This window comes from Scyliorhinus torazame, chromosome 9, assembly GCF_047496885.1.
Source record: "Scyliorhinus torazame isolate Kashiwa2021f chromosome 9, sScyTor2.1, whole genome shotgun sequence".
Classification (NCBI taxonomy): Eukaryota; Metazoa; Chordata; class Chondrichthyes; order Carcharhiniformes; family Scyliorhinidae; genus Scyliorhinus; species Scyliorhinus torazame.
Genome location: NC_092715.1, coordinates 53,467,190 through 53,755,547, shown reverse-complemented (window position 1 = coordinate 53,755,547; position 288,358 = coordinate 53,467,190). Strand labels below are relative to the sequence as shown.

The following is a 288,358-nucleotide window of genomic DNA, read 5'->3' as shown; positions in this document are numbered from 1 at the left end:
GTGTCTGGAAGCCCCTTTCTGTGCCGTTCTTTTGGATTTTGCTCCACAGCTTCCCTTTTTAGTAATGCTTCTGTTTAATTAGAAATGCTGATTAGTTTCCAGAAGTGAATGGCTTTGCTATTTCCTGGAACGCCATTTGTTTTCTGCCTAATTACAATAGTAACTTAATGAATGTGTGTTTCTCCCCTAGTCGCAGCAGCCCAACCTTGTTCATGAACGTTCACAGATTGGAGAGCCGTGAGTACAGTTTTGCTGTTTTCTCAGTGACGTGGTTGTAAAAATAAGATCAATTAATCTAATATCCTGAACCTGCCCCTGAGTTAATACTATCGAGCAATAAGGAGAATGATGTATTGGTGTCTAAAAACAAGTTTATATTAATGTACGTAATTACACAAGGGTCTTGGTACTTTATATCGATCTGCAAAAATCATGTTGCGCAGGAAACCATTCAAGCCATTGTGCAGTATTTCTCACGCAAATCTCCAATCTCAAATCTTATATGAACCTGCATTCATGTAGCCGCTTAAATTTTTTTTTTAATGTATTTATTACAAACATGTATTAAACAGGTTACAGCAAATAAACACCCCGGGAAACTTCACAACAATTGACTATACAGTCTATACAGATTTCACCCTCACCCCACCCCCCTGCAATGAACAACTCCTCAAACACGGTCACAAACATCCCCCACCTTTGCTCAAATCCCCTGCTGAGCCTCTTAACTCATACTTTAATGCAGCTGCTTTAATATAGCAGACTGTCCCGAGGCACCTAAGAGGAGTGTTATCAGACAGCTTTCAGCAACATCTGAATTGGAGGAGAAAGAGATGGAAATGCAAAGAGGTTTGTGTTCTGAATTCCAGAGCTTGGGCTTAAAATAGTTGACGGAACAGCCGGCAGTGGTGGTCCAAATGCAGAGGGGGCCAGAGTTGGAGGAACACTGAGTCCCTGGAGGTTTGTAGGGCTGGGGGAGTTAATATGAGATAGGGAGAGGTCAATCTTGGAGGTGTTTGAACATGAAGATAAGAATTTTAACACTGAGGCATTGGTAGGGCAAGAATTCATGTAGGTCAACAAATACAGGATTGATGGGTGAATGGTTTTTAACCCGAATCAGGATACCGGCTGCAGAATTTTGGATTGATTTGGATATTAATGGAAGATGGAAGGTCAGCCAGGAGATCATTACCATAGCAGAGTCTGGAATTGCCAAAAGCATGGGTGAGGGGAGGGTTTCGTCAGCAGATGGACTAATACAGGAGCGGTTACAAGATATTATTGGGATGAAAGGAGACAGTTTCAGCATTGCAAATGATATGAAGTAAGACATGAGGCTCAAGATACTGTATGCTTTATTAACTGCTCTCTCAATCTGTCCTGGCATGTCCAATGACTTATGCACATAACCACCCAGGCCTCACTGCATCCCCTTAAGCGTTGTACCCTTTATTTATACTGTCTCCCCAAGTTCTTTCTACCGAAATGACTCACTTCACATTTCTCTGCCTTGAACCTCATCTACCACTTGTCTCTCCATCCCACCAACTTCTTTACGTTCTTTTGGAGCTCTGCACCATGCTCCTTACAGTTCACGATGCTTCCTAATTTCACATTGGTCCCAGTGACATAGCTAAAAAAAGGGATGAGGTGCTAAAAGCAGAATATAGGGAGTTAGGAAGTAAGTTGAAAAGTAGGACCGTGTGCTATTCAGAGCAAAGATAGCAGAATGTATCAGATGAACAAGTGGCTGAAGAGGTGGTGCACGAGGGAAAGTTTCCGAATCCAGGGACATTGGGACCAGTTCAGGGGGAGCTGGACCGTACAAACTGGACAGGTTTCACCTGGGCAGGTCTGGGACTGATGTCCTTGGGGAAGTATTTGCTAAAGTGGTTGGGGAGGGTTAAAACTACAATGGCAGGGGGATGGGAACGTATGCAAGGAGTCAGAGAAGGGGAAACAAGGACAAGAACAAAAGACAGAAAGAGGAATAAGAAAAGTGATAGGCAGAGAAATCAAGGGCCAGAATCAAACAGGGCCACAGTGGAAAATAATGGGAACAAGACAAGGAATAATAAAAAGACGAGCCTTAAGGCTTTGTGCCTGAATGCGGGGAGCAGCCGCAGTAAAGTGGATGAATTAACCATGCAGATAGATGTAAAAAGGCATGATACAGTTGGGATTACAGAGACATGGCTGCAGGGTGGCCAGGGATGGGAACTGAACATCCGGAGTATTCAGTATTTAGGAAGGACAGTCAAAAAGGAAAAGGCAGCTGGTTAAAGAGGAAGTTGACGCAATAGTGAGGAGGGATATTAAGGATGTTGGTGGATAGTCAATGGCAAATATTCAAAGAACGCATGGGTGAACTGAAACAATTGTTCATTCCTGTCTGTTGCAAAAATAAAATGGGAAAGGTGGCCAATCCATGGCTAACACGAGACGTTAGCGATAGTATCAGATCCAAGGAAGAGGCATGACAAATGGGCCAGAAAAAAACAGCAGGCCTGCGGATTGGGAGCAGTTTACAGTTTAGCAAAGTAGGACAAAGGGATTGATTAAGAAAGGGTAAAAGAAGAATACGAGAGTAAGCTTGGGGAGATTGCCTGTAAAAACATGTATCGGTATGTGAAGAGAAAAAGATTGGTGAAAACAAATGTAGTCAGAAACAGGGGAATTTAAAATGGGAAACAAAGACCCGCTAAATACATACTTTAGTTCGGTCTTCACAAAGGAGGACACAAATAACCTACCAGAAATGACCAGAAATATTGGGGAACACGGGGTTTAGTGAGAAGGAGGAACTGAAGGAAATCAGTATTAGTAGGGAAATGGTGCTGGGGAAATTGATCACAGTACGAAGTCTTACAACACCAGGTTAAAATCCAACAGGTTTGTTTCGATGTCACTAGCTTTCGGAGCGCTGCTCCTTCCTCAGGTGAATGAAGAGGTATGTTCCAGAAACATATATATAGACAGATTCAAAGATGCCAAACAATACTTGGAATGCGAGCATTAGCAGGTGATTAAATCTTTACAGATCCTGTACAGATCCTTTACAGAATCTGTAAAGATTTAATCACCTGCTAATGGTCACATTCCAAGCATTGTTTGGCATCTTTGAATTTGCCTATATATATATGTTTCTGGAACAGACCTCTTCATTCACCTGAGGAAGGAGCAGCGCTCCGAAAGCTAGTGACATCGAAACAAACCTGTTGGACTTTAACCTGGTGTTGTAAGACTTCGTACTGTGCTCACCCCAGTCCAACGCCGACATCTCCACATCGGGGAAATTAATGGAATTGAAGGCCAATTATTCCTTAGGGACTAATAATCTATATCCCAGAGTATTTAAGGAAGCGATCGGAGAAATAGTGGCTGCATTGGTGGTCATCTTCCAAGATTCTATTACCCTGGAACAGTGCCTGCAGATTGAAGGATAGCTAATGTAACTCCACTATTTAAAAAGGGAGAAAACAAAGAATTGTAGACCAGTCAGCCTGATGTCGGTAGCAGGGAAAGTGTTACAGTCCATTATAAAAAAATTTATAGCAGAGCAGATAGCCAGCATGGATCCATGAAAAGGAAATAATGCTTGACAAATGTATTGAAACACTTGAGGATGTAACTAGTAGAGTTGACAAGGGGGAGTCCTTTAATGTGGTTTATTTGGACTTTCAGAAAGCTTTTGACAAGTCCTACATAAATTTGATTTGATTTGATTTTTTTTGTCATGTGTACCCTACAGTGAAAAGTATCATTCTGATACAGTCCTGGCAGATAGCTCCATACATGAAAAACATAGAACTTACTATAATAATTAATAATTATAGAACATACTATAATAATGGTTATAAGAGATGTAGGAAGAGGATCTGGAAGGGAGAGTCGCACAGAGTCGCCATGCTCTGGCGCCACCTTGGAATTTTTTTTTAAATTTCAAGATCCAGCTGCAGCCTGTAGTTGTTTATTTTTTGTCATCAATGTTAATCGGGAAGAGCAAGAGCTGGTCCAATTCCCTTGCAGTTGGCCCCCTTGGCTCAGTACTGGTGTTTGGAGAAATGCTCGATCAGCTCTCCGATCTTTTTGCTCCTACTGCCCAGCCTAGATCCGGTCAGGCTGGCCCACAGTCACATCACGCAGCCTCACTCCACTCCACTGGCCTCTCCCTGTAATGTACACTGGAGCTACACCCATGGTCCCTAAGCCGCTGAACCGGTCTTGACCTTGCCACCAGCTCCCACCGCCCAGCAAGGCAGCTGCTTCCCGCGGAGCGGTTCTTTGAGAAGTTATAGTCCTATCCCTGATCCATGCTTCCTACGAGATGCTTCCCCTCCTTAGAAGCTGAACATCCACTCAGACACCCTGGTGAATGGCCACAGGAAAATAAGTGATTAGCGTGTAACATTAAAGTGCATGGGATTGGGGGTAATATATTGAGACGGATAGAAAACTGGTTGGCAGACAGGAAACAAAAAGTAGGAATAAAATGGGTCTTATCTTCTTACAAATGGCAGGCAATAACTCGTGGGGTACTGCAGGGATCAGTGCTAGGACCCAACTATTCACAATCTATACTAACGATTTAGGTGAGGGAACTAAATGTAATATTTACAAATTTGCGGATGGCACAGAACTGGGTGGGAGATTGAGCTTTGAGGAAGATGCAGAGATGCTTCAGTCTGATTTGGATAAGTTGAGTAGTGGCCATTTGCATGACAGATGCAGTTTTATGTGAATAAATGTGAGGTTATCCATTTTGGTAGAAAAAACAGGAAAGAAGATTATTTATGAATGGCTATAGATTGAGAGAGGAGAATGTGCAACGAGACCTGGGTGTCCCTGTACACTAGGCACTGAAAGTAAACTTGCAGGTACAGGAGGCGGCAAAGAAGGCAAATAGTATGTTGGCCTTCACAGCAAGAGGATTCGAGTACAGGAGCTGGGATGTTGTTCTGCAATTATACAGGGCCTTGGTGAGATCACACCTGGAATATTGTGTGTACTTTTGGTCTTCTTATCTGAGGAAGGATGTTTCAGCTATAGAGGGAGTGCAGCAAAGGTTTACCAGACTGATTCCTGGGACGTATGAGGAGAGATTGAGTTGATTAGGATTATATATTAAGTTCAGAACAATGGGTGGGGGAATCCCATGAAAACCTATGAAATACTTACAGGACTAGACTGGATAGATGCAAGAAGGATGTTTCCGGGGGAGTCCACAACCAGGGGTCACAGTCTAAGGATTCCGGGTAAATCATTTAGGACTGGGATGAGGGAAAATCTCTTCAACCAGAGCGTGGTGAACCTGTGGAGTCTACCACCACAGAACCAGTAGAGGCCGAAACATTGTATGTTTTCAAGAAGGAGTTAGATATATCTCTTGGGGTAAATGGATCAAAGGATATGGGGGGAATTAGAAACAGGTTACTGAGTTGGATTGTCACCCATGATCATAATGAATGGTGGAGCGGGCTCGAAGGGTCAAATGGCCTCTTCCTGCTCCTATTTTCTGTCTATTTTAAAACTGTGCCTGGTACACTAAGGTCTATATCCAGAAAACCAATGTTCCCAACGCTGACCTCTGGGGAACTCTATATCTGGCCTTCCTCCAGCAGAAACAGCATCTATTAACCGTTACTTGCTGGTTCCTGTCACTCAACAATTTCCATGTTGCTACTGTCACTTTTAGTTGCATCAGCTATAACTTTGCTTCCATATGACACTGTATCAAATGCCTTCTGGAAATCCGTGTACATAACATCAACAGCATCACCCTCATTACCTCTTCAAAAAAACTCCAACAAGTTGGTGAAACAAAATCCTTCCTTAACAGATTTGTGATGGATTTTGTTAATTAACCTGCATTTGTCCAAGTGACTATTAATTTTGTCCCAAATTATTGTTTCTAGAGGCTCCCCAACCACTGAAACTAAACTGATTGGCCTGCAGTTGCTGGGCTTATCTTTACACTGTTTTTTGAACAATGTAATGTTTGCAATCATCCAGTCCCCTGGAACCATCCGTGACTCTAAGGAAAACTAAAAAACTATGGCAAGTGCCTCCTTAATTTCCACTCTCACTTCCCTCAATGTCCTTGGTTACATCTTACCTGGTCCTGGTGTTTTATCAATTTTAAGTATAGACAGCTATCTAATACCACCTCCTTATGAATTTTAAATCCTTCTCCACCATGGCTGGGCAACATCCTCTTACTTGGTAAAGTCATGCAAGTGTTATGGGCCAGGGCTTAGAAACTCCAAAGTGTATTATGAAGTTCACCTGACCTGTAACCTTTATGTTGAATTTGGCTTATATTTTTTTTCTATAAATTTAGAGTGCCCAATTATTTTTTTCCAATTAAGGGGCAATTTAGCGTGGCCAATCCACCTAGCCTGCACATCTTTGGGTTGTGGGGGCAAGACCCACGCAAACACGGGAAGAATGCGCAAACTCCACACGGACAGTAACCCAGAGCCGGGATCGAACCTGGGACCTCAGCGCCGTGAGGCAGCAGGGCTAATCCACTGCGCCGCCGTGCTGCCCTTGAATTTGGCTTAGATGACCACAAAAGCCTTCGCTTCAGGTGTGATTCATCAGACTTCCTCGGCGCTTTAATCAAAACAAGGTTTATTCTAAGACTGTAGTTAACATATATAGATATATATATATAAAAATACAGCAAGAATTTTTTATCAATTACAAACAGAAAGACACCACACAGCTGCAGTAATCCATGTATAACACTTATGAATTCCCCCTTAACTGTTCCAATTCAATAACAAAATCCATTAAACCAAAACCCCTTTCAAGGGTGTGGCCCAGCACACTGTATTCTCACTTGACTGGGACTGGTCCTTTCCCTGAATTCTGATCCAGTTTCAACTAGCAGTTTCAAACGTCTTCCGGAAAGCAACTCTATCTTTAAAAATTACCCAGGCAGTTTGCCACACTCCAATGTGCTCATCACTGGACAGCTTTTGAAATGAAAACAAGGAAAACACTTCTTTCTCCTTCTGCAGTCCAAAGCAACCAAACAAAAACTGAAAACAAAAAAAAAACCCTCTCCACTGACAGCCCAGCTCCACCTACAAAATGACATCACTGAAGCCATGCTACAAGTCACATGATAAGAGACCAAACCTCTCTTAAAGGGACATTCACATGACACAAGGTATTCACTTAATAACTCAACCAATCCCTCTGCCTCCATCCGTGAATTCCTTTTTTGGTCCCGAGTGGGCCCCAATCCTCTTTTAACACCTTTTTACTATTCATACGTCTGTAGAAGAGATTGGGATTCCTTTTTATATTATGCCTCTTTTCATGCTTCCTCTTTGCTTCTCTTATTGGTCATTTCCCCTCTGAACCTTCTGTTTTCGGCCTGCTTCTCCATTTTATTATCCCGCTGACATTTATCATAAGATGCTTAATCTCCCTCACTTTTATCAGCCAGGGAGCTATAGATTTGTTTCCCCAACATTTCTCTTTCGAAAGAACTTACCATGACTGTGCTCGAACTCCCTCGCATTTGAAGAAAGAAAGAAAAGAAGAAAATTGCTTATTGTCACAAGTAGGCTTCTGATGAAGTTACTGTGAAAAACCTCTAGTCGCCACATTCCGGTAGCCCATTGTTCATCTACCGCTTTTCCTGCCAACCTTTGCTTCCAACCTTACCCTACTGAAGTTGACTTTCCCCCAGTTAATTATTATTACAATGGATAGTCCTTTGTCCTTTTCTATTGCCACCCTAAACCTTGTGATACAATTAAAACTGTCTCCTAAATGTTATCCTCCAGAGAATTGATCTACTTGGCCCAGCTTATCCCAAGAACCAGGTCCAACAGTGCTTCCCTTCTCATTGAACTGGAAACATACTGTTGTAAAAAATGTTCATGAACACACTCCCACTCTCCCCTTTTCACAACTACTATTCCAGTCTATTTTCAGATGATCAATGTCCCACATTATAACTATTCTATAATGTTTGTACCTTTCTGTAATTTCCTTGCAAATTTGTTCCTCTACACGCTTTCCATTTTTTTGGTAATCTGTAGACTACCCCAAACATCTTTTTTGGTTCCTGGCTCTAGCCAAATAGAGGGCAGAATTCTCCACCTCGTGACACTACAAATGTGAACCACAATTGGGCGTCCAACCTAAATCCAGGTCCACGTCCAGCACCAATTCGGGCGCCATACTGGCTTCTCGCTGGGGCGAAAATGAGGTTAACGCCTTGTGCAAGCAGCGCCATGCAAAATGGCATTTGCGGGTATTAAATGTGATTAGCCGGTTGGACACAGTATGCTCCACCCTTCTGTGATGCTCCACTCCTCTCAGATGGAAGTCTGGCGGGGGTGAATTACTACAAGTATTTACAAACATGGACTGGGCGCCATGCTGCGGAGGGGGAGGGGAGGCTAAAAAAAACACTGAAAACCCGTTAAAAACTGTTGGGCTTGCTGCGGGATTGATGCCCGGTTAGTGACGTAGTGCCATGTCCGTGAACTTGGTGTGTGTCCCTCGGGATCGGGGTGGCCTGGCTCAGACCGCTCTTGCTGCGATCTGTCTTTTAAATGCACCCCTTTGGTGCTACTTATAGGCTCCTGGCTGCTCGTAAGTTCATTAGATATAGGAGCAGAATTAGCCCATTTGGCTCATTAATTCTGCTCCGCCATTCGATAATGACTGATCTCATCCTGAGCTTAACTTCACCATCCTGCCTGTTCTCCATAACCCTTCGACCGATTACCAATTAAAACATCTGTCTAACTCCTCCTTAAATTTACTCACTGTCCCAGCATCCACCCAGCACACTGGAGTTGCGAATTCCACAGATTCACAACCTTTTGGGAGAAGTAGTTTCTCCTCAACTGCTCACACTGCTGAGTGCTGCCTGTGTCCTTTAAATGCTCAGAAGGCCTCTGGTCGTCTGGGAGCCCACCCAGGCCGCTCCTCTGGACACCATCATACCCCAGCTGTATCATCAAGGGCCAAGCTTAATCAGGAGCCCAACTGGTGTTGGCACTCCAGTGCTGTCCCATTGCAGAGGAAGCAGGGGATCAACAGAGCTCACCCCAACCAGAGGACACCTGCACCACGGCCTACGGAACACCCCCGCCCCCCCCCCCCCCCCGGTTCTCTGCCTCTCTCAGGGTGGAGGACTCATTGGTGACCCCCAAACCCTCCGGATCACCAGCTGTCTCAACCGCCTCCCACGCAGTGTACAGGAGGACAGCCTTGAGTCTGCGGCCCACCCTGGGGAAGAGGGTGTCCCTCCACTCACTGGCATGGGGCCATGGGTCCACCTCAGATTCCTGACCTCGGGGGGGCAGGTCTTCTCTGAGCCACCTTGGTGGTTGCAATGAGTGTGTGGTAAGTGGAGCGCTTAACACAGCTCCAGCTGCCAGGCTCTTTGGTGCTAAATCCGGCCCCTGCGGGTAGAATGCCCGCTGGGCTGGGAATTGGGTGGCATTCATCCTGCAGAGTCTTAGCCTATCAGCATGTCCTGAATTGCTCCACAAATAGCACCCCCAATGAGGGTGTGAACCGCACTCAATTCAGTCAACACTTATTCGTCTCCCAAATGGAGAATTTCGCCCAGCTTCTGTCCTTGGCCCCTTTGTGATATGCTCACTCTCCATCACTGTAATGCCCTTCTTAATCAATACCACCATCCCTCACCTTTGTTTCCTTTCCTATCTTCCATGAGCACCTTGCATGCAGGAATATTTAATACCCAGTTCTGCCTCTATGACCCATGTCTCTGTTAGAGCCACAACATTGTAATTCCACATGGCAATCTATGCCTGTAACTTATCAATCTTGTTTACCACACTTCCATGCACTGTAACCCTGATGTCAACTTTATTACTTTCTCCCTTACTCTGAACCCACCTAATAACTTGCTACTCCCTACTCTCGTGCTATCCATCTCTCCCAGTCTTCTGTGCACCTTGGTATTGCTCTCCAATATTTTCTCCTGGTGCCAACATCCATGTCAAGTTAATTTAAGCCCTCCCCAGTAGCAGTAGTAAATTACCCCATAAGAAATTCAGTCCCAATTCTATTTAGATGAAACCTGACTGGCCTGTGCAGGTCCCATCTTACACAGAGCCAGAACTCCTGATCTGTTGAGTGCTTTGGAACATCCTGATGATGTGAAAGGGCTTTATAAATGCAAGGAGTTTTTTATTCATTCTTGTGGGAAGGTCAGCAATTTTTACCCATTCCTAATTGCACTTGAGAAATTGGTGGTGATCTACCTTCTTGCTACCTTTACAGTTCATGTGGTGTAGGTACGCCCAGAGTGCTTTTAGGGAGGGGGGTTCCAGGATTTTGACTCCGTAACAGTGAAGGTAGCACAATATAGTTTCAAGTCAGGATCGTGTGTGAGTTGGAGGGGAACTTGCAGGCGTTGGTGTTCCCATGCATCTGCTGCCCTGTCCGTCGAACTGGTACAGGCCTCACCTGGTACTTTTGTTGGAGCCTTGACAAGTTCTCCAGTGCATTTTGCAGTGGTGAATAGGGTACCCATCAAGCACGTTGCTTTGTCTTGGATAGAGCAGATCTTCTTGAGTGCTGTTGGAGCTGCAATCATCCAGGCAAGTTGAGAGCATTCTATACCCCTCCTCGCTTGTGCCTTGTAGATGGTGGACAGACTTTAGGAGAGATGAGTTACTCTCTGCAGAATTCCCAGACTCTGACGTGCTCTTGTCATAACAGTATTGACACAAGATAAAGAGGTTTCAAGTGCTTACAGTTTCTGCTGTTGTAACTTTAAATCATTTGGGTGATTTACACTATGAATGGACTGTAGTAAAAAGCTTCCTTTTAAGAAAGTGGAAAGTTATCAGTCAAACTTCTTTTTGAATTTTTCTTTACACGAGAGCCTTCATTAGTTTTATGCAGTGAATAGTGGGTGAATGGTCATGGAAATGCCATAGCTTGGCATGGGCAGCATGAAGGGTCAATAGAGGATGGGTGGGGGATATAGCTTGGCATAGGGTGAATGAGGGGCAATGGCGTGTAATTGGGGAGGCATACATTGATAAATGGGGCATGAACGACCATGCTGTGTGAATAAGGTACATGAGGTGGCATGGATGTGGCATCCAGAGAGTGGGGTAGTGGGGGTGGCAGTGGTTTGGAGGGGGCTATAAGGGCTGGATGGCCTTTATCTTATTATTATAACAAGTCCCACAGCACTGAAGTGAACCTTTTAAACAGTCAGCCTCGGCAACCAGCAGCCTCTGTGGCTGCCTCCAAATTTTCATCCCGGATCAGCTGGTCCAACTGCAGGCTGCACCCATCATCCCCACAACGAAAATCCAATCGTTGTGGGCACTTTACCCTGAGGCAGGCCAAGCCAGGAATTGTCCCGACTCCCACTACCCATTTCGAGGATGGGAATCCAACTCACTGTGTGGAGGATGCAACGTCCTTTGAAGAATGCAGAGAAGAGCCTGCAAATTGTGTAATTCCGCTTCAGGGAACAGATCAAACAGAGGGTGTGAGACCACTCTCAGGTCTGGTGGAGAATGATTCCTCTGTGTGGTGATTTTGAAGTCACTTGCCAGTGTTTGGTTTCAGTACCAGCAACGGGATTTCCTATTTCTACCCACTTCACCTGCTGAGGTTAATATGGAAACCTTTTTGCCTCCAAGCATGAAGTTACTTCCACAGCCAAATAGGTCGAACCTAGAACAGACCTATTACTTGTATTCTCCTTGGGTCAATGCTGCCAAATCATGGGGAAGTTATTTGAATTCTTAAAGGCACTGTTACTGTTAAACTAAAGAGAACAGGAATAGCACTTCTGCTCTACCAAGAGCCAAGATATCCAAATTTATTGTTCGAATTCCACAAATGTCACAAGAGACGTTTACTCGGACCCTGTGTTATAGAGTGCACATGTACCATCCATTTCTTTATACATTGGGAATGTAGAAGAATAGGATGAGGCTCTGTGGCCCTTACACCTCAACAGATGTTGACTTATAAGCAGGAATGGACCCTAACTCCTTTCCCTGTATCTTTTCATAATCTGTGCTCGCAGATATGCCTCCATTTACCTTTTAAATTATAATGTAGTCTCCGTAAAAGGGATCTTTGCGATAATTAATTAATTTTTAAAAAAATGCCCAATTATTTTTTTTCCAATTAAGGGACAATTAAACGTGGCCAATGCACCTACCCTGCACATCTTTGGGTTGTGGGGGTGATACCCACGCAGACATGAGAGTGTGCAAACTCCACACTAACAGTGCCCCACTGCCGGGATCGAACCCAGGTCCTCAGCACCGTGAGGCAGCAGTGCTAGTCACTGAGCCACCGTGCCGCCCCACGATAATTAATTTCAGGTTCTAAGTAACCTTCTGTCTGAAATTCCTTTTAGTGATAGTCCTGAAATTACATTCTTTGTTGTTGATTTACCAACTGATGTAAAGCTGCCTTTACATCAAGGCAGCATTTGACCGAGTAAGTATGGCATCAAGGAGGCCTGGGGGCAATGGAAATCGGGGGGGAAATCTCTCCACTGGTTGGAGTCATACCTGGCACAAAGGACCGTCAATCATCTCAGTTCCAGGACATCACTGCAGGATTTCCTTGGGGTAGTGACCTCAGCCGAACCATCTTCAGCTGCTACATCAGCACGGGCAGCATGGTAGCACAGTGGTTAGCATTGTTGCTTTACAGCACCAGGGTCCCAGGTTTGATTCCCAGCCTGGGTCACTGTGCGGAGTCTGCACGTTCCCCCTGTGTCTGAGTGGGTTTCCTCCGGGTGCTCCGGTTTCCTTCCACATGTCCCGAAAGACGTGCTGCTAGGTGAATTGGACATTCTGAATTCTCCCTCTGTGTACCCGATCGGGCGCCGGAATGTGACAACTGGGGATTTTCATGGTAACTTCATTGCAGTGTTAATGTAAGCCTACTTATGACAATAAAGATTAATATTATTTATTATTATCAATGACCTCAATTCCATCCTCAAGTCAGAAGTGGGGATGATCACTGATGATTGCACGATGTTCAGCAGCATTCGTGATGACTCAGATTCTGAAGCAGTCCATGTTCATATGCAACACAACCAGAACAATATTCAGGCTTCGGCTGATAAGTGGCAAGTCACATTCATACCACCCAAGTCCCAGGCAATGGCCATTTCCAACAAGCTAAATCCCCCACTATCAATATCCTGGGAGTTACCATTGCCTAGAAACTGAACTGGACTAGTCATATAAATATTGTGGCGACAAGAGCAGGTCAGAGATTAGGAATACTGCAGCATGCAACTCATCTCCTGACTCCCCAAAGACTGTCCACCATCTTTAAGGCACAAGCCAGGAGTGTGATGGAATGCTCTCCACTTGCCTGGATGAGTGCAGCTCCAACAACACTCAGGATGCTTGACACCATCCAGGACAAAGCAGCCTGCTTGATTGGCACCCCTTCCACAAACATTCACTGCCTCCACCACAGGGTCCCACGCACAATGGCAGCAGTGTACAATCTACAAGATGCACTGCAGGAACTCATCAAAGGTCTTTAGACAGCACCTTTTAAACCCACAACCACTACCATCTTAGGACAAGGGTGGCAGACACATGGGAACACCACTAGCTGGAGTTTCCTCTCTCATCCTGACTTGGAGCTATATTGCTGTCTCTTCACTGTTGCTGGGTCAAAATCGTGGAACTCCCTCCCTAACAGCCCTGTGGGTATACCTACACCACATGGACTGCTGCAGTCCAAGAAGGCAGCTCACCACCAGCTTCTCAAGTGAAATTTTGGATGGGCAATAAATGCTGGCCTAGCCAGTGACACCCACATCCCATGAATGAATGAAAAAAACAATTTTTCATGACATTTCTCCTCAAAACAACTCACGATAGTTTTAAAAACGCAATTGCAGACCACATATCCTCCTTGTTCCAATGAATACGTCCCTTTTTTCTCAGCCGATTCTCCAGATCATTTTAGTAAATCCTTGCTGTACCTTTTCTACATCTACATTATCCGTTCCCTGATGAGATTCCCAGATCTGCACACTGTTCCGCAATTGTGGCTTAACCATTGTCTTCTGAAAATTCATGATCACTTCTGTTTCTATTCTCTGCGCCAATGTTTATAGGCTAGAATCCCATTGGCCGTTTCGATAGCCTGTCCCCAGATCGTTCAAGATTGATAATGCAATTTAGTTTAATCGTACTGAATTTCCGTTAAGTTTACTTGGAATTGTAGATAAAGTGAGAGGTGCGGGTGGGCTAAATTTAAACTTTTTCTTCTGAACTTTCTCAAAGGTACCAAGCCATGTACAGCTACAACCCGAGAAATGAGGATGAGCTGGAGCTCAAGGAAGGAGATCTTGTTGATGTAATGGAGAAGTGTGATGATGGTTGGTTTGTTGGTATGTGTCTTTCAAAGTATCTTCCTGCAATCAGAGTAGGGATGAGCTAAGAGATTAAAGTTAATTTTTGAACCTAAAACCCATGGAGGAAAAAATAGGGTGAGAAAAATGCAGGTGAATATCCTCATTTTCACCAAAAGGAGATGAAGTGACTCATGAGGCCAGATCAAAAAAGAGGCCTAAACGTACTAAATACGTTAAATCAGGCAAATTCCAAGTTCTCAATATCTGACGGATGTTAGCAGATTTAAGAATTAAGAAGAAGAAAAACTGTAACTTCAAGAAGATGGAATCCATCAATTCCACGTTCCCAGCAGGGGAACCATAGTCACTGGGAGCCCCATAGTCACTGGGAGCACAGGCTCCATAGTCACTGGGAGCACAGGCCCCATAGTCACTGGGAGCACAGGCTCCATAGTCACTGGGAACACAGGCTCCATAGTCACTGGGAGCACAGGCTCCATTGTCACTGGGAGCACAGGCCCATAATCACTGGGAGCACAGGCCTATAGTCACTGGGAGCACAGCCCCATAGTCACTGAGAGCACAGGCTCCATAGTCACTGGGAGCACACGCCCATAGTCACTGGGAGCACAGGCTCCATGGTCACTGGGGGCACAGGCCCATAGTCACTGGGAGCACAGGCCCATAGTCACTGGGAGCACCGCCCCATAGTCACTGGGAGCACCGCCTCCATAGTCACTGGGAGCACAGGCCGCATGGTCACTGGGAGCACAGCCGCCATAGTCACTGGGAGCAGCGGCCCATAGTCACTGGGAGCACAGGCCGCATAGTCACTGGGAGCACAGGCCCATAGTCACTGAGAGCACAGGCTCCATAGTCACTGGGAGAACAGGCCCCATAGTCACTGGGAGCACAGGCACCATAGTCACTGGGAGCACAGGCCCATAGTTACTGGGAGCACAGGCACATAGTCACAGGGAGAACAGGCCCTATAGTCACTGGGAGCACAGGCCCATAGTCACTGAGAGCACAGGCTCCATAGTCACTGGGAGGACACGCCCATAGTCACAGGGAGCACAGGCTCCATAGTCACTGGGAGCAACGGCCCATATGTCACTGGGAGCACAGGCCCATAGTCACTGGGAGCACCGCCCCATAGTCACTGGGTGCACCGCCTCCATAGTCACTGGGAGCACAGGCCCCATGGTCACTGGGAGCACAGCCACCATAGTCACTGGGAGCAGCGGCCCATAGTCACTGGGAGCACAGGCCGCATAGTCACTGGGAGCACAGGCCCATAGTCACTGGGAGCATGGGCCCCATAGTCACTGGGAAGACAGGCCCCATAGTCACTGGGAGAACAGTCCCCATAGTCACTGGGAGCACAGTCACCATAGTCACTGGGAGCACAGGCCCATAGTTACTGGGAGCACAGGCACATAGTCACAGGGAGAACAGGCCCCATAGTCACTGGGAGCACAAGTCCATAGTCACTGGGAGCACAGGCCCCATAGTCATTGGGAGCAGCGGCCCCATAGTCACTGGGAGCACAGGCCCCATAGTCACTGGGAGCACAGGCCCCATAGTCACTGGGAGGATAGCCCCCATAGTCACTGGTAGCACAGACCCTCACTTACTGGGAGCACAGGCCCCTGGTCACTGGTAGCACAGGCCCATAATCACTGTGAGCACAGGCCCCATAGTCACTGGGAGCACAGCCCGCATAGTCACTGGGAGTACAGCCCGCATAGTCACTTGTAGCACAGGCCCATAATCGCTGGGAGCACAGGCCCCCTAGTCACTGGGAGCACAGGCCCCATAGTCACTGTGAAGACAGGCCCCATAGTCACTGGGAGAACAGGCCCCATAGTCACTGGGAGAACAGGCACCATAGTCACAGGGAGCACAGGCCCATAGTTACTGGGAGCACAGGCACATAGTCACAGGGACAACAGGCCCCATAGTCACTGGGAGCACAAGTCCATAGTCACTGGGAGCACAGGCCCCATAGTCACTGGGAGCACAGGCCCCATAGTCACTGGGAGCATAGCCCCCATAGTCACTGGTAGCACAGACCCTCACTTACTGGGAGCACAGGCCCCTGGTCACTGGTAGCACAGGCCCATAATCACTGTGAGCACAGGCCCCATAGTCACTGGGAGCACAGCCCGCATAGTCACTGGGAGTACAGCCCGCATAGTCACTGGTAGCACAGGCCCATAATCACTGGGAGCACAGGCCCATAGTCACTGGCAGCACAGCCCCCATAGTACTGGCAGCACAGCCCCCATAGTCACTGGGAGCACAGGCCCCCATAGTCACTGGGAGCGCAGGCCCATAGTCAGTGGGAGAGCAGGTCCATAGTCACTGGGAGCACAGGCCCCATAGTCAATGGGAGCACAGCCCGCATAGTCACTGGGAGCACAGGCCATAGTCACGGGGAGCTTCATCACTGGGTGCACAGGCCCATAGTCCCTTGGAACACAGGCCCATAGTCACTGGGAGCACAGGCCCATTGTCATTGGGAGCACAGCCCACATAGTCACTGGGAGTACAGACCCATAGTCACTGGTAACACTTCCCCCATAGTCACTGGGAGCACAGGCCCAAAGTCACTGGGAGCACAGGCCCAAAGTCACTGGGAGCACAGGCCCATAGTCACTGTGAGCACAGGCCCATAGTCAATGGGAGCACAGGCCCATAGTCACTGGGAGTACAGACCCATAGTCACTGGTAACACTTCCCCCATAGTCACTGGGAGCACAGGCCCATAGTCACTGGGAGCACAGGCCCAAAGTCACTGGGAGCACAGGCCCATAGTCAATGGGAGCACAGGCCCATAGTCACTGGGAGCACAGGCCCATAGTCACTGGGAGCACAGCCCACATAGTCACTGGGAGTACAGGCCCATAGTCACTGGGAGCACAGACCCATAGTCACTGGGAGCACAGACCCAAACTCACGTAAAGCACAGGCTCGTAGTCACTGGGAGCACAAGCCCATAGTCACTGGGAGCACAGGCCCATAGTCACTTGGAGCACAGCTCCCATAGTCACTGGGAGCACAGGCTGATAGTCACTGGTAGCACTGCCCCCATAGTCACTGTGAGCACTGATCCACAGTCAATTGGAGCAAAGCCCCGATAGTCACTGGGAGCACAGGCACATAGTCGCTGGGAGCACAGGCCCATAGTCACTGTGAGCACAGCCCCCAGAGTCACTGTGAGCACAGCCCCCATAGTCACTGGGTGCACAACCCCAATAGTCGCTGGGTGCACAGCCCCCATAGTCACTGGGAGTACAGGCCCATTGTCACTGGGAGCACAGGCACATAGTCACTGGGAGCACAGGCCCATAGTCACTGGGAGCACAGTCCCATAGTCACTGGGAGCACAGGCCCATAGTCACTTGGAGCATAGGCCCATAGTCACTGGAGCACAGGCCAATAGGCACTGGGAGCACAGGCCCATAGTCACTGGGAGCACAGGCCCATAGTCACTGGTAGCGCAGGCCCATAGACGCTGGGAGCACAGGCCCATAGTCACTGGGAGCACGGGCCCATAGTCACTGGGAGCACAGGCCCATAGTCACTGGTAGCACAGGCCCATAGTCACTGGGAGCACAGGCCCATAGTTACTGGGAGCACAGGCCGATAGTCACTGGGAGCACAGGCCGCATAGTCACTGGGAGCACAGATCCACAGTCAATTGGAGCAAAGCCCCTATAGTCACTGGTACCACAGGCACATAGTCGTCGGGAGCACAGGCCCATAGTCACTGTGAGCACAGCCCCCATAGTCACTGTGAGCACAGCCCTTAAATGTCACTGGGTGCACAGCCCCAATATTCACTGGGTGCACAGCCCCCATAGTCACTGGGGCACAGTCCCATAGTCACTGAGAGGACAGGCCCATAGTCACTGGGAGCACAGGCCCATAGTCACTGGGTGCACAGACCCTTAGTCACTGGGAGCACAGGCCATAGTCACGGGGAGCTTCATTACTGGGAGCACAGGCCCATAGTCACTGGGAACACAGGCCCATAGTCACTGGGAGCACAGGCCCATTGTCATTGGGAGCAAAGCCTACATAGTCACTGGGAGTACAGGCCCATAGTCACTGGTAGCACTGCCCCCATAGTCACTGTGAGCACAGGCCCATAGTCACTGGGAGCACAGGCCCATAGTCATTGGGAGCACAGGGCCATAGTCACTGTGAGCACAGGCCCATAGTCATTGGGAGCACAGGCCCATAGTCACTGGAAGCACAGGCCCATAGTCACGGGAGCACAGGTCCATAGTCACTGGGAGCACAGCCACATCATCACTGGGAGCACAGGCCCATAGTCACTGGGAGCACAGACCCATAGTCGCTGGGAGCACAGACCCAAAGTCGCTGGGAGCACAGACCCATAGTCACTGGGAGCACAGGCCCCCTAGTCACTGGGAGCACAGGCCCCATAGTCACTGAGAGGACAGGCCCCATAGTCACTGGGAGAACAGGTCCCATAGTCACTGGGAGCACAGGCACCATAGTCACTGGGAGCACAGCCCCCATAGTCACTGGGAGCACAGCCCTTAAAAGTCACTGGGTGCACAGCCCCAATATTCACTGGGTGCACAGCCCCCATAGTCACTGGGGCACAGTCCCATAGTCACTGAGAGGACAGGCCCATAGTCACTGGGAGCACAGGCCCATAGTCACTGGGTGCACAGACCCTTAGTCACTGGGAGCACAGGCCATAGTCACGGGGAGCTTCATTACTGGGAGCACAGGCCCATAGTCACTGGGAACACAGGCCCATAGTCACTGGGAGCACAGGCCCATTGTCATTGGGAGCAAAGCCTACATAGTCACTGGGAGTACAGGCCCATAGTCACTGGGAGCACAGGCCCATAGTCATTGGGAGCACAGGGCCATAGTCACTGTGAGCACAGGCCCATAGTCATTGGGAGCACAGGCCCATAGTCACTGGGAGCACAGGCCCATAGTCACTGGGAGCACAGGCACATAGTCACGGGAGCACTGGCCCATAGTCACTGGGAGCACAGCCCCCATAGTCACTGGGAGCACAGGTCCATAGTCACTGGGAGCACAGCCACATCATCACTGGGAGCACAGGCCCATAGTCACTGGGAGCACAGACCCATAGTCACTGGGAGCACAGACCCAAAGTCGCTGGGAGCACAGACCCATAGTCACTGGGAGCACAGGCCCCCTAGTCACTGGGAGCACAGGCCCCATAGTCACTGAGAGGACAGGCCCCATAGTCACTGGGAGAACAGGTCCCATAGTCACTGGGAGCACAGGCACCATAGTCACTGGGAGCACAGCCCCCATAGTCACTGGGAGCACAGGCCCATAGTCACTGGGAGCACAGGCCCCATAGTCACTGGGAGCACAGGCCCATAGTCACTGGGAGCACAAGCACATAGTCACAGGGAGAAGAGGCCCCATAGTCACAGGGAGCACAAGTCCATAGTCACTGGGAGCACAGGCCCCTAGCTACTGGGAGCACAGGCCCCATAGTCATTGGGAGCACAGGCCCATAGTCACTGAGAGCACAGGCCCATAGTCACTGGGAGCACAGGCCCATAGTCACTGGGAGCACAGGCCCCAGAGTCACTGAGAGCATAGCCCGCATTGTCACTGGTAGCACAGGCCCTTAGTTACTGGGAGCACAGGCCCCTGGTCACTGGTAGCACAGGCCCATAATCACTGTGAGCACAGGCCCCATAGTCACTGGGAGCACAGCCCACATAGTCACTGCGAGTACAGCCCGCATAGTCACTGGTAGCACAGGCCCATAATCACTGGGAGCACAGGCTCATAGTCACTGGCAGCACAGGCCCATAGTCACTGGCAGCACAGCCCCCATAGTCACTGGGAGCATAGGCCCCCATAGTCACTGGGAGCGCAGGCCCATAGTCTCTGGGAGCGAAAGTCCATAGTCACTGGGAGCACAGGCCCCATAGTCACTGGGAGTACAGCCCGCATAGTCAATGGGAGCACAGCCCGCATAGTCACGGGGAGCACAGGCCCATAGTCACTGGGAGCACAGGCCCATAGTCACTGGGAGCACAGGCACATAGATGCTGGGAGCACAGGCCCATAGTCACTGGGAGCACAGGCCCATAGTCACTGGGAGCATAGTCCATAGTAACTGGGAGCACAGGCCCATAGTCACTGGGAGCACAGGCCGATAGTAACTGGGAGCACAGCCCACATAGTCACTGGAAGTACAGGCCCATAGTCACTGGGAGCATAGGCCCATAGTCTCTGGGAGCACAGCCCCCATAGTCACTGGGAGCACAGGTCCATAGTCACTGGGAGCAAAGACACATCGTCACTGGGAGCACAGACCCATAGTCACTGGGAGCACAGACCCATAGTCACTGGGAGCACAGACCCAAAGTCACTGGGAGCACAGGCCCATAGTCACTGGGAGCACAGCCCCCATAGTCACTGGGAGCACAGGTCCATAGTCACTGGGAGCACAGCCACATCATCACTGGGAGCACAGACCCATAGTCGCTGGGAGCACAGGCCCCCTAGTCACTGGGAGCACAGGCCCCATAGTCACTGGGAGCACAGGCCCCATAGTCACTGGGAGAACAGGTCCCATAGTCACAGGGAGCACAAGTCCATAGTCACTGGGAGCACAGGCCCATAGTCACTGGGAGCACAGGCCCATAGATGCTGGGAGCACAGGGCCATAGTCACTGGGAGCACAGGCCCATAGTCACTGGGAGCATAGTCCATAGTAACTGGGAGCACAGGCCCATAGTCACTGGGAGCACAGGCCGATAGTCACTGGGAGCACAGCCCACATAGTCACTGGGGGTACAGGCCCATAGTCACTGGGAGCACAGGCCCATAGTCTCTGGGAGCACAGCCCCCATAGTCACTGGGAGCACAGGTCCGTAGTCACTGGGAGCAAAGACACATCGTCACTGGGAGCACAGACCCATAGTCACTGGGAGCACAGACCCATAGTCACTGGGAGCACAGACCCAAAGTCACTGGGAGCACAGACCCACAGTCACTGGGAGCAAAGCCTGCATAGTCACTGGGAGCACAGGCCCGTAGTCACTGGGAGCACAAGCCCATAGTCACTGGGAGCACAGGCCCATAGTCACTGGGAGCACAGGCTGATAGTCACTGGTAGCACTGCCCCCATAGTCACTGTGAGCACAGATCCACAGTCAATTGGAGCAAAGCCTCGATAGTCACTGGGAGCACAGGCACATTGTCGCTGGGAGCACAGCCCCCATAGTCACTGTGAGCACAGCCCCCAGAGTCACTGTGAGCGCAGCCCCCATAGTCACTGGATGCACAGCCCCAATAGTCGCTGGGTGCACAGCCCCCATAGTCACTGGGAGCACAGGCCCATTGTCACTGGGAGCACTGGCCCATAGTCACTGAGAGCATAGGCCCACAGTCACTGGGAGCACAGTCCCATAGTCACTGGGAGGACAGGCCCACAGTCACTGGGAGCACAGGCCCATAGTCAATGGGAGCACAGGCCCATAGTCAATGGGAGCACAGGCCCGTAGTCACTGGGAGCATAGGCCCAAAGTCACTGGGAGCACAGCTCCCATAGTCACTGGGAGCACAGGCCGATAGTCACTGGGAGCACAGGCCGCATAGTCACTGGGAGCACAGGTCCATTAGTCACTGGGAGCACAGCCACTTCATCACTGGGAGCACAGACCCATAGTCGCTGGGAGCACAGACCCATAGTCACTGGGAGCACAGGCCCCCTAGTCACTGGTAGCACTGCCCCCATAGTCACTGTGAGCACAGATCCACAGTCAATTGGAGCAAAGCCTCGATAGTCACTGGGAGCACAGGCACATTGTCGCTGGGAGCACAGCCCCCATAGTCACTGTGAGCACAGCCCCCAGAGTCACTGTGAGCGCAGCCCCCATAGTCACTGGATGCACAGCCCCAATAGTCGCTGGGTGCACAGCCCCCATAGTCACTGGGAGCACAGGCCCATTGTCACTGGGAACACTGGCCCACAGTCACTGAGAGCATAGGCCCACAGTCACTGGGAGCACAGTCCCATAGTCACTGGGAGGACAGGCCCACAGTCACTGGGAGCACAGGCCCATAGTCAATGGGAGCACAGGCCCATAGTCAATGGGAGCACAGGCCCGTAGTCACTGGGACCATAGGCCCAAAGTCACTGGGAGCACAGCTCCCATAGTCACTGGGAGCACAGGCCGGTAGTCACTGGGAGCACAGGCCGCATAGTCACTGGGAGCACAGGTCCATAGTCACTGGGAGCACAGCCACTTCATCAGTGGGAGCACAGACCCATAGTCGCTGGGAGCACAGACCCATAGTCACTGGGAGCACAGGCCCCCTCGTCACTGGGAGCACAGGCCCCATAGTCACTGGGAGAACAGGTCCCATAGTCACTGGGAGCACAGGCCCATAGCCACTGGGAGCACAGGCCCCATAGTCATGGGCAGCACAGCCCCCATAGTCACTGGGAGCATAGGCCCCCATAGTCACTGGGAGCGCAGGCCCATAGTCTCTGGGAGCGAAAGTCCATAGTCACTGGGAGCACAGGCCCCATAGTCACTGGGAGTACAGCCCACATAGTCAATGGGAGCACAGCCCGCATAGTCACGGGGAGCACAGGCCCATAGTCACTGGGAGCACAGGCCCATAGTCACTGGGAGCATAGTCCATAGTAACTGGGAGCACAGGCCCATAGTCACTGGGAGCACAGGCCGATAGTCACTGGGAGAACAGCCCACATAGTCACTGGGAGTACAGGCCCATAGTCACTGGGAGCACAGGCACATAGTCTCTGGGAGCACAGCCCCCATAGTCACTGGGAGCACAGGTCCATAGTTACTGGGAGCAAAGACACATCGTCACTGGGAGCACAGACCCATAGTCACTGGGAGCACAGACCCAAAGTCACTGGGAGCACAGACCCATAGTCACTGGGAGCAAAGCCTGCATAGTCACTGGGAGCACAGGCCCGTAGTCACTGGGAGCACAAGCCCATAGTCACTGGGAGCACAGCCACATCATCACTGGGAGCACAGGCCCATAGTCACTGGGAGCACAGACCCATAGTCACTGGGAGCATAGTCCATGGTAACTGGGAGCACAGGCCCATAGTCACTGGGAGCACAGGCCGATAGTAACTAGGAGCACAGCCCACATAGTCACTGGGAGTACAGGCCCATAGTCACTGGGAGCATAGGCCCATAGTCTCTGGGAGCACAGCCCCCATAGTCACTGGGAGCACAGGTCCATAGTCACTGGGAGCAAAGACACATCGTCACTGGGAGCACAGACCCATAGTCACTGGGAGCACAGACCCAAAGTCACTGGGAGCACAGGCCCATAGTCACTGGGAGCACAGCCCCCATAGTCACTGGGAGCACAGGCCGATAGTCACTGGGAGCACAGGCCGCATAGTCACTGGGAGCACAGGTCCATAGTCACTGGGAGCACAGCCACTTCATCACTGGGAGCACAGACCCATAGTCGCTGGGAGCACAGACCCATAGTCACTGGGAGCACAGGCCCCCTCGTCACTGGGAGCACAAGCCCCATAGTCACTGGGAGAACAGGTCCCATAGTCACTGGGAGCACAGGCACCATAGTCACTGGGAGCACAGGCCCATAGCCACTGGGAGCGCAGGCCCCATAGTCATGGGCAGCACAGCCCCCATAGTCACTGGGAGCATAGGCCCCCATAGTCACTGGGAGCGCAGGCCCATAGTCTCTGGGAGCAAAAGTCCATAGTCACTGGGAGCACAGGCCCCATAGTCACTGGGAGTACAGCCCACATAGTCAATGGGAGCACAGCCCGCATAGTCACGGGGAGCACAGGCCCATAGTCACTGGGAGCACAGGCCCATAGTCACTGGGAGCACAGGCCCATAGATGTTGGGAGCACAGGGCCATAGTCACTGGGAGCACAGGCCCATAGTCACTGGGAGCATAGTCCATAGTAACTGGGAGCACAGGCCCATAGTCACTGGGAGCACAGGCCGATAGTCACTGGGAGCACAGCCCACATAGTCACTGGGAGTACAGGCCCATAGTCACTGGGAGCACAGGCACATAGTCTCTGGGAGCACAGCCCCCATAGTCACTGGGAGCACAGGTCCATAGTCACTGGGAGCAAAGACACATCGTCACTGGGAGCACAGACCCATAGTCACTGGGAGCACAGACCCAAAGTCACTGGGAGCACAGGGCCATAGTCACTGGGAGCACAGGCCCATAGTCACTGGGAGCATAGTCCATAGTCACTGGGAGCACAGGCCCATAGTCACTGGGAGCACAGGCCGATAGTCACTGGGAGCACAGCCCACATAGTCACTGGGAGTACAGGCCCATAGTCACTGGGAGCACAGGCACATAGTCTCTGGGAGCACAGCCCCCATAGTCACTGGGAGCACAGGTCCATAGTCACTGGGAGCAAAGACACATCGTCACTGGGAGCACAGACCCATAGTCACTGGGAGCACAGACCCAAAGTCACTGGGAGCACAGACCCATAGTCACTGGGAGCAAAGCCTGCATAGTCACTGGGAGCACAGGCCCGTAGTCACTGGGAGCACAAGCCCATAGTCACTGGGAGCACAGCCACATCATCACTGGGAGCACAGGCCCATAGTCACTGGGAGCACAGACCCATAGTCACTGGGAGCATAGTCCATAGTAACTGGGAGCACAGGCCCATAGTCACTGGGAGCACAGGCCGATAGTAACTAGGAGCACAGCCCACATAGTCACTGGGAGTACAGGCCCATAGTCACTGGGAGCATAGGCCCATAGTCTCTGGGAGCACAGCCCCCATAGTCACTGGGAGCACAGGTCCATAGTCACTGGGAGCAAAAACACATCGTCACTGGGAGCACAGACCCATAGTCACTGGGAGCACAGACCCAAAGTCACTGGGAGCACAGGCCCATAGTCACTGGGAGCACAGCCCCCATAGTCACTGGGAGCACAGGTCCATAGTCACTGGGAGCACAGCCACATCATCACTGGGAGCACAGGCCCCCTAGTCACTTGGAGCACAGGCCCCATAGTCACTGGGAGCACAGGCCCCATAGTCACTGGGAGAACAGGTCCCATAGTCACAGGGAGCACAAGTCCATAGTCACTGGGAGCACAGGCCCATAGCCACTGGGAGCACAGGCCCCATAGTCATGGGCAGCACAGCCCCCATAGTCACTGGGAGCATAGGGCCCCATAGTCACTGGGAGCGCAGGCCCATAGTCTCTGGGAGCGAAAGTCCATAGTCACTGGGAGCACAGGCCCCATAGTCACTGGGAGTACAGCCCACATAGTCAATGGGAGCACAACCCGCATAGTCACGGGGAGCACAGGCCCATAGTCACTGGGAGCACAGGCCCATAGTCACTGGGAGCACAGGCCCATAGATGCTGGGAGCACAGGGCCATAGTCACTGGGAGCACAGGCCCATAGTCACTGGGAGCATAGTCCAGAGTAACTGGGAGCACAGGCCCATAGTCACTGGGAGCACAGGCCGATAGTCACTGGGAGCACAGCCCACATAGTCACTGGGAGTACAGGCCCATAGTCACTGGGAGCACAGGCCCATAGTCTCTGGGAGCACAGCCCCCATAGTCACTGGGAGCACAGGTCCATAGTCACTGGGAGCAAAGACACATCGTCACTGGGAGCACAGACCCATAGTCACTGGGAGCACAGACCCAAAGTCACTGGGAGCACAGACCCATAGTCACTGGGAGCAAAGCCTGCATAGTCACTGGGAGCACAGGCCCGTAGTCACTGGGAGCACAAGCCCATAGTCACTGGGAGCACAGGCCCATAGTCACTGGGAGCACAGGCTGATAGTCACTGGTAGCACTGCCCCCATAGTCACTGTGAGCACAGATCCACAGTGAATTGGAGCAAAGCCTCGATAGTCACTGGGAGCACAGGCACATTGTCGCTGGGAGCACAGCCCCCATAGTCACTGTGAGCACAGCCCCCAGAGTCACTGTGAGCGCAGCCCCCATAGTCACTGGATGCACAGCCCCAATAGTCGCTGGGTGCACAGCCCCCATAGTCACTGGGAGCACAGGCCCATTGTCACTGGGAGCACTGGCCCATAGTCACTGAGAGCATAGGCCCACAGTCACTGGGAGCACAGTCCCATAGTCACTGGGAGGACAGGCCCACAGTCACTGGGAGCACAGGCCCATAGTCAATGGGAGCACAGGCCCATAGTCAATGGGAGCACAGGCCCGTAGTCACTGGGAGCATAGGCCCAAAGTCACTGGGAGCACAGCTCCCATAGTCACTGGGAGCACAGGCCGATAGTCACTGGGAGCACAGGCCGCATAGTCACTGGGAGCACAGGTCCATAGTCACTGGGAGCACAGCCACTACATCACTGGGAGCACAGACCCATAGTCGCTGGGAGCACAGACCCATAGTCACTGGGAGCACAGGCCCCCTAGTCACTGGTAGCACTGCCCCCATAGTCACTGTGAGCACAGATCCACAGTCAATTGGAGCAAAGCCTCGATAGTCACTGGGAGCACAGGCACATTGTCGCTGGGAGCACAGCCCCCACAGTCACTGTGAGCACAGCCCCCAGAGTCACTGTGAGCGCAGCCCCCATAGTCACTGGATGCACAGCCCCAATAGTCGCTGGGTGCACAGCCCCCATAGTCACTGGGAGCACAGGCCCATTGTCACTGGGAGCACTGGCCCATAGCCACTGAGAGCATAGGCCCACAGTCACTGGGAGCACAGTCCCATAGTCACTGGGAGGACAGGCCCACAGTCACTGGGAGCACAGGCCCATAGTCAATGGGAGCACAGGCCCATAGTCAATGGGAGCACAGGCCCGTAGTCACTGGGAGCATAGGCCCAAAGTCACTGGGAGCACAGCTCCCATAGTCACTGGGAGCACAGGCCGATAGTCACTGGGAGCACAGGCCGCATAGTCACTGGGAGCACAGGTCCATAGTCACTGGGAGCACAGCCACTTCATCACTGGGAGCACAGACCCAGAGTCGCTGGGAGCACAGACCCATAGACACTGGGAGCACAGGCCCCCTCGTCACTGGGAGCACAGGCCCCATAGTCACTGGGAGAACAGGTCCCATAGTCACTGGGAGCACAGGCACCATAGTCACTGGGAGCACAGGCCCATAGCCACTGGGAGCACAGGCCCCATAGTCATGGGCAGCACAGCCCCCATAGTCACTGGGAGCATAGGCCCCCATAGTCACTGGGAGCGCAGGCCCATAGTCTCTGGGAGCGAAAGTCCATAGTCACTGGGAGCACATGCCCCATAGTCACTGGGAGTACAGCCCACATAGTCAATGGGAGCACAGCCCGCATAGTCACGGGGAGCACAGGCCCATAGTCACTGGGAGCACAGGCCCATAGTCACTGGGAGCACAGGCCCATAGATGCTGGGAGCACAGGGCCATAGTCACTGGGAGCACAGGCCCATAGTCACTGGGAGCATAGTCCATAGTAACTGGGAGCACAGGCCCATAGTCACTGGGAGCACAGGCCGATAGTCACTGGGAGCACAGCCCACATAGTCACTGGGAGTACAGGCCCATAGTCACTGGGAGCACAGGCACATAGTCTCTGGGAGCACAGCCCCCATAGTCACTGGGAGCACAGGTCCATAGTCACTGGGAGCAAAGACACATCGTCACTGGGAGCACAGACCCATAGTCACTGGGAGCACAGACCCAAAGTCACTGGGAGCACAGACCCATAGTCACTGGGAGCAAAGCCTGCATAGTCACTGGGAGCACAGGCGCGTAGTCACTGGGAGCACAAGCCCATAGTCACTGGGAGCACAGCCACATCATCACTGGGAGCACAGGCCCATAGTCACTGGGAGCACAGACCCATAGTCACTGGGAGCACAGACCAAAAGTCGCTGGGAGCACAGACCCATAGTCACTGGTAGCACAGGCCCCATAGTCACTGAGAGGACAGGCCCCATAGTCACTGGGAGAACAGGTCCCATAGTCACTGGGAGCACAGGCACCATAGTCACTGGGAGCACAGCCCCCATAGTCACTGGGAGCACAGGCCCATAGTCACTGGGAGCACAGGCCCCATAGTCACTGGGAGCACAGGCCCATAGTCACTGGGAGCACAAGCACATAGTCACAGGGAGAAGAGGCCCCATAGTCACAGGGAGCACAAGTCCATAGTCACTGGGAGCACAGGCCCCTAGCTACTGGGAGCACAGGCCCCATAGCCATTGGGAGCACAGGCCCATAGTCACTGAGAGCACAGGCCCATAGTCACTGGGAGCACAGGCCCATAGTCACTGGGAGCACAGGCCCCAGAGTCACTGAGAGCATAGCCCGCATTGTCACTATAGCACAGGCCCTTAGTTACTGGGAGCACAGGCCCCTGGCCACTGGTAGCACAGGCCCATAATCACTGTGAGCACAGGCCCCATAGTCACTGGGAGCACAGCCCGCATAGTCACTGCGAGTACAGCCCGCATAGTCACTGGTAGCACAGGCCCATAATCACTGGGAGCACAGGCTCATAGTCACTGGCAGCACAGGCCCATAGTCACTGGCAGCACAGCCCCCATAGTCATGGGCAGCACAGCCCCCATAGTCACTGGGAGCATAGGCCCCCATAGTCACTGGGAGCGCAGGCCCATAGTCTCTGGGAGCGAAAGTCCATAGTCACTGGGAGCACAGGCCCCATAGTCACTGGGAGTACAGCCCGCATAGTCAATGGGAGCACAGCCCGCATAGTCACGGGGAGCACAGGCCCATAGTCACTGGGAGCACAGGCCCATAGTCACTGGGAGCACAGGCACATAGATGCTGGGAGCACAGGCCCATAGTCACTGGGAGCACAGGCCCATAGTCACTGGGAGCATAGCCCATAGTAACTGGGAGCACAGGCCCATAGTCACTGGGAGCACAGGCCGATAGTTACTGGGAGCACAGCCCACATAGTCACTGGGAGTACAGGCCCATAGTCACTGGGAGCATAGGCCCATAGTCTCTGGGAGCACAGCCCCCATAGTCACTGGGAGCACAGGTCCATAGTCACTGGGAGCAAAGACACATCGTCACTGGGAGCACAGACCCATAGTCACTGGGAGCACAGACCCAAAGTCACTGGGAGCACAGGCCCATAGTCACTGGGAGCACAGCCTCCATAGTCACTGGGAGCACAGGTCCATAGTCACTGGGAGCACAGCCACATCATCACTGGGAGCACAGACCCATAGTCGCTGGGAGCACAGGCCCCCTAGTCACTGGGAGCACAGGCCCCATAGTCACTGGGAGCACAGGCCCCATAGTCACTGGGAGAAGAAGGTCCCATAGTCACAGGGAGCACAAGTCCATAGTCACTGGGAGCACAGGCCCATAGCCACTGGGAGCACAGGCCCCATAGTCATGGGCAGCAGAGCCCCCATAGTCACTGGGAGCATAGGCCCCCATAGTCACTGGGAGCGCAGGCCCATAGTCTCTGGGAGCGAAAGTCCATAGTCACTGGGAGCACAGGCCCCATAGTCACTGGGAGTACAGCCCACATAGTCAATGGGAGCACAGCCTGCATAGTCACGGGGAGCACAGGCCCATAGTCACTGGATGCACAGCCCCAATAGTCGCTGGGTGCACAGCCCCCATAGTCACTGGGAGCACAGGCCCATTGTCACTGGGAGCACTGGCCCACAGTCACTGAGAGCATAGGCCCACAGTCACTGGGAGCACAGTCCCATAGTCACTGGGAGGACAGGCCCACAGTCACTGGGAGCACAGGCCCATAGTCAATGGGAGCACAGGCCCATAGTCAATGGGAGCACAGGCCCGTAGTCACTGGGACCATAGGCCCAAAGTCACTGGGAGCACAGCTCCCATAGTCACTGGGAGCACAGGCCGGTAGTCACTGGGAGCACAGGCCGCATAGTCACTGGGAGCACAGGTCCATAGTCGCTGGGAGCACAGACCCATAGTCACTGGGAGCACAGGCCCCCTCGTCACTGGGAGCACAGGCCCCATAGTCACTGGGAGAACAGGTCCCATAGTCACTGGGAGCACAGGCCCATAGCCACTGGGAGCACAGGCCCCATAGTCATGGGCAGCACAGCCCCCATAGTCACTGGGAGCATAGGCCCCCATAGTCACTGGGAGCGCAGGCCCATAGTCTCTGGGAGCGAAAGTCCATAGTCACTGGGAGCACAGGCCCCATAGTCACTGGGAGTACAGCCCACATAGTCAATGGGAGCACAGCCCGCATAGTCACGGGGAGCACAGGCCCATAGTCACTGGGAGCACAGGCCCATAGTCACTGGGAGCATAGTCCATAGTAACTGGGAGCACAGGCCCATAGTCACTGGGAGCACAGGCCGATAGTCACTGGGAGAACAGCCCACATAGTCACTGGGAGTACAGGCCCATAGTCACTGGGAGCACAGGCACATAGTCTCTGGGAGCACAGCCCCCATAGTCACTGGGAGCACAGGTCCATAGTTACTGGGAGCAAAGACACATCGTCACTGGGAGCACAGACCCATAGTCACTGGGAGCACAGACCCAAAGTCACTGGGAGCACAGACCCATAGTCACTGGGAGCAAAGCCTGCATAGTCACTGGGAGCACAGGCCCGTAGTCACTGGGAGCACAAGCCCATAGTCACTGGGAGCACAGCCACATCATCACTGGGAGCACAGGCCCATAGTCACTGGGAGCACAGACCCATAGTCACTGGGAGCATAGTCCATGGTAACTGGGAGCACAGGCCCATAGTCACTGGGAGCACAGGCCGATAGTAACTGGGAGCACAGCCCACATAGTCACTGGGAGTACAGGCCCATAGTCACTGGGAGCATAGGCCCATAGTCTCTGGGAGCACAGCCCCCATAGTCACTGGGAGCACAGGTCCATAGTCACTGGGAGCAAAGACACATCGTCACTGGGAGCACAGACCCATAGTCACTGGGAGCACAGACCCAAAGTCACTGGGAGCACAGGCCCATAGTCACTGGGAGCACAGCCCCCATAGTCACTGGGAGCACAGGCCGATAGTCACTGGGAGCACAGGCCGCATAGTCACTGGGAGCACAGGTCCATAGTCACTGGGAGCACAGCCACTTCATCACTGGGAGCACAGACCCATAGTCGCTGGGAGCACAGACCCATAGTCACTGGGAGCACAGGCCCCCTCGTCACTGGGAGCACAAGCCCCATAGTCACTGGGAGAACAGGTCCCATAGTCACTGGGAGCACAGGCACCATAGTCACTGGGAGCACAGGCCCATAGCCACTGGGAGCGCAGGCCCCATAGTCATGGGCAGCACAGCCCCCATAGTCACTGGGAGCATAGGCCCCCATAGTCACTGGGAGCGCAAGCCCATAGTCTCTGGGAGCAAAAGTCCATAGTCACTGGGAGCACAGGCCCCATAGTCACTGGGAGTACAGCCCACATAGTCAATGGGAGCACAGCCCGCATAGTCACGGGGAGCACAGGCCCATAGTCACTGGGAGCACAGGCCCATAGTCACTGGGAGCACAGGCCCATAGATGTTGGGAGCACAGGGCCATAGTCACTGGGAGCACAGGCCCATAGTCACTGGGAGCATAGTCCATAGTAACTGGGAGCACAGGCCCATAGTCACTGGGAGCACAGGCCGATAGTCACTGGGAGCACAGCCCACATAGTCACTGGGAGTACAGGCCCATAGTCACTGGGAGCACAGGCACATAGTCTCTGGGAGCACAGCCCCCATAGTCACTGGGAGCACAGGTCCATAGTCACTGGGAGCAAAGACACATCGTCACTGGGAGCACAGACCCATAGTCACTGGGAGCACAGACCCAAAGTCACTGGGAGCACAGGGCCATAGTCACTGGGAGCACAGGCCCATAGTCACTGGGAGCATAGTCCATAGTAACTGGGAGCACAGGCCCATAGTCACTGGGAGCACAGGCCGATAGTCACTGGGAGCACAGCCCACATAGTCACTGGGAGTACAGGCCCATAGTCACTGGGAGCACAGGCACATAGTCTCTGGGAGCACAGCCCCCATAGTCACTGGGAGCACAGGTCCATAGTCACTGGGAGCAAAGACACATCGTCACTGGGAGCACAGACCCATAGTCACTGGGAGCACAGACCCAAAGTCACTGGGAGCACAGACCCATAGTCACTGGGAGCAAAGCCTGCATAGTCACTGGGAGCACAGGCCCGTAGTCACTGGGAGCACAAGCCCATAGTCACTGGGAGCACAGCCACATCATCACTGGGAGCACAGGCCCATAGTCACTGGGAGCACAGACCCATAGTCACTGGGAGCATAGTCCATAGTAACTGGGAGCACAGGCCCATAGTCACTGGGAGCACAGGCCGATAGTAACTAGGAGCACAGCCCACATAGTCACTGGGAGTACAGGCCCATAGTCACTGGGAGCATAGGCCCATAGTCTCTGGGAGCACAGCCCCCATAGTCACTGGGAGCACAGGTCCATAGTCACTGGGAGCAAAAACACATCGTCACTGGGAGCACAGACCCATAGTCACTGGGAGCACAGACCCAAAGTCACTGGGAGCACAGGCCCATAGTCACTGGGAGCACAGCCCCCATAGTCACTGGGAGCACAGGTCCATAGTCACTGGGAGCACAGCCACATCATCACTGGGAGCACAGGCCCCCTAGTCACTTGGAGCACAGGCCCCATAGTCACTGGGAGCACAGGCCCCATAGTCACTGGGAGAACAGGTCCCATAGTCACAGGGAGCACAAGTCCATAGTCACTGGGAGCACAGGCCCATAGCCACTGGGAGCACAGGCCCCATAGTCATGGGCAGCACAGCCCCCATAGTCACTGGGAGCATAGGGCCCCATAGTCACTGGGAGCGCAGGCCCATAGTCTCTGGGAGCGAAAGTCCATAGTCACTGGGAGCACAGGCCCCATAGTCACTGGGAGTACAGCCCACATAGTCAATGGGAGCACAACCCGCATAGTCACGGGGAGCACAGGCCCATAGTCACTGGGAGCACAGGCCCATAGTCACTGGGAGCACAGGCCCATAGATGCTGGGAGCACAGGGCCATAGTCACTGGGAGCACAGGCCCATAGTCACTGGGAGCATAGTCCAGAGTAACTGGGAGCACAGGCCCATAGTCACTGGGAGCACAGGCCGATAGTCACTGGGAGCACAGCCCACATAGTCACTGGGAGTACAGGCCCATAGTCACTGGGAGCACAGGCCCATAGTCTCTGGGAGCACAGCCCCCATAGTCACTGGGAGCACAGGTCCATAGTCACTGGGAGCAAAGACACATCGTCACTGGGAGCACAGACCCATAGTCACTGGGAGCACAGACCCAAAGTCACTGGGAGCACAGACCCATAGTCACTGGGAGCAAAGCCTGCATAGTCACTGGGAGCACAGGCCCGTAGTCACTGGGAGCACAAGCCCATAGTCACTGGGAGCACAGGCCCATAGTCACTGGGAGCACAGGCTGATAGTCACTGGTAGCACTGCCCCCATAGTCACTGTGAGCACAGATCCACAGTGAATTGGAGCAAAGCCTCGATAGTCACTGGGAGCACAGGCACATTGTCGCTGGGAGCACAGCCCCCATAGTCACTGTGAGCACAGCCCCCATAGTCACTGTGAGCACAGCCCCCATAGTCACTGTGAGCACAGCCCCCAGAGTCACTGTGAGCGCAGCCCCCATAGTCACTGGATGCACAGCCCCAATAGTCGCTGGGTGCACAGCCCCCATAGTCACTGGGAGCACAGGCCCATTGTCACTGGGAGCACTGGCCCATAGTCACTGAGAGCATAGGCCCACAGTCACTGGGAGCACAGTCCCATAGTCACTGGGAGGACAGGCCCACAGTCACTGGGAGCACAGGCCCATAGTCAATGGGAGCACAGGCCCATAGTCAATGGGAGCACAGGCCCGTAGTCACTGGGAGCATAGGCCCAAAGTCACTGGGAGCACAGCTCCCATAGTCACTGGGAGCACAGGCCGATAGTCACTGGGAGCACAGGCCGCATAGTCACTGGGAGCACAGGTCCATAGTCACTGGGAGCACAGCCACTACATCACTGGGAGCACAGACCCATAGTCGCTGGGAGCACAGACCCATAGTCACTGGGAGCACAGGCCCCCTAGTCACTGGTAGCACTGCCCCCATAGTCACTGTGAGCACAGATCCACAGTCAATTGGAGCAAAGCCTCGATAGTCACTGGGAGCACAGGCACATTGTCGCTGGGAGCACAGCCCCCACAGTCACTGTGAGCACAGCCCCCAGAGTCACTGTGAGCGCAGCCCCCATAGTCACTGGATGCACAGCCCCAATTGTCGCTGGGTGCACAGCCCCCATAGTCACTGGGAGCACAGGCCCATTGTCACTGGGAGCACTGGCCCATAGCCACTGAGAGCATAGGCCCACAGTCACTGGGAGCACAGTCCCATAGTCACTGGGAGGACAGGCCCACAGTCACTGGGAGCACAGGCCCATAGTCAATGGGAGCACAGGCCCATAGTCAATGGGAGCACAGGCCCGTAGTCACTGGGAGCATAGGCCCAAAGTCACTGGGAGCACAGCTCCCATAGTCACTGGGAGCACAGGCCGATAGTCACTGGGAGCACAGGCCGCATAGTCACTGGGAGCACAGGTCCATAGTCACTGGGAGCACAGCCACTTCATCACTGGGAGCACAGACCCAGAGTCGCTGGGAGCACAGACCCATAGACACTGGGAGCACAGGCCCCCTCGTCACTGGGAGCACAGGCCCCATAGTCACTGGGAGAACAGGTCCCATAGTCACTGGGAGCACAGGCACCATAGTCACTGGGAGCACAGGCCCATAGCCACTGGGAGCACAGGCCCCATAGTCATGGGCAGCACAGCCCCCATAGTCACTGGGAGCATAGGCCCCCATAGTCACTGGGAGCGCAGGCCCATAGTCTCTGGGAGCGAAAGTCCATAGTCACTGGGAGCACATGCCCCATAGTCACTGGGAGTACAGCCCACATAGTCAATGGGAGCACAGCCCGCATAGTCACGGGGAGCACAGGCCCATAGTCACTGGGAGCACAGGCCCATAGTCACTGGGAGCACAGGCCCATAGATGCTGGGAGCACAGGGCCATAGTCACTGGGAGCACAGGCCCATAGTCACTGGGAGCATAGTCCATAGTAACTGGGAGCACAGGCCCATAGTCACTGGGAGCACAGGCCGATAGTCACTGGGAGCACAGCCCACATAGTCACTGGGAGTACAGGCCCATAGTCACTGGGAGCACAGGCACATAGTCTCTGGGAGCACAGCCCCCATAGTCACTGGGAGCACAGGTCCATAGTCACTGGGAGCAAAGACACATCGTCACTGGGAGCACAGACCCATAGTCACTGGGAGCACAGACCCAAAGTCACTGGGAGCACAGACCCATAGTCACTGGGAGCAAAGCCTGCATAGTCACTGGGAGCACAGGCCCGTAGTCACTGGGAGCACAAGCCCATAGTCACTGGGAGCACAGCCACATCATCACTGGGAGCACAGGCCCATAGTCACTGGGAGCACAGACCCATAGTCACTGGGAGCACAGACCAAAAGTCGCTGGGAGCACAGACCCATAGTCACTGGTAGCACAGGCCCGCTAGTCACTGGGAGCACAGGCCCCATAGTTACTGAGAGGACAGGCCCCATAGTCACTGGGAGAACAGGTCCCATAGTCACTGGGAGCACAGGCACCATAGTCACTGGGAGCACAGCCCCCATAGTCACTGGGAGCACAGGCCCATAGTCACTGGGAGCACAGGCCCCATAGTCACTGGGAGCACAGGCCCATAGTCACTGGGAGCACAAGCACATAGTCACAGGGAGAAGAGGCCCCATAGTCACAGGGAGCACAAGTCCATAGTCACTGGGAGCACAGGCCCCTAGCTACTGGGAGCACAGGCCCCATAGTCATTGGGAGCACAGGCCCATAGTCACTGAGAGCACAGGCCCATAGTCACTGGGAGCACAGGCCCATAGTCACTGGGAGCACAGGCCCCAGAGTCACTGAGAGCATAGCCCGCATTGTCACTATAGCACAGGCCCTTAGTTACTGGGAGCACAGGCCCCTGGTCACTGGTAGCACAGGCCCATAATCACTGTGAGCACAGGCCCCATAGTCACTGGGAGCACAGCCCGCATAGTCACTGCGAGTACAGCCCGCATAGTCACTGGTAGCACAGGCCCATAATCACTGGGAGCACAGGCTCATAGTCACTGGCAGCACAGGCCCATAGTCACTGGCAGCACAGCCCCCATAGTCATGGGCAGCACAGCCCCCATAGTCACTGGGAGCATAGGCCCCCATAGTCACTGGGAGCGCAGGCCCATAGTCTCTGGGAGCGAAAGTCCATAGTCACTGGGAGCACAGGCCCCATAGTCACTGGGAGTACAGCCCGCATAGTCAATGGGAGCACAGCCCGCATAGTCACGGGGAGCACAGGCCCATAGTCACTGGGAGCACAGGCCCATAGTCACTGGGAGCACAGGCACATAGATGCTGGGAGCACAGGCCCATAGTCACTGGGAGCACAGGCCCATAGTCACTGGGAGCATAGCCCATAGTAACTGGGAGCACAGGCCCATAGTCACTGGGAGCACAGGCCGATAGTTACTGGGAGCACAGCCCACATAGTCACTGGGAGTACAGGCCCATAGTCACTGGGAGCATAGGCCCATAGTCTCTGGGAGCACAGCCCCCATAGTCACTGGGAGCACAGGTCCATAGTCACTGGGAGCAAAGACACATCGTCACTGGGAGCACAGACCCAAAGTCACTGGGAGCACAGGCCCATAGTCACTGGGAGCACAGCCTCCATAGTCACTGGGAGCACAGGTCCATAGTCACTGGGAGCACAGCCACATCATCACTGGGAGCACAGACCCATAGTCGCTGGGAGCACAGGCCCCCTAGTCACTGGGAGCACAGGCCCCATAGTCACTGGGAGCACAGGCCCCATAGTCACTGGGAGAAGAAGGTCCCATAGTCACAGGGAGCACAAGTCCATAGTCACTGGGAGCACAGGCCCATAGCCACTGGGAGCACAGGCCCCATAGTCATGGGCAGCAGAGCCCCCATAGTCACTGGGAGCATAGGCCCCCATAGTCACTGGGAGCGCAGGCCCATAGTCTCTGGGAGCGAAAGTCCATAGTCACTGGGAGCACAGGCCCCATAGTCACTGGGAGTACAGCCCACATAGTCAATGGGAGCACAGCCTGCATAGTCACGGGGAGCACAGGCCCATAGTCACTGGGAGCACAGGCCCATAGTCACTGGGAGCACAGGCCCATAGATGCTGGGAGCACAGGGCCATAGTCACTGGGAGCACAGGCCCATAGTCACTGGGAGCATAGTCCATAGTAACTGGGAGCACAGGCCCATAGTCACTGGGAGCACAGGCCGATAGTCACTGGGAGCACAGCCCACATAGTCACTGGGAGTACAGGCCCATAGTCACTGGGAGCACAGGCCAATAGTCTCTGGGAGCACAGCCCCCATAGTCACTGGGAGCACAGGTCCATAGTCACTGGGAGCAAAGACACATCGTCACTGGGATCACAGACCCATAGTCACTGGGAGCACAGACCCAAAGTCACTGGGAGCACAGACCCATAGTCACTGGGAGCAAAGCCTGCATAGTCACTGGGAGCACAGGCCCGTAGTCACTGGGAGCACAGGCCCGTAGTCACTGGGAGCACAAGCCCATAGTCACTGGGAGCACAGGCCCATAGTCACTGGGAGCACAGGCTGATAGTCACTGGTAGCACTGCCCCCATAGTCACTGTGAGCACAGATCCACAGTCAATTGGAGCAAAGCCTCGATAGTCACTGGGAGCACAGGCACATTGTCGCTGGGAGCACAGCCCCCATAGTCACTGTGAGCACAGCCCCCAGAGTCACTGTGAGCGCAGCCCCCATAGTCACTGGATGCACAGCCCCAATAGTCGCTGGGTGCACAGCCCCCATAGTCACTGGGAGCACAGGCCCATTGTCACTGGGAGCACTGGCCCATAGTCACTGAGAGCATAGGCCCACAGTCACTGGGAGCACAGTCCCATAGTCACTGGGAGGACAGGCCCACAGTCACTGGGAGCACAGGCCCATAGTCAATGGGAGCACAGGCCCATAGTCAATGGGAGCACAGGCCCGTAGTCACTGGGAGCATAGGCCCAAAGTCACTGGGAGCACAGCTCCCATAGTCACTGGGAGCACAGGCCGATAGTCACTGGGAGCACAGGCCGCATAGTCACTGGGAGCACAGGTCCATAGTCACTGGGAGCACAGCCACTTCATCACTGGGAGCACAGACCCATAGTCGCTGGGAGCACAGACCCATAGTCACTGGGAGCACAGGCCCCCTAGTCACTGGCAGCACAGGCCCCATAGTCACTGGGAGAACAGGTCCCATAGTGACTGGGAGCACAGGCACCATAGTCACTGGGAGCACAGGCCCATAGCCACTGGGAGCACAGGCCCCATAGTCATGGGCAGCACAGCCCCCATAGTCACTGGGAGCATAGGCCCCCATAGTCACTGGGAGCGCAGGCCCATAGTCTCTGGGAGCGAAAGTCCATAGTCACTGGGAGCACAGGCCCCATAGTCACTGGGAGTACAGCCCACATAGTCAATGGGAGCACAGCCCACATAGTCACGGGGAGCACAGGCCCATAGTCACTGGGAGCACAGGCCCATAGATGCTGGGAGCACAGGGCCATAGTCACTGGGAGCACAGGCCCATAGTCACTGGGAGCAGAGTCCATAGTAACTGGGAGCACAGGCCCATAGTCACTGGGAGCACAGGCCGATAGTCACTGGGAGCACAGCCCACATAGTCACTGGGAGTACAGGCCCATAGTCACTGGGAGCACAGGCACATAGTCTCTGGGAGCACAGGCACATAGTCTCTGGGAGCACAGCCCCCATAGTCACTGGGAGCAAAGACACATCGTCACTGGGAGCACAGACCCATAGTCACTGGGAGCACAGACCCAAAGTCACTGGGAGCACAGACCCATAGTCACTGGGAGCAAAGCCTGCATAGTCACTGGGAGCACAGGCCCGTAGTCACTGGGAGCACAAGCCCATAGTCACTGGGAGCACAGGCCCATAGTCACTGGGAGCACAGGCTGATAGTCACTGGTAGCACTGCCCCCATAGTCACTGTGAGCACAGATCCACAGTGAATTGGAGCAAAGCCTCGATAGTCACTGGGAGCACAGGCACATTGTCGCTGGGAGCACAGCCCCCATAGTCACTGTGAGCACAGCCCCCAGAGTCACTGTGAGCGCAGCCCCCATAGTCACTGGATGCACAGCCCCAATAGTCGCTGGGTGCACAGCCCCCATAGTCACTGGGAGCACAGGCCCATTGTCACTGGGAGCACTGGCCCATAGTCACTGAGAGCATAGGCCCACAGTCACTGGGAGCACAGTCCCATAGTCACTGGGAGGACAGGCCCACAGTCACTGGGAGCACAGGCCCATAGTCAATGGGAGCACAGGCCCATAGTCAATGGGAGCACAGGCCCATAGTCAATGGGAGCACAGGCCCGCAGTCACTGGGAGCATAGGCCCAAAGTCACTGGGAGCACAGCTCCCATAGTCACTGGGAGCACAGGCCGATAGTCACTGGGAGCACAGGCCGCATAGTCACTGGGAGCACAGATCCACAGTCAATTGGAGCAAAGCCCCGATAGTCACTGGTAGCACAGGCACATAGTCGCTGGGAGCACAGGCCCATAGTCACTGTGAGCACAGCCCCCATAGTCACTGTGAGCACAGCCCCCATAGTCACTGGGTGCACAGCCCCAATAGTGACTGGGTGCACAGACCCCATACTCACTGGGAGCAGAGGCCCATTGCCACTGTGATCACAGGCCCATAGTCACTGGGAGCACAGGGATTTAGTCACTGGGAGCACAGGCCCATAGTCACTGGGAGCACAGGCCCATAGTCATTGAGAGCTCAGGCCCATAGTCACTGGGAGCACAGGCCCATAGTCACTGGAGCACAGCCTGCATAGTGACTGGGAGCACAGACCCCATACCCACTGGGAGCACAGGCCCATTGTCACTGTAATCACAGGCCCAGAGTCACTGGGAGCACAGGCCTTTTGTCACTGGGAGCACAGGCTCATAGTCACTGGGAGCACTGGCCCATAGTCACTGGGAGAACAGGCCTATTGTCACTGGGAGCGCAGGCCCATAGTCACCGGCAACACAGGCCTAGAGTCACTGGGAGCACTGGCCCAGGCCAATAGTCACTGTGAGCACAGCCCCCATAGTCACTGGGAGCACAGGTCCATAGTCACTGTGAGCACAGGCACACAGTCATTGGGAGCACAGCCCCATAGTCACTGGGAGCACAGCCCCATAGTCACTGGGACCAGAGGTCCATAGGCACTGGGAGCAAATGCCCATATACACTGGGAGCACAGGCCCATGTTCATTTGGAGCTCAGGCCAATAGTCACTGGGAACGCAGGCCCATAATCACTGGGACCACTAGCCCAGGCCCATAGTCACTGAGAGCACAGGCCCACAGTCATTGAGAGCACAGGGCATAGTCACTGGGTGCACAGGCCCATAATCATTGAGAGCACAGGCCCATAGTCACTGGGAGCACATAACCATAGGCACTGGAGCACAGCCTCCATAGTGACTTGGAGCAAAGATCCCATACTCACTGGGATCACAGGCCTTCAGTCACTGGGATCACAGGCCCATAGTAGCTGGGAGCACAGGTCCATAGTCACTGGAGCACAGCCTCCATAGTGACTGGGAGCACAGACCCCATACTCACTGGGAGCACAGGCCCATTGTCTCTGGGATCACAGGCCCATAGTCACTGGGATCACAGGCCTTTAGTCACTGGGAGCACAGGCCCATAGTCACTGGGAGAACAGGCCTATTGTCACTGGGAGCGCAGGCCCATAGTCACTGGGAACAGAGGCCCAGAGTTACTGGGAGCACTGACCCAGGCCAATAGTCACTGGGAGCACAGCCCCCATAGTCTCTGGAAGCAGAGGACCATAGTCACTGGGAGCACAGGCCACATAGTGACTGGGAGCACAGGCCCATAGTCACTGAGAGCACAGGCCCAAAGTCACTGAGAGCACAGGCCCATAGTCACTGGGAGTACAAGCCCATAGTCACTGGGAGCACAGGCCCATAGTCACTGTGAGCACAGGCCCATAGTCACTGGGAGTACAGGCCCATAGTCACTGGGAGCACAGGCCCATAGTCACTGTGAGCACAGGCCCATAGTCACTGGGAGCACAGCCTCCATAGTGACTGGGAGCACAGACCCCATACTCACTGGGAGCACAGGCCCATAGTCACTGGGAGCACAGCCCCCATAGTCACTGGGAGCATAGGGCCCCATAGTCACTGGGAGCGCAGGCCCATAGTCTCTGGGAGCGAAAGTCCATAGTCACTGGGAGCACAGGCCCCATAGTCACTGGGAGTACAGCCCACATAGTCAATGGGAGCACAGCCCGCATAGTCACGGGGAGCACAGGCCCATAGTCACTGGGAGCACAGGCCCATAGTCACTGGGAGCACAGGCCCATAGATGCTGGGAGCACAGGGCCATAGTCACTGGGAGCACAGGCCCATAGTCACTGGGAGCATAGTCCAGAGTAACTGGGAGCACAGGCCCATAGTCACTGGGAGCACAGGCCGATAGTCACTGGGAGCACAGACCACATAGTCACTGGGAGTACAGGCCCAAAGTCACTGGGAGCACAGGCCCATAGTCTCTGGGAGCACAGCCCCCATAGTCACTGTGAGCACAGGTCCATAGTCACTGGGAGCAAAGACACATCGTCACTGGGAGCACAGACCCATAGTCACTGGGAGCACAGACCCAAAGTCACTGGGAGCACAGACCCATAGTCACTGGGAGCAAAGCCTGCATTGTCACTGGGAGCACAGGCCCGTAGTCACTGGGAGCACAAGCCCATAGTCACTGGGAGCACAGGCCCATAGTCACTGGGAGCACAGGCTGATAGTCACTGGTAGCACTGCCCCCATAGTCACTGTGAGCACAGATCCACAGTCAATTGGAGCAAAGCCTCGATAGTCACTGGGAGCACAGGCACATTGTCGCTGGGAGCACAGCCCCCATAGTCACTGTGAGCACAGCCCCCAGAGTCACTGTGAGCGCAGCCCCCATAGTCACTGGATGCACAGCCCCAATAGTCGCTGGGTGCACAGCCCCCACAGTCACTGGGAGCACAGGCCCATTGTCACTGGGAGCACTGGCCCATAGTCACTGGAGCACAGCCTGCATAGTGACTGGGAGCACAGACCCCATACCCACTGGGAGCACAGGCCCATTGTCACTGTAATCACAGGCCCAGAGTCACTGGGAGCACAGGCCTTTTGTCACTGGGAGCACAGGCTCATAGTCACTGGGAGCACTGGCCCATAGTCACTGGGAGAACAGGCCTATTGTCACTGGGAGCGCAGGCCCATAGTCACCGGCAACACAGGCCTAGAGTCACTGGGAGCACTGGCCCAGGCCAATAGTCACTGGGAGCACAGCCCCCATAGTCACTGGGAGCACAGGTCCATAGTCACTGTGAGCACAGGCACACAGTCATTGGGAGCACAGCCCCAGAGTCACTGGGAGCACAGCCCCATAGTCACTGGGACCAGAGGTCCATAGGCACTGGGAGCAAATGCCCATATACACTGGGAGCACAGGCCCATGTTCATTTGGAGCTCAGGCCAATAGTCACTGGGAACGCAGGCCCATAATCACTGGGACCACTAGCCCAGGCCCATAGTCACTGAGAGCCACAGGTCAATAGTCACTGAGAGCACATGCCCACAGTCATTGAGAGCACAGGGCATAGTCACTGGGTGCACAGGCCCATAATCATTGAGAGCACAGGCCCATAGTCACTGGGAGCACATGCCCATAGGCACTGGAGCACAGCCTCCATAGTGACTTGGAGCAAAGATCCCATACTCACTGGGATCACAGGCCTTCAGTCACTGGGATCACGGGCCCATAGTAGCTGGGAGCACAGGTCCATAGTCACTGGAGCACAGCCTCCATAGTGACTGGGAGCACAGACCCCATACTCACTGGGAGCACAGGCCCATTGTCTCTGGGATCACAGGCCCATAGTCACTGGGATCACAGGCCTTTAGTCACTGGGAGCACAGGCCCATAGTCACTGGGAGAACAGGCCTATTGTCACTGGGAGCGCAGGCCCATAGTCACTGGGAACAGAGGCCCAGAGTTACTGGGAGCACTGGCCCAGGCCAATAGTCACTGGGAGCACAGCCCCCATAGTCTCTGGAAGCAGAGGACCATAGTCACTGGGAGCACAGGCCACATAGTGACTGGGAGCACAGGCCCATAGTCACTGAGAGCACAGGCCCAAAGTCACTGAGAGCACAGGCCCATAGTCACTGGGAGTACAGGCCCATAGTCACTGGGAGCACAGGCCCATAGTCACTGTGAGCACAGGCCCATAGTCACTGGGAGTACAGGCCCATAGTCACTGGGAGCACAGGCCCATAGTCACTGTGAGCACAGGCCCATAGTCACTGGGAGCACAGCCTCCATAGTGACTGGGAGCACAGACCCCATACTCACTGGGAGCACAGGCCCATAGTCACTGGGAGCACAGCCCCCATAGTCACTGGGAGCATAGGGCCCCATAGTCACTGGGAGCGCAGGCCCATAGTCTCTGGGAGCGAAAGTCCATAGTCACTGGGAGCACAGGCCCCATAGTCACTGGGAGTACAGCCCACATAGTCAATGGGAGCACAGCCCGCATAGTCACGGGGAGCACAGGCCCATAGTCACTGGGAGCACAGGCCCATAGTCACTGGGAGCACAGGCCCATAGATGCTGGGAGCACAGGGCCATAGTCACTGGGAGCACAGGCCCATAGTCACTGGGAGCATAGTCCAGAGTAACTGGGAGCACAGGCCCATAGTCACTGGGAGCACAGGCCGATAGTCACTGGGAGCACAGACCACATAGTCACTGGGAGTACAGGCCCATAGTCACTGGGAGCACAGGCCCATAGTCTCTGGGAGCACAGCCCCCATAGTCACTGGGAGCACAGGTCCATAGTCACTGGGAGCAAAGACACATCGTCACTGGGAGCACAGACCCATAGTCACTGGGAGCACAGACCCAAAGTCACTGGGAGCACAGACCCATAGTCACTGGGAGCAAAGCCTGCATAGTCACTGGGAGCACAGGCCCGTAGTCACTGGGAGCACAAGCCCATAGTCACTGGGAGCACAGGCCCATAGTCACTGGGAGGACAGGCTGATAGTCACTGGTAGCACTGCCCCCATAGTCACTGTGAGCACAGATCCACAGTCAATTGGAGCAAAGCCTCGATAGTCACTGGGAGCACAGGCACATTGTCGCTGGGAGCACAGCCCCCATAGTCACTGTGAGCACAGCCCCCAGAGTCACTGTGAGCGCAGCCCCCATAGTCACTGGATGCACAGCCCCAATAGTCGCTGGGTGCACAGCCCCCATAGTCACTGGGAGCACAGGCCCATTGTCACTGGGAGCACTGGCCCATAGTCACTGAGAGCATAGGCCCACAGTCACTGGGAGCACAGTCCCATAGTCACTGGGAGGACAGGCCCACAGTCACTGGGAGCACAGGCCCATAGTCAATGGGAGCACAGGCCCATAGTCAATGGGACCACAGGCCCGTAGTCACTGGGAGCATAGGCCCAAAGTCACTGGGAGCACAGCTCCCATAGTCACTGGGAGCACAGGCCGATAGTCACTGGGAGCACAGGCCGCATAGTCACTGGGAGCACAGGTCCATAGTCACTGGGAGCACAGCCACTTCATCACTGGGAGCACAGACCCATAGTCGCTGGGAGCACAGACCCATAGTCACTGGGAGCACAGGCCCCCTAGTCACTGGTAGCACTGCCCCCATAGTCACTGTGAGCACAGATCCACAGTCAATTGGAGCAAAGCCTCGATAGTCACTGGGAGCACAGGCACATTGTCGCTGGGAGCACAGCCCCCACAGTCACTGTGAGCACAGCCCCCATAGTCACTGGATGCACAGCCCCAATAGTCGCTGGGTGTACAGCCCCCATAGTCACTGGGAGCACAGGCCCATTGTCACTGGGAGCACTGGCCCATAGTCACTGAGAGCATAGGCCCACAGTCACTGGGAGCACAGTCCCATAGTCACTGTGAGGACAGGCCCACAGTCACTGGGAGCACAGGCCCATAGTCAATGGGAGCACAGGCCCATAGTCAATGGGAGCACAGGCCCGTAGTCACTGGGACCATAGGCCCAAAGTCACTGGGAGCACAGCTCCCATAGTCACTGGGAGCACAGGCCGATAGTCACTGGGAGCACAGGCCGCATCGTCACTGGGAGCACAGGTCCATAGTCACTGGGAGCACAGCCACTTCATCACTGGGAGCACAGACCCAGAGTCGCTGGGAGCACAGACCCATAGTCACTGGGAGCACAGGCCCCCTCGTCACTGGGAGCACAGGCCCCCTCGTCACTGGGAGCACAGGCCCCATAGTCACTGGGAGAACAGGTCCCATAGTCACTGGGAGCACAGGCACCATAGTCACTGGGAGCACAGGCCCCATAGTCATGGGCAGCACAGCCCCCATAGTCACTGGGAGCATAGGCCCCCATAGTCACTGGGAGCGCAGGCCCATAGTCTCTGGGAGCGAAAGTCCATAGTCACTGGGAGCACAGGCCCCATAGTCACTGGGAGTACAGCCCACATAGTCAATGGGAGCACAGCCCGCATAGTCACGGGGAGCACAGGCCGATAGTCACTGGGAGCACAGGCCGCATAGTCACTGGGAGCACAGGTCCATAGTCACTGGGAGCACAGCCACTTCATCACTGGGAGCACAGACCCATAGTCGCTGGGAGCACAGACCCATAGTCACTGGGAGCACAGGCCCCCTAGTCACTGGTAGCACTGCCCCCATAGTCACTGTGAGCACAGATCCACAGTCAATTGGAGCAAAGCCTCGATAGTCACTGGGAGCACAGGCACATTGTCGCTGGGAGCACAGCCCCCACAGTCACTGTGAGCACAGCCCCCATAGTCACTGGATGCACAGCCCCAATAGTCGCTGGGTGCACAGCCCCCATAGTCACTGGGAGCACAGGCCCATTGTCACTGGGAGCACTGGCCCATAGTCACTGAGAGCATAGGCCCACAGTCACTGGGAGCACAGTCCCATAGTCACTGTGAGGACAGGCCCACAGTCACTGGGAGCACAGGCCCATAGTCAATGGGAGCACAGGCCCATAGTCAATGGGAGCACAGGCCCGTAGTCACTGGGACCATAGGCCCAAAGTCACTGGGAGCACAGCTCCCATAGTCACTGGGAGCACAGGCCGATAGTCACTGGGAGCACAGGCCGCATCGTCACTGGGAGCACAGGCCCATAGTCACTGGGAGCACAGGCACATAGTCTCTGGGAGCACAGCCCCCATAGTCACTGGGAGCACAGGTCCATAGTCACTGGGAGCAAAGACACATCGTCACTGGGAGCACAGACCCATAGTCACTGGGAGCACAGACCCAAAGTCACTGGGAGCACAGACCCATAGTCACTGGGAGCAAAGCCTGCATAGTCACTGGGAGCACAGGCCCGTAGTCACTGGGAGCACAAGCCCATAGTCACTGGGAGCACAGCCACATCATCACTGGGAGCACAGGCCCATAGTCACTGGGAGCACAGACTCATAGTCACTGGGAGCACAGACCCAAAGTCGCTGGGAGCACAGACCCATAGTCACTGGGAGCACAGGCCCCCTAGTCACTGGGAGCACAGGCCCCATAGTCACTGAGAGGACAGGCCCCATAGTCACTGGGTCAACAGGTCCCATAGTCACTGGGAGCACAGGCACCATAGTCACTGGGAGCACAGCCCCCATAGTCACTGGGAGCACAGGCCCATAGTCACTGGGAGCACAGGCCCCATAGTCACTGGGAGCACAGGCCCATAGTCACTGGGAGCACAAGCACATAGTCACAGGGAGAAGAGGCCCCATAGTCACAGGGAGCACAAGTCCATAGTCACTGGGAGCACAGGCCCCTAGCTACTGGGAGCACAGGCCCCATAGTCATTGGGAGCACAGGCCCATAGTCACTGAGAGCACAGGCCCATAGTCACTGGGAGCACAAACCCATAGTCACTGGGAGCACAGGCCCCAGAGTCACTGAGAGCATAGCCCGCATTGTCACTATAGCACAGGCCCTTAGTTACTGGGAGCACAGGCCCCTGGTCACTGGTAGCAAGGCCCATAATCACTGTGAGCACAGGCCCCATAGTCACTGGGAGCACAGCCCGCATAGTCACTGCGAGTACAGCCCGCATAGTCACTGGTAGCACAGGCCCATAATCACTGGGAGCACAGGCTCATAGTCACTGGCAGCACAGGCCCATAGTCACTGGCAGCACAGCCCCCATAGTCATGGGCAGCACAGCCCCCATAGTCACTGGGAGCATAGGCCCCCATAGTCACTGGGAGCGCAGGCCCATAGTCTCTGGGAGCGAAAGTCCATAGTCACTGGGAGCACAGGCCCCATAGTCACTGGGAGTACAGCCCGCATAGTCAATGGGAGCACAGCCCGCATAGTCACGGGGAGCACAGGCCCATAGTCACTGGGAGCACAGGCCCATAGTCACTGGGAGCACAGGCACATAGATGCTGGGAGCACAGACCCAGAGTCACTGGGAGCACAGGCCCATAGTCACTGGGAGCATAGTCCATAGTAACTGGGAGCACAGGCCCATAGTCACTGGGAGCACAGGCCGATAGTTACTGGGAGCACAGCCCACATAGTCACTGGGAGTACAGGCCCATAGTCACTGGGAGCATAGGCCCATAGTCTCTGGGAGCACAGCCCCCATAGTCACTGGGAGCACAGGTCCATAGTCACTGGGAGCAAAGACACATCGTCACTGGGAGCACAGACCCATAGTCACTGGGAGCACAGTCCCAAAGTCACTGGGAGCACAGGCCCATAGTCACTGGGAGCACAGCCCCCATAGTCACTGGGAGCACAGGTCCATAGTCACTGGGAGCACAGCCACATCATCACTGGGAGCACAGACCCATAGTCGCTGGGAGCACAGGCCCCCTAGTCACTGGGAGCACAGGCCCCATAGTCACTGGGAGCACAGGCCCCATAGTCACTGGGAGAAGAAGGTCCCATAGTCACAGGGAGCACAAGCCCATAGCCACTGGGAGCACAGGCCCCATAGTCATGGGCAGCACAGCCCCCATAGTTACTGGGAGCATAGGCCCCCATAGTCACTGGGAGCGCAGGCCCATAGTCTCTGGGAGCGAAAGTCCATAGTCACTGGGAGCACAGGCCCCATAGTCACTGGGAGTACAGCCCACATAGTCAATGGGAGCACAGCCCGCATAGTCACGGGGAGCACAGGCCCATAGTCACTGGGAGCACAGGCCCATAGTCACTGGGAGCACAGGCCCATTGATGCTGGGAGCACAGGGCCATAGTCACTGGGAGCACAGGCCCATAGTCACTGGGAGCATAGTCCATAGTAACTGGGAGCACAGGCCCATAGTCACTGGGAGCACAGGCCGATAGTCACAGGGAGCACAGCCCACATAGTCACTGGGAGTACAGGCCCATAGTCACTGGGAGCACAGGCCAATAGTCTCTGGGAGCACAGCCCCCATAGTCACTGGGAGCACAGGTCCATAGTCACTGGGAGCAAAGACACATCGTCACTGGGAGCACAGACCCATAGTCACTGGGAGCACAGACCCAAAGTCACTGGGAGCACAGACCCATAGTCACTGGGAGCAAAGCCTGCATAGTCACTGGGAGCACAGGCCCGTAGTCACTGGGAGCACAAGCCCATAGTCACTGGGAGCACAGGCCCATAGTCACTGGGAGCACAGGCTGATAGTCACTGGTAGCACTGCCCCCATAGTCACTGTGAGCACAGATCCACAGTCAATTGGAGCAAAGCCTCGATAGTCACTGGGAGTACAGGCACATTGTCGCTGGGAGCACAGCCCCCATAGTCACTGTGAGCACAGCCCCCAGAGTCACTGTGAGCGCAGCCCCCATAGTCACTGGATGCACAGCCCCAATAGTCGCTGGGTGCACAGCCCCCATAGTCACTGGGAGCACAGGCCCATAGTCAATGGGAGCACAGGCCCATAGTCAATGGGAGCACAGGTCCATAGTCAATGGGAGCACAGGCCCGTAGTCACTGGGAGAATAGGCCCAAAGTCACTGGGAGCACAGCTCCCATAGTCACTGGGAGCACAGGCCGATAGTCACTGGGAGCACAGGCCGCATAGTCACTGGGAGCACAGGTCCATAGTCACTGGGAGCACAGCCACTTCATCACTGGCAGCACAGACCCATAGTCGCTGGGAGCACAGACCCATAGTCACTGGGAGCACAGGCCCCCTGGTCACTGGGAGCACAGGCCCCATAGTCACTGGGAGAACAGGTCCCATAGTGACTGGGAGCACAGGCACCATAGTCACTGGGAGCACAGGCCCATAGCCACTGGGAGCACAGGCCCCATAGTCATGGGCAGCACAGCCCCCATAGTCACTGGGAGCATAGGCCCCCATAGTCACTGGGAGCGCAGGCCCATAGTCTCTGGGAGCGAAAGTCCATAGTCACTGGGAGCACAGGCCCCATAGTCACTGGGAGTACAGCCCACATAGTCAATGGGAGCACAGCCCACATAGTCACGGGGAGCACAGGCCCATAGTCACTGGGAGCACAGGCCCATAGTCACTGGGAGCACAGGCCCATAGATGCTGGGAGCACAGGGCCATAGTCACTGGGAGCACAGGCCCATAGTCACTGGGAGCATAGTCCATAGTAACTGGGAGCACAGGCCCATAGTCACTGGGAGCACAGGCCGATAGTCACTGGGAGCACAGCCCACATAGTCACTGGGAGTACAGGCCCATAGTCACTGGGAGCACAGGCCCCATAGTCACTGGGAGAAGAAGGTCCCATAGTCACAGGGAGCACAAGCCCATAGCCACTGGGAGCACAGGCCCCATAGTCATGGGCAGCACAGCCCCCATAGTTACTGGGAGCATAGGCCCCCATAGTCACTGGGAGCGCAGGCCCATAGTCTCTGGGAGCGAAAGTCCATAGTCACTGGGAGCACAGGCCCCATAGTCACTGGGAGTACAGCCCACATAGTCAATGGGAGCACAGCCCGCATAGTCACGGGGAGCACAGGCCCATAGTCACTGGGAGCACAGGCCCATAGTCACTGGGAGCACAGGCCCATAGATGCTGGGAGCACAGGGCCATAGTCACTGGGAGCACAGGCCCATAGTCACTGGGAGCATAGTCCATAGTAACTGGGAGCACAGGCCCATAGTCACTGGGAGCACAGGCCGATAGTCACAGGGAGCACAGCCCACATAGTCACTGGGAGTACAGGCCCATAGTCACTGGGAGCACAGGCCAATAGTCTCTGGGAGCACAGCCCCCATAGTCACTGGGAGCACAGGTCCATAGTCACTGGGAGCAAAGACACATCGTCACTGGGAGCACAGACCCATAGTCACTGGGAGCACAGACCCAAAGTCACTGGGAGCACAGACCCATAGTCACTGGGAGCAAAGCCTGCATAGTCACTGGGAGCACAGGCCCGTAGTCACTGGGAGCACAAGCCCATAGTCACTGGGAGCACAGGCCCATAGTCACTGGGAGCACAGGCTGATAGTCACTGGTAGCACTGCCCCCATAGTCACTGTGAGCACAGATCCACAGTCAATTGGAGCAAAGCCTCGATAGTCACTGGGAGTACAGGCACATTGTCGCTGGGAGCACAGCCCCCATAGTCACTGTGAGCACAGCCCCCAGAGTCACTGTGAGCGCAGCACCCATAGTCACTGGATGCACAGCCCCAATAGTCGCTGGGTGCACAGCCCCCATAGTCACTGGGAGCACAGGCCCATAGTCAATGGGAGCACAGGTCCATAGTCAATGGGAGCACAGGCCCGTAGTCACTGGGAGCATAGGCCCAAAGTCACTGGGAGCACAGCTCCCATAGTCACTGGGAGCACAGGCCGATAGTCACTGGGAGCACAGGCCGCATAGTCACTGGGAGCACAGGTCCATAGTCACTGGGAGCACAGCCACTTCATCACTGGCAGCACAGACCCATAGTCGCTGGGAGCACAGACCCATAGTCACTGGGAGCACCGGCCCCCTGGTCACTGGGAGCACAGGCCCCATAGTCACTGGGAGAACAGGTCCCATAGTGACTGGGAGCACAGGCACCATAGTCACTGGGAGCACAGGCCCATAGCCACTGGGAGCACAGGCCCCATAGTCATGGGCAGCACAGCCCCCATAGTCACTGGGAGCATAGGCCCCCATAGTCACTGGGAGCGCAGGCCCATAGTCTCTGGGAGCGAAAGTCCATAGTCACTGGGAGCACAGGCCCCATAGTCACTGGGAGTACAGCCCACATAGTCAATGGGAGCACAGCCCACATAGTCACGGGGAGCACAGGCCCATAGTCACTGGGAGCACAGGCCCATAGTCACTGGGAGCACAGGCCCATAGATGCTGGGAGCACAGGGCCATAGTCACTGGGAGCACAGGCCCATAGTCACTGGGAGCATAGTCCATAGTAACTGGGAGCACAGGCCCATAGTCACTGGGAGCACAGGCCGATAGTCACTGGGAGCACAGCCCACATAGTCACTGGGAGTACAGGCCCATAGTCACTGGGAGCACAGGCACATAGTCTCTGGGAGCACAGCCCCCATAGTCACTGGGAGCACAGGTCCATAGTCACTGGGAGCAAAGACACATCGTCACTGGGAGCACAGACCCATAGTCACTGGGAGCACAGACCCAAAGTCACTGGGAGCACAGACCCATAGTCACTGGGAGCAAAGCCTGCATAGTCACTGGGAGCACAGGCCCGTAGTCACTGGGAGCACAAGCCCATAGTCACTGGGAGCACAGGCCCATAGTCACTGGGAGCACAGGCTGATAGTCACTGGTAGCACTGCCCCCATAGTCACTGTGAGCACAGATCCACAGTCAATTGGAGCAAAGCCTCGATAGTCACTGGGAGCACAGGCACATTGTCGCTGGGAGCACTGGCCCATAGTCACTGAGAGCATAGGCCCACAGTCACTGGGAGCACAGTCCCATAGTCACTGGGAGGACAGGCCCACAGTCACTGGGAGCACAGGCCCATAGTCAATGGGAGCACAGGCCCATAGTCAATGGGAGCACAGGCCCGTAGTCACTGGGAGCATAGGCCCAAAGTCACTGGGAGCACAGCTCCCATAGTCACTGGGAGCACAGGCCGATAGTCACTGGGAGCACAGGCCGCATAGTCACTGGGAGCACAGATCCACAGTCAATTGGAGCAAAGCCCCGATAGTCACTGGTAGCACAGGCACATAGTCGCTGGGAGCACAGGCCCATAGTCACTGTGAGCACAGCCCCCATAGTCACTGTGAGCACAGCCCCCATAGTCACTGGGTGCACAGCCCCAATAGTCACTGGGTGCACAGACTCCATACTCACTGGGAGCAGAGGCCCATTGCCACTGTGATCACAGGCCCATAGTCACTGGGAGCACAGGGATTTAGTCACTGGGAGCACAGGCCCATAGTCACTGGGAGCACAGGCCCATAGTCATTGAGAGCTCAGGCCCATAGTCACTGGGAGCACAGGCCCATAGTCACTGGAGCACAGCCTGCATAGTGACTGGGAGCACAGACCCCATACCCACTGGGAGCACAGGACCATTGTCACTGTAATCACAGGCCCAGAGTCACTGGGAGCACAGGCCTTTTGTCACTGGGAGCACAGGCTCATAGTCACTGGGAGCACTGGCCCATAGTCACTGGGAGAACAGGCCTATTGTCACTGGGAGCGCAGGCCCATAGTCACCGGCAACACAGGCCTAGAGTCACTGGGAGCACTGGCCCAGGCCAATAGTCACTGGGAGCACAGCCGCAGAGTCACTGGGAGCACAGCCCCATAGTCACTGGGACCAGAGGTCCATAGGCACTGGGAGCAAATGCCCATATACACTGGGAGCACAGGCCCATGTTCATTTGGAGCTCAGGCCAATAGTCACTGGGAACGCAGGCCCATAATCACTGGGACCACTGGCCCAGGCCCATAGTCACTGAGAGCCACAGGTCAATAGTCACTGAGAGCACAGGCCCACAGTCATTGAGAGCACAGGGCATAGTCACTGGGTGCACAGGCCCATAATCATTGAGAGCCACAGGTCAATAGTCACTGAGAGCACAGGCCCACAGTCATTGAGAGCACAGGGCATAGTCACTGGGAGCACAGGCCCATAATCATTGAGCGCACAGGCCCATAGTCACTGGGAGCACATGCCCATAGGCACTGGAGCACAGCCTCCATAGTGACTTGGAGCAAAGATCCCATACTCACTGGGATCACAGGCCTTCAGTCACTGGGATCACAGGCCCATAGTAGCTGGGAGCACAGGTCCATAGTCACTGGAGCACAGCCTCCATAGTGACTGGGAGCACAGACCCCATACTCACTGGGAGCACAGGCCCATTGTCTCTGGGATCACAGGCCCATAGTCACTGGGAGCACAGGCCTTTAGTCACTGGGAGCACAGGCCCATAGTCACTGGGAGAACAGGCCTATTGTCACTGGGAGCGCAGGCCCATAGTCACTGGGAACAGAGGCCCAGAGTTACTGGGAGCACTGGCCCAGGCCAATAGTCACTGGGAGCACAGCCCCCATAGTCTCTGGAAGCAGAGGACCATAGTCACTGGGAGCACAGGCCACATAGTGACTGGGAGCACAGGCCCATAGTCACTGAGAGCACAGGCCCAAAGTCACTGAGAGCACAGGCCCATAGTCACTGGGAGTACAGGCCCATAGTCACTGGGAGCACAGGCCCATAGTCACTGTGAGCACAGGCCCATAGTCACTGGGAGTACAGGCCCATAGTCACTGGGAGCACAGGCCCATAGTCACTGTGAGCACAGGCCCATAGTCACTGGGAGCACAGCCTCCATAGTGACTGGGAGCACAGACCCCATACTCACTGGGAGCACAGGCCCATTGTCACTGGGATCACAGGTCCATAGTCACTGGGAGTACAGGCCCATAGTCACTGGGAGCACAGGCCCAAAGTCACTGGGAGCACAGCCCCCATAGTCGCTACGAGCACAGCCCCCATAGTCAGTGGGAGCACAGGTCCATTGTCACTGGGAGCACGGCCCGATAGTCACTGGGAGCACAGCCCCATAGTCACTGGGAGCGCAGCCCCATAGACACTCGGAGCACAGGTCCGTAGTCACTGTGATCACAGGCCCATATTCACTGGGAGCAAAGCCCCTAGAGTCAATTGGAGCACAGGCCCATAATCACTGGGCGCACAGCTCCCATAGTATCTGGGAGCACAGGCCCATAGTCACTGGAAGCACAGCCCACATAGTCACTGGGAGTACAGGCCCATAGTCACTGGGAGCACAGGCCCATAGTCACTGGGAGCACAGCCCCAATAGTAACTGGGAGCACAGCCCCCATAGTCACTGGGAGCACAGGTCCATAGTCACTGGGAGCACGGCCCCATAGTCACTGGGAGCACAGGCCCATAATCATTGGGAGCACAGCTCCTATAGTCTCTGGGAGCACAGGCCCATAGTCACTGAGAGCACAGGCCCATAGTCACTGGGTGCACAGGCCCATAGTCACTGGAAGCACAGCCCACATAGTCACTGGGAGTACAGGCCCATAATCACTGGGAGCACAGGCACATTGTCACTGGGAGCACAGCCCCCATTGTCACTGGGCGCACAGGCCCATTGTACCTGGGATCACAGGCCCATAGTCACTGGGAGCACAGCCACTTCATCACTGGGAGCACAGACCCATAGTCGCTGGGAGCACAGACCCATAGTCACTGGGAGCACAGGCCCCGTAGTCACTGGGAGCACAGGTCCATAGTCACTGGGAGCACAGGCCCATAGTCACTGGGAGCACAGGCCCATAGTCACTGGGAGCACAGGCCCATAGTCACTGGGAGAACAGGCCCAGGCCAATAGTCATTGGGAGCACAGCCCCCATAGTCACTGGGAGCACAGGTCCATAGTCACTGGGAGCACAGGCACATAGTCATTGGGAGCACAGCCCCATAGTCACTGGGAGCACAGCCCCATAGTCACTGGGAGCAGAGGTCCATAAGCACTGGGAGCAAATGCCCATATTCACTGGAAGCACAGGCCCATATTCACTGGGAGCTCAGGCCAATAGTCACTGGGAACGCAGGCCCATAGTCACTGGGAGCACTGTCCCAAGCCCATAGTCACTGAGAGCACAGGCCAATCGTCACTGAGAGCACAGGCCCATAGTCATTGAGAGCACAGGCCCATAGTCACTGGGGGCACAGGCCCATAGTCACTGGAGCACAGCCTCCATAGAGACTGGGAGCACAGACCCCATACTCACTGGGAGCAGAGGCCCATTGTCACTGTGATCACAGGCCCATAGTAACTGGGAGCACAGGGATTTAGTCACTGGGATCACAGGCCCATAGTCACTGGGTGCACAGGCCCATAGACATTGAGAGCTCAGGCCCATAGTCACTGGGAGCACAGGCCCATAGTCACTGGAGCACAGCCTCCATAGTGACTGGGAGCACAGACCCCATACCCACTGGGAGCACAGGCCCATTGTCACTGTAATCACAGGCCCATTGTCACTGTAATCACAGGCCCATAGTCACTGGGAGCACAGGCCTTTTGTCACTGGGAGCACAGGCTCATAGTCACTGGGAGCACTGGCCCAGAGTCACTGGGAAATCAGGCCTATTGTCACTGGGAGCGCAGGCCCATAGTCACTGGGAACACAGGCCCAGAATCACTGGGAGCACTGGCCCAGGCCAATAGTCACTGGGAGCACAGCCCCCATAGTCACTGGGAGCACAGGTCCATAGTCACTGGGAGCACAGGCACACAGTGATTGGGAGCACAGCCCCAGAGTCACTGGGAGCACAGCCCCATAGTCACTGGGAGCAGAGGTCCATAGGCACTGGGAGCAAATGCCCATATTCACTGGGAGCACAGGCCCATGTTCACTGGGAGCTCAGGCCAATAGTCACTGGGAACGCAGGCCCATAATCACTGGGAGCACTGGCCCAGGCCCATAGTCACTGAGAGCACAGGTCAATAGTCACTGAGAGCACAGGCCCACAGTCATTGAGAGCACAGGGCATAGTCACTGGGTGCACAGGCCCATAATAATTGAGAGAACAGGCCCATAGTCACTGGGAGCACATGCCCATAGGCACTGGAGCACAGCCTCCATAGTGACTTGGAGCAAAGACCCCATACTCACTGGGATCACAGGCCTTTAGTCACTGTGATCACAGGCCCATAGTCACTGGGAGCACAGGCCCATAGTCATTGAGAGCACAGGCCCATAGTCACTGTGAGCACAGGCCCATAGTCACTGGAGCACAGCCTCCATAATGACTGGGAGCACAGACCCCATACTCACTGGGAGCACAGGCCCATTGTCACTGCCAGCACAGGCCCATAGTCACTGGGAGCACAGGCCTTTAGACACTGGGAGCACAGGCCCATAGTCACTGGGAGCACAGGCCCGTAGTCACTGGGAGAACAGGCCTATTGTCACTGAGAGAACAGGCCCATAGTCACTGGGAATACAGGCCCATAGTCACTGGGAGCACAGGCCCATAGTCACTGGGAGCACAGCCCCCATAGTCGCTACGAGCACAGCCCCCATAGTCACTGGGAGCACAGGTCCATTGTCACTGGGAGCACAGGTCCGTAGTCACTGGGAGCACAGGCCCATATTCACTGATAACAGGCCCATATTCACTGGGAGCACAGCCCCCATAGTCGCTACGAGCACAGCCCCCATAGTCACTGGGATCACAGGCCCATAGTAGCTGGGAGCACAGGTCCATAGTCACTGGAGCACAGCCTCCATAGTGACTGGGAGCACAGACCCCATACTCACTGGGAGCACAGGCCCATTGTCTCTGGGATCACAGGCCCATAGTCACTGGGAGCACAGGCCTTTAGTCACTGGGAGCACAGGCCCATAGTCACTGGGAGAACAGGCCTATTGTCACTGGGAGCGCAGGCCCATAGTCACTGGGAACAGAGGCCCAGAGTTACTGGGAGCACTGGCCCAGGCCAATAGTCACTGGGAGCACAGCCCCCATAGTCTCTGGAAGCAGAAGACCATAGTCACTGGGAGCACAGGCCACATAGTGACTGGGAGCACAGGCCCATAGTCACTGAGAGCACAGGCCCAAAGTCACTGAGAGCACAGGCCCATAGTCACTGGGAGTACAGGCCCATAGTCACTGGGAGCACAGGCCCATAGTCACTGTGAGCACAGGCCCATAGTCACTGGGAGTACAGGCCCATAGTCACTGGGAGCACAGGCCCATAGTCACTGTGAGCACAGGCCCATAGTCACTGGGAGCACAGCCTCCATAGTGACTGGGAGCACAGACCCCATACTCACTGGGAGCACAGGCCCATTGTCACTGGGATCACAGGTCCATAGTCACTGGGAGTACAGGCCCATAGTCACTGGGAGCACAGGCCCATAGTCACTGGGAGCACAGCCCCCATAGTCGCTACGAGCACAGCCCCCATAGTCACTGGGAGCACAGGTCCATTGTCACTGGGAGCACGGCCCGATAGTCACTGGGAGCACAGCCCCATAGTCACTGGGAGCGCAGCCCCATAGACACTCGGAGCACAGGTCCGTAGTCACTGTGATCACAGGCCCATATTCACTGGGAGCAAAGCCCCTAGAGTCAATTGGAGCACAGGCCCATAATCACTGGGCGCACAGCTCCCATAGTCTCTGGGAGCACAGGCCCATAGTCACTGGAAGCACAGCCCACATAGTCACTGGGAGTACAGGCCCATAGTCACTGGGAGCACAGGCCCATAGTCACTGGGAGCACAGCCCCAATAGTAACTGGGAGCACAGCCCCCATAGTCACTGGGAGCACAGGTCCATAGTCACTGGGAGCACGGCCCCATAGTCACTGGGAGCACAGGCCCATAATCATTGGGAGCACAGCTCCTATAGTCTCTGGGAGCACAGGCCCATAGTCACTGAGAGCACAGGCCCATAGTCACTGGGTGCACAGGCCCATTGTCACTGGAAGCACAGCCCACATAGTCACTGGGAGTACAGGCCCATAGTCACTGGGAGAACAGGCCCATTGTCACTGGGAGCACAGCCCCCATTGTCACTGGGCGCACAGGCCCATTGTACCTGGGATCACAGGCCCATAGTCACTGGGAGCACAGCCACTTCATCACTGGGAGCACAGACCCATAGTCGCTGGGAGCACAGACCCATAGTCACTGGGAGCACAGGCCCCGTAGTCACTGGGAGCACAGGTCCATAGTCACTGGGAGCACAGGCCCATAGTCACTGGGAGCACAGGCCCATAGTCACTGGGAGAACAGGCCCAGGCCAATAGTCATTGGGAGCACAGCCCCCATAGTCACTGGGAGCACAGGTCCATAGTCACTGGGAGCACAGGCACATAGTCATTGGGAGCACAGCCACATAGTCATTGGGAGCACAGCCCCATAGTCACTGGGAGCAGAGGTCCATAAGCACTGGGAGCAAATGCCCATATTCACTGGAAGCACAGGCCCATATTCACTGGGAGCTCAGGCCAATAGTCACTGGGAACGCAGGCCCATAGTCACTGGGAGCACTGTCCCAAGCCCATAGTCACTGAGAGCACAGGCCAATCGTCACTGAGAGCACAGGCCCATAGTCATTGAGAGCACAGGCCCATAGTCACTGGGGGCACAGGCCCATAGTCACTGGAGCACAGCCTCCATAGAGACTGGGAGCACAGACCCCATACTCACTGGGAGCAGAGGCCCATTGTCACTGTGATCACAGGCCCATAGTAACTGGGAGCACAGGGATTTAGTCACTGGGAGCACAGGCCCATAGTCACTGGGTGCACAGGCCCATAGACATTGAGAGCTCAGGCCCATAGTCACTGGGAGCACAGGCCCATAATCACTGGAGCACAGCCTCCATAGTGACTGGGAGCACAGACCCCATACCCACTGGGAGCACAGGCCCATTGTCACTGTAATCACAGGCCCATTGTCACTGTAATCACAGGCCCATAGTCACTGGGAGCACAGGCCTTTTGTCACTGGGAGCACAGGCTCATAGTCACTGGGAGCACTGGCCCAGAGTCACTGGGAAATCAGGCCTATTGTCACTGGGAGCGCAGGCCCATAGTCACTGGGAACACAGGCCCAGAATCACTGGGAGCACTGGCCCAGGCCAATAGTCACTGGGAGCACAGCCCCCATAGTCACTGGGAGCACAGGTCCATAGTCACTGGGAGCACAGGCACACAGTGATTGGGAGCACAGCCCCAGAGTCACTGGGAGCACAGCCCCATAGTCACTGGGAGCAGAGGTCCATAGGCACTGGGAGCAAATGCCCATATTCACTGGGAGCACAGGCCCATGTTCACTGGGAGCTCAGGCCCATGTTCACTGGGAGCTCAGGCCAATAGTCACTGGGAACGCAGGCCCATAATCACTGGGAGCACTGGCCCAGGCCCATAGTCACTGAGAGCACAGGTCAATAGTCACTGAGAGCACAGGCCCACAGTCATTGAGAGCACAGGGCATAGTCACTGGGTGCACAGGCCCATAATAATTGAGAGGACAGGCCCATTGTCACTGGGAGCACATGCCCATAGGCACTGGAGCACAGCCTCCATAGTGACTTGGAGCAAAGACCCCATACTCACTGGGATCACAGGCCTTTAGTCACTGTGATCACAGGCCCATAGTCACTGGGAGCACAGGCCCATAGTCATTGAGAGCACAGGCCCATAGTCACTGTGAGCACAGGCCCATAGTCACTGGAGCACAGCCTCCATAATGACTGGGAGCACAGACCCCATACTCACTGGGAGCACAGGCCCATTGTCACTGCCAGCACAGGCCCATAGTCACTGGGAGCACAGGCCTTTAGACACTGGGAGCACAGGCCCATAGTCACTGGGAGCACAGGCCCGTAGTCACTGGGAGAACAGGCCTATTGTCACTGAGAGAACAGGCCCATAGTCACTGGGAATACAGGCCCATAGTCACTGGGAGCGCAGCCCCATAGACACTCGGAGCACAGGTCCGTAGTCACTGTGATCACAGGCCCATATTCACTGGGAGCAAAGCCCCTAGAGTCAATTGGAGCACAGGCCCATAATCACTGGGCGCACAGCTCCCATAGTCTCTGGGAGCACAGGCCCATAGTCACTGGAAGCACAGCCCACATAGTCACTGGGAGTACAGGCCCATAGTCACTGGGAGCACAGGCCCATAGTCACTGGGAGCACAGCCCCAATAGTAACTGGGAGCACAGCCCCCATAGTCACTGGGAGCACAGGTCCATAGTCACTGGGAGCACGGCCCCATAGTCACTGGGAGCACAGGCCCATAATCATTGGGAGCACAGCTCCTATAGTCTCTGGGAGCACAGGCCCATAGTCACTGAGAGCACAGGCCCATAGTCACTGGGTGCACAGGCCCATAGTCACTGGAAGCACAGCCCACATAGTCACTGGGAGTACAGGCCCATAGTCACTGGGAGCACAGGCCCATTGTCACTGGGAGCACAGCCCCCATTGTCACTGGGCGCACAGGCCCATTGTACCTGGGATCACAGGCCCATAGTCACTGGGAGCACAGCCACTTCATCACTGGGAGCACAGACCCATAGTCGCTGGGAGCACAGACCCATAGTCACTGGGAGCACAGGCCCCGTAGTCACTGGGAGCACAGGTCCATAGTCACTGGGAGCACAGGCCCATAGTCACTGGGAGAACAGGCCCAGGCCAATAGTCATTGGGAGCACAGCCCCCATAGTCACTGGGAGCACAGGTCCATAGTCACTGGGAGCACAGGCACATAGTCATTGGGAGCACAGCCCCATAGTCACTGGGAGCACAGCCCCATAGTCACTGGGAGCAGAGGTCCATAAGCACTGGGAGCAAATGCCCATATTCACTGGAAGCACAGGCCCATATTCACTGGGAGCTCAGGCCAATAGTCACTGGGAACGCAGGCCCATAGTCACTGGGAGCACTGTCCCAAGCCCATAGTCACTGAGAGCACAGGCCAATCGTCACTGAGAGCACAGGCCCATAGTCATTGAGAGCACAGGCCCATAGTCACTGGGGGCACAGGCCCATAGTCACTGGAGCACAGCCTCCATAGAGACTGGGAGCACAGACCCCATACTCACTGGGAGCAGAGGCCCATTGTCACTGTGATCACAGGCCCATAGTAACTGGGAGCACAGGGATTTAGTCACTGGGAGCACAGGCCCATAGTCACTGGGTGCACAGGCCCATAGACATTGAGAGCTCAGGCCCATAGTCACTGGGAGCACAGGCCCATAGTCACTGGAGCACAGCCTCCATAGTGACTGGGAGCACAGACCCCATACCCACTGGGAGCACAGGCCCATTGTCACTGTAATCACAGGCCCATTGTCACTGTAATCACAGGCCCATAGTCACTGGGAGCACAGGCCTTTTGTCACTGGGAGCACAGGCTCATAGTCACTGGGAGCACTGGCCCAGAGTCACTGGGAAATCAGGCCTATTGTCACTGGGAGCGCAGGCCCATAGTCACTGGGAACACAGGCCCAGAATCACTGGGAGCACTGGCCCAGGCCAATAGTCACTGGGAGCACAGCCCCCATAGTCACTGGGAGCACAGGTCCATAGTCACTGGGAGCACAGGCACACAGTGATTGGGAGCACAGCCCCAGAGTCACTGGGAGCAGAGGTCCATAGGCACTGGGAGCAAATGCCCATATTCACTGGGAGCACAGGCCCATGTTCACTGGGAGCTCAGGCCCATGTTCACTGGGAGCTCAGGCCAATAGTCACTGGGAACGCAGGCCCATAATCACTGGGAGCACTGGCCTAGGCCCATAGTCACTGAGAGCACAGGTCAATAGTCACTGAGAGCACAGGCCCACAGTCATTGAGAGCACAGGGCATAGTCACTGGGTGCACAGGCCCATAATAATTGAGAGGACAGGCCCATAGTCACTGGGAGCACATGCCCATAGGCACTGGAGCACAGCCTCCATAGTGACTTGGAGCAAAGACCCCATACTCACTGGGATCACAGGCCTTTAGTCACTGTGATCACAGGCCCATAGTCACTGGGAGCACAGGCCCATAGTCATTGAGAGCACAGGCCCATAGTCACTGTGAGCACAGGCCCATAGTCACTGGAGCACAGCCTCCATAATGACTGGGAGCACAGACCCCATACTCACTGGGAGCACAGGCCCATTGTCACTGCCAGCACAGGCCCATAGTCACTGGGAGCACAGGCCTTTAGACACTGGGAGCACAGGCCCATAGTCACTGGGAGCACAGGCCCGTAGTCACTGGGAGAACAGGCCTATTGTCACTGAGAGAACAGGCCCATAGTCACTGGGAATACAGGCCCATAGTCACTGGGAGCACAGCCCCCATAGTCTCTACGAGCACAGCCCCCATAGTCACTGGGAGCACAGGTCCATTGTCACTGGGAGCACAGGTCCGTAGTCACTGGGAGCACAGGCCCATATTCACTGATAACAGGCCCATATTCACTGGGAGCAAAGCCCCTAGAGTCACTTGGAGCACAGGCCCATAATCACTTGGCGCACAGCTCCCATAGTCTCTGGGAGCACAGGCCCATAGTCAATGGGAGCACAGGCCCATAGTCATTGTGAGCACAGGCCCATAGTCACTGGGAGCACAGGCCCACAGTCACTGGAGCACAGCCTCCATAGTGACTGGGAGCACAGACCCCATACCCACTGGGAGCACAGGCCCATTGTCACTGTAATCACAGGCCCATAGTCACTGGGAGCACCTGCCTTTTGTCACTGGGAGCACAGGCTCATAGTCACTGGGAGCACTGGCCCATAGTCACTGGGAGAACAGGCCTATTGTCACTGGGAGCACAGGCCCATAGTCACTGGGAACAGAGGCCCAGAGTTACTGGGAGCACTGGCCCAGGCCAATAGTCACTGGGAGCACAGCGCCCATAGTCTCTGGAAGCAGAGGACCCTAGTCACTGGGAGCACAGGCGACATAGTCACTGGGAGCACAGGCCCATAGTCACTGAGAGCACAGGCCCATAGTCACTGAGAGCACAGGCCCATAGTCACTGGGAGTACAGGCCCATAGTCACTGGGAGCACAGCCCCCATAGTCGCTACGAGCACAGCCCCCATAGTCACTGCAGGCACAGGTCCGTAGTCACTGGGAGCACGGCCCCATAGTCACTGCAGGCACAGGTCCATAGTCACTGGGAGCACGGCCCCATAGTCACTGGAAGCACAGCCCCATTGTCACTGGGAGCACAGCCCCATAGACACTGGGAGCACAGGTCCGTAGTCACTGGGAGCACAGGCCCATATTCACTGTGATCACAGGCCCATATTCACTGTGATCACAGGCCCATATTCACTGAGAGCAAAGCCCCTAGAGTCACTTGGAGCACAGGCCCATAATCACTGGGCGCACAGCTCCCATAGTCTCTGGGAGCACAGGACCAGAGACACTGCGAGCACAGGCCACATAGTCATTGAGAGCACAGGCCCCTAGTCACTGGAAGCACAGGCCCATAGTCACTGGGAGCACAGCCCACATTGTCACTGGGAGTACAGGCCTATAGTCGCTGGGAGCACAGGCCCATAGTCAGTGTGAGCACAGGCCCATAGTCTCTGGGAGCACAGCCCCCATAGTCACTGGGAGCACAGGTCCATAGTCACTGGGAGCAAAGACACATCGTCACTGGGAGCACAGACCCATAGTCACTGGGAGCACAGACCCAAAGTCACTGGGAGCACAGACCCATAGTCACTGGGAGCAAAGCCTGCATAGTCACTGGGAGCACAGGCCCGTAGTCACTGGGAGCACAAGCCCATAGTCACTGGGAGCACAGGCCCATAGTCACTGGGAGCACAGGCTGATAGTCACTGGTAGCACTGCCCCCATAGTCACTGTGAGCACAGATCCACAGTCAATTGGAGCAAAGCCTCGATAGTCACTGGGAGCACAGGCACATTGTCGCTGGGAGCACTGGCCCATAGTCACTGAGAGCATAGGCCCACAGTCACTGGGAGCACAGTCCCATAGTCACTGGGAGGACAGGCCCACAGTCACTGGGAGCACAGGCCCATAGTCAATGGGAGCACAGGCCCATAGTCAATGGGAGCACAGGCCCGTAGTCACTGGGAGCATAGGCCCAAAGTCACTGGGAGCACAGCTCCCATAGTCACTGGGAGCACAGGCCGATAGTCACTGGGAGCACAGGCCGCATAGTCACTGGGAGCACAGATCCACAGTCAATTGGAGCAAAGCCCCGATAGTCACTGGTAGCACAGGCACATAGTCGCTGGGAGCACAGGCCCATAGTCACTGTGAGCACAGCCCCCATAGTCACTGTGAGCACAGCCCCCATAGTCACTGGGTGCACAGCCCCAATAGTCACTGGGTGCACAGACCCCATACTCACTGGGAGCAGAGGCCCATTGCCACTGTGATCACAGGCCCATAGTCACTGGGAGCACAGGGATTTAGTCACTGGGAGCACAGGCCCATAGTCACTGGGAGCACAGGCCCATAGTCATTGAGAGCTCAGGCCCATAGTCACTGGGAGCACAGGCCCATAGTCACTGGAGCACAGCCTGCATAGTGACTGGGAGCACAGACCCCATACCCACTGGGAGCACAGGACCATTGTCACTGTAATCACAGGCCCAGAGTCACTGGGAGCACAGGCCTTTTGTCACTGGGAGCACAGGCTCATAGTCACTGGGAGCACTGGCCCATAGTCACTGGGAGAACAGGCCTATTGTCACTGGGAGCGCAGGCCCATAGTCACCGGCAACACAGGCCTAGAGTCACTGGGAGCACTGGCCCAGGCCAATAGTCACTGGGAGCACAGCCGCAGAGTCACTGGGAGCACAGCCCCATAGTCACTGGGACCAGAGGTCCATAGGCACTGGGAGCAAATGCCCATATACACTGGGAGCACAGGCCCATGTTCATTTGGAGCTCAGGCCAATAGTCACTGGGAACGCAGGCCCATAATCACTGGGACCACTGGCCCAGGCCCATAGTCACTGAGAGCCACAGGTCAATAGTCACTGAGAGCACAGGCCCACAGTCATTGAGAGCACAGGGCATAGTCACTGGGTGCACAGGCCCATAATCATTGAGAGCCACAGGTCAATAGTCACTGAGAGCACAGGCCCACAGTCATTGAGAGCACAGGGCATAGTCACTGGGAGCACAGGCCCATAATCATTGAGCGCACAGGCCCATAGTCACTGGGAGCACATGCCCATAGGCACTGGAGCACAGCCTCCATAGTGACTTGGAGCAAAGATCCCATACTCACTGGGATCACAGGCCTTCAGTCACTGGGATCACAGGCCCATAGTAGCTGGGAGCACAGGTCCATAGTCACTGGAGCACAGCCTCCATAGTGACTGGGAGCACAGACCCCATACTCACTGGGAGCACAGGCCCATTGTCTCTGGGATCACAGGCCCATAGTCACTGGGAGCACAGGCCTTTAGTCACTGGGAGCACAGGCCCATAGTCACTGGGAGAACAGGCCTATTGTCACTGGGAGCGCAGGCCCATAGTCACTGGGAACAGAGGCCCAGAGTTACTGGGAGCACTGGCCCAGGCCAATAGTCACTGGGAGCACAGCCCCCATAGTCTCTGGAAGCAGAGGACCATAGTCACTGGGAGCACAGGCCACATAGTGACTGGGAGCACAGGCCCATAGTCACTGAGAGCACAGGCCCAAAGTCACTGAGAGCACAGGCCCATAGTCACTGGGAGTACAGGCCCATAGTCACTGGGAGCACAGGCCCATAGTCACTGTGAGCACAGGCCCATAGTCACTGGGAGTACAGGCCCATAGTCACTGGGAGCACAGGCCCATAGTCACTGTGAGCACAGGCCCATAGTCACTGGGAGCACAGCCTCCATAGTGACTGGGAGCACAGACCCCATACTCACTGGGAGCACAGGCCCATTGTCACTGGGATCACAGGTCCATAGTCACTGGGAGTACAGGCCCATAGTCACTGGGAGCACAGGCCCATAGTCACTGGGAGCACAGCCCCCATAGTCGCTACGAGCACAGCCCCCATAGTCACTGGGAGCACAGGTCCATTGTCACTGGGAGCACGGCCCGATAGTCACTGGGAGCACAGCCCCATAGTCACTGGGAGCGCAGCCCCATAGACACTCGGAGCACAGGTCCGTAGTCACTGTGATCACAGGCCCATATTCACTGGGAGCAAAGCCCCTAGAGTCAATTGGAGCACAGGCCCATAATCACTGGGCGCACAGCTCCCATAGTCTCTGGGAGCACAGGCCCATAGTCACTGGAAGCACAGCCCACATAGTCACTGGGAGTACAGGCCCATAGTCACTGGGAGCACAGGCCCATAGTCACTGGGAGCACAGCCCCAATAGTAACTGGGAGCACAGCCCCCATAGTCACTGGGAGCACAGGTCCATAGTCACTGGGAGCACGGCCCCATAGTCACTGGGAGCACAGGCCCATAATCATTGGGAGCACAGCTCCTATAGTCTCTGGGAGCACAGGCCCATAGTCACTGAGAGCACAGGCCCATAGTCACTGGGTGCACAGGCCCATAGTCACTGGAAGCACAGCCCACATAGTCACTGGGAGTACAGGCCCATAGTCACTGGGAGCACAGGCACATTGTCACTGGGAGCACAGCCCCCATTGTCACTGGGCGCACAGGCCCATTGTACCTGGGATCACAGGCCCATAGTCACTGGGAGCACAGCCACTTCATCACTGGGAGCACAGACCCATAGTCGCTGGGAGCACAGACCCATAGTCACTGGGAGCACAGGCCCCGTAGTCACTGGGAGCACAGGTCCATAGTCACTGGGAGCACAGGCCCATAGTCACTGGGAGCACAGGCCCATAGTCACTGGGAGAACAGGCCCAGGCCAATAGTCATTGGGAGCACAGCCCCCATAGTCACTGGGAGCACAGGTCCATAGTCACTGGGAGCACAGGCACATAGTCATTGGGAGCACAGCCCCATAGTCACTGGGAGCACAGCCCCATAGTCACTGGGAGCAGAGGTCCATAAGCACTGGGAGCTCAGGCCAATAGTCACTGGGAACGCAGGCCCATAGTCACTGGGAGCACTGTCCCAAGCCCATAGTCACTGAGAGCACAGGCCAATCGTCACTGAGAGCACAGGCCCATAGTCATTGAGAGCACAGGCCCATAGTCACTGGGGGCACAGGCCCATAGTCACTGGAGCACAGCCTCCATAGAGACTGGGAGCACAGACCCCATACTCACTGGGAGCAGAGGCCCATTGTCACTGTGATCACAGGCCCATAGTAACTGGGAGCACAGGGATTTAGTCACTGGGATCACAGGCCCATAGTCACTGGGTGCACAGGCCCATAGACATTGAGAGCTCAGGCCCATAGTCACTGGGAGCACAGGCCCATAGTCACTGGAGCACAGCCTCCATAGTGACTGGGAGCACAGACCCCATACCCACTGGGAGCACAGGCCCATTGTCACTGTAATCACAGGCCCATTGTCACTGTAATCACAGGCCCATAGTCACTGGGAGCACAGGCCTTTTGTCACTGGGAGCACAGGCTCATAGTCACTGGGAGCACTGGCCCAGAGTCACTGGGAAATCAGGCCTATTGTCACTGGGAGCGCAGGCCCATAGTCACTGGGAACACAGGCCCAGAATCACTGGGAGCACTGGCCCAGGCCAATAGTCACTGGGAGCACAGCCCCCATAGTCACTGGGAGCACAGGTCCATAGTCACTGGGAGCACAGGCACACAGTGATTGGGAGCACAGCCCCAGAGTCACTGGGAGCACAGCCCCATAGTCACTGGGAGCAGAGGTCCATAGGCACTGGGAGCAAATGCCCATATTCACTGGGAGCACAGGCCCATGTTCACTGGGAGCTCAGGCCCATGTTCACTGGGAGCTCAGGCCAATAGTCACTGGGAACGCAGGCCCATAATCACTGGGAGCACTGGCCCAGGCCCATAGTCACTGAGAGCACAGGTCAATAGTCACTGAGAGCACAGGCCCACAGTCATTGAGAGCACAGGGCATAGTCACTGGGTGCACAGGCCCATAATAATTGAGAGGACAGGCCCATAGTCACTGGGAGCACATGCCCATAGGCACTGGAGCACAGCCTCCATAGTGACTTGGAGCAAAGACCCCATACTCACTGGGATCACAGGCCTTTAGTCACTGTGATCACAGGCCCATAGTCACTGGGAGCACAGGCCCATAGTCATTGAGAGCACAGGCCCATAGTCACTGTGAGCACAGGCCCATAGTCACTGGAGCACAGCCTCCATAATGACTGGGAGCACAGCGCCCATACTCACTGGGAGCACAGGCCCATTGTCACTGCCAGCACAGGCCCATAGTCACTGGGAGCACAGGCCTTTAGACACTGGGAGCACAGGCCCATAGTCACTGGGAGCACAGGCCCGTAGTCACTGGGAGAACAGGCCTATTGTCACTGAGAGAACAGGCCCATAGTCACTGGGAATACAGGCCCATAGTCACTGGGAGCACAGGCCCATAGTCACTGGGAGCACAGCCCCCATAGTCGCTACGAGCACAGCCCCCATAGTCACTGGGAGCACAGGTCCATTGTCACTGGGAGCACAGGTCCGTAGTCACTGGGAGCACAGGCCCATATTCACTGATAACAGGCCCATATTCACTGGGAGCACAGCCCCCATAGTCGCTACGAGCACAGCCCCCATAGTCACTGGGATCACAGGCCCATAGTAGCTGGGAGCACAGGTCCATAGTCACTGGAGCACAGCCTCCATAGTGACTGGGAGCACAGACCCCATACTCACTGGGAGCACAGGCCCATTGTCTCTGGGATCACAGGCCCATAGTCACTGGGAGCACAGGCCTTTAGTCACTGGGAGCACAGGCCCATAGTCACTGGGAGAACAGGCCTATTGTCACTGGGAGCGCAGGCCCATAGTCACTGGGAACAGAGGCCCAGAGTTACTGGGAGCACTGGCCCAGGCCAATAGTCACTGGGAGCACAGCCCCCATAGTCTCTGGAAGCAGAAGACCATAGTCACTGGGAGCACAGGCCACATAGTGACTGGGAGCACAGGCCCATAGTCACTGAGAGCACAGGCCCAAAGTCACTGAGAGCACAGGCCCATAGTCACTGGGAGTACAGGCCCATAGTCACTGGGAGCACAGGCCCATAGTCACTGTGAGCACAGGCCCATAGTCACTGGGAGTACAGGCCCATAGTCACTGGGAGCACAGGCCCATAGTCACTGGGAGCACAGGCCCATAGTCACTGGGAGCATAGCCTCCATAGTGACTGGGAGCACAGACCCCATACTCACTGGGAGCACAGGCCCATTGTCACTGGGATCACAGGTCCATAGTCACTGGGAGTACAGGCCCATAGTCACTGGGAGCACAGGCCCATAGTCACTGGGAGCACAGCCCCCATAGTCGCTACGAGCACAGCCCCCATAGTCACTGGGAGCACAGGTCCATTGTCACTGGGAGCACGGCCCGATAGTCACTGGGAGCACAGCCCCATAGTCACTGGGAGCGCAGCCCCATAGACACTCGGAGCACAGGTCCGTAGTCACTGTGATCACAGGCCCATATTCACTGGGAGCAAAGCCCCTAGAGTCAATTGGAGCACAGGCCCATAATCACTGGGCGCACAGCTCCCATAGTCTCTGGGAGCACAGGCCCATAGTCACTGGAAGCACAGCCCACATAGTCACTGGGAGTACAGGCCCATAGTCACTGGGAGCACAGGCCCATAGTCACTGGGAGCACAGCCCCAATAGTAACTGGGAGCACAGCCCCCATAGTCACTGGGAGCACAGGTCCATAGTCACTGGGAGCACGGCCCCATAGTCACTGGGAGCACAGGCCCATAATCATTGGGAGCACAGCTCCTATAGTCTCTGGGAGCACAGGCCCATAGTCACTGAGAGCACAGGCCCATAGTCACTGGGTGCACAGGCCCATAGTCACTGGAAGCACAGCCCACATAGTCACTGGGAGTACAGGCCCATAGTCACTGGGAGAACAGGCCCATTGTCACTGGGAGCACAGCCCCCATTGTCACTGGGCGCACAGGCCCATTGTACCTGGGATCACAGGCCCATAGTCACTGGGAGCACAGCCACTTCATCACTGGGAGCACAGACCCATAGTCGCTGGGAGCACAGACCCATAGTCACTGGGAGCACAGGCCCCGTAGTCACTGGGAGCACAGGTCCATAGTCACTGGGAGCACAGGCCCATAGTCACTGGGAGCACAGGCCCATAGTCACTGGGAGAACAGGCCCAGGCCAATAGTCATTGGGAGCACAGCCCCCATAGTCACTGGGAGCACAGGTCCATAGTCACTGGGAGCACAGGCACATAGTCATTGGGAGCACAGCCCCATAGTCACTGGGAGCACAGCCCCATAGTCACTGGGAGCAGAGGTCCATAAGCACTGGGAGCAAATGCCCATATTCACTGGAAGCACAGGCCCATATTCACTGGGAGCTCAGGCCAATAGTCACTGGGAACGCAGGCCCATAGTCACTGGGAGCACTGTCCCAAGCCCATAGTCACTGAGAGCACAGGCCAATCGTCACTGAGAGCACAGGCCCATAGTCATTGAGAGCACAGGCCCATAGTCACTGGGGGCACAGGCCCATAGTCACTGGAGCACAGCCTCCATAGAGACTGGGAGCACAGACCCCATACTCACTGGGAGCAGAGGCCCATTGTCACTGTGATCACAGGCCCATAGTAACTGGGAGCACAGGGATTTAGTCACTGGGAGCACAGGCCCATAGTCACTGGGTGCACAGGCCCATAGACATTGAGAGCTCAGGCCCATAGTCACTGGGAGCACAGGCCCATAATCACTGGAGCACAGCCTCCATAGTGACTGGGAGCACAGACCCCATACCCACTGGGAGCACAGGCCCATTGTCACTGTAATCACAGGCCCATTGTCACTGTAATCACAGGCCCATAGTCACTGGGAGCACAGGCCTTTTGTCACTGGGAGCACAGGCTCATAGTCACTGGGAGCACTGGCCCAGAGTCACTGGGAAATCAGGCCTATTGTCACTGGGAGCGCAGGCCCATAGTCACTGGGAACACAGGCCCAGAATCACTGGGAGCACTGGCCCAGGCCAATAGTCACTGGGAGCACAGCCCCCATAGTCACTGGGAGCACAGGTCCATAGTCACTGGGAGCACAGGCACACAGTGATTGGGAGCACAGCCCCAGAGTCACTGGGAGCACAGCCCCATAGTCACTGGGAGCAGAGGTCCATAGGCACTGGGAGCAAATGCCCATATTCACTGGGAGCACAGGCCCATGTTCACTGGGAGCTCAGGCCCATGTTCACTGGGAGCTCAGGCCAATAGTCACTGGGAACGCAGGCCCATAATCACTGGGAGCACTGGCCCAGGCCCATAGTCACTGAGAGCACAGGTCAATAGTCACTGAGAGCACAGGCCCACAGTCATTGAGAGCACAGGGCATAGTCACTGGGTGCACAGGCCCATAATAATTGAGAGGACAGGCCCATTGTCACTGGGAGCACATGCCCATAGGCACTGGAGCACAGCCTCCATAGTGACTTGGAGCAAAGACCCCATACTCACTGGGATCACAGGCCTTTAGTCACTGTGATCACAGGCCCATAGTCACTGGGAGCACAGGCCCATAGTCATTGAGAGCACAGGCCCATAGTCACTGTGAGCACAGGCCCATAGTCACTGGAGCACAGCCTCCATAATGACTGGGAGCACAGACCCCATACTCACTGGGAGCACAGGCCCATTGTCACTGCCAGCACAGGCCCATAGTCACTGGGAGCACAGGCCTTTAGACACTGGGAGCACAGGCCCATAGTCACTGGGAGCACAGGCCCGTAGTCACTGGGAGAACAGGCCTATTGTCACTGAGAGAACAGGCCCATAGTCACTGGGAATACAGGCCCATAGTCACTGGGAGCGCAGCCCCATAGACACTCGGAGCACAGGTCCGTAGTCACTGTGATCACAGGCCCATATTCACTGGGAGCAAAGCCCCTAGAGTCAATTGGAGCACAGGCCCATAATCACTGGGCGCACAGCTCCCATAGTCTCTGGGAGCACAGGCCCATAGTCACTGGAAGCACAGCCCACATAGTCACTGGGAGTACTGGCCCATAGTCACTGGGAGCACAGGCCCATAGTCACTGGGAGCACAGCCCCAATAGTAACTGGGAGCACAGCCCCCATAGTCACTGGGAGCACAGGTCCATAGTCACTGGGAGCACGGCCCCATAGTCACTGGGAGCACAGGCCCATAATCATTGGGAGCACAGCTCCTATAGTCTCTGGGAGCACAGGCCCATAGTCACTGAGAGCACAGGCCCATAGTCACTGGGTGCACAGGCCCATAGTCACTGGAAGCACAGCCCACATAGTCACTGGGAGTACAGGCCCATAGTCACTGGGAGCACAGGCCCATTGTCACTGGGAGCACAGCCCCCATTGTCACTGGGCGCACAGGCCCATTGTACCTGGGATCACAGGCCCATAGTCACTGGGAGCACAGCCACTTCATCACTGGGAGCACAGACCCATAGTCGCTGGGAGCACAGACCCATAGTCACTGGGAGCACAGGCCCCGTAGTCACTGGGAGCACAGGTCCATAGTCACTGGGAGCACAGGCCCATAGTCACTGGGAGCACAGGCCCATAGTCACTGGGAGAACAGGCCCAGGCCAATAGTCATTGGGAGCACAGCCCCCATAGTCACTGGGAGCACAGGTCCATAGTCACTGGGAGCACAGGCACATAGTCATTGGGAGCACAGCCCCATAGTCACTGGGAGCACAGCCCCATAGTCACTGGGAGCAGAGGTCCATAAGCACTGGGAGCAAATGCCCATATTCACTGGAAGCACAGGCCCATATTCACTGGGAGCTCAGGCCAATAGTCACTGGGAACGCAGGCCCATAGTCACTGGGAGCACTGTCCCAAGCCCATAGTCACTGAGAGCACAGGCCAATCGTCACTGAGAGCACAGGCCCATAGTCATTGAGAGCACAGGCCCATAGTCACTGGGGGCACAGGCCCATAGTCACTGGAGCACAGCCTCCATAGAGACTGGGAGCACAGACCCCATACTCACTGGGAGCAGAGGCCCATTGTCACTGTGATCACAGGCCCATAGTAACTGGGAGCACAGGGATTTAGTCACTGGGAGCACAGGCCCATAGTCACTGGGTGCACAGGCCCATAGACATTGAGAGCTCAGGCCCATAGTCACTGGGAGCACAGGCCCATAGTCACTGGAGCACAGCCTCCATAGTGACTGGGAGCACAGACCCCATACCCACTGGGAGCACAGGCCCATTGTCACTGTAATCACAGGCCCATTGTCACTGTAATCACAGGCCCATAGTCACTGGGAGCACAGGCCTTTTGTCACTGGGAGCACAGGCTCATAGTCACTGGGAGCACTGGCCCAGAGTCACTGGGAAATCAGGCCTATTGTCACTGGGAGCGCAGGCCCATAGTCACTGGGAACACAGGCCCAGAATCACTGGGAGCACTGGCCCAGGCCAATAGTCACTGGGAGCACAGCCCCCATAGTCACTGGGAGCACAGGTCCATAGTCACTGGGAGCACAGGCACACAGTGATTGGGAGCACAGCCCCAGAGTCACTGGGAGCACAGCCCCATAGTCACTGGGAGCAGAGGTCCATAGGCACTGGGAGCAAATGCCCATATTCACTGGGAGCACAGGCCCATGTTCACTGGGAGCTCAGGCCCATGTTCACTGGGAGCTCAGGCCAATAGTCACTGGGAACGCAGGCCCATAATCACTGGGAGCACTGGCCTAGGCCCATAGTCACTGAGAGCACAGGTCAATAGTCACTGAGAGCACAGGCCCACAGTCATTGAGAGCACAGGGCATAGTCACTGGGTGCACAGGCCCATAATAATTGAGAGGACAGGCCCATAGTCACTGGGAGCACATGCCCATAGGCACTGGAGCACAGCCTCCATAGTGACTTGGAGCAAAGACCCCATACTCACTGGGATCACAGGCCTTTAGTCACTGTGATCACAGGCCCATAGTCACTGGGAGCACAGGCCCATAGTCATTGAGAGCACAGGCCCATAGTCACTGTGAGCACAGGCCCATAGTCACTGGAGCACAGCCTCCATAATGACTGGGAGCACAGACCCCATACTCACTGGGAGCACAGGCCCATTGTCACTGCCAGCACAGGCCCATAGTCACTGGGAGCACAGGCCTTTAGACACTGGGAGCACAGGCCCATAGTCACTGGGAGCACAGGCCCGTAGTCACTGGGAGAACAGGCCTATTGTCACTGAGAGAACAGGCCCATAGTCACTGGGAATACAGGCCCATAGTCACTGGGAGCACAGCCCCCATAGTCTCTACGAGCACAGCCCCCATAGTCACTGGGAGCACAGGTCCATTGTCACTGGGAGCACAGGTCCGTAGTCACTGGGAGCACAGGCCCATATTCACTGATAACAGGCCCATATTCACTGGGAGCAAAGCCCCTAGAGTCACTTGGAGCACAGGCCCATAATCACTTGGCGCACAGCTCCCATAGTCTCTGGGAGCACAGGCCCATAGTCAATGGGAGCACAGGCCCATAGTCATTGTGAGCACAGGCCCATAGTCACTGGGAGCACAGGCCCACAGTCACTGGAGCACAGCCTCCATAGTGACTGGGAGCACAGACCCCATACCCACTGGGAGCACAGGCCCATTGTCACTGTAATCACAGGCCCATAGTCACTGGGAGCACCTGCCTTTTGTCACTGGGAGCACAGGCTCATAGTCACTGGGAGCACTGGCCCATAGTCACTGGGAGAACAGGCCTATTGTCACTGGGAGCACAGGCCCATAGTCACTGGGAACAGAGGCCCAGAGTTACTGGGAGCACTGGCCCAGGCCAATAGTCACTGGGAGCACAGCGCCCATAGTCTCTGGAAGCAGAGGACCCTAGTCACTGGGAGCACAGGCGACATAGTCACTGGGAGCACAGGCCCATAGTCACTGAGAGCACAGGCCCATAGTCACTGAGAGCACAGGCCCATAGTCACTGGGAGTACAGGCCCATAGTCACTGGGAGCACAGCCCCCATAGTCGCTACGAGCACAGCCCCCATAGTCACTGCAGGCACAGGTCCGTAGTCACTGGGAGCACGGCCCCATAGTCACTGCAGGCACAGGTCCATAGTCACTGGGAGCACGGCCCCATAGTCACTGGAAGCACAGCCCCATTGTCACTGGGAGCACAGCCCCATAGACACTGGGAGCACAGGTCCGTAGTCACTGGGAGCACAGGCCCATATTCACTGTGATCACAGGCCCATATTCACTGTGATCACAGGCCCATATTCACTGAGAGCAAAGCCCCTAGAGTCACTTGGAGCACAGGCCCATAATCACTGGGCGCACAGCTCCCATAGTCTCTGGGAGCACAGGACCAGAGACACTGCGAGCACAGGCCACATAGTCATTGAGAGCACAGGCCCCTAGTCACTGGAAGCACAGGCCCATAGTCACTGGGAGCACAGCCCACATTGTCACTGGGAGTACAGGCCTATAGTCGCTGGGAGCACAGGCCCATAGTCAGTGTGAGCACAGGCCCATAGTCACTGGGAGCACAGCCTCTATAGTCTCTAGAGCACATGTCCATCGTCCCTGGGAGCACAGGCAAATAGTCACTGGGAGCACAGGCCCATAGTCACTGGGAGCACAGCCCACATTGTCACTGGGAGTACAGGCCTATAGTCGCAGGGAGCACAGGCCCATAGTCAGTGTGAGCACAGGCCCCATAGTCACAGGGAGCACAGGCCCATAGTCACTGGGAGCACATGCCCATAGGCACTGGAGCACAGCCTCCATAGTGACTTGGAGCAAAGACCCCATACTCACTGGGATCACAGGCCTTTAGTCACTGTGATCACAGGCCCATAGTCACTGGGAGCACAGGCCGATAGTCACTGGGAGCACAGGCCCATAGTCACTGGGAGCACAGGCCCATAGTCACTGGAGCACAGCCTCCATAGTGACTGGGAGCACAGACCACAGACTCACTGGGAGCACAGGCCCATTGTCACTGGGATCACAGGCCCATAGTCACTGGGAGCACAGGCCTTTAGTCACTGGGAGCACAGGCCCATAGTCACTGGGAACACAGGCCCATAGTCACTGGGAGAACAGGCCTATTGTCACTGGGAGCGCAGGCCCATAGTCACTGGGAACAGAGGCCCAGAGTTACTGGGAGCACTGGCCCAGGCCAATAGTCACTGGGAGCACAGCCCCCATAGTCTCTGGAAGCAGAGGACCATAGTCACTGGGAGCACAGGCCACAAAGTCACTGGGAGCACAGGCCCATAGTCACTGAGAGCACAGGCCCATAGTCACTGAGAGCACAGGCCCATAGTCACTGGGAGTACAGGCCCATAGTCACTGGGAGGACAGCCCCCATAGTCCCTGGGAGCACAGGTCCATAGTCACTGGGAGCACAGCCCCCATAGTCGCTACGAGCACAGCCCCATAGTCACTGGGAGCACAGCCCCATAGATACTGGGAGCACAGGTCCGTAGTCACTGGGAGCACAGGCCCATATTCACATATAACAGGCCCATATTCACTGGGAGCAAAGCCCCTAGAGTCACTTGGCGCACAGCTCCCATAGTCTCTGGGAGCACAGGCCCATAGTCAATGGGAGCACAGGCCCATAGTCATTGAGAGCACAGGCCCATAGTCACTGGGAGCACAGGCCCATAGTCACTGGAGCGCAGCCTCCATAGTGACTGGGAGCACAGACCCCATACCCACTGGGAGCACAGGCCCATTGTCACTGTAATCACAGGCCCATAGTCACTGGGAGCACCTGCCTTTTGTCACTGGGAGCACAGGCTCATAGTCACTGGGAGCACTGGCCCATAGTCACTGGGAGAACAGGCCTATTGTCACTGGGAGCACAGGCCCATAGTCACTGGGAACAGAGGCCCAGAGTTACTGGGAGCACTGGCCCAGGCCAATAGTCACTGGGAGCACAGCGCCCATAGTCACTGGGAGCACAGCCCCCATAGTCTCTGGAAGCAGAGGACCATAGTCACTGGGAGCACAGGCCACATAGTCACTGGGAGCACAGGCCCATAGTATCTGAGAGCACAGGCCCATAGTCACTGAGAGCACAGGCCCATAGTCACTGGGAGTACAGGCCCGTAGTCACTGGGAGCACAGGCCCATAGTCACTGGGAGCACAGCCCCCATAGTCGCTACGAGCACAGCCCCCATAGTCACTGGGAGCACAGGTCCATAGTCACTGGGAGCACGGCCCCATAATCACTGGGAGCACAGCCCCATAGTCACTGGGAGCACAGCCCCATAGACACTGGGAGCACAGGTCCGTAGTCACTGGGAGCACAGGCCCATATTCACTGTCATCACAGGCCCATATTCACTGTGATCACAGGCCCATATTCACTGTGATCACAGGCCCATATTCACTGAGAGCAAAGCCCCTAGAGTCACTTGGAGCACAGGCCCATAATCACTGGGCGCACAGCTCCCATAGTCTCTGGGAGCACAGGACCAGAGACACTGCGAGCACAGGCCACATAGTCATTGAGAGCACAGGCCCATAGTCACTGGGAGCACAGGCCCATAGTCACTGGGAGCACAGCCCACATTGTCACTGGGAGTACAGGCCTATAGTCGCTGGGAGCACAGGCCCATAGTCAGTGTGAGCACAGGCCCATAGTCACTGGGAGGACAGCCTCTATAGTCTCTAGAGCACATGTCCATCGTCCCTGGGAGCACAGGCAAATAGTCACTGGGAGCACAGGCCCATAGTCACTGGGAGCACAGCCCACATTGTCACTGGGAGTACAGGCCTATAGTCGCAGGGAGCACAGGCACATAGTCAGTGTGAGCACAGGCCCCATAGTCACAGGGAGCACAGGCCCATAGTCACTGGGAGCACATGCCCATAGGCACTGGAGCACAGCCTCCATAGTGACTTGGAGCAAAGACCCCATACTCACTGGGATCACAGGCCTTTAGTCACTGTGATCACAGGCCCATAGTCACTGGGAGCACAGGCCGATAGTCACTGGGAGCACAGGCCCATAGTCACTGGGAGCACAGGCCCATAGTCACTGGGAGCACAGCCCCCATAGTCGCTACGAGCACAGCCCCCATAGTCACTGCAGGCACAGGTCCATAGTCACTGGGAGCACGGCCCCATAGTCACTGGGAGCACAGCCCCATTGTCACTGGGAGCACAGCCCCATAGACACTGGGAGCACAGGTCCGTAGTCACTGGGAGCACAGGCCCATATTCACTGTGATCACAGGCCCATATTCACTGTGATCACAGGCCCATATTCACTGAGAGCAAAGCCCCTAGAGTCACTTGGAGCACAGGGCCATAATCACTGGGCGCACAGCTCCCATAGTCTCTGGGAGCACAGGACCAGAGACACTGCGAGCACAGGCCACATAGTCATTGAGAGCACAGGCCCATAGTCACTGGGAGCACAGGCCCATAGTCACTGGGAGCACAGCCCACATTGTCACTGGGAGTACAGGCCTATAGTCGCTGGGAGCACAGGCCCATAGTCAGTGTGAGCACAGGCCCATAGTCACTGGGAGGACAGCCTCTATAGTCTCTAGAGCACATGTCCATCGTCCCTGGGAGCACAGGCAAATAGTCACTGGGAGCACAGGCCCATAGTCACTGGGAGCACAGCCCACATTGTCACTGGGAGCACCGGCCTTTTGTCACTGGGAGCACAGGCTCGTAGTCACTGGGAGCACTGGCCCATAGTCACTGGGAGAACAAGCCTATTGTCACTGGGAGTGCAGGCCCATAGTCACTGGGAACACAGGCCCAGAGTCACTGGGAGCACTGGCCCAGGCCAATAGTCACTGGGAGCACAGCCCCCATAGTCACTGGGAGCACAGGCACACAGTCATTGGGAGCACAGCCCCAGAGTCACTGGGAGCACAGCCCCATAGTCATTGGGAGCAGAGGTCCATAGGCACTGGGAGCAAATTCCCATATTCACTGGGAGCACAGGCCCATGTTCACTGGGGGCTCAGGCCAATAGTCACTGGGAACGCAGGCCCATAATCACTGGGAGCACTGGCCCAGGCCCATAGTCACTGAGAGCACAGGTCAATAGTCACTGAGAGCACAGGCCCACAGTCATTGAGAGCACAGGGCATAGTCACTGGGAGCACAGGCCCATAGTCATTGAGAGCACAGGCCCATAGTCACTGGGAGCACAGGCCCATAGGCACTGGAGCACAGCCTCCAGAGTGACTGGGAGCAAAGACCCCATACTCACTGGAAGCACAGGCCCATTGTCACTGGGATCACAGGCCCATTGTCACTGGGATCACAGGCCTTTAGTCACTGGGAGCACAGGCCCATAGTCCCTGGGAGCACAGGCCCATAGTCATTGAGAGCACAGGCCCATAGTCACTGTGAGCACAGGCCCATAGTCACTGGAGCACAGCCTCCATAGTGACTGGGAGCACTGACCCCATACTCACTGGGAAGCACAGGCCCATTGTCACTGGAATCACAGGCCCATCGTCACTGGGAGCACAGGCCGTTAGTCACTGGGAGCACAGGCCCATAGTCACTGGGAGCACAGGTCCATAGTCACTGGGAGAACAGGCCTATTGTCACTGGGAGCACAGGCCCATAGTCACTGGGAACAGAGGCCCAGAGTTACTGGGAGCACTGGCCCAGGCCAATAGTCACTGGGACCACAGCCCCCATAGTCTCTGGAAGCAGAGGACCATAGTCACTGGGAGCACAAGCCACATAGTCACTGGGAGCACAGGCCCATAGTCACTGAGAGCACAGGCCAATAGTCACTGAGAGCACAGGCCCATAGTCACTGGGAGTACAGGCCCATAGTCACTGGGAGCACAGGCCCATAGTCACTGGGAGCACAGCCCCCATAGTCGCTACGAGCACAGCCCCCATAGTCAGTGCAGGCACAGGTCCATAGTTACTGGGAGCACGGCCCCCTAGTCACTGGGAGCACAGCCCCATTGTCACTGGGAGCACAGCCCCATAGACACTGGGAGCACAGGTCCGTAGTCACTGGGAGCACAGGCCCATATTCACTGTGATCACAGGCCCATATTCACTGTGATCACAGGCCCATATTCACTGAGAGCAAAGCCCCTAGAGTCACTTGGAGCACAGGCCCATAATCACTGGGCGCACAGCTCCCATAGTCTCTGGGAGCACAGGCCCGGAGACACTGGGAGCACAGGCCACATAGTCATTGAGAGCACAGGCCCATAGTCACTGGGAGCACAGGCCCATAGTCAGTGTGAGCACATGTCCATCGTCCCTGGGAGCACAGGCAAATAGTCACGGGGAGCACAGGCCCATAGTCACTGGGAGCACAGCCCACATTGTCACTGGGAGTACAGGCCTATAGTCGCTGGGAGCACAGGCCCATAGTCAGTGTGAGCACAGGCCCCATAGTCACAGGGAGCACAGACCCCACAGTCACTGGGAGAACAGTCCCCAAAGTCACTGGGAACGCAGGCCCGTAGTCACTGGGAGCACAGGCCCGTAGTCACTGGAAGTACAGGCCCCATAGTCACAGGGAGCACAGGCCCCATAGTCACAGGGAGCATGGTCCCATAGTCACAGGGAGCACGGCCCCACAGTCACTGGGAGCACAGCCCCATAGTCACTGGGAGCACAGCCCCATAGACACTGGGAGCACAGGCCCATAGTCACTGGGAGCACAGCCCCCATAGTCACTGGGAGCACAGCCCCCATTGTCACTGGGAGCACAGGTCCATAGTCACTGGGAGCACGGCCCCATAGTCACTGGGAGCACAGCCCCATTGTCACTGGGAGCCCGGCCCATCGACACTGGGAGCACAGGTCCATAGTCGCTGGTAGCACAGGCCCATATTCACTGTGATCACAGGCCCATATTCACTGCGAGCTCAGGCCACACAGTCACTGAGAGCACGGGCCCATAGTCATTGAGAGCACAGGCCCATAGTCACTGGGAGCACAGGCCCATAGTCACTGGGAGCACAGCCCACATTGTCACTGGGAGTACAGGCCTATAGTCACTGGGAGCACAGGTCCACAGTCACAGGGAGCACAGACCCATATTCGCTGGGAGCAGAGGCCCATATTCACTGGGAGCAAAGCCCCCATAGACACTGAGAGCACAGGCCCATAGTCAGTGTGAGCACAGCCCCCATAGTCACTGGGAGCACAGCCCCCATAGTCTCTGGGAGCACATGTCCATAGTCACTGGGAGCACAGACACATAGTCACTGGGAGCACGGCCCCACAGTCACTGGGAGCACAGGTCCATAGTCACTGGGAGCACAGACACATAGTCACTGGGAGCACAGACCCATAGTCACTGGGAGCACAGACCCATAGTCACTGGGAGCACAGGTCCATAGTCACATGGAGCACAGACCCATATTCACTGGGAGCAGAGGCCCATATTCAGTGGGAGCAAAGCCCCCATAGTCACTGGGAGCACAGGCCCATAGTCACTGGGAGCACCGGCCCATAGTCACTGGCAGCACAGGCTCATAGTCACTGGGAGCACAGGCCCATAGTCACTGGGACCACAGGCCGCCTAGTCACTGGGAGCACAGATCCATTGTCACATGGAGCAAAGCCCCGGAAATCACTGGGAGCACAGGCACATAGTCACTGGGAGCACAGGCCCATAGTCACTGGGAGCACTGCCCCCTAAGCCACTGCAGCACAGCCTCCATAGTCACTGGGAGCACAGCCCCCATACTCACTGGGAGCACAGGCCCATTGTCACTGGGATCACAGGCCCATAGTCACTGGGAGCACAGGCCTTTAGTCACTGGGAGCACAGGCCCATAGTCACTGGGAGCACAGGCCCATAGTCACTGGGAGAACAGGCCCAGGCCAACAGTCACTGGGAGCACAGACCACATAGTCTCTGGGAGCACAGGTCCATAGTCACTGGGAGCACCGGCACATAGTCATTCGGAGCACAGCCACATAGTCACTGGAAGCAGAGATCCATTGGCACTGGGAGCAAATGCCCATATTCACTGGGAGCACAGGCCCATATTCACTGGGAGATCAAGGCCATTGTCACTGGGAACTCAGGCCCATAGTCACTGGGAGCACTGGCTCAGGCCCATAGTCACTGAGAGCACAGGCCAATAGTCACTGAGAGCACAGGCCCATAGTCATTGAGAGCACAGGCACATAGTCACTGGGAGCACAGGCCCATAGTCACTGGAGCACAGCCTCCATAGTGACTGGGAGCAAAGACCCCATACTCACTGGGAGCACAGGCCCATTGTCACTGGGATCACAGGCCCATAGTCACTGGGAGCACAGGCCTTTAGTCACTGGGAGCACAGGCCCATAGTCACTGGGAGCACAGGCCCATAGTCATTGAGAGCACAGGCCCATAGTCACTGTGAGCACAGGCCCATAGTCACCGGAGCACAGCCACCATAGTGACTGGGAGCACATACCCCATACTCACTGGGAGCACATACCCCATACTCACTGGGAGCACAGGCCTTTAGACACTGGGAGCACAGGCCCATAGTCACTGGGAGCACAGGCCCATAGTCACTGGGAGCACAGGCCCATAGTCACTGGGAGAACAGGCCTATTGTCACTGGGAGCGCAGGCCCATACTCACTGGGAACACTGGCCCTGTCCAATAGTCACTGGGAGCACAGCCCCCATAGTCACTGGGAGCACAGGTCCATAGTCACTGTGACCACAGGCACACAGTCATTGGGAGCACAGCCCCAGAGTCACTGGGAGCACAGCCCCATAGTCACTGGGAGGTCCATAGGCACTGGGAGCAAATGCCCATATTCACTGGGAGCACAGGCCCATATTCACTGGGAGCTCAGGCCAATAGTCACTGGGAGCACAGCCCCATAGTCACTGGGAGCACAGCCCCATAGACACTGGGAGCACAGGCCCATAGTCATTGAGAGCACAGGCCCATAGTCACCGGGAGCACAGGCCCATAGTCACTGGAGCACAGCCCCATAGTCACTGGAGCACAGCTTCCATAGTGACTGGGAGCACAGACCCCATACCCACTGGGAGCACAGGCCCATTGTCACTGTAATCACAGGCCCATAGTCACTGTGAGCACAGGCCTTTTGTCACTGGGAGCACAGGCTCATAGTCACTGGGAGCACTGGCCCATAGTCACTGGGAGATCAGGCCTATTGTCACTGGGAGCGCAGGCCCATAGTCACTGGGAACACAGGCCCAGAGTCACTGGGAGCACTGGCCCAGGCCAATAGTCACTGGGAGCACAGCCCCCATAGTCACTAGGAGCACAGGTCCATAGTCACTGGGAGCACAGGCACACAGTCATTGGGAGCACAGCCCCAGAGTTACGAGGAGCACTGGCCCAGGCCAATAGTCACTGGGAGCACAGCCCCCATAGTCACTGGGAGCAGAGGTCCATAGGCACTGGGAGCAAATGCCCATATTCACTGGGAGCACAGGCCCATGTTCACTGGGAGCTCAGGCCAATAGTCACTGGGAATGCAGGCCCATAATCACTGGGAGCATTGGCCCAGGCCCATAGTCACTGAGAGCACAGGTCAATAGTCACCGAGAGCACAGGCCCACAGTCATTGAGAGCACAGGGCATAGTCACTGGGAGCACAGGCCCATAGTCATTGAGAGCACAGGCCCATAGTCACTGGGTGCACAGGCCCATAGGCACTGGAGCACAGCCTCCATAGTTACTGGGAGCAAAGACCCCATCCTCACTGGGAGCACAGGCCCATTGTCACTGGGATCACAGGCCCATTGTCACTGGGATCACAGGCCTTTAGTCACTGGGAGCAGTGGCCCATAGTCACTGGGAGCACAGGCCCATAGTCATTGAGAGCACAGGCCCATAGTCACTGCGAGCACAGGCCCATAGTCACTGGAGCACAGCCTCCATAGTGACTGGGAGCACAGACCCCATAATCACTGGGAGCACAGGCCCATTGTCACTGGGATCACAGGCCCATTGTCACTGGGATCACAGGCCCATAGTCACTGGGAGCACAGGCCTTTCGTCACTGGGAGAACAGGCCTATTGTCACTGGGAGCGCAGGCCCATAGTCACTGGGAACAGAGGCCCAAGGTTACTGGGAGCACTGGCCCAGGCCAATAGTCACTGGGAGCACAGCCCCCATAGTCTCTGGAAGCAGAGGACCATAGTCACTGGGAGCACAGGCCACATAGTCACTGGGAGCACAGGCCCATAGTATCTGAGAGCACAGGCCCATAGTCACTGAGAGCACAGGCCCATAGTCACTGGGAGTACAGGCCCGTAGTCACTGGGAGCACAGGCCCATAGTCACTGGGAGCACAGCCCCCATAGTCGCTACGAGCACAGCCCCCATAGTCACTGGGAGCACAGGTCCATAGTCACTGGGAGCACGGCCCCATAATCACTGGGAGCACAGCCCCATAGTCACTGGGAGCACAGCCCCATAGACACTGGGAGCACAGGTCCGTAGTCACTGGGAGCACAGGCCCATATTCACTGTGATCACAGGCCCATATTCACTGTGATCACAGGCCCATATTCACTGTGATCACAGGCCCATATTCACTGAGAGCAAAGCCCCTAGAGTCACTTGGAGCACAGGCCCATAATCACTGGGCGCACAGCTCCCATAGTCTCTGGGAGCACAGGACCAGAGACACTGCGAGCACAGGCCACATAGTCATTGAGAGCACAGGCCCATAGTCACTGGGAGCACAGGCCCATAGTCACTGGGAGCACAGCCCACATTGTCACTGGGAGTACAGGCCTATAGTCGCTGGGAGCACAGGCCCATAGTCAGTGTGAGCACAGGCCCATAGTCACTGGGAGGACAGCCTCTATAGTCTCTAGAGCACATGTCCATCGTCCCTGGGAGCACAGGCAAATAGTCACTGGGAGCACAGGCCCATAGTCACTGGGAGCACAGCCCACATTGTCACTGGGAGTACAGGCCTATAGTCGCAGGGAGCACAGGCACATAGTCAGTGTGAGCACAGGCCCCATAGTCACAGGGAGCACAGGCCCATAGTCACTGGGAGCACATGCCCATAGGCACTGGAGCACAGCCTCCATAGTGACTTGGAGCAAAGACCCCATACTCACTGGGATCACAGGCCTTTAGTCACTGTGATCACAGGCCAATAGTCACTGGGAGCACAGGCCGATAGTCACTGGGAGCACAGGCCCATAGTCACTGGGAGCACAGGCCCATAGTCACTGGGAGCACAGCCCCCATAGTCGCTACGAGCACAGCCCCCATAGTCACTGCAGGCACAGGTCCATAGTCACTGGGAGCACGGCCCCATAGTCACTGGGAGCACAGCCCCATTGTCACTGGGAGCACAGCCCCATAGACACTGGGAGCACAGGTCCGTAGTCACTGGGAGCACAGGCCCATATTCACTGTGATCACAGGCCCATATTCACTGTGATCACAGGCCCATATTCACTGTGATCACAGGCCCATATTCACTGAGAGCAAAGCCCCTAGAGTCACTTGGAGCACAGGCCCATAATCACTGGGCGCACAGCTCCCATAGTCTCTGGGAGCACAGGACCAGAGACACTGCGAGCACAGGCCACATAGTCATTGAGAGCACAGGCCCATAGTCACTGGGAGCACAGGCCCATAGTCACTGGGAGCACAGCCCACATTGTCACTGGGAGTACAGGCCTATAGTCGCTGGGAGCACAGGCCCATAGTCAGTGTGAGCACAGGCCCATAGTCACTGGGAGGACAGCCTCTATAGTCTCTAGAGCACATGTCCATCGTCCCTGGGAGCACAGGCAAATAGTCACTGGGAGCACAGGCCCATAGTCACTGGGAGCACCGGCCTTTTGTCACTGGGAGCACAGGCTCGTAGTCACTGGGAGCACTGGCCCATAGTCACTGGGAGTGCAGGCCCATAGTCACTGGGAACACAGGCCCAGAGTCACTGGGAGCACTGGCCCAGGCCAATAGTCACTGGGAGCACAGCCCCCATAGTCACTGGGAGCACAGGCACACAGTCATTGGGAGCACAGCCCCCGAGTCACTGGGAGCACAGCCCCATAGTCATTGGGAGCAGAGGTCCATAGGCACTGGGAGCAAATTCCCATATTCACTGGGAGCACAGGCCCATGTTCACTGGGAGCTCAGGCCAATAGTCACTGGGAACGCAGGCCCATAATCACTGGGAGCACTGGCCCAGGCCCATAGTCACTGAGAGCACAGGTCAATAGTCACTGAGAGCACAGGCCCACAGTCATTGAGAGCACAGGGCATAGTCACTGGGAGCACAGGCCCATAGTCATTGAGAGCACAGGCCCATAGTCACTGGGAGCACAGGCCCATAGGCACTGGAGCACAGCCTCCAGAGTGACTGGGAGCAAAGACCCCATACTCACTGGAAGCACAGGCCCATTGTCACTGGGATCACAGGCCCATTGTCACTGGGATCACAGGCCTTTACTCACTGGGAGCACAGGCCCATAGTCACTGGGAGCACAGGCCCATAGTCATTGAGAGCACAGGCCCATAGTCACTGTGAGCACAGGCCCATAGTCACTGGAGCACAGCCTCCATAGTGACTGGGAGCACTGACCCCATACTCACTGGGAAGCACAGGCCCATTGTCACTGGAATCACAGGCCCATCGTCACTGGGAGCACAGGCCGTTAGTCACTGGGAGCACAGGCCCATAGTCACTGGGAGCACAGGCCCATAGTCACTGGGAGAACAGGCCTATTGTCACTGGGAGCACAGGCCCATAGTCACTGGGAACAGAGGCCCAGAGTTACTGGGAGCACTGGCCCAGGCCAATAGTCACTGGGACCACAGCCCCCATAGTCTCTGGAAGCAGAGGACCATAGTCACTGGGAGCACAAGCCACATAGTCACTGGGAGCACAGGCCCATAGTCACTGAGAGCACAGGCCCATAGTCACTGGGAGTACAGGCCCATAGTCACTGGGAGTACAGGCCCATAGTCACTGGGAGCACAGGCCCATAGTCACTGGGAGCACAGCCCCCATAGTCGCTACGAGCACAGCCCCCATAGTCAGTGCAGGCACAGGTCCATAGTCACTGGGAGCACGGCCCCCTAGTCACTGGGAGCACAGCCCCATTGTCACTGGGAGCACAGCCCCATAGACACTGGGAGCACAGGTCCGTAGTCACTGGGAGCACAGGCCCATATTCACTGTGATCACAGGCCCATATTCACTGTGATCACAGGCCCATATTCACTGAGAGCAAAGCCCCTCGAGTCACTTGGAGCACAGGCCCATAATCACTGGGCGCACAGCTCCCATAGTCTCTGGGAGCACAGGCCCGGAGACACTGGGAGCACAGGCCACATAGTCATTGAGAGCACAGGCCCATAGTCACTGGGAGCACAGGCCCATAGTCAGTGTGAGCACATGTCCATCGTCCCTGGGAGCACAGGCAAATAGTCACGGGGAGCACAGGCCCATAGTCACTGGGAGCACAGCCCACATTGTCACTGGGAGTACAGGCCTATAGTCGCTGGGAGCACAGGCCCATAGTCAGTGTGAGCACAGGCCCCATAGTCACAGGAAGCACAGACCCCATAGTCACTGGGAGAACAGTCCCCAAAGTCACTGGGAACGCAGGCCCGTAGTCACTGGGAGCACAGGCCCATAGTCACTGGGAGCACAGGCCCATAGTCACTGGGAGCGCAGGCCCGTAGTCACTGGAAGTACAGGCCCCATAGTCACAGGGAGCACAGGCCCCATAGTCAGAGGGAGCATGGTCCCATAGTCACAGGGAGCACGGCCCCACAGTCACTGGGAGCACAGCCCCATAGTCACTGGGAGCACAGCCCCATAGACACTGGGAGCACAGGCCCATAGTCACTGGGAGCACAGCCCCCATAGTCACTGGGAGCACAGCCCCCATTGTCACTGGGAGCACAGGTCCATAGTCACTGGGAGCACGGCCCCATAGTCACTGGGAGCACAGCCCCATTGTCACTGGGAGCCCGGCCCATCGACACTGGGAGCACAGGTCCATAGTCGCTGGTAGCACAGGCCCATATTCACTGTGATCACAGGCCCATATTCACTGCGAGCTCAGGCCACACAGTCACTGAGAGCACGGGCCCATAGTCATTGAGAGCACAGGCCCATAGTCACTGGGAGCACAGGCCCATAGTCACTGGGAGCACAGCCCACATTGTCACTGGGAGTACAGGCCTATAGTCACTGGGAGCACAGGTCCACAGTCACAGGGAGCACAGACCCATATTCGCTGGGAGCAGAGGCCCATATTCACTGGGAGCAAAGCCCCCATAGACACTGAGAGCACAGGCCCATAGTCAGTGTGAGCACAGCCCCCATAGTCACTGGGAGCACAGCCCCCATAGTCTCTGGGAGCACATGTCCATAGTCACTGGGAGCACAGACACATAGTCACTGGGAGCACAGACACATAGTCACTGGGAGCACAGACCCATAGTCACTGGGAGCACAGGTCCATAGTCACATGGAGCACAGACCCATATTCACTGGGAGCAGAGGCCCATATTCAGTGGGAGCAAAGCCCCCATAGTCACTGGGAGCACAGGCCCATAGTCACTGGGAGCACCGGCCCACAGTCACTGGCAGCACAGGCTCATAGTCACTGGGAGCACAGGCCCATAGTCACTGGGACCACAGGCCGCCTAGTCACTGGGAGCACAGATCCATTGTCACATGGAGCAAAGCCCCGGAAATCACTGGGAGCACAGGCACATAGTCACTGGGAGCACAGGCCCATAGTCACTGGGAGCACTGCCCCCTAAGCCACTGCAGCACAGCCTCCATAGTCACTGGGAGCACAGCCCCCATACTCACTGGGAGCACAGGCCCATTGTCACTGGGATCACAGGCCCATAGTCACTGGGAGCACAGGCCTTTAGTCACTGGGAGCACAGGCCCATAGTCACTGGGAGCACAGGCCCATAGTCACTGGGAGAACAGGCCCAGGCCAACAGTCACTGGGAGCACAGACCACATAGTCTCTGGGAGCACAGGTCCATAGTCACTGGGAGCACCGGCACATAGTCATTCGGAGCACAGCCACATAGTCACTGGAAGCAGAGATCCATTGGCACTGGGAGCAAATGCCCATATTCACTGGGAGCACAGGCCCATATTCACTGGGAGATCAAGGCCATTGTCACTGGGAACTCAGGCCCATAGTCACTGGGAGCACTGGCTCAGGCCCATAGTCACTGAGAGCACAGGCCAATAGTCACTGAGAGCACAGGCCCATAGTCATTGAGAGCACAGGCACATAGTCACTGGGAGCACAGGCCCATAGTCACTGGAGCACAGCCTCCATAGTGACTGGGAGCAAAGACCCCATACTCACTGGGAGCACAGGCCCATTGTCACTGGGATCACAGGCCCATAGTCACTGGGAGCACAGGCCTTTAGTCACTGGGAGCACAGGCCCATAGTCACTGGGAGCACAGGCCCATAGTCATTGAGAGCACAGGCCCATAGTCACTGTGAGCACAGGCCCATAGTCACCGGAGCACAGCCTCCATAGTGACTGGGAGCACATACCCCATACTCACTGGGAGCACAGGCCTTTAGACACTGGGAGCACAGGCCCATAGTCACTGGGAGCACAGGCCCATAGTCACTGGGAGCACAGGCCCATAGTCACTGGGAGAACAGGCCTATTGTCACTGGGAGCGCAGGCCCATACTCACTGGGAACACTGGCCCTGTCCAATAGTCACTGGGAGCACAGCCCCCATAGTCACTGGGAGCACATAGGCACTGGGAGCAAATGCCCATATTCACTGGGAGCACAGGCCCATATTCACTGGGAGCTCAGGCCAATAGTCACTGGCAGCACAGCCCCATAGTCACTGGGAGCACAGCCCCATAGACACTGGGAGCACAGGTCCGTAGTCACTGGGAGCACAGGCCCATATTCACTGTGATCACAAGCCCATATTCACTGGGAGCAAAGCCCCGAGAGTCACTTGGAGCACAGGCCCATAATCACTGGGCGCACAGTTCCCATAGTCTCTGGGAACACAGGCCCATAGTCACTGGGAGCACAGGCCCATAGTCATTGAGAGCACAGGCCCATAGTCACCGGGAGCACAGGCCCATAGTCACTGGAGCACAGCCCCATAGTCACTGGAGCACAGCTTCCATAGTGACTGGGAGCACAGACCCCATACCCACTGGGAGCACAGGCCCATTGTCACTGTAATCACAGGCCCATAGTCACTGTGAGCACAGGCCTTTTGTCACTGGGAGCACAGGCTCATAGTCACTGGGAGCACTGGCCCATAGTCACTGGGAGATCAGGCCTATTGTCACTGGGAGCGCAGGCCCATAGTCACTGGGAACACAGGCCCAGAGTCACTGGGAGCACTGGCCCAGGCCAATAGTCACTGGGAGCACAGCCCCCATAGTCACTAGTTGCACAGGTCCATAGTCACTGGGAGCACAGGCACACAGTCATTGGGAGCACAGCCCCAGAGTTACGAGGAGCACTGGCCCAGGCCAATAGTCACTGGGAGCACAGCCCCCATAGTCACTGGGAGCAGAGGTCCATAGGCACTGGGAGCAAATGCCCATATTCACTGGGAGCACAGGCCCATGTTCACTGGGAGCTCAGGCCAATAGTCACTGGGAATGCAGGCCCATAATCACTGGGAGCACTGGCCCAGGCCCATAGTCACTGAGAGCACAGGTCAATAGTCACCGAGAGCACAGGCCCACAGTCATTGAGAGCACAGGGCATAGTCACTGGGAGCACAGGCCCATAGTCATTGAGAGCACAGGCCCATAGTCACTGGGTGCACAGGCCCATAGGCACTGGAGCACAGCCTCCATAGTTACTGGGAGCAAAGACCCCATCCTCACTGGGAGCACAGGCCCATTGTCACTGGGATCACAGGCCCATTGTCACTGGGATCACAGGCCTTTAGTCACTGGGAGCAGTGGCCCATAGTCACTGGGAGCACAGGCCCATAGTCATTGAGAGCACAGGCCCATAGTCACTGTGAGCACAGGCCCATAGTCACTGGAGCACACTCTCCATAGTGACTGGGAGCACAGACCCCATAATCACTGGGAGCACAGGCCCATTGTCACTGGGATCACAGGCCGATTGTCACTGGGATCACAGGCCCATAGTCACTGGGAGCACAGGCCTTTCGTCACTGGGAGAACAGGCCTATTGTCACTGGGAGCGCAGGCCCATAGTCACTGGGAACAGAGGCCCAGGGTTACTGGGAGCACTGGCCCAGGCCAATAGTCACTGGGAGCACAGCCCCCATAGAGACTATGGACCACAGGCCCATAGTCTCTGAGAGCACAGGCCCATAGTCACTGAGAGCACAGGCCCATAGTCACTGGGAGTACAGGCCCGTAGTCACTGGGAGCACAGGCCCATAGTCACTGGGAGCACAGCCCCCATAGTCGCTACGAGCACAGCCCCCATAGTCACTGGGAGCACAGGTCCATAGTCACTGGGAGCACGGCCCCATAATCACTGGGAGCACAGCCCCATAGTCACTGGGAGCACAGCCCCATAGACACTGGGAGCACAGGTCCGGAGTCACTGGGAGCACAGGCCCATATTCACTGTGATCACAGGCCCATATTCACTCTGAGCAAAGCCCCTAGAGTCACTTGGGGCACAGGCCCATAATCACTGGGCGCACAGCTCCCATAGTCTCTGGGAGCACAGGCCCAGAGACACTGGGAGCACAGGCCACATACTCATTGAGAGCACAGGCCCATAGTCACTGGGAGCACAGGCCCATAGTCACTGGGAGCACAGCCCACATTGTCACTGGGAGTACAGGCCTATAGTCGCTGGGAGCACAGGCCCATAGTCAGTGAGAGCACAGGCCCATAGTCATTGGGAGCACAGCCTCTATAGTCTCTAGAGCACATGTCCATAGTCCCTGGGAGCACAGGTACATAGTCACTGGGAGCACAGGCCCATAGTCACTGGGAGGACAGCCCACATTGTCACTGGGAGTACAGGCCTATAGTCGCTTGGAGCACAGGCCCATAGTCAGTGTGAGCACAGGCCCCATAGTCACAGGGAGCACAGACCCCATAGTCACTGGGAGCACAGGCCCCAAAGTCACTGGGAACGCAGGCCCGTAGTCACTGGGAGCACAGGCCCATAGTCACGGGGAACACAGGCCCATAGTCACTGGGAGCGCAGGCCCGTAGTCACTGGGAGTACAGGCCCCATAGTCACAGGGAGCACAGGCCCCATACTCACAGGGAGCACGGCGCCACAGTCACTGGGAGCACAGCCCCATAGTCACTGGGAGCACAGCCCCCATAGTCACTGGGAGCACAGCCCCCATTGTCACTGGGAGCACAGGTCCATAGTCACTGGGAGCACGGCCCCATAGTCACTGGGAGCACAGCCCCATAGTCACAGGGAGCCCGGCCCATCGACACTGGGAGCACAGGTCCATAGTCACTGGTAGCACAGGCCCATATTCACTGTTATCACAGGCCCATATTCACTGCGAGCTCAGGCCACATAGTCACTGAGAGCACATGCCCATAGTCATTGAGAGCACAGGCCCATAGTCACTGGGAGCACAGGCCCATAGTCACTGGGAGCACAGCCCACATTGTCACTGGGAGTACAGGCCTATAGTCACTGGGAGCACAGATCCACAGTCACAGGGAGCACAGACCCATATTCACTGGGAGCACAGGCCCATAGGCACTGGAGCACAGCCTGTATAGTTACTGGGAGCAAAGACCCCATACTCACTGGGAGCACAGGCCCATTGTCACTGGGATCACAGGCCTTTAGTCACTGGGAGCACAGGCCCATAGTCATTGAGAGCACAGGCCCACAGTCATTGAGAGCACAGGGCATAGTCACTGGGAGCACAGGCCCATAGTCATTGAGAGCACAGGCCCATAGTCACTATGAGCACAGGCCCATAGTTACTGGGAGCACAGGCCCATAGTCACTGGGAGCACAGCCCACATTGTCACTGGGAGTACAGGCCTATTGTCGCTGGGAGCACAGGCCCATAGTCAGTGTAAGCCCAGGCCCATAGTCACTAGGAGCACAGCCTCTATAGTCTCTGGAGCACATGTCCATAGTCCCTGGGAGCACAGGCACATAGTCCCTGGGAGCAAAGACCCCATACTCACTGGGAGCACAGCCCACATTGTCACTGGGATCACAGGCCCATATTCACTGGGAGCACAGCCCCATAGACACTGGGAGCACAGGTCCATAGACACTGGGAGCACAGGTCCATATTCACTGTGATCACACAAGCCCATATTCACTGGGAGAAAAGCCCCTCTAGTCACTTGGAGCACAGGCCCCTAATCACTGGGAGCACAGCTCCCATACTGACTGGGAGCACAGCCCACAGTGTCACTGGGATCACAGGCCCATAGTCACTGGGAGCACAGGCCACATAGTCACTGGGAGCACAGGCCCATAGTCACTGGGAGCACAGCCTTTATAGTCTCTAGAGCACATGTCCATAGTCCCTGGGAGCACAGGCACATAGTCACTGGGAGCACAGGCCCATAGTCACTGGGAGCACAGCCCACATGGTCACTGGGAGTACAGGCCTATAGTCGCTGGGAGCACAGGCCCATAGTCAGTGTGAGCACATGCCCCATAGTCACAGGGAGCACAGACCCCATAGTCACTGGGAGCACAGGCCCCAAAGTCACTGGGAACGCAGGCCCGTAGTCACTGAGAGCACAGGCCCATAGTCACTGGGAGCACAGGCCCATAGTCACTTGGAGCACAGGCCCATAGTCACTGGGAGCTCAGGCCCGTAGTCACTGGGAGCACAGGCCCATAGTCACTGGGAGCACAGGCCCATAGTCACTGGGAGCACAGGCCCATAGTCACTGGCAGCACAGGCTCATAGTCACTTGGAGCACAGGCCCATAGTCACTGGGACCACAGGCCGCATAGTCACTGGGAGCACAGATCCATTGTCACATGGAGCAAAGCCCCGAAAATCACTGGGAGCACAGGCACATAGTCACTGGGAGCACAGGCCCATAGTCACTGGGAGCACAGCCCCCATAGTCACTGGAGCACAGCCTCCATAGTCACTGGGAGCACAGCCCCATACTCACTGGGAGCACAGGCCCATTGTCACTGGGATCACAGGCCCATAGTCACTGGGAGCACAGGCCCATAGTCACTGGGAGAACAGGCCCAGGCCAATAGTCACTGGGAGCTCAGCCCCCAGAGACACTGGGAGCACAGGTCGATAGTCACTCGGAGCACAGGTCCATAGTCACTGGGAGCACAGCCCCAGAGTCACTGGGAGCACGGATCCATAGTTACTGGGAGCACAGGCACATAGTCATTGGGAGCACAACCCCATAGTCTTTGGGAGCACAGCCCCATAGTCACTGGGAACGCAGGCCCATAGTCACTGGGAGCACGGGCCCAGGCCCATAGTCACTGAGAGCACAGGCCCATAGTCACTGAGAGCACAGGCCCATAGTCATTGAGAGCACAGGCCCATAGTCATTGAGAGCACAGGCCAATAGTCACTGGGAGCACAGGCCCATAGTCACTGGAGCACAGCCTCCATAGTGACTGGGAGCAAAGACCCCATACTCACTGGGAGCACAGGCCCAATGTCACTGGGATCACAGGCCCATAGTCACTGGGAGCACAGCCCCATAGACACTGGGAGCACAGGTCCATAGACACTGGGAGCACAGGTCCATATTCACTATGATCACAGGCCCATATTCACTGGGAGAAAAGCCCCTATAGTCACTTGGAGCACAGGCCCCTAATCACTGGGAGCACAGCTCCCATAGTCTGTGGGAGCACAGGCCCATTGACACTGGGAGCACAGGCCACATAGTCACTGGGAGCACAGGCCCATAGTCACTGGGAGCACAGGCCCATAGTCATTGAGAGCACAGGCCCATTGTCACTGGGAGCACAGGCCCACAGTCACTGGGAGCACAGCCCACATAGTCACCGGGAGTAAAGGCCCAACGTCTGAGGATCCTGGGATTATATTCATTGGAGTTTAAGAGGTTGAGGGGAGATCTAATAGAAACTTACAAGATAATGAATGGCTTAGATAGGGTGGATGTAGGGAAGTTGTTTCCATTAGCAGGGGAGACAAGGACCCGGGTGCACAGCCTTCGAATAAAAGGGAGTCACTTTAGAACAGAGATGAGGAGAAATTTCTTCAGCGAGAGAGTGGTGGGTCTGTGGAATTCATTGCCACAGAGGGCGGTGGAGGCTGGGTCGTTGAGTGTCTTTAAGACAGAAGTTGATAAATTCTTGATTTGTCGAGGAATTAAGGGCTATGGAGAGAGAGTGGGTAAATGGAGTTGAAATCAGCCATGATTGAATGGCGGAGTGGACTCGATGGGCCGAATGGCCTTACTTCCGCTCCCATGTCTTATGGTCTTATGGTCATTGGGAGCACAGGCCCATAGTCACTGGGAGCACAGGCCCATAGTCACTGGGAGCACAGCCCCCATTGTCACTGGGAGCACAGGTCCCTAGTCACTGGGAGCACAGCCCCATAGACACTGGGAGCACAGGTACATAGACACTGGGAGCACAGGTCCATATTCACTATGATCACAGGCCCATATTCACTGGGAGAAAAGCCCCTATAGTCACTTGGAGCACAGGCCCCTAATCACTGGGAGCACAGCTCCCATAGTCTGTGGGAGCACAGGCCCATTGACACTGGGAGCACAGGCCACATAGTCACTGGGAGCACAGGCCCATAGTCACTGGGTGCACAGGCCCATAGTCATTGAGAGCACAGGCCCATTGTCACTGGGAGCACAGGCCCACAGTCACTGGGAGCACAGCCCACATAGTCACTGGGAGTAAAGGCCCAACGTCTGAGGATCCTGGGATTATATTCATTGGAGTTTAAGAGGTTGAGGGGAGATCTAATAGAAACTTACAAGATAATGAATGGCTTAGATAGGGTGGATGTAGGGAAGTTGTTTCCATTAGCAGGGGAGACTAGGACCCAGGGGCACAGCCTTAGAATAAAAGGAAGTCACTTTAGAACAGAGATGAGGAGAAATTTCTTCAGCGAGAGAGTGGTGGGTCTGTGGAATTCATTGCCACAGAGGGCGGTGGAGGCTGGGTCGTTGAGTGTCTTTAAGACAGAAGTTGATAAATTCTTGATTTCTCGAGGAATTAAGGGCTATGGAGAGAGAGCGGGTAAATGGAGTTGAAATCAGCCATGATTGAATGGCGGAGTGGACTCGATGGGCCGAATGGCCTTACTTCCGCTCCTATGTCTTATGGTCATTGGGAGCACAGGCCCATAGTCACTGGGAGCACAGGCCCATAGTCACTGGGAGCACAGCCCCCATTGTCACTGGGAGCACAGGTCCCTAGTCACTGGGAGCGCAGCCCCATAGACACTGGGAGCACAGGTCCATAGTCACTAGGAGCACAGGCCCAAATTCACTGTGATCAGAGGCACATATTCACTGGGAGGAAAGCCCCCATAGTCACTTGAAGCACAGGCTCTTAGTCACTGTGAGCACAGCTCCCATAGTCTCTGGGAGCACAGGACCATAGTCACTGCGAGCACAGCCCCCATAGTCACTGGGATCACAGGTCGATAGTCACTGGGACCATGGCCCCATAGTTACTGGGAGCACAGCCCAATAGTCACTGGGAGCACAGCCCCGTAGACACTGGGAGCACAGGTCCACAGTCACTGGGAGAAAAGCCCCTATAGTCACCTGGAGCACAGGCCCATAATCACTGGGAGTACAGCTCCCATAGTCTCTGGGAGCACAGGCCCATAGACACTGGGAGCACAGGCCACATAGTCATTGCGAGCACAGGCTGATAGTCACTGGGAGCACAGGTCCATAGTCACTGGTAGCACAGGCACACAGTCATTGGGAGCACAGCCGCATCGTCACTTGGAGCACAGCCCAATATTCACTGGGAGCAGAGGTCCATAGGCACTGGGAGCAAATGCCCATATTCACTGGGAGCACAGGCCCATATTCACTGGGAGCTCAGGCCAATAGTCACTAGGAACGCAGGCCCATAGCCACTGGGAGCACTGGCCCAGGCCCATAGTCACTGAGAGCACAGGCCCACAGTCATTGAGAGCACAGGCCCATAGTCACTGGGAGCACAGGCCCATAGTCATTGAGAGCACAGGCCCTTAGTCACTGGGAGCACAGGCCCACAGTCACTGGGAGCACAGCCCACGTAGTCACTGGGAGTTCAGGCCCATAGTCATTGTGAGCACAGGCCCATAGTCACTGGGGGCACAGCCCCCATTGTCACTGGGAGCACAGGTCCCTAGTCACTGGGAGCGCAGCCCCATAGACCCTGGGAGCACAGGTCCATAATCACTAGGAGCACAGGCCCAAATTCACTGTGATCAGAGGCACATATTCACTGGGAGGAAAGCCCCCATAGTCACTTGAAGCACAAGGCCCTTAGTCACTGTGAGCACAGCTCCCATAGTCTCTGGGAGCACAGGACCATAGTCACTGGGAGCACAGGCCTCATAGTCACTGGGAGCACAGGCCCATAGTTACTGAGAGCACAGGCCCATAGTCACTGGAAGCACAGCTCCCATAGTCTCTGGGAGCACAGCCCCCATAGTCACTGGGAGCACGGCCCCATTGTCACTGGGAGCACAGCCATTAAGGGGAAATTTACCATGGCCAATCCACCTAACCTGCACATCTTTGGGTTGTGAGGGTGAAACCCTCGCAGACATGGGGAGAATATGCAAACTCCATATGGACGATGACCCAGGGCCGGGATTCGAACCTGGGTCTTCAGTGCCGCAGTCCCAGTGCTATCCACTGCGCCACATGCTGCCCTTTCACTTGGAGCTTGGAGCACAGGCCCATAATCACTGGGAGCACAGCTCCCATAGTCTCTGGGAGCACAGGCCCATAGACACTGGGAGCACAGGCCACATAGTCATTGCGAGCACAGGCCCATAGTCACTGGGAGTACAGGCCCATATTCACTGTGACCACAGGCCCATATTCACTGTGAGCACAGGCCACATAGTCACTGAGAGCACACGCCCATTGTCATTGAGAGCACAGGTCCATAGTCACTGGGAGCACAGGTCCATAGTCACTGGGAGCACAGCCCCAGAGTCACTGGGAGCACAGGCCAATAGTCACTGGGAGCACAGGCACATAGTCATTGGGAGCACAGTCCCATAGACACTGGGAGCACAGCCGCATAGTCACTGGGAGCAGAGGTCCATAGGCACTGGGAGCAAATGCCCATATTCACTGGGAGCATCGGCCCATATTCACTGGGAGCTCAGGCCAATAGTCACTGGGAACGCAGGCCCATAGTCACTGGGAGCACTGGCCCAGGCCCATAGTCACTCAGAGCACAGGCCAATAGTCACTGAGAGCACAGGCCCATAGTCACTGGGAGCACAGGCCCATAGTCACTGGGAGCACAGGCCCATAGTCACTGGGAGCACAGGCCCATAGTCACTGGAGCACAGCCTCCATAGTCACTGGGAGCACAGCCCCCATACTCACTGGGAGCACAGGCCCATTGTCACTGGGATCACAGGCCCATAGTCACTGGAGCACAGCCTCCATAGGCACTGGGAGCATAGCCCCCATACTCACTGGGAGCACAGGCCCATTGTCACTGGGATCACAGGCCCATAGTCACTGGGAACACAGGCCTTTAGTCACTGGGAGCACAGGCCCATAGTCACTGGGAACGCAGGCCCATAGTCACTGGGAGCACTGGCCCGGGCCAATAGTCACTGGGAGCACAGGCCCCTTGTCACTGGAGCACAGCCTCCATAGTCACTGGGAGCACAGCCCCCACACTCACTGGGAGCACAGGCCCATACTCACTGGGAGCACAGGCCCATTGTCACTGGAGCACAGCCTCCATAGTCACTGGGAGCACAGCCCCCATACTCACTGGGAGCACAGGCCCATTGTCACTGGGATCACAGGCCCATAGTCACTGGGAGCCTTTAGTCACTGGGAGCACAGGCCCATAGTCACTGGGAACGCAGGCCCATAGTCACTGGGAGCACAGGCCCATAGTCACTGGGAGCACTGGCCCAGGCCAATAGTCACTGGGAGCACAGGCCCCTCGTCACTGGAGCACAGCCTCCATAGTCACTGGGAGCACAGCCCCCATACTCACTGGGAGCACAGGCCCATTGTCACTGGGATCACAGGCCCATAGTCACTGGGAGCACAGGCCCCATAATCACTGGGAGCACAGGCCCATTGTCACTGAGAGCACAGGCCCCATTGTCACTGGGAGCACAGGCCTACAGTCACTGGGAGCACAGACCCATAGTCACTGGGAGCACAGGCCCCATAGTCACTGGAAGCACAGGCCCCATAGTCACTGGGAGCACTGGCCCCATAGTCACTGGGGGCACAGGCCCCATAGTCACTGGGGGCACAGGCCCCATAGTCACTGGGAGCACAGGCCCATAGTCACTGGGAGCACAGACCCATAGTCACTGGGAGCACTGGCCCCATAGTCACTGGGAGCACAGCCCCCATAGTCACTGGGAGCACAGGTCCATAGTCACTGGGAGCACGGCCCCATAGTCACTGGGAGCACAGCCCCATCATCACTGTGATCACAGGCCCATATTCACTGGGAGCAAAGCCCCTATAGTCATAGATCTTAGAATTTACAGTGCAGAAGGAGGCCATTCGGCCCATCGAGTCTGCACCGGCTCTTGGAAAGAGCACCCTACCCAAGGTCCACACCTCCACCCTATCCCCATACCCAGTACCCCCTCCCAAGACTAAGGCCAATTTTGGACATTAAGGGCAATTTATCATGGCCAATCCACCTAACCCGCACATCTTTGGACTGTGGGAGGAAACCGGAGCACCCGGAGGAAACTCACGCACACACGGGGAGGATGTGCAGACTCCGCACAGATAGTGACCCAAGCCGGAATCGAACCTGGGACCCTGGAGCTGTGAAGCAATTGTGCTATCCACAATGATACCGTGCTGCCCACAATTTAGAGTACCCAATTATTTTCTTTTCCAATTAAGGGGAAATTTACCATGGCCAATCCACCTAACCTGCACATCTTTGGGTTGTGAGGGTGAAACCCTCGCAGACATGGGGAGAATATGCAAACTCCATATGGACGATGACCCAGGGCCGGGATTCGAACCTGGGTCTTCAGGGCCGCAGTCCCAGTGCTATCCACTGCGCCACATGCCGCCCTTTCACTTGGAGCTTGGAGCACAGGCCCATAATCACTGTGAGCACAGCTCCCATAGTCTCTATGAGCACAGGCCCATAGTCACTGGGAGCACAGGCCCATATTCACTGTGATCACAGGCCCATATTCACTGTGAGCACAGGCCACATAGCCACTGAGAGCACACGCCCATAGCCATTGAGAGCACAGGCCCATAATCACTGGGAGCACAGTCCCCATACTCACTGGGAGCACAGGCCCATAGTCACTGGGAGCATAGGCCTTTAGTCACTGGGAGCACAGGCACATAGTCACTGGGAACGCAGGTCCATAGTCACTGGGAGCACTGGCCCAGGCCAATAGTCACTGGGAGCACAGGCCCCTAGTCACTGGAGCACAGCCTCCATAGTCACTGGGAGCACAGCCCCCATACTCACTGGGAGCACAGGCCCATTGTCACTGGGATCACAGGCCCATAGTCACTGGGAGCACAGGCCCCATAATCACTGAGAGCACTGGCCCCATTGTCACTGGGAGAACAGGCCCATTGCCACTGGGAGCACAGACCCATAGTCACTGGGAGCACAGACCCATAGTCACTGGGAGCACAGGCCCGTAGTCACTGGGAGCACAGGCCCCATAGTCACTGGGAGCACAGGCCCCATAGTCACTGGAAGCACAGGCCCCATATCACTGGGAGCACTGGCCACATAGTCACTGGGAGCACAGGCCCCATAGTCACTGGGAGCATTGGCCCATTGTCACTGGGAGCACAGGCCCATAGTCACTGGGAGCACAGCCCCATAGTCACTGGGAGCACAGGCCCCATAGTCACTGGAAGCACAGGCCCCATATCACTGGGAGCACAGGCCCCATCGTTACTGGGAGCACAGCCGCATAGTCACTGGGAGCACAGGCCCCATAGTCACTGGGAGCACAGGCCCCATAGTCACTGGGAGCCCTGGCCCCATAGTCACTGGGAGCACTGGCCCCATAGTCACTTGGAGCACAGGCCCCATAGTCACTGGGAGCACAGACCCATAGTCACTGGGAGCACCGGCCTCATAGTCACTGTGAGCACAGGCCCCATCGTCACTGGGAGCACAGGCCGCATAGTCACTGGGAGCACAGGCCCCATAGTCACTGGTAGCACAGGCCCCAGTCACTGGTAGCACAGGCCCATAGTCACTGGTAGCACAGGCGCATTGTTACTGGGAGCACAGGCCCATTGTCGCTGAGAGCACAGGCCCCATAGTCACTGGGTGCACAGGCCAATCGTCACTGGGAGCACAGGCCCATAGTCCCTGGGAGCACAGGCCCATTACCACTGGGAGCACAGGCCCATAGTCACTGGGAGCACAGGTCCATAGTCACTGGGAGCACAGGTCCATAGTCACTGGGAGCACAGCCCCATAGTCACTGGGAGCACAGCCCCAGAGTCACTGGGAGCACAGGTCCATAGTCACTGGGAGCACAGGCACATAGTCATTGGGAGCACAGCCCCATAGTCACTGGGAGCGCAGCCCCATAGTCACTGGGAGCGGAGGTCCATAGGCACTGGGAGCAAATGCCCATATTCACTGGGAGCATCGGCCCATATTCACTGGGAGCTCAGGCCAATAGTCACTGGGAACGCAGGCCCATAGTCACTGGGAGCACTGGCCCAGGCCCATAGTCACTGAGAGCACAGGCCCATAGTCATTGAGAGCACATGCCCATAGTCACTGGAGCACAGCCTCCATAGTCACTGGGAGCACAGCCCCCATACTCACTGGGAGCACAGGCCCATTGTCACTAGGATCACAGGCCCATAGTCACTGGGAGCACAGGCCCATATGCACTGGAGCACAGCCTCCATAGTCACTGGGAGCACAGCCCCCATACTCACTGGGAGCACAGGCCCATTGTCACTGGGATCACAGGCCCATAGTCACTGGGAACACAGGCCTTTAGTCACTGGGAGCACAGGCCCATAGTCACTGGGAACGCAGGCCCCAGAGTCACTGGGAGCACAGGCCCATTGTCACTGGGATCACAGGCCCATAGTCACTGGGAGCATAGGCCTTTAGTCACTGGGAGCACAGGCACATAGTCACTGGGAACGCAGGCCCATAGTCACTGGGAGCACTGGCCCAGGCCAATAGTCACTGGGAGCACAGGCCCCTAGTCACTGGAGCACAGCCTCCATAGTCACTGGGAGCACAGCCCCCATACTCACTGGGAGCACAGGCCCATTGTCACTGGGATCACAGGCCCATAGTCACTGGGAGCACAGGCCCCATAATCACTGAGAGCACTGGCCCCATTGTCACTGGGAGCACAGGCACATTGCCACTGGGAGCACAGGCCCATAGTCACTGGGAGCACAGACCCATAGTCATTGGGAGCACAGGCCCGTAGTCACTGGGAGCACAGGCCCCATAGTCACTGGGAGCACAGGCCCCATAGTCACTGGGAGCACAGGCCCCATAGTCACTGGAAGCACAGGCCCCATATCACTGGGAGCACTGGCCACATAGTCACTGGGAGCACAGGCCCCATAGTCACTGGGAGCACAGGCCCCATAGTCACTGGGAGCATTGGCCCATTGTCACTGGGAGCACAGGCCGATAGTCACTGGGAGCACAGACCCATAGTCACTGGGAGCACTGGCCCCATAGTCACTGGGAGCACAGGCCCCATCGTTACTGGGAGCACAGCCGCATAGTCACTGGGAGCACAGGCCCCATAGTCACTGGGAGCACTGGCCCCATAGTCACTGGGAGCACTGGCCCCATAGTCACTTGGAGCACAGGCCCCAAAGTCACTGGGAGCATTGGCCCATAGTCACTGAGAGCACAGGCCCATAGTCACTGGGAGCACAGGCCCATTGTCACTGGGATCACAGGCCCATAGTCACTGGGAACACAGGCCTTTAGTCACTGGGAGCACAGGCCCATAGTCACTGGGAACGCAGGCCCCAGAGTCACTGGGAGCACAGGCCCATTGTCACTGGGATCACAGGCCCATAGTCACTGGGAGCATAGGCCTTTAGTCACTGGGAGCACAGGCACATAGTCACTGGGAACGCAGGCCCATAGTCACTGGGAGCACTGGCCCAGGCCAATAGTCACTGGGAGCACAGGCCCCTAGTCACTGGAGCACAGCCTCCATAGTCACTGGGAGCACAGCCCCCATACTCACTTGGAGCACAGGCCCATTGTCACTGGGATCACAGGCCCATAGTCACTGGGAACACAGGCCTTTAGTCGCTGGGAGCACAGGCCCATAGTCACTGGGAACGCAGGCCCATAGTCACTGGGAGCACTGGCCCAGGCCAATAGTCACTGGGAGCACAGGCCCCTAGTCACTGGAGCACAGCCTCCATAGTCACTGGGAGCACAGCCCCCATACTCACTGGGAGCACAGATCCATTGTCACTGGGATCACAGGCCCATAGTCACTGGGAGCACAGGCCCCATAATCACTGAGAGCACTGGCCCCATTGTCACTGGGAGCACAGGCCCATTGCCACTGGGAGCACAGACCCAAAGTCACTGGGTGCACAGGCCCGTAGTCACTGGGAGCACAGGCCCCATAGTCACTGGGAGCACAGGCCCCATAGTCACTGGAAGCACAGGCCCCATATCACTGGGAGCACTGGCCACATAGTCACTGGGAGCACAGGCCCCATAGTCACTGGGAGCATTGGCCCATTGTCACTGGGAGCACAGGCCCATAGTCACTGGGAGCACAGACCCATAGTCACTGGGAGCACTGGCCCCATAGTCACTGGGAGCACAGGCCCCATCGTTACTGGGAGCACAGCCGCATAGTCACTGGGAGCACAGCCGCATAGTCACTGGGAGCACAGGCCCCATAGTCACTGGGAGCACTGGCCCCATAGTCACTGGGAGCACTGGCCCCATAGTCACTTGGAGCACAGGCCCCATAGTCACTGGGAGCATTGGCCCATTGTCACTGGGAGCACAGGCCCATTGTCACTGGGAGCACCGGCCTCATAGTCACTGTGAGCACAGGCCCCATCGTCACTGGGAGCACAGGCCGCATAGTCACTGGGAGCACAGGCCCCATAGTCACTGGTAGCACAGGCCCCATAGTCACTGGTAGCACAGGCCCATAGTCACTGGTAGCACAGGCCCATAGTCACTGGTAGCACAGGCGCATTGTTACTGGGAGCACAGGCCCATTGTCATTGAGAGCACAGGCCCCATAGTCACTGGGTGCACAGGCCAATAGTCACTGGGAGCACAGGCCCATAGTCCCTGGGAGCACAGGCCCATAGTCCCTGGGAGCACAGGCCCATAGTCACTGGGAGCACAGGTCCATAGTTACTGGGAGCACAGGTCCATAGTCACTGGGAGCACAGCCCCAGAGTCACTGGGAGCACAGGTCCATAGTCACTGGGAGCACAGGCACATAGTCATTGGGAGCACAGCCCCATAGTCACTGGGAGCGCAGCCCCATAGTCACTGGGAGCAGAGGTCCATAGGCACTGGGAGCAAATGCCCATATTCACTGGGAGCATCGGCCCATATTCACTGGGAGCTCAGGCCAATAGTCACTGGGAACACAGGCCCATAGTCACTGGGAGCACTGACCCAGGCCCATAGTCACTGAGAGCACAGGCCAATAGTCACTGAGAGCACAGGCCCATAGTCATTGAGAGCACATGCCCATAGTCACTGGAGCACAGCCTCCATAGTCACTGGGAGCACAGCCCCCATACTCACTGGGAGCACAGGCCCATTGTCACTAGGATCACAGGCCCATAGTCACTGGGAGCACAGGCCCATATGCACTGGAGCACAGCCTCCATAGTCACTGGGAGCACAGCCCCCATACTCACTGGGAGCACAGGCCCATTGTCACTGGGATCACAGGCCCATAGTCACTGGGAACACAGGCCTTTAGTCACTGGGAGCACAGGCTCATAGTCACTGGGAACGCAGGCCCATAGTCACTGGGAGCACTGGCCCAGGCCAATAGTCACTGGGAGCACAGGCCCCTTGTCACTGGAGCACAGCCTACATAGTCACTGGGAGCACAGCCCCCACACTCACTGGGAGCACAGGCCCATTGTCACTGAGAGCACAGGCCCATAGTCATTGGAGCACAGCCTCCATAGTCACTGGGAGCACAGCCCCCATACTCACTGGGAGCACAGGCCCATTGTCACTGGGATCACAGGCCCATTGTCACTGGGAGCACAGGCTTTTAATCACTGGGAGCACAGGCCCATAGTCACTGGGAACGCAGGCCCATAGTCACTGGGAGCACTGGCCCAGGCCAATAGTCACTGGGAGCACAGGCCCCTAGTCACTGGAGCACAGCCTCCATAGTCACTGGGAGCACAGCCCCCATACTCACTGGGAGCACAGGCCCATTGTCACTGGGATCACAGGCCCATAGTCACTGGGAACACAGGCCTTTAGTCGCTGGGAGCACAGGCCCATAGTCACTGGGAACGCAGGCCCATAGTCACTGGGAGCACTGGCCCAGGCCAATAGTTACTGGGAGCACAGGCCCCATAGTCACTGGAAGCACAGGCCCCATAGTCACTGGGAGCACTGGCCCCATAGTCACTGGGAGCACAGGCCCCATAGTCACTGGGAGCATTGGCCCATTGTCACTGGGAGCACAGGCCCATAGTCACTGGGAGCACAGACCCATAGTCACTGGGAGCACTGGCCCCATAGTCACTGGGAGCACAGGCCCCATCGTCACTCGGAGCACAGGCCGCATAGTCACTGGGAGCACAGGCCCCATAGTCACTGGGAGCACAGGCCCCATAGTCAGTAGTAGCACAGGCCCATAGTCACTAGTAGCACAGGCCCATTGTTACTGGGAGCACAGGCCCATTGTCACTGAGAGCACAGGCCCCATAGTCACTGGGAGCACAGGCCCATAGTCACTGGGAGTACAGGCCCATAGTCCCTGGGAGCACAGGCCCATTGTCACTGGGAGCACAGGCCCATAGTCACTGGGAGCACAGGCCCATAGACACTGGGAGCACAGGCCCATAGTCACTGGATGCACAGGCACATCGTCACTGGCAGCACAGGCCCCATATTCACTGGAAGCACAGGCCCATTGTCACTGGGAGCACAGGCCCCATAGTCACTGGGAAGACAGGCCCATAGTCACTGGGAGCAGGCCCATGTCACTGGGAGCACCGGCCCCATAGTCACTGGGAGCCCAGGCCTGAGATGGGGTCATCGCACTGTAACCAGGACCATGCTATGCATGATTAACAGCTGGGAGAGTAACATTGGTGAACCTACCCGAACATGGGCTGTTTCGCTTTTTAAAGTAAAATCCCAAATAAGGTACCTTTTCAAAAAAGTTGTCAGTTGACATTGAGACTCCAAGAGTCAAAATAAGCTATTCTCTTCCAAGTACTAATGGAAAATGCCTGTGAGACCTCCATGTAAACTTCAAAAAACATTGTGAATGGACAAGGACTTCTTCCTCATAATACCCTGCCGTTTTGATTAACGTAACCTCTGAATGCAAACCATTCAGATTTTCCCACATAAACCTGCATGGTGGCAACTAAGATGGATTTTAACTTTGTGCTTTCATTCATAGCTCATCCCTATTCTGCAGCAAGCTATCATACACAGTTTACTTATAACAATGTAATGCATTATTTTCAGTGGCTAATGCTTTCAATTTTCTTTTTACTTCCTGTAAATTCCACTTTGTTTTCTTCATTATTGCCCCAAAAGGTTTTTTTTTTTTGCTGCGTTGCTGAAATACAAAATATGCCTTGTAATCAGATCTGCCAACAGTGGGTGGTTAATGTCCATGAATTGAGCGGTCCGTGCTCATGCATTCATGTCACTCAGGCTGTCAATGGGAAACACTAGTTCCCTGGATTGCAACCAACCTCCCCAACCCCTGCCCCCCCACCCCTCCTCCCTCACCCCCCTCGATGGGGTGAGTATGCTTCCATTGTGATTTATAAATGTTAAAAGCCCATAAACATGTCTTAGATCCTTGAGTGCCGAGGGCAGCACTCCAGGCTACATTCATGTGTGCAGAGGTATAGGGGGAAAGGTCCTGAAGTGGAGGCAGAGGTACGGACAGCATTTATATAACTGATGTCAGCTTGGTTAAAGAAGGAAGAGAGCCATAAAGAATACCAATGACATTCTTGTCCCTTTGTTTCCTCTACCCAGGACTGGTGGGTGCTGTTTACTACCAGCACCTGGAGATGGAAATGTCCAGAGATTGTCTAGCTTGGGCATGTTTTAATTTGTCATGTTCTGTGGCATACTATGGATGAATTCCTAATGGCCACAATGAGTTTTGACCCTCTGGCACTTTTTTAAAATACCTTTAAGGTTTTGGCATGGGTCATACACCCACAGCAAAGACCATCATGCCATTCAAGGCTAATCCTGGTTCCTTACATATTTTATTCCTGAACAGCAAGTTTGTTGAGTTTGTAACAGTTGATAAGTTCCAGATCGCTTAATCCTATAGACATGTGTGCATTGAGATTTGGATTGAAACTGCCAAAAAAATGTTGCGAGTGAGTTTCAACTCTCCTCTTAGAGAGATGAGATGAAACTATCATATAACCTGTTAGATTTGGATACAGAGGGGAAAGTGCAATCCAACACACTGTACCAGCCAGGAAAAATAAATTAAGTTGAATATAACTTGCTCTTAATGGAGGTGATAAACTGACCTGTAGATATTTTTACCTTGAACGTAAGTTGAGCTATTTTTGCCTGGAATTGGCAGGTGAATAAGTTAAGATACTCCTCCCCCCAATCCAGAACTAGTTCACATCACTGCCCAATGAATCCCTGATGTTTTATAATACCTGAACACAATTGCAAAATTAAACACTGCCTATTCATGTACAAAATGGAGTTCAGAAGGAGAGAACGACAGCCACATTTGTTCAAGTGTGAGGGTTTTTTTTGCTGTCAACCATTTTGCCAAACATCAAGACGCTTTCCTAGGACCGACCACATTGCTACCAACTCCACAAGGAAGGAGAGATGCAAGATGGACATTAAGGGCACAAAAAATAAAGACATAATGCCCAGGCTTCACAAAACTATTAGAAAAGAAATAACAGCTTGAAGTGACATCTGAGGGAAAAACAAATGAAAACGGCATTCAGAAGAATGTTGCATTGGAATATACCTCCCAAACACAAGTCCCCGATGCCAGGAGGAGCAGACTGCAAAACAAAAACTTCCCGTTGTACCTGAAATCAAAACATCATCTGTCCCACATATCCGGTAAGTTTACCTTATAGCCTCTCCTTCCATGTGATCTCCCCATAAAGTAAAAATAATGAACAAATATAAATTTAACGTATGTAGAATGCCAAGAATGCTTTAACATCCCCAGTATGCATGTATGTGGTCCTGTGTACAGTGGTCCATTGTTGCACTTCACGTGTTTTTCTAAGTTTCTTCCAAATGGCACCTGCACCTGTCTGTCTGCACTTCCACGGCATGTGTTCAAATAACTTAAGGTTTTGTATCCTGTACCTATTGTGTCTCCCCAGATAGCCAGCCAACTTCCATCTTAAATCCATCCAATGGAAAAGGCATGGAAAAGACACCAAATGCCCATAAATCCACAGGCAAAGAATTGACCTCCTCCGCAGTCCAGGATACAAAGCTACACATGCAAGGGAGCACACAGTCTCCGGTCAAACAGCATGATAACCACTCGCCTGCCACTGTGTCCCCCGATGGAATGTCCTGGGCATACCCTCAATGTTTGGACGAACCGAAAGATGAGGAGATGAGTCAGCCAGAAGAGGGGGAAACCAGCATTGTGTCTTCCTCGGCATCCCAGTTATCTGCTGCATCTCCCTCCGCATCTCAGAATCTTCATTCAGACAAGAGTCATTCTCCAGCTCCCTCGGAATTGCAGAGCCATCAAACATCTTCCTTAGAATCTAAGCATCTTGATGTGTGTCCCTCACCAGAACAGAGTTCTGTAAAGGATTCCTGTCTGCTGGAGCAGGTTCTCGGCAAGGAACCAATAGCTAAGGCGCTATGTGACCTGCAAGTGGATATCGCCAACTTCCTCACGCCATCCGCTGATTTCCTGGAACAGATCTTGGACAACGTTCCTACGGATGTGACGGCTGCCGTAACAGACGAGAACACTTGTCAACAACGAGAGACAGACGCCAGTCTCCTTGCTCTCTCCACAACATTTGGACTGCTCGTGGATGAGGGCATGAACCTGCTCAGCAAGACCATGGACAATGTCCATTCCAGTGTGCAGTCTGGTAACAAGCAGATGCACACTGACATGATCCATCTTCACAATGTTATCCACATGGGCTGGGTGCAGTTAGCTGAACAAATGAGCTCTCTGATCAAAGTGCTCACGACACTTGTACATAACCAGCAACCATCTTCCACTTTGTTACATAATGTAGCCCTTCAGCGTACTATAGCAATATCTGAAGGCCATTTTGCAGACTACCTCAGGTGTGAATCCACTCCCAGGGTAACTGAAGAAACACTATCCTCACAATGCGATATTACAGAGGAATCTTCCACCAATTCTTCTGAAAACTCAGCAGCCATTTCTCCTAATTCTGAAACATATAATTGAAGTGCCATATGTTAGCATTTTCTCAAATACACGTATTCTGCACAATGGCGTTGTGCTAATATTTCTCAACAGCACGCTTACTTATATTAAGGTTTTGAAAGAAAAGAATGATTTCCAGAGCATTGTTTCAAGCCCACTGGATATCTGCAGCATTTTACAGCCAATTAAGTATTTTTTGAAATTAGTCACTGTTGTAATGTGGGAAACATGGCAACCGCGTTGTGCACGGCAAGCTCCCACGAACAGATGGTCTGTTCTTTGCGGTGTTGATTGGGGGATAAGTATTCAGCAGGACCCCAGGGTTACCTCCCCTTTTCTTTTTCGAAATGGTGCCATGGGAACTTTAACGTCCACCCAAGCAGGAAGATAGGGCCTCCGGTTTAACATCACATCCGAACGTCACACCGGCATCTCCGACAGTGCAGTACTCCCTCAGTGAATGTAAGTTTACATTTGCTCTCTCAGTACAGCCCTGGAGTGTCAGCCAGGCTGTTTGTGCTTAAGCCTTGGAGTGGGAATTGAATTCAGAAACCTGTGGCTCAGAGGCGAGCGTGCTACCAACTGCGTCACAGCAGGTACAGATCAGCAAATAAAGCTGACTGTGCTAAGATATATTAAACTATTGTGTGCACACCTATTTCAGTGTGCACTAACAAATGGGGATAGCTCCGATCAGGTGTTTTCCTTTTCTACAGTTATCGGGCTGGATTCTCCGTTTCAGCGGCTAAGGGCTGTCGCCAGCGGAGCATGTGTGGTTTTTTTACCACCAAAAAAGCTGGGCGAATCCCTCACTGATTCTGGGACCTGGCTCCCGCACCAAAACCAACCGGAGAGTGGCCGGGTCCCTGGCTGCGCACGCGCACGGCTGACGACCTGCTGCTGTCACGCCGTACAACATGGCGCCGGCCGTGCGTGGACCTGACCCGCCAACACACAGCACACACCCCTGTCCACCAGCCCTCGCAGAAGCCCCCCCCCCGCCGACTAGCAGCGCGGATCCTGCCCGAGTATGGCGCCGCTTGACACAGTGCGCAGCCGCCATGCCGGGTTCCCGCACGCGTGAGATCATACGTGTCCTGCGCTGTCGGTAACTCGGCCCATTGGGGTGGAGCATTGCAGGAGGGCCGGCCGATGGCACGCCAATGCCATTGCAACGGCGCGATGACGCCATTTTGGCGGGCAGCGGAGCATGGCATCAAACCACCGCCGACCCTGATTTCGGAGTCGAATCTCCGCCCGATCGCCAATTACGATATCGGCGTCGCGCAACGGAGAATCACACCTATAATATTCCATTTCCCCCTAGGATCCTAGTTATTGCAGTAAAAATGTATATTCTTGCATGTGTCTCCATTTTTGTCTTTCCCTGATACTGATATACCAGGGCTTCTGCCAAGCATGGGAATTAAATTATTGCTTTGTTCTTGGCATGTAAGCATTTCTGGCAAAACCAGCATTTGTTGCCAAACTCTAATTGTCCTTGAGAAACTCATGGTGAGCCACCTTCTGATCTAGACATTGAGATCGCAGGCGATTGTGGGTAGGGTACTGGATTGGATTGAGAATTGGCTGACTGATAATGCAGATGGTCGGGATAAATGGATCCTCCTCTGGCTGATGAACTGTAACTAGCGGAGTGCCACAGATTTGCAATCTATATAAATGATCTGCAAGCAGGGACATAGTTCAACAGAGCAAAATTTCCGGATGATACTAAAATAGGTGGGAAAATCGGCAGTGAAGAGGAGATTAAAATGTTTACACACGGATATAGGTAGGCTAGGAGATTGAGCCAAAATTTGGCAGATGGAATTTAATGTGGATAAGTGTGAGGTTATCCATTTAGGCTGAAAAAATAGAAAGACTAATTATTATCTAAATGGAAAGCAGATTCAAAATGTGGCCTAGGCAGAGGGATCTGGGTGTCTTTGTTCCTGAATTGCAGAAAGTAGGTAAGCAGGTACAGCATGTAATTAAAAAGGCAAATGGAATGTTAGCGTTTATTGCAAAACAACTGGAGTATAAAAGTAGAGAAGTGCTGTTGCAATTGTATAGGGTGCTGGTGAGACCACATCTGGAGTATTGTGTCCAGTTTCCCTATTTGAGGAAGGATGTGGTGACATTGGAGACAGTTCAAAGGAGGTTCACCAGATAGATTCCGGGGATGAAAGGGTTGAGGTATGAGGAGAGATTAAACAGTTTGGGCTTGTACTCGCTGGAATTTAGATGGATGAAAGGGGACCTGGTCGAGGTATATAAAATACTAAAAGGGTTGTTAAAATAAACGTAGACCAAATGTTCCCCTGTGTGGGGCAATCTAGAATTAGAGGTCACAGATATAGGTTGAGTGGTGATAGATTTAGAACTGAGATGAGGAGGAACTACTTCTCGCAGAGGTGATAAATTTGTGGAACTTGCTGCCTCATATTGTGGTGGAATCGGAGTCATTAAATGGTTTCAAGAGGGTGATAGATATATTTCTGAGAAACAAAATGGGTTAAAGGGATATGGGAAATAGGTGAGGAGGTGGATTTAAGACCAGGAAGAGCTCAGCCATGATCTGATTGAATGGCGAAGCAAGCTCAAAGGGCTGAATTGCTTCTAATTCCTATGTTCCTTCTTGCACTGCAGAAGGTGTAGGTACACCTAATATGCTGTTAGGGAGGGAGCTCCAGGATTTTGACCCATCGATAGTGAAGGAATAGAAATATATTTCCAAGTTGGAATGGTGTGTGGCTTGAAGGGGAACTTTTAGGTGGTAGAGTTCCCATGCCCTTATCTTCTAGATCAGCGTTCTTCAAACTTTTTTTCAGGGCACCCATTTTTACCAACCGGCCTACCTTCGGGACTCAACCCGGCCAACCATCGCGACCCATGCCGGCCTACCTGTGCGACCCGCCATTTTGTTTGCTGCTGACAAAAATGGAGGAAATGGTGTTGGGTTCCTTTGGCCCTCGTACATGCTCCTCCAATGGAACCTGTTGGATGAAGGTGAAGCCTTCCGGTGTCGGAAAGTATGGAGTCTCCATCTGTCCAAAGTTCTGCATTTTCTTCCTGTAAAATTTTATCAAATAAAACCCCCCCCGGACTTGTTAAACAAAAAACTACGACCGCTTAATAAAAAAGTGGCGGCACTTTGCATGTGTGCATGATCATCGGTGCGCGTGTGCATAGTTTTGCGCATGTGCGCCGATGATCTGGCACGCTTGCGCAGTGCGGCCGCATTTTTTTTACATGTTCACGGCCATTTTGAAGGCCGCTTGCAGCCGGCGTTATTAACAGCCGGCTGCTGCGGCTGTTGCGCACAGATTTGCGCGATCGGGAGCGCCACGATGGATGGCTCCGCGACCCTCCCGACACCCGCCGGCGACCCACCCGCGCGCGCCCCCGAGTTTGACAATGCCTGTTCTAGATGCTGGAGGTCACTTGGACGGAACCTTGGTGAGTTACTGTAGTGCATCTTATAGATGGTACTCACTGCTACCAATATCCATTGGTGACTGAAGGAGTCAGTATTTAAGGTGGTGGATGGGTGTCAACCAAGCTAGCTGCTTTTTTCTGTCAGCTCCAACATATGATATTCCATCACATGTGACTTTTGCTCTGTAGATGGTGGACTGACTTTAAGGAGTGAGAAGGTGTGTTACTTGCTGCAAAATTCCCAGCCTCTGACTTGCTCTTATAGCCATGGTATTTATATGGCTAGTCCAGTTCAGTTTCTGCCAATGGTAACCTCCAGGATGTTGATAGTGGGGGATTCAGTGATGGTGATGTCATTGGATGTCACGGTCAGATGGTTAGATTCTCTCATGTTGGAGATGGTCATAACCTGGCTCATATATTAATTGCCATCTATCAGTCCAAGCCTGAATGTGTCTGGGTTGTGCTGCATGAGGGCATGCATTCCCCCACTGAGACAGATTTATAACATTTTGGGAGCGATCAAATGGCCACTCTGTGTCCGAAAAGCAGCTCGCTGCAGCGCAGTGTGGCCGATAAAAGCTGGTAGACCCCGCTCATTGATTTACCCGGCACACAACGCCTCGCGAGATCGAATGCAATCGCGCGAGACATTGCAATGTAAATCCCACCCATAGTGGGCCGGGTCATTTTTTAGCAAATCTGCATGTTAGAGCGAGTTAGCTAGTCTCACTTTAACGCGCAGATTCCCCAGTTACCTAAGGCGTGGGATCAATTTCCTTCACCTCGGAGACCTCAGGCGATTGCCGTTCAGTACCAGTCTCCACAAACAGGGACCAGATGGAACGGCACTCTTGGGGGCCATTAAAATATTGTATATGTATCCATTTAGTAAATACACCATCTGATTAGTAATACCCCTGTATTGTGATGCAAAGCCATATCTGGCTACTTGAAACACTGTCCATTAATTTTCTTTGCTCTTTATTGATGCTTGATGCTTCCTGCTGCAGCAGGACAAACTGTTTTCATGACCATGATCATTGCTGAGCACTGCTTCGTGTTAAATGTAAAACCTGATTTGAGGGCGGATTTTAAGAAAGTGAAGTGAATCAGATTATCCTCCTACTCCCTGCCCCCCTCCCACCCCAACCCAAAATTGCCTAATTGGCTTTACAAGTCCACAAATTATGTTATTTAACTGTGCAGTTAGAATTGTGCCATCAAATGTAGAGAAACATCATTAGTAACCAGTCTTTGAAGTTGAGGCAAATGTCATCCAGTTGATACTAACATTACTGAAAGGTAGATTATCACCCCCTCCACACCGGCAAGTTTAATCTGATATCAATATCTGAGGTGAATTCAAAATGTAATTAAATGGACACACGAGTGACCTCAGGCAAATATAACCAGGGTTTTGCTTATTGCGAGTATTTGTAAAATTAAAATGTTGGTAATTAAAAGTGATCGGTAAAATGGCATACTAGGGAGATGACTCACTAAAGGCTAAGAGACTGGAATATAATGAAGTTTGCTTTGTTTTTCTTTTGAATCGCAGGAACTTCGCGGAGATCCAAGTTCTTTGGTACATTTCCAGGAAACTATGTGAAGCGACTATAAGATTTTATACATATTTGTATACACATTGCTTTTGAGTTTAGCACAATAACCTCTGCAGCTCTCATTAAAAGAAGCTCAGTCTGTAGACACTCAACAAAAAAAAGGACAACCTTTGTGTCAGTTGTACGATTGACTACAGCTAACTTCGGAAGCATTGCATCATTTGGCATCGTCTTCAGCCAAGTAATAAGGTCAATTTGAAACAAAGTACTGATCATGCCATCTGGAGGTCGCTCTACGTTCCCTTCAGGATATTCCAAGAACAATTGGTTTTTATTATTACGGTGCACTTATTTGATCAACCATTTTTTCCCCCTATGTATGTAAACCTAGTCAATGCCTATTTATTCTTCCGAGTACAGGAGCTCACAGTGGTCTATCACTAACGTTTATTATTGACACGATTTTAAGTAGAAGAAACATATAATACATTCAGCAAGTACTCGACCAGGCTCTCGTACTGCTATAATAATTTGGCACTTTCCAAACTAGAGGTGAAGAAGCTCTGTAATCTGCTCTATTTTTCCTCCAACAGTTCACTTGATTTATTTTGCTGCTGCTAACATATGGAAACAAAAGTGTCACATTTTGTACAGGTTGTTTGAAAATCGATGATTGCTCTTTTCTCACTTGTCCCCCTGCCCCACAATTTTCTTTTTTTTAAATGGCGGTTTAGAAAACATAGCAAAAAAAGTCCGGTTTCACGATAGACTGTCAGGTTGATCAGGCCACATGACTGTCCTTTGAGGCAAGCCACATTCAGGCTCCCAAACCGAATGGTCATATTTAACACGGTGGCTCCTTGGGGTCAGCATTCACTGAAGAATGGGGATACGTCACTGTTATATGATGCGGCTTGAAAGTAGATTCAACAGCAGCAAAGTATTTTGTGCTCCAGCCCTGCTCAAGAAGATTTTTAAGTGAGATGGTGCACATCTTTAAATCCACTTATTCAAAATCAGTCATGTTATTCCATTGTGTTCTGCAAAACTTGTCTATTAATGTGGAAATGCTTCTGCCATGCTTTCTTGTACGTTTGAAGTTCCTAAGAGAATTTCCAGGTACAATTTGTTTATAAACGGCTGAATAATTGAGAGCTTTCTTCGAATACATTCTGGACTAAAACATTTAAGACATTTTCTAAGCTACTCAATATTTGTTCAAAATGGAAGGTTCTTTTTATTAAAAGAATTTGAGCACTGTGTTCCCTCTAATAGAACAATAAACTATAACTGCCGTGGTTGGGTATGAACACACACATGGGAGGGGGGAAGGAATTGTTAGCGCTGCAGCACCTTAGTTCAAAACAAGAGTGTGTGTGATTGTCTTTTTAATTTCTTTCATAAGTTTACCACAGTGTATGTTGTCCACAACAGTTTGTATATAAATATATGTGTGTGTGGGTCTGCTTTATTTTGTACAGATGTTTTAGTTGTTGCATTTTTAAAAAAAATCACTACTTTTCAGAAACTTTTATAAGTCTCTGTTATTTCCCCTACCCTTTTTACTAATCACCTCTCCCACGCCCTGGTTGCAAGCACATTTAGAGGGTGCGAGTGTGTATGATAGTATTTTATTGCAAAATTTTGCAAATTGTTTTTCAACAAATGTAGTGTAACCAGCAAAAAAAGAACCTAACTGTATATATATCTTTATAGTTATTAACAGGAAATAAGGAGAAAAAAGATCTGGATAGATTCAACAATACTCTTTTACAGTATATCTTTGTTACACCAAAATTCCAGGTCTAAGAGCTGTCTAATACTGAACCTGGCCAACGGCATGCAGCGCGGTTGTAAAATCAGCACCTTTACTGTTTTATGATGAAACTGACCATATTTGTTGCTTGTAAAATGAAAACTCTTTATATTCTCTGTAACCAATTTTAAAAGAACTATTTCGTAAATGAACACCAGACGATTCATTTTGATGCAGTACGATTCATACGGAGAAAACAACGTACCTTTTTTGTGCTTTTTGTGAATTTCAATCCCTAATAAATTTTGCCTGAATTGAATTTCACCCCTCCCCCCCCACCCTGTTTTGTTTAGTTTAAATGTCTCTTAAACCAGGATATTGATGCATTTTGCAAAGAGTGTTAAGATATCGAGGCACAAAATTCTACTTAATTGGTGGATTTGCATACTCCCATGAGAGAATTACAATAACATGGAGTGTTTCATTCCCTAATATACACAATAGCGCTATTAGAGATCTTGAGATTTTCGTTGTTTGAATACCACTGGTGTGGGTATCATGAAAAGAAAAAAATTGCACTTCGCAACCTCACCACAGCCAATGAAGTAACCATTGCAGTCATTGTTGCAATGTAAGGAAACATGGCAAATTGAGCAGAGCAAGCTCCCAAAAAACAGGAATGGGTTAAATTACAGAATCTGTTTTTAACAATCATTATTAAGGGTTAAGCCATCATCAAGATATCGGCCGCTGCTCCCTTTTTGAAATAGGAACTCTTTCATCCTCTTAAGAAGGCAGGTGAGGCCTCGGTTTAATGTCTCATCCGACAGATAGCACTTCTGACAGTGTAGTACTCCCCCTGAATGGTGAGCATAGGAATCTGTGCTCAAAGATAGGTATTTGTGTCCAAAGATGTGCAGATTAGGTGGATTGGCCATGATAAATTGCCCTTAGCGTCCAAAAAGGTTAGGTGGGTTTACAGGGATAGGCTGGAGGTGTGGGCTTAAGTAGGGTGTTCTGTCCAAGGGGTGGGGCAGACTCAATGGGCTGAATGGCCTCCTTTGGCACTACATTCTATGAAGTCTCTGGAGGGCGACTTGAACTCGCAACGTTCTGACACTGCTGACTGAGTCACATTTAAAGCCATTTTAAAAAACCCTGAGGTTTTTGCTTGGTTATTTTTAGATTACACGAGGATTTCTAATTTTATCAAATAGCTTTGGTCTCTGTTTCTTCATGTCATGACAGGAGATTGAAGAAACTCAAGAGAATCTTTGATAATTACGACTTGTATGTGACTTGGAAGGGATGATCTTTTAATGAAATGAAATGCCGGTCTTTTTGTATATTGTTTTTCAAACCATTTACAGCAAGTAATCATACAAACTCGAATTCTAATATTAGGAGCTCTATTTAATTCTGTGAAGTTGGTGAATTTTGAATGGGTTAAAGGAGGGCCCCAGAGCACACTTTGTTAGAGTTAATATTGAATAATCTTCCAGATGCTTGGCATGAAGAGCCAAAAGGCAAGTACGAATTTGAAACAATTTTCAGCTAACTCATTCTTGTATTTCAAATTCGAGCATTGGATTAAAACGCTGATTAATTCCTCTTCACAGTCCTCTTCACGGTATCAGATGTTTTATTCTTTTCAAGGGAAGATATATTTTTTTTTAAATTGAGTTGCTTTGGTTTGGTTTGCATTTTCTGTAACATTGCCAATTAATTGCTGAATGTAGGATTTCACTGATTCCTGCTTTAAAACAAAGTTACAATGCACTTTCTCCAAGTGGGGAAGTACATCTTCACTGGGCAGTATTTCAGCAAAAAGGTTAATGGCACTTTCAGGGTGGAGTTAAACTGCACATGGCGATGGGAGACCTGATTGCCTGAACGCCGTCTTGAGATTTCTGAAACTAGTACCTGATTCTGGGTTTGAAGATTTGTCTACACCATAGAATCCCTACAGTACAGAAGGAGGCCATGTGGCCCATCAGGTCTGTATCGGCCCTCTTGCAGAGCACCCTAACTCGGAACACTCCCCCCACCCTATGCCCGTAACCCCACCTAACCTGAACATCTTTTGGCACAGGGGCGATTTAGCATTGCCAATCCACATAACCTGCACATCTTTGGACTGTGGGAGGAACTCGGAGAAAACTCCTCAGTCACCCAAGGCCGGAATTGAACCCAGGTTCCTGGCGCTGCGAGGCAGCAGTGCTAAGCACCGTACCGCCCCACCATTCTGTGAGGAGAGGAACCAACTGTGCGGTTGCTGGATGCTACTTGCATCATGCAATGTGTTTAGCACATAGAAACAGATTTTGCTGAATCGGGCACTTTCCTGGGCAGCATAGGTCCCCCCATTGAAACATGCCAACCCCAGTGAGTCACTGACTAATCCGAAGCCGGCACCTCTCCAGTGCCATCAGGAGTTGTGACCACTGTCGATACGGCACTGGGACCCTTATCAGGGATCGCCAATGGATCTCATAAGTGGGGCAGGATGGGAGCCTAGGGAGAGGTGCACCTGTGAAGGGGTCAGTGGAATGCGAGGGGTCGGTGATTGACAATAAGGGGTTGCCTTCCTGCAGGGACCCCCTTCCTGATGTTTGCACCTTCACTGAGGCACTGAGTGCTTGAGTTCTTTGGTAATATTGCCCCTCCCCCCCCCCCCCCCCCACCCCCAGTAGGCCACAAACCAACCCAATAGGGTTTGATGTTTTGTGGTCCTGTCTGATGAGGTCCCTGCCAACCACTGATAGCAACAGCGGGATAAGATTATTAGTGAATTGGCCTCCCGATGGGAAGGCAGGACCCCTCCTTCCCAGAGTTTGATCAGGAGAGTTAAAAAGGTGGCGGAGTCTCTACCCCATACCCTCCCACCCAATCAAATATATACTTGCCTTTGAAATTGCCTTCAGGGGGTTCATAAAATTCCTCCCTTTATTTCTCTGTATTAAATTTTATGTTGAATTCACCCACTCTCATGCACCTTGTTTTTGTGTCCTTAAATCTCATTGGTTAAGACGATGTTTTTGACCAATGTTCCCAAGTGCCTCTTTCCACTCACTGCGCCGTTAGCTGCTTGCACTCCCGGTAACTTTGTGGACAATTTTTTTCAAACCCGAACATGTACGAATTAGTCTAATTAATTGGGCTCACTATGAGATGCCCCACTCCAGCAAAATCTGGACCATTGTATCCAGTCCACAGCAACTCAAAATGGGCTGTGTAGCTGAAAAGTTAACATTTCTGATTTCCAAATGCTCTGGAGCACAGACATGCTCATTCTGTATTGCAGCCTGTATATTAAAATGCAGATTGTTCTCAAACCAAGTGCAAGCTCCAGGACCATATTCATGAAGCAGCGGGGCTACACTTAATATAGTTAAAATGAAGTCGCTATTTGTATTGTAAAACTTAAAATTCTTGAAACTGCCTTGTGGAATGGTTACTTTCTTGGCTGCAGTGAATAATTATCATCCAGCAGCTGTCACATTTTTGGGAAGCCTGTTGACAAAACCTTTTTCTCCGCAGAGGAGTAACAGTCGACATTCAAGCACAATAAATCAAATTAAACTGTAAGTTGAGTTGGCATCAATTAAATGGAATTGGGAACCAGCAGGAAAATTGCATCAGACTCAGTGGCTCCTGATGATCAGCCTTGTTCCTCAACTACAGAAAATAACTGTAACGTTTTGCTAATAATATTAATTATGCGAGGCCTCAGATGGTGACCCTTGATGCACGATCAATTGCACAAAGACTAAAGTTGGGTACAACTGTGGCTTTATTACAGTCAGATGCGTGGCCTCCTGCTGCAGCTGGTGAAATGGCAGGGCAATGGAGGTCATGCATATTTATACTGTTCTCCGTGGGCGGAGCCAGCCGGCAGGAGCTACCGGCGAACCTGTAGTGCAGGTCCTACCTTACATCCCCTAATACAGTGGTTCACCACATTCACCCCTTGTTAGAAATGAGTCCGGTGGGGGTGACATGAAACTATATACAATTAGTGCAATTATGTACAGTGGTAGGAAAAGAAAAGTCCATGTTGACGGTCCAGAGTACGTCAAAGGTTCAGCCGGTCCGGTGCTTTGGTGCATCGTTGGGAGCGGCGTAATGGTGGTGGTGGCGGTGGCACCGATGGTGGTGGTGGCAGTGCTGATGTTGGCCAGTCATCGGGGAACTCCGGGAGCGTGCCAAAGTCCTCTTCGTCCTCTTGTGCGGAAAAGGGGAGGGGGGTGGTCTGGTGGGGTCAATATTTGCGGTGCGGTGGGAGGGGGGGCGCATGGGTGGGGGGGGGGGGGGGGGTGGGTGGTGTTGGGGTGGAACCTGACGGTGCCAGGTCCCTGAGTGAGACAGTATATTAGCGGCCGTCGGGGAACTCAACCTAAGCATATTGAGGGTTGGCGTGGAGCAGGTGAACCCTGTCCACCAAGGGGTCCGCCTTGTAGAGTCGGATGTGCCTATGGAGAAGGACTGGTCCTGGAGCTGCGAGCCAAGTCGGGAGCGACACACCGGATGTGGACTTCCTGGGGAAGGTAAAAACACGTTTGTGGGGTGTGTTATTAGTGGCGGTGCGCAATAGTGACCGGATGGAGTGTAGAGCGTCAGGGAGGACCTCCTGCCAGCGAGAGGCTGGGAGGTTCCTGGACCATAGGGCCAGCTGGACGGCCCTCCAAACCGTCCCATTCTCCCGTTCTACTTGCCCGTTTCCCTGGGGGTTGTAGCTGGTCATCCTGCTGGAGGCTATACTCCTGCTGAGCAGGAACTGACGCAGCTCATCGCTCATAAATGAGGATCCCCTGTCACTGTGGATGTAAGCGGGGAAACCGAACAGAGCGAAGATGGTGCAGAAGGCCTTGATGATGGTGGCAGACGTCATATCGGGGCATGGGATGGCGAAAGGGAATCTGGAGTACTCATCAACCACACTGAGAATGTACGTGTTACGGTCGGTGGAGGGGATGGGCCCTTTGAAATCCACGCTGAGGCGTTCAAAAGGGCGGGAAGCCTTCACCAGGCGCGCACGGTCCGGCCGGTAGAAGGGCGGCTTCCACTCCGCACAGACCTGGCAGTCCCTGGTGACTGTCCTTACTTCCTCGACGGTGTAGGGCAGATTGCGAGCTTTGACCAGATGGTACAATCGAGTGACCCCCGGGTGACAAAAGGCTATCGTGTAGGGCCCGGAGTTGGTCCACTTGTGCGCTGGCACATGTACCTCGGGAGAGGGCGTCTGGGGGCTTGTTGAGTTTACCGGGGTGATACAAAATCTCGTAATTATAGGTGGAGAGCTCAGTTCTCCACCGCAAGATTTTATCATTTTTGATCTTGCCCCGCTGTGTGTTATTGAACATGAAGGCTACCGACCATTGGTCCGTAAGGAGAGTGAATCTCTTACTGGCCAGGCAATGCCTCCAATGCCGCACAGCTTCAGCAATAGCTTGGGCTTCCTTTTCGACGGATGAGTGTCGAATTTCCGAGGCATGAAGGGTGCGGGAAAAGAATGCCACGGGTCTGCCTGCCTGGTTTAGAGTGGCGGCAAGGGCGACGTCTGAAGCGTCGCTTTCTACTTGGAAAGGCAGTGATTTGTCCACTGCGCGCATCCCGGCCTTGGCGATGTCTGCACTGATGCAGGTGAAAGCATGTTGTGCCTCGGCCGCGAGGGGGAATTGGGTGGACGGAATGAGTGGGCGGGCCTTGTCCGCATAGTTTGGGACCCACTGAGCGTAGTAGGAAAAGAACCCCAGGCAGCGTTTGAAGGCCTTGAGGCAGTGGGGGAGGGGAAGTTCCATGAGGGGGCGCATGCGGTCGGGGTCGGGCCCGAGAAGTACGTTTTGGACTATATAGTCGAGAATGGCTAACCGGGTTGTGCTGAACACACACTTCTCTTTGTTATAGGTCAGGTTGAGAAGAGTGGCAGTGCGGAGGAATTTATCGAGGTTGGCATCGTGGTCATGCTGGTCATGGCCGCAGATGGTGACATTATCTAAGTACGGAAAGGTGGCCCGCAAACCGTACTGGTTGACCATTCGGTCCATCTCTCTTTGGAAGTCCGAGACTCCATTTGTGACGCCGAAAGGGACCCTAAGGAAGTGGTAGAGGCAACCGTCCACCTCGAAGGCCGTGTATGGCCAGTCCGACTTCCGGATGGGGAGCTGGTGGTAGGCAGATTTCAGGTCAATTGTTGAGAAGACCCGGTACTGCGCAATCTGATTGACCATATCAGATATACGTGGGAGGAGGTACGCGTTGAGCTGCATGTACCGATTCATGGTCTGGCTGTAGTCCACGACCATCCTGTGTTTCTCCCCAGTTTTAACCACTACCACTTGGGCTCTCCAAGGGCTGTTGCTGGCCTCAATAATACACTCCTTAAGCAGCCGCTGGACTTCGGATCTGTTGAAGGTCTTGTCCTGGGTGCTGTACCGTTTGCTCCTAGTGGCAACGGGCTTGCAATCCGCAGTTAGATTGGAAAAAAAGGGAGGGGGGATCGACCTTGAGGGCCGCGAGGCCGCAAACGGTAAGGGGGGGGGTAAGGGCCCGCCGAATTTGAGGGTGAGGCTCTGGAAGTTGCACTGGAAGTCCAGGCCCAACAGGAGAGCAGCGCAGAGATTAGGAAGGACACAGGGGCGGAAGTTACTAAATTCTACACCCTGGACCATGAGGGTGACTGTGCAAAAGCCTCGGATCGGGACAGAGTGTGATCCGGAGGCTAGGGAGATCCTTTGATTGACAGGGTGGACCGCGAGGGAGCAGCGCCTTACCATATCTGGGTGAACGAAGCTTTCGGTGCTCCCGGAGTCCAGCAAGCACGAGGTCGCGTGGCCGTTGATTTTCACCGTCATCGACGCGGTGGCCAGGTTGTGCGGGCGAGATTGGTCCAGCATCATCGAAGCGAGCGGCAGGTAGCCGTCGGATGCTTCGGGTGGCCAGCGTGTGCGGTTCCGATGTCGGGATGTCCGGAGACCCTCTGGGGGACAAGATGCGGCTCCCATGGTGCGCACATTGTGGGGTCAGGACAAGATGGCGGCGCCCATGGTGCACACATTGCGGGGTCGGGACAAGATGGCGGCGCCTATGGGGCGCATGTGGCCGAAGGGGGACAAAATGGCAACGCCCATTGGTCGCACATGGACCCGGGAGGAGAAGATGGCTGCTCCCATTGTGCGTCTGGCGTGGGGGAGGGGGCGATAGCGGGCACGATCGCAGTGACCTGGTGGGCCTGGCACACAGCTGCGAAGTGGCCCTTTTTACTGCAGGCTTTACAAATGGCAGTGCGGGCCGGGCAGTTTTGGCGGGGGTGCTTCTGCTGACCGCAGAAGTAGCAGCGGACCCCCGGGATGCGCGGATCGGCGTGCGCGCAGGAATATTGGGAAGGCAGGGCCCCAGCTGAGGATGTCGTCGGCGGGGTCCAGGAGGTGTAGGAAGGAGTGGAAGGGTGGGCAGCGCAGCGGGAGGGGTACGATTGCACGTTACGGGATGTGACCGTCATGGAGAGCGCCAAGGATTTTGTCTCCGCCATTTCGAGCGTGGCCCCTTCCAGTAATCGTTCTCGGATGTGGTTCGACGCAATCCCCGTCACAAAACCATCGCGCATGAGGTTCGCGTGTTCGGCGGTCGTAACGGCCTGACAGTCACAGTCCCGGACGAGTGGAATTAGGGCCCTGCCAGAAATCTTCGATGGACTCACTAGGTAGTTGTGAGCGGGTGGCGAGTACATGCCTGGCGAAGAGTGTGTTCGCCTTTTGCGCGTAGTGTTCCTTAAGGAGTTCCATTGCTTTTGTGTAATTTGTGGCGTCTTGGATCAATGGGAACACGCTGGAGCTCAGTCTGGAGTACAGGACGTTTATCTTCTGAGCCTCCGTTGGCACGGGGGCCGCGTTGATGTAGGCCTCAAAACATGCTAGCCAGTGAGTAAAGTCTTTCCTGGCGTCGGGCGAGTGCGGATCCAGCTGCAGGCAATCGGGCTTAATTCTGATATCCATTCTGTGGAAAATCTGACTGTAATAAATTGATGCACGATCAATTGCATAAAGACTAAAGTTGGGTACAACTGTGGCTTTATTACAGTCAGATGCGTGGCCTCCTGCTGCAGATGGCGAAATGGCAGGGCACTGGAGGTCATGCATATTTATACAGTTCTCCGTGGGCGGAGCCAGCCGGCAGGAGCTACCGGCGAACCTGTAGTGCAGGTCCTACCTTACATCCCCTAATACAGTGGTTCACCACAACCCTTAAAAAACAAAGTTGTTTGTCTATTCCACTGCGGAGCTCCTTGCCTTTCTCCTGATGATCTAAGCAGAACTGGAAGAAGGTTGTATGAAGTATGCTTACTGTTGGAAACAAATGAGCTGAAATGGTTATCTCAAACAATTGGATCAAACAATTAAACAGCCGTAAGTTTTAAAACACAGAATGCTTGATGGTTGGGAGCGTAACTCGTCAATTATTTCCAGTTAAAACCGAGGATACAGAAAAAAAGCAATGAATAGCAATTGGGTGATTATCTCATTCTAAATAAGTATATCAGTAATAATGAATACAGTGTACTATATTACTTTGTATTATCCCTGGTGGCTTTCTTGTCCAAATCAGCAGCTTCATAAACTTCACTCATCTCTTTGGCAAGCCTGTGTTGTTTTTTTGATAAAAGATTTACAGCTGCATGTTACAATTCAATCCAACTTACACTGAGAAACCTACCTTGCTGAGATTTATATCAACTTACTTCTTCAAAGAAGATTATAGATCAGGGGGTATATTTCATGCTCGGCGGTGGTGGTGGTGGAGGGGGAGGGGGGGGGGGGGGGGAAAGTGGGGGTCAAAATGAAACTATCGCACCTGTGTTCCTTCTTCATTATGATTGTTCCCTTTTCCGAGCATGAGATTAGGGAAAGTACCCGCATGTGCCCACAAAGGAAAACAGTTGGAAAGCCAAGAGCTAGAAATTAGTCGATGGTATTAGCATGTGGGTTGTCAACATTCATGTCAAATATTTTTCTCAGCTACTTTAATGGAGGCTGTGTCCTGTTTAAAATACATTTCATGAAAGTAGTAGCAGATGAATTGTATGTGAACAACTTGTGTTTAGACCATAACAATTTTCAAGGCTCAACTGTTCCATTGCAGACACTTTAATGTGTATGGTACACTTGAGTAGGACATTGAATATCCAAAGTTTCTTTTTAAAAACTGGATGGGAACATCACCATTTCCTTTGCATAAAAATTGTGTTAAAAACAAAATAACGGTTGTTTGCTTCAATTGATTGCTTTGTTGATCATCTGCACAGAAGGGGTGGGAGTTAGGTGATTTAGTAGGACAAGGGGAGACATCTCTAATTCAGTCGACATGTTTTTTGTGTTGCGGGGACAGTTATTGCTGACAAGATGAGACATGGCTTTGCCATCTCGTGAATAATTTTACTCTGTCTCTGGGAGCATAAACAGCAGAGCTCAAAATCGGTCTGTATAAACATTGCAGCCAAAAGAGGTAAGGCAGTTATTTTGTGTGCAGTTCAATGTTTTAATATAAAACCATATTTAGTGCAAAGCAACATAAAAATTAACTGAAATCCAGATGTTTTTAAATAGATTTTTTTTCACATTCTCAGAATTATAGCATCCTCCCCTTCTTCGCACTTTCACCTTTTCATTCCAGCTCGAATCTGTGCTATGCAGCCTATAAACAGAGTTACATTTCTGCCCTTATATGTCAGTGTTCTGAGCACAGTAAATGTTATTATGGTAACATTCACTGCAACAGTGCAGAAATCAAAGCAAAAATATAGAATGACTCGATGTGAATGAAGATAAATGAGTGCTTTCCCCTCCATCACTGAATTCCCATATTGTAATTGTTTAGTTATATAATCAGTGTTTCCATGATTAAGACCACTGAACAGCACTCGCAGTAACGTCTTTCTGTCTCTATTTGTTATCTTTGATAAATAATTTGACGGTTCTGGATGAAGGTGGTGGTCCAGGCCAATTTGTAGCATTCCAACCAGCTGCCTGAAGGTGGAGGTTTTGCCAGTCGCTTTGCCAATGTCTCATTCTGGTGATTTCATATGCCTCATCCAATGGTGAACTCATCCTGGGCAACCTGATCTCTGGAAGGAGCTACATAATCAACTCACAAAAACACAGCATTTATACAGCACCTTCAACATAGTAAAACCTGTCAAGGCACTGAACAGCGTTTTCAAATGAAAGTTGTCACTGTACCATAGAACATAGAACATTACAGCGCAGTACAGGCCCTTCGGCCCTCGATGTTGCGCCGACCTGTGAAACCACTCTAAAGCCCATCTACACTATTCCCTTATTGTCCATATATCTATCCAATGACCATTTGAATGTCCTTAGTGTTGGCGAGTCCACTACTGTTGCAGGCAGGGCATTCCACGTCCTTACTACTCTCTGAGTAAAGAACCTACCTCTGACATCTGTCTTATATCTACCTCCCCTCAATTTAAAGCTATGTCCCCTCATGCTAGACATCACCATTTGAGGAAAAAGGCTCTCACTGTCCACCCTATCCAATCCTCTGATCATCTTGTATGCCTCAATTAAGTCACCTCTTAACCTTCTTCTCTCTAATGAAAACAGCCTCAAGTCCCTCAGCCTTTCCTCATAAGATCTTCCCTCCATACCAGGCAACATTCTGGTAAATCTCCTCTGCACCCTTTCCAATGCTTCCACATCCTTCCTATAATGCGGCGACCAGAATTGCACGCAATACTCCAAATGCTGCCGCACCAGAGTTTTGTATAGCTGCAACATGACCTCATGGCTCCTAATCTCAATCCCTCTACCAATAAAAGCTAACACACCGTACGCCTTCTTAACAACCCTCTCAACCTGGGTGGCAACTTTCAGGGATCTATGTACATGAACACCGAGATCTCTCTGCTCATCCACACTGCCAAGAATCTTACCATTAGCCCAGTACTCAGTCTTCCTGTTATTCCTTCCAAAATGAATCACCTCACACTTTTCTGCATTAAACTCCATTTGCCACCTCTCAGCCCAGCGTTGCAGCTTATCAATGTCCCATCAACAACCACCCTTTGTCTTCTTCCAGCGAACCAATTTCTGATCCAAACTGCTAAATCACCCTGAATCCCATGCCTCCGTATATTCTGCAGTAGCCTACCATGGGGAACCTTATCAAACGCTTTACTGAAATCCATATACACCACATCAACTGCTTTACCCTCATCCACCTGTTTGGTCACCTTCTCAAAGAACTCTATAAGGTTTGTGAGGCACGACCTACCCTTCACAAAACCGTGTGACTATCTCTAATCAAATTATTCCTTTCCAGGTGATTATACATCCTATCTCTTATAAACCTTTCCAAGATTTTTCCCACAACAGAAGTAAGGCTCACTGGTCTATAGTTACCGGGGTTATCTCTACTCCCCTTCTTGAACAAGTGGACAACATTTGCTATCCTCCAGCCTTCTGGCACTATTCTTGTAGAAAAAGATGACTTAAAGATCAAGGCCAAAGGCTCAGCAATCTCCTCCCTAGCTTCCCAGAGAATCCTAGGATAAATCCCATCCGGCCCAGGTGACTGATCTATTTTCACACTTTCCAGAATTGCTAACACCTCCTCCTTATGAACCTCAAGCCCTTCTAGTCTAGTAGCCTGAATTTCAGTATTCTCCTCGACAACATTGTCTTTTTCCTGTGTGAATACTGATGAAAAATATTAATTTAGCACCTCTCCTATCTCCTCGGACTCCAAGCACAACTTCCCACTACTGTCCTTGACTGGCCCTACACTTACCCTAGTCATTCTTTTATTCCTGACATATCTATAGAAAGCTTTAGGGTTATAAGAACATAAGAACTAGGAGCAGGAGTAGGCCATCTGGCCCCTCGAGCCTGCTCCATCATTCAATGAGATCATGGCTGATCTTTTGTGGACTCAGCTCCACTTTCCAGCCCGAACACCATAACCCTTAATCCCTTTATTCTTCAAAAAACCATCTATCTTTATCTTAAAAACATTTAATGAAGGAGCCTCTACTGCTTCACTGGGCAAGGAATTCCATAGATTCACAACCCTTTGGGTGAAGAGGTTCCTCCTAAACTCAGTCCTAAATCTACTTCCCCTTATTTTGAAGCTATGCCCCCTAGTTCTGCTTTCACCCGCCAGTGGAAACAACCTGCCCGCATCTATCCTATCTATTCCCTTCATAATCTTATATGTTTCTATAAGATCCCCCCTCATCCTTCTAAATTCCAACGAGTACAGTCCCAGTCTACTCAGCCTCTCCTCGTAATCCAACCCCTTCAGCTCTGGGATTAACCTAGTGAATCTCCTCTGCACACCCTCCAATGCCAGTACGTCCTTTCTCAAGTAAGGAGACCAAAACTGAACACAATACTCCAGGTGTGGCCTCACTAACACCTTATACAATTGCAGCATAACCTCCCTAGTCTTAAACTCCATCCCTCTAGCAATGAAGGACAAAATTCCATTTGCCTTCTTAATCACCTGTTGCACCTGTAAACCAACTTTTTGCGACTCATGCACTAGCACACCCAGGTCTCTCTGCACAGCAGCATGTTTTAATATTTTATCATTTAAATAATAATCCCTTTTGCTGTTATTCCTACCAAAATGGATAATCTCACATTTGTCAACATTGTATTCCATCTGCCAGACCCTAGCCCATTCACTTAGCCTATCCAAATCCCTCTGCTGACTTCCAGTATCCTCTGCACTTTTTGCTTTACCACTTATCTTAGTGTCGTCTGCAAACTTGGACACATTGCCCTTGGTCCCCAACTCCAAATCATCTATGTAAATTGTGAACAGTTGTGGGCCCAACACTGATCCCTTGATCCTACCTGCCAAAGACTTCTCATGTCCCCTCCTGGCTCTTCTTAGCTCTCTCTTTAGGTCCTTCCTAGCTAACTTGTAAATCTCGAGTGCCCTAACTGAACCTTCATGTCTCATCTTTACATAAGTCTCCTTCTTCCTCTTGACCAGTGTTTTGACTGTTTTAGTAAACCACGGTTCCCTCACTCGACCACTTCCTGCCTGACAGGTACATTCTTATCAAGGTAAGGAATTATTTTGGCAGCTAGGTGACCAAACGCTGCTCAAAGAGGTAGGTGTTGAGTATTAAAAAAGAGAGCAAGACAAAGAGGATTAGGGAGAGAAGCAGCTGAAAGCATCACCACCAATGGTGTAGGAATTAAAATTGGGGGGCCAAAACTGGAGGAGTGCAGATATCTCAAGGGTTGTGGATGAGGCCATGGAAGTATTTGAAATCAAGGATGTTCCCAAGTACAGAGTAAGGGACAGCAGTAACAGGGAGGAACGAAACACGTACCAGATCCGAGGTGAAAATTGAAAGACAATCGGTCCAGCAGGGAAAGAATGGGGAAAAATAATTTCTGTGCTATTCAGTCAAGCATAAATTCACCAGTAATTATGATGGCAAATGCATCTGGTTGTATCTATGGAATTTTCAGCATTTCTTCCAGAACAGTAGAGGGTTCTCTGACAATAATGTGTCTTTTTTTCTCTCTGAAATGCACCTATAATGAAAATGACCAACTGCTGACAGAGCTGTCAGCAATATAAAACAAAAATAACAACTTGTTGGAACAGCATATAGTGGTGAAATAAAGGGAGCGGCCTTCAGCTGGCATTAGCCACCAGCGTGAACGGCGACCCAGGTGCAAAGTACTTATCATTCTCACCGGTGAAATTATGTTTTTAATTATCCAGGCCCCTCACTGATGTCATAACATGGGAACCCCATTAAAATATAATAGCACCTTATCAGCAAGCTCTCCTGCCGGGACATCCATGAACATACTCCCTTGTTGGGAGTTTTCTATAGGCCCCCCAATAGTAGCAGAGATGTGGAGGAACAGATTGGGAAACAGATTTTGGAAAGGTGCAGAAGTCAGAGGGTAGTAGTCATGGGTGACTTCAACTTCCCAAACATTGAGTGGAAACTCTTTAGATCAAATAGTTTGGATGGGGTGGTGTTTGTGCAGTGTGTCCAGGAAGCTTTTCTAACACAGTATGTAGATTGTCCGACCAGAGGCGAGGCCATATTGGATTTGGTACTTGGTAATGAACCAGGGCAAGTGATAGATTTGTTAGTGGGGGAGCATTTTGGAGATAGTGACCACAATTCTGTTACTTTCACTTTAGTAATGGAAAGGGATAGGTACGTGCAACAGGGCAAGGTTTACAATTGGTGGAAGGGTAAATACGATGTTGTCAGACAAGAATTGAAGTGCATAAGTTGGGAACATAGGCTGTCAGGGAAGGACACAAGTGAAATGTGGAACTTGTTCAAGGAACAGGTACTACGTGTCCTTGATATGTATGTCTCTGTCAGGCAGGGAAGAGATGGTCGAGTGAGGGAACCATGGTTGACAAGAGAGGTTGAATGTCTTAAGAGGAAGAAGGAGACTTATGTAAGGCTGAGGAAACAAGGTTCAGACAGGGCGCTGGATGGATACAAGATAGCCAAGAGGGAACTGAAGAAAGGGATTAGGAGAGCTAAGAGAGGGCATGAAATATCTTTGGTGGGTAGGATCAAGGAAAACCCCAAAGCCTTTTACACTTATGTGAGAAATATGAGAATGACTAGAGCAAGGGTAGGTCCGATCAAGGACAGTAGCGGGAGATTGTGTATTGAGTCTGAAGAGATAGGAGAGGTCTTGAACGAGTACTTTTCTTCAGTATTTACAAATGAGAGGGGCCATATTGTTGGAGAGGACAGTGTGAAACAGACTGGTAAGCTCGAGGAAATACTTGTTAGGAAGGAAGATGTGTTGGGCATTTTGAAAAACTTGAGGATAGACAAGTCCCCCAGGCCTGACGGGATATATCCAAGGATTCTATGGGAAGCAAGAGATACAATTGCAGAGCCGTTGGCAATGATCTTTTCGTCCTCACTGTCAACAGGGGTGGTACCAGGGGATTGGAGAGTGGCGAATGTCGTGCCCCTGTTCAAAAAAGGGAATATGGATAACCCTGGGTATTACAGGCCAGTTAGTCTTACTTCGGTGGTAGACAAAGTAATGGAAAGGATACCGAGGGATAGGATTTCTGAGCATCTGGAAAAACACTGCTTGATTAGGGATAGTCAGCACGGATTTGTGAGGGGTAGGTCTTGCCTGACAAGTCTTATTGAATTCTTTGAGGAGGTGACCAAGCATGTGGATGAAGGTAAAGCAGTGGATGTAGTGTACATGGATTTTAGTAAGGCATTTGATAAGGTTCCCCATGGTAGGCTTATGCAGAAAGTAAGGAGGATGGGATAGTGGGAAATTTGGCCAGTTGGATAACGAATTGGCTAACCGATAGAAGTCAGAGAGTTGTGGTGGATGGCAAATATTCAGCCTGGATCCCAGTTAACAGTGGCGTACCGCAGGGATCAGTTCTGGGTCTCTACTGTTTGTGATTTTCATTAATGACTTGGATGAGGGGGTTGAAGGGTGGGTCAGTAAATTTGCAGACGATACGAAGATTGGTGGAGTTGTGGATAGTGAGGAGGGCTGTTGTCGGCTGCAAAGAGACATAGATAGGATACAGAACTGGGCTGAGAAGTGGCAGATGGAGTTTAATCCTGAAAAGTGTGAGGTTGTCCATTTTGGTAGGACAAATAGGAATGCGGAATACAGGGTTAACGGTAGGGTTCTTGGCAATGTGGAGGAGCAGAGAGATCTTGGGGTCTATGTTCATACATCTTTGAAAGTTGCCACTCAAGTGGATAGAACTGTGAAGAAGGCCTATGGTGTGCTAGCGGTCATTAACAGAGGGATTGAATTTAAGAGCCATGAGGTGGTGATGCAGCTGTACAAAACCTTGGTAAGGCCACATTTGGAGTACTGTGTACAGTTCTGGTCGCCTCATTTTAGGAAGGATGTGGAAGCTTTGGAAAAGGTGCAAAGGAGATTTACCAGGATGTTGCCTGGAATGGAGAGTAGGTCTTATGAGGAAAGGTTGAGGGTGCTAAGCCTTTTCTCATTAGAACGGAGAAGGATGAGGGGCGACTTGATAGAGGTTTATAAGATGATCAGGGGAATAGATAGAGTAGACAGTCAGAGACTTTTTCCCCGGGTGGAACAAACCATTACAAGGGGACACAAATTTAAGGTGAATGTTGGAAGATATAGGGGGGATGTCAGAGGTAGGTTCTTTACCCAGAGAGTAGTGGGGGCATGGACTGCACTGCCTGTGGAAGTAGTTGAGTCGGAAACATTAGGGACCTTCAAGCAGCTATTGGATAGGTACATGGATTACGGTAGAATGATATAGTGTAGCTAATTAGTTCTTAAGGGCAGCACGGTAGCATTGTGGATAGCACAATTGCTTCACAGCTCCAGGGTCCCAGGTTCGATTCCGGCTTGGGTCACTGTCTGTGCGGAGTCTGCACATCCTGCCCGTGTGTGCGTGGGTTTCCTCCGGGTGCTCCGGTTTCCTCCCACAGTCCAAAGATGTGCATGTTAGGTGGATTGGCCATGATAAATTGCCCTTAGTGTCCAAAATTGCCTTAGTGTTGGGTGGGGTTACTGGTTTGTGGGGATGGGGTGGAGCTGTTGATCTTGGGTGGGGTGCTCTTTCCGGGAGCCGGTGCGGACTCGATGAGCCGAATGGCCTCCTTCTGCACTGTAAATTCCATGATAATCTATGATTAATCTTGGACAAAGGTTCGGCACAACATCGTGGGCCGAAGGGCCTGTTCTGTGCTGTATTTTTCTATGTTCTATGTTCTATGAATGTTGAATATTCATTGGGCACCGGTGTGATGTCATGCCAGGGTGATTTAAAACGCTCTATAAAAACAAGAATGTGGTGACATTACTTCCGAAGGTAGCCATCACCCTCAAGGGTGCCAATTCCAAGGGGCACCGGACAGGATATGGGGGACCCAGATAACCCGAGGCCGGGAGATTCAATCTTGGCATATCGGGATCTGGCTGCTCGTAGGCCTTAGCACCCCTTCATGGCTGTGAGCCTCTACATTTAAAGGGGTCTGAGGGCTGGTTTGCAGACATCCTTTACCATGTCCTCCTTGCTGGGCATGTGGCGATATCACCACTGAGGGATTGCCCTTCCAGAATGGCAGCTGGAAAGTGGATGGGAGCAGGTGAATCCATAGGGTCAGCACTGCGGGTGACTGTGAGGCCCCTGGGTTGGCACCCATGACTAGCCAGGCTGCATGGTCAGAGTGGGGGACTCTGACAAGAGATGATTCCCAACTTAATGAGGGCTGAGGTCCAAAATGGATAACCTCACACGTGCTTACATCAAATTCCATCTGTCACAATTTTGCCCATTCACCTCGTCTGTCAATGTCGCCTTGTAATTTTATGGTATCAACTAGACTGTCTAAAATGCCAACTAACTTTGTATCCTCAGCAAATTTGGATACATGACTTTCTGTCAGAATCTTTATTAGTGTCACAAGTAGGCTTTCATTAATACTGCAATGAAGTTTATATGCCATCATCCAAGTATATTAATGAATAGTGTGAATAATTGAGGCTCGAACACAGATGCCTGTGCTACACCACTAGTCACCTCCTGCCAATGAGAGTACTTACCCTACTCCCTGTAACATGCCACTCAACCAATTTCCTAACCATGTCAAATTTGCCCTCAATTCTGTGGACTTCCACCTTAGATAAAGCGGATAAAGTGTGAGACTTTATCAAATGCCTTCTGGAAATCCATAGAAATGATATCCATAGACATTCCCCTGTCCACTACCACAATCACTACCACTGTCCACAATCAGCTCTTCAAAAAATTCAATAAGATTAGTCACAAATTCCCTTCACGAATCCATGCTGGCTCTCACTGATCGACTAAAATTTTCAAGGTTTTACCCCATCCCTGATTATAGACTTCAGCAATTTCTTCACCAAAGATGTTAGGCTAACCAGACTGTAATTCACTAGTTTCTTCTTAAAAAGCGGAGTGGCATGTGCAATTTTCCAATCCAGAGGGACTACTCCTGAATCTAGGGAATTCTGGAAGATTATAGTCAGGGCATCTACAATGTGCTCCCCTACTTCCTTTTACAACCTTGGATGGAAACCTGGTCAGGTTTTGGAGATTTGTCATTCTTCAGTTCCATTAATTTCCTAGTTACTGATGTTGTGCTTACATTAATTGTATCAAGTTCTTGTCCACTATCGGCTATTAATATTTTCAGGTCTTCTGGCAAGTTAATATCTTCAGGTCTTTTATCCTGTAAACACTGAGGCAAAATAATTGTTCAATATGTCTGCCATTTCCCCATTATCACTGACAATATCTCCATTTTCAGCTGTTAGTGGGCCTATATTACTCTTCACTATCCGCCTTCCTTTTATATAACTATAACATTTCTTCTTTGATTTTGATGTCCTTTGCAAGTTTCCTTTCATAATCCCTTTTAGAAGTTTGTATGAGCTGCTTTGTGACCCTTTAGACTATGTAAAAAGTCTTACAACACCAGGTTAAAGTCCAACAGGTTTGTTTTGAATCACTAGTTTTCGGAGCCCAGCTCCTTCCTCATTCACCTGTTGCACCATTCAGTTGGAGCACTGCACCATGGATCACATGCCCTCAGCAATAGAGGTCATGGGCTAAACCATGGATTGGACATTCCCCGCCATGGAGTGTATGGCCTGCACCAAATTCTCCACTGCAGATGCCACCTTCGCAGTGTTGGTCTTGTTGTGGAGGCACCATCTCCTCGGACAGAAGGTGACGAGGTTCCCCCAGTCACCCTTGCAGTCTGAGGAGGGATGCTGATGGGCTCCAGGGGATGTGAGAATGGTCTGAGCTGGTCGACTGACTACCCTGCAAGGGAACCAAGGTGGCATTGGTACAGGGCAGGGGCAGACTGACGGGAGAAAGTTAACTTGAAGCTTCCATCATGGCTGGATGTGTTGAAGGTTCTCACTTTTGTCTGGTGCCCTCACTTTGCCCTCTGCACAGGTGCGCTCATGCTCCTCGCCTGCCAGCTTAACGACTCGCCCCTCAAAGGGCATCAGGCTTCCCAGCTCAGGCATGACACCAATAGGCTGTGCCCGCTCACATTGATTGTGCTCAAGTTTGCCCTGCAATGAGACACATGGGAAGAGTGGGCAGGAGTACTGCCAGGTAAAGAACAAAGAAAGAAATGTACAGAACAGGCCCTTCGGCCCTCCAAGTCCATGCTGCCCAACTAAACTACAATCTTCTACACTTCCTGGGTCCGTATCCCTCTATTCCCATCCTATTCATGTATTTGTCAAGATGCCCCTTAAATGTCACTATCGTCCCTGCTTCCACCACCTCCTCCGGTAGCGGGTTCCAGGCACCCACTACCCTCTGTGTAAAAAACTTGCCTCGTATATCTACTCTAAACCTTGCCCCTCTCACCTTAAACCTATGCCCCCTAGTAATTGACCCCTCTACCCCAGGGAAAAGCCTCTGACTATCCACTCTGTCTATGCCCCTCATAATTTTGTAGACCTCGATCAGGTCTCCCCTCAACCTCCGTCGTTCCAGTGAGAACAAACCGAGTTTGTTCAACCGCTCCTCATAGCTAATGCCCTCCATACCAGGCAACATTCTAGTAAATCTCTTCTGCACCCTCTCTAAAGCCTAAATGGTGATGAAATCTGGTGTGGGAGCGGGAATGGCGTGTGAGGAGCAGACTATCTACTGGGGAAACATGGGTAGTGGAGTGGTGCGGGGAATGGTGGTGGAGTGTGGGGGTGGGGGGGAAGGGAGGAGGTCACCATGACAAGTGTTGGGAATCCGTGAGGTGGCTGGATGAGGGATCACCATGGAGGTGCAATGGATACATGCAGGGGTGCAGGGGAGACACGAGGAGGCAGACTTACCCTGGCTGCACAAAGAAGATCATTCATCTTCTCCAGCACTGTAGCCCTATGCTCTCTTGGAGTGAACTGGCCACAACCTCCCAGGCAGGATTGGTGACCTTGCTTGCTGGATGTCTACCCAATCATGGGTAGAAGGTTTCCTGTCTCTGCTTGACACCATCCAGAGGTTTGGTGAAGGCTCCCTCCATGAATCGTTGTGCTGTCTGCCTGACAGCTATCCGACAACCCCCCCACCCCCTCCCCCGACTGGACTTGGAACAATGAGCACCCCACCGATTACAGTGGTTACGTTTTCCCAGGGCAAGTGAATCAGAGGCAGCCACCATGAACATGCCGTGAATCAAGTGGAAAAAAAAATCTTTATTTCAGAGGCTGAATGTACAGTGAGTTTTCCCGTCAGTGCTGGTGGGATTCTCCCCGGTTTTTTCACCAGGACCGACGCTGTGAAAATATATGGTAAAATCACCCAGAGATTTAAAACCCCAACAGCAACAAGTTCACAATGTCTATGATGGGCTGGGGAAGGGACCGAAAAGAAATCGTTGGACCTTCGCACATTCTCCCGAAACGGCGCGATGTCCGCCGACAGGCGCCCAAAACGGCGCCAATCAGACGGGCATCGCGCCGCCCCAAAGGTGCGGAATGCTCCGCATCTTTGGGGGCCGAGCCCCAACATTGAGGGGCTAGGCCGACGCCGGAGGAATTTCCGCCCCGCCAGCTGGCGGAAACGGCCTTTGTTGCCCCGCCAGCTGGCGTGGAAATGTCATGTCGGGGCGGCGCATGCGCGGGAGCGTCAGCGGCCGCTGAAAGTTTCCCATGCATGCGCAGTGGAAGGAGTCTCTTCCGCCTCCACCATGGTGGAGACCGTGGTTGAGGCGGAAGGGAAAGAGTGCCCCCACGGCACAGGCCCACCCGTGGATCGGTGGGCCCCGATCGCGGGCCAGGCCACCGTGGGGGCACCCCCCGGGGCCAGATTGCCCCCCCCCCCCAGGACCCCGGAGCCCGCCCACGCCGCCTTGTCCCGCCGTTCAAAAGGTGGTTTAATCCACGCCGGCGGGACAGGCAATTTATCGGCGGGACTTCGGCCCATCCGGGCCGGAGAATCCAGCGGGGGGGCCCGCCAACCGGCGCGGCCCGATTCCCCCCCCCCCCGCCGAATATCCGGTAGCGGAGACTTCGGCAACCAGCGGGGGCGGGATTCATGGCAACCCCCCGGCGATTCTCCAACCCAGCGGGGGGGTCGGAGAATGACGCCATGGAGTCACATGAAAACCTATCCGTAAAGCCAGTGAGAAAATTAACTATTTGCTCTTGTGGTTACAGGTGCTGAAAGCCTGGGACACTAAAGGGAGCAAGTACATATGAAAAGAATCTGGAAAAAAAAGCCTGACTAGTTGAGCCAACTGAGAATAACGAGAAACTCGAGCAACAATACGTATCAAAGAAAGTATTTAAATAACCGCTTGCACAGCCACAGGGCATCTCAGCCGATTAAACACTTGTAATATCGGAAACATGGCAACTAATTTGTGCACAGCAAACTCCCACAAATTACAAAGCAGTAATGACCAGATCAGCTGTTTTTGTGATGTTGAGTGAGGGATAAATATTGGCCAGCACACCAAGTATAACTCCCCTTCATTTCTTCAAAAACTTGCTCAAAGAGGCACTTGGTACTCCACTGGATTTCTGTGCTCAAACCCTCATGGAATCCATGTGACTCAGAGGCAAGACTGCGGCCAGCTATGCCACATCAAGGACCTAGTTTCCAGCTCAAGTCATAGTATCAGTTTGCACAGATTGATAGATATCCCATTCATCTGAATTTATATGGTGTTATGGATGGGGGGGGGGGAGAGAGGAGGGGGAATGTAGCCCTGGAGAATAGTTCCTCCTTTTTCCTCCTCTCAACTGTTCATTGATCATGTGCGGAATTTTCCGGTCACCGACGCCAAAATTGAGTTCGGCGATCGGGCATGAGAATCCCCCTTCATGACCGAATCGGGGATGGTGCTAACTGTGATGTTTCGCCCCCTCCAAAGCGGCATACTCTCCGAATATGCTGCGCACTGTACCGACGGCCTCAGAACATTGTCTGAGGCCCACCTCCCGATGACCCGCACCCGCCCGGCCGAGTTCCCGACATCGTTGGTCGTGTGTGGTCTTATCCGTCGGGAACTCGGCGTGGAGGCTGCGGACTCAGTCCACCACCGTCACAGTCAGGGAGGGCCCGATCCGCGGGCAGGGGGCCTTTGCCAGGAGCTAGGGGCACTGTTGGGGGTTGGTCCAGGGCACGTCAGCTGGCCTAAGGGGGGCACTATTTCGCAGGCTGGGTCCATGAGCAGCCGGCACCATGTTGCACGGCACGGCCGCTGCAGGCCACGGACCCGGCAATTCTCTGGGCCGTATCTGCAGCAAGAGCTGGGTGCTCTACGCCGCCTTAATGCTAGCCCCCAGCCAAATGGAGGATCGGTGGCCGTTCCACGCCAATTTTTCTGTCGTAAAACGCCACCGATTCCATGACAGCGTGGGGACATAGCCTCAAAATTGGAGAATCCAGCCCCATGTGTTTCAAAGAAAGCTGTTTCAACTCCTTGAGTGCTGAGACTCTCAAGAACAGAGCAGACAGGTTTTCTCATAAATTTAATACGTGTTAATTTCACCGAATGTATTTGCAACAGCAGCCATGCATGCTGACACAAACACACACACAAGAAAAGACGTTTACAGAAATGGTAGCATGCACTTAGGTCTTAAAAGTCCAAATGTTTGTTCACTGTTATACTTGACTCTCTTCAGGTAGAAGCTTAAAACATTGCAGGCCTGATGATTTGCATTTTGGTTCACTTCAGAAATGGAGGTTGTGTAAGGAATGTGGAATTTAACAGGTTTAACAGTGAACTTGAAATAGCAGACAAATATCAAGACTAGCATGTGTCTAGAGAAATAATGAGATGTAATTTTACCAGTAACAAGATTAGCAGGTGTCTAGAGACATTGAGGCATGAATGGCCATATCAGAAACAACCATTACCAGAGATCAGTGGAGCAAGCTAAAGGCAAGGAATTTGAGAGATGTAGACAGCCAAATCCACAGCATATCAAAGAGATTGAACAGTATGACTGCTAGCACTCTCATTGGGGAAGGAGGCTAGTTCACCATCCAACAATCAGGCAAGCCAGTTCCATCTCTGATCCAAGCCACAGAGGCCTGTTCCCTCTAACATTTAGAGCCACGGCAGATTGCAGATGTTCTCCTCTGAAAGATGTAGTGTTGTGCCTTCGCTGAACCATGAAGAGACAATTTCCCATACTTTGCATCTAAGCGGTATTGTGTGATAACTATTAGTTGGATTTGACCTGTAGAGTTACTAAAATTGGACGTTGCTGGGAAAAGGGGTGTCTCAGTGAGTTTAGGAAATGTCGGTATATTTTTGGGAACAAGAGCTAACTTCAGATAAAACGGTGTGTTTAGCTATCAATATACTTAAGTGTCATAGTGTATATTAGTATTTTATTGCGTTTTTAAAATTTTCTTTTACTTTAATAGATATTCTTTATTAACTGTTTATCTAGAAACTGGACCGGTTCCTCACTGGGTTGTAAATTATTTCTCAAATTATTCCAAACAAATATATGCCACAAAGAACCAGTGTTTAAAGTTATCCTTCGGGCTTTTGCGATACGCTTGCAGGTAACATCAGCTGGGTTCTTAACTGTTGGAACTTTCCTGGGACGTAATGCTGGCTTACAACTCACAGCAGCAGGTTTCCGGTTTTAGTCCAGTCAAGGTGCTATCGAACCCCTATAGCGAAGATGTGGTTTGGATTTTTAAAACATTAGTTAACAGCTATCCCCAATTATCTGTCTTCTGGTGGATTTTAGGGAGGACTTTCTCTGCTTAGACTGACTGGCTGAGGCTGCTGTCAAAATGAGTGTTCATAATTGTTCCTTATCACAACCTGGTATCTGTCAGGTGACCTGTTTCTTCAATTGTCCATGCAGATGGTCCCTGACAACCTGAGCACGGGGATACAATAGTGTTTGAGTTTCATCCATTTGTATCCCCTTGTGATAGAATGGGATTTCCTCTCACATCCATTCTGTGGAATTCCACTCCACAGCCAAGGAGCCTGTAAGCCCATTATGAACTAGCTACAGCAGAGGGCAGTAGAGCGGAGCTGCTGATTGGCTGTTGCGGGAGAAATTTGCATACGTGCATTGTGGTCACCGTAACTTGAAAGTGGTTTGTGGAGGAGCTGTTGTCAAGTGACATACAGGTAAGCTCTTTCTTTCTTTTTCTTTATCTAGAGGGGATGGCAGGGGAGGCAGCGGAATGTTCCTCCTGCAGAATGTTTGAGGTGAGGGACGCCATCAGTATCCCTGCTGATTTCATCTGTGGGAAGTGCACCCATCTCCAGGTCCTCAGAAACCGCGTTAGGGAACTGAAGCTGGAGCTGGATGAACTTTGGATCATTCGGGAGGTAGACGTGGTTATAGATAGAAGCTTCAGGGATGTAGTTACTCCAAAGAATAAAGATAGACGGGTGACGGTGAGAGGGACTGGGAGGAAGCAGTCAGTACAGGGATCCCCTGTGGTCGTTCCCCTTAGTAACAAGTATACCACTTTGGATACTGTTGGGGGGGACGATTTACCAGGGGTAAGCCATGGGGTTCAGGTCTCTGGCACAGAGTCTGTCCCCGTTGCTCAGAAGGGAAGGGGGGAGAGAAGTAGAGCATTAGTCATTGGAGACTCCATAGTTAGGGGGATAGATAGGAGATTCTGTGGGAACGAGAGAGACTCGCAGTTGGTGTGTTGCCTCCCAGGTGCCAGGATCCGTGATGTCTCGGATTGAGTTTTCGGGATCCTTAAGGGAGAGGGGGAGCAGCCCCAAGTCGTAGTCCACATAGGTACCAACGACATAGGTAGGAAAAGGGATAGTGATGTAAGGCAGGAATTCAGGGAGTTAGGGTGGAAACTTAGATCTAGGACAAACAGAGTTATTATCTCTGGGTTGTTACCCGTGCCACGTGCTAGCGAGACAAGGAATAGGGAGAGAGAGGAATTGAACATGTGGCTACAGGGATGGTGCAGGAGGGAGGGTTTCAGATTTCTGGATAATTGGGGCTCATTCTGGGGTCGGTGGGACCTCTACAAACGGGATGGTCTACACCGGGAGCAGAGGGGTACCAATATCCTGGGGCGGAAATTTGCTAATGCTCTTTGGGAGGGTTTAAACTAGTTCAGCAGGGGATTGGGAACCTGAATTGTAGCTCCAGTATACAGGAGGTTGAGAGTAGTGAGGTCATGAGTAAGGTTTCAAAGGTGCAGGAGTGTACCGGCAGGCAGGAAGGTGGTTTAAAGTGTGTCTTCTTCAATGCCAGGAGCATCCAGAATAAGGTGGGTGAACTTGCGGCATGGGTTGGTACCTGGGACTTCGATGTTGTGGCCATTTCGGAGACATGGATAGAGCAGGGACAGGAATGGTTGTTGCAGGTGCCGGGGTTTAGGTATTTCAGTAAGCTCAGGGAAGGTGGTAAAAGAGGGGATGGGGTGGCATTGTTAGTCAAGGACAGTATTACGGTGGCGGAAAGGACGTTTGATGCGGACCCTTCTACTGAGGTAGTATGGGCTGAGGTTAGAAACAGGAAAGGAGAGGTCACCCTGTTAGGGGTTTTCTATAGGCTTCCGAAAAGTTCCAGAGATGTAGAGGAAAGGATTGCAAAGATGATTCTGGATAGGAGCGAAAGCAACAGGGTAGTTGTTATGGGGGACTTTAACTTTCCAAATATTGACTGGAAAAGCTATAGTTCGAGTGCCTTAGATGGGTCAGTTTTTGTCCAATGTGTGCAAGAGGGTTTCCTGACACAGTATGTAGATAGGCCAACGAGAGGCAAGGCCACGTTGGATTTGGTACTGGATAATGAACCAGGACAGGTGTTAGATTTGGAGGTAGGTGAGCACTTTGGTGATAGTGACCACAATTCGATTACGTTTACTTTAGTGATGGAAAGGGATAGGTATATACTGCAGGGCAAGAGTTATATCTGGGGGAAAGGCAATTATGATGCGATGAGGCAAGACTTAGGATGCATCGGATGGAGAGGAAAACTGCAGGGGTGGGCACAATGGAAATGTGGAGCTTGTTCAAGGAACAGCTACTGCGTGTCCTTGATACGTATGTACCTGTCAGGCAGGGAGGAAGTGGTTGAGCGAGGGAACCGTGGTTTACTAAAGCAGTCAAAACACTTGTCAAGAGGAAGAAGGAGGCTTATGTAAAGATGAGACATGAAGGTTCAGTTAGGGCGCTCGAGTGTTACAAGTTAGTTAGGAAGGACCTAAAGAGGGAGCTAAAAAGAGCCAGGAGGGGACATGAGAAGTCTTTGGCAGGTAGGATCAAGGATAACCCTAAAGCTTTCTAGCGAAATGTCAGGAATAAAAGAATGACTCGGGTAAGAGTAGGGCCAGACAAGGACAGTAGTGGGAAGTTGTGCGTGGAGTCCGAGAAGATAGGAGAGGTGCTAAATGAATATTTTTTGTCAGTATTCACACAGGAAAAAGACAATGTTGCCGAGGAGAATACTGAGATTCAGGCTACTAGACTAGAAGGGCTTGAGGTTCATCAGGAGGAGGTGTTAGCAATTCTGGATAGTGTGAAAATAGATAAGTCCCCTGGGCCGGATGGGATTTATCCTAGGATTCTCTGGGAAGCTAGGGAGGAGATTGCTGAGCCTTTGGCCTTGATCTTTAAGTCATCTTTGTCTACAGGAATAGTGCCAGAAGACTGGAGGATAGCAAATGTTGTCCCCTTGTTCAAGAAGGGGAGTAAAGACAACTCCGGTAACTATAGACCAGTGAGCCTTACATCTGTTGTGGGCAAAGTCTTGGAAAGGTTTATAAGAGATAGGATGTATAATCATCTGGAAAGGAATAATTTGATTAGACATAGTCAACACGGTTTTGTGAAGGGTAGGCCGTGCCTCACAAACCTTATTGAGATCTTTGAGAAGGTGACCAAACCGGTGGATGAGGGTAAAGCAGTTGATGTGGTGTATATGGATTTCAGTAAAGCGTTTGATAAGGTTCCCCACGATAGGCTACTGCAGAAAATACGGAGGCATGGGATTCAGGGTGATTTAGCAGTTTGGATCAGAAATTGGTTAGCTGGAAGAAGACAAAGGGTGGTGGTTGATGGGAAATGTTCAGACTGGAGTCCAGTTACTAGTGGTGTACCTCAAGGATCTGTTTTGGGGCCACTGCTGTTTGTCATTTTTATAAATGACCTGGAGGAGGGCGTAGAAGGATGGGTGAGTAAATTTGCAGAAGACACTAGTGTCAGTGGAGTTGTGGACAGTGCGGAAGGATGTTACAAGTTACAGAGGGACATAGATAAGCTGCAGCGCTGGGCTGAGAGGTGGCAAATGGAGTTTAATGCAGAAAAGTGTGAGGTGATTCATTTTGGAAGGAATAACAGGAAGACAGAGTACTGGGCTAATGGTAAGATTCTTGGTAGTGTGGGTGAGCAGAGAGATCTCGGTGTCCATGTACATAGATTCCTGAAAGTTGCCACCCAGGTTGAGAGGGTTGTTAAGAAGGCGTACAGTGTGTTAGCTTTTATTGGTAGAGGGATTGAGTTTTGGAGCCATGAGGTCATGTTGCAGCTGTACAAAACTCTTGTGCGGCCGCATTTGGAGTATTGCGTGCAATTCTGGTCGCCGCATTATAGGAAGGATGTGGAAGCATTGGAAAGGGTGCAGAGGAGATTTACCAGAATGTTGCCTGGTATGGAGGGAAGATCGTATGAGGGAAGGCTGAGGGACTTGAGGCTGTTTTCGTCAGAGAGAAGGTTAAGAGGTGACTTAATTGAGGCATACAAGATGATCAGAGGATTAAATAGGGTGGATAGTGAGAGCCTTTTTCCTCGGATGGTGATGTCTAGCATGAGGGAACATAGCTTTAAATTGAGCGGAGATAGATATAGGACAGATGTCGGAGGTAGGTTCTTTACTCAGAGAGTAGTAAGGACGTGGAATGCCCTGCCTGCAACAGTAGTGGACTCGCCAACACTAAGGGCATTCAAATGGTCATTGGATACACATATGGACGATAAGGGAATAGTGTAGATGGGCTTTAGAGTGGTTTCACAGGTCGGCGCAACATCGAGGGCCGAAGGGCCTGTACTGCGCTGTAATGTTCTATGTTCTATTAAGGCTTTAGACAATGGCATCCGCTGTACCCACAGGAAAGATCTGTTGCATTTTAAGATCTTCTCAGTGAAATGTTTCGAAAGATAGTTTGCATTTTAATATCCTGTCCGGGTAAGCAGGCTAATTCCAGCCTATTATAGTTCCATACATATTGGCAGCCAAGAAACAAAGCCAGCTGACCTCTCAACTTCTTTTTGCTTCAAAGCAGTTTGCCCAATCTCCGTTTTTGTTTTTAAAACTAACGGGCCCATTTTCCATAAATCCGTGAGTCTAACTGTGTAGGCCTGACAATATGAATCCTTGATATAAAGTACTGGCAGGACACCTTGAAACTGCTTTCAGGGTAAGAATATAAAAACCAGCTCACAGAAGAACACCCCGTTCTCAGAAATGTCTATGATTCATGAATAAGTACAGCGGCAACAAAATAACAAGGTAAGATGCTAGCAGTGAATCCAGGAGGAGTCAAAACTTTAAAGTAGAAGGTAAGCTACATAGAATCTGCAACACAGCAACAGGCCATTCAGCCCAACTGCGCTATACTATCACTTATTCTCTACATCTAAACCTATCAGTATATCCTGGTATTGCTTTTATGATGGTCTTTGGCCAGAAACAGTAACAATAAGGAAATTTGTGATTACTTTAAAATGTAATTGTTCCAAAAATGTTTTAAAAAGACTTTTAAGAGTATGTATCAATTATGAAAGGATCAGTTCTAATTTTTGGATAATAAGACATTCTGACGGTATGCCTGGGTGAATTGATTGTTAGAAATCAAAGTAAGGTTTTTATTATTTTTCTGAGAAGAAGGCAATGACAGCACTCTCCATAAGTTTACAATAAGTAGACCCTGAGCCTGCTAAAACCTCAGAAAGGTGTTGAAGTTGCCAGAGTGTTAACAGTTGTGCTGTAAACTGAGCATCTATTTCTAAGATGAAAGGGAGTTGAGGTCAAAGATAGCTCATTATTATTTCTAACTCTCTGCAAGACTACTATTTTTCATGCTGCCACTAGGAAGAGGGAGAAGGAAGCCATTCTTTAGATCAGGTTACGGCCTTCCCTGTAAGTCAATGAATATTAAGATGGAGTTTGGAAAAAAGTATTTTAGCGAAATTAAGTTTGGCCACAGCTAAGTGGTGGTCATTGTAAAGGGGGTTCTCTTCCATAGGTTGGCCTGTGTTGTAACTATGTTCATCTGACCCCGGTGGCTCTGTGTAAGAGGAATTTAAACAAGGTATCAACTTAAAAGAGACTGCTGAGTGGCCACCTCCTGACACCAGTCAAATGTCAACCTCAGTGGGGGTGCCAAGCATCATCAGGAATATATCAGGCAGTCTCCCAAAGCAGACACTTAAGTGTTGCTAATTGATTACCTGCCACTTCCTGTCTGATTTTGCATCCAGCAAGGTCACTGAGAGGTGAGAATGCATCAGTAGGCCAGCCCAAATGTGAGATCTTCAAATATTGCTCCCTGTCCTGCTTTAAGGACTGGGGAAACTTCGCCCCTAGCCTTTGCAATCTGGCCTCTTAAATTAACCTTTTTAAAATATATATTTTTATTAAAGTTTTCATTTTATAAAACACAAAATAAGCAAATGCATACACATAAAATACTATTTATAAACTCCTACCCTTGAAGAAAAAAAACCCTTGCCTCCCTCTTCCCACTGAGCCCAGACTGGGACCAATTCCTAAAGATAAAAGACAAAGGTCGCCACTTCTGGCAGGCCCGGGCCCAGGACCAACCCAAAACAGGCACCAACACACCCCTAAGGCAAGATACAGAAAAGCCCTTAGTCCCAGTCAGATCCCTCCCCCTCCCCCTCCCTCCATAAACCTGAAATAGCTTTCCAGAATAACAACTCCATCCTCCCCTCTTCCCCCCCCCCCCCCCCCGACCAAACAAATAAACTATGCTCACTGAAACCTGCCCAAACAGGTCCAACAAGCTGCAGCCCCTCCCCCCACACCAGCTGAAACTATACAGCTAGAAAAGGTAACCCCCTACCAGGGTGTATGTTCAAACGACACTTCTCAACTCGTTCCAACTACGGAAGAGTTAATAAAGTCCAATATCCTTACAATACGTCAAGTCCCCCCGGGGACCGTATATTCCCCATACTGTTGCCCTAACCACTACACCCCGACAACTGTGGCCCCCTCAATCCCAAACATACACCAGATACAAACTACAAAACATCTCAAGCCAACCCCTCCCAACCGTCCCCATTAAACTCCCAATCGAATCCATTCACTCAAGCCCAAGTCCATGGTCCTTGACAAATGCCTCCGCTCCATTCGACGTATTGAAAAAATGATCTTTTGACTGAAAGATCATTCTCAGCCTCACCGGGTACAACATTCCAAACCTGACTCCACACTGAATAGTGAATAGCGCTGACTTCACCTTATTAAAATCCGCTTCGCCATCCGTTCCAACATCTTGCTACATCCTAATGACTCTTCCTTCTCATCTAAGTCCCGATTCACTTTGGCCCTTTGTAGAACCCACTCCATGATGGCTCATTCACCTGAGGCTTCTACTGGAGTACTCGGTAGGCCCAATCCAACTCTGGAGGGAACAATCGCCTGTCCTCGCCCCCCCCCCAAGAAGCTTGACAAATATCTGAGAGAAGTACTCAGTCGGTTTCAGCCCCTCCACCCCCTCCAGTAACCCTACAATTCTGAAGTTTTGTCTCCTCGACCTGTTCTTCAGGTCATCCATCTTTGCCTTCATGTCCCTGTTCCTATCCTCCTCGCCAGTAACATCTCATCTTCCAACGAGGTGATTTGATCACCATGTCCCAACAAGGCCACCTCCACGCCCTTCAGCGCTTCTCTATGCTCCTTCACCACCTCCAAGATTTTTTCCAGCTTCGTTCGAATCGGACCAAGTAGCTCCTCAATTGACCGCTTAAGGGTTTCCATCACCACCCTGCCGTGCCCCTCAAAATGCTTCGCAAACTGTTTTTCAAATCCTGCGGCATCACCCCAGTCAATGTTTCCACCGTGATATGGGCAGCCACACCCAAGGATGGGTCGGCCGCCTTCTCGCCCGCTGTACTTCGCGAGCTCACTTGCTCCATCGGAGGATTATGCCTTGTAATCGTCTTACCACCAACCTTCTACATACATTTAGACATATTTTCGCTGGCAAATTCCTTATCCCATACAATGTACCACTTCTGATGACCAAAATCCCCGAAGACCAGGTTAAAAAGTCCAAAAAACAAAGACCATGGCGGGAGCCACCTTATGTGTGACCTTCTCCTACCAGTCGCCACCGGAAGGTCCATTATTTAACTGTTTTTAACCCTAGTGTCATTCTAGTGAATCTGCACTGCACCCCCTCCAAAGGTAATGGATCCTTCTTCGGGTGCAGTGCCCATAACTGAATGCAGTTCTCCAGATGGGGTCTATCGGGGGGTTTAATATTACTGCAGCATAACCCCCGTTCGTTTGCATTCCAGTCAACTAGAGCTGAAGGCTAATATTCCAGTAGAATTTTAATTATTTTTCATATATGCCCACAACTCTTTTATGATGTCTGTGCATTGACCCCTCCATCTCTCTGTTGTTACACAGTTCCTATCTTCGCTTCAAGCAGTAAACACACTGACCTACGTTTGTCGGGTCTAAAATGAGAAGCGAGGCTGTGGAGGGGTTTGTAAACAAGGATGAGGATTTTAAAACCAAGATGTTGCTTGACCAGGAGCCATTGTAGAGCACAGGGATGATAGTGGGACAGGACTCACTGCGAGATAAGATGTGAGCAGCAGAATTTTGGATGTCCTCGAGTTTACAGTCGGTAGAAAGCGGGAGACCAACTGGGGGTGCGCTGGGATCATCAAGTCTGAAGGTAACAGAGGCATGGATGAGAGTTTCAGTGGCAAATGAGCTGAGACAGGGACAAAGTCAAGCGATGTTACCGAGGTAGAAACAGGCAGTCTTAATAACGGCACCAAAACGAGGTTGAATGTTCACCTCAGGGTCAAATCCGACACCAAAGTTGTGACAAACTGGCGTAATTTCAGACCGTTGCCAAGTAGAGGAATGGAGTTAGTAACTAGGAAAATGTCAATATTGTAAAGATTAGTGTAAAACATTGCATCATTCCTCCCCTACATGGCAAATGGTTTATCCAGCTAAACAACGCACAACAAAGTCCGATTAATTGGCACATATTCTAATGTACTTCCTGGGAAGATTTTCATACAATCCATTGAATCCCTATAGTGCAGAAGGAGGCCATTCGGCCTGTCGAGTCTTTACTGACCCTCTGAAAGAGCACTTTACCCTGGCCCACTCCCCGGCACTATCCTAGTACCTCTGTAATCCCCAGCTAACATTTGAACACTAAGGGGCAATTTAGCATGGCCAATCCACCTAACCTGCACATCTTTGGACTGAGGATGTATTTTAAAAGTAGTTTTTGAGCACTGTTGCAACAGTTCGCTGAGCTGCACCATGCCGTTTTCTTATTAGTTCATGGGATGTGGGCGTCGCAGGATGTGGCAGCATTTATTGCCCATCCCAACCGGTAACAGTCAAGCACATTGCTGTGGGTCTGGAGTCACATGCAGGCCAGACCAGGTAAGGATGGCAGATTTCCTGATGGGTTTGTATGACAATCGACATGGCCATCACTGGATTGTTATTAGCACATTGTGGCTTCACAGCTCCAGGGTCCCGGGTTCGATTCCCGGCTTGGGTCACTGTCTGTGCGGAGTCTGCGTGGGTTTCCTCCGGGTGCTCCGGGTTCCTCCCACAAGTCCCAAAAGATGTGCCGTTAAGTAATTTGGACATATTGAATTCTCCCTCTGTGTACCCGAGCAGGTGCCAGAATGTGGCGACTTGGGGTTTTTCACAGTAACTTCATTGCAGTATTAATGTAAGCCTACTTGTAACAATAAAGATTATTATTATTAAAATTCAAATTTCACCACCTGCAGTGGCGGGATTTGAACCTGGGACCCCAGAGCAGTACTCCGGGTCTCTGGATTATTAGTCCAGTGACAATACCACTAGCCACCGCCTCCCCATACTACTAATACAAATTCATAATCACAACAGGTGGGCTGCTTACTGTTACAGGTATGAATTTTGTTACACATCCGCTGGCATCTGTTGAATTTGTTTCATTAAAAAAAACCATGTTATAATTAATAGTGCTTTATAAACAGGAGCGGACATGAATGCTGTGCCTTTCCCACGGGGGAAGCTGGTGAGAAAAATAAATTGTGTGTGTGGGTGGGGGGTGGGCATGTGCAGGTTAGGTTTCCTAGCGAGCCCCGCCAGGAGAAAGTGCTTCAGTATCCACTTACACCCCAGCCGCATCAATCAGCCTCATTCATCGCCGGGAGCTTGCAAACTGCTGCTGCCAGCCCATGAGCAGCTTCCCATCTCCAAAGCCCAGCTTTTAACTTTGCCTCATCTCTGACGGCGACTGAGGAACGAGAGAAGCCCTGGGGGTGTTGGAGTGAAAGAGATTGGGGGGGGGGGGGGGCTCAGTTGTCAGAATGCACTTAACTTGAAACCAAATAAGGGCAAAAGCCTCGGCGTTGACGTTTGATCTGGACGCGGGTGGGGTGGGATTGAGTGACAGGGAGGGAGGGAGCCCTTCACTCACATGGCTCGGCGCTTCTGCCCTGTTCCTCCCGGGGGGCACTGGGCTGGGCAGGGGCCGGCCCAGGCGCTATATAAAGGCAAGTTGTTTCACGGGCGCTTCTCGCAGAGCAGCAGGAGGGAAGGGAAGGGAGGGGTTGGGAATCTTGGGATTGGTACTTCACTGTCTCTTTGATATCACAGCGGGAGAGAGGGGAGGGGATTCTTTCCGATTAACTTGGCCAGCAAAAAAAGGAACAACAAGAGACAAAAGATGCCGCAAAACGTGGTGCTGACAGGACCTGGTCCCTGGGGCTTCAGACTGACCGGTGGGGCGGATTTTAACCAGTCCTTGACCGTCTCCCGGGTGAGTTGTGTTCTGTTTTCTGTCGCCTCTGTTTAATGTGCTGGGGGCTGAGCGGGTTTGCAAATGTGGCTCATCCGTCGCAATCAGGAGTGTCCAAACAGAGAATGCAGACTAATCTCTGCAGCTCTGGCAGCATCTTTGTCCCGGACTCAACCTCCCCCAGTGATCCCAAACTCAATGTCCTGCTTCCTGACCATGTTTCTAACAGCTTTAAGGATGTTGCAGTTAGAGTTAAGAACTTTTAAGAATTAGGAGCGGGAGTAGTTGGGAATAGTTTATCAAAAGCAAATCCGTAAAAATGGGACACTGGACGAATGCAGAGAACATAGTGAAGCCGCCAGTAAAAAACCCTTTGTGCTCTGCCCGCGCCTTGGTGCAAGTATCTCTCAGTCACCGGAGTCCTCCAGGAGCTGAAGTTCTTTCAAACCTGGAGATGCCTTTTTAAACCGACCACTTGTAAACAAACAGAAAATATCGGAAACACCGCAACAGGTGAACCAGCACCTGAGAATCGCTAACTTAACCCCCCCAAATATAGTGTTAATCTGAAAGAAAATCAGAAATGCACTTTAAATTCTCTGATTCGTTGTAATACTGAGCAGGTCTAGGGCAATCTGCAGGTCTGGGGCCATCTGATCAGAGAGAAATATTGTGAACGATGACTTCTGGTAACATCTGTGGAGAGAGAAACAGAGTTAATGTTTCGAGTCCGATGACTCTTCCACAGAACTGTTAGCAGAAATTTCTACTCAAACGAGAACTTATTTCTCACTCTCCGCAGATGCTGCCTTGACCTTTGGCATATTTCCAGCACTTTTCTGTTTTTATTATTTTTTTCAGCAGCATGCACTCGTTTATTGTACAGCCATGTATGCTATTCCATTCAGTTTGTTTTTTCAGCAGTGAGGTTTTTTGTTTAATGCTGTGTTGACTGGTTCAGAACTGTGACCAGCTGAACTGATAAAAGGATCAGCAGATGAGAGGCGGGAGCATGATTTTTTTCACTGCAGGTCTTGATGTGTTTTGCTGAGATTTTGAGTCCATATTCGATAGAATTTACAGTGCAGAAGGAGGCCATTCGGCCCATCGAGTCTGCACCGGCTCTTGGAAAGAGCACCCTATCCAATGTCAACACCTCCACCCTATCCCCATAACCCAGTAACCCCACCCAACACTAAGGGCAATTTTGGACACTAAGGGCAATTTATTATGGCCAATCCACCTAACCTGCACATCTTTGGACTGTGGGAGGAAACCGGAGCACCCGGAGGAAACCCACGCACACACGGGGAGGATGTGCAGACTCCGCACAGACAGTGACCCAAGCCGGAATCGAACCTGGGACCCTGGAGCTGTGAAGCAATTATGCTACCCACAATGCTACCGTGCTGCCCCATAGATTTCTTTGAAGCCCTGACAGATGTTTGCGTACCAGGGAAGGCACATCTGCTTCACTTCTCCCTGCCATTCTGAAGAAGGTTTGGGACTGGACTAAAAATGAACATTTCAAACCTCATCTGAATCATTGTATAAAATTAGTGTTTTTTAATTGAACTCTTCCACAGTATTCAGGGGGCGCAATTAATTACAAGACAAATCCTGTCCTTGACACTAGCTGGAAGTTGGTGAGAAACCAAGAAGAAAAGGATTGCTTGTTGAAATCATTAGGTCACTGCTCAATCCAGTGGTGAGGTCATCCATTCAAGGCACTTTTTTGATAAATTCAGAGGCCTCTTCCTTTGACCTGATCGAGACTCAAACTTCTCTTGCCTGCCATGGTTGGATCACCTTTCATCCTGACGATTTGTACTTAAACAGAATGGCCTTTCATTTCAATGAATGCCTTACTAACTGGTGATGTGGAGATGCCGGTGTTGGACTGGGGTGAGCACAGTACGAAGTCTTACAACACCAGGTTAAAGTCCAACAGGTTTGTTTCGATGTCACTAGCTTTCGGAGCGCTGCTCCTTCCTCAGGTGAATGAAGAGGTCTGTTCCAGAATCATGGAGAGGTGCCAAGCCTCTATAAAACAGGATTTAAACAAAGGACAGGCCACTTGAATTAGGACCCAACGAAGGCACAGCCAGCCCAGTGAATCCTGCAACTGTCCCCTCACTAACACTGGAGGACTAGTAGCAAAGTTAGAAAGAGCTTTCCCTCAGACTATTCAAGGTATTCAAGCTACAGCCTGTGTTAGTCAATCACGTTTACAGAATCATAGCAACAGTCCAGACTTCTCCATCATCATACCTGGGTGTGTACTGTCCCACCAGCAGGACAGATCCAACAAAGGTGGTGACACAGTGGTATGCTGTCTGGAGGGGGTGGCCCTTGGAGTCGCCAACATTGACTGTGGACCCCATGAAGACTCATAGCATCAGGTGAAGCATCAAAAAGGAAACCTCCTGCTAGTTACCATCAATCATCCTCCTTAGCTGATGAATCACTGCCCCTCTACGTTTAATACATTTGGAAGACGCACTGAAGGTAGTAAGGGCACAGAATGTACCCTGAGTTGGCGACCTCAATTTTCATCAAGAAAACTGGCTTAATGCTCCATCAAAGCCAGAACTGGACAAATTCTGAAGGATTTATCCACTAGACTGGGTCTGTGGAAGGTGTTGAGAGAACCAAGAAGAGGGAAAACCTGTTTGATATTGTCTTCACCAATCTAACTGTCGACAGTAATGGTAGGAGCGACCATCACATAGTCCTTGTGGAGACCACTTCTTGCCTTGACACTGAGGATAACCTCTATTGTGCTGTGTGGCACTACCACTGTGCTAAATGGGATAGATCCAGAACAGATCCAGCAGCTTAAATCTGGACATCCATGAGGCACTGCGAGCTATCAGCAGAGTTGTGTGCAATATTAATCTGTATCCCGGCATATCCCTCACTCTATCACTACCATCAAGCCGGGGAAACAACCATGGTTCAATGAAGAATGCTGGAGGCCATGCCAGGAGCGGCACCAGGCGTACCTAAAAATAAGATGGTCAACCTCATGAAGCTGCAACACAGGACTACATGCATGCTAAACAACGGGAGCAGATGTGAGCGACAGAGCTAAGCAACCTGCTCCAAATATGTGTAGGTTAGGTGGATTAGCCATGTTAAATTTCCCCTTAACTGTTCAAAGATGTGTAGGTTACGTGGGTTGCCATGATCAATGTACGGTGTTACGGGGATAGGGTGGGGGAGTGGGCTTAGGTGGAGTGCCCTTTCGGATGTCCATGCAGACTCGATGGGCCAAATGACCTCCTTCTGCACTGTAGGGATTCTGTGATTCTGTAATCCCCCAACTGACAGATCAGGTCAAAGATCAATTCTGCTAAATCCAGACAGGAAAAATAGACAATGAAATGACTAATGGGAGGAGGTTCAATGAATTTCTCCATCATCAGTGATGGCAGTGCCCAACATGTCAGTTCAAAAGACAAGGTTGAAGTGCTAAGTGGATGATTCACTTCAATCTTGAGGACCCCAGCATCATACATGCCAGTCTTCAGCCAATCTGATTCATTTCATGTGACATTAAGAAACAGCGGAGTGCGTTAGATGGACCCCAACACCACCCTGACTGCAACGCTCCATAACTAGCAACACCTCTGGTTAAGCTGTTCCAGTGCAGCTACAACACTGACATCTACCTGACAATGTGCATGAATATCCAGGTATACTCTGTCCTCAAAAGGAAGGACAATCCTGTCCCAGTTCCTTCCTGCCCATTACTGTCCTATCACGTTACTCCCTATCATCAGCAAAGTGGTGGATGATACCTGAAGTACCAACAAGCTGAACCTGCCAAAAACACGCTCACAAATTGACAGATGAGTTTACAGTGAAAGTTGTGATGTCAATCCAATTTCTCTCTCACCAGTTAGTAACTGCTCCTTCCTCAGGTGAATGAAGAGGTCTGTTCCAGAAACACATATATAGACAAATTCAAAGATGCCAAACAATGCTAGGAATGCGAGCATTAGCAGGTGATTAAATCTTTACAGATCCAGAGACGGGGTAACCCCAGGTTAAAGAGGTGTGAATTGTGTCAAGCCAGGACAGTTGGTAGGATTTCGCAGGCCAGATGGTGGGGGATGAATGTAATGCGACATGAATCCCAGGTCCCAGTTGAGGCCGTGCGGAACTTGGCTATAAGTTTCTGCTCAGGAAAGGATGTCCCGAAGCGTGGTACATTGGCGAGACCATGCAGACGCTGCGACAACGAATGAACGGACATCGCGCAACAATCACCAGGCAGGAATGTTCCCTTCCAGTCGGGGAACACTTCGGCAGTCAAGGGCATTCAGCCTCTGATCTCCGGCTTGATGGTAGTGATAGAGTGAGGGATATGCCGGGATATAGATTAATATTGCACACAACTCTGCTGATAGCTCGCAGTGCCTCATGGATGTCCAGATTTAAGCTGCTGGATCTGTTCTGGATCTATCCCATTTAGCACAGTGTTAGTGCCACACAGCACAATAGAGGTTATCCTCAGTGTCAAGGCAAGAAGTGGTCTCCACAAGGACTATGTGATGGTCGCTCCTACCATTACTGTCGACAGTTAGATTGGTGAAGACAATATCAAACAGGTTTTCCCTCTTCTTGGTTCTCTCAACACCTTCCACAGACCCAGTCTAGTGGATAAATCCTTCAGAATTTGTCCAGTTCTGGCTTTGATGGAGCATTAAGCCAGTTTTCTTGATGAAAATTGAGGTCGCCAACTCAGGGTACATTCTGTGCCCTTACTACCTTCAGTGCATCTTCCAAATGTATTAAACGTAGAGGGGCAGTGATTCATCAGCTAAGGAGGATGATTGATGGTAACTAGCAGGAGGTTTCCTTTTTGATGCTTCACCTGATGCTATGAGTCTTCATGGGGTCCACAGTCAATGTTGGCGACTCCAAGGGCCACCCCCTCCAGACAGCATACCACTGTGTCACCACCTTTGTTGGATCTGTCCTGCTGGTGGGACAGTACACACCCAGGTATGATGATGGAGAAGTCTGGACTGTTGCTATGATTCTGTAAACGTGATTGACTAACACAGGCTGTAGCTTGAATAGTCTGAGGGAAAGCTCTTTCTAACTTTGCTACTAGTCCTCCAGTGTTAGTGAGGGGACAGTTGCAGGATTCACTGGGCTGGCTGTGCCTTCGTTGGGTCCTAATTCAAGTGGCCTGTCCTTTGTTTAAATCCTGTTTTATAGAGGCTTGGCACCTCTCCATGATGGCTAGTCCACCCTACCGGCAATATTCAAGCCCACCTATGACGTATGATTCTCTCACAATGTCTGATCATTCCCGGCAATGTCCATTCCATTCCAGTAATATCTATCTAAATCCTGGCATTGCCACCCTCTGATGGTGTCATTCAATGTAAAGGAAGATGATTGTGACTGTTGGAGGACATATATCTCTGCCTCAGGACATCACTTGCAGGAGTTCCTCAGCATAGTCTCCTAGGCCCAAAAATCTTCAGATGCATCATGAGTGACCCTCCCTCCATTATAAGGTGTTCAGTTCCATTCACAACTACTCAGATATTGAGGCAGTTCCTGCCTGCATGAAGCAAGACCTGAACAAATTTTAGGCTTGGGTTAAGTAGTGGCAAGTGACATATATGCCACACAAGCGCCAGCAAAGACCATCTCCAGCAAGAGAAAATCTATTTCCCACAGCATCACAGAATTATTACAGTGCAGAAGGAGACCATTTGGCCCATCACATCTGCACCAGCTCTCTGAATGAACAGTTCATCTAGTGCCATTCCCATGCCTGGCCATTCCTCCCATCGACATTCCGGGAATCACCATTGACTAGAAGTTTAACTGGACCAATCACACACACACACACTATGGCTGCAAGAGAAGATCAGAGGCTGGGACATCTGCAGAGAGTCATCTCCAGACTTCCCAAATCCTACGTACTGTCGGCAAATCACAAGTGAAGAGTGTGATGGAATACTCCACAGCCTGGATGAGTGCAGCTCCAACAACACTCAAGAACCTCAATATCATCCAGGACAAAGCAGTGTGCTTGACAGCTTATCAGGTGTTAAGCATTCACTCTCTCCACCACAGCACCCTGTGCTTGTGGGTGTGCATCATCTACAAGATAAAAATATAAGAACCATATGCCCCTCTCGAACCTGCTCTGACATTCAATGTGATTGTGACTGATCTGCCTCAACTCCACTTTCCCGCCTGGTCTCTGGTCCCATTCACATTTGATGCCCTGAGAGGCAAAACAAATTGTCTATGCCATACTTGAATACAGGCACCGATAGAGCACCTCTGGGTAGAGAATTCCAAAGATTCACAACCCCCTGAGTGAAGAAATGTCTCCTCATCTCAGACCTAAATGATCAACCCCTTATTCTGAGACTGTGAACCCCTCCTCCACACAATCTAGATTCCCAGCCAGGGGAAACAACTTCTCAGTCTACCCTGTTGAGACTCTTCAGAATCCCCTATACTGCCGAAGATCAGCTCTGATTCTTCTAAACTCCAGCGCTTAGCAGCCCAATAGACTCAGCCTCTCATCATAGTGCAACATAGGAACCAACCCAGTGTACGTTTGCTGTACTGGCTCCATAGCAAATACATTCTTCTTTAAATATGAAGCTCAAAACTTCACAGTATTCCAGTTATAGTCCTGCCAAATCTCTATTGAATTGCAGCAAGACTTTCCTCTTCCTGGATTACAATCCCCTTGCATTAAAGGGCAACATGCCATTTGCCTTCCTAATTGTGTGCAGTACCTACATGGTAATTTGCTATGTTCTTTGTATGAGTACACCCATGTCTCTCTGAAGAACAATATTTAGAAGTTTCATGCTTTTAAAAAAAATCTATATTTTTCTACACTTATTACCAAAGTGAATAACCTCCCGCTTTTCCAAATTATGCTCCATCTGCAACATTGCACTCTATCTATTAACCAATCCTCCAGCCATTCTAACTTATTACAAGAGGCTTTATCTTATATATTAATCTTTTCTGTGGCACCATATTAAATACATTTTAGAATTCCAACTATACTATATCAATGGGTTTCATCTACCTTTCATCTACCCAACAAGTTGAATTCTCAAAAAAGCTCCCAAGAAATTTATCAAACAGGTTTTTCTTTTGTAAAACCATATTGGCGCTATCACATTTCAGAAGTGTATTGTTAAGACTTCCTTAATAATAGATTCCAGCATTTTGCCAGTGACTGATGTCAGACTAACCAGCCTTGGCAATTTCTTTTCTGTGTTCCCTGGACAACACTGAAACTGGCAGCTTCCAAAGTGACTATTTGAAGGTTGACAGTGCCAGTTCTATATCATCACATAGGTTTTCTTCGAAGGACAGCTGTTCCTCCAATCTGAGCACGGATAGTTTGTAGCACTCTGCGGATGCTGGTTTCTGCGCATCGATCTTTCTTGGGGGTTTAGTGGATATTGATCTTTTCAATGAGATAATCAATTTCATTTTGGAGTGTGGCACCCTGTAGCCAATCGAGCAATCCACTCCTCCAATAACCCTAATAATTCTGACATATTTTATGTTGCTCCTCCAGGTGATGTTAAAGTCAGTTTGATGCCAGTGTTTAGGTCTTGGGTGCATACTTGTGTCTTTGTACTTTCTCTCCTGTCTATGACACATTCCAGTGGGTACAAGGCCTCAGGAGATGTGTGCCATTGCTGTTGTACTTTCTACACCTTGATTTCCCAGGACACCATTCCAAGCCTGATAGCCCATTTCTACCCTTGTTTTGAAGTTCTCCATCACAATCACATTGCCTGCTTGTGAAGTATTTCCAGATCCCCATAGAATTTGTCCTTTACATCCTCAGGACTAAATGTTGTTGGAATCTATGCACTGAGGATTGATGCCTATTTGCTGTTCGCAAGAGCTAGGAAGAGCCATGAGGCAATCGCTTATGCCACCAGAGAGAGTATCCAAACTTCTTGCGATGTCATGGCTTGATAGAAAAGCTGCGCTGCCTCTTACTCTTCAGACAAATGTACAGCCTATCCAGACAAATGCCTATCCAGACAAATGTACAGCCTGCTGATAGCTCTGTTAGCTGGCCATCCTCTGCTAGGCAGGTGGCTTAAAGTAGCACTGTCAATATTCCTTCGCTAAAGTTGCCTGCCAACCAGAGCAGTTGTATCCTGGGTCCGAAGCTGTTGTCTTTATTCAAGTGGAGCTTGTATATTCCACGGAGCTAAGTAGAATTCCCATTTCCTCTTTTTGTCTCGCCCGCAATATATTGTAATGTGTGGAGGAATGCCAAAGGAGTGCATTTTGGGATAGAATGGGAATGAGTCAGTAAGATGTGTATACAGGAAACACCCGCGTGTGAGTTGATGACAATGGAGATGGATTGCACTTGGCCCGTCCACATTCTCGATCTTGCACATCTCTTCCCAGTGGCTTGGAAAGTCAAGATGACTGGAGATATGGTCAACTGCAGTGGATGATCTGCAGCACACTCTGTGCCTGTGGTAATGAACTTTACAGCTGGCCACACAGCTGCGCTGTGATGCTTTCAGTAACTCCAATTAAAAAATGGTAAAATAATATATGGTTAAGTGTCCTTTGATTGCCCTTAAGACATAGATTTTAGACATTGAGGCCAATTTAGGTTAACTGGTTTCTTGGATGTGGTCAGATGTAGAAGATGCTATAATTATGAGATCTCGGTTCGCTGCTAGATTTGTGGTAAAGTTGACTTCTCGAACCAGGCCGCACTTTTATTCCAAAAGAGAGAGTGGGCATTCCTCCGCCTGTTTCCTCTGCTGAAGACTTTCTTGACACTACCAGTGTCACATGCGATCTCTCTCTATTCTTGCCTTGAAATACTTCACCCATTGTGTATTTTCAAGGGATTTCCTATCTGCGGCAACCATTGTTTTAATATCCAGTACTTTGCATTTTTAAAAGCTCTTCCCGAGACAGTTATGAGTATCAGTGGGTGTCTGGATTATGGGAAATGTCTCTCCCTTCACACTCTCCTGAGGGTGATTTGTTGGTCTCTCCCTTCACCTTAGAATGTGGTCAAGCATTGTCTCAGTTCAGATTGCAGAAGTTGAAAGTTGAAAAATCGTATTTTCAAAAATAAGGGGACATAGCCTCGTAACAATTTGCATCGCTCATCGCTTTTTCTTCTTGACTTGGATCTTTTAATAAAAATTTTAAAAAGGCTAAAGACATAAATCGGTAATGTGCCTTTCTGAAACTCCTTGCTCTTCTCTTTTTAGGCACTCTTAAGCCAGGTTTGTCTAATCTTTCAAGTGGGGGGTGTGGTGGGGACACATTTCAAAATGTTTCTCATTCAAGGGGCCAATAACCACATTTCAGAAAAATAAAGTTTGGCACAACAATAAACAGGAATTTAAAAAACATAACTGAGGCATGATAAGAAGCACCTTGCTGAGCAAAAGACAATGAGTAATAAACAGAGATGGATATTAGAGTGTAATAGGGTGAGAGTGTGCGTTTCCGTCTCACCCCCAGCCCCAAACTCAGCCACCCTCACGCATTTGACGAGAATTTTTAAAACTGTCTCCTGGCGCCACATTGAGGGTCTTTGAGGGCCACATCTGGCCCTTGACAGTGGGCAGGTACGTAGCACAGTGGTCAGCACTGTTGCTTCACAGCTCCAGGGACCCGAGTTCGATTCCCAGCTTGGGTCACTGACTGTGCGGAGTCTGCACGCTCTCCCCGTGTCTGCTTGAGTTTCCTCTGGGTGCTCCGGTTTCCTCCCACAAGTCCCGAAAGACGTGCTTGTTAGGTGAATTGGACATTCTGAACTCTCCCTCAGTGCACCCAAACAGGTGCCATAGTGTGGCGGCTAGGGGATTTTCACAGTAACTTCATTGCAGTGTTAATGCAAACCTACTTGTGGCAATAAAGATTATTATTATTATCATTGAGCCGCACATTTGTTACGCCTGTCTAAAGTCATCTGTTGTAAATCACTAGCAGGGTGAGGAACTTCAGATTCATTCTCCTATTTCACTTGTCTCTAATAGGTTAAAATCAGGGCCTTTTAAAGAATTCTTCCAATTCTTGAAAGTCGACAGGACGATGGAATGCATGATCTTAAATCATTGGGATCGACTGCAATTGGAAAACAAACCCAACATGGAGTTGAGTTTAGCTCTGTGAAATTGTGTAATACCATTGAACTCAATGTAAATAAAGACCTCAAGATTAAACTTCCAAATGACAAGCTGGGCTGGGCTGAAGGGGATGATGTTGTTCGGAAGTGAACTTCGCATGACGTGACGACAACCCATTGCAGATGCACACACACACACACACACACACACACACACACCAAAACAAAAGTTGTGAAATTTAAATTTAGCAGTGAAAGAATTTCCGGTTAAGCCCCTTTCAGCACTCCCTGTGAGCCAGGAGGAGTTGGATTGCTTCCCTCTCGGCCCTGAAGAAAACCTTTGGCCTCCTCCAGCCCTCCCAGCACCAATTGCCCATACATTTCCCACCATCGCGCACTGAAGAGTCTACCCCTACAATGAAAGACAATGGGCAGGATTCATTCTCCGTAGCCCGATGGAGAAATTGGGATCGGTGATCGGGCGGAGAATGACCTCTGACGCCGGATCAGGGGCAGGTGCCGGTTTGACGCCTGTTCACGATGCTCCGCCCCTCCAAATCGGCATCATCGGGCCGCGCGCAGTCACAAGGCCGTTGGCGAGTCTTCAGCCGGCTCACTCGCGATTCTCCGCCCCCGATGGGCCGAATTCCCGATGGTGTGGGCCATGTGTAGCCCAGCCATCTGGAACCTGGCACAATGACTGCGTACAGTGTCCAGCGCCACTACACTCATCGGAGATCCGTGGCCGCTGGCTGGGGAGCTTCTGCTAGTGCTGGGGGCAGTGGTGGGGGGTGGACAGGGGGTGGGCTGTTGGGTCCGGATGGGCGGGTTAGGGTTCCAGCACGGCCGGCACCATGTTTTCCGGCGTGATGGTGCAGGCTGTGAATCCTGTGCATGTGCTGCCCGGGTCCCCCCAATACTCTGGCTGTTTTCCACATGATCCACAGGTGGTTCATGCATCGGCAGTGCTAGCCCCTCACCAGTACCAGAATCTGTGAGGGGTTTGCGCCGATTTTCCCATCATGGTCCACCCTCGTATTCTCCGTTGGTGCCGGCACTTAGCCGCTGGATCGGAGAATTCCGCCCCATTTTCCTCTCGGGAACTTGCTAATTTCTCTCATATCAACTTGTTTATCAAGTCAAGGAAAAGCTTGGCATTGAATTACCCAAATTGTGGGAATGGGATTCTCAGCAGTGACTCCTCCACTATCGAGAAGCTGCTCCCATTTTTCATTGAAAGAGGAATTTCACCACCTATGGTGATGCCGTGGAAACCAACACAATTGGAAGGATAGAAAGAGAAGCCATACAAGGATCAAAGTTGTTTTACAGTAGAGTAGCTTGGATAAACATTAAGCGAACTTTGGATTATTCATTCTGTTTAGAGACTACCTTAGTGCAATGGCATTTTCCACCAGCTATATTAAACAAAGGCCTGATGTATAATCCATCGAGCCAGCTGTTCACAGTCCAGTCATATCAGAGCCAGGAAAACATTCTTAAACATTTATTAATGTATTGTAATGGATACACTAATAAAGACACTCCACGCACTGGGATACACGAAAAGCAGAATGTCATTGTGCCGTTTGGAAGGTGGAAAGAGAGTTTAGAAATTTGAGATTTTCATTTGCGTAACAATGTTTAAACCAAGATGTTAGGACAGCCTCTCATTCTAACACAGTTTGTGTTTAACATTCCATCTGTCTTTCTGGCAAGATAAAATTTAAATTACCATTCCAATCTGCCTTTCTGCTTTCACATGCATGTCTTCATTCGTCCAAAACAATTTTCTTTATTTGTGGCAGACTACAAGTCATCGGGTTCAGTTGTGCCTCCCATTTCTGTCCCTGTCCTTTTCACTTCAGAAGACAGCTGTCCGGTTATACCCAATCTGATGCTGGCCTGGCAGAACCTGGAGTGACAAGAACTGGACTAAATATTTTGTCACACCACATTGCCCTCTGCGACAGTCCCACTGCAGGAGGACAATTTGGCTGAAAACCGTGGGTGAAAGGAAATATACTGCAACTGTCAAAGCCAAAGGGATGTTCATCTTCAAAGAGATGGGTGTATTGTACCTACGGGAGGATGTGGGTTTGTGTGGGTTGGGGGGGGGGAAAGGAAAAGGTCCAGGGGCAGGATACTCTGTTCCTGAAACTAAGGACTGGATTCTCCGATTCTGAGGCTGTCTGGAGCATGTGTCTAGTATTACGACCAAAAAGTCCGCGCCGCCCCCACACCGATGCTCCACCTGCTGGGGGCTAGCCTCCGCGCCACGTAAAACCCCCGGTTTCCGACATATACGAACAGAGATTTGCCGGGTCCGTGGCCGTGCATGGGCACGGCGGCGGCGTGCAGCGATCGCACCGTACAACATGTCACCAGCTGCGAGTGGACCCAGTTTGCCAGACAGTGCTTCCCTGTAATCCCCCTCGCCACACCCAGACCACCCACCATCAGTCCCCCCAGCCCCCCCTCAAAGCCCCCCTGGCCAGTGGAGCGTCCCTCCCCCCACGACTGTGGCAGTGCTGCTCGCAGTCTGCAGCCGCCACGCGGGTTTGTCGAAACCTCAGACCACAGGTGATCCATGCCACCGGGAAGTTGGCCCATCGGGGGGCGGAGCATTGGGAGAGGGCCTTCAGGTGACATCCTGAGGCCATCCCAACGACGTGTGGCGTAGTCAGTGATGATGCCATTTTGGAGGGGGCGGGGCATCTGAAAACAGGGGGCACCCCGATTTCGGCGTCAAAAGGGATTCTCCGGCCAATCGCCAAATGTGATTTCGGTGTCGTCAATTGGAGAATCGCACCCTACCTGTTAATGGCGGGGCAGGATTCGTTGAATTTAATGACAGCGAAAATTGCGCAAACGTGGACAATTGAATGACTGCGGAGGAGCTAGCCACAAGGAACACAATCAATTCCAATGAGTAACGGTGTGGGATTCGCCGGGTCCGTGATTGGTACTCAGGAGGCTGGCAAGCTGCAGCCGCATATACATATTACAATCCCCACACACACTCATCTCAGCCAACAAGATGGCACTGGTTGTGCTGGAGCGCGCCCATACAGCTGATGGGTTGGCTGAGGCCAGAAGGCACTGAGGGGGGTAACCTGGGAGGACACACATATGACCTGTGGCCCTAAGTTCATAGTGGCAGTCAACGGCGTGCGCAGCTGCATGGCTGCCTTGCAGGCCATGGCAATGGTGTTCCGTGCCCATCCACCCCAACCCCACCTCCTGGCTACCTCCTGCTACTCCCCCCGGCCCTGGCAGAAGCCCCCGGCCAGCGGCACAACTGCCAGAAAATTATGGCAATGTTGGACACATTCGATACCCACTTCCTCTCCCTCATCAGCCGCGACGCTGGTTTCACGATTTGTAAAAGCACAAGTGAACCTTGCCATTGGGAATTCAGCCCATCGGAGGTGGAGCACCGCTGAGGCCCCAGAGTATATCGGGTCAGCCCACTAATGATATGCAAACGATGCTTACTGTACCTGCGTTCTGGAATGTATTGACGCCGCTGTGGAGGTGACAGTGAATTGTGATTTGGTGTGAAATTGATGGCCGTTGCGATTCCGGCGTCGGAACCGACTTTCGGCCCAATCGTGTTTTGGGATTCTGGCGTCGGCTGACAGAGAATCCCGCCCCTTATATTTTTGCCCAGCTTTTTGCTGCCTGTCACCCTCCAACCATCAAATCTGAAACGGGCTCATCCCATTCTTCCAGGCATCCCACTAAATGATCACCCACCTGCCCATGAAATTGGAACACGAGGCAGAATGATCCATTACACAGGCCAGAGAAATGCACTTACTGTTGGCTGTGCAGAATCTTTAACCTGGCTAAGGAGGTGGTGAGTACAGTCCAGCAAATCCCCAGGATCAGTCTCTGGTTTGTGCAGAGTTCACTGTTCTTGGCTGATCAAAGGATCAACAAAATACCAAAAAATGTCACATCTTAATGGTCAAGGCTAGGGACGATTGCAGTGTTGTGGTTTGGGTTGCAATAAAACCTTTTGAAAGTACTGTCCAATTCTGTTTTGCATGAGGCGCTTTCGAGATGGCCCTGTCAAAGAAATGATGTGAAAATGGTGCTTCTGACATTTGGAGTTAAAGCAATTATCTGTGAAATAAGATCATAATTCAAGTACACAATTCAGAATTCAACACTATTTACTGTTCACAAATGGCAATGGACTGTGAAATGTACTGGCCTTTGAAGATAATTGCTTATTTCCACAATTCGTATTATACTATTTAGAAAAAAATTCAATTAAAAATAAATCATGAGTAATTCACAAATGATACAAAAATATCAATAACAAATGCAACGGGAAAGACACGAACATTCCGCTAACTCTTGTGGTAATCGCTCATACAATGAAATTAGGTGTGGATTTTACCAGCTCTTTGTAGATTGGCTGGGAGATGGGGAAGGATGTTGGGGGAAGGTAGTTAAATGGTGAGGAAGACGGTAGGCGGAGTGCCCATCATTTTACTGCCACGATACCAACAGCAGGTTGCAACCCTCCTACCCAGAGGCCACTTGAGCCACCTAAGTAGCCAATTAGAGGCCTCTCTTGTCCCGCGATGATTGAGGGTCAGCCCTCCCCCACAGGGCAAGACTGTCAAGTAAAATGCCTTCTGGTGGGCTTTGAGGGGTGCGCGGGTGGGGTGGGGGGGGGGGAGTGTCCATTTTGCAGACTCTTTGACCCATGGAAAGGCCTCATCCAGCACCACCCACCTTCACCAATCACCTGGCTCCTCGCTGGGGCCAGTCTGACTGTTCCAGGCACCCCCACCCCCCTTTAACTGCTCTCCTCTTCCAGGTACAGTCCCAGCAATGGCCACCTCTTCAGGTGGCACTGCTGAGCTGCAAATCCTGTGATTGGCCAGCAGCGCTTGCGGGCATTCCATTGCCCTTAATAGGGAGAGTCGCCCCGGTGACAGCCACTGACCAGGTGAGTCCCACTGACCACCGAAGCGGAGTCAACCTCTCTCCCCTTCACTCTCTGGTCTATTAATGGGAACCTGCTACCAGCTCTAAATTTCAAAATGATTGGAAGATTGAAAGAAATTATTAATCTATGTTCCACATGTGAAGGCCAAGCCTGATACCGCACAGCGTCACTAAACTGTGCCTCAGCAGCTGACAGTAATATAAAAAAGTATTCACATTTGCAGGGTACAGATTGCATGACTTGTTGATTATTAGATATACCGTTGCACCCTATAAACTGAGAATACAAATTCCAAACTGGATCCATAAACTTAAAAGCAGACGTTTGGGTACATCTCTTTGGAGCTGATTAAGTTCTGGCTATATAAAGACCATTGAGATTGAAAGGAGCGCATCAGTAAACATGCAGGAGATCACCGAGCACTTATTGATACCTAAAGGTGAGGGGCAGAAGTCTGAACGTACACTGAGAAACTGAATTAGAAACATAGAAAATAGGAGCAGTAATAGGCCATTCAACCCCTCTGGCCTGCTCGGGTCATTCAATACGAACATGGCTGATCCTCTATCTGAACACCATACTCCCCGCTCACACCTTTAGTGTCTAGAAATCTATTTCCTTCCTAAATATATTCGGTGACTTGTCCTCCACGGCCTTCTGTGCTAGAGAATTCCACAGGTTCAGCACTCTCTCAGTGAAGAAGTATCTCCTCATCTCAGTCCTAAATGGCCAACACTCTATCCTGAGACTGTGACCCCATGTTCTAGAAACACACACACACACACACAGCCACCATCCTACCCCCTACTACCAGACGCAACACCATCCCTCCATCGAGTCTGTCCAGCCTTGTCAGAATTTTATACGTTCCAATGAGATCTCCAGGTTAGCTGGGTCTTCTAATTTAAGTTAGAAAGGAGAATAAAGCAGAACATTATGGTCTTATGGTCTAACATCAGCAAGGCTCGAAGATTAAGTGAGAGAGATGAATACTAGTTTAGATGTGGGAGGCAGAGGATAGTGCTTTCTTTTGTCTGATACATTCTCAATTTTCAACAGTACAGTTGAGAAACCTCTGATTTAGCAACATATTAGGTGGAAACGCTCTTTTACAGAATATAGACTGGTGGATGCGTATGTTAACAGTTGTATGCAATTCACATCTATTCAGACCACAAAGTAAGTGTAACAGGAAATTTGCCATGAAAAGACATCTGGCAGTTTACGGAATTCCCCATAACATAGAACATACAGTGCCGAAGGAGGCCATTCGGCCCATCGAGTCTGCACCGACCCACTTAAGCCCTCACTTCCACCCTATCCCCGTAACCCCAATAAACCCTCCTAACCGTTTTTGGTCACTAAGGGCAATTTATCACGGCCAATCCACCTAACCTGCACGTCTTTGGACTGTGAGAGAAAACCGGAGCACCCGGAGGAAACCCACACAGACACAGGGAGAATGTGCAGACCCCGCAGACAGTGACCCAGCAGGGAATTGAACCTGGGACCCTGGTGCTGTGAAGCCACAGCGCTAATCACTTGTGCTACCGTGCTGCCCAATGTCAATATCTGCAATCATAGATATCATAGAATTTACAGTGCAGAAGGAGGCCATTCGGCCCATCGAGTCTGCACCGGCTCTTGGAAAGAGCACCCTACCCAAGGTCCACACCTCCACCCTATCCCCACAACCCAGTAACCCCACCCTACACCAAGGGCAATTTTGGACACTAAGGGCAATTTAGCATGGCCAATCCACCTAACCCGCACATCTTTGGACTGTGGGAGGAAACCGGAGCACCCGGAGGAAACCCACGCACACACGGGGAGGATGTGCAGACTCCGCACAGACAGTGACCCAAGCCGGAATCGAACCTGGGACCCTGGAGCTGTGAAGCATTTGTGCTATCCACAATGCTACCGTGCTGGTTTCTAACATTAGGTACAAAATCTGTTCTTTTGAGGATAAAAAAATGACTAAATCGATACATTTCTCACACAGATTGTTGACTACTTTAATAACATTTCATCCAGTGGGACAATGTGTCACCGCTTCCTTAAAAGAGGAAGGTCTTTCTGTCAGCTCACCTCAGAAAGGGAGGGATGGATTTGTTAAAACAGTTTGAGGTCTACATCGGAGACAGGTGGCCATACAGTTTGGTGCTGCCAGTTACTGCTTGGTTGTCACCGCAATACCAAACCCTGAGCCATTTTGATTGAGATCTGGAAATGTTCCTGCTCAGTATCGAACCTTTCGTGTGTGAGGCGAATGTGATAAATACTACAGGACTGAAACACCACGATTGATTGCAGGCAGCCATAAGCCAATTATTGTTCAGTAAAGAGCCTATTAAGGCTAAGGTCCCAGGCTGACTGTGGAGATGCTGACATAGTGGTAATGTCACCAAACTAGCAATCCAAAGGCTCAGGCTAATATTCTGGGTACATGGGTTTGAATCTCACCACAGTTGGTGGAATTTAAATTCAATTCTTGAAACATCAGAGTAATACCATTGGCTGCTGTAATGTCACATGTTACGCGATGACATCATCGGAGCATTTTGCGGGCTTTTGTGGAGTTCACCATTGTGTCCTGTTTGAGTAGCACCTTGTAAATAAACCCCTTGCACTATGTTATACAAACTCACCGTGTGCCACCTCTGGTTCTTTCTCTTTGCAACTACAATAAAGCACACTGAGACAATCATCCCTTGTCCTGAAAACCCATGTGGTTTACTAATATCCTTGAGGGAAGAGAATTTGCCATCCTAAACAGATCCAGCCTACATGTGACTTCAGACCCACAGCAATGTGGTTAAATCTTAACGGTTGCCAAGGGTAATTAGGGATGGACAAAAATTGCTAGCCTTGACAGTGTCGGTCATATCCCATTGAAGAATAATTTTTTTTAAATTCCAGTTGGCAACACAGGCAGCCCTCTGGGTGGATCACACGAGGGAGTGCAACTGTGACTTTTGAAAATACCAAAATAAACTTACCTCACTGGTCCCTCGCAGTCTCCAGTTTCAGATTGGCTTCTCCCACCTTGGCTGCTGGCACTGTCTAAGTACTGGAGGGCCTTCCAATGTCATGACCCTGTCCACAATCCTTGATTGAACTGTGAGCCTGCTCCCTGGCCTTTAATTGGTTTAGCACAGTGGGCTAAATAGCTGGTTTGCAATGCAGAATAATGGCAGCAGCGAGGGTTCAATTCCCGTGCCAGCCTCCCCGAACAGGCGCCGGAATGTGGCGATGAGGGACTTTTCACAGTAACTTCATTGAAGCCTACTTGTGACAATAAGCGATTATTATTATAATTTGAAAATCCTTATGAACGTGCCTGAAGCGTGACTTGAAGAATTGGAAACTAGAACTTGTCCCTATTTCCATTTCACGACCCCTGACCCCTGGTAATCTTCCCCCGAGCTTACATTCTTTAAGGCCCAATGAGCCTACCAAGGTTCTCTTTTGAAAGCCACTAAGGAATCTATCTTCACCACACTCTCAAGCAGTATATTCCAGTTCCTTACCAATCACTACTTACTCTCATATGATATACATAATGCCAATATTTTGGTGTTTGTCTTTAATTATTATTTGATACACCTAACTAAGAAACCCCTTTAACCAACATCTCTCCAAACTGGAGACCAAGCTCTTTCTGTATCACTTGTCGTCGAGGTACCATGCCTTAAAAGCACATTGGCGACCATGGACTTTCATTGGGTTGGTCCATGATTATGCTTGGCAAAGCACTTCAGTGATTCACCTTTGTCTTCTGCGCTATGGCTGACCAGGAAACTCTCCCGTTCTTACCAGCTGCCATCAGAAGTATTGGAAGGACTTACAGGCTGATTATTGACCTGTTCCATCATGTCATGCACACACCTTCCATGGCCATCAAGTCTTGAAGTGGGACTAGAACCAGGAGCTTCTGGCTGTGCCACAAGACACTATTACCATTACTATCATTAAATAGCATTTTTAAGTTACCCCCGGGAAATGCATTTAGATATATGCAGGTGAGGGCTTTTGTGAGGCGACAGGTCAGGGAATTCCCATTGCTCCCGGCACAAGAAATTCAAGACAGGGTAATCTCGGGTGTATGGGTCGGGGAGGGCAAGGTTTCGGCAATACACCAAGAGATGAAAGAAGAGGGGGAAGCCCTAGCAGAAGAGTTGAAGGGTAAATGGGAGGAGGAGCTGGGGGAGGAGATTGAGGAAGGGTTGTGGGCAGATGCCCTGGGTATGGTCAATTCCTCCTCCTCGCGTGCCAGGCTCAGCCTGATACAATTCAAGGTGGTTCACAGAGCGCACTTGACGGGGGCGAGGTTGAGTAGGTTCTTTGGGGTAGAGGACAGATGTGGAAGGTGTTCAGGGAGTCCGGCGAACCATGTCCACATGTTTTGGTCATGCCTGGCACTGGAGGGGTTCTGGAGAGGAGTGGCGGGAGCAATATCTCAGGTGGTGAAAGCCCGGGTCAAGCCAAGCTGGGGGCTAGCAATATTTGGAGTAGTGGATGAGCCGGGAGTGCAGGAGGCGAAAGAGGCCGGAATTCTGGCCTTTGCGTCCCTAGTAGCCCAGCGAAGGATCTAGCTATTGTGGAAGGAGGCGAAGCCCCCTAGCCTGGAGGCCTGGATAAACGACATGGCTGGGTTCATAAAGCTGGAGAGGATTAAGTTTGCCTTGAGAGGGTCTGGCAGGGGTTCTACAGGCGGTGGCATCCGTTCCTAGACTACCTCGCGGAGCGTTAGAGGAAGGTCGGTCAGCAGCAGCAGCAACCCTGGAGGGGTGGGGGGGGGGGGAAGGGAGGTGGGAACGAGAGAGTGTTTGAGGGGATGGATGAGCAGGAGATAACATGGAGGGTGGGGGAAACTGGCCCGTGCGGGCGAGAGCCAGTGTATAAACATAAGAACATAAGAACTAGGAGCAGGAGTAGGCCATCTGGCTCCTCAAGCCTGCTCCACCATTCAATGAGATCATGGCTGATCTTTTGTGGACTCAGCTCCACTTTCCGGCCTGAACACCATAACCCTTAATCCTTTTATTCTTCAAAAAACTATCTATCTTCATCTTAAAAACATTTAATGAAGGAGCCTCTACTGCTTCACTAGGCAAGCAATTCCATAGATTCACAACCCTTTGGGTGAAGAAGTTCCTCCTAAACTCAGTCCTAAATCTATTTCCCCTTATTTTGAGGCTATGCCCCCTAGTTCTGCTTTCACCCGCCAGTGGAAACAACCTGCCCGCATCAATCCTATCTATTCCCTTCATAATCTTATATGTTTCTATAAGATCCCCCCTCATCCTTCTAAATTCCAACGAGTACAGTCCCAGTCTACTCAGCCTCTCCTCGTAATTCAACCCCTTCAGCTCTGGGATTAACCTAGTGAATCTCCTCTGCACACCCTCCAGTACGTCCTTTCTCAAGTAAGGAGACCAAAATTGAACACAATACTCCAGGTGTGGCCTCATTAACACCTTATACAATTGCAGCATAACCTCCCTAGTCTTAAACTCCATCCCTCTAGCAATGAAGGACAAAATTCCATTTGCCTTCTTAATCACCTGTTACTGTAAACCAACTTTTTGCGACTCATGCACTAGCACACCCAGGTCTCTCTGCACAGCAGCATGTTTTAATATTTTATCATTTAAATAATAATCCCATTTGCTGTTATTCCTACCAAAATGGATAATCTCACATTTGTCAACACTGTATTCCATCTGCCAGACCCTAGCCCATTCACTTAGCCTATCCCCCCTGAGCTATGTAAGTATACCATTTTGCCATGTATATATCTTGCTCAGTGCGATTTTGCGTTATTTTGTTACGGGGGGGGGGGGGGGGGTTATTGTTTGTAAGGGGAAATAATTGTGTTGTTAAAAAACTTTAATAAATATATATATTTTTTAAAATAGCATTTTTAACATTGTAAAGCACCCTAGTGCATATTTGAAGACACAAACACCCAGAAGGAAATACTTGAACTAACAGGCGGGATTTTCCAGTTACGCCTACCCATGACCCGAAATTCTTGCCCACAGTCAACGGACCTTAACGGTCTATTAAAAGTTCCATATGCCGCAATGATTCCCGCGGCAGGTGGGACTGGAAAATGTACCTGGTCAAATAGCTGGATTTTAAGTGGAACCTTAAGGACAGTTGAGATGGAATAATTCTTACTTTATCAACAATTATCAGTTTTCTAATGACAGAAACCAGAAGAAAAACAATATGCGTAACTCATGTTGTAATTTTCATGATTGTTTCTTTAGAATATTTTTATTAAAGATTTTATCCATTTATATTTAATTCATAGATTAAATTTGTACTTACTTTCCACCTTGCCTTTCAAAGGCAACCTGTACTCAATGCAAATTATACATTTACGAAACACCACAGCCAAGCTTTAAAGAGATCGAACCTTACATATCTAATGACAGCATGCTACAAATATGCCCCTTTGAACCATAGAATCCCTACAGTGCAGAAGACCACAAGACATAGAAGCAGAATTAGGCCATTCAGCCCATCAAGACTGCTCCGCCATTCAATCATGGCTAATATGTTGCTCATCCCCGTTCTCCTGCCTTCTCCCCATAACCCCTGATCCCATTATTAATCAGTTATTTCTATCCTAAAGCTACTCAGTGATTTGGCCTCCACAGCCTTCTGCTGCAATGAGATCCACAGATTCACCACCCTCTGGCTGAAACAAATCCTCCTCATCTCTGCTTTGAAGGATCGTCCCTTCAGTCTGAGGCTGTGCCCTCAGGTTCTAGTTTCCCCTGCTAGTGGAAACATCCTCTCCACATTCATTCTATCTAGGCCTCTCAGCCGTTCGGCCCACTGAGTTTGCACTGACCCTCTGAAAGAGCACCCTGCCTAGGCCTACACTGCTGCCATATCCCCGTAGCCCCGCGTAACCGGCTCATCTATGGACTGCGGGAGAAAACTGGGGCATCCGGAGGAAACCCACACAGACAGTGGGAGAATGTGCAAATTTCACACAGACAGTGACCTAAGATCGAAATTGAACCCAGGTCCTGGCGCTGTGAGGCAGCAGTGTGAACCACTATGCTACCGTGCCACTGGCACTGAGCTATCATGACCATTTCTAATTCTGCAACTCACCTAGAATATTTAATTTAAAGGAATGTTTTTCTAATCAGATTTGAGCAATCAAATAAGCTAACTGTACTAGTCTGTTAAAGAAAGAAACAGCTGTTTGGGAATTCTTTGCATTGTCTCTTTATAGTCAAATGGTTTTTGAGGTTATTAAACCTGTATTTGGGAGGGGTTAATAGATTACCACAGAAGCTGTTCATGATAAATATTTTGGAGAATGTTGTTTGGACAGGAAGAAGAACCAAAGATCCTTTTCATCATGGTATCATGCACAAAGAGTGTTGTTTTTCAACAGAAATTATATAGTTCCTACATTCTACATTTGCCAACAACTTTAAAAAAATGGTCTTCCAAACTTTATTTATGATGATAGTCACCCTTGAAATCAATTCAGTGCTATTTTTGCTTAATTTGGCAGTTTTGGCAGCGTGGTGTAATATGACCTAAAAAGGATTAAAGATGTCATATAAATTTATCCTGATAAACATACAGTTGGGTCCAGATCTCAATTTGATAGAATATGCCATTACAGTACCAGTATGAATTTGCTTTATACAGTTTCATAGATGTTCAAATGTTTTTTAAAAGTTTGTTTCATGGGTTTGCAATATACCTCGGATTAGACACAGAACATTAGTGTAAATTGTTGCTGTTTGCCTCTAACATCCTTCTCCACGTTTTGACTCTGCAGTTGTTAAAAGTAAAATCTTAATAAGGAACAATCAGAAATAACAATTTTATGTTAGAGAAAGTGGCAGAAGAGCTGCTAGGTTAATTACAAACTTGTATTCATAGGTTTGGTGTCTTATTAGGAAGAGTCACTGAATTTTAAGATTGATTAATAATAAATTGCTTCCGTTGTGTTCACAAGAAAATGATGAGTGATTAGCAATTTGAACGAGTTTTCTACAGCCCAGATGGAAACTGGACATCAAATTATTTTTGCTTCATCATTTTGCGATTTCCTGACTGCGAAAAGATCTTTCTTTTTGTATATCAAGATTATTTGTGGAAACCATTCAATCCGATGGAGGTAAGTATGTTACAAATGCGCGACATGAAACTTAGTTTGCACTGCAAAATAGTTCCAGTTCAGTGCATCTGGAAATCCGATATGGAAAACCATAGGAATTGCATGCACCTGTCACAAGAACAGATGTCCTCTGAAAATCTGTTAACAGGGATGTCAAGGGGGTCCAGAACCAAAATCTATCAGACTACTGTGGCATTTAGTTAAGACCTGCCTATTTTCAGAAGGTCAGACCACTGGGGTTCATAGTAAGTAGCTCTATTGAATTACATGTTTAGATGTAATGAAAGCACTGGCTCATTGGGACAGCTCAGCGCACTGCATACCAATTCGGCAAATCTCGATCCAGCTGACGTACGCATTCAGGCTTCCCCAAAGGCAAATTGCCAATGTTAATCAACTTACCATGCTAAACGGTGAACTAAGTGGAAGCTTTTAACCAATGGAAGGATTGGAAAATTGACAGCTGGTTCTTACACATGAACATTTCAGAGTCCCTTTTCGTGGAGTGTTAGAGGCAGCAGCTGTGGTCTCTGAGGCATTTGTCATCAATTCAGAGTTTGGGGTCTGGAATGATTAAAGTGCTGAACATAAAGACAAGAAGTTGAGATAATGTTGTGCACATCCCCACCTTCCACCAGCGCAGGGACACACCTCCGTGGAGAGTGTCCAGGGGAGACAGCAGTCGGAGGTCTGCTGCGGCCCAGAACTAAGCTGGGTCCCAGCCAAATGTCGAGCCTCTGGACCAAGCTATCGGAGCTTATGCAGTCTCTAGGGTGTGGCGTGGAATTCAGAGAGAGATGTCAGCCACACTCCAGCAGGTCCATAGCCGATTGGAAAAGTCCCAGAGGCTACGGGCGCAGGAGATGGTGCCGGCAATACGTGACACCGAGGCCAACAATGCTAGGATGGCGACTGCAGTGGAAAGCCTGGAGCACGACATCAGCACCATGCGTGGTAGTGTCCAGGGTATTGCTCAGTCAGTGACTGCCATGGCAGAGCGCATCGACAGCATTTTAGAGTCGCTGGGGGACGTGACCCTGATGCAAGTGGACCTTGTCGAGGTGCTGTGGAGCATGTCCCAGCCTCAGCTGGGCATTGCCAAGGCACTCCAGAGCATGTTCCAGTTACTGAGGAATGTGTCCCAGAAGCATTGGCGAGGTGCTGCAGAGCATGACCCGGTCACAGAGGGCATCGACACCATGGTGCAGACAATGGGGAGACGCCAGGGCTGGCAGAGCCAGATGACGCAGGGGCATTCGAAGTTCAACCCATGTCTCGGAGTCAGCCGAGAACAGGGTGACATGCCAAAGCCAGTGACACCAGCCAGTCGGGCTTGCTGGTCCTAGACCTGCAACCGCCCCCCCCACTCCCCCTCTAAGACATACCAGGAATCAGACTATGGCATAGGCTGAGGAGCAGCAGAGGTCAGCTCACAGCGGTTTCTCATCACCCTTCTGCCTTGTGTATTGACCCGCCGACAGTGCAGACACAGACCCATCACCCTGGAGTGATGCAACACAGACCCTGGGAGAGTGGAACAGGACAATGGGGGAGAGGGGTAGAGGCGGGTAATCGGTGGGTGGGAGGATGGTCAGGGGGAAGAGATGGGGGAGGGAGAAGCGGATTGGGTGGGGAGAGGGGGGGTGGTGGTGGGGAGAGGGGGTGAGATGACGGGCAAAGCCATATCCTATGATAAACAGGCAAGGATGAGGGCCTCCCTGACCCTGAAGGCATTGACCCTCGCCGCCACCACCAGTCCTCCACCCTCCGTCTGCTTCCGTGGGTTCGCCCGGGCTGGTCCTCCAGCCGCTCCTGGTCCAGCTTCTCCTCGTCCTCCTCCTCTGATGAGGCTACATGTTCCTTCTCCTCCACCTCCAGCATGTCGTCCCGCTGCTGTGCCAGTTTGCACAGCAGACCACCACAAAGCGGGCGACTCTCCAGGGGGTATACTGCAGCGCACCACCGCAGTGGGCGAAGCATCGGAACCGCAATTTGAGCAGTCCGATCACCGCTCAAAGAGAGCCTGGTGGCCACATGGGCCTCATGATATCGGGTCTCTGCATTGGTCACCGCCCTCTGTACTGGAGTCATTAGCCAGGTCCGAAGCGGGTACCCCTTATCCCCCAAGAGCCAACCGATCATCCTCGGTGTCCCTCGAAGATGCCGGGGATCTCCTTCACCCCAGGATGTAGCTGTCGCGCATACTCCCTGGAAAGTGTGCACATACGTGCATGATCTTCCAGTGGTGATCACACACAAGTTGAACGTTCAGGGAGTGGAACCCCTTCTTGTTAATGAAGAGCACTCCCGGACAGCCTGGTGCACACAAGGTGACATGTGTGCCATCTATTACCCCCTGGACCTGGGGCATCCCGGCAATGGCAGAGAATCCTGCTGTCCAGGCATCTTGTTGGGTTTGGTCCAGGTCACAGTTGATATAGTCAACTGCGTGGGGGAAAAAAAGCATCCGTGACTTCATGAATGTTCTTTTGTGCTTTTGGTTGGGAGATGCTACACAAGTATATTCTATGTTCAAGTCCCTGCTCGAGCCCTTGAATGAACCCAAAGTGCAAACGTTCAGGGCTGCAGAGACCTTGAGGGCCACCAGGAGCAGATATCCTCCTCCTCCACGTGGGCCAGATGGGCAAAGACAATGCACAGGTGCCGCACTGCCACCATGTTGAAGCGGAGACTCCTGCAGCACATGCTGTGCAACATCTCTTTGAACGACCAATGACGCCTGTACAGCTTGGGCCATCGCCAGCCTCCCCCTGGGTCCCTCCCTGGCCTGATGGGTGGCCGGTTCCTCAGGTTATGGGCGGACCCCTGCACGTGGGCAGCCGCTTTGAGTCTCTGTCAACGCTGCTGCTGCCGTCTTCACAAGTATCTGTTATGGTCTGCCATAATATTATTGAATTTGGTCACTAAGGGCAATTTATCATGGCCAATCCACCTAATCTGCACATCTTTGGACTGTGGAAGGAAACCGGAGCACCCGGAGGAAACCCACGCAGACACAGGGAGGAAGTGCAAACTCCACACAGAGGCACCCGAGGTCAGAGTCACCCGAGGCCAGAATTAAACCCGGAACCCTGGAGCTGTGAGGCAGCAGCGCTAACCACTACGCCAACACACCGCCCACTATGGCCTACTCCTGTTCCAATCCCTTATGCTCTTATGTAATATAATTTTGGTAGTCGTCTGGATCTTTAGGTAACTTTAATGACAACCACAGACGTGGCCAATATGATGTTAGTAGTCACTACTTAATGGTTTATAATAATAATAATAATCTATATTATTGTCACAAGTAGGCTTACATTATCACTGCAATGAAGTTACTGTGAAAAGCCCTTAGTCGCCACACGACAGCGCCTGTTCAGGTACACGGAGGAAGAATTCAGAATGTTGGAGCTAGTAGTAAGTTGACCAGAGTCTCCTCAGTCTGATCTCATATTTGTGGGTCTTAGATGAGGTTGCCAATCGTTAGGATTTACAGATATTGCTGGAGGCAAAGCTGTTGATAAACGTTACCATTTATTGAACAGTATACTGTGTACAACATAGGCTTAACACAAGGCTCTTCTTAGATCTATCTCTCAGCTGATGTAGATGATCCTATTTACATATTTAACATTGACCCTTCATATTAAATCTTGCCCAAAGTTTCTGGCTTCATTAAATACATTGTTTATAATCTCCCGACTTGGTTTTTAGAAGGCTCCCACAGTTCCCCACAGGAGGTTGATCAGCAGAATTAAAGCACACTGAATAGGAGGCAATATACTGGTGTGGATTAAGGATTGGCGAACAGGCACAAAACAGAGAGTAGGAATAAACAGGTCATTCTCACATAGGTAAGTTGTGACTAATGGGATACCGCAAGGATCAGCACTTGGGCCCCAGCTGTTTGCAATATATATCAATAATTTGGATGCGGGGACCAAATGTAATATATCCGAATACGCAGCTGACACAGAGCCAGGTGCGAATATCTGTCGTGAGGAAGATGCAAAGTTGTTTCAAGAGGATTTGGACAGACGTAATTCTCTCATCTTTTAGGAGCGGGATGGGGATTGTTTCTCGCTGAGGAGGCCAACGTTAAACTGCCCCATGTCTTCCAACCCCTGCATAATTAATTATAAACCTGGGGCCTTTGCGCCATCTTCTGTGGCGACGCAGGCTTGATGGCGCACGTCCCACCGTTGCATCTCGGGCACCATATCACGAACTCTAGAGGCAGCTCCAGGCATTGTTCAGGTAATCCTGACTTCTACACGCCACCTGGCCTGTTTTCCCACCGGCATCGCAGACAATCAGGTGTGGGGCGGAAAATTAGGGAGGAAAATTAGTTTCATGCCATCCTCCAGCGGTATTCCCAATCCACCACAGCAAGCAGCATTGGAAGATCCCGCTGTAATTTCAGTCCGGCATGATACCAATTTTGAGCCTACCCTCCCTGCCCACCACTGAAATGGCCAGCCGGGGCCTGGGAGAATTCCAGTTAGTGAGTGGTCAGATTGATCAAGATTCTACAATCCGAGTTTGCCCTGCCACCGTGGCGTGCTCGGCCAAATTCCATTCACTACAACGGGACCGGAGAATCCCGTCAGCGTGAACGGACGGGGAATTCCAACCATAGAAAATAATGTGATGTTATTTACTTTGGTAGGAGGACCAGATGTGCTGATTATTTCTTAAATGGTAAGAGATTAGAAAGTGTAGATGTACAAAGGCTCCTGGGGGTCTTCTTCAGTTTGTCACTGAAGGCTAACATGCAGGCACAGCAAGCAATTAGGAAGATATGTTAGCCTTCATCGCAACAGAATTTGAGTACAGCAGTAGCTTTGTCTTGCTTCAATTGTACAGAACCTCGGTTAAGCCACATCTGGAGCACTGTGTGCAGTTTTGGTTCGCTCACCTTCGGAAGGACATTATTGCCATAGAGGGCTTGCTGCAAAGCTTCACCAGACTTGTTCCTGGGATAGTGGGACTGTCCTATGAAGAGAGATTGGGGAAACTGGGCCTGTGTTCTCTCGCATTTTGAAGAATGAGAGATGATCTTATTGAAATTCACCAAATGCTTAAAGGGCGTGACAGGGTAGATGCAGGTAGGGTGATTCTCCTGGTAAGGAGTCTAGAACCAGGGGACACAATTTCAAAATAAGTGGGAAGTCACTGAGGACCGAGATGAGGAGAAATGATTTGACTCAGAGGGTTGTGAATCTTTGGATATCTCTACCCCAGAGGGCTGTGGAAGCTCAGTCATTTAATATGTTTAAAGCAGAGATTGACATTTTAAAATACCAATGATGTGAAGGGGTATGGAATAGTGCGGGAAAAAGGCATTGAAATGGATGTTCAGCCATGATCGTATTGAATGATAGAACAGGCCCGATGGGCTGAATGGTCTACTTCTGTTCCTATTTCCCACCCAAACCTTTGCCTTCATCCCTCATTCACAGAGACGAGCATTGTGGTGGTTTCACCCATCTCCCTGGTGTTGTTCTTAGCTCTCTCAGTGGTTGTATAAGATTCAAGTTCTCCATGTTCGGTAGTTAGGATTTTCAAATACTGCAGGAGACCTGGGGTTGTTGGTAAACTTGACCTATTATTGACCATTGTACTAACTATGTACCATACAGACTTAGCATGAGGTGCTACCTCTCAGCATATTCTATTCTCATGTGATCGTGGCGTGGTTTACTCCTCTTGCTCCATGTGGCAGGCTGGGGACAGTTCCAGTCCCCAGGGTCAGCATGTGTGCATAAAGTGTCTCCAGTTACAACTCCTGGAAGCTCAAATGTCAGAGCTGGAGAAGCGGCTGGAGACACTGTGGAGCATCCGCGAGTCGGAGAGCATCGTGGATAGCACGTATAGAGAGGCGGTCACACCGCAGGCTCAGACTCTGCAGGCAGGAAGGGAATGGGTGACCACCAGACTGAACAAGAGAGTGAGGCAGGTAGTGCAGGAATCACCTGTGGCCATTCCCCTGCAGAACAGATATACCGTTTTGGATACTGTTGAGGGGGATGGCCCTGTCAGAGGAAAACAGCAACAGCCAAACTCGTGACACCAGGGTTGGTTCTGCTGCAGAGGGGAGGGGCAATAAGTGTGACAGTGCAATAGTTATAGGGGATTCAATTGCAAGGGGAATAGACAGGCATTTCTGTGGCCGCAAATGAGACTCCAGGATGGTACGTTGCCTCCCTGGTTCTAGGGTCAAGGATGTCTCGGAGTGGGTACAGGACATTCTGGAGGGGGAGGGTGAACAGTCAGTGGTCGTGGTACACATCCGGTACAAAGGACAAAGGTAAAAAAAAAGGTATGAGATCCTAGAAGCAGAATACAGGGAGCTAGGAAGAAAGTTAAGAAATCGGACCTCGAAGGTAGTGATCTCAGGGGGGCTATTTGCCAGAGCGGTTGGGGAGGGTTTAAATTAATATGCCAGGGGGATGGGAACCTATGCAAGGAGTCAGAGAAAGAGGGAGCAAGGACAAAAGCAAAAGGTAAAATAGTGAATAAGAAAAGTGATAGACGGAGAAACTAAGAGCAAAATTCAAACAGGGCAGTAGAGAGAAATATTGGGAGCAAGACAAACATTGTGAAAAAGACAAACTAAAGACTGTGCCTTAATGCATGGAACATTTGCAATAAAGTGGATGAACTAATCGTGCAGATAGATATAAATGGGTATGATATAATTGGGATTACGGAGACATGGCTGCAGGGTGACCAGGGATGGGAACTGAATGTCCCAGGGTTTTCAGTATTTAGGAAGGACAGGCATTAAAGAAAAGGTGGTGGTGTGGCACTGCTGGTTAAAGAGGAAATTAATACAGTAGTAAGAAAGGATATTAGCTCTGAAAATGTGGAATCTGTATTGGTAGAGTTGTATTTTGTCAAGGGACAAAAAACATTAGTGGGTGTCATATATAGATCCCCAAACTGCAGTGGTGAGGTTGGGAATGGCATTAAACAAGAAATTAGAGATGCATGTAACAAGGGAATATCGGTGATCATGGGTGATTTTAATCTTCACAGAGATTGGGCAAATCAAATTAGCCACAATGCCGTAGAGGAGGAATTCCTGGAGTGTACACGGGATGGTTTTCTTGACCAATATATGGAGGAACCAACTCGAGAGCAGGCCATCTTAGACTGGGTACTGTGTAATGAGAAGGGAATCATTGCCAATCTGCCTGTACAAGACCCCTTGGGGATGAGCGACCATAACATGATAGGAATTTTTATCAAGATGGAGAGTGAAGTAGTTGATTCGGAGACTAGGGGGCTGAATCTTAATAAAGGAAATTATGAGGATATGAAGCGTGAGTTGGCCTTGATAGATTGGGGAGAGTTACTTACAGGGATGACAGTGGAAAGACAGTGGCAAACATTCAAAGAACGCATGGGGGAACTACAGCAACTGTTCATTCCTGTCTGGCACAAAAGCAAAGGGGGTGAGAGGGCCAATCCATGGCTCACAAAGGAAATTAGAAATAGTATCCGATACAAGGAAGAAGCATACAGATTGGCCAAGAAAAATAATAGGTCTGAGGATTGGGAGCAGTTTAGAATTCAGCAAAGAAGGACGAAGGGATTGATTAAGAAGGGGAGAGTACAGTACGAAAGGAAGTTTGCAGGGAGCATAAAGAATGACACTCAGAGTTTCTATAGATATGTGAAGAGAAAGAGATTGGTAAAGAGAAATGTAGGCCCCCTTCAGACAGAAACAGGGGAATGCATAATATAAGGGACAAAGAAATGGCTGAGCAATTGAGTACATACTTTGGTTCTGTCTTCACAAATGAGAACACAAATTAGATCCCAGAAATGTTGGAGAATGAAAGGTTTAGTGGGAGGGAAGAACTGAGGGAGATCAATATTAGTAGAGAAATGGTGCTAGGAAAATTGATGGGATTGAAGGCGGATAAATCCCCAGGGCTTGAGAATCTGCATCCTAGAGTGCTTAAGGAGGTGGCTCTGGAAATAGTGGATGCATTGGTGGTCATCTTCTGGGATTCTATAGACTCTGGAACTGTCCCTGCAGATTGGAGGGTAGCTCACAACTCTCCGATATTCAAGAAGGGAGGTCGAGAGAAAGCAGGGAATTATAGACCAGTAAGCCTAACACTGGTAGTGGGGAAAATGCTTGAATCCATTATCAAGGACTTTATAGTGGAACATTTAGAAAGCAGTGGCAGGATCAGTCAGAGTTAGCATGCATTTATGAAAGGAAAATCATGCTTGACAAATCTGTTGGAATTATTTGAAGAGGTAACCAGTGCAGTCGACAAGGGGGAGCCAGTCGATGTGGTATATTTGGACTTTCAGAAGGTGTTTGACAAATGCCCGCATAAGAGATTATTATGCAAAATTAAAGTGCATGGGATTGGGGGAAATGTATTGAGGTGGATAGAAAACTGGTTGACAGAGAGGAAACAAAGAGTAGGGATTAATGGGTCCTTTTCAAATTGGCAGGCAGTAACTAGTTGGGTACTGGTGCTCAACTCGGCTCGGTGCTGGGACCCCAGCTATTCACAATATATATTAATGATTTGGATGTGGGACCAAAATGTAACATCTCAAAGTTTGCAGATGATACCAAATTATGTGGGAGGGTGAATTGTGACGAGGATGCAGGGATCCTTCAGCAAGATCTGGACAGATTGGGCGAGTGGGCAAATCAACGGCAGATGCAGTATAATTTGGATAAGTATGAGGTTATTCACTTTGGAAGCAAAAACAGGAAGGCAAATTACTACCTGAATAGTTGTAAATTGGGAGATGGGAGTGTGCACCATTCGCTGAAGGTAAGAGGTAAGCATGCAGGTGCAGCAGGCGGTAAAGAAGGCTAATGGTATGTTGGCCTTCATTGCGAGAGGTTTTGAGTATAGAAGCAGGGATGTGTTGCTGCAATTGCACAGGGCCTTGGTGAGGCCACACTTGGAGTATTGTGTGCAGTTTTGGTCTCCTTCTCTGAGGAAGGAGTTCTTGCTCTTGAGGGAGTGTAGCGAAGGTTTACCAGACTGATTCCAGGGATGGCGGGACTGTCATATGAGGAGAGATTGACTAGGTTGGGATTGTTCTCGCTGGGGTTCAGAAGAATGAGGGGGGATCTCATAGAGACTTAGAAAATTCTAACAGGACTAGACAGGATAGATGCAGGGAAGATGTTACCAATGGTGGGTGTGTCCAGAACCAGGGGTCACAGTCTGAGGATTCAGGGTAAACCATTTCGGACAGAGATAAGGAGACATTTCTTCGCACAAAGAGTGGTGAACCTGTGGAATTCATTACCACAGGAAGTAGTTGATGCTAAAACTTTGAATATATTCAAGAGGCGGCTGGATATTGCACTTGGGGAGAATGGAATCAAAGGCAATGGGGAGAAAGCAAGATTAGGATATTGAATTGGATGATCAGCCATGATCGTGATGAATGGTGGAGCAGGCTCGAAGGGCCAGAAGGCCTCCTGCTGCTCATATCTTCTATGTATCTATGATCTTACATCACTAATGACGTAGACTGATCTATTTATATATTTAAGATTAGCCCTTTATTCTGCACAGAGTGTTATATTTGCCCAGCTAATGGTGATTGAACCTGTAATGTAATGCTGTTCACGCCAGTGGGCAATTCCGGTCCCACGCCGCGCACAGGTTTCCCGGCGATGAGGGGTGCTGTCACCAGGAAATCCCATTGACAATGGCGGGGTTGGTAGTTCCCGCTGGCGGGCCGCCTCTGCCGCCGAAAAACACGCCCTGAGTCTCTGATTAAATAAGTGACTGCACAAGACTTGTGAAGATGTGTCACTGTGGGCTATGTATTTTGCCCCCTTTCATATACATGTGCTGCAGATCGTCTACCTTCCTGTCAGTTTTATAAAGTATTTGATGATAATGCATGGATGAGTCCAACCTTGCTTCTTGACTGTCTAGTCGGGGTCAAGATAAACAGCTGCCTGCTGAATAAGAGGTGTCTTTTTTCATAGGAGAAGCTTTTTAGTTGATGTCATGTTAACCTTTAAACATCCTGAAGTGTCAAACCCAGTTACAAGTGTAAGATAGAAGAGGTATCAGATAGTGTAACAATGAGATCAGCCTGTAAGAAGACCTTAATGCTCCTTTGGGATATGACACGGTAACTTAAGCTTTCACATTGATGCATTTTCAGCTTCATATCCATCTAGCTTCGTATCAGGAATGAATTGCACATGATGAAAACACATATGTTTGCACATTTTTCCCTTTTTTATATGTTAGAACTGTGACATTTTTCTCCATTCCATAAAACAATTTCTGTAATCAGTTTCAGGACACGTGAGTCAATATTTATCCCTCAACCAAAAACGTTAACAAAGATAACCTGACCAATTTCACATTGCTGTTTCAGGGACTGAAAATTAGCTGTTGTGTTTCCAAATAGAAAAAAACATTGAAATGTCGAAAATAGGAGCAGGAGTCGGCCACTCGGCCCTTCAAGCCTGCTCCGCCATTCAACATGATCACAGCTGACCCTGTATCTCAACCTTATACTCCAGCGCTCTCTTCCCATACCCCTTGACACATTTAGAGCCTAGAAATCTATCTAACTCCTTAACTATATTAATTGACTTGGACCCTACAGCCTTCTGGAGTCTAATAATCGTTATTAGTATCACAAGTAGGCTAACATTAACACTGTAATGAAGTTACTGTGAGATTCCCGTAGTCGCCACACTATGGTGCCTGTTCGGGTACAGAGAATTCCACAGGTTCACCACCCTTTGAAGAAATTTGTCCTCATCTCAGTCCTAAGTGGCCTACCCCGTATCTTAGACAGTGATCCTTTGTTCTAGATTCCAGCCTCCCCCCCCCCCCCCCCCCCCCCCCCCCCGCAGCCAGAGGAAACAACATCCCTGCATCCAGTCTGTCCAGCCCTTTAAGAATTTTATATGTTTCAATTAGATCCCCTCGCAAATTCCAACAAACACCAGCCTCGTCACCCCAATCTTTCCTCACATGACAATCCTGCCATCCCAGGAATCATTCCTGACCAACCTTCGCTGTACAAGTAAATCCTTTCTTAGATAAGGAGACCAAAACTGCACACAATGCTCCAGGTGTGGTTTCACCAAAGCCCTGTACAGCTACAATAAGACATCCTTGTTCCTGTACGCAAGTCCTCTTGCAATGAAGGCCTTTTACCTTCCTAAAATGACTGACGATGGGCTGGATTTTAATGAAGTCAGGGAGACTCCATGAATGGGTGAAAATGGCTGCTGGGACCTGATTCCGTGATTTCCAACATCATTCGTGGTGGTTTTGAATTTAAGGATGAATGAGGGTTGGTTCAGGATGCAAACCTGCACGCTGCACTCTAGATCCCGCACACTCTTTTGCAGGATATATCCTAGTCCTCGGCAAGTCCACATTCTAGTGCTAGTCCTCTGCAGTTTTCATGCAGTTGGGCCAGGTTTTTAAAAAGTTATTGCTGACAACACCTCAGAGATATTGTAACCATAGTGTGCAAAAGGTAGCCTTTAGAAAGTTAAGTTCACAAGGTCCTCTGCATGTTCCCATGGGAGATGGAGGTCAGTGGGCTTGTGTTGGAGGGGCTTAGGTTGGGTGTCTTTCCTGGGATGGGGGTTGTTTAGCTGGTCTTCCCATCTGCAGCCTTAAAGCTTGCAAACTGTCAGCAAGTCAAACTTAAAGTTCTCTGTCAATAAAGTCATTGTCCGTTAACCTGGGCTACACGGTCCCAGGTTCGATTCCCAGCTTGGGCCACTGTCTGGGTGGAGTCTGCACATTCTCCCCGTGTCTGCGTGAGTTTCCTCCGGGTGCTCCTGTTTCCTCCCACAAGGCCCGAAAGACGAGCTGTTGGGTGAATTGGACATTCTGAATTCTACCTCCGCGTGCCCGAACAGGTGCCAGAATGTGGCGACTAGGGGCTTTTCACAGTAACTTCATTGCAGTGTTAATGTAAGCCTACTTGTGACAGTAAAGATCATTATTATTACTAAGTTTTATTGCAGGTGCTGAGAACAAAGAGTCAGTTTCTTAAAAAAAAAACTGCTGTTAGAAAAATAGCTGCATCTCTGAATTAATGGACCCATGTAGAGCTGTATGAATAAACAACCTTAATCCTCTCTTTGAAATTGCCTGGATCTGTCAATCAAAGCTTGTAAAAGGCAATGGTCCGTGAGATTGAAAGTAAACAATGCAGTTCAAAGCTTTCAGGCTTCTCGGCTTGAGAAGCCTAGAAACCTAGACCTGAGCCTCTCCAGCCCAGCACTCCTGACCCCCACCTCCCATGAAGGACCCCTCTCGGCAGTCTGGAGGCAATTATCGCGAGGGTACTCACCCCTTTGCCACCCCTCGGAGAGCAAGCAGCAAGGTTGGTACTATCAAGGGGCGTGGCCTGAAGGGGGAAATGAGGGGAGGGCTGATGGAGAAACTGGGGGTTGAGGAGGGGGGTAGTAAGAGTGAGGTGGCCCTTGCCAGCGATTTGGATTAGGGTGGGGGGGGGGGCTTGCAACGATCTGGGGGGTTTCTGTAACTGCATTCTGACATCGGGCACCCTTTAAAAAGAATTTCTGAGGAGTGGACCTATCAGAGAGATTAGATCTCGCCCCGCTCAGTTCCAGCGAGAACCCCAATATGCCATTGAATGGCATGGAAACACTGATCCTGGATAAAGACATTTCCAAGTGCCATTGAATGGAATTTCGGGCCGCTCCTATCTCCAGTGGGAATCATTCTGGTTTTCCCACTGGTGGGAGCACTAAGTCTCCAATCGGTTGAATCGCATCCTAAGTCTACATACTGACATTTCAGCCAAGGTTAGCACATATTTTGTTTGCACTGAGTGCTGAATTTGGGTGCATTTGAGTGCTATAGCGAGAGTTTGGTGACTGAGGGATATTAAGGGTTCATTTTTATCTAGCGTCTAGTCTTTTATTTATTTAATTAACTTAAAAGTTGCTGCTGGTATCGAAGAAGGTGAATTTTCAACCAGCTTTAAACAAAAGTTCTACATGTAGCTACTTGCAGCTGGAGCTTGTTCATTAGTTAATTGGATTAGACCAGTTTTCAGAGGCTAGAGTCACAGTATAAAGGTGAGCCAGCTACAGCGCAGACTTTGTTTGCACTGAGTGCTGAATTTGGGTGCATTTCAGTGCTATAGTGACAGTTTGGTGACAGGGGGTTAGGTGAGGAGGGAGTAAGGTGCTCCTTTCATTTCATTTCCTACATTTCCTCAAAGAGCGTGAAGGGAGCCGGGGGTTTGCAGAGACTGCAGCTGACTGGGAGCACAGCCGGAGGGCGGAGTTCCAGTTGGTCCACAGGGCAGCTGTATTCTGTAAGCTAAGAGGGGATGGAGGCTAGGGCAGTTGCTCCTCCTGTAGGATGTGGGTGGTGAGGGATACCACCGGTGCTCCCGCTGACTATACCTGCGGGAAGTGCACACAACTCCAGCTCCTCAGAGACCGTATTAGGGAACTGGAGCTCGAGCTGGATGAACTTCGGGTCATCCAGGAGGCAGAGGGGGTAATAGAGAAGAGTTACAGGGAGGTAGTCACACCCAAGGTACAGGACAAGAGTAGCTGGGTTACAGTCAAGGGAAGGAAAATGAATGGGCAGACAGTGCAGGGATCCCTCGTGGCCGTTCCCCTTCAAAACAAGTATACCGTTTTGGATGCTGTTGGGGGGGATGTCCCACTGGGAAAAAGCCCTAGCGGCCAGGTCTCTGGCACTGAGTCTGGCTCTGTGGCTCAGAAGGGAAGGGGGGAGAATAGAAAAGCAATAGTGATAGGAGACTCAATGGTTAGGGGAATAGATAGGAGACTTCCGGAAGGTATGTTGCCTCCCGGGTGCCAGGGCCAGGGATGTCTCGGATCAAGTCTACAGGATTCTTAAGGGGGAGGGGGAGCAACCAGAAGTCGTGGTGCACATAGGCACCAACGACATAGCTAAGAAAAGTGATGAGAATCTAAAAAGTGATTTTAGGGAGTTAGGTTGGAAGTTAAAGAGCAGGACAAGCAGAGTAGTGATCTCAGGATTTCTACCGGTGCCACGTGCAAGTGAGGCAAGGAACAGAGAGCGGGTGCAGCTGAACACGTGGCTACAGGGCTGGTGCAGGAGGGAAGGCTTCAGATATGTGGATCATTGGGACATCTTCTGGGGAAGGTGGGACTTGTACATGAAGGACAGATTGAACCTAATCTGGAGGGGCACCAATATCCTGGGTGGGAGGTTTGCTAGAGCTCTTCAGGAGAGTTTAAACTAGTTTGGCAGGGGGATGGGAACCAGAGCTATGGATCAGAGGATAGGGTTGCTGTTGAACAGGCAAAAATAGTATGCAGCAAGTCTGTGAGGAAGGATAGATAATTGATAGGGCAAAATTGCACTCAGTGGAATGGGTTAATTCTGTTTCAATGCAAGGAGTGTCAGGAATAAGGGAGATGAACTTAGAGCATGGATCAGTACTTGGAACTACGATGTTGTGGCCATTATGGAGACATGGATTTCACAGGGGGACGAATGGTTGTTAGATGTTCCGGGGTTTAGATGTTTTCAGAAGAATAGGGAGGGAGGTAAAAGAGGAGGGGGAGTGGCACTGTTAATTAGGGAATGCACCACAGCTGCAGAAAAGGAGGTAGTTGAGGAGGGTTTGTCTACTGAGTCAGTATTGGTGGAAGTCAGAAACAAGAAAGGAGTAGTCACTTTATTGGGAGTTTTCTATAGACCCCCCAATAGCAGCAGAGAGATAGAGGAACAGATTGGGCGGCAGATCTTGGAAAAGTGCAGAAGTAACAGAGTTGTTGTCATGGGTGACTTCAACTTCCCTAATATTGACTGGAACCTCCTTAGTGCAAACGATTTGGATGAAGCAGATTTTGTCAGGTGTGTACTGGAAGGATTTGTGACTCAATATGTAGATTGGCCGACTAGGGGGGAGGCCATATTGGACTTGGTGCTCGGCAACGAACCAGGCCAGGTGTCAGATGTCTCGGTGGGAGAGCATTTTGGTGACAGTGACCACAACTCCTTGACCTTTACCATAGCCATGGAGAGGGATAGGAACACACAGTATGGGAAGGTATTTAATTGGGGGAGGGGAAATTATACTGCTATTAGACAGGAGCTGAGGAGCATAAAGTGGGAACAATTGGTCTTGGGGAAATGCACAACAGTAATGGGGGGGTTGTTTGAGGAGCACTTGCTGCGAGTGCTAAATTGTTTTGTCCCACTGAGACAAGGAAGGAATGGTAAGGTGAATGAGCCTTGGATGACAAGAGAACTTGAGCTTCTCGTCAAGAGGAAGAAGGAAGCTTACGTAAGGTTGAGGAAGCAAGGATCTGACTCGGCTCTAGAGGGTTACAAGGTAGCCAGGAAGGAACTCAAAAATGGACTGAGGAGAGCTAGAAGGGGGCATGAAAAAGCCCTGGCGGGAAGGATTAGGGAAAACCCCAAGGCGTTCTACACGTCTGTGAGAAATAAGAGGATGATCAGAGTGAGAGTAGGGCTGATCAGGGATAGTGGAGGGAACTTGTGCCTCGAGTCTGAAGAGTTGGGGGAGGCCCTAAATGAATACTTTGCTTCAGTATTCACGAGAGCGAGGGACCTTGTTGCCCATGAGAACAGTGAGATGCAGGTTAATAGACTCGAACAGGTTGATATTAAGAAGGAGGATGTGCTGGAAATTTTGAAAAGCATCAGGATAGATAAGTCCCCTGGGCCTGACGGGATATACTCAAGGTTACTATGGGAAGTAAGGGAGGAAATTGCTGTGCCGTTGGCGATGATCTTTGCGTCATCACTCTCCACTGGAGTAGTACCGGATGATTGGAGGGAGGCAAATGTTGTTCCCCTATTCAAGAAAGGGAATAGGGAAATCCCTGGGAATTACAGACCCATCAGTCTTACATCTGTGGTGAGCAAAATATTGGAAAGGATTCTGAGAGATAGGATTTATTATTATTTAGAAAAACATAGTTTGATTAAAGATAGTCAGCATGGCTTTGTGAGGGGCAGGTCATGCCTCACAAGCCTGATTGAATTCTTTGAGGATGTGATGAGACACATTAATGAAGGTCGGGCAGTGGATGTGGTGTATATGGATTTCAGTAAGGCATTTGATAAGTTTCTGCATGGTAGGCTCATTCAGAAAGTTAGGAGGCACGGAATACAGGGAAATTTGGCTGTCTGGTTACAGAATTGGCTGGCCGAAAGAAGACAGCAAGTGGTAGTGGATGGAAAGTATTCCACCTGGAGGTCAGTGACCAGTGGTGTCCCGCAAGGATCTGTTCTGGGACCTCTGCTCTTTGTGGTTTTTATAAATGACTTGGATGAGGAAGTGGAAGGGTGGGTTAGTAAGTTTGCCGATGACACAAAGGTTGGTGGAGTTGTAGATAGTGTTGAGGGTTGTTGCAGGTTACAACAGGACTTGACAGGATACAGAACTGGGCTGAGAAGTGGCAGATGGAGTTCAACCTTGATAAATGTGAAGTGATCATTTTGGAAGGTTGAATTTGAATGCTGAATACAGGGTTAAAGGCTGGATTCTTGGAAGTGTGGAAGAACAGAGGGATCTTGGTGACAACGTACATAGATCCCTCAAAGTTGCCACCCAGGTTGATAAGGTTGTTAAGAAGGCGTATGGTGTGTTGGCTTTCATTGACATGGGGATTGAGTTTAAGAGCTGCAAGGTTTGCTGCAGCTTCATAAAACTCTAGTTAGACCACACTTGGGAATATTGTGTCCAGTTCTGATCACCACATTATAGGAAGAATGTGGATGGTTTGGAGAGAGTACAGAGGAGATTTACCAGGATGCTGCCTGGACTGGAGGGCATGTCTTATGAAGAAAAGTTAAGGGAGCTAGGGCTTTTCTCACTGGAGCGAAGAAGGCAGAGAGGTGACTTGATAGAGATGTACAAGGTGATGAGAGGCATGGATAGAGTGGATAGCCAGAGACTTTTCCCCAGGGCGGAAATGGCTGTCACGAGGGGACATAATTTTAAGGTGATTGGAGGAATGTATTGGGGAGATGTCAGAGGTAGGTTCTTTAAGAGAGTGGTGGGTGTGTGGAATACACTGCCAGCAGAGGTGGTGGAGTCAGAGTCATTAGGGACATTTAAGCGACTCTTAGACAAGCACATGGACAGCAGTAAATTGAAGGGGTGGAGGTTAGGTTGATCTTAGTTTAGGATAAATGGACTTCCGGTTGCGGCTATGCGGAGCTAAGCCGCATGATTCGGCAGCTCCCGCTACTACGGACTTTCGGGCTCATTGGAGGAGCCCCAACGGAATTTTGTTTGACGACAACCCGTGGGGAAGTGAAGAGAGAGGTCCCCCTCCAACTTTTATGGACCGGACCAGAAGTGCAACGGCCAAAAAAGCGGCATTGGAGCAGCGGGAGAAGCGAGGGAAAAAAATCAAAATGGCGGAGGGCGGAGACAAAGCGGAGTGCGGGCCAGAGCTGCAGGAATTCATCAAGCGCTGCTTCGAGGAGCTGCGCAAGGAGATGCTGGCGCCTATGCTGGCGGTAATTGAAGGACTAGGGATAACCCAGAAGGCCCACGAGGTGAAGATCCAGGAGGTACAGAAAAGAGTCAGTGAGAATGAGGACGAGCTCTTGGGCCTGGCGGTGAGAGTGGAGCGGCACGAGGCGCTACACAAGAAGTGGGTGGGAAGACTCGAAGACCTGGAGAACAGGTTGAGGAGAAAGAATCTGTGGAGTGGAGGGGGCCGATGCCGCGGCATACGCGGGCACGATGATCGGGGCGATGATGGGCGCGGAGGCCCCTTCGAGGGCGCTGGAGCTGGACGGGGCACACTGGGTGCTGGCGAGGAGGCCCAAGGCAAATGAGCCGCCAAGGGCGATGGTGGTGAGATTTCACCAGTTCACGGACAGAGAGAGGGTCTTGAAATGGGCCAAGGAGGACCGGAGCAGCAAGTGGGACAATGCAGAGATCCGAATATACCCGGACTGGAGCACGGAGGTTGCAAAGCGGAGAGCGGGTTTCAACCGGGCCAAAGCGGTGCTGCACCGGAAAGGAGTGAAATTTGGAATGCTGCAGCCAGCGCGACTGTGGGTTACATACAAGGATCAACACTACTAATTCGAAACGCCTGAAGAGGCGTGGACCTTCATACAAACTGAAAAGTTGGACTCTAACTGAGGGTTTGTGAGGGTGGGGGGGATGTTTCGGGGTTGATGTGTGATGGTTGTTGTATATAGGGGGTCAATCACGCGCAGGAAATGTTATATGGGCTGGGGGAGAGAGACAAGGCCGCGACAGGAGCTGCGCCAGAGGGGGCGGGGTAGGCTTTGGAAAGCGCGGGTTTTTTCCCGCGTGCGGGAAGAAAGGCGGGAAGGGGAACGAAGGAACGCACATTGATTGGGAGACTCCCACACGGGGGTGTCAAAGGGACGGCGGGGGAAGCCGGGGTCACCAGGTGTCAGCTGACTTACGGAAGTGATATGGGAAGGGACTGAAGGCAGACGTGGTCATGCTCCAAGAGACACACCTGAAGGTGGCGGACCAGGTCAGGTTAAGAAGGGGATGGGTAGGACAGGTATTTCACTCAGGACTAGACGCGAAGAATAGAGGGGTGGCAATATTGGTGAGAAAGCATGTGTCATTTGAGGCCAAGACTATCGTAGTGGATAATGGAGGGAGATATGTGATGGTGAGCGGTAGGTTGCAAGGGACGTAGGTGGTGTTGGTAAATATATACACCCCGAACTGGGATGATGCTGGATTCATGAAGCGCATGTTGGGGCGCATTCCGGACCTGGAGGTAGGAGGCCTGATAATGGGAGGGGACTTCAATACAGTGCTGGACCCAGCACTGGACCGGTCTAGATCAAGGACTGGAAAGAGGCCGGTGGCGGCCAAGGTGCTTAGGGGGTTTATGGATCAGATGGGGGGAGTGGACCCATGGAGGTTTGCAAGACCGCAGGCCAGGGAATTTTCTTTCTTCTCCCACGTGCACAAAGCCTACTCCCGGATAGATTTTTTTGTTCTGGGCAGGGCGATCATCCCGAGGGTGGAGGGGACGGAGTATTTGGCCATAGCCGTTTCGGACCATGCCCCGCACTGGGTGGAAATGGGGCTGGGAGTGGAGAGGGACCAACGACCGCTGTGGCGGCTGGATGTGCGACTGCTGGCAGATGAGGTAGTGTGTGGGAAGGTGAGGGGGTGTATCGAAAGGTACTTGGAGGCCAACGACAACGGGGAGGTGCGGGTGGGGGTGGTATGGGAGGCGTTGAAGGTGGTGATCAGGGGAGAGCTAATCTCCATCAGGGCTCATAGGGAGAGGACAGAGGGCATGGAAAGGGAGTGGTTAGTGGGGGAGATTTTGAGCTTGGACAGGAGATACGCAGAGGCCCCGGAGGAAAGATTACTTGGGGAAAGACAACGGCTCCAGACGGAGTTTGACCTGTTGACCACAGGGAAGGCGGAGGCACAGTGGAGGAAGGTGCAGGGGGCGACCTATGAGTATGGGGAAAAGGCTAGTCGGATGCTGGCACACCAGCTCCGTAAGACGACGGCAGCGAGGGAAATAGGGGGAATCAAAGATGGAAGGGGAGCCACGGTTCGGAGTGCGACGAAAATAAACGAGGTATTCAAGGCCTTCTATGAAGAGCTGTACAGATCCCAGCCCCCAGTGGGGGAAGAGGGGATGAGACGATTCCTAGACCAACTGAGATTCCCGAGGGTGGAGGAGCAAGAGGTGGCTGGTTTGGGGGCACCAATTGGGTTGGAGGAGCTGAGCAAAGGTTTGGGGAGTATGCAGGTGGGGAAGGCCCCGGGGCCGGACGGGTTCCCGGTGGAGTTAGAACATAGAACATAGAACGATACAGCGCAGTACAGGCCCTTCGGCCCACGATGTTGCACCGAAACAAAAGCCATCTAACCTACACTATGCCATTATCATCCATATGCTTATCCAATAAACTTTTAAATGCCGTCAATGTTGGCGAGTTCACTACTGTTGCAGGTAGGGCATTCCACGGCCTCACCCCTCTTTGCGTAAAGAACCTACCTCTGACCTCTGTCCTATATCTATTACCCCTCAGTTTAAAGCTATGTCCCCTCGTGCCAGCCATTTCCATCCGCGGGAGAAGGCTCTCACTGTCCACCCTATCTAACCCCCTGATCATTTTGTATGCCTCTATTAAGTCTCCTCTTAACCTTCTTCTCTCCAACGAAAACAACCTCAAGTCCATCAGCCTTTCCTCATAAGATTTTCCCTCCATACCAGGCAACATCCTGGTAAATCTCCTCTGCACCCGCTCCAAAGCCTCCAGATCCTTCCTATAATGCGGTGACCAGAACTGTACGCAATACTCCAAATGCGGCCATACCAGAGTTTTGTACAGCTGCAACATGACCTTCTGACTCCGGAACTCAATCCCTCTACCAATAAAGGCCAACACTCCATAGGCCTTCTTCATAACCCTATCAACCTGGGTGGCAACTTTCAGGGATCTATGAACATGGACACCTAGATCCCTCTGCTCATCCACACTTCCAAGAACTTTACCATTAGCCAAATATTCCGCATTCCTGTTATTCCTCCAAAGTGAATCACCTCACACTTCTCTACATTAAACTCCATTTGCCACCTCTCAGCCCAGCTCTGCAGCTTATCTATGTCCCTCTGTAACCTGCTACATCCTTCCACACTGTCGACAACACCACCGACTTTAGTGTCGTCTGCAAATTTACTCACCCACCCTTCTGCGCCTTCCTCTAGGTCATTGATAAAAATGACAAACAGCAACGGCCCCAGAACAGATCCTTGTGGTACGCCACTTGTAACTGAACTCCATTCTGAACATTTCCCATCAACCACCACCCTCTGTCTTCTTTCAGCTAGCCAATTTCTGATCCACATCTCTAAATCACACTCAATCCCCAGCCTCCGTATTTTCTGCAATAGCCTACCGTGGGGAACCTTATCAAACGCTTTACTGAAATCCATATACACCACATCAACTGCTCTACCCTCGTCTACCTGTTCAGTCACCTTCTCAAAGAACTCGATAAGGTTTGTGAGGCATGACCTACCCTTCACAAAGCCATGCTGACTATCCCTGATCATATTATTCCTATCTAGATGATTATAAATCTTGTCTCTTATAATCCCCTCCAAGACTTTACCCACTACAGAAAGTACGTAGACCTGTTGGCCCCGCTACTAGTGAGGACCTTTAACGAGGCAAGAGAGGAGGGGACCCTGCCCCCGACAATGTCGGAAGCGACAATTTCTTTGATCCTAAAGTGGGACGAGGACCCACTGCACTGTGGATCGTACAGGCCGATCTCGCTCCTCAATGTGGGCGCTAAGTTGTTGGCAAAGGTGCTGGCCACGAGGATTGAGGACTGTGTCCCGGGGGTGATCCATGAGGACTCGACGGGATTCGTAAAGGGCAGGCAATTAAACTCTAATGTGCGGCAGCTCTTAAACGTGATAATGATGCCATCGGAGGAGGGAGAGGCGGAGATAGTGGCAGCTATGGACGCAGAAAAGGCCTTTGACCGAGTAGAGTGGGAGTACCTCTGGGAGGTGCTGCGTAGGTTTGGGTTCGGGGGAGGGTTCATCAGCTGGGTTAAGCTCCTCTACAGAGCCCCATTGGCGAGTGTAGTGACAAACCGGCGGAGGCCGGAGTACTTTCGGCTGTACCGAGGAACGAGGCAGGGGTGTCCCCTGTCCCCCCTGTTGTTTGCATTGGCGATCGAACCCCTGGCCATGTCATTGAGGGAGTCTAATAAATGGAGGGGGGTGGTCCGAGGGGGAGAAGAGCATCGGGTGTCGCTATATGCGGATGACCTGTTGCTGTACGTGGCGGACCCAATGGAGGGGATGGTGGAGGTCATGCAGACTCTAAGGGAGTTTGGGGAGTTTTCGGGCTATAAGCTCAATGTAGGGAAGAGTGAGCTCTTTGTATTACAGGCAGGGGACCAAGAAAGAGGGATAGGGGACCTACCGCTGTGGAGGGCGGCGGGGAGTTTTCGGTATCTGGGGATCCAGATAGCCAGGAGTTGGGGGGCCCTACATAAACTGAATCTGGCGAGGTTGGTGGACCAAATGGAGGAGGACTTCAAAAGATGGGACATGTTACCGCTCTCGCTGGCGGGTAGAGTGCAGTCGGTCAAAATGGTGGTCCTTCCGAGGTTTCTGTTTGTGTTTCAGTGCCTTCCCATCGTGATCACCAAAGGCTTTTTTTTAAGAGAGTAGGTAGGAGCATTATGGGGTTTGTGTGGGCGAATAAGACCCCGAGGGTAAGGAGAGGGTTCCTGGAACGCAGTAGGGAGGGTTGGCGCTGCCAAACCTAGGGAGCTAGTACTGGGCAGCAAATGTGGCGTTGATCCGCAAGTGGGTTATGGAGGGAGAGGGGGCGGCATGGAAGAGGATGGAGATGGCGTCCTGTAAAGGAACGAGCCTGGGGGCGTTGGTTATGGAACCGCTGCCGTTCTCGCCGTCAAAGTATACCACGAGCCCGGTGCTGACAGCAACGTTAAGGATCTGGGGCCAGTGGAGACGGCACAGGGGTGCAGTGGGAGCCTCGGTGTGGTCCCTGATCAGGGGTAACCACCGGTTTGTCCCGGGGAAGATGGACGGGGGGTTCCAGAGCTGGCATCGGGCGGGGATTAGAAGAATGGGGGACCTGTTCATTGATGGGACATTTGCGAGCCTCGGGGCACTGGAGGAGAAGTTTGAGTTACCCCTGGGAAATGCCTTGAGATATATGCAGGTGAGGGCTTTTGTGAGGCGACAGGTCAGGGAATTCCCGTTGCTCCCGGCACAAGAAATTCAAGACAGGGTGATCTCGGGTGCATGGGTCGGGGAGGGAAAAGTGGCGTCAGTACACCAGGAGATGAAAGAAGAGGGGGAAGTGCTAGTAGAAGAGTTAAAGGGTAAATAGGAGGAGGAGCTGGGGGAGGAGATTGAGGAAGGTCTGTGGGCTGATGCCATAGGTAGGGTTAATTCCTCCTCCTCGTGTGCCAGGCTCAGCCTGATACAATTTAAGGTGGTTCACAGAGCGCACTTGACGGGGGCGAGGTTGAGTAGGTTCTTTGGGGTAAAGGACAGATGTGGAAGGTGCTCAGGGAGCCCGGCGAACCATTTCCATATGTTATGGTCATGCCCGGCACTGGAGGGGTTCTGGAGAGGAGTGGCGGGAGCAATATCTCAGGTGGTGAAAGCCAAGCTGGGGGCTAGCAATATTTGGAGTAGTGGACGAGCCGGGAGTGCAGGAGGCGAAAGAGGCCGGCATTCTGGCCTTTGCGTCCCTAGTAGCCCGGCGAAGGATCTTGCTAATGTGGAAGGAGGCGAAGCCCCCCAGCGTGGAGGCCTGGATAAACGACACGGCTGGGGTCATGAAGCTGGAGAGGATAAAGTTCGCCTTGAGAGGGTCTGCGCAGGGGTTCTACAGGCGGTGGCAACCGTTCCTAGACTATCTCGCGGAGCGCTAGAGGAAGGTCGGTCAGCAGCAGCAGCAACCGGGGGGGGGGGACGTCTTGGGAGGGGGGGGGGGAAATGGGGGACTGCTTGGGGAGATGGATGAGCAACAGATAACATGAAGGGTGGGGGAAACTGGCACGTACGGGTGAGAGCCAGTGCATAAAGCTATGTAAATATACCATTTTGCCATGTATATATCTTGCTCAGTGCGATTTTTTTGTTATTTTGTTACATTGGGGGGGGGGGTTATTGTTTGTAAGAGAGAAAAATTGTTTTGTTAAAAAACTTTAATAAATATATTTTTAAAAAAAGATTAGGATAAATGGTCGGCACAACGTCGTGGGCTGAAGGGCCTGTACTGTGCTGTACTGTTCTATGTTCTATGTTCCTTATTGAGAGGTGAAACTGAGTCAACATGATCTTTTGCTTGACTATATAAAAGCTGTGCTATTATTCCCATCCAAATCTCAGTGTGCAACTGGAACCAGCATCGTCATAGTCCAAGGGTCGTGACCTTTAGTATTGAAAATAATCCTCCTTCTGTTCAGACTTTTAAAAGTTGTAATAGAATTAGTTGTAAGGGAAAAAATCATTTTTTTAAATGCTTGATAACGAGAAGCTTCAATTTTCTGTCAGCAAAGAAAAATAATCAAATTGCAGAAGTATCCAGATGTGTCCTTTTTCCTTTGACTTTCTGGGAGAAATGGTCCCTCTGTAGGTAAACAAACTTGGAACTGAGATTCAAAAGGAACTTGAAAAATGAAAATCGCTTATTGTCACAAGTGGGCTTCAAATGAGGTTACTGTGAAAAGCCCCTAGTCGCCACATTCCGTCGCCTGTTCGGGGAGGCTGGTACGGGAATTGAACCGTGTTGCTGGCCTTACAAACAATGGAAACATTTTATTCCATTAACGGGGCTATATAAATGACATTTGTTGGTTGAAGGTCCTCATCCATGTTGAGATAAAATATCTTTACTCTTAAGAACCTCCTAATTTAAATGACAATTGTGCTCCCAAGAGGGAATGATTTATTTGTATCAAAGGGAAAGAAACATTGCTTCAAAACTCCTTTTAAAGTCGGTTTTACAAACATGTCAATGTGGGGGGGCGGGGGGGGGGGGAAGAGTGGTGGTGTTGGAAATCCTTTAATTCACACAGTTTCTTTTACAAGCAGTGATTAAATATTTCTGGCCACCGTTTCACCATTTTGACTCAGATTTGGCATGGGCAAAGTTAATTTTCTTAAATGAAAACATAGTTCAAATCCCATTACGAATCTGTGACATTTTAAATTATGGTAGATAACTGTTTATGGGAACGGAGGAGGTTTAATGCAGCTGGCTGGCTGGCATGAATTCCTGTTTTGCTGAATAACCTTTCAAAAAGTCTAAGGATATACAAGAAGCAAAGTATGAAAGTCTCATTGCAATGAGGCTTCTCATGCCATTGACATGAATAAGCAGCAGTATTATTGGTTTCAATGCACTGGTCTCGATTGCAAGCATATCCATATAATATTTCAGGGAGGCTGAGTCACTTGCTTTCTTTAAATCAGAGGTAAAGGGATGGTTCAGAGCAATAATGTATAAGACCAGAAGATGTGGGAGCAGAAGTAGGCCATTCGGCCCGACGCGTCTGCTCAGTCATCCAGTGAGATCATGACTGATCTGATATGATAACCCTCAACTCTACTTTTCCGCCTTATCCCCATAACCCTTGATTCCCTTACTGATTAAAAATCTGTCTATCTCAGTCTTGAACATACTTAACGACCCAGCCTCTACAGCTCAGTGCGGTAAAGAATTCCACACATTCACTGCCCTCCGAGAGAAGAAATTCCTTCTTATCTCTGTCTTATCTGGGCGACCCCTCACTCTGCGATTATGCCCTCAGATCCTAGACTCTCCCACAAGGCTTACTCACTCTTCCAACTTCTTCCATCGGACAGGAGATACAAAAGTCTGAGAAAACGCACGAACAGACTCAAAAACAGCTTCTTCCCTGCTGTTACCAGACTCCTAAATGACCCTCTTATGGACTGACCTCATTAACACTGCACCCCTGTATGCCTCACCCGGTGCCGGTGTTATGTCGTTACATTGTGTACCTTGTGTTGCCCTATTATGTATTTTCTTTTCTTTTCTTTTCTTGTCATGTACTTAATGATCTGTTGAGCTGCTCGCAGAAAAATATTTTTCACTGTACCTCGGTGCACGTGACAATAAAAAAATCCAATCCAATCCAAGGGAAAACAGCCTCTCAGTATCTACCCTAGGATGGATTCTCCGGTCCCCCAGCCCCGTGTTTTTTGGTGGTGCGCCTTTCACTGCCAAAGGGTTCTCTCACCCCACCACTTGTCAATAGGGTTCCCATTGAAGCCACCCCTCGCTGCCGGGAAACCGATGGACGAGGATGCGTTGTCAGTGGGAAAAGAGAATCCCAACAGCTGGAGCATTCTGGCCCGTGTCAATTCCCTTGAGGATCCTATATATTTTAATAAGGTCGCCTCTCATTCTTCTAAACTCCAATGACTACAGTCACCAACCTACTCAACCTCTCCTCATAAGAAAATCCCTCCACACCCAGGATCCACCTCGTGAATCTTCTCTGCACTCCCTCTAATGCCAGTATATCTTTCCTTAGACGAGGGGACCAAACTGTTCATGGTATTCCAGGTATGGACTAACTAATGCCTTGTATAGTGTTAGCAAGACTTTCCTATTTTTATATTCCATTCCCTTTGAAATAAAGGCCAACATTCCATTTGCCTTCCCTGTTACCCTCTGAGCTTTGATGCTAGCTTTTTGTGATTTATGTTCGAGGACCCCCAAATTCCACTGAGCTGCAGCTTCCTGCTCACTTTGATATTTTTCTCTTGGCTGGAATATATCATTATTTTCTCAAGCAATAGAAGGCCATTATGGTGCATTTATCCCTTTTTGATAAGACTATTTCCCACATTTGGTTACCGTCCTTATTTTAAGCTGTTTTCAGAAGAAAGCCAGAGATCGGAGATAGCTGATATCAACTCGTCAGATCAGATGGACCGTGGGACAAGTGGATCAGTCAGGAGTTGGGACTGTAATCCATTAGAACCATGTTCAGTAGCGACACTAAATCAGTTGGAACCAATCAATCAGACCTTATTTTCTCTTAGTTGTTGGGCACAAACGTCATAGGAGAAATTAGAAACTGATCTGATAATTCTGAGAATCAAAGGATTATTTGGGTTCCAAATTAAATATTTGCAACACATCAAGTTTGCAATGAATTTTGAAAGGAAACGTTACATTTTCCTCAAGAGCTTTGTGGGATATGCCTCCTCGGGTGCTGTGTAAAGGTTGATATTCCTTCCAGAGTAGTTGGAACAACATCCTTTTATAGATAAGATGGTGTTCCAAGGGATGAGTGCATTAAAAGGCTTTTCAGTCACTTCTTGTAGAATCTTGGAATGAAATGGAGGGTAGGATTGGAGTGGCAATTTCCAAGATTGAGATTTTAAGTGCAATAGGCATCAAAATGTATCAAATCTATTGTCAGAAATTTCAGGCAGAGGAACAGACCTCTTCAAAGATAAATCTCATGGTTTTACCACTCCCCTTGAACAATTTCTAACTCCACCACTCCTGTTATGTGTTGTTGCGAATATTTAGTTCTTAATCCCAGCCAAGTGGTGACGCCGGCATCAAAACCGTCGCGAGCGGCGCTGGCGTCAACGGGCCTCCAGGCCCAGGCATTCACCTCTTCCCAGGGGGCTAGAACGGCGCCAGAGTGCTGTGTGCTGCTCTGGCACTAAAGGCCGGCGCGTCACGGATGGCGGGGGTCCGCGCATGCGCACCACGGCCGGCGCAGGCCCCGATCGATGGCCTGGCAACCGTGGAGGCCCCTCCCCTGAGTCGGATCCCCCCGTCCCCACACCAGGACGGCCCCGGCAGCCAGAACTCCGAGGTCCCGCCGGGTGGGACCATACGTAACTTACGCCAGCGGAATTCGGCGGGCACCCGGCCCGTCGAGCGCGAAGAATTGCCGGGGGGGGGGGGGGGGCGGCGGCGCTTTCAACCAGGTCACCGGAGAATCAGCTGCCTGGTGTCGGAGTGGCGTGACGCGATTCTCGCGCCCCCCTGGCGATTCTGCCACCCGCCGTGGGATCGGAGATTCCCGGCCCATATGTTTCAGAATATAACTTGTAGTTTTAGGAATTAAAGTTTTAGCTGTGGGTAAATGGTTGCGAAACTAATTAACAACTCGGGTTCGATTCCCAGCTTGGGTCACTGTCTGTGCGGAGTCTGTACGTTCTCCCTGTATCTGCGTGGGTTTCCTCCGGGTGCTCTGGTTTCCTCTCACAAGCCCCGAAAGACGCGCTGTTAGGTGAATTGGACATTATGAATTCTCCCTCAGTGTACCCGAACAGGTGCCAGAATGTGACGACTAGGAGATTTTCACAGTAACTTCATTGCAGTGTTAACATAAGCCTACTTGTGACAATAAAGATTATTATTATCCTGGTGGGGCTCATGCTCAGTTTGGATTTTGTGAGGAGAGAAACCAGCTGAAAGAGTTGCCTGGCTTGAAACTAATGGAGAAAGTCTATAATAACCCCCAAAATGAATACTTAGTGAACGCGGGGAAGTCTAAGTTTGACATGCGAATCCACAGGTGTGAGGCTTTGAAGAGAATTTGGAGGATCACTTAAAAGCTCATGGAACGATCTCCAAGAAATGTTGGGCGGGATTTTGTGATCCTGAGGCTAAGTGTTGACGCTGTCAGAAACGGCGTCGCGTTTCTCGACGGCATCAACATGGCCTCAGGATTAGCAATTCTGGCCCCTACAGGGGGCCAGCACGGCACTGGAGCGATCCATGCTGCTCCAGCGGCTGATCCCGGCATCAACTGGGCACCGCCGGGTCCAGGCATGCGCAGTGGCACCGGCGCCAACGCACACATGCGCAGTGACTTCCTTCAACACGCCGGCCCCGACGCAACATGGCGCAGGACTACAGGGGCCGGCGCGGAAGAAAGGAGGCCGCCAGCCAGAAAGGCCAGCCCACCGATCGGTGGGCCCTGATCGCGGGCCAGGCCACATCGGAGACCCACCCTGGGGTCGGACCCCCCTTCTCCCCCACAGGCCACCCCCCCGACCCTTCCACGCCAAGTTCCCGCCGGCAGAGAGCAGGTGTGGACGGCGCCGGCGGGACTCGCCGTTTTTACGACGGCCGCTCGGCCATCCCGGGTCGAGAATCGGAGGGACGGCCGCGTAGAGGTGCCCCCGACCGGCGCCGCCCAACCACGCCGGCGCCAATGGCGCCAATCCTCCACTCTGCAGAGAATCGTGTGCCGTTATCGGGGCGGCGTGGCGCGATTGCCGCCGGTCGCCGGGATTCTCCAGCCCAGCCCCGGGCTGAGAGAATCCCGCCCCACATACTTTGGAGAGTTGCTGGAACATTGAGGAGAAATCAGTGGCTTCCGGGGGGCTGTGACCTGCTTTAAGTTGGTCTAGGAAAAGTAATGAATCTTCAAGATTCTTGCAGGTGGGGGGTACTCTCGGAGGGAGGGATGGATGTAAAAAGCAGAACTGAGTTCAGTGCATAAGTAATTATAACCTATTGTGTTAAGGTAATCGTGTCTGCTTTGTTTTATTGTAAAAAAAACCATGAAGGGCGCAATTTAATCACCGCATTGCGCCCGGCGCGGACCAGGTGAATAGCGGGAAAGGCCAAAATCGAGATCCGCGCCAGGTGCAAACCAATCTGCAATTCACATGACCGACTCCCGATGGTGAGTTATGGATCTCACTGAAAAATGGCGAGAATATCATTAATCCTCAATTACATTCATTTCGAACTCATTCGGGAGATTGAAGTCGAATGCAATGGCCTCCTGGGAATTACCCGACTCCCCCGCGAGAAATCATGCGGGCGTCGTTTTCTGCTCCTTTTTAAAAAGGTGAAGCTGGCGCGATGGCTTCTGAGGGATGTGAGGAGGTGAGTAGCCATTTCTATTTTCTGGCATGCAGCTCAAGGGCTGCGGCCCCAGTGTTTGGGAGGGGGGGGGGGGTTGGGAAAACCCTCAGGGGCTTTCTGTCTGTGAGGTCTTCAAGCCATCTTTAAATATTGTGGAGACCCTAACTGGGGTAACCACAGTTGCAGCCTGTCTGTTCTACCAACTCTCACAGGACAGAGCCCTGGCTTCTATCCTGAAGTCAATTTCACCTCCTTTGACTGTGAGCAGCCTCTAGCTTCACTAGCTGAAACTATTTCAAATAAGGAATTAGCCTTGTTAGTTGCGATCGCACTTCACGCTCCCAACTCTCAAGTGCCTCCTCTAGGGCAGATGTGCCATGTCTCAGAGGATGATTAATGTATAGTATGTATAGCATGTCAGCAAACTTTGATTCCTGAATATTGTGCCTGAACTCTAGAAGCGTCAGCACCATAGAGGCAGCTGTCAACAATCAAATACTAAATAGCAGGGCTTCAGCACTGTGGATCTTCTCATCACCAAAGGGTAAGTGTGTGAACCTGAGCACAGCCTCCCTAATGTTCCCGGCAGAGATCTGAGGTCTAGGGCGTCCTGATGTGGCCGGGAGTGAGTTATACAGAGTAAGGTTTGCCAAACCAATTAGCTCGCGGAATGGCACTCTGAGAGAAGGCGGCATACGTAAGACTGGGGAGGCTTGGGGGATTTAAGGATCCCGGGATGGAATCCCAAACTGGTTGTCACTCCCTCTCCTTCTCCAATTCCTTCCAATGTCTGCTGGTGTGGGTGCCGCAGAGGCTGCCGTAGCGTTGCTGGTGGCAGCCGAGGTGGGCAGATGCTGGAGAAGACAGCAGCATTGACGCAGGCTTGAAGCAGCATCCCATATGCAGGGGGCCGCCATATACCCTGAAGACCAGGCCGCCCATCAGGCTGAGGAGGGACCCAGAAGGGGAGGCCAGCGACGGCCCAAAGTATACAGGCGTTGTTGGTCATTGAATGAGCTGACGGACACCATGTACCGCAGAAGACTGCGTCTCAGCAGAAAGACAGTGCAGCAGCTATGCCACATCCTCATGGACTTGGCACCCCATGGAGGAGGAGCTCACCCGCTCCCGGTGGCCGTGAAGGTCACCGCAGCCCTCAACATTTATGCCATTTAGTCATTCCGGGGCTCGAGCGAGGACGTGTGTGACATTGTACAATTTGCAGCCCACAGGTACGTCCGGGAGGTGACGGATGCTCTGTATGACCGGGCATCCATCTACATCGCCTTCAACCTGGACCAGGACCACCCAGATGCCTGGGCTGCAGGATTCTCCACCATCGCCGGGATGCCCCAGGTCTAATCGATGATACGCATGTTGCCGTGTGAGCTCTGGGGCATTAGGGAGTGCCCCATATTAACAGGAAGGAGTCCCAATCCCTGAATGTTTAGATCATGTGCGACCACCACCTCAGAATCATGCATGTGCGTGCCCACTACCCAGGAAGCGTGCATGACAGCTACATCCTGAGCTCTCAGTGATCCCCGGTGTCTTCAAGGACCACCACAGGATAACAGGTTGACTCATGGGGACAAAGAGTAACCCCTGAGGTCATGGATGATGATGGCAGTGCAGAAGCCTGAGACTAAGGCGGAGACCCGTTATAATGAGACCCACGCTGCCACCCATGCTGCCACTGAGCGGTGCATCGGACTGCTGAAATTGCAGTTCCAATGCTTGGACTGCCCAGGTGGTGCCCTGCAAAACACCCCCCAGAAGGCCTCCTGTTTTGTGGTGGTCTGCTGTGCCCTCCACAACCTGGCACAGCAGTGGGAAGACATGCAGGAGGAGGAGGAGGGATATGTAGCCTTGTCAGAGGAGGGGACGGACCAGGAGAGGCTCGAGACTTCACATGTATCAGGTGTTACATGTTTTAATCGTGAACATTTTACATTTCCATTCCCCCTAGCTACAGTTAGTGAACTTCCCAATGTCCACAGTGCTCCTCACTCTTCTTGATCATTCGTGATCTACTGCTATGTGTAGGTTTGACCCCAGGATGCACATCAGAGGTGGAGGCAACCTGCTGTTTTCCGGGCCCTGTGGCCTTTGATGTTCTTTGGGACATCGTCTGGAGGGCCTGAAGCCAAAGGGCCCCAACCGCCTTACCGGTGTGACAGGCATCGCAGTGCCACCCTGTTCTGCACGCTGCCCTTGAGATGCGCCAGTGTCAGGAGGAGGAATTGGGAAGAACTGGAGACCGCCATCTCCTCCGTGGCAGTCCCTGAGCTGACCTCCGGAGCTTCCTCTTCCCTGACGGTGCCCTGTAGGGCCCTGGGGGACTCCATGGGATGGTTGGGGAGCAGCTGGAGTGAGCTGCAGATGTCGCTGAGTCATTTGGCTCTGCTGTCCTGGAGGTTCCCCTCATCGTCTGCACCATGGTATCAACACCCTCAGCGTTGCTCCTCAGTGACTGGGCCACGCTCTGGAGTGGCTCGGCAATGTCTACCTGCATCTGGGACATGTCTTTCATCAACGGAGACACGATGTCAAGGCCCTCAGCCATGATCGTCAAAGGCTGAGCCACGTCTGGGCACTGCCACTTAAGACGCGGATGTTGTGCGCCAGGTTTTCCACTGCGGTTTCCACCCTGGCAGTGTTGACCACAGTGCCACACATTGTCGGCACCATCTCCTGCACCTGGAGCCTTTGGGACTCCTCCAATCGGCTTTGCAGTTGCTGGACTGTTGCTGACACAAGTTCTCCTGAATGTCACAACTGCGTCCTATCATCTGCATCAGTTCTGGGAGAACCTTATCCAAAGGCTGGGTATCTGACTGGGACTCAGCTGAGTCCTGGGATCCAGCAGACCTCAGACTGCTGACTCCCTTGGATGTTCCTTCCTTCACCTGATGTGCATCAGCAACTGTGGTGCTCACCAGATTGTGCCCCAGAGGCCTGTCCACTAATGTCGCCCACCAAAGTGTGCGTCTCTGCGCTGGTTGAAGTTGGGGTGATAGGCTGTGACGCCTCGATGGTCGTCTCTTTGGAGTTCCTCTCCGAGGTATTCTCTTGGGTGGTGGGAGGGGAATGACTCCGTATGTCCCTGCTTCATCAGATGAGATCCTTCGAGACAATGGACATGTGGTCAGTGAGTGGGAAGGATAATTCTGTCTGACATGAACAGCTCACTTGAAACAGGTCATCTGGGTGAAGGACCAGCAGATCCTCACCTCTGTGATGCAGGCCAACCTTGCTGTCAGTGACTGACTGCTTGTTCCTGGGACAACCCGCCAATCTTCACGGCCCGTGACTCATAGCAGGTAAGGACTCAGGGGCGGGATTCTCCCCTAACCGGTGGGGCTGGCCATACCGGCGACGAGGGGTGGCGTGAACCACTCCGGCGTTGGGCCGCCCGGAAGGTGTGGAATCCTCCGCACCTTCAGGGGCTAGGTCGGCGGCGGCGGGGTTGGCGCATCCGGCGGCGAAGGGCCTTGGCCGGCCGGCGCGAGTTGGCGCATGCGCGGGAGCGCCAGCGTGTGCTGGCGTCATCCCAGCGCATGCGCAGGGGGGGGTTCATCTCCACGCCGCCCCCGGTGATTCTCCGGCCCGGCGGGGGGGGTCGGAGAATCCTGCCCCAGATCTTCTGCATCCCACCCTATGTCTTGGCCCTTTTCCGCTTATTATGGGCTATCTTCTCCTGCGGGGACAAAGAGAGCAGTGTGATCCCATGCTTGATGGGTCAGGAGGGCCTATAACAGGTGGCATGTGTGGGCACCGCAGCTGGGGGACATGAAGGGGTTGTGCTGGTAGGTGCCAAGGGGTGCTGAGGATCAGATGTGGCGAGGGTGCGAGGTGCCAGCCAATGATTTGTGGTGGGGGGGCTTAGGAATTTGAGGGGTGGCAGGTGGAATTGGTGCCAGGAGGAGAGGTAGTAACTTACCCTTGCAGCTCGTTTGAGATTGTTGGTCTTTTTCTGACATTGGACAGTGGTCCTCCTGGTCATGCTGCCCGCACTGATGGCTGCTGCCACTGCTTCCGAGGTGGTATTGGTGACCCTGCTGCTGGTCTTCCGACCCCCTCGAGGTAACAGGGTGGTCTGTTTCTCATCCATAGCGTCGAGAAGCCTGGCTAGGTTGGCATCGCCAAACCAAGGAGCAGGTCGGCGCTGCCATGCTTTTGTGTTGACTAGGAGTAAGTGGTGAGGGAGCACTAAGTGCTGATGAATATGGGCCACGATCTCGCCAACATGGCTGTCAGGAAACACCTCGCCAAATGCATCCAAATGACACTTTGAAATTTTTCCGTTAAACTTTGCACGAAATCCTGTGGCGTAGTTCTGTCGATTGATTGCCGAGTATTCTAATTTCTCTTTAACAGTCACCAATAGGATTTTAACAATACTCACTGCAGTAAAAGTGAGAAATGCCTGCAGTTTAGGTTATTCAAGTCTGTGTCTCACTGCACTTTCAGTCTAACACTTTGTCCTCAAATTTCCTAAGGCACATTTTCAGATTGGTTTTGGGACAGTCATGTTTTTTGGGTGAATTGCCAGCTTTTTTGTAGTGGATAGGTTTTGTTAATTTTCTAAGTTTGTATGCAAACATCACCTACCCAACTCCTTTCCCTTACAATGTGCAATAATCTCCTCTTCTTCCAGAAGTACGTAAAGGGCAGGATTTAACTAAATAGGAACAAAGTGCCTTGGCGAGCGCGTTTAGCTGCATGTTTCCCAGTGCTCACAGCGCCGAGAAGCACAACGCTATAAAATGGCACTCGCGTTAGATAGGGGGCCTCAGCGGGAAACGCGGGGCCAAGGCCATACACAGCCCCATTTTCTACATTGAGGATCTCCGCTTGCTAGAACTCCTCAGTGTAGCAAGAGACGATCTCTGGAACACCTGAAGCAACCTCCCACCTGCCCCCCAGCACCTACACAGGGCTCCTACCAGCTGGGCACATTGGCAGTGCTAGGCTGGCACTCAGGTGGCACTGCCAGGGTGCCAGGCCATCACCAGCAGTGCCAGGATCCTACCACCCTACCTACAGGGCATACACCTGGGGGCCACTGATCCCTGGGAGACCCCTACAAGTGCCATTCCATTTGGTCCCCATTTATGTAGACCAGTACTGAATGGCGCTGACAGGAAGTCTCTGAGGCAAAGTAGATCGATCCCACACCTCGGGAATCTGCACATTAAAGTGAGGCTAGCTGTCTCACCATAATGTGCAGATTTGCCAAAAAGTGATCTAGCCCACATTGGGCGGGATTTACATTGCAACGTGTCGCAAGATCACGTTAGATCTAGCGAGGCATTGTGAGTCAGGTAGATCCCGGGAGCAGGGTCTCCCGGCTTCTACCAGCCACAGCATGCCACAGCGAGTTGCTTTGTGGGTGCAGCGTGGCCGTAAAATCGCGCCCATAATTGTCTCTTGTACATAATCCCAGCTATTCACTTAATTGACCATTTGTTGCACAAATCCCTGTGGGTAAAAAAAGATGAATTCCATCAGAATCCTCTGCTTTTTCACAAAGTCAAGTTTAATTACCATGTCCTGGTATTCAAACGCTTCACCAATCTCCATGTACAAGTTTTGTTAATTTCTTCCAAAATCTTGAAAACTGCAATTGGGTCACGATGAGGTCACTCATACAAAAATAAAACCCTTAAACCTTACTCATATCGTAAATTCCTGATGTCCCAAATCATCTCTGTTGCTCAACTTTGTTCCCTCTCAGGGGCATTAATGTTTTGCCTGTGATTAGGTGACCTGGACTGCATACATTTATAAATGGGATCTATCCAATCCCTTGAACATTATTGTTTAAATCTGGCCATTCAACCAATTGTAAATAACACTTTTGCTTTGGCATGACGGGGGCAGTGGTTGGGGGGGGGGCGGGGGGGGGGGGGGGGGGGGGGGCGGAGGGGGGGGGGGCGGAGGGGGGGGGGGGGGGACAACTGACACTTTTGGTTTGGCATGACGGGAGCAGTGGTGATGGTCATGGAGGAAGGGGGTAGGGTTAGAATCAGAGGTAGTGGGGGTTGTTAGTGATGGCTGCATCATACCTAAGCCGTGTTTTTAATGTTCTGTCAATAAATCTTCAAATTAGCCAGTGCCGACATGGAATGTTTACTTACTCATGCCAATCTAATTTTAGGTCAGCAAAGAACATGATATCACCACTTTAATCTTTATGCAGTTTGTTACGGAGCTCTTTTAGTTGGTTTTAAATAGGCTTGGAATCTAAAATTCCTTGCATTCTTCCATTGCCCTTTTCAAATTCCCTTCTGCTTCTAAGGATTTAATTCTGTTAAGAGACGAGGTATGGTTTTTCCCTGCAGGATCTCCATGTCACGGAACTTCAAGTATAGCATCAGCCATTTTTGTTTTGTTGCCAAAGGTCCTAACCTCAATTGAGTTGATGGATGACTCCTGAACTGTGTATACTGATAGAAATATGGTCCTGTTTTATTTTGGTTCCTGTTTCAAAAATTTGATGTTGTTCCAGTTTAATTATCTTGGTTCAGAAACTGTTCTTTCTCGCTTCCTGTTCAGTGAGGCTCCTTTGCACAAGTTTAGAAAGAAGTTTATGTTTATGAAAATCTGGGTTGATAAATCATCTTTAAAAACTCAATTGAAGGTGAATTAGCAGAAAATGATGGTTCTGAATGATTCCATAGCTCAGAGATGCCGCTGTTGGGATTGGAATGATTTTTCATCTTTGGTAACGAATGGCCCCAGATTCAACAAAGTGCAAGTGAATGTTTTTCCTAAATTTTTTTACAAGTGTGATTTTACTCTTTCCCCCCCCCCCTTCCCCCCCCCCCCCCCTACCTTGACCTACCTTATGACATTTTTGTGCTGCGGGATTCTATTCATCTGGAAGTGCATTGATGTTCCATCAGATTACTTCACATAGAAATCTTAAAACCCACACCAGAGATTTTCATCCATCTGGACAAACAGGTTCAAATCCAGATTCCGTGAAATAAGAGAATAGTGCAAACAACCCAATATGCTACCCACTGCCTTCCCAAAGCAATGAATATGTGTGTGCATATAGAAACTTTGTTGAATATCGTAATGTTACACGACTAGACTGTGGTGAACGTACTACGGCAACCATTCACCGCTGTATTGCATTGTACAATGTTGATGCCCTTGTGGGCTCCACCTATGGACCATTGTATTACATTACATCGCATTGTGTCATGTTGGTGCCCTTGTGGGCTCCGCTCCTGGCTCCGCCCCCTCGGGGGAGGTGTATAGATCTGCTGCCCTGCAGGCGGCCCTCAGTGCAGAGCAGTCGCAGGCAGGCACAGTTCTTGCTGATTAAAACCACTGTTCACTTCAACTCGCCGTCTCGTGTGAATTGATGGTCGCATCATCGACTATAGTGGATTGCCTGCCTGATCCAATGCACTGAACTAATCCCAAACCAAGAACTGTTTCTAGTTTAAATTGCCCACAACGTGCTCCAATGGGAAAGTACTCATTTTGGTCGAACCATTTTATTTCTTGAATATTGCATTACGATCCAGTTAAGGGCCGTTAACATTTCAAGGGGCATCTGGATACCTCAATTTCATTTTTGTTTCAAACAAAATAAATTCATTTTATATAAAAGAATAAAACAAAGCACCTTCAAGAATGAGGCAAGCAAGGGTAAAGTGGATAAAATAGACAAAGAACACTCTTTGTGATGATAATGTTTTATGTCTAACGCATTGGGAATTTATACTTGAAATTGCATCTGTGCTCTGTTCTTCCCTGGAAAAAAATAACTCAGCTGACTTTTCAACAGACATTGCACACTTTTCTGCTGTGTTATGGCTTCCATTATTAAGCAATGGAACTACTGACAGGGTATATGCTCATAACTCTGCTCTACTATTTACCTGGTAGTTTAACTTGACAAGAATGGCCTACATTTTCCACTAATGCTAAAGGTTTCTGATGTGCGGTTTGAATCTCTAGGTGACACCTGGAAGCAAGGCATCGCTAGCCAACCTCTCCCCTGGTGATGTCATCCTGGCCATTGAAGGAGTAAGTACGGATACTATGACACATGTTGATGCTCAGAATAGGATCAAGGCTGCCTCCAATCAGTTAAGCCTCAAGATTGACCGGTTAGTATAGCAGTAGTGCAATATTACATCATCAATAACTTAAAGCAGATTAACAGGGAAAATCTACTGTTTTTAGTGAAAAAGAAAATCAATTTGAGAGTGGGGGAGCACAGTATAAAAAATGACTCTTTTAACCCTAACCTTCGAGCAAAAGTACTGGAGTCATTTTGTGTCCCAGTGCTTCTTGCTTTTTGCTGCTCTGTGCATTGTAAATACATGAATTGATATAAATTTCTGAAATAGTTTGTAATGTATCCCAAATAAATCTACAATATATTATTGAACTGTGAAAAAACAAAATGAAAATGTTGAGGTTTTGTCTACTTGTATCCCAGGCCTGAAACTAAACTTTGGTCTCCTCAAGTCACTGAAGATGGCAAGGAAAACCCCTTCAAGATTAATTTAGAGGCTGAACCACAGGTAAATAACGCAGGAGGAAAGTTTGAATGTTTAAATTGCTTCAGGCATACATGAGGCTTACATACTATTGCATTATTGTAGGAGGTTGTGGTAAGAAAGCTGGAGTAAAAATGGTCATTCCTAGTAACTTACCTGCTTATTTGTAATAAGGTGTGCACGCTAAGAAAGTCACAGGGCCTAAGTATTTCAGGGAAGGAAATCTGCCATCCCCACCCAGTCTGGTCTACATGCGACTCTAGAACTACAATGGGGTTGATTCTTAACTGCCCTCTGAAATGGTTTAGCAAACCACTCTGTACGAGGGCAATTAGGGATGGGCGACAAATGCTGGCCTTCCCAAGTCCCCCACATCCCATGAAAGAACAATAAAAAATCCTACCATACGACTAATACACACACTTTAAAAAAAAATAATCTTAACCTTTTACAGATAGTGTAAAACCAGAAGATAAATAATTGTTGAGACTTAAGAGATCAAACATCTTTAGGTAGCAAAAGGTACTTGTTAGATAAGAAATTTGAGAGGAAATAATACTCATTAAACTAGGATGAAAGGAGCAGATAGGCTAGTGGCCTAGCCATTCATATCATAAACAAGGATAACAGCAGTAGTGTTACTGCAGGAGTATTACTGATGAGTAATTGTACCCTGTTATTTAGGAACAGGAGTGTACCATTTAGCCTCTCAGGCCTGTTCTGCTGATGATCATGATCCAAGATCATGGCTGACTTGTGACCGAACTCCACCGTTGCTTTATATCCCTTATTACCTTTGAACAATAAAAAGTCCATTATTCTTAGCTTTAAAATTAACAATTGATCTAGCACCAGTTGCCATTCGTGAAAGAGAGTTCCAAACATCTGCCGCCCTTGTGTATAGAAGTGTTTCTTAATTTCATTCCTGAAAGGTCTAATTTGTAGACAATGGCTCCAATCCTAGATGCCTTAGCCAACTGGAACAATTTTTCCCGAACTCTATCTGTTCCCTTCAACACCTTGATAACTTCGATGAAATAACAGTCTAACCTCCAAGACTTCAGGGGATACAATCCAAATGTGTATTGTCTCTCCTTTAATTTAACTTTTGATCTTAGGTATAATTCTGACAAATCTACACTGCACACCCTCCAAGGCCAATGTATCCATCCTGAGGTACAATGCCTAGAAATGTTCACGGAACTTCAGGTATGGGCTAAACTTTGCATAGCCGAGGCATCACTTCTACTGCCTTGCATTCCATTCCATTGATATAAGCGCTGGCATTCCATAAGCTTTGCCTGTATCTGTTCAAGACATTTTGATGATCTGCACACATGAAATCCCCCCGACTCAAGTCTCTTTAGACATCCACTGTTTTGAACTTTTCAGCATTTAGAATGTATCTTATTTATTGTTTTTTAGATCCAAGGAGGACGGCCACACATTTGCCTCCATTGAAATCTATTTGCCACAGTTTTGTCCATTCACTTAATCTGTCAATATTTTGTTGTAATTTTATGTTTCATCTACACTGCATACAATGCGATTTATCTTTTGCCAGCAAATTTGAATGTGTGGCTTTCTGCCTCATTATCTGAGTGGTTAGGGGTTACTGTAAAAGATTGATGCCCAACATTGATCCATATGGGACTGATAGTCATATCCTGCCAATTAGATTACCCGTTCATTATCCCTACACCCTGGTCTCCAGCCAATCAGCTAACTTCCCAAACAAGTTAATAATTTTGCCTTCAATTCCATGAGCTACAACCTCAGCTAAAAGTACCTTGTGAGAGACTTTATCAGATACCTTCTGGAAGTCCATATAAATAAGATCCACAGACATTCTCCTGTCCACGACTTCAGTCACCTCTTTAAAAAATGCAATCTGGCTTGTCAATGCTGACTCTGTCTGATTAGCTGAAAATTTCTAAGGTGTTGAGTCACGTTATCCCTTAATTGTAGATTCTGGTAATTTCCCGACAATAGTGACTAGGCGAAAGATGAGCAGGGTAGGTGGATTGGCCATGCTCAATTTCCCCTTAAATTGGAAAAAAAATAACTTGCGTAATTTATTTAAAAATATGATTACCAGGCAGCAGAGATCCCCATGCGCCTATATGCTTCATGGAGCAGGCACCTCTAAGGACTGGAGAAGAACCAGCAATGATGCCGTTGCAAGATCCTCTGAATCTGGTGGCTAGAAATACCTGGAATACTGTGAACGGTTTTGGTCCCCTCCTCTTAAGAAAAAAAATACTGTCATTGAATGCAGTCTGGGTAAGGTTCACTCAGTTGATCCCAGGGATGGAGGGATTTTCTTACAAGGAGAGGTTGAGTAGTTTGGACCTGTACTCATTGGAATTTAGAAGAATGAGAGGTGACCTTATTGAGACATGTAGGATTCTCAGGGGTTTTGACAGGGTAGATGCTGGGAGGATGTTTCCTCTTGTGGGAGAGTCTAGGGTCAGAGTAATGGGCTGCCCATTTAAAACAGAGATGAGGAGGATTTTCTTCTCTCAGAGTGTAGTGAATCTGTGGAATACTTTACTGCAAAGGGCTTCAAGGCTGGGTTGTTAAGTTAGTTTTAGGCTCAGATAGACAGATTCTTAGTCAGAAATGGAATTAAGGGTTGTGGGGATAAGGCAGGAAAGTGGAGTTGAGGATTGTCACACCATATCATTGATAGACATGGTAAAAGGTGCAGATGCAAAGTCAAGGTGTCAGAGGGAATGTATAAACTGCAGAACACCCCATCTACCACCTGCTCCACATATGACAGAGTCTACAGATTCTGCCTTGGATTTAGCAGCCATTTCAAAACCCATTGAACCAGAGTGGGAGCAAGTCAGCCTTGATCCTGAGGGACTGCCTAAGAGGTTGAAGGATGTTTCTACTCTTCCTTCCCTCCCGCCCCCACTCGAAGGACAGCTTCTCTCGCCAAGGTGCCACGGTCTACATACTGGTAGTCCTTCTGACAGGCTTTATCTATATCCACATGGGTAGTAAGTACATCGCAGCTGTTAGATAGGATTGTTCCCACAGCGTCTCATTCCCTATTTCACCTAGGTTCCCCTCACTCTGCACACCATCACTCACGCTGATTCCACTCTGACCTGCACCTCTCTATGAGATGCGACTGAAGTCTAGAGCGACTATCTAGATTGTGTTGCTACCCCCCAATTTATGTGTCAGAGTGTCTCCAACTCGAGCTCATTGACTCTATGCCCCATGAGGTTTAAGAGGGAAGTGTCTACTGCAGATCTGTTCACTCCACAAATTCCCGCATCCTACACTTTATATAACCTGCCTCTGCCATATCTTAGTCAAGATTATTTATATTATTTGTATCAACTTTTTATTTTTTGTAAGTTTTTGTTTCTACCCACTTAACTTGCACTAAGTTCCAAAACCCTGGGAAACATTTTAAATGTCTTTCTTCATTAGACTACTATCTAAATTAAAATAAATTTGAAGACTTGTCCCTGATTTGACCTAAAGAAAATAATTCACCAACTACTCACTGTATCAGCTCCTTCCCTTCTGCTGACGTTACTTTAGTATGTTTTTAACTCTCTCCGATACTTGTGCTCTCTTAAGAACATAAGAAATAGTAACAGGACTAGGCCATTCAGCCCCTCAGATCTGCTCTGCCATTTAATACAGCCATGGTGAATCTTCGACCTCAAACCCACTTTCTCGCCCTCTCCCCATAACCCTTGATTCCTGAGGGACCAATAAATCCTTCATTTCAACCTTAAATATATTGAAGATGGAGCATTCACAACTATTGTGGTAGCAAACTTGAAAAATCCTCAACCTGATGAGTGAAGAAAATTCTCTTCATCCCAGTCCTAAATGATCAACTGCTTACCCGGTGTCCATGTATTTTACATTTTCAGAAAAAAATCTCCTAGTGTCCACCCTGTTACTTTTCAATAAGACCACCTCTCATTTGTCTCGACTCCAAAGAAGAGGCCTAGTTTCCTCGGCCTCCCATCATATGGCTATCCTCTCATCCTAGAAAACAACCTCACCTCCCTGCTGATTGGACACAAAGTGTATTGTTACAAAGTTAAATGGTTGCAGCTCCATGCAATGCAATCTACCCTTCACCACACTTCACTTTCCCCTTGACCCTGATACTCATCCCCCTCTTGTTTCCAATCCACTGTGAAATAGGAAGTGGGTTAAGCCTGTGAATCTTCATGGCAAGGCGACATGTTGACATATGTCACAACTGGAAGATACCAAATGATGATGGGGGAGTGTAATTCTGAGTCTAACCTGAAGGCCTCAACTAAAAATTAGCATTATGAACAAGTCACCCCATGTTCAACCTCAGCCAAAGATGGCAATGGGATGGGAAAAACATGGAGTACTTCCAAACAGAAAAATATTTTTAAATCCTTACTTTGGATTTCCAGTTCTGTTATGACAGTCTCTTATAATTAGCACCTTGTGTTTAGCATGTAATTTAAACAACAGAGCCAATATCTAGCTGTTGTGCAATCCAACCAATTTAAATATTAAGCTCCTCCACCAGGTTGTATTTATTTTAATAGAATGATATAAAATCTAAGTGCTGATCTCTACTTTGTACTCATGCCCTTCTCAAAGACAACTAGGGGTGGGCAATAAATGCTGGGCGAGCCAGCAATCCCACATCCCATGAAAGAAGAAATTGCCACTGACCTCTATTGAAACAAATGGGGAGAGATGGGAAACAGACTGCTAATTTGATATAATCAATTTTACACCGTGACACAATGTCAACATCTACCTTGTGGATTTTGGCCGTTTAATTGAAAGGCTGGAGAGCAGAGGTATGTGATCCCTAATAACATAGCCAACATATCAACATGGTCACTCTCCACTTGCAAATATCAGTCGCTGCTGTAATAGCCACCTTAAAATGTGGAGAACCAAGCAGTTTCTTTTCTACAGTTAGTCTATAATGCTGATTGATGGAGAGTGATATATTTCAGGGTACTACAGTGATAGGTGGGAAGTAACCTACTGCTGAGATTGTATTCTGTAGGCTGGAAGTTACCGTCAGTGATAACAGCAGATCAAACATGTTCTTGAGACATTCCTCTCTCCACTATTGTAACAGAAACGTTATTTGTTTTAAACTGCTGGATCCCTCATTAAAATAAGACACTGGAGTATCACGTGAACGCACTAAATGTTTGTCTGGCTGATAACGCCAACGGTAACTCATGATTTGGTGCAAGTGCAAGAGCTGGTGGAACTACCTGTCTGTTTTGTTTGTTGCATTGTTTTGTGCTTCCAAAGATATTACTAATGAGAAGTAATGTTAAAAAGTTAATCGGCGTGAAAGAAATGATTGTATTTGGTTTCCAGTTTCAGTCTCGCTGTGAGCTTTTAAATAAGCCTAAATACCATTACCGCAGCTTGGAAAAAGCCCACGTCCATTTGCCGACATCAGCTGTTTTACCTTGATTACTGAACAATAACATGGATCAAAAGGGAAATTTAAACCCAGCAATTAGTGTTCCCATATGCAACATTCTATCCGTTGTAAAGCCTCGAGATTGTGTTTGGTGTGCAGTTTGAGGATTAACTGTGGGTAACTAAAACGTTTTGGCAGGATTTACTAACGCTGGTGTGCACACAATTGTTTTTGTTTTCAGTCTGTGCACAAACAGTGGGAATTTTCTCCCACACAGCTCGCCAACCAATAGAAGGGGAGCAGCGCTAATCCTCTACATCAGCTGTGAACTGGGAGACGTTGAAGCACCTCAAATTGCAATTAGAAAGGAGAGGTCAACTAATTAGTCGCAAAATTGCTGTGGAACACGCTCTGTGATGCGTCCTCCTATTAGCATCCACAGTATCTTACTTTTATTATTCCCTGCTATTAGATGTTGGATGTCGGAGAGAGCAGGTACACAATTTAAAACAGCCAGGAATGCCTGGTCACCAAGTGTAGGAATGGTGGAGCTTAATGCAGATGCCAGTGAATGACCATAATCTCAGATGGAACTGAGTTAACAAACAAGGATCTCTGTAATGCACAGCCCAAAACAGTTTACAGAAAATGATGGCAAGGACTGAAATGCAGCCATAAATCCTCTGTCTATATATGGTAACTCTATCTCCCCATTAGTTATAAAAATGCCTGGTACAGGCAGCAATTCCCGTACTGGCTCAGGTTATTCATGAAGACCCCGCCTTCTCAACCTTGCCCCTCGCCTGAGGTGTGGTAATCCTCATGTTAAATCACCACCAGTCAGCTCCCTCCCCTCAAAGAGGAAAGCAGCCTACGGTTATCTGGGACGATGGTGACTTTGCTTACAGGCAACAAACCTGAAGCCAACTTTTTAAAAAAACTTTTGAAAATTATTTTCTGCTGGTCAAAGTTAATCAGCTAAGACTACAATAGCTCATTGTTCCTAGTGACCTTACAGCTATCTTCATGATACAATTCAGCTGTCCACTGAACAGCTATAGGGAGCTCAGCTCATACTTCAGGCTGTATATCAGAAGAAACACTAGCATCCAAGTCAACTCTGTATTCATGCCATTGGTTCTCAATATCTTTCAATCACTAATTACCTATTCACCCAGAAACTCTGCCTCTCATCATCTTTAAAATCTTCAATCGTATCCCCCCGAAGAATTCAAAATGTATATCTGCCACATCTGGGGGGGTCTTTATTTTACTGGGGGATGGGTGCCTCACGGAAAGTCGGCTGGAAGGCCTGCAGCACTAGTCTGCTGGGAGTGAGCTAAGTTGGCTAACAGTGGGACTTCCAACCTCACTAGAGAAGAAGTTGTATCCTCAGGATGCCAGCCAGTGCCAAGAGTTCATCAGCGGGCATTGCCAGGGCTGCCACCTATCCCAAGAGGAAGGCTTAATGGATGCCGGCTTAGGGAGGCGGGTGGGGTGTGGACTTTGGAGAACATGCAGGTAGGAAGGAAGATGACGGTGCTACCATCTTTTGGTGGGTGGATGCACAAAGAGCATTCCCATCCTTTTTAAAAATCGGCCTGCCCACTCGCGTCAACCTGTCCCCACCAGCCATGCTATGGTGTGGGCAGTGTATTATTGGGGTCAATTGGTTTGTTAACAAGCTTATTCTCCATACACTAAAAATGCTGGAGTTACAGAATGGCCGGTCAAGTGGAGTGTACATCCTGTGATATGTGTGAAATCCGAGACGCATCATGTGTCCCAGACAAACATATCTGAAGGAAGTGTCAACAGCTGCATAAGCTTGAGCCCCAGGTTTCGGAATTCGGAGTGGTGGTTGGAGTCACCGTTGTGTCTCTACGAGGCAGAGGACTATGTGGATAGCACATTTAGAGAGCTGGTCGCACCGCAGGTTGGAAGTGTACAGCAAGGGAATGGCTGACCACCAGGCAGCCTAAGGCAACCACATAAGTACAGAATGTGGCGACTAGGGGCTTTTCGCAGTAACTTCATTGCATTGTTAATGTAAGTCTACTCATGATAATAAAGATTATTTATTTATTTATTAAGTAGTGCAAAAGGCCCCTGAGTTTATCCCACTTGCTAAACGGTTTTCCATTTTGGAAGCTGATGAGGGCGATGGCTCCTCAGAAGAGTGCAGCCAAAGCCAAGCCTGTGGCACCACTGTTGGCTCAGCTGTACAGCAGAGAAAGAAGAACAGAAGAGAAATAGTGATGGAGAGTCCATAGTCTGGGGATCAGGCAGGCATTTCTGCAGCACTAAACGTGACTCCAGGATGGTATGTTGCCTCCCTGGTGCCAGAGGCAAGGATATTATGGAGCAGCTGCAGGACATTCTTTGAGGGAGGGGATCAGCCAGAAGTCGTAGTCCACATTGTTACCAATAACATAGGTATAAAGAAGGATGAGGTCCTGAAAGCAGATTTCAGGGAGTTGGGAAGGAAATTAAAATGCAGGACCACCCACCAGCGCAGTAATCTCAGGATTTCTCCCAGCTCTATGTGATATTGAGCATAGGAATAGGAGGACTTATTGATTAAATATGTGGCTAGAATGGTGTAGGAGAGAGGGCTTCAGATTTCTGACGCATTGAAACTGGTTTGGTTGCAGGTGGGATTTGTATAAGCTAGATGGGTTACACCTTAACAGGACTGGCACTGATATTCCCGCAGGGAGATTTGTTAGTGCTGTTGGAATTGGTTTAAACTAGCTTGTCAGGGAGGTGGGAACCTGGGGCGAAATTCTCCGGAAACGGCGCGATGTCCGCCGACTGGCGCCCAAAACAGCGCAAATCAGTCGGGCATCGCGCCGCCCCAAAGGTGCGGAATGCACCGCATCTTTGGGGGCCGAGCCCCAACCTTAAGGGGCTAGGCCCGCGCCAGACGAATTTCCGCCCCGCCAGCTGGCGGAAAAGGCCTTTGGTGCCCCACCAGCTGGCGCGGAAATGACATCTCCAGGCGGCGCATGCGCGGGAGCGTCAGCGGCCGCTGACAGCATTCCCGCGCATGCGCAGTGGAGGGAGCCTTTTTCGCCTTCTCCACGGTCTCCACCATGGCGGAAAGAGTGCCCCCGCGGCACAGGCCCGCCCGCGGATCGGTGGGCACCGATCGTGGGCCAGGCCACCGTGGGGGCACCCCCCCGGGGCCAGATCGCCCCGCGCCCCCCCCCAGGACCCCGGAGCCCACCCGTGCCGCCTTGTCCCGCCGGTAAGGTAGGTGGTTTAATCTATGCCGGCGGGACAGGCATTTTAGCGGCGGGACTTCGGCCCATCCGGGCCGGAGAATCGCAGGGAGGGGCCTGCCAACCGGCGCGGCGCGATTCCCGCCCCCGCCGAATATCCGATGGTGGAGGGTCGGAGAATCTCGCCCCTGATGTGTGGCCCAAATTGGAAGGAAGTAAGGTTGGTAATAGGAGGTAATGGGTCTAGAAGACAGGAGAAACAAAGCATTGAGTATGCATTGAATGCCGATTGATGTCAAAAATAACCAAAGTTAAGGACCTTGCAGCACTTGTAACAAGATAGATGATCTAGAAGCACAAATAGAGATAAATGGGTATGATATAATTGCCATTATAGGAACATGGCTGTGTGGTAACCAAGACTGGGAACTGAATATTCAAGGATATTCAATGTTTCGGAAATAGAGAAAGTAGGAGCAGAAGGAGGTCATTTTGCCCTTCTACCTGCTCCACCACTCATTATGATCATGGCTGATTGTCAAACTCAATAACCTGAACCGGCCTTCCCCATGGATCATTTGATCCCCTTCACCCAAGTGCTTTATCTAACTGCTTTTTGAAAACAATAAAGACTTAGAAAATAGGACACACAAGAAAGGAAAGGAGGTGGAGTTGCACTGATGATAAGGGATGGGATCTCAGATCAGAAGAACAATGTGTGGAATCCGTTTGGATGGAGCTAAGAAACAGCAAAGGACGGCAGACATTGGCTGGAGTTGTTTACGGGCCACCGAATAGTAATGGTAATGTAGGGCATGGTATTATTCAGGGGATGAAAAAAGTAATACAGAACCGTGGGTGACTTCAATCTGCACATAGACTGGTTAAACCAAGTGAGCACTAATCATGAGGAAGTTAAGTTTGTGGAGTGTCAGGGATGTATTTCTAGAGCAGTATGTTGAGGAGCCAACTCGAGGACAGGCTATTCTAGATTTGGTGTTATATAATGAAAAATTATTAATTAATAATCTAGTTGTAAAAGAAACTTGAGGGATGAGTGATCACAATATGATAGAATTTTAAATTGTGTTTGAAAGTGGGGGAGTTCAATCTGAAGGCAGGGCATTGAAGTTGAAAAAAGGAAATTATGAAGGCATGAAGGAAATTATGGGCGGTATGCTGGCACAGTGGTTAGCACTGTTGCTTCACAGCGCCAGGGACCCAGGTTCGATTCTCGGCTTGGGTCACTGTCTGTGCGGGATCTGCACATTCTCCCCGTGTCTGCGGGGGTTTCCTCCGGGTGCTCCGGTTTCCTCCCACAAGTCCCGAACGACGTGCTGTTAGGTAATTTGGATATTCTGAATTCTCTCTCTGTGTACCCAAACAATTGCTGTAATGTGGTGACTAGGGGCTTTTCACAGTAACTTCATTGCAGTGTTAATGTAAGCCTACTTGTGATACTAATAAACATTATTATTATTGTCATGAGGGACAAATCGGCTGAGGTGAAATAGGAAAATATATTATTACCCTACCAGTTTTTTCTTTATGTTTCCTTCTCTTCTATGTATGTATATATATATATATATACTTTATTCTGTGTACATAACTGTAAATATACTTTGTTCAAAACGCCAAAAATTTTTTTTATTAAAAAAAAGATATGACTGCGCATAGGCAATGGATCAGCCTCAAAGAGCTATTACATAGCATGCAGACCTATACATTCCTTCAAGGTGCAAAACCCAACATAAAAGCCAGTCAATTGTGACTGATAAAGGAAAGTCAATGGACATGCTGAGCATGATATAACGGAAAGGTATAACACCCTAATGGATAGGGTGGACAGTGAGAGCCTTTTTCCTCGGATGGTGATGTCTAGCACGAGGGGACATACCTTTAAATTGAGGGGAGATAGTTTTAGACAGATGTCAGAGGTAGGTTCTTTACTCAGAGAGTAGTAAGGGCGTGGAATGCCCTGCCTGCAACAGTAGTGGACTCGCCAACACTAAGGGCATTCGAATGGTCATTGGATACACTTATGGACGATAAGGGAATAGTGTAGATGGGCTTTAGAGTGGTTTCACAGGTCGGCGCAACATCGAGGGCCGAAGGGCCTGTACTGCGCTGTAATGTTCTATGTTCTAAGTGTGGTAGCGAGCGGGAATCGCCGGGTGTTTCCTGACGGGCATGACCGCTACTGGTATCTAATGCTAAATAGGACCGGTAATGACATGGTGGAGTCCAGTCAGGATACCCTGTTCCCCTGAAGAGGTTAGAAGGTTAGCCACAGAGCAGTTAATGCCACAGAGGATGGGCAGAGGGGGTGAGATGACAGACGAAGCCACCTCCTCTGAGAAGTGGGTAAGGATGAGGGCCCCCTGGCCCTCAGGGAGGACCACCTCACTGCCACCTGTCTTCCATCCTCCGGCTACACCTGCGGTCCTCCCTGGGCTCGTCTGCCAGCCCCTCTTGGTGTGTCTCGCCCTCCTCCTCTGTCAAGGCCGCATATTCCTCCTCCTCCATCTCTAGCATGCCTCCCTGTTTATGTACCAGGTTGAGGAGGGCACAGCAGACCACCACAATGTGTGTAACCCTCCAGGGGATGTACTGCAGTGCACCATCAGAGTGGCCGAGGCATCAGAACCGCATTTTCAGCAGTCCGATGCACCGCTGAATGGTAGCTCAGGTGGCCACATGGGTCTCTGCATTGGTCACCAGCTTCCGTACTGGCGTCATTAGCCAGGATCTAAGCGGGTACCTACTATCCCCCAAGAGTCAACCGTTCATTCAGGGATGTCCCTCGAAGACACCGGGATCTCCGACTGCCCAAGAATGTAGCTGTCATGCTACAGCTCCCAGGAACGTATGCACACAGGTGCTTGATCTTAAGATGGTGGTTGCACTCAAGTTGAATGTTCAAGGAATGGAACCCCTTCCTGTTAATGAACTCCCAGACAACCTGGTGCGCTCAAGGCGCCATGTGTGACATCTATTGTTTCCTGGACCTCAGTCATCCCAGAAAAGCTATGAGTACTGCATTCTTGAAACTACAGAGAACTGAATATCTGAATCTAGAGAAGACCATTACAGGCTGCAAACAGAGAGTTTAACCTGCACGCTTGATGTGTAGAAAGGTGTGTTAAAAACCATCATTTGAAACAAAGACTTGTTTCCCATTTACTTATGATTTTTACCCATATCCACCCCCCTGTATTTGCCTGTCTTGTGTGTGTGTGTGTCTAGAGGGTGGGGGCAAGTTAAAGTGGGGTATTAGGTCATGGATAATAGTTAACAGTTGTATTTGCTGCATATTTCATTATACTTCTTGTTATAAATAAACATTCATTGTGTTTACATTTACAAACCTGGTGACTGTAATTATTGGGTAGCTTTGGATATTTTTATTAGAATTTTTGGTCAATTCATTTGTGTTGTGACTCTGGGGCATGTGGGGCTGGAATTGACCGAGCACTAGCCCAGGATGTCGTAACAAAAGCACATGGAAGAGGAGGCAATATACTGGCATGGATTAAAGATGAGCTGACAGGCAGAAAACTGAGAGTGGGAATAAATGGGTCATACTCACGTTGGCAGGCTGTGGTTAGAGGGGTACCGCAAGGATCAGTCCTTGGGCCCCAAATGTTCACATATATATCAATGATTTGGATACGGGGATCAAATGTAATATTTACAAGTTCAAAGCTAGACGGGAATGTGTGTTGTGAAGATGTAAAGTGACTACTGGAGCCCCTTGTTAGTCAAGAATCTACCTGCCTCTGCCTTAAAAATACTCATTGACTCCCACCTCCAGCATTCTCAGGGGGAAGAGAGTTAGAAAGACTCAGAACCTTCTGAGAGAAAACAAATGCTCCTTAGCGCTGTCCTTCATGGGAGATCCCTTATTTTTAAACAGTGTTGCCTGGCTCTATTCGCTCCCGAAAGAGGAAACATCCTAGAACACTGGAGGCTAGCCTGTTGTATATTTTATAAGCTTTTATTTAGGGAGGCACACATAGCACTTCCAGCCAGCAACCACATCTGCAGCCTGCTTTGGTTTTTATGAGCACGGGTGAGTCTTCAGTTAATATCCACCATCAGAATGCAATTAACCCCCAACTAATTTATAATTAACAACACATGCCCTGTGATCAAATAAATAGAGTAAGGGACAATTTGCGTATGTTCGAGAATGAGCCCATGGGCTTGATTTTACATACCCTCATCAAGTGTGTTTTCGGTGGGAGACCATGCAAAATAGGCAGATGCCCAGCCCAACACCTTCCCACCCACCCCGGAGCTCACCCCCGGAGGATAGTCGGTGAGCGAGCACCAAAACAGGAAGCCCGCCTGCCCTGTTAAAAAAAATATAGAAGTGTTAGAGGAACATAGGAACTAGAGTGGGCCATTCAGCCCATCGACCCTGCCCTGCCAATCAGTACGCTCATGGCTGATTGAACACTTCAATGTCTTTTAAACCCACTATCTCCTAACCCTTTATGTTATTGTTAATCAGAAATCAATCAATCTCTGCTTTAAACATACTGAATGACAGAGCTTCCACAGGCCTCTGAGGAAGAGAATTACAAAGATTCACAACCTTCTGTGGAAAGAAATTTCTGGGTGGCACGGTGGCACAGTGGTTAGCACTGCTGCCTCATGGCTCTGAAAACCCAGGTTCTATTGTGTCCCTGGGTCACTGTCCTTGTGGGGTTTGGGTTGGTGGGGGGGGACGATGGATGGGAAAATGGGTCGAGGGGATGAGATGACGGACAAAGCCACCATTGGAAAGCAAATCAAGGAAAGTCTCCCTGGCCCTGAAGCATGTGCAGACATCGATAGCAGATGTGCCAAGTGATAAGTTCAGCAGTCCCAGCAGAACACAGGGCAGAGTTTCCCACATCACGTTTCACGTGGCCCGCCATCTTTCGATCCCACCATTGTTTGCACCCCCCCAACAACCAGGAAATGGCCACTACTGAATTCTGGCTGTGACAGACGGCAGGATCTTCTGGTCCCATTAACAGTGACCCCTTGCTGCCCAGGTAACGTCTCCTGTACTGCAGCCCAATGTAGCTTGCTCCCTGCTCTCTGGCCCACCATTGCTTGGCTCCCCCGATTATGGCCCCAATATTTCTTGGCTCTGAGGGCTCCGAAAACTGCAGAACGCTGCAACACAAATGGACTTGGGGGAATTGTGCACAAAATACAGAAAGTTAGCACACCGGTGCAGCAGGTGATCAGGAAGGCTAATGGAATGTTGGCCCTCATTTCTAGGAGGTTGGAGTATAAGAGTGGGGATGTCTTACTTCAACTGTACAAGGTACTGGTGAGACCACATCTGGAGAACTGTGAGCAGCTTTGGTCCCCTTATTTAAGGAAATATATTCTTTCATTGGAGGTGGTTCAGAGAAGATTCACTAGGATGATCCCAGGAGCAAAGGTTAAACAGGGTGGGACTCTACTCATTGGAATTTAGAAGAATGAGAAGTGATCTTATTAAAACATATGGGATGCTTAAGGGGCTTGACAGAGTAAATGCGCAGAGGATGTTTCCCTCATTGGAGAGTCTAGGATCAGAGGGCAAAGTCTCAGAATAAAGGGGTGCCCAATTTAAGGCTGAGATGAGGAGGAATATTTTCTCTCAGCGTGTTGTGAGACTTTGGAACTCCTCGCCACAGAGAACTTTGGGGACAGAGTCCTTGTGTATATTTAAGGCTGAGATAGATAGATCCTTGATCATTAAGGGGATCAAGGGTTTCGGGGAAAGGGCAGGAAAGTGGACGTGAGGAATGTCGGATCAGCCACGATCCTAATGAATGGCGGAGCAAGCTCGAGGGGCTGAACGGCCTACTCCTGTTCCTCTCTCTTATGGTCTTAAGGTCATTGCTTGGCTCCTCAAGCTCCGACCACACCATTGCTTGGTTCCCTGCTCTCCAGTCCGTACTTACCTTCATTTCTCTCACCTTCAGCACACTGTTCGAATATCCATCAATCCGAGACTTTTAGTCTCCCACCTTTGGTGCTGACAGGCTCACTAGTCAGCCTATCAGCAGTAAATGCGGGACAGAAGCAACCTGTGATTGGAGGAGTTTATCCAAGCAAAATCACGCATTGAAACTCAGCTGGTTGACAGGAATTTTGAAAACTGCCTCCTAAGGCAGGGTCAAGTGGCATCGCAGGCCGCATCCGGCCTGAGGGTCGTACCTTGGATAAGCCTCCGTTAAGCTAACAATCTATACTGACTTAAACCTGTCCCATCATGGGTATACACAGATTTAAAAATTTTTTATTTATGTTTTTATTCAAGATTTTTCAATAGTTTTTACAAAACACTCCAAAAAGGAAAATAATACAAAGAAAACAGGCAATATGCCAACAAAATAAAACAACATAACCCTCTAAACGATTAACAATTTAACACCCATCTCAAAGCAAATTGGGGCATGCGCCCCTTATAAAAAGAAAAAGAAATCAGCCCGCACCCAAAATGAGCCCATGGGCCAGAACTCCGGCCTCTTTCGACTCCTGCACTCCCGGATCGACTGATACCCCAAATATCGCTATCCCCCAGCTCGGTTTTACTCGAGCATCCAAGACCTTGGACATAGCCTTTGCGAAGCCCGTCCAAAATTCCGTAAGCGCCGGGCATGTCCAAAACATATGGGTGTGGTTTGCTGGGCTCCCCGAACACCTCACACACCTGTCCTCTACCGCAAAATACTTACTCATCCTCGCCCCTGTCATATGCGCCCTATGCACCACTTTAAACTGAATCAGGCTCAGCCTGGCGCAAAATGCCCAGGGCGGCAGCCCACAGGCCCTCATCCAGCTCCTCACGCAGCTCCTCCTCCCATTTGCCCTTCAGCTCCTCCACTGAGGCTTCCTCCGCCTCCTGCAGCTCCTGGTATATCTCCGATATCTTACCTTCCCCGACACACACGCCCGAGACCACCCTGTGCTGTCTCTCCAGGCAAGCAGCAGTGGGAATTCCCCTACCTGCTTTCTCACGAAGGCCCGAACCTCCATATACCTAAAGGCATTTCCCGGAGCTAACCCAAATTTCTCGTCCAGCGCCCTCAGACTGGCAAAAGTCCCATTGATGAATAAATCCCCCATCCTTTTAATTCCCGCCCGGTGCCAGCTTAGGAATCCACCATCTATCCTACATGGAACAAATCTATGGTTGTCCCATATCGGAGCCCAGACTGAGGCCTCTACCTCCCCCCATGCCGTCTACACTGCCCCCAAATCCTCAATGTCGCCGCCACCACCGGGCTCGTGGTATACCGCGTCGGCGGAAGCGGCAACGGTGCCGTCACCAGTGCCCCCAGGCTATTACCTATACAGGACGCCGCCTCTAACCTTTTCCACGCCGCCCCCTCTCCCTCCATTACCCACTTCCGAATCATAGACACATTCGCTGCCCGGTAATAGCTGCACAGGTTCGGCAGCGCCAAACCCCACCTCCCGACTGCGCTCCAAGAACAGCCTCTTAACCCTCGGGGTCTTACTTGCCCACACAAATCCCATAATTCTCCTGTTTACCCGCTTAAAGGGGTATACACAGATTCAAAGAGAAGCCATTTGGTCCATCATGTCTGCACAAGCTCTCCTAACGAGCATCATGACTTTGTGCTATTCCCCTACCATATCCCAATATTTTTGCACATTGTTTCTAATCATATAATAAACTCCAGGTTTGCTCCCAGGGTCTTGCCATGAAGTACCATGTCCATAACTCTGATAGTAGTGTGTAATTCTGGTGTATACAGGAATGTTATCTACTTCTAACAAATAGAAGCTATTACCACTTGAACTATTCATCGGCAACTCGTAAGGTAATCTAGAGATTCCATCAGCATTCCTATGGAGATTTGATTGACGCTATTTTATTGTGTATATATGTGCTGACAACAGCAATGCCCATATCTGCATCCAGCTCGCTGCTAGAAATGGAACACCGGTCTGCAGCCCAAGTATCACTGCCAATGGTCGATGATCTGTTAGTAAAGTAAATTTCCTTCCATATAGGTATTGGTAAAAATGCGTGATTCCGAAAATGATGCCCAAAATTCCTTTTCTATCTGTGCATCGCTCATTTCTGCTTTGTTCAAGTATCTTGATGCTAATGTTTTGGCTTCTCTTCACCATTGGGCATTGTGAGGAACCACTGCTCCCACCCCATAAGGTGATGCATCGCAAGCCAGTTGCAAGGGTAACTTCAGATAAAAATGTGTCAGGACTTAGTGGGTAGCAGGGTAGCACAGTGGTTAGCACAGTTGCTTCACAGCTCCAGGGTTCCAGGTTAGATTCTGGGCTTGGGTCACTGCCTGTGCGGAGTCTGCACGTTCTCCCCGTGTGTGCGTGGGTTTCTTCCGGGTGCTCTGGTTTCCTCCCACAGTCCGAAGATGTGCAGATTAGATGGATTGGCCATGATAAATTGCCCTTATTGTCCAAAAAGGTTAGGTGGGGTTACGGGGATAGGATGGAAGCGTGGGCTTAAGTAAGGTGCTCTTTCCAAGGGCCGGTGCAGACGCGATAGGCTGAATGGCCTCCTTCTGCACTGTAGATTCTATGATTCTGACTTTAGTAGAGTATCTTTAGCTTGTATGGAGGCCGTCTCGCACTGATCGACCCATTTCCAGTTCCTGTTTTGACAAAATAGGTTGTGTAAAGGCTTGAGAATATTTGCTCGATTAGGGGCAAACCTTCCATAATAGTTTATAAGCCCAAATACAATCGAAGTCGAATTACATTTTGAGCTACAGATGCCTCAGTTATGACATTTCCTTTTGAAGGCGATTTGTGCAGTCCCTTTGCATCTATGACGTGCCCCAAGTATTCAAAAGAAGATTTGAAGAATTCACATTTATCCTTCTGCACTCGTAGTCCGTAACCTTCTAGTCGCTGGAGTGTACTATCTAAATTTTGAAGATGCTTTTCTTCATTCTGTCCAGTAATTGAGATATCATATAAGTAGCACTGGGCTCCTTCTTGTCCACTTATAATTTGATCCATGGCACATTGGAACAACACAGGTAATGCCAATGGAAGTCTTTTATATCTGAATAGCCCTTTGTGTTTCATGATTGTCAAGCATTGTTGTGAATCTGGTTCCACATTTTTTGGTAGGTAAGCTTGTCTAAGGTCACCTTCATTGAAATGCTAGCCACCAGCCAACTCAGCAAATAAAACATCAATTAATCACGGGGACTATCCATTTGGCCTAATTGCCTACATGAATGGGTTTGAGGACCCCCATCTTGACCAGCCTCTCTAATTCTGCCTCAACCTTCGGCTTGATGGCATGGAGCACTGACCTAGCCTTTAGGCATTTTGCTTGGCTTTCATCCTTAGTCTTTAGTTGGACTGAGATCTCTTCCATGCTTCCTAGCTCTCCATTAAAGACAATAGCATGTTTCTTTAAAATCTTCGATAGACCTGCTTCGGACTCTGACATGAGATTCACCTCGGTCCAGTTCAGTTCGATTCTCTCAGCCAGGTTTTCCCCATTCGGACTGGATAGTTACGTTTAACGGCGTGCAGGGACAAGTCTGATGTCTGTCCGTTTAGCTGCACAATTATATCAATATGACCCTTCAATAGAACCACTTCCCCAGTATAGGTTTTTAGTATTATCTGTGAGGGTTCTTGGTAAACAGTTTCTGGTACCAATGAAACTGCTGCTCGAGTGTCTACCTCCATTTACACTGGTCGTCTAACAAGTAAAGAAGCAACCTAGTAATGGTTTGTTGTGCCTGCAACGGCCAGTAGGTTCAACAATAGTTTGTCATCTGACTGTAACTCTGTTCCTTTTTCACGCCCTTTTTATATTATGTGGCTCTTTTTCCCACTGTTCGGTTTTCCATTTGATATACTTGTTCATTTTATAGTTCTTGTTTGAAACTTGTTTGTTTCCTTAATGCACACGTTCGATGGGCTCCCCCTTACCACAATTCCTGCATTTTGCATCTTTTCACTAGCAGTCTGCTGCTGCATGCCCAGTTGTTTGCACATCGGTGGCAATTTCAAACCTGTGTCTGTGATTGGATCTCAGCCAACATTTTATGGATTCTAGTGCTTGAACTTAATTATTGAGCTTCCTTAGCTGCTAATTCCATAGAGATTGCAACTTCTAAAGCCTTCTTTAGGTTTAGGTTGTTCCCTGTTAACAGCCTTTTTTCAATAGTTTTGCTCCCTAACCCGCATACTGGTCTGTCTCTAATGGTGTCTTTCAGGACATCTCCAAATTCATAGTATTCGGCTAATTTCTTCAAAGTAGCTGTGAACGGTGTGATTGATTCACCTTGATGGTTACATTTATGCAACATAAACGTCTCAGCGAAGACCAACGGTTTAATTGAGAACCAGCCCTGCAATATCTCCACAATCTCATCACAGGGTTTTGAGCTTGGTTTTTCTGACAGCACCAGAATTCTCAGGAGTTTGAATGCTTTTCCCCGCCATTGTACTCAGGAAAGTTGGGACTATGATATCTGCCGCAATTTTATTCGTTTGGACAAAATAACCAAATCTTTCAGTCTATGAGCAACACTACGCGGTTTTCTCATCATATGGTCCCATGACGCCAAACATTCCTGCCATTTTTACGATGGAAAGTGCTTGTGTAAGCACCATGTGCCATGAAAGGTTTAGCATTACATTGCTTCTTTTTTCAAACAAGATATCCCTGAGCTCAGCCTGTTTCCTTCCGGGTTTTGTAATCCTCCCAGCTTTAAACTATTGTTGCAGAGTACCTACTACTTTCAGTACTCCCTGTACTGTTCCAGGATATTCTGGGCAGAGCACGTGGCAAGCTTCTTTTCGATGTTCTTTCCTCTGAAATCTACATTTAACCTTCAGTTCCTTCGATGGCTGCTACTGATACTTGGCACTCCTCTGTTACCAGTTTTGGTGTTGCAAAGTTTTTAGCTTCTTAATCCTTTTCAGATGTCTGTGCAGGAATCAACAATTATTCTTTTTTTTTTCCGGGAGTCTGCCAGCACTTTTTCCAACCTCCTCGTCGCCAGTTTTCTTTGTGGTATTTTTAAAGGATAAGCTTGCTGATCTGATTGTACAACCAAACAAGAGCTTTATCCACACGCTGTGAGGATAGACTGGCCGTTTGCCCGCAAAAATGGCTGACGATATAATCAACACATCATGTGATCGGTCTCTTAAAGTGACTTGTTCCAACTAGGAACAAACATGAATACACAACAATTCACTTCTCAAACTTTCCACACAAGGGTCAAAAAAAATGTACCATTTTATAATGAAAGGGCATAATTAACCTTGTTGAGAATCAAAAATAAAAATCACCCAAAATGACAGTGTCATTGGCTAGCTGCTATTGTTTCCTTTCATGTCCCTTGACTCTTTATGAATAACCAGCACTTATACTTAGATTTTAATAATAGACTTTCCCAACAAAGTCTAATGCCCCAATGTTTAATTTTAAGGAGATGTTCTTTTTTTTAAATTCACTGGGGAAGGAGCTGTATTGGCGATTGTTTTGAAATAAAATGCTGAACCATGTAGCCAAAACAGTAAAATATAAATTGGTAAGAATTCAAATTGTACAATGCTCTTGTCAGACCACACCTTGAATACTGTGTTCAGTTCTCATCACGATGGCATTCACGCACTGCGGCTAGTTCAGAGGGGGGGCCGTGAGAATGTGCCCCAATCATGGGGAAACTTCGACATTCAGCTTCCAAAGGAGGGCACTAAAAATGTGATATGGATGAGTGTTGTGCACGGAAGAATGGAGATTCTCTGTGGATGATGAGATAACTTGTATGGTCTCACTCACCTGTACTGATCCAGTATTCTGCTAAAATGATGCCAATGATCAAAGTATATACAGGCAGTGCACATTGTAGAGTTATCACTGCATATTCAAGGACATAATAATATTTGTTAATGAGGAAATTCCCTTCTATCATGTCCTTCCCCCCTCCCCCATACTTATCTTCCATTTAATCTCACCCACTCCCTTATACACAATAGGATATTACTGGCAGAATTGATCCTCTGTTGAAGTAGCTTTTAGGTGCTTTCAATCACATCAGATTTAGCATATGCAAGTTACTCTTAACATGAGCAATTTTTCAGTCAGCCAATTCTGGTTTGGAGACAGATAGCATCATTTGGAAATAGAACATTGTTAAGGGGGAGGAAAAGGACAGTTATTCACAGTAATGAAGTGACCTTTAATAACCAGATGCATGGTTCAGCTGCTGGTGCGTATTAGCTTCAGCATGAATTGTAGCCCTGTGTATTTTTGTGCCCCTGTACATGCAGGAATTCAAATCTATTGGAGATTCTCATAACAGAAAGGCCCAGCCATTTCTTGCTGCGGGAAACATTGATGACAAAAGACAGGTAGTGAGCTCCAGCTATAATACTCCAATTGGTCTGTACTCTGCTGACAACATACAAGATGCCATCCAGGGACAGCTGCATGGCCTGGCCATTGACCCACAGGAGCCGTAAGTATAGGGTTTGAATTCTGCCGAGTCTCTCTGTCTTACACTGGTCTGTTTTTGTTCTGTCCAGCTCTTGCTATTTGTACCCCCTGTATTACAAGAAATTGTGTTCTCCAATAAGCATGTGTTTTGTTGAAGACATAATTTTGGAGAAATTAAGCAGTTTTATGTATATAATGATAATGGTGAAATAAATTAAGAAATGAAACTTTACTACCTTCAATTTTATGGGTGACAAAATCAAATGAACCAGGTCTGACTGAAAAGACTTTTGCAGTTGGGGCTTAGATACCTTCCCACGCAAGTCCCCATTCTGACATGGGGACCATTTACATTATGGTAGATGCAGGTAGGTTTGAGCTTGCAGTGAATAAAATGAATAACAGTGGTGATGAAATTTAACAACATGATCACAGAATGTTATAGAAACCCTGCAGTGATTTTTGTTTATTCAGATGCTTAGAGGCTAAACATGCTTTTGTTTTTCCAATCATTACAAAGCGAGATTCTATTTCAGGTATTTGTGTTATCTTTAATCATTTTTCCTTACAGGAACTAGGCTACTTTGAACACAAGTTCAATACCAGGCCCAAACCCTTCTCAGTAGTTTCCACACAGAGCAGGTTTTATGCTTTATTTTTGATAGACTGCATGCCTCATGGCTTGATTTTTGCTTCTGACAAGAGGACCAAGGGAAGCACATCGGGCACAATGTATATCCACCCCTTTTAAAAATTAACGTGTTTAAATTAATACAGTCCAACAACCTTGCACACAAATGGATATATTTCAAATTCTATAAGTTCTTTTTCCAATGAAATACAAGTAGTTTTAGTTTAATTTTAGAACTTTATTTATTTGTCTGCTTTCGGGCGCTACCTTGTTTCTTTAAGATTTGGAAGCAAAGTATCGATTCTCAAAGTATTTTAGATTTTCAAAAGAAGAAGTGCTTTAATCCCTTGATCCTCTCACGATGAACATAAAAGTGTGCCCTCGAATTGTCTATTACATACTCCTATGTGTTTGGGTCCACTGTGGTTTACTGTTGTTTTATAAGCTCCATGACAGCATGTTGTACCAAAGCTTGGTTGATGCTTGATCCCTTGATATCGCATGTCAGGCAGTTTGCATTTATATTCGACACCCTGCCTAAAAGTGAAGAAACTAAAAGCAAGACACAGAGCTTTGGAAATCTGACATATCAGCAGGAAGGTCACAGCACGTTGATGGGCACGCAAAATAAAAAGATGGGTTAACGTTTCCACGCCGAATTTCATCTACGCTGTTAAATTGCCTTGTTTTTGTTTCTGATGCTTACCTATCTGCTGTGCATTTAGAGCTGTTTTATTTTAAACCAAGACTAATTTTAACTCATTATGTACTGTGACCAGACAAAGACTATATCAATAGTAAGGGTAACTAATGAATTATGGTAACTGGGGCAGTTATTAAAATGCAGTGTAAATGATACTTGCCATTAATGTGGTCGACTTGTGTGTAAATATCTTTGCATAGGAAATAAATCTATATTCTGAGAAATATCACTATCTGGATCCAATAGGAATCCCCAAGACCTTTCGTCACGTCTGCTGGACTTAGTCAGGATAAAATGAAATTTCTAAAAGATATATACCATTGACTGTATTTCTCTATCATGTGATTTCAATGGTGAAGATTCAAGATTATTCCGATTATTTCTCTCATAAGAATAAAAATGCATTGTGAATATAAAGTTTTAAAACTCAATTGCTGGTCATGATATCTACTATCAATGAATAATTGCATCCCTCTCTGCACACCATAACCTACTAATTGAAAATATATATCCATAAACCTCTACTTTTGCAGCACACCCATACACCTTCTGTACTAAGAAATCTTACAACATCAGGTTAAAGTCAACAGGTATGTTTGGAGTCACTAGCTTTTGGAGTGCAGCTCCTGCATCACCGAAGGAGCTGCACTCCGAAAGCTAGTGACTCCAAACAAATCTGTTGGACTTTAACCTGTTGTTGTAAGACTTCTTACTGTGCCCACCCCAGTCCAACACGGCATCTCCACATCATGGCTACCTTCTATACATTGCAAAACCTGTTACCTGCTATTTAATTATACAGTGCATTCATAACCTGCTACCTGATAGTTAATTATATGGTGCATTCATAAACTTGTTACATATCATTTAGTTATACAGTGCATTTATAAACCTGTTACGTTATTTAATTATACACTGCATTCATAAATTTGCCCTAAACTGCAGACCATAAACCTGTTGCATTAATATAATACAACCATAAACTTACCAGTTAGAGAGCACCTTTAACATAGAAAAATGCACCAGGGCATTTGACTGAGATATATTCAGACAAATGTGGACAATGAGACAAAAGAGAGGAATTAGGAAAGGCCACAGAAGTGTAACGTAAAGTAGTCTTTGCAGAAGGGGAAGCAAAGGCTTTTAGTTAGAGATTTCAGAGCAGGAGACTTAGTAGGCTGCAATCATAGACACCAGCGTTTGAGTAGAAGGAATTGGGTTTGAACAAAAGTTTGGAGTCAGGCCTGCTCCTTTTCTCACCCTCTGACCTGAGACGCATTTGGTGGCCGTGCTCTTGAGGGCCTGGACCTGGACGTGTCCGGTGGACCTTCAGGTGTCACAGGAATGAAGTGCCAACCTGTTCTGTCCGCTGCCCATCAGATGCGCCAGTGTCTGGTGGGCTGGGGGTGGGGGGGGGGGGAATTTGGAAGCGCTGTGGTGTTCCAGCATCTCCCCCATGGGAGGCACTGGCATGGGCCCCATTACGCCCTACTCCCTCAGTGTTCTTGATGGCCCCTGGGATATTCCATGGGATGGAGGTGAGGCCGGAGTGAGCCCCGGAGGCCCCACTGTCACTTGGTGGGATCAGCAGCAAATCTCTCTAAGTGCTGCCTTGGCGGGGAGAAACTCCCTGAGATTTTTTTTAAATGGCAAAATGAGATTGAATAGAGGGGTGATTCTTGACGCTGCAGCCGTCGAGAATCACCCCGCCCAACGCATCTGAAAGTGGACTTAGTTTTAAGTCCACTGAATCGCGTTCTTAGTCTCTCAAACGGAGAATCCCGGACAATATATTTTACCACTAATAGTAATTGCTTAATCCATTACAACAGAAACCTTGGAGTAAATGTTCATTTTTATATAATGTTGATATCTTATGAAATTATGAAGTAAAATACTTGCATGGAGGGCAGCAACTTGCTTGACACTGAATCCTTAAGCTACTGCACTGTAATGCAGTTACTTGGAAAATTGATAATTGTATTGCGTATAATCTTGTTTAAAATACTCATTTGACTCGAATAATATTTGCACAATTTGTAATGCAGTTTCAGAGATTTAACCACTTTGAAAATGTAACAGTTTCGTTATAATGGAGGACAACGGTCCAATCTAACCAAAGCCTGGGCTTTAGAACTGTAGTATCTCATTCCAACTAATCCAAATGCATTGACTTCAAAAACTAATCTTCATCAGGCAAGGCGGGTTTGGTACTGGCTCATCCGCTGGGTTCTTACTTGTGTTGTCTTTGCCAGGTGCACTGGGTTAAAAGTTTTCGTACAAGTCTGATACACCATCAATAATAGACGATGAATAATAAATGTAATTGAGGCTTTAATACATTAAACAGCAAGCCTCCTGCCTCTGGACCCGAACTGGGTTCGGAGACGGAGACTTGCCACTTTTATACAGAAGCCCCGAGGGGAGGAGCCACAGGCGGAGCCAGCCTGGACAAGCCCAGGCATGTACAACACAGCACAGTGAATATAATACAATGAACACAATAACGTGGTTTACCACATTCACCCCCTGTTTAAACAAAGTCCGGCGGGGTGGTGTTAAAGGTCAAGTCTGTCGGAGGCCTTGATCTTCCGCTGTGACCGCCTCAGTCCCGGCTGTCGTGTTGGCGCCGGCGTCGAGACCTGCTCGTCCGGGAGCGTGTTGTCATCTTCTTCTGAGTCGGCGAAGGGGGGGGGCGGTGCTTGTCCTCGGTGGGCCTGCGGGAGTCAGTTCGTGAGGGAGGTGGGGGGAGACGGTATAGGTGGGGTGTGGTGGTGATTGTCGCCGGGGAGCCTGCAGGAGCCAAATCCCGAAGGGAGACCGTGTCCTGCCACCCGTCCTGGTGTGTCACGTAGGCATATTGGGGGTTTGCATGGAGCAACATGACCTTCTCGATGAGGGGGTCGGTTTTATGGCTCCTCGCATGCTTGCGGAGAAGAACGGGCCCCGGGACTGTCAGCCAGGACGGAAGTGAGACCCCGGAGGTGGACTTCCTGGGGAAGGCACACATACACTCATGAGGAGTCTGGTTAGTGGCCGTACATAGAAGCGACCGGATAGAGTGGAGCGCATTGTGGAACATAGAACATAGAACATTACAGCGCAGTACAGGCCCTTCGGCAATCGATGTTGCGCCAACCTGTGAAACCACTGAAAAGCCCATCTTCACTATTCCCATAGAACATTACAGTGGACCTCCTGCGAGCGGGAGACTGGGAGACTTTTCGACCGTAGGATCAGGAGGACGGCCTTCTAGACCGTCGCGTTCTCCCTCTCCACCTGTCCATTTCCCCGGGGGTTATAGCTGGTCGTCCTGCTGGAGGCGATGCCTTTGCTGAGCAGGAACTGACACAACTCGTCGCTCATAAAGGAGGAGCCCCGATCACTGTGGGTATAGGCGGGGAACCCAAACAGGGTGAAAAGGCTGTGCAGGGCCTTGATGACGGTGGCAGAGATAGTCATGTCAGAGCAGGGGATGGCGAAGGGGAATCTGGAGTACTCATCAACGATGTTGAGGAAGTACACGTTACGGTCAGTGGATGGGAGGGGCCCTTTGAACTATTTGTTAGTCCTCCCAAAATGCATTCTTCACACTTTTCATGGTTAAATTCCATTTGCCACTCTTCTTTACATCTAACCAGCCCATCTATATTGCCCCGCAAACTAAGGCCTTGCTCCCTGCTAATTATCACACCACCAATTTTTGTGTCATCTGCGAACTTACATTCACATCCAGATCATTAATGTACACTACAAACAACAAGGGACCCAGCACCTGTCCCTCACGCAAAACTACTGGACACATGTTTCCAGTCACAAAAACAACCTTTAACCATCACCTCCTACCACAAAGTCAGTTTTGGATCCAGTTTGCCAAATTGCCCTGGATCTCATGGGCTCTTACATTCTTCAGCAGCCTCCCATGTGGGACCTTGTCAGAAGCTTTTCCCTTTTGCTTTTCATACGAATTTGTAATTTGGTTCATATATATGGCCGGGATTCTCCAATTCTGACGCCGGCGTGAAAAGCGGCGCCAACCACTCGGGCGTCAACCGGCCCCGATATTGAGGAATGCTCCCCTTCCTAGGGGGCTAGGTCGGCGCCGGAGTGGTCCCCGCAGCTCAGGCCGGCGCGGAACGGCCGGCGCGAGTTCGCGCATGTGCGGAACGGCCGGCGTGATTCCGCGCATGCATAGGGGTTCCCGTCTCCGCGGCGGCCCTCGGGCAATATGGCGGAGTTCTAAAGGGGCCCGGCCGGGAAGGAACATAGGCCCGCATGGAACCAGCCCACCCGCCGATCGGTAGGACCCGATCGCGGGCCAGGCCACCGTGGGGGCCGTCCCCTGGGGTCGGATCCCCCTGCCCCCCCCGCAGACACACCTTCCAGGTCCTGCCGTGTGGGGCCTGAGTAACCCACGCCGGCGGGACTCAGCCGAACTCGGCGGCCACTCGGACCGCCGGGGCCTGGAGAATCGCCGGGGGGGTGGGGGGTGCTTTCAACGGCCCCCGACCGGCGTGGCAGCGATCCTGTGGGTGTCCGGGAATCGGCGCTGGAAAATGGGGAAGCCAGCGTCGGGGCAGTGGGGCGTGATTCCCGCGTCCCCCCCCGGGGATTCTCCGACCAGGCGTGGGCCGGTGAATCCCGGCCATGGTCGTAAATAGGTAGTTCATCTTCCTCTAAAGGTGGATGAAATAAGTGCAGCGCTCCTTCTGTGGCTGGTACAGTTGGCTTGTGTGAATTGACAGATTTAACAAAATGTTACCCTCAATAGAACTGTCAAGGCTTCCAAGCCAAGATTAGACATGCTCAGTTTACCTTCCCCACATAGTTGTATTTTGATGGTAATTGGCTTTAGTTCTCTGTTTTGTGACGCCGGAAACGCATAACGTGATAGGGTGGAGAATGGAGTAAAGTTGAAAAATCGAGGTTTGCGCCAGGCGCCAGCGGATCCATGCAAAACCGTCATTTGCATGAAATTTAATATCATTAGCGGCTTGGACACAGTATGCCCCACCCTTCCACGATGCTCCACCCAAAGATGCTCCACCCCTCTTAGGCGGAAATCTCACAGGTGCGAATTAGTGAATGTATTGACACTCGGTGCCTGGGCACCATGGCTGCAGAGGGGGAGCAAGAGGCTAAAAAAACAGAAAAACCCTCTAAATTGCCAGGCCTGCAGGGGGTTGGTTGCCCGGATCAGGGGCAATTGTAGGGAGGGGCTTGATACCAAGTCCTTGGACTCAAGGGCCAGGATTCTCCTTTCTGGGGACTAAGTCCCCACGCCGGCGGGAAAAACGGCGCCAACCACTCTGGCGTCACCAGCCCCCGAAAGTGCGGAGCTCTCTGCACTAGGTGGACGCCGGAGGGGTTGGCGCCACGCCAGTCAGTGCCGAAGGGACTGCGCGAGTTCACGCATGCGCCAAAGGGCCGGCGTGATCTTACGCATGCGCGGGGGGTTCTCTTCTCCGCGCCGGCCATGGTGGAGCCCTGCAGGCGCCGGCGCGGAAGGAAGGAGTGCCCCCACGGCACAGGCCCGCCTGCAGATCGGTGGCCCCCCTCGGGGTCGGATCCTCCCGCGCCTCCCCGAGGACCTCACCAGCCGACTTACCGGCCAGGTCGCGCTGGTACGTGAGCTGAGTGACTCACGCCGGCGGGACTGACCAAAAACGGATGGCGGCCCATCGGGGCTCGGAGAATTGCCGGGAGGGGCCGCTGCCAACGGCCCCCGACCGGCGTGGCGTGAACCCCGGCCCCGCCCGAAAAACGGCGCCGGAGAATACGGCAGCCGGCATCGGGGTGGAGCGTCGGGATTTGGCCCCCCCCCGGGGATTCTCTGACCGGGCGGGGGGTCGGAGAATTCTGCTGAAGGTGTCCCCCTATGGATCAGGGTGGCCTGGCTAAGATCGCCGTTGCTGCAGTCTGTCTTTTAAACACACCTCTTTGGTGCCACGTACAGGCCCCTCCCCCTGATTTCTCACACTGCTGAGCGCTGCCTTTGTTCTTCGAATGCTCAGGGAGCCTCTGGTCATCTGGGAGCCCACCCAGCCACCCCTCTGGACACCAGCTGTTTAGTCAAGGGGATGGGCGTGGCCAGGCTCAAGCAGGGGCCCACCAGATGCTGGTAGTCCTCAGAAGCGCTGCCGAGGAAGCAGGGCATCAACAGAGCTCACCCCAACCAGAGGACACCTTCACTGGTGGCCTTTGCAGCCCTCCCTGCTCCTCCGCCCCTCTCAGGGCAGAGGCCTCACCAGAAGGAGACACTGCTTCACAAAATCAGTTGTGAGGATATGGGGTTCAGTTCGGCCTTGATGGTTGTGACAGAAATTATGTTAACATTCAAGATTAGTTTGGCTAGCAGGACACAGGGATAAAGGAGCAGGGTGAGTTATTTGTGATTGGAAAAATTTGCTCGTGTGGAGGCTCAGAAACGCCATGAACTGGTTGGACTGAGTAATGCATTTCCTGATGTAGAGTTTGATGTATTTCAATGTATGAGTTATGTGAGCCCGACAGGCTGCTGTAAAATGACTGCACAGGCAGACTCAATGGGTGCGCTCTGTAAATCACAATGTTCCACAGTCAGAGCAGAATGCACTTCTCCCCTTTCTGGCAGAATCCTTTACACAAAGCAAATATTTCAGCAATGTGCGAACAAGCCAGCAAGAGTCTTCATCCAGCTCTACAATACAGATAGTGAAAACGCCCATCTCGTAGCATGCTGTTTTAAAGCCAGGCACTGCAAGAACATATAGGCCAGTCTTATATTTCTTTTGCAAATGCAAGCATAATTTAGCATTGCTCGGGGAATAAATAAGAACTTCGCATTACACAGCATGATATGTGATGCAACTGAAGTTAATGGAGATGAAAATTGGATGTGGTTTAATAGGAATAGTTGGTCTCGTACTGCTGATAGTTACATTACATGCTCAACCACGTCACAGGTTCCCTGAGCTCATTGATTCAGTCACATTGATTCATTCATCCCAAGTCCACGTGCTTGCCACCAACTGGGCAGCACGGTAGCAGTGGTTAGCACAGTTGCTTCACAGCTCCAGGGTCCCAGGTTCGATTCCCAGCTTGGGTCACTGTCTGTGCGGAGCCTGAACGTTCTCCCCGTGTCTGCGTGGGTTTCCTCCGGGTGCTCCGGTTTCCTCCCACGGTCCAAAGATGTGCAGATTAGGTGGATTGCCCATGATAAATTGCCCTTAGTGTCCAAAAAAAAGCTTAAGTGGGGTTACGGGGTTACGGATGGAGGCATGGGATTAAGTGGGGTGCTCGTTCCAAGGGCTGGTGCAGACACGATGGGCCGAATGGCCTTCTTCTGCACTGTAAATTCTATGATCCTATGAAGTTACTATCCAATACTGCTGCTGGCGCAGGCAGCCACCCCCCAGCAAGCCTGACAATTCTCAACGGTCTTTCTTTAGCCTCCCACTCTCCTTCCGCAGCCAAGGCACGCAGTCCACGTTTGTCAATAGTTGCAGTGATTCATCCCCCCAAGACTTCTGCCTGAGAGGAGCGGAGCATCGCAGAAGGGCAGAGCACCGTTAGTCGCATTTAAATGCATGTGAATGCCAGTTTTGCATGTCACCGCTGGCACGGGACTCCAGAACATGTTGCCCGAATCGGCGCCGGGTGCCGATCTTGATTTTGGCTGGAAGCCCAATTCTCCGCCCGATCGCGGTTTGCATTTGCGAGGAATAGAATTTCACCCAGTGTGCCCAGTTCATTTGGTTATCTGTGCATTGTCTCTGGCCCTCTGAAGAAATTAAATTGGGCTTGGGTGTTAACAAAAGATGGGCGTTAGCCAATCAGCAGCTTGTCTGACACACCATTTTAATTTTTTTTCCAGCTGATGGAAATGATTTTAATGACAGTGTGTTGGACAGATTATCTACTATTGCCTAAGGGTTATTTCATTCCCCCACCCCCAATTTGATAACATCCGCACATGTTTTCAATTTGTATCGACTTGCTGAAAACAACTTTTCATTCAACCAATAACATTTGTACCGCACAAAGACTTTCCACATCATCTGTAGGTTTAGTAAAGTGCCAACATCATATTGAATGAGGAGTTAGAAAATGGAAATATATAGGAAACGGATATTAAGAGTGGAATAGTGACCCCTGAGGCCTTCCCACCTCATTGCCAATTGAGGCCAGTAAGTGGTTAATTAATGCCAACTCAAAGGCCTCATCCTGCTTCCACTGGTATTCACCTATCAAGGGACGGGGACTCACTGTGCAGGAAGCCAGAAGAGATTGTAGGCTCAAGAGGGTTTCCCTTTCCAAAGGCACTCAACTACCTGATCAAGGGAACTGACATCAGGAACGGGAGGTCCCACCGAGAGCCAGCCTGCCCTAGCTGCCGACACCCATTCTGCCATCACTTACCTGTGGCCTGGAAAACCCAGCGATGCTGGGCCTCAGATGGTTGCACCTCCAGCCCACTGGCACAGCCAAGCAACGCACAGCTGCCAGCCTCTGATTGAATGGCAGCTTTCAGTGGGAGGGGAGGGCAGAATTGGGGTTCCCCATGATCGGTGATCGCAGAGAAGGCCCGCTGTGGCCCCAATTTCCAGCGGGCCTCCCTGAAAGGAGGTGATGTGGGGCTCGCGCTGGACAACCCAATGGCCTCCCTAAGAAACTGACAAATATTATTAGACTCTAAAAATATTTATCTCAAGTGTTTTGAGGTTTAAGTGGCTGTACACAAAATGTCATCTGCTTACTGTAACCTACATGCTCATACAGAACTGAACCAGCACCAGGAGTTGAAAACTCAGACGTATACAAGATGCTACACAACAACCCGGAGGAAAGGAGTGAGCCAAGGCAATCTGGGTCCTTCCGAGCAATCCAAGATTACCTGGAGACAGATGAGAGCGGTGAGCATCATCATCTCCTTGTCTTTAATAGTGAAGCATGCTGAACTAGTTGGATATCAAAGATCCAATTGTGGAAAGTCATCATATGATATCATATATGTTTGAACACCTGACTTAGGCATCTCTTCCATTCTTGGCATTGCTTTGTTTGTGAGATCAGTGGGTGAAAGGATGCTCGGGCTGATGAGGTGACTTGCTATTCAGATAGGGTGAGACTCTCCAGCCCCAACACTGGAGAGCAGCATCGTGGGAGGGCCGGGATAATTTGAAGAGCCGATAAATGTCATTAGCTTTCCAAATTTTCCCATCCCATCCACCGTCGGTGTTGGGGCCCAAAGCTCCCGGATATAGGACCCATTTAATCTTGGCTGTGGTGACAGTAAAAGGGATTGTGAAAGTAATTCAAAGTATAGATCATTATTGTTTACAGCAAGCAAAGGGTGTAGAAATGGCTGATCAGACAACAATATTCGCTCAATTTTCTGCAGTTAGTTTATGTATCTGATGGTAGTGACTGTTTCAAATTTGGAATCATTGATAACGAACAGTTTAATTTTCTGCCAAATGACACAGGTGCTCGTCCCATGGTGACTAAAAGTGTGAGGGCTCCGGTGGCAAAGGTTGGTGCTTCCATTGGAAGTGTTCAAAAGCTGCCACTGTGCGACAAGTGTGGAAACGGAATAGTGTAAGTATGTTTCAAAAGGAAGACGGTTTACTGTAATAGGAAGAAGATGCGTCCGACATGAAAGCGGGTTTTAAGCTCCCTCTCGCTTACTATTTCTGACTAATATGTTTTCCTGCATTGTGACCACAATCACCTTAGTGGTGTGAATTAGCCAACTGTTCTTCTCCACCCTGAGACCCACATTCCAAACTGATCCAAAACGGATGGGATGACTGCAAGAATCTGACGTGAATTGCGTTTACCAAACTTGGATGTTGGGTTACATTTCTGGAGAGAGGCTCAATTAACAATTAACAATTGTGGTTTCCATTCTAGCGATGGGATGCTACCAATGTCATACTGCTTAAAGGTAGACACATCTTTCAGTTACCTGAATTGGACTATTATAAAACAATCATGGGAAAGAGCAGGTTCCCATCTTATAAAATGTTGTGCATTGAACAAAACTGTTAACCTCCACCTTACCAGCAATGCTTAATTCCCCTTCATTTAGATTCCATTGATTTCATAGAATTTACAGTGCAGAAGGAGGCCATTTGGCCCATCGAGTCCGCACCGGCCCTTGGAAAGAGCACCCCACCCAAGCCACACTTCCAACCTATCCCCGCAACCCCACCCAACCTTTTTGGACACTAAGGGCAATTTAGCATGGCCAATCCACCTAACCTGCACGTCTTTGGACTGTGGGTGGAAACCGGAGCACCCGGAGGAAACCCACGCAGACACACGGGGAGGATGCGCAGACTCGGCACAGACAGTGATCCAGGCCAGGAATCGAACCTGAGACCCTAGAGCTGTGAAGCAACTGTGCTACCGTGCTGCCCATACGGTTTAGAGCACAGGTTTAAAAAAATTATTGTGCAGGATGTGGGCATCGCTGGCTAGGCTGACAGTTACTTGCCTGCCCCTAATTGCCCTTAAGATGTGTGTGTATGTGTGAGGGGGGGGCGGTGGTGGGGTGTCTTCTCCTGTTTGCTTTTTGTATCATCGTCAGAACTCTACTTACAAAGGGATTACAATGCTGTTGTGCAAAGGGCAAATTTCCCTCCCCCACCACCGCCCTGTGATTAGAGACTATAAAAGGAACACTCTCATCAATTTGGTTGTTGGGTGCCATTTCAAACTGTCAAATTGCTAAATAATTCAGCAATGGCCTACCCACCTTTCTTTAAATATTTCCGATTAAGGGGCAATTTAGCGTGGCCAATCCACCTACCCGGCACATCTTTGGGTTGTGGGGAGAATGTGCAAACTCCACACGCACAATGCTACCCACCTTTTTGAAAAGAGGAAGCTCGCATTCACCAAAACATGTCCAGCTCCCCCCCAGAAATAACAGTTGCCTGAAAATGTTGTTTAGTGGTTGGGGAGTGAGGGGGTTGGTGCAGGGGTTGGGGGGGGGTGGTGGTGCAGGGTTGTGGTGGGTGGCGGAGTGATTTGGCATCACAGGGGAAGGGGGTGCTCGGGTGTTATTGGAGTAGCAGACGTCACTTCATCTCATTCCCTTTATGTCCTGGACGAATTTCAGGCAGGTATTGAGGGCTCGACTGGGCTATTCCTGAAATTTCGCACCAGCTTTGTTCCTGAGAGGCCCAGTCCTGTTAAGATCAGGCATGAGTTTCATTCTGAGCTCCTGAAGGCCCCAAAGGTAATCAATCTTAAGGACTACCGCAAGAATTCTCCTGTGAGCAAGGACGATGTTCTTCATTTCTATAAGGTTGGCCTGGTAAGGGTCTTGGGTTCCCCCTATAGGAGGGGCAGGGTACTGTCCCAAACCCCCAGCAGAACAAGTATCTGTGTTGCACTGTTGCAGGTACTGATCAGCAGTCCCAAACATTTCAATAACCAACAGAAGAAGAGTGAGATGGACCCAAAACGTTATCTCTATTTACTCTCTGCACAGATGCTGCCAGATCGGCTGTGTTTTTCCAGCATTTTACTGTTTTTGTTTCAGATTCTAGCATCGGCAGCATTTTGCTTTTAGTTAAACAGGCATCTCCTTGGGAACTGGGACAGGGTCAATAACTGGCAATGGAGAGGGTAGAGGTACCATCCCACCACACTGCCATCCATACCAACCCCCCTCCCCTTGCTACCCTCCCTTCCCTCACAACAGATCCACAAAAAGTCTAGCCAAGTACCTCGTTAAAAGTAGTAAAGTTAAACTTCAAAGAAATTTTGTGTAACTAATTGATGTGTCTAGTCCTGAAAACCCTGCACCTCCCTCCCTTTCACTTATTATAACATTCATAAAGTAAGCAAACAGGTACTGTATGACTTTTCATGTTCCAACTCTAATGGCCTTGTCTTCGGACCCCGATTAGTTTGAGTAGCCAGGTTGGCCTTCTGCATTTTTCACTCAATCATTCTGGGTGACTAAACATCTCTTGGTTCAGTCGGCAGTTACGAAGACAAATGCAATGATAGCATTCATGTCGAGAGGGCTAGAATACAAGAGCATGGATGTACTTCTGAGGCTGTATAAGGCACAGGTCAGACCCCATTTGGAGTATTGTGAGCAGTCTTGGGCCCCGTATCTAAGAAAGGATGTGCCGGCCTTGGAAAAGGTCCAGAGGAGGTTCACAAGAATGATCCCTGGAATGAAGAGCTTGTCATATGAGGAGCAGTTGAGGTTTCTGGGTCTCTACTCGAAGTTTAGAAGGATGAGGGGGGATCTTATTGAAACTTACAGGATACTGCGAGGCCTGGATAGAGTGGACGTGGAGAGGATGTTTCCACTTGTAGGAAAAACTAGAACCAGAGGCCACAGCCTCAGACTCAAGGGACGATCCTTTAAAACTGAGATGGGGAGGAATTTCGTCAGCCAGAGGGTGGTGAATCTTTGGAACTCTGCCGCAGAAGGCTGTGGAGGCCAAATCACTGAGTGTCTTTAAGACAGATATAGATATGTTCTTGATTAATAAGGGGATTGGGGTTCTGGGGAAAAGGCAGGAGACTAGGGATGAGAATCGTATCAGCCATGATTGAATGGCGGAGCAGAGTCGATGGGCCAAGTGGCCTTATCCTGCTCCTATGTCAAATGGACTTATGGTTCAATTTCTCATGGGATGCGCGTCCTGGGTCAATTCGCCATGGGAGTCATTGACCTGACTTTATGCTCTCACCCACCCATTTCACATCTGAAAAATGGGTGTATCAGTGCCCAATTTCTCCCCCCCTCCCCCAACCCTCTGCACCCCTAGCTTCTAAGTTGTTAAAATAGTCTCCAGGTTTTGCACATAAACTTAATTATCGTAAAATAATTCTTACCCACAGAGGCACAGTGGTCAAAGCCCGTGACAAGTATCGGCACCCAGAATGCTTTATCTGCTCTGACTGTGGCGTGAACCTCAAGCAGAAAGGTTACTTTTTCATAGAAGGACAACTGTACTGCGAGGTCCATGCAAGAGCACGAACAAAACCACCAGAGGGACACGATGCTGTACCTGTTTATCAAAATACGAAGGCTTAATTTTTCTGTAGAGATCTGAAAGATCAGATCCATTAATATGTCGCTGTTTCACCGAATTTCAAAATGTGGTTAATGTCTAAATACAGTCTTCCACGGCAAGATAGATTTAGAAAATGCTACTTGTTCAATTATCCGTGTTAGCAGATTGCTACCTTGTAGACCTTGCAGAAAGAAACACTGCTGTATGCGTTGGCACATTGATACAACTAATTATATAAACAATTTAGTTTGTATAATCATATCTGTAAAAGCTATTGAATCAATGCATTGTTAAAGCACATTGTACAATGAGTGTGAATGGAATGTACTGAGCACCAGGCCTGTGAAATATATATTAAACAAATCTTCCAGCAGACTTGCATCATATTTTATGGTATTGTGATAGTAGGTCATTGAATGGGATTTGTACTGGCTTTGCCCACATGCCTCAGTGATTAAGTCAAAAAGCCGTGGTAAACCCACAATTCAAGATTCTCTCAAAAGCTGTGGCCCTCTGACTTCACTGATTGGTTCCTTGCCTTGAGGCCAAGTCTGATTGACAGCTGGACCTCCAATCAGGTGTTCATCGATGCCAAGGGTCCAGGGTGAAGGGAATGGGTGGAGTCGACCAGGGGAGGGGGGGGCATCATTTGGGGGAGGAATTGACTGGAGGAGAGTAGGTGATTAGGGGCGGGGTTGGGCAATCAACAGGGATTCATCGATCCTGGAGGTGGTGGGGGATGGAAGGGAGAAATCAAGGCCTGTTGGGTGGTGATGGGAAGACTGGAGGCCTCATGGGAAAGGCGTGTCAGAGGCTGATAGACAGAGACTCCACAGGCAGGGATCTGGATCTGAAGGAGGAGTGAAGGCACCTCCTGAATCCTCCAGCTCGACACCTCGATGAAGCTCTGCCATGTTCCCCATTACTCAGAGAACTGGCTAACAGCAATGACATTTCAAAAACTGCATGATAGTCTCATTATCAAATCTAAAGTACCAACCCATCTCTGTGGCCTCAATGAAAGCTGCAAAGGAGTGAGTTGGAGGCAGGTTTGGGTTAGAAAATTGATTCCTGAGATTTTAGCGCCCCCCCCCCCCCCCCCCCCCCACGCCCTCTCACTTCCCTCCACGCAACCTGAACCTATTTTTAAGCAAAGATTTAACCCATTGTATCAGACCACATAAATACATACGTCTGCGACATTGTGGAGTTCTACCTGTTTTGTTGGTTGGTATTTAACCTCACCCAACAGATTTAACCAGTTGCCAGATGTTGATACGTATTACTGTTATCAATTATAAAATATATTACCTCCATGTAGCAAAGGTCACTGAAAATGACTCTCCAATAAAAGGTCAGATGTTACCACTTGGGAGGAGGGATGTGTCAATGCAATCACCTAATTTGTTTATCTGCATTAGAGGAATTCAAAATCAAGCTAAATGCTTACTTCGATGCATAGATTTCTTCTAGAGCTCAACAACCTTACTACAGACTTGAATTTGGAATGGCCAAAGCTTCAGGGAGAAACAATTTTAAACATTGTTCTCTGCTCTTTTGCATTGACAGGGATTAGCCTAGCAGACATGGTATTCGCCCCATCCAAAAGCCACAAAGACGGCAGTAATGTTCCACACGAACCTCCTCCCAAATCTCTTCATCTAAATCTAATGTACGTACATTTGCATGAAGTGCGAGTGACTGCACTTGACATCAAGGCAGCATTTGATCAAGTATGGCATCAAGGAGGCCTGGCAAAACTGGAGTCAATGGGAATCAGGGAAAAACTCTCCACTAGTTGGAGTCCTATCTGCCACAAAGTAAGGTGGCTGTTGGAGATCAGCCATCTGGGTCCTGGGACATCACTGCAGTAGTTCCTCAGGCACCATCCTCAGCTGATTCATCAATAACCTTCCTCCCAACTTAAGTTCCAACGTGGGGATGTCACAGGTGATTGCACAATGTTCAGCACCATTCGCGACTCCTCAGATAATGAAGCAGTCCACATGCAAATGCAACAAAACCTGGACAATATTCAGGTTTGGGCTGACAAATGGCAAGTAACCACACAAGTGTCAGGCAATACCCATCTCCAATAAGAGAGAATCAAACTATTGTCCCTTGACAGCCCACGGCAGCACGGTAGCATTGTGGTTAGCACAATTGCTTCACAGCTCCAGGGTCCCAGGTTCGATTCCCGGCTTAGGTCACTGTCTGTGCAGAGTCTTCACGTTCTCCCTGTGTCTGCGTGGGTTTCCTCCGGGTGCTCCGGTTTCCTCCCACAGCCCAAAGATGTGCAGGTTAGGTGGATTGGCCATGCTAAATTGCCCTTAGTGTCCAAAATTGCCCTTAGTGTTGGGTGGGGTTACTGGGTTATGGGGATAGGGTGGAGGTGTGGGCTTGGATAGGGTGCTCTTTCTAAGAGCCGGTGCAGACTCGATGGGCCGAATGGCCTCCTTCTGCACTGTAAATTCTATGAAATCTATGACATTCAATGGCTTTACATCACTGAATCCCCCACTATCAACATACTGGGGATGTTACCATTGATCAGAAACTAAACTGGACTTGCTATTGAAATATTGTGGCTACAAGGGCAGGTCAGAGGGTAGGAATCCTCCTGACTCCCCAAAACCTGTTCGCCACCTACGAGGCAGTAGTCAGGAGTGTAATGGAATACTCCCCACTTGCCTGGATGAGTGCAGCTCCACCAATGCACAAGAACACAAGAAGCTCAATGCCATCCAGGACAAAGCAGCCGCTTGATTGCTTCCCTTCCACAAACATTCACTCCCTCCACCACTGATGCACAGCAGCAGCCATGTGCATCATCTACAATATGCACTGCAGGAACTCACCAAGGCTCCTCAGGCAGCACCTTCCAAACCCACGACCACTACCATCTCGGAGGAACAAGGACAGCAGATACATGGGAACCCCACCAACTGGAGGTTCCCTCCAAGTCACTCAATATCCTGACTTGTAAATATATCGCCGTTCCTCCACTGTCGCTGGGTCAAAATCCTGGAACTCCCTCCCTAATACAACAGTGGGTGTACCCATACCACATGAACTGCAACAGTTCAAAAAGGCAGCTCACCACCACCCTCTCAAGGGCACTTAGGGATGGGCAAGAAATGCTGGCCGCGCAAGCAAAGCCCACATTCCGGAAAAATAAATAATAAAAATATTATTTAAGTAATATACTACTTTTCTATTCTTCCAGCCACATTTCCCTACTATTCCAGCTTTTGACTAAAATTTTGACCACTTCCATAACTTATCGATCGCCACTTGCAGACTCCTTATATAATCTTCACAGCCAATTTTCCTACCTATCTTTGTGTCACCTGCAAATTTAGCAACCATACATTCAGTCCCTTCACCCAAGTTATTGACATCGTTTGTGAATATTTGGCACCCCAGCACTAATCCCTGTGGCACATTAGTTGCAGCTTGCCTATTTGAAAATGACCCATTTATCCCTACTCTCTCTGCTTCCTGTTAGCTAACCAATCCTCTATCCATCCTAATATGTTACTTGCTACACCATGTTCTCTTACCTTGGATATGGCACTGTATCAGATGCTCATTGGAAATCCAAATACAGGTTCCCCATTATCCTCATTTCTTATTACTCCCTCAAAGAACTCTAATAAATTAGTCAAACATTCCCTGCGGAAGTGAGTTCCACATTCTCACCTCTGTTTGAATACTTCTGAATTTCCTATTGGGTTTCTTGGTGGCTGCCTATTATTCACTGGCTTCCAGTTGTGCTCCACCACCTCACAAAATAAAACATTCTCTCCATATCCACTCTGCCAAAACCTTTCAAAATTGTAAACACCATGCCTCAGCTTTCATTTTCAGCCACAGCACTCCATCCTTTCCTGATATGTATATCCACACATTTCTGGTGCCATCCTAGAAATTGTAACTGCAGCCTCTCGTTTTTTTTCTAATTATATTTGATCCCTGTTTGTTTTAGACATAGAGTCCTACAGCGCAAAAAATGCCCTTCGGCCCATCGAGTCCAATAACTACCCTTAATCTCGCGCTGATCCCATTTACCAGCATCCTTGAATGTGATGGTGTTCCAAGTGCTCATCCAAGTGCTTTTTAAAGGTTGTGAGGTTTCCAGCCTCCACTACCTTCCCAGGCAGTGCATTCCACATTCTCAACACCCTCCGAGTGAATTTCTGTTTCTCAAATTCCCTCGGAGACTCCTGCCCCTCAACCTGGTTGGATAGAAGCTTTTTCCCAGGGTAGAAAGGTCAATTACTAGGGGGCATAGGTTTAAGGTGCGAGGGGCAAGGTTTAAAGGAGATTTACGAGGCAAGTTTTTTACGCAGAGGGTGGTGGGAGCCTAGAACTCGCTGCCAGGGGAGGTAGTGGAAGCAGGTACGATAGTCAGTTTTAAGGGGCTTCTTGACAAATACATGAATAGGATGGGGATAGAGGGATATGGTCCCCGGAAGGGTAGGGAGATTTAGTTCAGACGGGCAGTATGGTCGCTGCAGGCTTCGAGGGTCAAAGGACCTGTTCCTGTGCTGTAATGCTCTTTGTTCTTTGTTCTTAAACTATGCCCCTTTTTGATTGACCCTTCAACCGAGATAACAGCTGCTTCCTATTTACCCTGGAAATCTTATACACCTCAATCATGTGGGATCTTGTCAAATGCTTTGCTAAAATCCATATGAACTACATCCACTGCACTTCCTTCATCCACACTCTTGGGCACTTTATCAAAAAATTCTATCAAATTTTGAGGCGTGACCTCTCTCTGGCAAAGCCATGCTGGCCAGCCATGTTGACCAGCCATTAATGTGGTGACCAGAACCACACGTAGCTCTCAGCATGCTCTAAACAATGCTCAAGACAGCTTCAGAATAATTTCCTTACTTTTTGATTCTATCCCTCTGGAAATTAAACTTAGTGCTTGGTTTGTTTTCTTTTCGGGCTTGCTAACCTGCAGTGCAACTTTTAACAATTGATGTATTTGTGATCTAAGATCCCCTTGTTCCTTTACCCCACCTGGACTTGCACTTTCCAAGTAATGTGACCTCGTTATCCTCTCTCCCAAAGTGTACGCCCCCACATTTATTATGTGCTGAACCTGGTTTGCCAATTATTTGCCCATTCTGAAGTTCATAATGTCCTCCTGTAATTTGTTGCAATCCTGCTCAGGATTGATTATGCCCGCTCCCAATTTGTTGTCATCATTTAGAAATTGTGTCCTAAAGTCCAAATGCTTTATGCAAGTTGTGAACAGCTGTACTCCCGGCACTGATCCTTATGGAACTCCTCTTCCCACCTTCTGCCACTCAGACTCACTACACTTTATTCCCCCCTCTGCTTTTGGTCACAAGACCATAAGACATAGGAGCAGAATTAGGCCATTCGACCCATCAAGTCTGCTCCGCCATTCAATCATAGCTGATATTTTCTCACCCCCATTCTCCTGCCCATAACCCCTGATCCCCTTATTAATCAAAAAAGCCAGCCAGCAATCCATTTTGCCACTTGTCCCCTGACGCCACATTTATGCTGGTATCAATTGAGGGAAGAATCATGGCCAGGCAGCCAGGAGAAATCCTCATTCTTCTTACAGCATGAAATCTTCCTGGGACCAAATTGTGGTGTTTCAGCTGCACGACGTTAGCTTCAGCAGTGCAGCAGCCCTGCAGCAGTGCAGCAGCAGTGCAGCAGCGCAGCAGCCCTGCAGCAGCGCAGCAGTCCAGCAGCATCCCAGCAGCAGCGCAGTAGCCCTGCAGCAGCGCAGCAGCAGCCCTGCAGCAGAGCACTCAAAACCCTCTGTGTCAGTGCTAAGTAGCAGGAACTGAGACAAGCTGAGGTAGTGTGACGCATTTCTTTAAAACCAGATTTCCCACGGGATGTTTAACTCTGTCCTTCAGTGATTGTAGCAATTAATGAAGTTATTATAATGTTTTATTCCTGCTTGATACAATTGAACTTGACCCACTAGTTGCAGTTGACTAAGGGGATTGAAGAGGAATTTTCCAGCGTGTGTTTTCCCTTATGGGTTTTGGGTTTCCTCTCTGTTTTTCCCCTCCGGAGCTTCCCTGGCTGCAGGGGTGGCTAGGAAGCAGTGCTTAGCCTTGATCATCTGGTCAACATGGTGGGACACAGACTTGATAGACCAACAGCTTTCATCCTGTCCATCCATTTTCCATATTTGTATGTAGTCGCCAGCAGTTTGTGGGCAGCATGCTTTGCACAGTGGGTAGCTGCCTCACAGCACCAGGGTCCGGGGTTCAATTCCAGCCTTGGGTCACTGTCTGTGTGGAGTTTGTACATTGTCCCTGTGTCTACGTGGATTTCCACCGGATGCTCCGGTTTCCTCCCACAGCCCAAAGATGAGTGGGTTAGGTGAATTGGCCCTGCTAAATTGCCCCTTAGGGTAGGGTTTCAGGAATAGGGTGGGGGATTGGGCCTAGGTAGGGTGGTCTTTCGAAGGGTCATTGCAAACTCGATGGGCTGAATGACCATAGGGAGTCTTTGAATCTAAACTACCACTTCATGAATAATAATCTCACAATATTTAAATATGTTGCCATCTGTCTCATGTGTAATGTGATTTTCTGAAACTATTGTTGAGGATTTCGCTGGAAGCCATGCTACCATATAAAGTAAATTATAAAGCTTCCTATGTTCCATTTACAATCCTGTGCTCTAAAAAGAAAGTTCACGATATGAGATGGCTTTAACGCCATGCCGTATTTAATTGGCTCCCAATTATGACACTCAATCTAGCCCCTCCTCCACCCTTCTCAAAATTCTGGGTAACCTCCCTCATAATTGGTGTTTTCTAATTGGAGTTGCAGAACCCCATTTAAAAATGCATTCTAAACTGACAAAGGATGCAAGGCTCAGCTAGAAAACAATGGGTAGATTTTCAGCTAATTTCTTCCTCAGAAATCTTTCTGCCTCATAATCTAAGTGACTTCTGAACAGGGTTATTTTTATTCTTCCACGGGTGTCGCTGGCAAGGACAACGTCTGTTGCCCAACCCTAAGTGCCCTTGACCTGAGGGGCTTGCTGCGGCCATTTCAGAGGGCAGTTAACAGTAAGCGACAATCCTGTGGATCTGGGAGCGCAATAAGGCGGCAGATTTCCTTCCCCTTGAAGGACAGTCATGAACCGGAGTTTTTTTTTAAAACAATTGATGATAGTTTCATGGTCACAACTGCTTTATATTCCAGATTTCTTTAATTAGCTCAATTTTACTTCTACTGCAATGAATGTATAAATTTTAAATATATTGTCTTGTATGTATTTGGCGCAGTAAGGGTTAAAAGCCTGGGATAGTATGTGCGAGACTGCTGCAGTCATGTTTTAAAATTCCTGGTTTGAAAGACTGTTAGGCTTTTTGGAACCAGAGGTGCAATTAAAGCATCGTAAAAGTTTGGGTGAATGGACTTTTATTTAGATGAAGAGGCTTCCCAGCAAAGTAGTTAATTAGAGACATTGTGTTCACTTTAGTCAGATGATGTCATTAATGAGAGGAGCCAGGGGTTGAAGCAGTCAGGTGTTCAGGTTTTCAGAGTTTTAGTTTTGGGCTGGGAGGAGAGCTGAGAAGGTTTCTGAAGAGATATTGGCAGAGATTCGACATTATTCTGACAGATTGTTAAGTCTCTTTCATTCAAGCAGTCTCAAAAGATCTCTCTTTCTCAAACTGGAGTATTCAAGACATCTCTGTAAATCTCTGTTCCTGAGTCCTAACCGCATTTAAAAGTGGTTTGGGATCGGAGATGGTTTTGTTGTTTGAGTGGAAATATAGATAGCAGTTAAGGATTATTGTGTCACTATTGATTGGCATTATTTAAGGGGTAATCGTAAGCTATTTTCTTGCATGATGTTAAAGATATTTTAATACCGTGTTAGTAATAAAATTTGTTTTAATATACCGTATCTCTGTTTTGTGTGAAAACATGTGGGGGTGAGGGGAACAATGTCGAGTTGGGGGTGCGGGTATCGGGTGGGTGCAGACAAGGGGTGATGTTGAGTTGGGTCCGGTCATAGGGGATGGTGTCTAGTCAGAGTGGCGGGTGGGGGATGGGGTGGGGGGGTGGGGGGTCGGAACAGTGTTGGGTCAGGGGTTCGGATCAAACAAGTATGGATTAACAATTGGATGTTGTTATTGCCAAAAGCCAAACATTGTTATCTCAGGGCATCACTGCAAGAATGAATCAGGGACGTGTTCTCAATCCAACCATTTTCAATTTCTCCATCAGTGAACGTTCCTCCAGTAGCCAGAGGAATGGAACTGTTTGCTGACAATTCAGCTCTATTCAACGCTCCTCCAATAGTGAAGCTGTCCCTGCAGCACATACCAGAATTTGGAGAACATCTAGGCTTGAGGTGACAGGTAGCTGCAATGATCACACCATTTATTTCGCTACGGAAGCTAAAGACATCGGCATGTCTGCATCGACTCTCACAAACTTCTACAGATGTGCCATACAGAGCATCCTATCAGGCTGCATCACAGCTTGGTATGGCAACTGCTTGGCCCAAGATTGCAAGAAACTGCAGAGTGTGGTGAACTCAGCCCAACACATGACACAAGCTTGCCACCCTCCCATTGATTCTGTCTACACCTCCCGTTGCCTCAGGAATGGTGTTCGGGAATCGTGTTTACGCAGAGTAGTGAGGCCGTGGAATTCCCTACCTGCTACAGTAGTGAACTCGCCAACATTGAGGGCATTTAAAAGTTTATTGGATAAACATATGGATGATAATGGTATAGTGTAGGTTAGATGGCTTTTGTTTCGGTGCAACATCGTGGGCCGAAGGGCCTGTACTGCGCTGTATTGTTCTATGTTCTATGAATGCAGACAGCATTATCAGAGGCCCCCCCCCCCCCCGCGACCCCCCCCCCCCCCCCCCCCCACCCTCCCCACCCAGGCATTGCCTTCTTCCAGACCCTTCCATCAGGCAGAAGGTACAGAAGTCTGAAGACCCGCACATCCAGACATAGGAATAGCTTCTTCTCCACAGCTACTAGACTCCTCAACGACTCTCTCTCAGACTGATCTGTTCCCTGTAAAAACCAGTTCACAACGCCCTATGCTCCTCTTGCTCATGTATTTGCTTTGTTTGGCCCCTTGGTCCGCACTGTAACAGAAGAACATAAGAACATAAGAACTAGGAGCAGGAGTAGGCCATCTGGCCCCTCGAGCCTGCTCCATCATTCAATGAGATCATGGCTGATCTTTTGTGGACTCAGTTCCACTTTCCGGCCCGAACACCATAACCCTTAATCCCTTTATTCTTCAAAAAACTATCTATCTTTATCTTAAAAACTTTTAATGAAGGAGCCTCTACTGCTTCACTGAGCAAGGAATTCCATAGATTCACAACCCTTTGGGTGAAGAAGTTCCTCCTAAACTCAGTCCTAAATCTACTTCCCCTTATTTTGAGGCTATGCCCCCTAGTTCTGCTTTCACCTGCCAGTGGAAACAACCTGCCCGCATCTATCCTATCTATTCCCTTCATAATCTTATGTTTCTATAAGATTCCCCCTCATCCTTCTAAATTCCAACGAGTACAGTCTCAGTCTACTCAACCTCTCCTCGTAATCCAACCCCTTCAGCTCTGGGATTAACCAACTGAATCTCCTCTGCACACCCTCCAGTGCCAGTACGTCCTTTCTCAAGTAAGGAGACCAAAACTGAACACAATACTCCAGGTGTGGCCTCACTAACACCTTATACAATTGCAGCAGAACCTCCCTAGTCTTAAACTCCATCCCTCTAGCAATGAAGGACAAAATTTCATTTGCCTCCTTAATCACCTGTTGCACCTGTAAACCAACTTTTTGCGTCTCATGCACTAGCACACCCAGGTCTCTCTTCACAGCAGCATGTTTTAATATTTTACCATTTAAATAATAATCCCTTTTGCTGTTATTCCTACCAAAATGGATAACCTCACATTTGTCAACATTGTATTCCATCTGCCAGACCCTAGCCCATTCACATAGCCTATCCAAATCCCTCAGCAGACTTCCAGTATCCTCTGCACTTTTTGCTTTACCACTTATCTTAGTGTTGTCTGCAAACTTGGACACATTGCTCTTGGTCCCCAACTCCAAATCATCTATGTAAATTGTGAACAGTTGTGGGCCCAATACTGATCCCTGAGGGACACCACTAGCTACTGATTGCCAACCAGAGAAACACCCATTAATCCCCACTCTTTGCTTTCTATTAAATAACCAATCCTCTATCCATGCTACTACTTTACCCTTAATGCCATGCATCTTTATCTTATGCAACAACCTTTTGTGTGGCACCTTGTCAAAAGCTTTCTGGAAATCCAGATATACCACATCCATTGGCTCCCCGTTATCTACCGCACTGTTAATGTCCGCAAAAAATTCCACTAAATTAGTTAGGCACGACCTGCCCTTTATGAACCCATGCTGCGTCTGCCCAATGGGACAATTTCCATCCAGATGCCTCGCTATTTCTTCCTTGATGATAGATTCCAGCATCTTCCCTACTACCGAAGTTAAGCTCACTGGCCTATAATTACCCGCTTTCTGCCTACCTCCTTTTTTAAACAGTGGTGTCACGTTTGCTAATTTCCAATCCGCCGGGACCACCCCAGAGTCTAGTGAATTTTGGTAAATTATCACTACTGCATTTGCAATTTCCCTAGCCATCTCTTTTAGCATTCTGGGATGCATTCCATCAGGTCCAGGAGACTTGTCTACCTTTAGCCCCATTAGCTTGCCTATCACTCCCTCCTTGGTGATAACAATCCTCTCAAGGTCCTCACCTGTCATAGCCTCATTTCCATCAGTCACTGGCATGTTATTTGTGTCTTCCACTGTGAAGACCGACCCAAAAAACCTGTTCAGTTCCTCAGCCATTTCCTCATCTCCCATTATTAAATCTCTCTTCTCATCCACTAAAGGACCAATATTTACCTTAGCCACTCTTTTTTGTTTTATGTATTTGTAGAAACTTTTACTATCTGTTTTTATATTCTGAGCAAGTTTACTCTCATCATCTATTTTACTCTTCTTTATAGCTTTTTTAGTACCTTTCTGTTGCCCCCTAAAGATTTCCCAGTCCTCTAGTCTCCCACTGATCTTTGCTACTTTGTATGTTTTTTCCTTCAATTTGATACTTTCCCTTATTTCCTTAGATATCCACGGTCGATCTTCCCTCTTTTTACCGTCCTTCCTTTTTGTTGGTATAAACCTTTGCTGAGCACTGTGAAAAATCACTTGGAAGGTTCTCCACTGTTCCTCAACGGTTTCACTATAAAGCCTTTGCTCCCAGTCTACCTTAGCTAGTTCTTCTCTCATCCCATTGTAATCTCCTTTGCTTAAGCACAAAACACTAGTGCTTGATTTTACCTTCTCACCCTCCATCTGTATTTTAAATTCCACCATATTGTGATCTCTCCTTCCGAGAGGATCCCTAACTATGAGATCCTGAATCAATCCGGTCTCATTACACAGGACCAGATCTAGGACCGCTTGTTCCCTCGTAGGTTCCATTACATACTGTTCTAGGAAACTATCGCGGATACATTCTATAAACTCCTCCTCAAGGCTGCCTTGACCGACCTGGTTAAACCAATCAACATGTAGATTAAAATCCCCCATGGTAACTGCTGTACCATTTCTACATGCATCTGTTATTTCTTTGTTTATTGCCTGCCCCACCATAATGTTACTATTTGGTGGCCTATAGATTACTCCTATCAGTGACTTTTTCGCCTTACTATTCCTGATTGCCACCCAAATGGATTCACCCTTATCCTCCATAGCACCGATGTCATCCCTTACTGTTGCCCGGATGTCATCCTTAAATAACAGAACTACACCACCTCCCTTACCATCCACTCTGTCCTTCCGAAAAGTTTGATACCCTCGGATATTTAACTCCCAGTCATGACCATCCTTTAACCATGTTTCAGTAATGGCCACTAAATCATAGTCATTCACGATGATTTGCGCCATCAACTCATTTACCTTATTCCGAATACTACGAGCAATCAGGTAAAGTACACTTATGTTGGCTTTTTTACCTCTGTTCTGAATCTTAACACCTCGATCAGTAACCTCTCCTCAGTTATATTTCCTCTTAACCTTTCTCCTAATTTTCCTTGTCGTTGAACCCATATCTTCATGTAACAACCTGCCGCGTCGCTTACCATTAATGTTTTCACTTCCCGTTTTATTTCTTTTAGTATTCCTGGTCCTATTCACTCAGCTCCCCTCAGTCATTGTACCTTGTACTGTCGCCCTTTTTGATTTTTGACTATGGCTTCTCTGCCTTACACTTTCCCCCTTACTGCCTTTTATTTCTGTCCCTGTTTTACTACCTTCCAACTTCCTGCATCGGTTCCCATCCCCCTGCCACATTAGTTTAAACTCTCCCCAACTGCTCTAGCAAACACCCCCCCAGGACATCGGTTCCAGTCCTGGCCAGGTGCAGACTGTCCGGTTTGTACTGGTCCCACCTCCCCCAGAATCGGTTCCAATGTCCCAGGAATTTGAATCCCTCCCTCTTGCACCATCTCTCGAGCCACGCATTCATCCTCTCTATCCTGACATTCCTACTCTGACTAGCTTGTGGCACTGGTAGCAATCCTGAGATTACTACCTTTGAGGTCCTACTTTTTAGTTTAACTCCTAGCTCCCTAAATTCAGCTTGTAGGACCTCGTCCTGTTTTTTACCTATATCGTTGGTGCCTATGTGCACCACAACAGCTGGCTGTTCACCCTCCCCCCCCAGAATGTCCTGCAGCCACTCCGAGACATCCTTGACCCTTGCACCAGGGAGGCAACATACCATCCTGGAGTCTCGATTGCGTCCGCAGAACCGCCTGTCTATTCGCCTTACAATTGAGTCCCCTATCACTATAGCCCTGCCACTCTTCTTCCTGCCCAGCTGTGCAGCAGAGCCAGCCACGGTGCCATGAACCTGGCTGCTGCTGCCTTCCCCTGGTGAGCCATCTCCCTCAACAGTATACAAAGCGGTATATCTGTTTTGCAGGGAGATGACTGCAGAAGACACCTGCACTGCCTTCCTACTCTTGCATTGTCTTTTGGTCACCCATTTTCTATCTCCTTCAGTAACTTTCACTTGCGGTGTGACCAACTCGCTAAACGTGCTATCCACGACGTCCTCAGCATCGCAGATGCTCCAAAGTGAGTCCATCCGCAGCTCCAGAGCCGTCAAGCGGTCTAACAGGAGCTGCAACTGGACACACTTCTTGCACGTGAAGGAGCCAGGGACAGTGGACGTGTCCCTGAGCTCCCACATCGCACACGAGGAGCATGACATGGGTCTGAGATCTCCTGCCACGTCTTAAACCTTCGGTTAACTTCAACAACTACAATTTCAACAAAAAAAACAACAAAGAAAAAATAAATAAATATACCAATGAAAAGAAACAGAAAAACAGAAACACTACTTACCAGTCACTTACCAGGGATAAAAAGCACTTCCTCCCCACCCAGCTTCGAATTCCCACCTAGATTCAAATTCCCAAACCAATCACTGTGTGTCGATGTACCATTTGTCAATGTACTCTTGTCGTTCATTCTTTTTTGTCTCCTATGTACGTATGTGTACGTTCCCTTGGCCGCAGAAAAATACTTTCCACTGTACTTCGGTACATGTGACAATAAATCAAAACAAATCAAATCAAATTCTGTGCCAGGATTATATATCATATCATAGAATCCCTGTGCAGAAGGAGGCCATTCAGCCCACTACATTGGTCCACTCCTCTGTCCTATCCTCGCAACCCCGTAACCCCACTTAACCTGCACATCCCTGAACACTTAAAAAAAAAATTTTTTTTAATATAAATTTAGATTACCCAATTAATTTTTCCAATTAAGGGGCAATTTAGCGTGGCCAATCCACCTACTCTGCACATTTTTGGGTTGTGGGGGCGAAACCCACGCAGACACGGGGAGAATGTGCAAACTCCACACGGACAGTGACCCAGAGCCGGGCTCCCTGAACACTTTGGGGCAATTTAGCATAGCCAATCCACATCACCGACATTACTTTGGACTGCCTCACAGTGCCAGGGACCCAGGTTCAATTCCCACCTTATGTGACTGGTGTGTGGAGTTTGCACTTTCTCTCCATGTCTGTGTGAATTCCCTCTGGGTTTCTTTTTTGATACATGACCCTCCGTCATGAGATGATTTTGTTGTTTGAGAACAACTTTCCAAGAACCAGCAGGCAACAGTCGTGAGTGCCTATGCCCTAACCCTTGACACCAATGATGAGTTCAATAAGGCTTGTACTCCACCCTGGACACCATACTCTCCAACTTTCCAAAGTAAGATCAGTTCCTCCTCCTTGGAGACTTCAACGCCAGGCTGGAAAGGACTCCTAACTCTAGAAAGGAACCATCGGAAAGGAAGGAGTTGGGAATTGCAGCTTGAACAGGGCTCTCCTGCTCAACAAATGCGGGGACAACCAGCTTGTCATCACTAACTCACTGTTCTGTCAAAAAGGCAAGTTCTGGATTTCCTGGAGACCTCCACAACCAAAGCACTGGCACATGATCTATAATATAATAATAATCTTTCTTGTCACAAGGCTTACATTCACACTCCAATGAGGTTACTGTGAAAAGCCACATTCCGGCGCCTGTTCGGGTATACAGAGGGAGAATTCAGAATGCCCAATTCACCTAACAGCACGTCGTTCGGGACTTGTGGGATGAAACTAGAGCACCCGGAGGAAACCCACGCAGATACAGGGAGAACGTGGAGACTCCGCACAGACAGTGACCCAAGTCGGGAATCGAATCGGGGACCCTGGCACTGTGGAGCAACAGTGCTAACCACTGCCCTACTTTATCTGCTTTGTCATCGTCTGATCCCAAGACCCCAAAGGATGCCTTCATTACTAAAGCGATGACCAGCACAGATGCCTGCTGGAACTGCAACTCCTCATCGACAAGAACAACATCCAGAACTTCTTCAATGTCACCGAGGCAATTAACAGACCCAATACCCTAGGCCTCAAACCGGTGCAGAGTGTGGATGGAACCCTCTTGGGAGGCAGAGAAAACATCGACCATCGATGGAAAAAACACTTCAAAAAACTCCGAAACCATGATGAAATTATAGATGAACACGTGATGGAGAAAATCCCCCCAACTCCCCATGAAAGATGATCTTGGATTCCCATCAAGCATGGACAAAGTCAAGGCAGCCATTAAACACAGGAAGAATGGAAAAGCCGCCGGAGTGGACAGGATTCCTGTGGCGATTTTCAAACTTGGAGAAGAGCTTGCCCGTCATCTCCTCAGCTGTTGCCGAAAATCTGGGACAGAGGAGAAATTCCTGCCAACCTCAGGGATGCCATCATTACCACCATATTCCCAAAAGGAGACAAGGTGGCCTGTGGGAACTACCGAGTAATCTCCCTACCCACCATCCCAGGGAAGATCATCGCCCGAATCCCCATTAGCTGCCTTCTCTCAGTCTCTGAGGAAAGCGTTCTGGAAAGTCAGTGTGGCTTCCAACCAAACCGTGGAACAGTGGACATGATTTTCAGTGATCGGTAACTTGAAGAGAAATGCGAGGGGCAATATTAACCACTCTACATAACCTTCATCGGTCTTACCAAGGCTTTGACTCAGTCAATCGGGATGTGCTATAAATGACCCAGTCAAAGGCCGGAGAAATTCATAACATCCTCCGACTCCTCCACAACAAAATGCCAGTGACAATCCTCACCAATGGAAGTAAGAAAGGAACTTTGAGGTCAAGGCTTGAGTTAAGCAGGGATGTGTCCTCGACTCCACTCTTTTCTCCATCTTCATCTTGTCAAGAACAAGCTTCCCAGTGGAGTGGACATCGACTACAGGATGGATGGAAATCTTTTCAACCTTAGTTGGCTGAAATCCAAGAAGAAAATGACACAAGACATCGCTTGTGAAACTCTAGTATGCGGATGACATCGACATCTCCATTCTCAGATGAGAATCTCAAAGCCATGCTTGACACCTTTGCGGAAGCATACCAGAGATTAGGTCTCAGCCTCAACCTCAAGAAGACTCAAGTCCATTGCCAACCTGCCTTAGGGAAAGATCTGTCTTTCCATCAAGATCAATGGAGAAACCTTATTAAATGTGGAACATTTCCCCTACCTGGGGTGTCACTTCTCCTCTAAGGCTGACATTGATGCAGAAATCCAACATCGTTTCCAATCCATGAGTGACTTTGGTTACCTAAGGATGAGAGTCTTTGATGACCATGACATCTGTGCTGACACCAAGGTCTTCATATACAAGACAGTTGTCCTCTCAACTCTTTCATACGGCTCAGAAACTGGGACCAAGTACAGAAGGCACCTCAATGGCCTGGAGAGGTCCCATCAACACTCTCTAAGATGCCAATGCCTGGGAGACCCTTGGTCAAAGGAAACCTACTTGGATGAACCTCCTGACTGAAGGGACACAATTCTTCGAGGACACCTGATGTCAAGAAGAGTCCTGGAAAAGGAGCCTGAGAAAGGAATACCAGCAATCTAGAGTCCAAGGACCATTCCCACCTCCCGTGTGCGGTCGAAGATGCGGCTCTGGGATCGGCTCACTAGCCATGGAAGGACCCACAGAACCCGTGACCTAGGTGGAAAATTATACGTGTTAGCGAGTGATCACCGAAGAAGAAGAGTTGCTGTCTGGGTGCCTTTTCAAAATTGCATCCGGATGCCATCCAGACCACCTCTTCACATATCACATTGGGAAACCCCCGACTGCATAATTAAAGAGAGCGTGGGACTTAGTCCTAGAATGGAAAATTCCATCCTTGGATCCAGGGGAACATTTTGCTGTCCCAGTCCTGCCCACTGCAGCTTCTGCTGTTGCTAGGACTAGGGAGCTGCCGGCCAATCTAAAGTCACTCCAAGCAATTAAAGCTCCTTTTAACATTAAATGGCTGTGGCGGGGCAGCATGTGTTATCACGATGCCTACTCCTACCATCCAAACAATCCAGGCCAAGGTTTTATTTAGGTCTATTACAAGCCAGCATACAGACTATGGCACTGAGTGGGGTAACGTGTGACAGGGCTAACAGAGGTCACCTGTGATGCCCAAGGTGCTCTCCTGTAGACTCCAAAAGGTGGTTAGAGAAGCATATTTGTTCATTTTACAATTAAAAGACAAATAGTTTCACAGAAACACTTGCGCATGATGAAGACGTTCACCTGAGCGAGGAGACAGGGAAAAACGCGAGATTAGCAGCCCGAGATGGAAAGTTTCTGACAGGACCTCGGTGATTTGGCTTCTTGGCCAATGTCAAGCTGAAGAAAGTTCTGCTACATCCAGGACTTGATTGCGCTCCATGGAACAGGATGCCACCTAGTGGATTAAGCACTGAAGAACAAAGCAGTTGATTGCAGAAAGAAGAAAAAGAAAATCTGGCCGTAAGAAAATAATGTCGGTTCAGTTCCTGAAAAAGAAGCTCGATACCTGAGCAGCAAGGCTGCATTGAGTGGCCATTTCTTGTTCCCAAATTACTATCATCCATTTAGAGAAGAGGAGTGATGGGGCTTCAGGAGTTTAAAATGTTATTTTCAGAATGGTAAGATTGAAGAAAAGGGGCAGGGGGATGATCTTGGGTTGGGATGTGGGGGGTGTTTGGAGTTGGTGGTCAAAGGTTAATGGAAGAATCAGGTAAAAAAATATTCTGATTGGCTAGGAAAAGGCAGATCGGTTAAATAGATCCACCGGTTCCAAACTTCACCAATAAAAACTGAACAAATACTGAGCCTAGTGATTTCAAATTGGAAACCCAGTGCAGAAGGAAACATTACTAAAGCAAGTGTAAGGAAGAAATGAAAACCTGATGAAGAGGAAAAAGGGGGCAGCATGGTGGCACAGGGGCCCGGGTTCAATTCCAGCCTTGGGTGACTGTCAGTGTGGAGTTTGCACATTCTCCTCGGGGTGCCCCGGTTTCCTCCCACAGTCCAAAAGATGTGCAGGTTAGGTGGATTGACCAAAGGCTAGGTGGGGTTATAAAGATGAGGCAGGGAAGTGGGCCTAGGTAGTGTGCTCTTTCATAGGATCGGTGCAGACTCGATGAGCTGAGTGGCTCCATCTGCATTGTAGATATACTATGACCCGATATTATAGTACACATAATGGGGTCATATCATGTTATTCTATCCACCATTTAAATAGGGGTATTTATATATTTTTAAACTTTCAATATTCTAAAACTATCAGGTGAATTCACTATAATAATAATCTTTATTGTCACAAGTAGGCTTATATTAACACTGCAATGAAGTTACTGTGAAAAGCCCCTAGATGCCACATTCCGGTGCCTGTTCGGGTACACATAGGGAGAATTCACAATGTCCAATTCACCTAACAGCACATCTTTCAGGACTCGTGGGAGGAAACTGGAGCACCCGGAGGAAACCCACGGTCCACGGGGAAAATGTGCAGATACTGCATAGACAGTGACCCAAGCCGGGAATCGAACCTGGGACCCTGGAGCTGTGAAGCAACAGTGCTACCCACTGTGCTATGAAAACACACTTATTTGTTAATATTTCACAAAATAATCGGAAGAATTATTTGGAAAGAATCCAGTTTGGCATGACTGTACAGGAGGAAATGTATAGGGCTTGAAATTCTGGACTCAAAGTTCCAATGGGTCTGCTCCACTGGTGAAAATGCAGTTGGGCCTGAAGGTGTGCTACTATCTGTGGCTCTGGGGCTCATTTCAAATGATGGGAATGGGTGATTTATTTGGTCAGGGGGAGTGCCCCCATGCCTGCAAGTGTTCATCTATTGTGTGCAACTCCCTCCGGAGAATACGGAGCTGACAACAGTTCCAGTGAAACCATATTAGGCTGAGCTGGTGCTGCTTGACGCATGGGGTAGAGATGAAGGCTTAGTCAATGCCCCCTTTTCCCCGCTCCATTTTCTAATATTGACTTTGACTGAAGGAAAGATAGGCAAAGTGCATAAACTAGCAGATAGTCTGCTGCGACAGTTTAACTGACCTCAGCAAATGTGAACATAAATTCTGATACATCATAAATCAGTGGATATAGCCTTAGAATTTATGTGTATTGTGCCCACTGGTAACTTATTTTCATTTCTTTTTATTGTAGAAAATTCCTTTGGGGTAACAGAAATGCAATTTAATCCAGAGTCTGCTTTAAAAGTAAGTTCCAAGTCTTGGAGTCAGAATGTCTCAGGAGGAGGTCTTTTGGTCCATCCAGTCCCATGCTGGCTCTCTGCAGGGCAACTCAACCAGTCCCATTCTCTTGCTCTACCCCTCGTAGTCCTGCAGGTTTATTTTCCTCCAGCGCCCATCCAATTTCTGTCTGAAATTGTTCATCATCTCCGCTTCCCCGTTCATCATCATCCCCGTTGGCAGCGAGTTCCGGATCATTGCCCCTTGCTGCTTGAAAACAAGTTGCCCCTCACATTCCTCTGCATCTCTGGCCGAAAACCCTAAACTTATGTTGACTCTCTCTCCATTTTACCTGCCTAATGTGCTTGAGAAAAAGGGAAATGATATTCTATATGCCACACATCAAGCTAGCTTTATTTTCCCCCGCATTATTCTCTTCCCTTTTTTTGATGCTAAAGACAGAACCTGGAAAAACAACAAAAGGAACTATGGCTTTTGGCGGCGGCGGGTGGGGGGGGGGGGGGGGGGGGGGGCTGTCAAGGCAGCTGGTGAAATTTGAATTCCATAGTTGGAAATATAAAGCTCGTCTCAGCCTGTGATGATGATGATGAAACTATCCCTGAATTTTATGTTTAAAAAGAAACCCCACCTGGGTCACGAATAATCTTCAGGGAAGGAATTGTGGCCTACCTGTGACTCCAGACCCACAGCAATGTGGTCGACTCTGAACAAGCCCCTCAGTTCAAGGGCAGTTAGGGACGGGCAACAAATGTGGCCGTGCTAGCGATGCCCACATCCCGTGAAAGAATTTGAATAAATGAACCAGCAAAATTGGTTGGGACATAGGTACTAATGTCCTTTTAGGGAAGGAAATCTGCCATCCTTACCTGGTCTGGCCTTCATGTGACTCCAGATCCACAGCAGTGCGGTTGACTCTTAAATGTCTTCTGAAATGGTCCAGCAAGCCACCCAGTTGTATTAAAACCTACAAAGCCAAAAGGAAAGAAACTGGGCGGACCACCAGGCATCGACCTAGACACCATAAACAACAGTGGCAAACCGGTAGCACAGTGGTTAGCACAGTTGCTTCACAGCTTCAGGGTCCCAGGTTCAATTCGCGGCTTGGGTGACTGTCTGTGTGGAGTCTGCACGTTCTCCTCGTGTCTGCATGGACTTCCTCCGGGCGCTCCAATTTCCTCCCAAAAGTCCCAAAAGATGTGATGTCACCCATGATGTCAAGAAGTGGCTGAAGCCACTGGATACTGCAAAGGGTATGGGATCTGACAACATTCCGGCAATAGTACTGAAGACTTGTGCTCCAGAACTTGCTGGGCCCTAGCCAAGCTGTTCCAGTACAGCTACAACACCGGCATCTGCACGGAAATGTGGAAAATTGCCCAGGTGTGTCCTGTACACAAAAAGCAGGAAAACCCCAACCCGGCCAATTACTGCCCATCAGCCTACTGTCAATCATCAGCAAAGTAATGGAAGGAATCAGCAACACTGCTCTCAAATGGCACTTACTCAGCAATAACCTGCTCACTGACGCTCAGTTTGGGTCCCGTCAGGGTCACTCAGCTCCTGACCTCATTATAGCCTTGGTTCAAACATGGACAACATAGTTGAACTCCAGAGATGAGGTGAGTGTCACTGCCCTTGACATCAGGGCAGCCTTTGACCGAGTATGGCATCAAAGATCCCCAGCAAAACTGGAGTCAATGGGAATCAAGGGGAAAACACTCCATTGGTTGGAGTCATACCTAGCACAAAGGAAGGTGGTTGTTGTTGTTGGAGGTCAATCACCTCAGTCCCAGGATAGCACTTAGGGTAGTGTCCTAGGCCCAACCATCTTCAACTGCTTCATCAATGACCTTCCTTCCAGCATCAGGTCCGATGTGGAGATGTTCATTGTCACAATATTCAGCACCATTCACGACTCCTCAGACACTGAAGCAGTCCACGTGCAAATGCAGCAAGATCTGGACTGACTTGGGCTGACAAATGGCAAATAACATTCGCCAGGCAACGCCCACCTCCAAAAAGAGAGAATTAAACCATCACTCCTCGACGTTCAATGGCATTACCATCACTGAATCCCCCACTATCAACATTCTGGGGGTTACCATTGACCAGTAAACAAATTGAATTAGGCATATTAATTCTGTGGCTACAAGAGCAGGTCAATGCTAGGAATTTTGTGGCCAGTATTCACCTGACCCCCCCCCCCCCCCCCCCCCCCACCCACCCACACACACACCCCACCCCAATGCCTGTCCATCATGTACAAGGCACAAGTCAGGAGTGTGATAGTGTGATGGAATACTCTACACTTGCCTGGATGAGTGTAGCTGCATCGACACTCAAGAAGTTCGACACAACCCAGGACAAAGCAGTCCGCTTGATTGGCACCCCATCCACAAACGTTCACTCCCTCCACCATCGACGCACAGTAGCAGGAGTGTGTACCATCTACAAGATGCACTGCAGGAACTCACCAAGGCTCCTGAGGCAGCACCTTCCAGACCCACAATTGCTACTATTTGGAGGGCAAGAGTAGCAGGTACACGGGAACACCGCCACTTGGAAGTTTCCCTCCAAGCCACGAACCATCCTGACTTGGAAATATATCACTGTTCCTTCACTTTCGTTGGGTTAAAATCTTGGAACTCCCTCCCTATCAGCACTGTGGATGTACCTACACCAGATGGACTTCAGCAGTTCAAGAAGGCAACTCACCATCACCTTCTCAAGGGCAATTAGGGGTGGGCAACAAATTCTGGCCTAGCCAGTAATGCCCACATCCCATAAAAACGAACCTGGTGTTGTAAGACTCCTTACTGTGCTCTCCCCAGTCCAACGCCGGCATCTCCACATCATAAAAATGAATGTAAAAAAAAGCTTGTGACACAGTTCCGGCACACTTGGCAAACCATTGCCAAATCTCTTAAGCATTACATAGAACTCACAGCAGGGGCCTCTGCCTATTCTGTCTAGTCTAGGCTGGCATTTATGCCCCCAAACGAGTCTCCTCCCACCCCTTTTCACCCAACCCTATTCTACAATATTCTGAGTTTTTAAACAACCTGGAGTAAAACATCATTGACGTGTGTTTATGGTCTGATAGAATTCTAATTTGCTCCAATATACAAACATTCTGTTTTATTACAATTGTGGAACATTTCTTTAAATAAATCTTCAGGTACTGCAGCAGCAACTTGAATCATTCGAAGTCCTGCGCCAGCAGACGTTGCAGAATGCCAGCTCGGTAAGCAATTTCCATTCTCACAACTTGTTGAGAAAGCAGTCAGCTTCATTTTCAGAAGAAAAAAATCAGGATAGATTTGTGCTGGGTCTGCAGTTGCATATCCTACAACCGCATGGCTCATAGCAATCAAATTCCAGAGGTGCCCAAGACTCATTGATTTTTTGGGTAGAATTTTATGATTATTTAAAAAGGGTTGTCACAGGCGGGAAAAGCAGACGGAAGCACATCAGCTGCAACCTGGGCGGCATGGTAACACAGTGGTTAGCACTGTTGTTTCACAGCACCAGGGTCCCAGGTTCGATTCTCGGCTTGGGTCACGGTCTGTGCGGAGTCTGCACGTTTTCCCTGTGCCTGCGTGGGTTTCCTCCGGGTGCTCCAGCTTCCTTCCACAAGTCCCGAAAGACATGCTGTTTCCTCCCACAAGTCCCGAAAGCCATGCTGTTAGGTAATTTGGACATTCTGAATTGCCTAACAAAATCTGTCTAACTCTGCCTTGGTAAATCTAAAGACTAAGTCTCCACTACTTTCTGGGGAAGAAAGTTCCACACCCTTTGGGAGCAAAAAAGTCATCTATGTCTTAAAAGGGAGACCATTTACTTTTAAACTCTCCCCTAATTTTAGTCTCCACCACAAGTGCAACCATTCTCTGGGCATCCGCCTTATCAAGTCCTCCCAGGATACTTTTTGTTACAATAAAACCATTTCTTATTCTTCTAATCTCCAACGGGTATAGGCCTAACGGTATGACCTGTCTTCCTAAGACAACACATTGGTTTTGAGTATAAGGGCAGCAGTCTTCTTCAGTCTGTATTCAGTGAGAGTTTTCTCTTGAACTAATCTTAAGATGTTGGCCTCCAGAGGCAACCTCATGGCATAGTCACATAAGTCTGGATCAAAACCAGCTGTGACAATCAGCTGGTTACACTTCAAAGCCCCAGCATACGTCATCACAGGAATGAATCCAATGAACTTTCCCTAAACTGCTTCATAAGCAATTATATATATTTTTAAAAAATAAGATGCCCAAAACTGAACATGCTGCTCCAGATGTGGTCTCACCAAAGTCCTGTCCAGCTGTAATAAAACCTTCCTACTTTTATATTCAATCCCTCTTGCAATGAACCCCAATGTTCCATTTGCCTTACTAATCACATGCTGTACCTGCAAACTAACATATGCACCAGGACACCTAGACTCTCTATACCACCAATTTCGGCAATCTTTCTCCATTTAAATAGTACATTTCTTTTCCATTCTTCCTACCAAAGTGGAAAACTCACACTTACCCATATTATACTCCACCTACCACATTTCTGTTCTCACTTAACCCCATCTATATCCCTTCACAAACTCTTGACCTTCTCTCGACAGCTTGGCATCATCAGCAAAATTGGGAGCCAGTGAATGAGGGAAGGAAAGGCGGTGGGACCAGGATTGGAGCAAGACATGTGGTTCTTAGAGTACCATTCACTATTATTAGCCATCCCTCTCCTTTCTACTTCAAAACAGTGGCATAATTTTCTAGAGTTATATTAAAGTATGCACAGCAATGCCGACAGAAAAATTCTGAGCAAAATCCAAAATAAATTTGCATTTAGACCAAATATTTGTGAATTGCATTTTTTCTGTACTATTGATATCACCGACCATCTTAATATATTTCTTATAAGAACTAGGAGCAGGAGTAGGCCATCTGGCCCCTCGAGCCTGCTCCGCCATTTAATGAGATCATGGCTGATCTTATCATAGATTATCATAGAAGTTACAGTGCAGAAGGAGGCCATTCGGCCCATTGAGTCTGCACCGGCTCTTGGAAAGAGCACACTACCCAAAGTCAACACCTCCACCCTATCCCCATAACCCAGTAACCCCACCCAACACTAAGGGCAATTTTAGACACCAAGGGCAATTTATCATGGCCAATCCACCTAACCTGCACATCTTTGGACTGTGGGAGGAAACCAGAGCACCCGGAGTAAACCCACGCACACACGGGGAGGATGTGCAGACTCCGCACAGACAGTGACCCAAGCCAGAATCGAACCTGGGACCCTGGAGCTGTGAAGCAATTGTGCTATCCACAATGCTACCGTGCTGCCTTTATTATGCCTAAAAATGAAAGATAGCTTTCATTTCTCTGTTTAATGTGACAAAAGTCTTTTCTTGTTAAGCTGTCCATAAATCACTGTCATTGGGGCAGCCTTGCTAGGATATTTGCCTCAAAATCCATGCTGCTTTTGCATTACTCACGCAGGCAAGTTGATAGTGGACAGATGACTGCAGGATATGCGTAATGCTGGGAGGAATTGCTAAATAATTAACAATTATCTGAACTTTCGCGGTTGGTTACTGTGCCTGGAGAGTATTATCCACACTATAAAATTATTTCATTTTTGTTTGTTTTCCCTGCTGTTCTTTATTTTGTGTACATACATGAGGCAGATCATTGTTGTGTAAAATACAGTGAAATCTATAAAAATAAAGCAATTGCTCCACATGAAAATCACAAAGATTTTTCTTTTGTTGTACTTTCGGAGAAGACCATAATATTCCATAGGGTATGGAAAGCAAGTCAGGATTTTGGTGCTTTTAAGAATATTGTTGAACTTAAAAAAAAAAAAATCTTTTTATTGGCATTTTCAAAATTATACACATTGCTGTTCGTTTTCATTTATTGTACGGCACAAAGGTTCCTTCTTAGGTTTCTCGGTTTAGTCTGTTGCCGTCTGGCTGCCTCAGCCTACAATCCTCCCTATCATCCCCCCCTCCCTCCAGCTCCTCTCTCCTTGACCCACCCTCCCTTCCCCCCCTTTACACCTCTGTTCCCCATTTTGTCTTGCTGAGTTTTGCTACCTCGCCATGTGGGCGTGGTTGGCCGGGCCTCCTTGGCAACGTTCACATCTATCCTCCACCTCTGGGATGAACTTGTTCATTCGAGTTCTGGTAAAGTGGGCTCGATGTACCACTTTTAACTGCGTTAGGTTGAGCCTCGTGCATGTGGAGGTAGAGTTGACCCTGTGCAGTTCTTTGCTCCAGAGTCCCCACCCTATTTTGAACCCCAAGGCTTCCTCCCATTTCCTCCTTGTCGTGTCCAGTTCAGTGTCAGCCCTCTCTAGCAGCCGTTCGTACATGTCACTACAGTTCCCTCTGCCTAGGATGTCTGCATCCAGTAACTCTTCTAATAGTGTCTGTTGTGGTGGTCGCGGGTATGTCCTTGTCTCCTTCCATAGGAAGTTTTTAAGCTGCAGGCATCTGAGTTCATTGCCTTTAGCTAGTTGGAATCTTTGCGTCAGTTCTTCCAGTGTTGTGACCCTACTGTCAGTGTATAGGTCCCTGACTGTCAATGTCCCCCCGCTATCCTGTCTCCACCTTTTGAAGGTGGCGTCGGTGCGTGCTGGTGTGAATTTGTGGTTATTGCAGATGGGGGCTTTGTCAGACATTTCGGCAGTCCAAATTGCTGCCATAGTTGGTTCCAAGAATATTGTTGAATTAACAGGTTTTGTCAAGCCGAAGGATGGGTGTCACGGTAACACAGTGGTTAGCACTGTTCATTCACAGCACCAGGGTCCCAGGTTCAATTCCCGGCTTGGGCCACTGTCTGTGCAGAGTCTGCACGTTCACCGTGTCTGCGTGGGTTTCCTCCAGGTGCTCCGGTTTCCTCCCACAAGTCTCGAAAGACGTGCTGTTAGGTTAATTGGATATTCTGAGTTCTCCCTCTGTGTACCCGAACAGGTGCCGGAATGTGGCGACTACGGGGTTTTCACAGTAACTTCATTGCAGTGTTAATGTACTTGTGACAATAATAAAGAATATTATTGTTTCTGGCGCTCTTCAGAAGAACATTCTTAGCAGCCAGGAACTGAGGCAAATGAAAGATGTAAGCAATCTAGAACGATAGTTTGGAGTCTTCTGGAGCCTTGTACACATTTTTATCCAAATGAGGGTCGAGTGAGGGCTAGTAAATGACCTTCTGCATGAGGTAAACCAAAAGTCCATTTGAGCTAAGTGATTTTCCAAGGAGGGGGGTGACCATCCTGATATCTTCGTTATCTGTCCCATATTAACTGGGTAGAAATATTCAAACAAATGATTCACATTGGGTAAATTACCAGCCCTTATAGAAATGTGTTCTCGGTCACAGGGGTCAGTCCTCATCAGTCTTCCGCAGATGGAAGATGGGCCAGGGAAAATGGTGGAAGGCTATAGGAAGAGTTCCCAAACACTTTGGCTGGAGAGCAGAATGCTGGGAGTCACAACAGACAAGTGTGTTGTGATCAACCCAATTATGTGCCAACCATCCGTCTATCCTCTGGGATCTATCACAGGTCATTTGGTTTTCCTGCCAATGCCTTTCTATGTACCTTTCCCCTCTCAAAGGCCTTCTCCGTGGCAACATGCATCACAGATGCCTTGTATCCAAGTTGTAATGTTGACTAGCTATCCTTCAGACCCTAATTTAATTCTATCTTGAAATGATATATGATAGTTAAAGTATAATCATTTACAAAATCCGATATTAATGTCTTCCCTGGACTTTGGAGACATAGATGCTTCTGTCATTGTCTACAAGTGTACACCTAACACCTTCTTCTGTGTAAAACAGCCCATCACCCCCTTCAATCTTTAACAATCAAACCACTCAGGTTTGCTGTCAACAGAATTCAAAATAGTCTATGGGACCCCAATCATTCCTCCATTCTACCCTGTATTAAATACGAGTTCCAAACTCTCACAATCTTAAAAACTTTTGCATCCGTAACAAGACAAATAACACAGTCTACAATACTGGCAGGCTAATTCCTTACATATGAGTAAAGGCTGAGGGTTTGGAAGGACAGTTGGTAACCAGCATAAAACAGGCAGTGGATTGGAGAAAGAGAGAGAAAATTCGAGGGGGAAAATACACCATTCAGAAAGCATAGTTGACATTAGTTTTGTAAATAGAAACATTGAATACAAAAGAAAATGGATGTCATGCTAAACATTAAAAAGAATAGTTGTTTGGTCTCAGCTGGGGCATTGTATACAGTTCTGTGCACTACACTTTAGGAACTGTTGTGCTTTGCGTCTCAGAGATTTGCAGAGATGACACACATCAGGTTCTATGTGTGAACAGGAGGTCTATTCAATGCTTTAAATTGTCTCCAGCCTAAAGCTTCCAGTTTCTCTGTAAGCATGCCCACTTGCTTAACTAACAGCACACAGCATAGATAACACTCAATAGATACACATAGTCAAACACTGAACAATTGAAAACAAAAAAGCCTTTGCAGAGAGTATAAAGGACATTTACCAGGATGATACCAAGGATGTGGTTTTTCAATGGTGTGGAGTGAGTGGAGAACCTGGGATCGTTAAGAGCTGAGAAAGTTAAGGAAGACCTAACAAAGGTACACAAAATGAGGAGGCGGTTTGAAATGCCAAATATGGGGAAACTGTTTCTTCTGGCAACTGGGTTGACGCACAAAGGTCATAATTAAAAATCTTTGACAAAAGAATTGAAGGAGAAATTAGAAGTTCTTTCACTCAGGCGTTTGTTAAGATCTGGAATGCACTGTCTGAAAAGGTGGTGGAATCAGATTCCATAATGAGCTTAAAATGACAAATGGACATGTATTTGAAGATAGTTAATTAATGAAGTTATGACGGAGAGGCTGGGGTATGGATCTAATTGGACAGCTCTTTCATAAAGCCAGCACAGGTACAATGACCACATGGCCTTTTCCTGTGCTGTAAAATTCTATGATTCTACTGTGTTTTTTTCTTATCTTCAGTCTAATTAAGACAAACCTTGTGAAAATTTATCTGTAGATAAATTAATAGCTTATTTTACTGTTATTTTGACTCCTGAGGAATCAATAACAACTTGCATTTATATAGCACCTTTACAGCAGTGAAACACCCTCAGATGGTTCATGGGACCAAAATGAGACACAAATCGGCACCAAACCAGAGAAGGAGACAATATGACAGGTGACCAAACAATGAGTCCAAGAGATTGGTTTTAGGGAGGTGGAAATTCTGCATGGCCAGGACTATGGGGAAATTAGGTACTGTTTTTGAAGTTGGGGATCCAACATTAGTTGAAGAGATCGCTCTTGCTCACAGGAGAAGGCGGTTATAGTCGTTACCAGGTATCACTTTATACTCAGTAGGAACATCAAGCAAAGCACAAAACTTAGATACTATTGACCTCCATTCGGTGGAGCAGGTTACTGAAATGGCTTCCACCGTGTGATACTACTCAATCATATCAGTAACACAAAACGGACTATTCATAGGCCAAAAAGGGATGTGATGTATGGAGAGCCATTTTCACCAGAGAGGAATTTTGTGAGTTTTTAAACAGTAACTACACATATAAAATGGCCTCCCTCAAGACCAAGCTTGTTACTTGTAGTTTTCTATAATATTAAAAAGGATCAACCTAATGTATGTGGAACTTGCTACAGGATCGGGAGACCCCAGAATGTAACAGAATTAATGAGGCAATACATTCCTGTCGTTTAGCCTCAATCAAAAATGTTACTCCAGATGGGCAGCAGGAGGGATTTCTGGGGCTAGAGGGCAACATCCCAGGATCCTACAAAATTTGGTTTTGAAGAAATAGTTCATGTCCAGGAACTAATCTCTATATTGTCTGAGGAGTCAAAGTTGCATAGGAGAGGTCAATAGAGAAGTTAATGCTGTAAGTGTTGAATGAGAACAGGGTGATAGAAGCTATGGATGACTGGAGGGACCACAGGAGAAAGGAGCTAAACTTTACAACATCAAAGCTTCTCTGCATCTATCTGTAACTGCTTGGCCGCAAATGCAGATGACTTGAGCCATGATTGTAATAGAAATGTACAAAATATGAAATGATATTGACGCAATGCACCTGGAACACAAATTCAAAGGCATCAGACCAAGGTGAAAGCTGGCGAAAGTGAAAGTTAGGTTAGGTGTCAGGAAGGGGTTGTTTGGCGAATGTTGTCACCACTTGGAATGGCCTCCCAGGTAGAATAGCTGAGATAAAAGCCTCTTTCTCATTGAGGAGTGAGTGGTGACATGATGGAGCTCAAAGTAAAATTTCTCCTCACTGTCTCAGCTAAAATGATCTCCGCATCTATATTATTTTATGATAATGTTATGTTAATAGAGCTTTTAAAAATCCTTACATTAAATGTTTTGTGCTTCAGGTTCAATATGAAATTAATGAGATATTCAACAGGGGTAAATTGGATGCAAGCAGCCACCAGTTCAGGCCATTGCAGCAGTCTCTCAACTATAATTGTGAAAATCCTCAACTGTTGAAGGTGTAGTATTTAGCCAAAAAGGTTAATCACCAACTCATTGATAATTGCACAGAGTCCTGTTAAATTTGCACAATTGTGCTCAGAAAATGATTCCCCCTCCCTCTAATGTCTTTTAAAAATAAATAAATTTAGAGTACCCAATTCATTTTTTCCAATTAAGGGGCAATTTTGTGTGGCCTATCCACCTAGCCTGCACATCTTTGGGTTGTGGGGGCGGAACCCACGCAAACACGGGGAGAATGCGCAAAGTCCACACGGACAGTGACCCAGAGCCGCGATCGAACCTGGGACCTCGGCGCCGTGAGGCAGCAGGGCTAACTCAGCGACTGTGGCACATATAGCTTCACTTTTCTTCTCACTAATTTCTGTCCTCCGATCCTGAGATTATTGACAATGTTTGGGATAGACTTCCATGTCAATTTTTCACCCCCGAATAACTTTCTCAAATATCTTATTGACATGTAACCCTTGTGAGAGATACTTATCTGTGGGCTATCACAGTTGGGTTAAATCTTGTACAAAAGTCAAATACTTGGAATTCAGCAATAAAAATAGGAAATGCTGGAAATACTTGGCAGTTCAGGCAGCATCTATGGAGCGAGAAACACGTTAACGGGTGGATAATCCCATCTTGGTGCAGGGCCAAGTAGGGCCAATCCCATCAGGTAGGCTTTAAAAATGGGAACAAGATTCCCCCGCCCATTTGTGGCACTGGCAATTTACACCGGTCTAGGATAAGGGGGCCGGTTGAGAGCCCACATACTATGTCCCAACGTTGCTGGGGTCATTGCAGAAGTGGGCATTTAAACCTTTAGCAATGTTAATGGAGTCAGGCTAATTTTGGAAGGTAACCTTAATCACACCTGCACAGAGGTGTGGTGTATCATGGGGGAAGCATAGGAAAGGTAAGTATGAAAGTATTTCCTACTTCACATGTTATCATGAAATGCTGCACCCTAAGCTATATGTTTCTAATACAGGACGCAATCAGGGTGCTTTCTTTTGAACAGGTAAGTACCCTTTAAATGTGGTTGCCTGATACTGGCAAGCTGCAAATGGAAAGCATTGTGCAAGTGGAAAATTCTTCAGATGCATTAGAATATATTATCCACTGGAAAATGTGTTTATCTGCACTGTACAATAGCAACATATAAATCTGATGGTGAGAATGTCCTCATTGTTTTGATTTTTTTTCCCTTGAAGCTCACCTGAGCCATTTGTTTGGCTATTTCAAATATTTACCAGAATGATGAGCTTTTATTCAAACCTTGAAGCTTGAAAAGGTGACAAAGAGAGTGAAGTGGACAAAGTAAGGGAAGATCTGTGATAGAATTTAAAACAGGAGAAAATCATTGACAACCAATGGGATAATTGTGCAAAGCAAAAGGGGTGTTAATGGGACAAACAAAGAATCAAGCATCATTTCAAACTCAACACTGAGCACAACAAGTTCAGATCATAACCTCTGCCACCCTTTATTTGGTTTTATACTTTTTGGTTCTGTTTTTGGATGACAGTTGCTGGCAATGATTCTGTTTTCCCATTTACACTACAGTTTGTTTCTTTATTTGTCCCATTGCCAGCCATTTCTGCTTTGCACCATCAACTCGTTCATCACCAATTTCTTCTGTATTCCACCGATCAGAGTCCATTGCATTTGTTCTTTCCTCCCTTCCCCCTTTCTCTACCGATATACTGCTTTAAACTGGTACGTTACTAACTTTTTCCAGTTCTAACGAATAGGTCATCAACCTATAACGTTAACTCTTAAGGCTGAATTTTCCACAATATCAGTAAAGGCCAATAACGGACAGGAAAAGCAGCATTAAAGGTTCCCAAAAGGGACATGGTTTCCCCCACCTTATCATCCTGAATTTAGTCACAAAAAACATAAAGGGGCGGGTCCCATGATGTAATGCTGGTAGGGCAGGTTCTGATTGGGCCCACCCAGCCAGCAACTTAGTCCCTCGTAGATCTGGGTGGCATTTTTAAAGGCCATCCCAGTGCATGAGAGCTCGCCTGGAACTTTTCACACTCCTCCCCCCTCCCTCCACACTGCTCTCCAGCATTGTCCGGCCTTCGTTTCTATTTCAACCTGCTGAGCTTTGCCAAAGAACCTTAGTTAGGCCACACTTGGAGTATAGTGTTCAATTCTGGTCGCCACACTACCAGAAGGATGTGGAGGCTTTAGAGAGGGTGCAGAAGAGATTTACCAGGATGTTCCCTGGTATGGAGGGCATTAGCTATGAGGAGCGGTTGAATAAACTCGCTTTGTTCTCACTGGAACGAAGGAGGTTGAGGGGAGACCTGATAGAGGTATACAAAATTATGAGGGGCATAGACAGAGTGGATAGTCAGAGGCTTTTCCCTGGGGTAGAGGGGTCAATTACTAGGGGGCATAGGTTTAAGGTGAGAGGGGCAAGGTTTAGAGTAGATGTACGAGGCAAGTTTTTTTACACAGAGGGTAGTGGGTGCCTGGAACTTGCTACCGGAGGAGGTGGTGGAAGCCGGGACGATAGTGACATTTAAGGGGCATCTTGACAAATACATGAATAGGTTCGGAATAGAGGGATACGGACCCAGGAAGTGTAGAAGATTGTAGTTTAGTCAGGCAGTATGGTCGGCACGGGCTTGGAGGGCTGAAGGGCCTGTTCCTGTGCTGTACTTTTCTTTGTTCTTTGTTCTTAAATCTTCTCTATTTCCATTTCCAATTTTCAGCGTCTGTATTATTTTGCTTTTAGTCCTGCATTATTACTCTAATTGAATTCCACTTGGTTCAGCTACTCAGTGAAGGAACTTGCTGAGACATTGAAGAAGTAACCTCCTGTCTATTTCCTTTTAAAAGTAAATTTAGAGTATCAAATTTTTTTTTCTCACCAATTAAGAGGCAATTAAGCGTGGCCAATTCACCTACCCTCCACATCTTTGGATTGGGGGGTTGAGACCCACGCAGACATGGGGAGAATGCACATGGGCAGTGACCCGGGGCCGAGATCGATCCCGGGTCCTCAGCGGCGTGAGGTAGTGATGCTGACCACTGCGCCACCGTGCCACCCCAAAACACGTTTCCAAGAATTTTATTTGAAATAAATTTAGAGTACCCATTTCCTGTTTTCCAACCAAGGGACAGGTTAGCGTGGCCAGTGCATCTAACCTGCACATCTTTGGGTTGTGGGGTTGAGACCCACGCAGACACGGGGAGAATGTGCGAACTCCGCACGGACAGTGACCCAGAGCTGGGATCGAAGCTGGGACCTCAGCACCATGAGGCAGCAGTGCTAACCACTGCACCACTGTGCTGCCCAAGAATAAGCATTGCAATTCAACTTTTGAAAGGTTATTAATCTATAACTTTCTGAGTTTAGTTCAAGATAACTGCTCCCGAGGAATGTGTGTTTGGAAAGGAACGCACCTCATGCAATCATTTTTTTTGTTCTATTTTAGGCTAGAAACAATCCAGGTGGAATCTCTTCTCAACGTCCCCGTGCAGAGCAGAAGCCATCTATTGATCAGACCGGTCTGTTGCATGCCATTCATGTCAATAAAATGAATGAAGTCTTAATTCAAAACAGGGATTCACTTCTGCAATCTTCAGAGGATATTTTGGAGACCCCGATGCCAGTAAGCTTAATGGAAGAATTCCCATTCAGAAACCCGTCTCTTCAGCACATGGGCAACCAGATTGATTGCCAAACACCTCTTCAGATTTCTGGTACAAGTTCCGCCTGCCGTTCTGCAGCACACTCGCCGGCCTCAAATTTCAACTCCTCTCCTACTAAAGAGCCTGTGGATGGTCACAACAGAGGCATGGTGCTTTTGCTACAATATAATGATGAAAGTCGGGCAATATTAGAGAAAATTTGTATTGCCAGTGAGCAGATGAAGCTGCAACCGGAAAGATCAGAGAAGTGGGAGGTGATCCTTCGTTGCGAACTTCAGCGCCTTCGAACTGTAGCTCAAGCTACAGGGAAAGCAACTGGTGCGAAATCCACCCAAACCCCTCCAGAAATATCTTTTAGCATTGAAAGTTTAAATTTGGAAATAGACGTAGAAAATAAGGCTGAGAAGGTTTTAGAACTAGAAACACTGGTAATTAGGTTACAGAATTCTATGGGTATGTTGGAAAAATGCAACCTAGATCTTCACAGGCAACTGGGAAGAGGATGTGGTTCCAATAGTCCACTTCATAGGAACCACTGGATCAAAACAGCAAATAAAATGGTGATTCCGAACCAGAAACTTATTCAGAACCAAATTCAGAACCTTAAGAGCCAGAACGATGACAAAATAAATGAATTCACTACTCTTTACGAAAAACATGAGAGCAGCTCAAATAATGAATTGACACCACTGTTCAGGACTTCAGAAAGACCCGGCCATGTTTGCCAAATGGAGAAACAAAGGGAGCACTGCAATAACATGATTGGGGAGAAAAAGACTGAGATTAATTCACTTGCTGATGGTCCTCTACCAGAATATGGTAATAAAGCGTTCAATGGATTGTGGCATGAGGAAGAGAAAGTAGATGTTAAATCCCGAGCTGAAGACTTTGCAACAACTTTTGATTCTGTTCTGCAGGAAAACACAGAATATAAAAGAAAAGTCTCTCAGTTAGAAGAAGAAAGAAGAACACTTAAACTTCAATTCACTGAAATGGAGGAGAAAAGGAATATCTGCATTGAAGAGTTCAATGCATTACTCAGGAGGCACGATGGTCTCCGGAATCTAAACGAAGCCCTTGAAGCTGATCGAGATCAGCTAACCATTGAAAAGGGAAGCATCCAGAGATTAGTGGATAAGATGATGGGAGAAAAGGAAGACTTGCTTGCTGTCATTGGAGCAAAAGAAACCATTCTGCAGTTGGAGAAGACAAAGGAAGCAGTGCACGCTGTTAGTGCAAATGCATTGCAGTTAGAGAATCAGAAAATGAATCAAAGTCTAAATGAATTAAAGAAAGAGATAGCATTCCTGAAAAATGAGTTAGAAAAAGCTAGTTGTGAAATTCAGTGTACAAGAGCAAAGTATTTTGTGTTGAGGACGAAGAATCTGATGCTTTTTCAGCTTGTCCAGGAAGTCAGGGACAAAAACCAGAAACTGGAACAGTCACTGCAAAATTCTGTCACTACAAACAAGTCTCTGCAGAAAGAGGTCGACGAGGCCAAAATGGAAAGATTCCCGAATGAGATTGAACGAGCAAAGCAAGGGATGGTGATGAGCTCGACTGGAAGCTGCTCGGGTGACCTGGTGAGGAAATGTGAAATGTTGTCCAAGGTTGTGGAGATGCTCACTGAGGAAAATCAGATTCTCAACCAGGATCTTGAGAAATACATAAAAGCAAACGTGCAGCTGGAGTCTACCGTGAGAGTGCTTGATGAAGAATGGCTGGTATTGGGAAATCACACACGGAGCATAAAGCAAGAAATGAATGTCTTAAATCCAGAAATAGGGCAAGTGTGCACATCTTGTTTAACCAATGGTACCAACGCTGCTCAAATTTGTCGCCAAGGAAGGGAAGATGAGATGTCAGACAATCAGCTCAATCTTTCAGATATACCATTCAATAGCACAAATTTCTCTTTTGGCCCTGATTTCAGGATGACTCTATGCAGCAGTCCCAAAGGTACAACATATATGGAAAAAAAAACATTTGATCAAACTATAGAGTTATTTCCTGAATTTTATCTCAATAGATTGATAAAAAGTGAATTTTATAATAGATGTGAAATGTATAATATGGTGCAGATCAGCCAGTCATAGATTTATACCTTATAATTCCTGAGATACGGGGGAAGCATTTTCAGAGGAAATGAGGGAATATTAAAAAATTGGTGCTAAACCACATCCAGCTATTCTCTGAGCGGACAGTATTTAGTATCTGTTTCAAACTGGCTTTTAATCAAATTGAAGGGAAATTATTTTATTCCAGCAGCCATGTTTTTGCTTGTCGATCGTAAACTTCTTAAAGACTGTCCTCTGCTGGACAGCTATTCCATGTCAGAATGTTAAACGTGACTGGAGTGCTTCCAGTTGGAAAGTCACATTTCTAGAGAGTGTGAATTGCAATTAGGGCGAATCGTGGAACCCCCATTTCTCAACTTGCAATCCCCACTGGCCGTGGGGGGGATGCGAAATCATCCTTATCACAGAAAAATACAAGTGCAGAAGAGGCCCTTCAGCCCATTGAGTCTGCACTGACACACGGAAAATACCTGACCTACCGACCTATCCCATTTGCCAGCACTTGTCCTGTAGCCTTGAATGTTATCACACGCCAAGTGCTCATTCAGGTACTTTTTAAAGGATGTGAGGCAACCCGCCTCTACCACCTTCCCAGGCAGTGCATTCCAGACTGTCAGCACCCTCTGGGTAAAAATGTTTTTCCTCACATTACCCCTAAACCTCCTGCCCCTCATCTTGAACTTGTGGCCCCTCATAACTGACCCTTCAACTAAGGGGAACAGCTGCTCCCTAACCACTCTGAACAGTGAATATCAAAAGGTCCACAATCTTTGGGCTGAATTCCACGGCGGTGGGGGGAAGGCACTTTGCTCGACCCCCTCCCGGACTACTTGTTAGAAACACACCAAGAGCAGCCTTCACAAGTTAATTGGGGGTCCACTGCCCTTCAGGGAAAGGACGTCCCATCCTTGGGAGCTGGGCGGCACCTGAATAGTTCGAGCAGCACCAGAGCTCATCGAGGTCACAGCCGGGACTACAAGCAGTCTGAAGGAGAAGGCCCATGGTGATCAGACGTGGTTGGGGATGTCCTGATCTATTCCCTTCACTTCAGAGACCTCTTCTCTTCAGTACCTTCAGTACTGCTCTCCACAAACCTGGACCAGCACTCGTGGGGGTCTCATGGGGGATTAGAAGCCCCTAGGTGTATGCCGTTACTGCAAGTTGGTACCCTGGCACCGCTGGTATCAGCCTGGCACCCTGGCACTACAAGGCTGACACCCTAGCAGTACCACCTGGGTGCCAGTCTAGCACTGCCAAGGTGCCCATATGGCACTGTCAGCTGGCAGGGGCACTGCCAGGTTTGAACTATCAAGATGCCAAGCTGATATATTTTTTGCACGGTGGTGATCGGGCATGTGTGTTGGGGAAGTGCGGAGAAGCGTTAGGACCCCCACATAGTGAGCTGGGGCTGTGTCGGGGATCGTGTCTGGGATTCCAGAGTGCCATTTAAAAATGGTGTCCTGATCTCTTGCTACACTGAGATCCAGAGAGCGGAGCTCCTCAGTGCAGGAAAAGGGGCTATGTGCGGCCTTGGCCGTGCATTCCCCACTGAGGCCCCATATCTAACCCGCGTGCTGTTTGATAGCGTTGTGTTTCTCAGGGCTGCGAGGGCTGGGAAACACGTAGCTAAACGCGCTCGCTATGGGACTTTTGATATACCTTCAATTCACCAAGAGGCCGATAGAGCGAGTGAACATAAGGCTTTATTAGTCGTGAACTTGCCTAGCCAGAGTCGGCTGTGCAGATGAGTGCCACCCGCAGGTGGCTGGGTTATATATGGCCCCGGTGAGGGTGGAGCCAGAGACGGAGCCCGCCAGGGTTACAGTACAGTACCTGGAAGCAGCTCGTATCACCACTTCCAGGTCATAGGTTACATTAGGTGGATACAATGGTTCCAGTGTCATGTATTATGGTGAATACATTCACCACATTCAACCACTGTTAAAAAATCAGGTCTAGCGGGGGTGACGTGGGGTCATTACATATTCAGTCTCTCTGGAGGCCGGATCGTTCTCTTCGGCCTCCTCAGCTCTGGCGGTGCGGTGGGCACGGTTGTTGCAGGTGGTGACTCCAGCGGCGTTGTGTCTGGAGCTGGAGCCTCAGTCCGACGAGTCGGAGATGGCTGGGGTGTGGGGATAGGCAGGGGGGTGGTGGGTGGCGGCAGTGTCGGCGCGGGACAGTACAGGAGACCCACGGGGTGCTGGGGGTGGGGGCGGGTAGCGGGGGGGGGCGCGTTAGCAGGAGAACCAGCTGGTGCCAGGTCTCGTAGGGAGACCGTATCTTGCCGTCCGTCCTGATGCGCGATGTAGGCGTAATGGGGGTTGGCGTGGAGCAACTGGACCCTCTCGGCCAGCGGGTCGGTCTTATGGCTCCTCATGTGCCTTCGGAGAAGGACTGGTGCCGGAGTTGACAGCCAAGATGGAAGCGAGACCCCGGAGATGGACTTCCTGGGGAAGATAAATAAACGATTGTGAGGGGTCTTGTTCGTGGCTGTGCAGAGGAGTGATCTGATGGAGTGGAGCGCGTCGGGAGGACCTCCTGCCAGCGGGGGATGGGGAGACTTCTAGACCTGAGGGTCAGAAGGACGGCCTTCCATACCGTCGCGTTCTCCCTCTCCACCTGCCCGTTTCCCTGCGGGTTATAGCTCGTAGTCCTGCTCGAGGCGATGCCTTTGCTGAGCAGGTACTGACGTAGCTCATCGCTCATGAATGATGTACCCTGGTCGCTGTGGATGTAGGCAGGGAAACCAAACAGTGTGAAGATGCTGTGCAGGGCCTTTATTGCAGTGGCCGAGGTCATATCGGGGCAGGGGACAGCAAAGGGGAAGCAGGAGTACTCGTCGATGACAGTGAGAAAATATATATTACGGTTGGTGGAGGGGAGGGGCCCTTTGAAATCGATACATAGGCATTCAAAGGGCCGGAGGCCTTTACCAGGCGGACCTTGTCTGGCCGGTAGATGTGCGGTTTGCACTCCGCGCAGACTTGGCAGTCCCTGGTCATTGCCTTGACCTCCTCGGTGGAGAAGGGCAGATTGCGGGCCTTTATGAAGTGGGTAAGCCGGGTGACCCCAGGGTGATAGAGGTCATTGTGGATAGCCCGAAGTCGGTCATCTTGCGCGCTGGCGCATGTGCCCCGGGACAGGGCATCTGGGGGCTCGTTGAGCTTCCCAGGACGATACTTGATATCATAATTGTAGGTGGAGAGTTCAATCCTCCACCTCAGGATTTTGTCATTTTTTATTTTGTCCCGTTGTGCGTTGTCGAACATGAAGGCGACCGACTGCTGGTTGGTGACAAGGGTGAACCTCCTACCGGCTAGGTAGTGCCTCCAGTGCCGCATGGCTTCCACTATGGCTTGTGCTTCCTTCTCGACCGATGAGTGTCGGATTTCGGAAGCATGAAGGGTCCTAGAGAAGAATGCGACTGGCCTGCCCACCTGGTTGAGGGTGGTGGCCAGGGCGACGTCTGACGCATCGCTCTCTACCTGGAAGGCGACGGTCTCGTCCACCGCGTGCATTGCGGCCTTGGTGATGTTGGCCTTGATGCGGCTGAAGGCCGAGCGGGCCTCATCCGTCAGGGGGAAACTGGTGGTTTGAATAAGTGAGCAAGCTTTGTCCGCGTAGTTGGGGACCCACTGGGCGTAGTAGGAGAACAGCCCCAGGCATCGTTTTAGGGCCTTGAGGCTGTGGGGAGGAGGGAGTTCTGTGAGGGGGCTTATAAGGTCGGGGTCGGACCCTAGGACTCCGTTGTCCACGACGTAACCGAGGATGGCCAGTCGGGTATGGAAGGCACACTTTTCTTTGTTGTATGTAAAATTGAGGGATTGGGCGGCCTTGAGGAACCTCTGAAGGTTGGTGTCATGGTCCTGCTGATCATGGCCGCAGATGGTCACATTGTCCAGGTACGGGTATATGGCCCGCAAACCGTACTGGTCCACCATTTGGTCCATCGTTCTCTGAAAGACCGAGACCCCATTAGTGACGCTGAAGGGAACTCGGAGGAAGTGGAAGAGTCGGCCAGCTGCAGTGTAGTGGCGCTCTTCCGGGCGGATTGGAAGCTGGTGGTAAGCCGACTTCAGATCGACCGTTGAGAACACATGGTACTGCGTGGTCTGGTTGACCATCTCCGCTATGCGGGGGAGGGGGTATGCATCCAATTGCGTGAACTGGTTAATTGTCTGGCTGTAGTCCTGACGACCACCCCGGCCCAGACGACCACCACTTGCGCTCTCCAGGGGCTGTTGCTGGCCTCCATGATCCCTTCACTCAACAGTCGTTGGACCTCCGACTTGATAAATACCATGTCTAGCGAGCTGTACCGCCTGCTCCTGGTGGCAATGGGCTTACAGTCAGGAGTGAGATTCGCAAAGAGTGAAGGGGGGAGACCTTGAGGGTCGCGAGGCTGCATATTGTGAGGGGGGGCAAGGGTCGACCGAACTGTAGAGTGAGGCTTCGGTGATTACACTGAAAATCCAATCCGAGCAGTGGTGGGGGGGGGGGGGGGGGGGGGGGGGGGGGGGGGGGGGGGGGGGGGGGCGCAGAGGTGGGGGGAGGGCGTAGAGCTTAAAGCGGGTATACTCCGTGCCCTGCATCGCGAGATTGGCGATACAGTACCCCTGGATCTGGACCGAATGAGACCCGGAGGCAAGGGAGATTGTTTGTGAGGTGGGGTAGGTGTGGAGGGAGCAGCGCCTTACCGTGTCGGGGTGGACAAAGTTCTCCGTTCTCCCGGAGTCGAAGAGACAGGGGGTCTCGTGCCTGTTGACCCGGACGACCATCATGGAGTTCTTTAGCGGTTTCGGCTGCGACTGGTCGAGGGTCACTGCT

General features: G+C 50.3%; 3 protein-coding genes across 28 annotated transcripts in view; all 3 read left to right on the top strand.

The window, feature by feature from the left end:
• LOC140429207 (sorbin and SH3 domain-containing protein 2-like) overlaps positions 1–117,615 on the top strand; it is a 1,121,994-nt gene extending 1,004,379 nt beyond the window's left edge. For 22 of the 25 annotated variants that reach the window (XM_072515899.1, XM_072515897.1, XM_072515903.1 and 19 more), the window contains 3 exons: positions 191–237; positions 14,310–14,416; positions 109,486–110,600. In XM_072515899.1, the coding sequence (XP_072372000.1) occupies positions 191–237; positions 14,310–14,416; positions 109,486–110,555 (1,224 nt within the window). In that variant the 3' untranslated portion in view covers positions 110,556–110,600. Of the gene's footprint in view, positions 1–190; positions 238–14,309; positions 14,417–109,485; positions 110,601–115,536 lie in introns of those variants that run through there. The other 3 variants (XM_072515921.1, XM_072515920.1, XM_072515915.1) reach the window with 2 other exon arrangements.
• A 33,513-nt stretch (positions 117,616–151,128) lies between these two features.
• pdlim3b (PDZ and LIM domain 3b) lies at positions 151,129–248,427 on the top strand. 2 transcript variants are annotated; one of them, XM_072515896.1, is made up of 7 exons: positions 151,129–151,361; positions 212,024–212,175; positions 212,511–212,595; positions 234,261–234,331; positions 243,784–243,917; positions 244,491–244,602; positions 247,879–248,427. In XM_072515896.1, exons 1-7 carry the CDS (start codon positions 151,269–151,271, stop codon positions 248,072–248,074), a joined length of 843 nt encoding a protein of 280 aa, XP_072371997.1. In that variant the 5' UTR covers positions 151,129–151,268; the 3' UTR covers positions 248,075–248,427. The 2 variants fall into 2 exon arrangements, with proteins under 2 accessions (XP_072371997.1, XP_072371996.1); XM_072515895.1 differs by lacking the exon at positions 234,261–234,331 and adding an exon at positions 233,524–233,711 and having other exon boundaries at positions 151,134–151,361.
• Positions 248,428–265,042: 16,615 nt separating this feature from the next.
• Positions 265,043–283,549, top strand: LOC140429966 (coiled-coil domain-containing protein 110-like). The gene is made up of 5 exons (XM_072517553.1): positions 265,043–265,130; positions 267,204–267,256; positions 270,429–270,494; positions 277,676–277,792; positions 281,237–283,549. Exons 1-5 carry the CDS (start codon positions 265,043–265,045, stop codon positions 283,547–283,549), a joined length of 2,637 nt encoding a protein of 878 aa, XP_072373654.1.
• The last annotated feature ends 4,809 nt before the right edge of the window (positions 283,550–288,358 follow it).

What these genes read in the sequence shown, in the direction of transcription:
- LOC140429966 (XM_072517553.1), top strand. Translation starts at nt 265,043, where the DNA reads ATGCCTACTCCTACCATCCAAACAATCCAGGCCAAGGTTTTATTTAGG. An exon ending in AGACTATGGCACTGAGTGGG is followed by an intron (nt 265,131 to 267,203) that starts GTAACGTGTGAC and finishes TTTTTATTGTAG; the next exon opens with AAAATTCCTTTGGGGTAACA. An exon ending in AAAATCCTCAACTGTTGAAG is followed by an intron (nt 277,793 to 281,236) that starts GTGTAGTATTTA and finishes GTTCTATTTTAG; the next exon opens with GCTAGAAACAATCCAGGTGG.
- pdlim3b (XM_072515895.1), top strand. Translation starts at nt 151,269, where the DNA reads ATGCCGCAAAACGTGGTGCTGACAGGACCTGGTCCCTGGGGCTTCAGA. An exon ending in GCCATTGACCCACAGGAGCC is followed by an intron (nt 233,712 to 243,783) that starts GTAAGTATAGGG and finishes ATGCTCATACAG; the next exon opens with AACTGAACCAGCACCAGGAG. An exon ending in AAGTGTGGAAACGGAATAGT is followed by an intron (nt 244,603 to 247,878) that starts GTAAGTATGTTT and finishes TCTTACCCACAG; the next exon opens with AGGCACAGTGGTCAAAGCCC.